This window comes from Somniosus microcephalus, chromosome 7 (genome assembly GCF_052327205.1).
Source record: "Somniosus microcephalus isolate GS21.2 chromosome 7, FLI_Smic_1.0, whole genome shotgun sequence".
NCBI classification, from domain to species: domain Eukaryota; kingdom Metazoa; phylum Chordata; class Chondrichthyes; order Squaliformes; family Somniosidae; genus Somniosus; species Somniosus microcephalus.
The window spans coordinates 220,706,977-220,995,334 of record NC_140993.1 but is presented as its reverse complement, the minus strand read 5'-3'; positions in this window follow the sequence as shown (position 1 = coordinate 220,995,334).

Below are 288,358 nucleotides of genomic sequence, written 5' to 3'. Positions count from 1 at the left end.
GAATGGGACTAGCAGATACGTTAAGGGACAAGTTTGTGTGTGGGCTTCAAAGTGAAGGAACCCAGAAATGGCTTCTATCAGAAAAGGATCTTACGCTGGACAAGGCTTTCAGCATGGCAGTATCACACGAAGCAGCTGCAAGGGGCGCTGCAGAGATACAACGGAGACCGCAAGAATATGGCACCAATGAAATGTCATATGGAGCAGGGAAGTGTTATCGCTGCGGCAGAACAACACACGACCAGAAGGAGTGTTGGTTCAAGGACCAAGTGTGCAGACAGTGTGGAAAAGCAGGACACATAGCAAGAGTCTGCAGGTCTGGGAAGAAAACCAACAGTAAGAAATCTCCACAGGAGAAGTACAAAAAGCTACACCAGGTGATGGACAGTAGTTCAGACGAACAGAAAAGTGACACAGACTCCGGAAGCAAGGAGCTGGGTTGTCTGAAACTACATAAGGTAACCAAAATGGAGGATCACCAGACTATCTGGGTTACACTCAAGATAGACGGAGTCCAAGTGAAAATGGAATTGGACACAGGATCAGCCCTAACAGTCATAAACCAATGGGACTACAAGCGGCTATTTTCACATATACCCTTGAAAGCTACAGAGATTGTCTTGAAGACGTACACGGGGCAAAAAGTCTACCCCAGAGGAAAAATAAGGGTGAAAGTGATATACAAAGGCCAGGAAATACCTAAAATGGACCTATATGTATTGCCAGATGGAGGACCACCACTATTAGGACGTGAATGGATCCGGAAGATACAATTAGATTGGCATTCCATACAGGCACTGAAGGTTGAGGCCAAAAAGGATGACGGCGTCACACCTGGTCGACTGTCAGAAATGTTAACTGACGCACAAGGAGTGTTCCAGGAGGGACTCGGAACACTAAAAGGCATAACAGCAACGAATAAAATAGAGGAAAATGCAAGCCCAAAGTTTTTTAAGGCCTTATGCGATCCAACCAGCCGTCGAAGCAGAGCTGGAAGGGTTGGAACATTCAGGAGTACTGTCCAAAGTAGACTGGAGCGAGTGGGCTACACCCATCGTTCCTGTAATGAAGAGGTCGTTGAGTAATACGCCTGGGGAACCAAAGAAGGTCTGCATCAGTGGGGATTTTAAGGTGACAGTGAACCCAGTCCTTCACACGGTACAATATCCGCTTCCACGGATTGAGGATATTTTCACCTCGCTATCTGGAGGTAAACGCTTCACCAAAATTGATCTGGCCCAGGCATACTTGCAAATGGAGGTAGAAGAAGCCTCGAAACAATACCTCACGATCAACACTCATAAAGGTCTCTACCAATACAACCGGCTGGTGTTCGGGGTAGCATCGGCTCCGGCTATTTGGCAAAGGGCAATGGATCAAGTCCTGCAAAGGATTCCAGGGACCCAGTGTTATTTGGACGACATCCTGGTCACAGGCAAGAATGACAGTGATCACCTCGCCAACCTGGAGAAGGTGCTCACTAGATTAAAGGAATATGGGCTACGAGCTAATCGCCACAAGTGCGAGTTTTTCCAGAAGCAGATCTCGTATTGTGGCCACGTTATTGATGACGAGGGGTTACATAAGTCCCCTGAAAAGATTGAGGCAGTAGTCAAGGCTCCAGCACCGGAAAATGTGTCACAACTGAGGTCGTTCCTCGGGCTGGTAAACTACTACCATAAGTTCTTAACAAATTTGTCTACAGTATTACACCCACTGAACACCCTACTGCAAATGGGGGTACCATGGAAGTGGAATGATGAATGTAAATGAGCTTTCCAGAAGTGCAAAGAATTGATCACATCAAAAGAGGTGTTGGCCCATTTCAACCCAGCACTACCAATTCGGTTGGCATGTGATGCATCACCCTATGGTATTGGAGCAGTGCTGTCGCACAAATTCCCAGACGGGTTGGAAAGGCCAGTAGCCTTTGCGTCTCGGTCACTAACCTCAGCCGAGCGCAACTACGCCCAGGTCGACAGGGAGGCCCTCAGCTTAGTATGGGGAGTAAAAAAATTCGACCACTATCTGCATGGGCAGAAGTTCACCTTGCTGACTGACCACCAACCACTTGTCTCCATCTTTAATCCAAAGAAGGGCGTTCCGGTGATGACTGCACAACGGCTACAAAGATGGAACCTTTTACTAGGGGCGAAGCAATATGAAATAGAGTATAAAGGCACGAAACAGCATGGAAACACTGATGGGCTATCACGCCTGCCACTGCCTTCTGTGGAGGAAGCACCAGCAGTGGACCCTATCGAAATATTTTATTTGTTGATAATTGAACGATTGCCAGTAACTAACACGGATATAGAGAAGGAGACCCGCAATGATCCGACACTGTCTCGGGTATATGATTTGACAGTGAGGGGATGGCCAACACATGGCGACTCACTGTTGCCAGCATTCTCATCCAGAAGAGAACAGCTGTCAGTATGCCAGGGGACAGTGATGTGTGGATCCGGAGTGGTAATTCCTGCCAATTTAAGGGAGAGAGTGCTCAATGAGCTTCACGAAGGTCATCTGGGAGGGGTGAAAATGAAAAGCCTTGCTAGGGCTTATGTGTGGTGGCCGGGGATCGATCAACAAATTGAGGACCTAACCAAGAGCTGCTCAGGATGCCAGAAGTTCCAAAATGCACTACCACATGCCCCTCTACACCCATGGGAGTGGCCCTCCTCTCCATGGCAACGGGTGCATATTGATTTTGCTGGTCCATTCATGGACTCAATGTTCTTAATAGCAGTGGATGTGCACTCGAAATGGCCTGAGGTGATAACAATGTCCTCAATCACTACAGAGAAAACGATTGCAGTCCTACGGACCATGTTTGCCAGGAACGTCTTGCCAGAGCAGATTTGCTCTGATAATGGACCACAGTTTGTGTCCGAAGTGTTTCGGAAATTTATGAGAAGGAATTGCGTAAGGAATTACACATCCGCCCCGTATCATCCAGCCACAAGTGGATTGGCTGAGAGGTTCGTACAAACCTTTAAAAAGGTGATAAAGGCCGTGTGCGATGAAGAAGTTCCACTACAGCATAAGGTGGAAAATTTCCTGTTAGCCTACAGAAATGCGACACATGCAGTTACCAACCAGACCCCAGCCATGATGTTCTTTAACCGAAGGTTGAGATATCGTCTGGATTTGCTCAGACCAAATGTGCGAAGAAATGTTGAGGATAAGCAATTCCAGCACATCAATGAGAAGCCAACAAGGAGCTTCAATATAGGACAACCAGCCTTGGCCCGTGACTACCGAACAGAGAAATGGCAACCCAGAACGATATGCACACGGCAGGGGCCATTAATGTACACAGTGGATGTCGGGGAGAACATTGTGAGACGCCACGTCGACCAGATCCTAGCGTCACAGGAACGAGTCAACCCCATGTCTCTCGTACCTGGGGATGAACCCGACATACCGGTAGCATCTACCTCAGAAACAGTAGCAGCGGAAACTGATGAACTAACCAACGAAAGGGGGCCAGAATCGCCTCCGCACCAAGAACAAGACCCTCAGGAAAGGCGCTATCCAGAGAGGATCAGGAACCCGCCCCAAAGACTGAATCTATAAATGGACTATTTCAGTTTAATGTGCATGTTAAAGTGTTAACTGTTATTTGAATGTTATGGGTACTGCTAATCTAAAAGGGGAGGAATTGTAGTGTATGTACCTTTAAGAGAGAACTACTTTACAGCTCCTGTATACTGTAGTACCGGCAGTGACCACACCTGTATATAAGCCTTGAGCATGCCTCTGTACTGTTAGTCTTTAGACTACCCTCCTCCAGTAAACACCTGTTGATTGTTAAGTTACAGCCTCCGTCTAGTTATTGGAAAACATCATACTTTAAGAATCACGGATTCAACAAAAACAAATCCAGCTTCTCCAACCTGTCCTTGTAGCTAAGATCCACCATCCCCGGAACCATTCTGGTAAATCTCCTCTGCACCCTCTCAAGTGCCTTCATATCCTTCCTAAAGTGTGGTGACCAGAACTGAACGCACTACTCCAGCTGTGGCCTAACCAGCGCTTTATAAAGGTTCAGCATAACTTTTCTACTTTTGTACGCAATATCTTTATTTATGAAACCCAAGATCCCATATGCTTTGCTAACCACTCTCTCAATATATCCTGCCACCTTCAGGGACCTATGCACATCCCAGGTCCCTCTGTCCCTGCACACTCTTTAAAACTGTGTCATTAAGTGTATATTGCCTCTCCCTATTTCTTCTGCCAAAATGCATCACCTCACACTTCTCTGTATTAAATTCCATCTGCCACTTGTCTGCCTATTCTGCTAGCCTTTCTATGTCCTGTTGCAGGCGATTGGTATCATCCTCACTGTTTGCCATGCCCCCAAGTTTGGTGTCATCGGCAAATTTAGAAATTCTACTCTGTATTCCAATATCCAGGTCATTTATATATATCAAAAAAAGCAATGGCCCCAGTACTGACCCTTGGGGAACACCACTGTCTACCATCCTCCAGTCTAAAAAACAGCCATTTACCACAACTCACTTTTTTCTGTCCTTAAGCCAATTCATTATTCAAGCTGCCACTGACCCACTTATTCCATGAGCCTCAATTTTGTTAACCAGCCTTCTATGTGGTACTTTGTTAAACGCCTTCCTAAAATCCATGTAGACAACATTCATTGCATTCCCTTCATCAGTCCTCCCTGTTACTTCATCAATAAAATCAATTGGATTAGTCAAACACGATCTGCCTTTTACAAATCCGTGTTGGCTCTCCTTAATTAGTTTAAACCTCTCCAAGTGGCCGTTCATTTTTTCCTTCATTATTGTTTCTAAAACTTTACTCACCACTGATGTTAAACTGACCAGCTTGTAGTTACTAGGATTGTCCTTACACCCTTTCTTGAACAATGGTGTCGCATTTGCCACTTTCCAATCCTCAGGCAGCTCCCCCACATCTAGGGAAGATTGGAAAATTATGGCAAGCCCTTCTGCTATCTCATCCCCCAATTCCCTTAGCAACCTGGGATGCAAGCCATCTGGACCAGGCGACTTATCCACTCTAAGCATACCCAGTCATTCTAGTACATCCTGTCTATCAATTTTCACCCCTTCCATTGCTTCTACCTTTTCCACTTCAACCGATATTTTGTCAGCATCCACCTCCTTAGTAAACACCGATACAAAGTATTCATTGAGTATTCTAGCCGTGCCCTGCACCTCTAAGCATATATCACCTTCTTTGTCCCTAATAGACCCCACCCCACCTCTTACTACCCGCTTACTGTTTACATGCTGGTAGAAGATTTTTGGGTTCCCTTTTATGTTAACCGCCATTCTACTCTCATATTCTCTCTTTGCCAATCTTATTCTCATTTTCTGTTCCCCTCTCAACTTATTGTATTTGATCTGGTTCTCCCTTGATGAATTCACCTGACATTCATCATACACCTTTTTTTGTTTCATCATCTTCTCTATCTCCCTCGTCATCCAAGGAGCCTTTGCTTTGATTCCTTTACCCTTTCCTCTTGTTGGAATATACCTAGCCTGTACTTGGAACATCTCCTCCTTAAAGATCACCCTTTGTTCCATTACAGTTTTTCCTGTCAGTCTTTGGTTCCATTTTACCCTGGCTAGATCCTTTCTCAGCACATTGAAGTTAGCCCTATTCCAGTTCAGAAGTTCCACTCTAGATTGTTCCTTGCTCCTCTGTATTGCTAATCTAAATCTTATGATACGATGATCACTCATACCTAAGTGTTCTCCCATGGACACTTGGTTGACCTGGCCTGCCTCATTCCAAAGCACCAGAGGAGGGCCACTTGACTAATTCCCAGTATAAAGCATTTTACTTATCAAGATAGAGGTGATCTGATTGAGGTTTATAAGATGATAAAGGGAATAGATTGTGTTCCAGTTGACAGTTTGTTCCAATTAAATAGATTAGGGAGGACCAGGGGTCACAAGTTTAAGTTGTGTAAGGCCAGATCTAGGTTAGATGTCAGGAGATAGTGCTTTTCCCATCTCGTGCGGTGGACATTGATTTGCTCAATTATTTCCAGCGAGAGTTGGACCTGTTTCTGGCTGGGGCGGAGATCACCTCTTACAGAAGGTAGGTATTGCAGGGAATTCAGACCCAGGTGATCTCCTTGACTAGTTTTGATCGCCTAGATGGGTCAGAGAGGAATTTCCCAGATTTTGTTTCCCAAATTGCCTTGGTTTTTTACCCGGTTTTTCGCCTCTCCCAGGAGATTGGGTGGGGTGGAGAGTGTGGAAGTGCCATCAGCATCAGTACACATATGGAAGCTGGTCCCATGTCTCCAGATGATGTTGCCAAGGAATAGCATGTAGATGAGGAAGAAGAGGAACATAGGAACAGGGGTAGGCCATTCAGCTCATCAAGCCTGGTCCGTCATTCAATTAGGCCATGGGAGATCTGTATTTTAACTCCTTCTACCCGCTTTGGTTCCGTAACCCTTAATACCCTTGACTAAAAAAAATCTTTCAATCTCAGTTTTGAAATTTTCAGTTGACCGAGCCTCAACAGCTTTTCGGGGAAGAGAGTTCCAGATTTCCACTACCCTTTGTGTGAAGAAATGCTTCCTCACATCACCCCCTGAATGGCCTGGCTCTAATTTTAAGGTTATGCCCCATTGTTCTGGACTCTCCCACCGGAGGAAATAGTTTCTCTCTCTCTACCCAAGCAAATCCTTTGATCATCTTAAACACCTCGATTAGATCACCCCTTAATTTTTTATATTCAAGGGAATACAAGTCTAGTCTATGCAACCTCTCCTCATAATTTAACCCTTGTAGCCCCGGTATCATTCTGGTGAATCTACGCTACACCCCCTCCAAGGCCTGTATATCCTTCCTGGGTGGAGTGCCCAGAATTGATTGCAGATGGAGTCTAACCAGAGCTCTGTACAGATGTAGTGTCACTTCAGAAAATGCTGGAAATACTCAGCAGATTAGGCAGCATCTGTAGAGACAGAAACTGAGTTAACGTTTCAGGTTGATGACCTTTCCTCAGAGTTCTGCCTGACCTGCTGAGTATTTCCAGCATTTTCTATTTCAGATTTCCAGCATCCGCAGTATTTTGTTTTTGCAGCATAACTTCCACCCCTTGGTATTCCAGCCTCTTGAGATAAAGGCCAACATTCCATTAGCCTTTTAAATTATTTTTTGTACCTGTCCTCTAGCTTTTAGTGATTTCTGTCCTTGGACCCTTAAATCTCTCTGCTCCTTCACAGTTCCTAACTTCTCATAATTTAGAAAATACTCTGATCTATCTTTCTTAGGTCTGAAGTGGATGACCTCACACTTCCCCACACTGAACTCCATCTGCCACAGTTTTGCCAACTCACTTAAATTATCAATGAGCCTTTGCAACTTAATGGTCCCGTCTACACTACCTACTGTGCTAAATAACTTGATGTTATGAGCAAACTTTGATATTATGAGCAAACTTTGATATACTACTCTCTATTCATTCATCCAAGTCATTTATAAATATAGTGAAAAGCTGAGGCCCAGCACAAACCCCTGGGGGACACCACCGAAGTACCTACCCATTATTCCTACTCTCTGTGTCCTACCTCCTAGCCAATTCCCTACCCAAGCCAATAGGTTGAGTCCAATTTCATACACTCTCATAAATAACAGCCATAGAGAATTCCTTATCTACCATGTCAGTTACCTCCTCATAAAATTCAACTAAGTTTGTTAGGCATGACTTAACCTTTACAAATCCATGCTGGCTCTTTCTGATTAGCTCATACTTGTCCAAGCGCTCAGTCACTCTGCCCCCTCATAACAAATTCTAGTAACTTCCCCACAACTGACATTAAAATAATAGGCCTTTAATTTCATAAATAATGGAGGGACATTGGCAGTTTTTCCAATTATTTGTCTATCTTTAATCTCATTAGTTTCTCAATCACCATTTTTTTTTACTTGTATTGAATCTAGTTAGTTCCTCTCCTTGACTTATTTTTAGTTTTCCTCACCAGTATCTCTGGTACTTTATCCTCATTTTCTGTGAAGACCGATACAAAGTTGCTATTTAGTAAGTCTGCCTTTACCTGATTTCTAATTGCAATATCACCAGTGTCTGTCATTAAGGGGCCCACGTTACTCTCAAACACCTTCTTTCTCTTAATATATTTGTAAAACTCTTTAGTGTTATCTTTGATATCCCTCAAGTGTTTTCTCGTATTCCCTTTTTTTAGCTCTTACCATTTTCTTTGCTGTTCTTTATATTTCTTCCCAGTCCTCGCGATCTCTACAACAATAAAAACAACATGTATTTATATAGCATCTTTAAAGTAGTAAAACATCCCAAGGCGCGTCACAGGAGCGATGACCAAACAAAATTTGACACAGAGCCACATAAGGAAATATTAGGGCAGGTGACCAAAAGCTTGGTCAAAGAGGTAGGTTTTATGGAGCATCTTAAAGGAGGAAAGAGAGGTAGGGAGGCGGAGAAGTTTAGGCAGGGAATACCAGAGCTTAGGGCCTTGGAAGCTGAAGGCACAGCCACCAACGGTAGAGCAATTAAAATTGGGGATGCTCATGAGGCCAGAATTAGAGGAGCACAAATATCTCAGAGGGTTTTAGGGCTGGAGGAGATAACCGAGATAGGGAGGGACGAGGCCATGGAGGGATTTGAACAAAAGGATGAGAGTTTTAAAATAGGCTTTGCTTAACCGGGAGTCAATGTATGTCAGCAAGCACAGGGGTGATGGGTGAACGGGACTTTATGTGAGATAGGACACAGGCAGCAGAGTTTTGGATGACCTCAAGTTAATGGAGGATAGAAGGTGGGAGGCCAACCAGGAGTGCATTGGAATAGTCAAGCCTAGAGGTAACAAAGGCATAGATGAGGGTTTCAGCAGCAGATGAGCTGAGGCAGGGGCGAAATCCAGTGATATTACGGAGGTGGAAATAGGCGATCTTAGTGATAGCGCAGATATGTGGTCAGAAGCTCATCGTGAGGTCAAATATGGTATCAAGGTTGTGAACAGTCTGAAATAAAAACAGAAAATGCTGGAGATACTCAGCAGGTCAGGCAGCATCTGTGAAGAGGGAAACAGAGTTAACGTTTCAGGTCGATGACCTTTCGTCAGAACTGTGAACAGTCTGGTTCAGCCTCAGACAGTTGCCAGGGAAAGGGATGGATTCAATGGCTAGGGAATGGATTTTGTGGTAGGGCCCAAAAACAAAGGCTTTGGTCTTCCCAATATTTAGTGGGAGGAAATTTCTACTCATGGCGGACAAGCAATCTAACAAGTTAGAGACAGCAGAGGGGTCGAGAGAAGTGGTGGTGAGGTAGAGCTGGGTGTCGTCAGTGTACATGTGGAAACTGACGCCATGTTTTTCGATAATGTCACCGAGAGGCAGCATGTAGATGACAAATAGAAGGTGGCCAAGGATAGATCCTTGGGGGAGTGGGAAGAGAAGCTATTGCAGGTGATTCTCTGGCTATGACTGGACAGGTAAGAATGGAACCAGAGGAGTGCAGTCCAAACCAGCTGGACAACGGTGAAGAGGCGTTGGAGGAGGATGGAATGGTCAACCGTGCCAAAGGCTGCAGACAGTTCTAAAGGAAGAGGAGGGATAGTTTACCTTTGTCACAATCACATAGGATGTAAATTGTGACTTCGATAAGAGATTTTCCGGTGCTGTGGCAGGGCAGAAGCCTGATTGGAGGGATTCAAACATGGGAGGAGGAGGCACCATGAATATCCCCATCCTCAATGATGGTGGAGCCCAGCACATGCGTGCAAAAGACAAGGCTGAAGCATGTGCAACCATCTTCAGCCAGAAGTGCCGAATGGATAATCCATATCTGCCTCCTCCTGAGGTGCCCACGATCACAGAAGCCAGTCTTCAGACAATTTGATTCACTCCACATGATGTCAAGAAATGGCTGCGCGCAATGGATACAGCAAAGGCTATGGGCACCGACAACATCCCGATGTCGTGCTGATGACTTGTGCTCCAGAACTAGCTGCGCCTCTAGCCAAGCTGTTCCAGTACAGCTACAACACTGGCATCTGTCCGGCAATGTGAAAAACTGCCCAGGTATGTCCTGTCCACAAAAAGCAGGATAAATCCAATCCAGCCAATTACTGCCCCATCAGTCTACACTCAACCATCAGCAAAGTGATGGAAGGTGTCATCGACAGTGCTATCAAACGGCACTTACTCAGCAATAACCTGCTCACTGATGCCCGATTTGGGTTCTGGCAAGTCCACTCGGCTTCCGACCTCATTACAGCCTTGGTCCAAACATGGACAAAGGTGCTGAATTACAGAGGTGAGGTGAGAGTGATTGCCCTTGACATCAAGGCAGCATTTGACCGAGTGTGGCATCAAGGAGCCCTTGTAAAATTGAAGTCAATAGGCATCGGGAGGAAAACTCTCCACTGGCTGGAGTCATACCTAGCACAAAGGAAGATGGTTGTGGCGGTTGGAGGTCAATCATCACAGCCCCAGGACATCGCTGCAGGAGTTCCTCAAGGCAGTGTCCTAGGCCCAACCATCTTCAGCTGCTTAATCAATGACCTTCCCTCCAACATAAGGTCAGAAATGGGAATTTTCTTTGATGACTGCACATGTGCAGTGCCATTCACAACTCCTCAGATAATGAAACAATCCATGCCTGCATGCAACAAGACCTGGACGATGTTCAGACTTGGGCTGATAAGTGGCAAGTAACATTCATGTCACACAAGTGCCAGGCAATGACTATCTCCAACAAGCGAGAGTCTAACAACCACCCCTTGACATTCAACGTCATTACCATCGCTGAATCCCCCACCATCAACATCCTGGGGATCACCATTGACCAGAAACTTAACTGGACTAGCCACATAAATACTGTGGCAACAAGAGCAGGTCAAGGCTGGGTAATCTGCGGTGTGTGTCTCACCACCTGCCTCCCCAAAGCCTTTCCACCATCTACAAGGCACAAGTAAGGAGTGTGATGGAATGCTCTCCACTTGCCTGGATGAGTGCAGCTCCAACAACACTCAAGAAGATCGACATCATCCAGGACAAAGCAGCCCGCTTGATTGGCACTCCATCTACCACCTTAAACATTCACTCCCTCCAACACCAGCGTACTGTGGCTGCAGTGTGTACCATCTACAAGATGCACTGCAGCAACTCGCCAAGGCATCTTCGGCAGCATCTTCCAAACCCACAACCTCTTCCACCTAGAAGGATAAGGGCAGCAGACGCATGGGAACAGCACCACCTCCAAGTTCCCCTCCAAGTCACACACCATCTTGCCCTGGAAGTATATCGCCGATCCTTCATCGTCGCTGGGTCAAAATCTTGTAACTCCCTACCTAACAGCACTGTGGGAGTACTTTCACCACACGGACTGAAGCAGTTCAAGAAGGCAGCTCACCACCACCTTCTCAAGGGCAATTAGGGGTGGGCAATAAATGCTGGCCTTGCCAGCGACGCCCACATCCCATGAAATAATTTTTTTAAAGTTCTGGGGACACGGATTTGAGAGTGGACAGCACATTCAAAGACTTTGGAGAGGAAAGGGAGGTTGGAGATGGGTCGGTAGTTTGCAAGATCAGAGGGATTAGGAATTGTTTTTTTGAGGAGAGAAGTGATAACAGCAGATTTAAAAGAGAAGGGCACAGTCCCTAAGGAGAGAGAACGGTTAACAATATCAGCTAACATGGGGGCCAGAACCTTTGCCTTCGTATCAGTCTTTTCTTTTAGTTTTACACTATCGCTCACTTCCCTTGTTAACCAAGGTTGTGTAATTACACAAGTAGAGCTCTTACCTTCTAGGGGTATGTACAGGTCTTGTATTCTACCAGAAACATTTTTGAACACCTCGCACTGTATTTGTTCCATAGTTTTATCCATTACCAGTATCAGCCATGACTCAGTGGGTAGCACTCTCTAGGTGGGAGGGGCTAGGAGTGAGCAGTTGTTACTGGTTGCTTGATTGCAGCAGGGAGTTGGAGTGAGTTTGTTAAAAGTTGGTGGGTTTTTGTGTTTTTGTTTTCAGGCCTTTTAGGCCCATAAACAACACCCAGATGGCTGCTGAGGGGTCCAGAGTGCTGGCCCCCCAAGAGGACAGTGTTCCCAAGATTAATTTAATTAGGGGAGAAACTGTGGTTGGAAGGGAAAGAAAAAGGCCCAAAGATTTGGGCCGGGACCCCAGGAGGTTTGGAAAAGAAAACACGGTGGTGGTTCAGTGCGAGGATAAGGAGATACGAGCTTGGGATATTATCCAAGCGGTACATGAGGACTGTGGCGAGGGAAGCTGCTTTGCCTGCCGACCAAAGCCGAATGTTGGTTTGAGGTGACGGTCAGTGGCCCAGAGGAGGTGGAAAGGCTTTTACTCAGTTTCAAAGTTGGCGATAAGTTCTTGGAGGTATCTCTGCTATATTCGGAAGAGGTGGTGGTCTCATTCTTAAACTTGCCAGTTTATATTGAGGACGATGTGCTAATCAAAAAGTTGGAGTCGTGGGACATTAAAATTTGCTCGGCAATAAAGAGAAGATACTATCCAGGAACACGGGTAGCAGATGGAACCCGTTGCGTAAAAGTGTGGTTCCCAGAGGGGGTGAAGTCATTATCGTACAGCATGAAATTCGAGACAATGGAAAGAGTGCAGTACTTCCGAGTACTGCATGATAACCAAGTGAAGGTTTGTGATTATTGTCGTGGACACGACCATCTTGTAAGAAACTGTCCAGACTTGTACTGTTATAATTGCAGTGAGTCTGGGCACATTGCTTGGAACTGCAAGGCGGAGAGCTGTGGGGTGCATCACAAAGTCCCCACCTGTTGTGAGTGTGAGGTAGAAGGAAGCTCTATGAGTGATGAGGAGATGGGAGAAGGAGCAGGAGATGTGAGTGGAACGGCCGGAGGAGCGGAGCAGTCAGAGGGCACAGCTGGTAAATTGAAGGAGAACAGAGCACAGGAAGAGGCAGAAAATTGCGGAGCAGAGAACAGGAAGGAGATGGTGGAAAACACACCAAGTACAGTGGAAAAGAACAAAGACAGCAGAAGGCAGCAAGGTTCAAGTGCAGACTCGAGCCTTAATATGGTTCAGCTCTCCCTAAAGAATCTGGTGTCCGTGGGGGGAGAGGAGGTGGGAGCGGGGTGCGTGGTAAATGTAAATACTCCAAAGAAAGACGGGGAGTCGGACATCTCGGTGAGCAGGAGGGGGCAAGATGAGGAGAGGGTACAAGAGGCAGGAGCCTTAAAGGGGCAGCAGGACGTGAGCGGCGAGACAAAGACACCAGAAGGGAACCATATAGGTGTGCCATTGTCCCAGAGAGAGAAGGATCAGGAAGCAAGGGTCAGAGGTGGAGATGAGGTTGAAGGGAGCGGCACTGTTGGAGAAACCGCGATAGCAAGAAGACTCTCTATGGGAGATGATGGGCTGGATGTTAACTCAGGTGCGGGATGGTGTTGTGTTATCCGCATTTCGTGTTATCCACCCGAACATAAATGGATGTGGGAGATTGATGCAATTTTAACTTAATTGTCCAATTGATTTCCAACATGTGGGAACACTTGGCAAATGGGTTTTTCCAGACTGAAAGTCGCCTCCGATGATGTCATCATTGCTGCTGCATTAAGGTTTACAGCAAGCCTTGCTTCGTCTGCAGACTGCCAAGCTTTTTGCCTGTGGAGTGTGAGAGACCTGCAGGAAAGATGACTAGCGGGAGACCCAAATCAGCTCCTCGTTTTGATGAGGTTGTCCCTCCTTGCTGGCTCGCTCTCTTTTGTTGTGAGCTCTCTTTTCCTGCAATGAGGGATGTTGTGTATGTACCTTTAAGAGAGAACTGATTTTATACTGTAGTACCGGCAGTGACCACACCTGTATATAAAGCCATAGCAGGCTTCTGTACTTTCAGTTTCAGCATACCCTCTGTTCAGTAAACACCTGTTATTATTGTTCTCCTGCAGTAAGTGTGTTATTGATACGCGGACACGACACTGGCGACGAGCAGGTTCGAACTCACCTGCAGTACTGCATCACCTCACGGGGATCATTTCCTGAAAAGAAGCTTCTTGGAGGTCGAAGTCAAAGCAACGGGCGTCGACCGCGGGCAACTGCCCAGTGGCCCATCGGAGTTCAGAGAATCGCAGGGGAGGCTGTGGAGAGCTGGGCTTGGCTCCCCAGTCAAGGTGTTCCAGCAAATCGTGCTGGTAGCAGGTAGTGCGCTGACCCTTCCGGACAGCGGCGGGCTCGAGCTCGATCAAGCAGCTCTGCAAAAGGGGCCATGCAGCGTCATCGGGAGGAAGAGAGAGAGAGAGGGTGGAGTGCATAGGGTGGAGCAGTTGGTTCTCAAGAACCGGGCAGCATAGAGAAAATAAAACGAGGGGAAGGAAAGAGAGATGTGCCGAAGCCGCGGGGCACCGCCATCACCCTTTAGAATGCTAGGAGCAGCGTTGGCAGCAAGGGGAAGAAGGGAAAGTGCGGGAGGCGCCATTTTATTCCATTGGGGAAGAAGGAAAAGCGTGGGAGGCGCCATTTTAATCCATTGGGGAAGAAGGAAAAGCGCGGGAGGTGCCATTTTAAATCACCCAAGATGCCGAAGAGTGGCAGTATCACTGCTTTCGACAACGAAATAGAAGACCGGACCACGTATGTGGAAAGAATTGAAGTGTACTGCAAGGCAAATGAGGTGGCCGATGGAAAGAAGGCGTCAGTATTATTAAATTTGATGGGCGCGAGAACGTACGGCCTATTGCGGAATTTAATTACCCCAGCTAAACCAATGCAGAAAAGTTTTGAAGAGATTGTTAATATCTTACAGGAACATCTAAAACCTACACTGCTGCTGATAGCAGAAAGATTCAAGTTCCATAAAAGAAACCAGCACAAAGATGAGAGCAATGCTGACTATCTTACGGAACTATGCAAGTTATCGAAGCACTGCCAGTTCAGAGCAGGACTGGCAGATACCTTAAGGGATAAGTTTGTCTGCGGGCTCCAGAGTGAAGGAACCCAGAAACGACAACTTTCGGAAAAGGACCTGACGCTAGAACAGGCTTTCAGCATGGCAGTATCCTACGAAGCAGCAGCACGGGGAGCTGCGGAAATACAACAGAAACCACAAGAATATAGCGCTAACGAAATGGCATATGGAGCAGAAAAGTGCTATCGCTGCGGCAGAACAACCCATGATCAGAAGGACTGCTGGTTTAAGGACAAAGTATGCAGGCAATGTGGGAAAGTGGGACATATAGCAAGAGTCTGCAGGTCGGGAAAGAAAACCAACACTAAAAGAACTACTAAGGACAAGTACAAGAAAGTAAAAAAAAATGACAGACAGTCGTTCAGAAGATCAGGAGAGTGATAATGACTCCGGGAGCAGGAGACTAAGTTGTCTAAAGTTACACAACGTGATCGCAAAGGAGGATCACCGAACCATTTGGGTCACCCTCATGATAGCAGGGTCCCAAGTAAAGATGGAATTGGACACAGGATCAGCCCTAACTGTCATGAATCGACGAGACTATGAGCGGCTATTCTCACACACACCCTTGAAGGACACGTCCATTGCATTGAAGACATACACGGGGCAAAAAGTCTACCCCAGAGGAAAAATAAGGGTGCCAGTTAAATACAACGGCAAGGAAACACAGAAACTGTATCTATATATACTACAAGATGGAGGACCACCATTATTGGGACGTGAATGGATCTGAAAAATACAACTGGATTGGCATTCCATTCAGGCGCTAACTGTGGCTGACAAAAAGGATGACGACGTCACACCTGGACGACTGTCAAAAATTCTAACTGACGCAAAAGAGGTGTTCCAACAAGGACTTGGGACTCTAAAAGGAGTAACGGCAATGATAAAAATCGAAGATAACGCAAACACAAAATTTTTTAAGGCCACACCAGTACCGTACGCGATCCGCCCAGCCATTGAAGCAGAGCTGGAGAGTCTGGAGCATTCGGGTGTGCTGTCCAAGGTGGACTGGAGTGAGTGGGCCACACCCATCGTTCCTGTAATGAAGAAATCATTGAGCAGCACGCCTGGGGAGCCGAAGAAGGTTCGCATCTGTGGGGACTTTAAGGTAATTGTGAACCCAGTCCTGCACACAGTACAATATCCACTTCCACGGATAGAAGATATTTTCACCTCACTATCTGGAGGGAAATGCTTTACGAAGATTGATCTGGCCCAAGTGTATCTACAAATGGAGGTGGAAGAAGCATCTAGGAAATACCTCACAATAAACACTCACAAAGGTCTTTACCAGTACAACCGACTGGTATTCGGGGTAGCATCAGCCCCGGCTATTTGGCAGAGGGCGATGGAACAAGTCCTGCAAGGGATGCCGGGGACCCAGTGTTATTTGGACGACATCCTGGTTACGGGCGAAAATGACAGTGAACACCTTGCCAACCTGGAGCAGGTGCTCACTAGATTACAGGAATATGGGCTACGAGCCAACTGCCCCAAATGCGAGTTTTTCAGGAGACAAATCTCGTATTGTGGCCACATGATTGATGAGGAGGGGTTACATAAGTCCCCAGACAAGATTGAGGCAGTAGTCAAGGCTCCAGCAGCGGAAAATGTGTTGCAACTGAGGTCGTTCCTCGGGTTGGTGAACTACTATCATAAGTTCTTGCTGAATTTATCTACAATTCTGCACCCACTGAATGCCCTGCTGCAAACTGGAGTAACATGGAAATGGAGTGATGAGTGTAAGCGTGCCTTTCAGAAATGTAAATGCCTAATCACTTCAAAAGAAGTATAGGCCCACTACAATCCAACACTACCGATTCGGTTGGCATGTGATGCGGCTCCCTACGGCATTGGAGCGGTGCTGTCACACAAATTCCTTGACGGTTCAGAGAGGCCGATAGCCTTTGCGTCGCACTCGTTAACCTCAGCCGAGCGTAACTACGCCCAAATTGACAGGGAGGCCCTCAGCCTGGTGTGGGGGGTGAAGAAGTTCAATCACTATCTGCACGGGCAGAAATTCACCCTACTGACTGATCATCAGCCTCTGGTCTCCATTTTTAACCCAAAGAAGGGCGTTCCGGTGATGACGGTGCAACGGCTGCAAAGATGGTCACTTTTTCTATGGGTACATCAATACGACATAGAGTACAAGGGTACGAAACAGCATGGAAACGCTGATGGGCTGTCGCGCCTACCATTGCCTACGGTGGAGGAAGCACCTGCAGTGGACCCTGTTGAAATATTCCATTCGACCACAGTCGAATGTCTACCTGTTACAAACTCAAGTATAGAGAAGGAAACCCGAAATGACCCGACACTCTCTCGGGTCTATGATTTGACGGTGAAGGGATGGCCAGCACATGGCGACTCACTGTTGCCAGCATTCTCGCCAAGGAGAGAACAGCTGTCAGTGTGCCGGGGGACCTTGATGTGTGGATCCCGAGTGGTAATTCCACCCAAGTTGAGAGATAGAGTGCTCAATGAGCTTCATGAGGGTCATCTGGGAGGGGTAAAAATGAAGAGCCTAGCCAGGGCATTTGTGTGGTGGCCGGGAATCGATAAAGGAATTGAGGATATGACCAAGAGATGCACAGGATGCCAGAAGGTCCAAAACGCTCCACCACAGGCCCCGCTACACCCATGGGAGTGGCCCTCATCTCCCTGGCAATGGGTACACATTGATTTTGCTGGTCCATTTATGGACTCAATATTTTTAATCGCCGTGGATGCACATTCAAAATGGCCAGAGGTCATCAAAATGTCCTCCACCACCACGGAGAAAACTATTGCAGTCTTATGGACCATCTTCGCCAGGAATGGCTTGCCAGAGCAGATTTGCTCCGACAATGGACCACAAAATTTGTGTCCGAGGATTTCCGGAGGTTTCTGAGGAATAATGGGGTAAAACATTACACATCTGCCCCATATCATCCAGCCACAAATGGATTGGCTGAGAGGTTTGTTCAGACCTTTAAAAAAGCAATAAAGGCGATGTATAACGACGACATACCACTACAAGACAAGGTGGATAATTTCTTGTTTGCTTACCGGAATGCGACGCATGCAGTCACCAACCAAGCTCCGGCCATAATGTTCTTCAACCGAAGGCTAAGATGTCGCCTGGATTTGCTCAAACCAAACATAAGACGAGATGTTGAGGATAAGCAATTCCAGCACATCAATGAGAAGCCAACCAGGAGCTTCAAGGTAGGGCAACCAGTCTTGGCCCGCGACTACCGAACAGAAAAATGGCAGCCAGGAACGATATGCACACAGCAGGGACCACTAATGTACACAGTGGACGTTGGAGAGAGCATCGTGAGACGCCATGCTGACCAGAATCTAAAGTCACAGGAACAAGCCAAACCTATACCACGAGCATGCGCACCTGGTGATGAACCCGAAGTACAGATTGCGTCTACCTCAGAATTAGTGGTATTGGAAGCTGACGAACCAACCAATGACAATGAGCCAGAATCGACTCCGCCGCAAGAACAGGATACTCGAGAAAGGTGCTATCCAGTCAGGATGAGGAAGCCTCCTCAAAGACTGAATTTATAAATGATTACTTCAGTTGATGTATATAATACAGAGATAATTGTAATTGTAATTAGTTATTATTTAATTGTTAAATGAATGTAATGTACTGTTTATCTAAAAGGGGAGGAATTGTTGTGTATGTACCTTTAAGAGAGAACTGATTTTATACTGTAGTACCGGCAGTGACCACACCTGTATATAAAGGCGTAGCAGGCTTCTGTACTTTCAGTTTCAACATACCCTCTGTTCAGTAAACACCTGTTATTATTGTTCTTCTGCAGTCCATGTATTATTGATACGCGGACACTACAAGGGAGACAAGTGGATGTTGAGTGAGAATAAAGGAGTGAGTGTAGAGATTGCATAGCATACATACTTAGAAGGAGACAAAGATGGAGTGAGGTGGCAAGACCAAGGGCCCTCCCTATGTGTTGTCAGTTGTTTTCATAGCATCAGAGTGATAGGGAGTGTGAGGGCTGCATAGTCGAATAGTTATGTGAATGTGAGCATAGAGAGAGAGGGAATGGGTAAGGGTGCATGGATGTCAGTGTCAAGTGGGATGTGGAAGAAGGATTTGCTGAAGCTGAGTGCTGGTGAGGAAAGGCAATGGGGATCAGATTGAGGGTGATGGGAAAATCATAATAACTTTTCCAGTGCGGAGAATGTCATGAAATATCTTGCGGCACTGTATCCAGATTCTGCGGGTGACTCCCAAGGAGTTGACCTCCTCAGCCACCTGCATCCACATTGCCTTGGTTGCTTGGGAGGCCTCTTCCTCCCTGTAGAAGGGAAGAGCACCTCCATGTTGGCTGTCGCCCCATCTACTAATGCCTGCAGGGCCACCTTGTCAAAACGAGGAGCTAATCTGGGTCTCCCTCTCATCATCTTTCCTGCAGGTCTCTCACACTCCACAGGCAAAAAGCTTGGCAGTCTGCCAAAGAAGCAAGGCTTGCTGTAGACCTTAAATGCAGCAGCAATGATGACGTCGTCGGAGGCGACTTTCAGTCAGAAAAAACCCATTTGCCAAGGTTTCCCACATGCTGGAAATCAATTGGACAATTAAGTTAAAATTGCATCAATATCCCACATCCATTTAGGTTCGGGTGGATAACATGAAATGCGGATAACACGACACCATCCCACACCTGAGTTAAAATCCAGCCCGCTGTGTCTGCAAGAAACTTTTTGGGATGAGGATATCTTAGAAAGAGTTCAGAAGGTTTGGAAGGGAGAGGTGTTTGCAAGTTGTGCAAACAATAACCGTAGAGGGGTGGCTGTTTTGGTGAGTCCGTCCATAAAAGAGAACGTTGCCTTGGTGGACAAGGACACTGAGGGGAGCTTTTTACGGCTAAGGGTAAAAATGGAGGAATTTAATTGCGATCTCTTTATTATCTATGCACCGAACGACCATTGCAAGCATCGCAAGTTTTTTCAGGGGTTATTCACTGAAGTGGCAGAGGTGGAAAATCCTTGTATAGTGGGGGATTTTAATGTATTTTTATGTTGGATGGACATTTCAGCCCAAATAACCTTTAAGGATGATAACTGCAGAGGGATGATTGTAAAAATGATGGCAAATTTAAATTTGAGAGACTTATGGAGGGAGCAGAACCCCATAAAAAGGGAGTTCTCCAGAACAGGTTGGGCGGGTGATGTTTTAAAACAGAGCCGAATAGATTTTGTGTTAATGCAGGAAGGGTTAAGTTCTGAGGTGATGGAGATTTATTGTAAAAAAAGTATTTTTAGTGACCACTCGGCTTTGGTTCTTAGAATTAGGAACAACAGATTTAAGATCGGTTCAGGGCTGTGGATTTTAAACAATCAATACCTGAAAGAAATTGCTTATAAAGAAGGGATTTTAAATATAATAAAGAATTCTCAGAAGGAACCTTTATTCTTGAAAGAAAGAAGAGTTTGGTGGGACAATTTCAAATATGAGGTAAAAGTTTTTTCGGTACGTTATGGGAAAAAGAGAGTGGCAGCTAACCAGCGTCGAGAAGAGAATATAAATAAAAGGTTTACGGATGTCTGTAAAGCAGTTGATGGAGGGGATAAGGGAGCGGAGACTAAGTTCCGGGTGCTAAAGGAAGAGTGGGAATTATTGCAAGCTGAAAAATGCAAGGGGCCATTCTCTGTGCAAAGGCTAGAGATGCATTGGAGGGTGAAAGATACACTAGGTATTTTCTATAGCAAGAGAAGCTGCGACAGAGATTATCATTAATTGGAGAGTTGAAGGTTGGGGAGAAGATCATTCATGAAAGTGGGGAGATTTTAGAGACGGCTAGCAGCTTTTATCAAGAATTATATACAAAAGAAGGCATTTCCAATTTGGCGATGGAGAAGGTTAGTGCTTTTATTGAAGAGGGTTTAAAGGAGGTTGAGAGAAGCATGTGTGACAAAGTAGGATTAGCGGAAATAAAAGTAGCAATAAGTGGAATGAAGGGGGTTGAAAAGCCCAGGGTCCGATGGACTAAGTGCAGAATTTTACAAAGAATTTTTCGAGATTTTAAGTGCATTGCTCTTAGAAGTTTTTAAGGAAATTAAAATTGAGGGAAGAGAGGTGCCATAAGCTTAGCTTATAAAAATAAAGGGGATAGAAGGGATCTGAAGAATTGGAGGCCCATCACATTATTAAATGTGGATTATAAGATCTTGGTGAGGGTTATTGCAAATCGTATGAAGGAGGTGTTGCAGCAAATAGTTTTGCCCTCTCAGTCCTATGGAGACATAGGCCGGGACATCGCAGACTCTGTGGTCTCAATCCGAGATGCGATAGAGCTCATGGAAGGGAGTGGGAGGGAGGCTTATGTATTAAAGATAGATCAAGAGAAAGCCTTTGATAGGGTCTCTCATGAGTTTTTATTGAAAGTTTTGGAAGCATTTGGTTTCAAGGAAAATTTCATTGAGTAAATAAGAATCTTTTATTCAAACATTTAGCTGTGTTAAATGTAATGGTTTTTTATCCAAGTATTTTCCGATACAGAGATCAGTGAAACAGGGTTGTCCCCTGTCCCCATTGTTGTACACATTGGTAGCAGAACCATTAGGTTACATGATGCGAAAGAAACAAGGTGTAGTTGGGATTGTGGTTCCCAGTTCTGGGCTGGTGTCGGTGATACACCAATATGCAGATGATACAACCTTAACATTGAGAAATGAGGAGTCAGTGAGGAAAGCTATGGATGTAGTGGAAGAATATTGTAGATCTTCAGGAGCCAGAGTGAATTATAATAAGTCCCAATGCCTGGTTGCAGGAAGGGGTAGGGGGAATGGTTGGGGGAAATTCCCTTTAAGGTGGTGGAGGTTTTTGTAACATTTGCATATTGATTTATCATTGGCCCGCAGGCATCTGTAAGGAATACCTATGATATTCACATGTGGCCACATGCTGAGTTGTCATTGGCCTGCAGGCATCTGTAAGGACTGCTATTGTTTAGAGGACCCAGGGGCCCTGTCTCCATCTTGTCAACATGGTGCTGTACTGCTGTGAGTCAGATCAGACCTGATGCTTCATTAAAATCGTTTAAACTGTAATACTCCGTTGTCCTGAAATTTATTAGTTTTGTACAAAGTGTGCAAGACATGGTGTCAGAACAGGGATTTGAAATGGACATCGTTGGAGCTCCCTTACCTCGAATGAATTGGGAATCCTTGAACTTACCTAGAGAATGGTGCAAGTTCAAGCAACACGTGGAATTAATGTTCTCGGGTCCGTTGAAAAGAAAAGGAGAGGAAGAAAAATGCAGCTACCTACTCCTGTGGATCGAAGAAAAAGGGAGAGACATTTTTAACACATGGTCTCTCACCGCAGATGAAGCAAAGGTACTGAAAAGTTATTTTGACTGTTTTGAAGCATATGTGATGCCCAAGACAAATACGATATTCGCTAGGTACAAGTTTCAGGAGAAAGTACAAGGAGCTAGTGAGTCGTTTGAACAGTTTGTGACTGAGTTAAAACTGCTGGTAAAAGTCTGTGAATATGCAGATAAAGATGAGATGGCCAGAGACCGCATCATGTTTGGAATACATTCAGCTAAAGTGAGGGAGAAACTTTTGAATGTTGGGTCCGGGCTAACGCTGGGCAAAGCTATAGACATAGCTAGATCGCACGAGATAGCCCAAGCACAGTTGAAAATCATAACCGGCGCCACGAGCAGTTTGAGTGAACAGACAGTGCACGCAGTTAATACACACACACCAAAGAACACTGCCCAGAGAGCGTGTTTCAGAACAGAAAGAACAGCGAGAGTTCTAAAAATGGGCGACACAGACATAAAACGCTTCAAAAACTGTGGACATTGTGGAAACAACTGGCATGGAGAAAAGGAATACTGCCCTGTCAAAGGAAGGCAATGTACTAAATGTGGTAAACGGAACCACTTTGCTAAAGTTGGCAAGACTGTTTTCAGAAAAATGGTACACACAGTGAGTGACAGCCAAATGCCAGATAGAGAGCCAAATGGAGAGCAACTGTTTATTGATTCTGTGTCACAGAAAAAACAGATTTCAGAGACTGAGCAAGCTTTTGCCGATATTGAGATAGGAAAACAGGGCAAAGAGCTTAAGTTTAAACTAGACACTGGATCTCAGGTTAATGTAATTCCTCTGAGTGAGTATCACAGCCTGAAGGATGAGGGTGAGCTACAGACCACCTCATGCAGACTGACCGGCTATGGAGGTGAGCAGCTCATTGTAAAAGGCACATGCGTGATGAAATGCAAGTACAAAAAAAGCAACATGATGCTGGGTTTTTACGTTGTTGACACTCAAGCACCTCCAGTGCTAGGTCTAAAGGCATGTTTAGACATGGACCTCGTCAAGCTAGTGCTATCATTGACAGCACCAGTTGAGGAGCAGACAGTCATGGAGGAGTTTGCTGATGTTTTCAAAGGAATCGGACTATTCCCAGGTGAATGCACTATTCACCTTGACCCAGCAGCAATCCCTGTGGTTTGCCCACCGAGAAGGATACCCCTTGCTCTACGTAGTCACCTGAAGGAGGAGCTGCAGAGCATGGAGAATACAGAAATCATCATCCGGGAAACAGAACCGACAGAGTGGGTCAATGCGTTAGTATTGGTTGAGAAACCACGTACAGGCAAGCTCAGAGTCTGTCTCGACCCCAGAGATTTGAACAAGGCTATCAAACGCTCTCACTACCCTCTACCTACGCTAGGTGACATCACACCCAAGCTAGTAGGAGCACGTTACTTCAGTGTAATGGACGCACGATCAGGATACTGGACTATCAAGCTCACGGAAGAGTCATCTAAGCTAACAACGTTCAACACACCATTTGGATGCTACCGATTTCTGCATTTACCGCTTGGTCTTATCTCAGCTCAGGATAAATTCCAGCGGAAGATTGACGAATCCTATGAAGGCCTCGACAGAGTAGTCGCAATCGTAGACAACATCCTCATCTATGGCAGGAATAGAGAGGAACATGACAGGAACCTCTGTGCGATGCTACAAAGATCACGGGAGAAAGGTATCTGACTCAACCCTGAGAAAAGCATAATCGGATCCACCGAGATCAGTTATTTTGGGCATCGCCTCTCAACTGATGGCATTAAGCCAGATCCAGAGAAAATCGCCGCCACCAAGAAGATGGAGCTGCCGAAGAACCACGCAGAGCTAGAGACAGTACTAGGCATGGTTAACTACTTAGCCAAATTTGCCCCAAGCCTCTCCGAAATCAATGCACCCATGCGTCAGTTGCTCAAACAATCCAATGAGTTCCTGTGGGACAAACAACATGATACAGCATTTCAGAAAATGAAAGGCCTAATCACCAGTGAACCAGGACCAGTTCTTGCCTACTTCGACCCCAACAAAGAGCTCAGACTACAAGTGGACGCATCAAAGTACGGACTAGGTGCAGTATTACTGCAAGAAGGAAAGCCCATCGGCTATGCTTCCAGATCTATCTCAGACAGTGAAATCAACTATGCGCAAATCGAGAAAGAGCTATATGCAATTCTGTTTGGATGCAAGCGTTTCCACCAGTAGGTCTATGGCCGACAAGTCATTGTGGAATCCGACCACAAGCCCCTCGAGTCAATCATGAGGAAACCACTAGCCGCAGCCTCACCAAGGCTACAGAGAATGATCCTTCAGCTACAGAAGTATGACTTCACAATCATTCACCGTCCAGGCAAAGACATTCCTGTCACAGACATGCTCTCCAGAAAGTCTCTTAGCTACCAGGACAGCAGCCTCAGTGAAGGCATGGATGTGCAGGTGCACATGGTGTACAACAGCTTACCTGTGAGTGACTCAAAACTGAAGGAGATCTGAGCAGGAACAGAGAAAGATGCACAACTCACACTGCTGAGCAAAGTCATACATGAAGGATGGCCTGAGGAAAGGAGGGAATGCCCTCAGAGCATATCTGAATTCTGGAACCACAGAGACGAACTGTCACAAATCAATGGAATCGTCTTCAAAGGGGAGAAAATCATAATTCCTACCAGCCTCAGAGAAGAGATGTTGACAAAAATTCATGCTGGACATATGGGCATGGAAAAATGCAAACAAAGAGCACGTGACATTATGTTTTGGCCTGGAATGTGCAAACACATTGAGGACATTGTCGGAAAATGTTCCATTTGTCTAGAACGCCGCCCATCAAATGTCAAAGAACCCATGATACCTCACCGTATCCCAGACAGGCCCTGGCAGGTCATCAGCTGCAAGCAAGTGCATGCAAAACATGCACAGAGACAGCAACACCAAAAGAGATACAATGACAGGTCAGCTAGACTATTGCCGCCACTGCACAATGGAGAATACATCAGAATCCAGGAGCATGACGACTGGTAGCCAGCTATCCTCATCCAGCCAGCTGACACTGAGCGATCGTATCACATCCGCACCCCAGAAGGACAGGTGTACCGCCGCAATCGCAGGTGGCTCCTGAACACCAAGGAACAACACCGTCATTCTGACGAGAGGATCAGTTCAACAGAATGTGATGAACAGAGCAATACACAAAACACACCATACTTACCTGAACCGGAAATATTGACCGATTCAGGAGCATGCTCAGTTGCATACCACACAAGGTCGGGATGAGAGGTCAAGCGTAGAGTTACCCTTGACTTGTGAACTGTCAAAGGGTGTAGGCGGATCGCTGCCCTAAAAAAAACTGTACATCGTTATTGAAACGTTGAGATGTTTTCAGTGCTAGTTAAATGTTGATTTTACTCATATGTTGATGCTACTGAGAACATTATGTAGAAGAAAGGTGATGCGCTATCAATTACTCATAAAAGACGGAGAGTTAGGAGAGTAACTAAAGGCTTTTATTAGCAAAGAACAGAGCATGCCTCTCGTGGTTGACTGGGTTCCAAGAAGGCAGGGGGCTGCAGGGCAATCACCTTTGTACCTGGGCCTGTGGGTGGAGCCAGGGGCGGAGCCAGCAGAGACATGATGAGGCATGCATAGGTACAACAGTGTGCAACAACAACAACAACAGTGAACAACAATAACAGTGGTTTACCACATTCACCCCTTGTTTAAAATTGAGTCCGGCGGGGTGAAGTGTACTAATGTTTCGTGTAAGTAAGTCTATCAGGTGGCCTTGTATGCCGTCCTGATCGTCGTGGTGGCGGCGGTGATGGTGCAGCATCCAACGTTGAATCTGGCGTCTCATTGAGTGGTTGGGTGGTCAATGACGGGTCCTGGGGCTGCGGCATGCCGTCTAGCGGGGTTGGGTTGTGGGTAGTGGTGGATGGCAATGGTAGTGTTTCAGGGGCACCCAAAGGTGCGAGATCTCGTGTGGGGGCTGTGTCCTCCCGCCCGTCCGGGTACGCTACGTAAGTGTACTGGGGGTAGGCGTGGGTAGTGGTGGGTGGCGAGGGAGGTGTTTCGGGAGCACCCGAAGGTGCGAGGTCTCATATGGAGACTGTGTCCTCCCGCCCGTCCGGGTACACCACGTAAGTATACTGAGGGTTGGCATGGCGGAGGCTCACCCTCTCGACCAGGGGGTCCGTCTTATGGGACCTCACGTGCTTCCGCAGTAGGACGGGTCCTGGAGAAGTCAGCCATGTCGGTAATGAGATCCCCGATGTGGACTTCCTGGGGAAGGAGAACATTCTCTCGTGAGGGGTAGCATTGGTGGCTGTACAGAGCAGTGACCGAATGGAATGGAGCGCCGCAGGGAGGACTTCCTGCCAGCGAGAGGTCAGAAGGCCCTTAGATTTCAAGTTTAAAAGGACTGCCTTCCAGACCGTCGCATTCTCCCTTTCCACCTGGCCATTCCCCCGGGGGTTGTAGCTGGTGGTCCTGCTTGTAGCGATACCTCTCGAGAGCAGGTACTGCCGGAGTTCGTCGCTCATAAAGGATGAGCCCCTGTCGCTATGAATATAGCTAGGGAAACCGAACAAGGCGAAGAGGTCATTCAGACATTTAATGACCGTGGTACTGGTCATGTCTGAGCAAGGGATGGCAAACGGGAAACGGGAGTACTCATCAATTATGTTGAGGAAGTACACATTGCGGTCGGAGGAGGGGAGGGGCCCTTTAAAATCGATGCTCAGCCGTTCAAAGGGGCGCGTGGCTTTGATCAGACTTGCTCTGTCTGGCCTATAAAAATGCGGTTTGCACTCGGCACAGATTTGGCAGTTCCTGGTCATGGTCCTGACCTCCTCGATGGAGTAGGGCAGGTTACGGGATTTGATGAAGTGAAAAAACCTGGTGACCCCCGGGTGGCAGAGGTCATTGTGGAGGGTCTTCAGTCTATCGACCTGCGCGTTGGCGCATGTACCACGTGATAGGGCATCTGGGGGCTCATTGAGTTTCCCGGGCCGGTACAAGATATCGTAATTATAGGTGGAGAGTTCGATTCTCCACCTCAAGATCTTGTCGTTCTTGATTTTGCCCCTCTGCTTATTATTAAACATAAAAGCTACTGAACGCTGGTCAGTGAGCAGGGTAAATCGTTTTCCGGCCAGGTAATGCCTCCAATGTCGCACAGCTTCCACAATGGCCTGGGCCTCCTTTTCGACAGAGGAGTGTCGAATCTCGGGGCCCTGGAGGGTCCTTGAGAAAAAGGCCACGGGTCTCCCCGCCTGGTTAAGGGTTGCAGCTAGGGCAAAGTCGGATGCGTCGCTCTCCACTTGGAAAGGGATGGACTCATCCACTGCGTGCATTGTGGCCTTCGCAATATCTCCTTTTATGAGAGTGAAGGCTGCACAGGCCTCTGCTGTCAGGGGGAAGGAGGTGGACTTGATGAGGGGTCTGGCTTTGTCCGCATAGTTGGGCACCCACTGAGCATAGTACGAGAAAAACCCTAGGCATCTCTTCAGTGCTTTTTGGCAGTGGGGGAGGGGGAGCTCCATAAGGGGGCGCATCCTGTCGGGGTCAGGGCCAATGACTCTGTTCTCCACTACACAGCCAAGAATGGCAAGGCGCTTGGTATGAAACATACATTTGTCCTTGTTGTATGTTACGTTCAGCCACTGGGCCGTATGGAGGAATTTCTCTAGATTAACATCATGGTCCTGCTGGTCGCGGCCGCAGATGGTGACGTTGTCTAGATAGGGGAAAGTGGCCTGGAGCGCGTTCTGGTCAACCATCCGGTCCATCTCCCGTTGGAAGACTGAAACCCCGTTGGTGACGCCGAAGGGAACTCTGAGGAAGTGGTAGAGACGACCGTCAGCTTCAAAAGCTGTGTACTGGCGGTCCTCAGCCCTGATGGGGAGCTGGTGGTATGCCGACTTCAGATCAATCGTCGAGAACACCCGGTATTGTGCTATCTGATTGACCATGTCAGATATGCGGGGGAGTGGGTATGCATCTAGTTGGGTGTAGCGATTGATCGTCTGGCTGTAGTCAATAACTAGGTGCTGTTTTTCGCCAGTCTTCACTACCACCACTTGTGCTCGCCATGGGCTGGTGCTACTTTCAATAATCCCTTCCTTCAGGAGTCTTGCTACCTCGGATTTAATGAAGCTCCTATCCCCGGCACTGTAACGCCTGCTTTTGGTAGCGATGGGCTTACAGTCGCGGGTGAGGTTAGCGAACAAGGAGGGGGGGGGACTTTAAGGGTGGAGAGGCTGCAAATGGTGCGCGGCGGGCGATTTAAAAGCTGCTGGCTGCAGACTGTGAGTGGGGGGAGGGGTCCATCGTACGCTAATGTGACACTCTTAAGGTGGCACTGAAACTCCAACCCCAGTAGAACGGCAGCGCAAAGATGGGGCAGGACCAGGAGTTTAAAACTTTTGTATTCTGTGCCCCGTACTGAAAGGGTCACTACACAGTAGCCACCGACTTCCGCTGACTGGGCTTTGGAAGCCAAAGAGATCCGATGTCGCGTCGGCAGGACCGGGAGAGAGTAACTGCGCACCGTGTCGGGGTGGATAAAGCTCTCCGTGCTCCCGCTGTCAAAAAGGCAGGTAGTGGCGCGGCCGTTTACCGTAATGTCCATCATGGACCTGGACAGTTGATGAGGGAGAGATTGGTCCAGCGTCACGGAGGCCAGCGTATGGTCGAGCGAGTCGATGTGGTCGTCAGATGAGGCGGTGGTTGAGTCCGGGTCCCCCGTGGTTGAAGTTGGAGACGTCCGAGATGGCGAACAAAATGGCGGCGCCCATGGTCCCGATCCCCATGCGGCTGGGGGAGCCCAAGATGGCGGACAAGATGGCTGCCCCCACGGTTCGCACGCGGCGCTGCTGGCGTTAGCGGTTTTACCTTTGCAGGCGCTGACATAGTGTCCTTTCTTCCCACAGCCGGAGCAGGTAGCGTTTCTCACCGGGCAGCGTGCTCTGGGGTGTTTTGCCTGGCCACAAAAATAACATTTCTGTGCCTTGGACATCGCAGCAGCAGTTGAAGGTGGCGGTCCCATGACCCAAGGTTGTGGCGTCCACGTTGCGGAGCGGTTAGGGGAGAAGGCGTCCATATTCCTGTGGGCCACGTCGAGCGAGAGCGCGAGGGACACTGCCTTTCTCAGGTCCATTTCTCCCTTTTCCAACAGTCTCTGCCGGGAGTAGTCGGACCTTAGACCCGCAACGAAAGCATCTCGGATCAGTCCCTCCGTGTGTGCTGCGGCTGATACTTCTTTGCAATCGCAGTCTCGGCCGAGTATCCGTAGTGCCCGTAGGAAGGCCTCCACCGATTCCCCGGGCTGCTGTCTGCGGGATCTTAAGAGGTGCCTGGCATAGACCGTATTTACCGGGCGTGCGTATTGCCCTTTTAGCAGATCGATAGCCGCCACGTAGGTCGTCGCGTCCTGGATTATTGTATAAACTTGGTGGCTCACCTTTGAGGCCAGGATTTCCAACTTGTTTTCGTCCAGGGTCACAGTTGAGGCTTGCAGGTAGGCCTCGAAGCAACGCAGCCAATGCGCGAATTTGGTAGCCGAACCCGCTTCTTGGGGGTCTAGGTCCAGGCATGTTGGTCTGAGGGCTCGCAGCAGCTCCTGCTGCTCAGCATTTGGTGCAGCAGCCTGCTGCTCAGCGTTTGTTGTCGACATTTTGTTTTTGCTAATAAAATTGATGCGCTATCAATTACTCATAAAAGACGGAGAGTTAGGAGAGTAACTAAAGGCTTTTATTAGCAAAGAACAGAGCATGCCTCTCGTGGTTGACTGGGTTCCAAGAAGGCAGGGGGCTGCAGGGCAATCGCCCTTGTACCTGGGCCTGTGGGTGGAGCCAGGGGCGGAGCCAGCAGAGACATGCTGAGGCATGCATAGGTACAACAGTGTGCAACAACAACAACAACAGTGAACAACAATAACAGTGGTTTACCACAAAAGGTTCAAAAGTAATGCACAACATTTTTCTTTTAAAAGAAATGGGATGTAACATTTGCATACTGATTTATCATTGGTCCGCAGGCATCTGTAAGGAATACCTATTATATTAACATGTGATCACATGCTGAGTTGTCATTGGCCTGCAGGCATCTGTAAGGACTGCTATTGTTTAGAGGACCCAGAGGCCCTGTCTCCATCTTGTCCACACGGTGCTGTACTGCTGTGAGTCAAATCAGACCTGATGCTTCATTAAAATAGTTTAAATTGTAATACTCCGTTGTCCTGCAATTTATTAGTTTTGTACAAAGTGTGCAAAACAAGACAGTTTTGGAAGTTCTGGGGGTGCATATGGGGTGCAAGAAAGACAGGGATGAAGTGGATCGATTAAATTGGGAACCGAAGGTTATGGAAATTAAAAAGATTTTGGGAAGATGGTAAAGACGATGGTTGAAAGTGCAAGGAAGAACGACAGTGGTGTCCGCTCTCCTGCTATCTAAGCTATGGTACTTATTGACAGTGAAGGATATTCCTGAGTGGGCGGAAAAGTCCATCCGAGAGGCTTGTGTGAGGTTTTTATGGGAAGAGAAACTAGCATTGGTGGCTTACAATACCATCATTGGACGGAGAAATCAGGGAGGACTCAATTTCCCAGATATTGATTTGAAGAAAAAATCCTTCAGAATCAAATGGGTGAAGAGCTTTCTTCAGAAGTCAAATACAAGTTTTTGGAAGAGTTGTTTTGAGCATTTTTTAAAATGAAGTGGGATAGGAGGGCAGGGGATATTGTGTATGGAATACAATAATATGTTTATGAAATCGATTAAACTTCTCCCTAGGTTTTATAAGGCGTTGTAGAGACTTGGGCCCAATTTTTAAAAACTCTGCAGTTTATGCCCAAGGGGGCTGAGAAATTTTTAGAACAGCCCTTATTTTTGGAAAGGTGCATCAACATCGAATGATAGGTTTTATTTAATCAAGCTTTTATAAAAGCTGGTATAACATGTGTGAAAGATGTATTATGCGAGGTAATTCCAGGCTGGTTGCCGGAAGCGATAGTGAGGGACATGGTGTGGGAGGAGGATCAGGAGGTAGAGGAAAAGCAATAGGGATCATGTATGAGAAGATTGTGAGGGCAATGCCACAGGATTGGATGGAAGAAATAAATGCGGAAATCTCCAATGGAAGTAAATTGCGTCCCGCTTTTCCAAGCTTTCTGCTGGAGAAAGGGGGAGAGTTGGTCCAATTTGACAACTGTAATACTTGAGATTTCTATGAGGTATTTAGAGAATGGAGATTCAAGACACCTGCTGGTCAGGAGTTTTGGCAGAGTATATACCCACAGCTGGACTTCAACAGGATTTGGAAGGGAGTGTGGGCAAATTTTAAATGTCCAGTGTGGATTATACTGGATTTCAAATTGGCTCATAACCGGATTTTTACCATGATGGTCTTGTGCAAGATTGGACGAGTGGAGGGGGCAACTTGCCCAGTGTGTGGGACACGGGATGAGACTCTGTCCCATTTACTGGTGTAATGTCCGCAGTTGAATGATTTTAAGTATTATGTTCAACAGTTGTGTGGAGTTTTTTGCTGGGTGGGGGCCGAAGAGCAAGAATGGGAATCCCGTGGGACTCAATTTTGAGATGGGGATTGCAGGAGAGTCTGCCCGAGTCCAGCGGAGCGGCAATTAATTTAATGTTCAGTTTGGCTAGATTTGTGATTGTGCAAAGAAGGAATGCTCTGTTTTTTAAGGGGAGGAGAATCAAAATAAAAGAGTATTTTAAATATAAGCTAAAAGATCATTATAAGGCTCTGTGGATGTTTTATTCAGAAAGGAATTTAAAGATAGCATTTTACAATCAATTTCTAAAGTACAATCGATTAATATATGTTACAGGAGACAAATTAAACTTCAGGTTTTGATGTTAAAATGTGGTGGCGGAATGGCTGTGCAGAGCGGCGGAATTGATTTGTATGATACAATGAAATGATCACGATGTTGTAAATGTTCTTAATGTTCAATAAAGTATATAAAAAAAAACTGGGAAGCCCACGCGCCTTTGAGTCAGAAGGTTATGGGTTCAAGTCCTACTCCGGGAACTTGAGCACATAAAACTAGGCTGACATGCTAGTGCAGTACTGAGGGAGTGCTGCACTGTCAGAGGTGCCGTCTTTCGCATGAGATGTTAAATCGAGGTCCCGATTGCTCTCTCAGGTGGACGTAAAAGATCCTGTGGCGCTATTTCGAAGAAGAGCAGGGGAGTTATCCCTGGTGTCGTGGCCAATATTTATCTCTCAATTAACATAACTAAAACAGTTCTGGTCATTATCACATTGCTGTTTGTGGGAGCTTGCTGTGTGCAATTTGGCTGTTGTGTTTCCCACATTACAACAGTGACTACACTTCAAAAGTACTTAATTGGCTGTCAAGCACTTTGAGACATCCGGTGGTCGTGAAAGGCACTATTTAAAGGCAAGTCTTTCTTTTTAGCTCTGCCCAGTCTATTGTAGTCAATTCCTGCCTCATCCCTCGAAAATCGGCTTTACCTAAATTTATGACCTATAGTTTGTAACTGACCCTTCTCCCCCTCAAACCTAATACAGAATTCTATCATTTTATGGTCACTGTTCGCTCGGTGTTCCCTTACCGTTAGATTATTGCCTAATTCAGGCACATTAATGATTAATGAATCTAAGATGGCCTGTTCTCTTGTTGGTTCAAGTACATATTCTTCCAGAAAACTGTCTCGAATACACTCAAGAAATTTGCTGCCTTTGGGAAACGAGCTGTTCTGCTTCCCTCAGTCTTTGTGAAAATTGAAGTCTCCCATTATGACTACTCTGTTTTTGCAACAAGCTTCCCTGATCTCCGTGTTTATGTATCTGCTACTTTATCGCTGCTACCTGGAGCTTTATAAACAACTCCCGCCAATGTTTTGAAACCTTTTCTGTTCCTCAATTCTACCCACAGCATTTCTACTCCCTGCTCACCCTAACTGAAATCCTCTCTTTCTAAGGCTGTAATAGTGTCCCTTTTCAATATTGCTACTCCTCCTCCTTTTCCAATTTCCCTGTCCTTTCTAAAGACCTTATAAACTGGAATATTTATCTCCCAGTCATGTCCTGTTTGTAACCAGATCTCAGTGATGGCCACTGAGTTTGCGCTTCTTTTATTTCTTATGCTATGTGCATTATTGTATAGAACTTTTCATTGGGCAGTAGACTCTGTTCTGCCATTATGCCCTGATGTTGTTTTGAACACACCTTTTAACTTATCACACTCCTTGTTATTTATCACTTTTGTTGTATTTTTATCAGTTATTTTGTTGTTATTTCTTTTTTTTTCTGAACCTGAAGTATTTATATTACCTTTAACATTACTGATGATCTGGACTTTGCTGTCACCTACTTTTTTAATCTTTAAATTACTTTTCTTTCTTCCTGAGCCCTCCCCCCATTTATTGGATTAAGGAAGGTGCCAAAGGCAGGTCTTTGGAGGGCTCTAGAGATAACTATGCAGGGGTGGGGAGAGAAGTCCTTTGCTGGAGATGCTCTGGCAATGATTGGATAGAGAACAGTGGAACCAAGCGAGGGCAATCCCACTCAGCTGCATAACAGGAGAAAAGCATTTGAGGAGGTTAGTGCGGTTCACTGTGTCAAAAGGCTGCAGAGAGGTTGAAGAGGATGAGGGGGGGAAATGCATAAAGGTAATAGTCACAGAGGAATTTGTAACTTTATTTAGAACTATTTCAGTGCTGTGGCAGGGGGAAAACCTGATTGGAGTGATTCACATGGAATTGCAGTAAAGATAGTGGCCCTGAATTTGCGGTCGGAGGCTTTCCGCGGGGAAATGCCTCCGATCCACAAATAAAACCCGCGCCTACCTGGTGGTCCGGGAGGTATGGAGACTCGCGGTCCTGGGCCTCTTCGGGTACCCGTGGGCAGAGGCCCACGTATCTCAGGGCACAGGCAGTTTGCGAGTGCACCTGGGATCACGTGAGCTGGCCCAACGAATAACATAAGGGAATCCCCATTTATACTTATGAGGATTCCGTATGTACGGAAACCCCATAAGTATGAATGGGAATACGCCAAAAAATACATCGACACTTCAAATAATTTTTTTAAAAATCAGCACATATTGAAAATTAATTAAAATGGTATTTAATTAAATATTTAAAACAAAAATTTAATTTTTTGAAAAATAAATGTACGTTTTAAAGGGGTTAAAAATAAACTTACCTTATTTCACAGGTTTTTAAATGTATAAATTATTGATAAAATGTTATTTTTCTGTTTTTGAAAACTCTTAGGCCTAGAAATTGCGGTATAGCCGCGTTTGGGGCGCTAGTCCTGGCGATGCGCAAAGTTTAGCGCCAGGCGCAATTTAGCGCCACCTAGCGCAATATTGGGTTGCAGCGCCCCTAAAGGTGATTGCGGCGCTAAATCAGGCGCTGCACGCTACTCTTAAGGCGCTAACCTGGCGGCGCAACCCAATTTTGCGGCGGCGGGGTGCAGCGAGGGTGCTGTCAATAATCACTTTCCCTGAGACACAGTGGCGCCAGCCAGCTCTTAAAGGTGCAGGTCAATTGGCATCACCAGACACACTCACTGCCTTGTAGGCCTTCAAAGCGGTGGGAGCCTACCTGTGGCGCACCAGCCTAGCAAGACATGGAAAGGGTGAGGCAGAGGGCGGAATGACTCACAGATGGGGCATTGGATGCTTTGGTTGGCGCAGTGGAATCAAGGCCAAGGAAGAGGGTCGGAATGTGATTTATGTTTTGGACAGTCTCCCGGGTGTGAGAGTCAGTTATGTGTCAGTGTATTAGTTTTGCTTTCTGTTGCCAATGCTTTCTCATGTTTGAAGGAGCCACATTTTGTGTAATGAAACACTTTCTTCATTTACAATGGCCATGCCTGTTATTTACATGCATCTTGCCCTTCATAGGCTTGGGGGTATCAGACCGGTTCCATTCCTGTTCTTGGAATGGCAGCAAGCATTCCGTGAGAGGGGCCTAGAAGCTACTTCTGATCAGCCTCTGACGCGCAGCCTGAGAAGAGCCGCTCGCGTAGAAGTTCAGGCCAGCAGCCATCTTCTCAGCTGATGAAAGAGATGTCCTGCACCTTATCTGAGGCTGCAAATCTAGCTGAAGCAGCTGGCACAGCTCAGTCACCACCTCCTTTCTAAATCGCAGCCTTCTGACACACTGCTCCTCCGGCATGTTCATGTAGGAAAACTGCTGTCGGATAACCCTGCCAGCGTAAGGTCTGCTGTGGCGACGTCTGTTGGCCCTCCTCCGTCTGGCCATGCCCGCCCAGCTCTCCCAGCGTCTCAGTGCCCTTTCCAGATGATTCAGCAGCAGGACGTTCCCCTCCAATGCAGCCCCCATAATAAGTGCCCACAGGAAGGTTCCCCGTTGTCAAGGCTCACCAACAGCAAGGTGATGGTCAGAAGGCTGAAGATCGTCTGCCTGCGCTGGCTCAGTGGTCAAATGGCTCTCAGTGTGCAGCTCAGCAACTCTTTGTAGCTCTCGAGGAAGTTATGGTCCAAAAATGGCTGCCATTTTTATACCACACCAGTCCCCTTTAAATGACACTCCTCCAGCCCAAGAGCGACTTGGTAAGACCCAGGTAAGCTGTCACTATTAGCGCCAGGCGCTACGGAGGGGGGCACCACTGAATTTCCAGTCCGGGACGCCCAAAAGGCGTTGCACACTCAAATGACATCATAATCAGCCTGCGCCCATGAGCGGGCGCTAAGATTTAGCACCTGCGCTAAATGCATGCTCAATATGGGGCGAGGCGCTAGGCGTCTTGCGCCCACCCGGAAATTGGCTATCGCCCCACTTCTCGGCCTCTTTAGGCGTTAATCGGTGGCGCTAACAACTGAATTTCTCCCCCTTACACTGGTAAAAACAGGCCTTATGCTTGCTTTTACCAGGCATATAGATTTCATGGGCATTCGCTGGGCAGAAGATGGGCAAATAGCCCAACTCTCCGCCCACAGAGACCCTTTTCCCGGGGATGCGGATCATCTTGACAGATCGCAAGTTCTGGGTTTTAGTGAATGCACAGCGCATGTCTAAACCCGGAACTTGTGCGGCCCTTATGGGCACATACACACCTCGTACGCACCCGTAGGGGCCGCAGATTATGGCTCGTGCATGGAGTTCGAAGGCAGCAAAATGCTCAAGGACTTCGGAGAGGAAAGGGAGATTAGAGATGGGGCAGTAGTTTTCAAGGACAGGAGGGTTGTAGGATTCGCAAAATTTCCAAATTTCCCCAAAGGTTACTATGAATAAAAGGGACCCTGCGTGGACATTTTAAAAAGGGTACCCAAAGATGGCGTCCGCACCTCGTGGCCAAAAGCCTGTAAGATTTTAAAAGCTTGGACTCTGTGGCACAAGCAGCTTGTGGGGAAATCAAAACCAAAGCTGCAGTTTCTGTGAAGAAGGATTATGTATTTTGGAAAGCAGACAGAACTTTGAATATGCATTAAGTCAAATCGGAGACAGATCAAAACCAGTTAGGCCTATGTTAAGTCTGTGTGTTATAGTGAGAATTACTACACAGACCACAAGAGTAAATTCAACAGGTCTTTACTGGTTGGAGGTCGGACTATACTGAATACAATATTATTACACTGTGCTTATATACCGGTGTGGTCACCACCGGTATTACGTATACAGCAGCCAAAGAAAGTAGTACCTTTCTTAAGGTGGACCAGGCTTAAGTTCTCTTAAGGTGGAACAGGTTACATACACCACAATCCTCCCTTTTTAGCTTAACAGTCATATCCCCAAATAAACATAACATATATACATATATAACTTCAGGTATAACAGTTCAAAGGTTCAGTCTCTCAGGAAGCTTTCTGATTCGGCTTGGATAGCGCCTTTCAGTGGTCTCTGATTCTTGTTGTTGAGGTGCCTCCTCTAGTTGGTTGCCAATGTATTGGGTGTCATCATCATCAAATACATTCTCAGCCGAGGTAGATGCTTCAGGTTCATGAACATCTTCCACAGCTGTCTCTGTCACAACCATGGGTTTGACCCTTGCTCTCGACTCTACCAGTTGATCCGCATGACGCCTTATCACATTATGACCAATATCTACGGTGTACATCAGAGGTCCTTGTCTGGCCCGGATTGTTCCGGACTGCCATTTGTCGTTTCCATAGCCCCTTGCCATCACTGGTTGTCCTACGTCGAAAGTTCGAGTGGTCTTGCTGTTAATATGCCGAAACTGTTTTCCACTTCCCTCCGCACATTTGGTTTTAACAAGTCCAACTTGGACCGCAACCTCCTGTTATAAAACATCATAGCAGGACTTTGGTTAGTCACGGCATGATCGGCGTTTCTATATGACATCAGGAACTTATCGACCTTGTGTTGCAGCGGAATCTGATCATCATTCATGGCCTTAATAGCCTTTTTGAATGTCTGGACAAATCTTTCAGCCAACCCGTTTGTCGCCGGATGATATGGGGCAGAGGTATAATGTTTAACTCCATTCTTCTTTAAGAATTGTTGGAATTCTTCCGATACAAACTGTGGTCCATTGTCCGAACAGATCTGTTCTGGCAATCCGTTCCTTGCGAATATTGTTCTTAACACCGCAATTGTCTTTTCTGAAGTAGTGGTATTCATCTTGATGACTTCTGGCCATTTGGAATGTGCGTCCACCGCGATTAGGAACATGGAGTCCATGAATGGACTAGCAAAGTCAATGTGTACGCGTTGCCATGGGGCTGAAGGCCATTCCCATGGGTGTAGCGGTGCTATCGGAGGTGCATTTTGCACTTTTTGACACCCAGCGCAGCTTTTCATTAACTCCTCAATCTGTTGGTCAATACCCGGCCACCATACGTAAGCCCTAGCAAGACTTTTCATTTTAACTCCCCCCCCAGATGACCTTCATGTAGTTCTTTTAAAACTCTTTCCCTTAACTTGGGAGGAATAATCACTCTTGTCCCGTACATCAAAGTACCATGGCAGACGGACAGCTGGTCTCGCCTTGCCGAGAATGCCGGTAACAGAGGATCACCCCGTGTTGGCCATCCTTTCACTGTCACCTCGTAGACTCTGGACAGTGTCGGGTCGTTCCTGGTTTCTCTTTCAATACTTGCGTTGGTGACAGATAAACACTCGATAATGGTCGAATGAAATAACTCAACAGGGTCAACTTCCGTCGTGTCTTCATCTTCAGGTGGTGGCAGGCGCGACAGGCCATCAGCATTGCCATGCTGTTTCGTACCTTTGAATTCTATCTGATATTGATGTGCCCCTAAGAAAAAAGACCATCTCTGGAGACGCTGTGCTGTCATCACCGAAACACCCTTCTTAGGGTTAAAAATGGACACCAACGGTTGATGGTCCGTCAGAAGTGTGAATTTTTGGCCCTGTAGGTAATGATTAAACTTCTTCACTCCCCAGACAAGGCTAAGGGCCTCCCTATCGATCTGCGCATAGTTGCGCTCAACGGAGGTCAATGATCTGGATGCAAACGCGACTGGCCTTTCCGTGCCATTTGGCAATTTACGTGAGAGTACTGCCCCAATACCATATGGAGAAGCATCACAAGCCAACCGAATAGGCAGTGTCGGGTTGAAGTGAGCCAACACTTCCTCTGAGGTGATCAATTCTTTGCTTTTGCGAAATGCCTTCTTACAGTTTTCGCCCCAGTCCCATGGTACCCCTTTCTGTAAAAGAGCGTTCAACGGATGCAGCACCGTGGATAGATTTGGCAGAAATTTATGGTAGTAGTTAATTAATCCTAGAAACGACCTCAACTGAGAGACATTCTCCGGAGCGGGAGCCTTTACAACTGCCGCTATCTTGTCAGGAGACTTATGAAGCCCCTCCCGGTCAATGACATGACCACAGTACGAGATCCACTTGTGGAAGAACTCACATTTCTGCCGATTTACCCTAAGTCCATACTCTTTCAGTCTGTTGAGCACCAGTTCCAAGTTAGCGAGATGCTGTTCATCACCATCACCTGTGATCAGAATGTCATCCAGGTAACATTGTGTGCCTGGAATTCCCTGTAATACCTGCTCCATGGCCCTCTGCCAAATTGCTGGAGCCGATGCCACACCAAAAACCAGCCTATTGTACCGGTACAACCCTCGATGCGTGTTGATCGTGAGGTATTGGCGTGACTCTTCTTCAACCTCCATCTGCATGTACGCCTGCGCCAGGTCTATCTTGGTGAAGTGTTTCCCGCCAGACAGTGAAGCGAAAATATCCTCAATCCGTGGAAGCGGATACTGCACCGTGTGAAGCACCGGATTAACGGTGATCTTGAAATCTCCACAGATGCGAACCTTCCCTGGATCTCCTGGCTTATTGTTCGCAGGACGTTTCATAACGGGAACAATGGGCGTAGCCCACTCACTCCAATCTACTTTAGACAGTATCCCTGAACGTTCTAGTTCTTCCAGCTCCGCTTCAACCGCAGGTTGTATTGCATAGGGTACCGGTCTGGCTTTAAAAAATTTTGGTTGTGCATGTTCATCAATCTTGATGTTTGCCGTAATTCCTCTCAGTGTTCCCAGTCCCAGCTGGAACACCTCTTTAGCCTCATCCAATATTCTGGACAATCGTTTAGGCTTGACAGTTGTTTCCCCGGAATCTACCGTTCGTGCTTTCAAGGAGTGCCAGTCCATATTCATTTTCCTAATCCACTCCCATCCTAGTAGTGGTGGACCTCCTTCAGGTAGCACATATAAGCCCATTACTTGGCTCCCTTCGCCCTTGTGGACCACTTCTACCTCTATTTTTCCGATGGGGTACACTCTTTGCCCCGTGTACGTTTTCAATATAATCTCCGTATCCTGTAAGGGAATATGTTGGAATAACCTTCTGTAATCTTTCTTATTCATGACCGTCAATGCCGATCCAGTGTCCAATTCCATTTTACTTGGACTCCTGCTATCTTAAGAGTGACCCAAATTGTCTGGAGGTCTGTATCCTTACCAACGTTGTGTATTCTTAAGCTATCCAGTTCATTACTGCTAGCATCTGAATCTGACTTCTGTTCAGTCAAACTGTTCTTTGTCACCTTGTGTACCTTTGCATATTTTCCTTGCGGTGACTTTTTATTGCTGGTCTTCTTTCCTGACCGGCATACTTTAGCTATGTGGCCAAACCTGCCACACGTTCTACATTCTTGGTTTTTAAACCAACACTGCTTCTGATCGTGCGTTGTCTTTCCACAACGATAACATTTGACAGAACTCAAACCCAATTTGTTTGTACCGAGTTCCGGTGGCCGTAGCTGCATTACCGCCGTGCCTCTCGCTGCGGCCTCGTGTGCTGCTGCCATAGTGACTGCCTTCTCGAGAGACAGCTCATTCTCCTTGAGCAGTCGCCTTTGTGTATCCCGTTTAAATAAACCACACACAAATCTATCTCGAAGTGCCTCTGTCAGTTCCGTTCCAAACTGACAATATTTTGCTAGCTTACGTAATTCCATCAAATATTCAGCATTGCTTTGATTTTGCCGCTGTCTTCTATCATAAAATTTAAATCGTTCCGCTAGCATCAGCGGCGTGGGGCTAAGATGATTTTTTAGGACAGTAACAATCTGTTCGAACGTCTTATCCGCCGGTTCATCTGGTGATAACAGGTGTTTCAATTGCCCGTATATCTTCGCACCCATTAAGTTTAGTAATGTTAGTGCTTTATCTGTCTCAGGAATTTTATTTGCCTTACAATAGTTTTGTATGCGTTCTACATACATAGCCCAGTCTTCTATATCACTGTCGAAGGCATTAATGTTCCCATGTTTAGGCATCGTAGCAATTTATCGTATTTTTAATGTTATCTAAGATGGCGGCTTCCCGCTCTTGCCGTCGTCCTCCGCCCACAAAATGGCGGTTTTCCCGCGCTTGGCGGTCTTCACCCGTCCCCCGACGCTGTCTCTGCTTCACCGCGGCTCTCACGCCTTCAGGTTCCCCAGACGCTGCGCCTTTAGCCCGAATGCGGCCCTTATCTCCGGTCGCGATCGATGTCCCGCGCTGCGCCTCTCGCTCGAAAGCGGCCCGGCCCTTATCTCTGGTCGCGATTGACCTCACCGCCCTTATTCCTCCGTCTTCCCAGCCCCGTCTGTACAGCCAACGCGGTTGACTTTCTGTCGCGTCGCTGCCCGGCTTACCCACCACGAGGTAGTAGAAGAAGCTGACAGTCGCTGATGGAGGCTTCGAGGTCAGGATGTCTTCTGCACTCCGGTTGCTCGATGCCTGCCGCTCGACGTGTCTTCCCGTAGGTGATGAGGGTGGAAACCTCTCTTCGACGTCCTGTCTGTGGACGAAGTCGCCGTGGAAATTACTGCAGCAGGGTAAGAATCGGACTCGTCGCCACTGTTAAGTCTGTGTGTTATAGTGAGAATTACTACACAGACCACAAGAGTAAATTCAACAGGTCTTTACTGGTTGGAGGTCGGACTATACTGAATACAATATTATTACACTGTGCTTATATACCGGTGTGGTCACCACCGGTATTACGTATACAGCAGCCAAAGAAAGTAGTACCTTTCTTAAGGTGGACCAGGCTTAAGCTCTCTTAAGGTGGAACAGGTTACATACACCACAGCCTATACTTGAGGCCATCAAGCAGTTTGCATAAATAATCAGAAACAGCTTAAGGAAGCCATCGAGGCTGGACAGGCTGATTAAGATGCACTAATAACAATACAGCTCGGACATCAGGCCAGTAAGTGCGATCACCGGCCATCTAAAAACAGTTAGTTTAGATTGCTACAATTATTTAAACTAGCTCGCCAAGATTGGAACAATGAACTAACCTGATTTGGCGCGCAGATAAGGGCCATCCGAAAGACTATAACTGAAGGCCCCGGGTAGCAATCTCTCTCTCTTGCGCTTGCTCTTGACTCTGCTCTCTGCTCTCGTGGCTCCGGCCTTGTGGGCTGCCACTCGTACTCGTGCCCTGGCCTCATGGCAGGTCTCTCCTTGCTCCCCGCGGTGAGTTTTCAGCCGTCTAAGACAACATACCAACAGACGGGGAGGGGAATGAGACCCGAGTCCCTAGTCATCCGGGACGCCCAGGCCGCAGAAAGGGGCGAGACGAAGTTGAGCAGGTAGCCCAGGGCTTGTATAGCAGTCCGACGAGACAAGACGAATAGAGACGAAAAAGACGATAATAGCTCGATAAGGGCAGAGCAGGGCAACGGAAAACGTATCGATAAGACACCAAGCGCCTAGTTATAAGCTGGCGCTTGGAAAGACAAGTACCTCGTGGAACACTGCGATAACGCAGGTGGCCACGCCACGATGAATAGACTGGCGTTCTTAAGCTTGGGTAGGAAAACTGTCAGCTGCCCAGCAGACACAACGGTGCCGCCGACAACCACCCGAGGGAGAAGAAGAGGAGAACCCATCGCAACGAGATGATGATGGCAGCAGAGGGGAGAAGGTGTGTCGCAGTAGCAGACCCAGCACCGCGCCCCTGAAGACCACGTGGCGACGGGGTACCTAGAAGGACCAGAAACCAGACTTCAAAACTCGCACTCGCTAATAGTTGGCTTTTATCTCTGGATTGGTGAGCATGAATTCTGGCCCCTCATAGCTTAATCTAGTTAGGTATAAGGGGTGGGATAAGGATAAGGGGATTGTTAAGATAGTTTGTTTTCCCTCGATGTGCCGTGTGTTCCCCATTCCCTGTATAAGTATATAAGTATTTTGTATTGGCCTGTAATTTTATACAAGTAACTTCTCGTAAGACTGTGTTAATTGCTATTTCAATAAAATATTGATTTTGCTTATATCCAAACCATCTGTCTACTCGAGTCTTTTCTGTATCGCCGCCTGTACCTAAGTCCGGTGTCTAGAACCCAGGGGCGTGGGAGAGATTCAAAATGCTCACAAACAGTCAGGGGCATAACTGACTGGGCGCACGCGCCAACCACACCACCCCCTACAGAAATGGTGACCGCGGCAGGACACCGGCAACAGGTTTGCGATACAGTAGACAATGGTTCGGATGAGCAAACAATGATGGAGGAAAGGATTTCTGATTATGTGCTTAGCAAGGTGAATATCACTGAGAAGTGGATCACCACGCTGTTAAGGTCTGGGCGTCCTGTAGATGCAGCAGCTAAGTGGACAGAGGGAAAGGAACACAAGAAGTCCTTGGAGAAGGCACTTTGGCTGATGTGTTTCAAAAAGCAGGTCCAGCTTTTGGACAGGCTCGTTGCAGCACAGGCAGCTGAGTTAAGGGAGTCAACCCTGGAGATCAGGGATAAGGCTCTGGCAGGGGAGAAGTTGTTAGTAGCTTTGCAGGCCTTGAATCAGGAGAGAGTGCATTTAGTGGGAGAACACAAGGTTCAGTTGGAATACCAACGGTGCCAAGTCACTGAGGCCAAGGGAAATGAGTTAATGTTGCGGGAGAAGAAGGCCCGCTTGGCAAAGCAGATTAGAGAAGAGGAAGAGAAAGTACAGGAGGTAAAGGCCGCTTACAAGCTAGTGAGCGAGCAGGGGTTTGAGGAGGCAGACCACGGCCCCTGTAAAGAGTGGATAGAAAATCAGACCCGGGCCCTCCGGAGGGCAAAAGGCATGGTATGCCTCATAAGCCCAATGGCAGGTCAGGCGGATTTTATGGGGAACGAGGGGAGGACAGTTCCAACGTCACCGGTAGTGCCCAGGGACGACCCAGTTGAGGGAGAGGAGATCTCCCGACCACCACCCGTAGCGCCAAGTTTCAGCGAGGTTTGGCAGCAAGGGGGAGTGGAGCCAGAGGTGGAGGCAGAGGTGGAGCAACCCCCGCCAGAGAGGTCGGAGCCGGGACCAATGTGCCCAGCACGGCATCAGAGTTTCGGCCCACCCACCAATGGCGACAATGAGGGACCCCTCCAAAACCAGTTCGTATTACAATTTAGCACCCAACAGCTTAGGGCTATGGTCAACCATATCCCAAGGCACTCCGAAAAGGGAGACCCCTCGATCCACTTCAGGGAAGTAGAGCAGGCAGCCAGCGTCAACGACTGCGATGACGCTGAGAAGGCCAAGATGCTGCTATTCTCCCTGGAGAGTAGTCTCCTCCAATCCCTCTCTGACGAGTGTAAAAGGGGGCAAAGCGGGTACGGGGAGCTTAGAGATGTGGTTCTGGAGGCCATGGGGATGAATGAGGGAAGTCCTTTCTCCCGTGTGGAGAAGACGATCCAGCTCCCAGGGGAAACCCCGCAGGCTTTTGCGGACCGGCTGTGGCCGGTGTACCGGAGGGCCTGTCCAGGAACGCTGGACCGAGTGTTCCTGAACGGGGATCTCCTGGCCCATTGGCTCCGGTGCCTGGTGGCGAACAGCTTGCCACAGCTCCGGGCCAAGGCAGAAGCCTGGTTCGACCCCAAAAATCCCCAGACCACCGAACTCACGGTGATTAGGCAGCTCACTGTGGCCTATAAAAACGGTAGGGGAGCCGATGCACAGCCACCCAAGGGAAAGGTGCGTGAAGTAAAACCCGGACCGGGTAGTAAATAGTGGCACCAGGAAGGGAATAACCCCCCCAACACAAAGACCAATTGTTACGGGTGCGGGAAGGATGGTCACTGGCGGAAGGAGTGCAAAAACCCTTGGAAAGATAACAAGGGAAAGAATTCCACAGCCCCAGCCCAAAGGGCGGGGACAGGAATCCCACCCACAGAGGTTGAGTCATTTTTGGACACCGTGAGGTCCTTATTGACTGGCCAGGGGAGATTAGCAGCCGCTACCGGCGCTCTGACCCCATCAGCCCCACCTAACCCACAGCCCTAACTAGAACCAGCGCAGCCTGTCGACCTGTGTCCCCTTGAAAATGACGAGGAAAACAGGCCCTGTGTTAAGATGCGGGTGGAGACGGTGCAGGGGAGATGTTCGGTGGACACTGGAGCTTCCAGCACGGTGGTCCGTTCGGAAGACCCGACCGATCCACCCAGGTCTAACATGATCCCATTTAGCCCAATGGGACTCACAGGGAATGAGCAGGCTGGGGAAATGGCCAAACTTTTGGCCACAGTTTTAGGATCCCTCCCTACCACGTGGTAGGATAACCAAAGGACCAACGAGGTGACCAAGCAGGGGGCCAGGGAAGGAGAGTTCTGGGATCCCTGTAGAGCAGGCCCAGTGGCCGCAGTCCGGGACAAGGTAGGCACACAGGGGGTAGCTTTGGCCCCGGACCTAAAGCAGGTCCAAGCCCAGGATCCCGTCTGTAAGGCCGTCCCGGTAAGGGAAAAGAAAGGGGAGCCCCTAGAAGGTCCGTTCGGGGCAGCGGACGAACCTTTAGGACTGGTTTTAAAACAGACTGCTGGTTACATTAACCAGTGCAAGCTGTTTAGACCTGAAAGGGGAAAACAGCCAGTTGGGGTAAGGTCTGAGGATAAAGATCCTCAGCCTGCAGCAGGAGCGAGTTCACAGGCTGCACAGGCAGGTGCTGTGGCTTGCTTGAACGGAGGGGCCATCCGGCCCATCAATTGGGACACTCCCCTACTCTTCTGGGATCCAGATGAGAGGGAGGGACCTGAGGTCCAAAACCCCGCCCCGGACCCAGCCATGGGACCTGGGGGTGGAGACTCTCAGCTCGCAGCAGCAGGCTGCGAAGAGTTACCTGCCCCTAGCCCAGTTTCGGGAGAGGTCAAGCCTGAGGGAGGAACGGTTTGGGTTAAAGGCCCACCAGCCAAGAAAGCCCCACCCGCCAAGGCCCCCAGAAGGTCCCCACGGACGTCCCAGCCGAGAAAGCCGTGGTCACCAGCCCTCCAGTTACCAAGGGCCGCCCCTCGAGTCAGGGAGAGGTCCAAGGACAGAGGTCCTCAGCCAGCAGCTACGGGCTGCGAGGGACAACAGTGAAGGACGGTGCGGTCATGCTGGGGGTAGCGGTGAGCCACGGTCCAACCAGGGATTAGCCTGGCTGCCTGGAGACAGGCGGCGGATGTATATAGTTTTAGTTTAAGTTTTGGTTATTGTTAAGTTAGGTATTTAGAAGTTTAATTATTTAGCTTAAGTTTGGGTGTTTTAGTTTAAGTTAAATAAGGTGATGGGTAGTTTAAGATAAGTAATCTGCTAAGAGTTTGTATTTGGGGTTGAGGTCGCGGGATCCGACCATGCTTCACCAAGCCAGAGAATCTCTTGGGGACCTGGCTGCATGTTTTTGCATCTTTTTGCAGAAAGACTTTCAGGATGGAGGGGATCGTGATCCTATTCATCCTGATTGGGACGAGCCTGGGAGGGCGGGGCAATGTACAGGATTCCCACTTCTACAGGTGCTCGGGAAACAGGGCGCCTATTGCGACCGTTGGAAGCGGTGAATGTGATGCGGAGGAGACCGCCGTCTACGTCCACGAGGGAAGGTGGCCAGGATGGCTGGGGTCCAATTCGTCTCAGTACTCCAGCCAAACCGGATTCACGTACGGGGAGGCCTCCCTCCTGTGCCCCAGGGTATGGGTCAGTACCACGAGGGTCAGCATCACCGTTGGAAAGCGAATATGTTTAACGTGTAAAGGACACATTCCACTGGATAGGTGGTGGTGGCTCAGAATGCTAAGCAGAGCCATGAGGAACCCTGAAGTCGAGTCGGAACGGTTGGGGAACAACACCCACCGGATGATTACAGGGACTCATGCAGGATTAAGTGTGTGTTGGGACAAGTGGTGGGAACCGGACCAAGGGATTTATATCTGTATGTGGGGGTCAGAGATGGTCTGCGCCGCAGGCATATCCATCGTTTTCCACCGGCAGTGGCAAGACACCGGGGAGGGGATGAAGTGGGATACCAGCCTGAAGGTGTGTGCGGTCCCATACACCCCGATCCCAGTCAATGCCACTGAGCTTGTGGCCCGCCCATGGCGCAGGCGGCGAGGTTACCCAGGGAAGGTTGCCCCAGCACCACCAAGGGACCAGGGAATGTGTTGGTATTGTACCTACCGATCAGATGCTGTAACATGGGGTACACTACGCGATAGCCTCCGTGATTTTAAATCTCACCGATGTACATTTATCGGAGTGGTGTCCCAAAGAAACAGAGCAGCTATACCAGGCCCTATTAAAGGACATGTTCAAGAAGTTTTACAAGTTCGATTTCGCCCATGTGGACAAAACCGAACTGTACACCGCACACCGAGAATTTTTGCGTAATGCAGGGAGGCAAAGAAGGGGGGTATGGAATGATGTTTTTACTGCGTTTAATACTGGGTCCTCTGTCATCAACAGTTTGAATGACATAGAGATGCAGACCCAGATAAACAGTTTAAAAACACAGTTAAAGAAAATATTACTGGATGAGAACAAGGTAGTGGGCTCGGAGCTGCATGAGGACCAGGCCATGACGGTCCATTTAAAGGAGATCATAGCGGAGTTGGAGAAGCACGCAAAGACGGTAAATGCCCTCATAAGGGAGGACAGAAATGCTTCTGACCAGGCTGCACCGAATGAAGTGTGCGTGCTATACGGGGCGTGGTTACTGGGCGAGGGCCGCAGTAATCTGGAGGATTTGAAACAGGATTTAGTCCCCTCCTGGATTAGCAACAAGCACCTCGCAGCCCTCCACCCATTTGAGAATGCATTAAGCCCGTGCCAACTCCGGCTAGCCTCCGAAGCCTACCCAGTCCCCGTGGATTGTGGGCAGTCCAACCACACAAACATGGGAGTAGTAGTTAGGATGCCGGTCCTGGGTAGGACAGCCCGACCCGCACCGGTATACAGGGTAGAGAACGTTGGTGTCATTCAAGGGGATGCACACATTCATTTCACAGCGGTCCCGCCTTACGTCATAAATTGGGAGCACGCTATGACAGGTACTGACCTCTCAGGGTGCCGGAGCTGGGGAGCACACATAATCCTATGTCCCCAGCAGTTGAATGCCTATTCAAAACCACAGTGCGGGTTCAGAGCTGCTGGCGTGAAGCCTATAAATTGTACCATGGAGGCAATGGCACAAGGCCATGTTCCCCCGCAGGTAGCATATATAGGAGGTGGGACATATTGTGTCACCACCAGCGCGTCCCACTACCAGGATGGACAGCATAGCTGGTGTCCGGTTAGTGCCAGCAGTTTCTGTTTTACACCTGAGGCAGAATTTCAAGTGGCCCAGGAGTGAATTGTCCCCATTCCTGAACCATCCACTGTTCACCTCACTGTGAAGGAGAATTTTACGAATTTGCAAAAGTACGTAGCGCACTTTGGTTACAAAATTCCCCCTCTCCCTGAACACCTTACCAAAATACTCAAAGCCGATATAGTTTCACAGAAACATTTTTACATTCTAGAGCAGAAAACAGTAGAGATAGGGACTAAGATATTGAATATTGTGATTCTACCCTGGTGGGACATTTTCAATAAAATAGAGGTCCCTACGTAGATCAGACTGGCTTCCCACTTTCTCATGGTTTGCCAGTTAGGGATAGCATTGTATCTAGTTTGCATTCAATGTAAGGGAAAAGGTCAGTTGTTATGTAAAGGTGGAGGGAGATACGCCCGTTTAAGTCTTTTTCCTTGAATTTTGATTAAAGATTGTTTTTTTTTGTGTTTGTTGTTTTAATAAAGGTTTGTTTCTGTTGTTTTTTTTGCGACGCATTTAATAAAGATGTATGTGTACTAAGTGGTGCAGGGGTGTTGGACCCCCTCCATGCTTGGATGTGTGTAAAGTCTGTAATTTATCCTATGTATGCTGATGTACACTACATTTTCGCAGAATGGGAAGTGCATGTGTCGTGGGTGTATTAGATAGGTAATTACAGGGGAAGGTTGACTATGGAGGGTCAGACAATTTTGCTCACCTTGTAAGAATGATACTTTAAGCAAGTTTTAGTATCACAGGGGGGAGTGTAGGATTCGCATAATTTCCACATTTCCCCAAAGGTTACTATTAATAAAAGGGACCCTGCATGGACATTTTAAAAAGGGTGCACAAAGTTGGCATCCGCACCTCGTGGCCAAAAGCCTGCAAGATTTTAAAAGCTTGGACTCTGTGGCACAAGCAGCTTGTGAGGAAATCGAAACCAAAGCTGCAGTTTCTGTGAAGGAGGACTTTTGTATTTTGGAAAGCAGACAGAACTTTGAATATGCATTAAGTCAAATCGGAGGCAGATCAAAACCAGTTAGGCCTATACTTGAGGCCATCAAGCAGTTTTCATAAATAATCGGAAACAGCTTAAGGAAGCCATCGAGGCTGGACAGGCTGATTAAGATGCGTTAATAACAATACAGCTCAGACATCAGGCCAGTAGGTGCGATCACCGGCCATCTAAAATCAGTTAGTTTAAAATGCTACAATTATTTAAACTAGCCCGCCAAGATTGGAACAATGAACTAACCTGATTTGGCAGGCAGATAAGGGCCACCCGAAAGACTATAACTGAAGGCCCCGGGTAGCAATCTCTCTCTCTCTTGCTCTTGACTTTGTTTTCTGCTCTTGCGGCTCCGGCCTCGTGGGCTACCGCTCGTACTCATGCCTTGGCCTTGTGGCAGGTCTCTCCTCGCTCCCCGAGGTGAGTTCTCAGCAGTGAAAGACACCTTACCAACAGACGGGGAGGGGAACGAGACTCGAGTCCCAATCATCCGGGACGGTCAGGTCGCTGAAAGGGGCGAGACGAAGTTGAGCAGGTAGCCCAGGACTTGTATAGCAGTCTGATGAGGCGAGACGAGGAGAGACGAAGAAGACGATAATAGCTCGATAATGGCAGAGCAGGGCAGCGAAAAACGTATCAATAAGACACCAAGCGCCTAGTTATAAGCTGGCGCTTGGGAAGACAAGTACCTCGTGGAACACTGCGATAATGCAGGTGGCCATGCCATGATGAATAGACTGGCGTTCTTAAGCTTGGGTAGGAAAATCTAGGCAGTTAATACTTTCAGCTGCCCAGCGGGCACAACGGTGCCGCCGACGACCGCCCGAGGGAGAAGAAGAGGAGAACCCATCGCGACGAGATGACGATGGCAGCAGAGGGGAGAAAGTGTGTCGCAGTAGCAGACCCAGCACCGCGCCTCTGAAGACCACGTGGCGACGGGGTACCTAGAAGGACCAGAAATCAGACTTCAAAACTCGCACTCGTTAACAGTTGGCTTTTATCTCTGGATTGGTGAGCATGAATTCTGGCCCCTCATAGCTTAATCTAGTTAGGTACAGGGGGTGGGATAAGGATAAGGGGATTGTTAAGATAGTTTGTTTTCCCTCGATGTGCCGTGTGTTCCCCATTCCCTGTATAAGTATACTAGCTGGGGGGAGCCCGGCTTTGCCAGGGCTGTTTTGGGCCGGGCGGTTTAAATCGAGTGCCAGGCTTTGGGGCCCTGTCTGTGTCCCTTTGTGAATGTGCTGCCGGGCAACATTTCTACCTTTTAATACCTTGAAAGATGAAAGCGAAAGTACTTATAAAACGTTTTTGGTAAATCTTATGTTATTTTTAAAAGAGATACTAACTTTTTCAGAGCTGGATAAGGAGAGTAGTTTGAGCTGCAAGCAGTGAAACAATGGCTGGCAGATCCCTGAGATGAAAACGATTAGTCCCACCCACACACACACTTAATACCTTGAAAGATGAAAGTGAAAGTACTTATAAAACATTTTTGGTAAATCTTATGTTATTTTTAAAAGAGATACTAACTTTCAAAGTAGTTTGAGCTGGAAGCTGAAGTCATGGCACTGAAACAATGGCTGCCAGATGCCCGAGATGAAAACGATTAGTCCCGCCCACACACACACACACCGATTGGCCAACCATCAGGGGACCGTACTGTAGGATTGGTCAATCGTGACGGCACAGGATTGGTCGAACCTTGACGTCAGTCAATCAATGCTAGCAGATAATGAGTTTAATTTTGAAGGTTTTTTGCATAAGGCGCGAACAATTTTCGTCCGAGCGAAAAGTAAATATGCTTACCAGCGTCCCAGAAGCGTAAGCTTTCTTCGGAGGTAACGTGCGCGTAGGTACGCCGTATAACTTTCGAGCGCATAGCCGGACAGACGCACACCCGAGGACAGACAGACAGAAGGACAGACAGATCGACTCCTTTATATATATAGATAAGTATTTTGTATTGGCCTGTAATTTTATACCAGCAACTTCTCGTAAGACTGTGTTAATTTCTATTTCAATAAAATATTGGTTTTGCTTATATCCAAACCACCTGTCTACTCAAGTCTTTTCTGTATTGCCGCCTGTACCTAAGTCCGGTGTCTAGAACCCAGGGGCGTGGGAGCGATTCGAACTGCTCACAAACAGTCAGGGGCATAACTGACTGGGCGCACGTGCCAACCACACCACCCCCTACAGGGTTGAGGGTGGGTGTTTTGAGGTGGGTGGTGATGGTCATTTTGAAAGGAAGGTGGACAGTTCCTAAGAAAATTGAGCCATTTATTATGCCAGCTAGCATAGGGACCAGGAAGGGAAGTAGGATGGTTATACTTCGAACTGCAGCCAACAAAGTGTGTTTGCTGTTGGCTGTGATTTTTAAATGTAAAAGCATCTTTAAACATTTCCTTATGCAATGGGGTTTAGATTTGCCTCTCATCGAATCTGATTCTGTGCTTTTTAAATATGAAATATTGGCAATTCAGTTACACTCGATGCTGTACTGTAGCTGCCACCTCAGGAATCCTGTACTATCACAAGTGTGATGCTGCTTCTTTATAGGATTGTATTCAACCATTGCAAGATATGCACCACCACCTCCAAGTTCCCCTCCAAGTCACACACCATCCTGACTTGGAAATATATCGCCGTTCCTTCATCATCGCTGGGTCAAAATCCTGGAACTCCCTCCCTAACAGCACTGTGGGAGCACCGTCACCACACGGACTGCAGCGGTTCAAGAAGGCGGCTCACCACCACCTTTTCAAGGGCCATTAGGGATGGGCAATAAATGCTGGCCTTGCCAGCGACACCCAGATCCAATGAAATAATTTTTTAAAAACCATGTGACCAGATACCACCCTACTGTTCTCAGTAAAAAGGAAATATTAAACAAGAAAAAACACATGCCAAAAATCAAATGCTCAAATCAGTTGAAACATGCAAAAACAATAGTTTAAAACTTTTAAAGATGTATTTTTTTAAAATAGCAGGCTCATTCAAACACCTTACCCATAATTAGTAGAAATATAACCGCCATATTCCTCTTCCATGACAGACATTACTAGAGCTGTCTCCATTTCACTTACACGTTCTTCAGAAAGTAATTCATTCTTTAAAATGCTTAAAGATAATTTGACTTAAAAAAATTTGAGTTATTTTGCCCAAAGGGTGAATACAGGTGCTATATGAGTGCTGTGCTAATAAGAAACGCCTGTTTGAAAGTCCGGATTTAGCACGCAAATTTTGAGCTAATTGATGATTATCATGATTTGAACGTGCCTGCAGGTGCTGAAACCAACAACTGCAGGTTTGGCACTCAAGCGCCGATTAGAAGCAATTTTCCTGGAGCTGTGTATGTAGCCTGCATTCACCCACTTCCACTGAAGGTGTGGAGTGCGCTGGCTGGGAGAGAAGCCAAAATGGAAGGATGTCTCAGGGCTCAGGTTCTCCAACACGGCACTGGAGCTCCTGGTGGAGGAGGTACAGAGGAGGAGGGATGTCCCCGACCGCAGGAGGGAAGGAGGACACAGAGGCAGCTGATGCTCCACATGTGTGACGAGATCGCCCAGGAGGTCACAGCAGGAGCCCTGGTCCCAGAACATGGCTCCAGTGCCGCAAGAAATATAACGACTTGGCACGAGTGGTCAAGGTAAAATCCCATCTCACAAACACACATCTCAATAACTGCACCACCACCAGCATCACAACCGCAACACACTTCATCCACCATCTAACTCTACACCGACATTCACACAAACCACACTATTGCATCCTTTACAGACGCTGCTCAAAACTCAAACACCTCTCTTAGCTCTTCAACCAAGTGAGGCATCACACACACACGCAATCACACCTGTCAATACACTCATTCACAATCACTGCCCTTTCTCTTCCAGGAAAAAGCAGCACATAAGCGACGGCAGCAAAAACTGAGCAGGGGAAGTTAACCTCGTCTGCATAAGAACATAAGAAATAGGAGCAGGAGTAGGCCATTCGGCCCTTCGAGCCTGCTCCGCCATTCAATAAGATCATGGCTGAGCATCTACCTCATCTCCACTTTCCTGCACTATCCCCATATCCCTTGATTACCTTAATATCCAAAAATCTATCAATCTCTGTCTTGAATATACTCAACGACTCAGCCTCCACAGCCCTCTCGGGTAGAGAATGCCAAAGTTTCACCACCAGGGAAGAAATTTCTCCTCATCTCGGTCCTAAATGGCCAACCTCTTATTTTGAGACTGTGACCCCTGGTTCTAGGCTCCCCAACCAGGGGAAACATCTTCTCAGCATCTACCCTGTCAAGCCCTGTAAGAATATTGTATGTTTCAATCAGACCACCTCTCATTCTTCTAAACTCCAGAGAATATAGGCCTAGCCTACTCAATCTCTCCTCATAGAACAATCCCCCCATCCCAGGAATCAGTCTGGTGAACCTTTGTTGCACTCCCTCTATCACAAGTGTATCCTTCCTTAGGTAAGGAGACCTAAACTGTACACAATGCTCCTGGTGTGGTCTCATCGGGGCCCTATATAATTGCAGTAAGACGTCTTGGGGGAAAAATTTGGTTGGTTTGCATCTCCCGTTAGAGCCCTAACAGGGCGTTAATGGGGCGCAAAGCAACTAGCGCCCGGGCGTGGTGATGTTTGTGCCGCTCGCGAAATTGGCTAGAGTTTTTGCGGCGGCGCAAAAGTTTACTGCCTCGATCTCCTGCGCCCGCAGATCGTGACCTCAGTTGAGCATGCAATGCCCTGGTGGCGCCCAGGACCGGATATTGAGTGGCGCCTCCCTCCTTTCCGCCTGGCGCAAGCAACGACAGGGAGGCTGTAACGTTTCCCAGTCGCTGAGGGACTGGGGGCCGCGCTATTTAAAGGCACCCTCTTCTTGGCTTTTTCTGTGGTAGACATTTTTGCACCACTCATTCTGACAGAGAGAGAGAGATTCTGAGAGAGAGATAGAGAGAATTCTGCATAGAGTCAATGCTGTGTGAAGTAGTTTTGGCTACTGAGCATCACTTGGCAGATACTTTTGGATTTGACCTTCATTACTTCGATTGGGGGCTGCACTGATTCAGGGCATCGTCCTGCACCTGCAGAATCAGAGGCAACAGAGATGCAGAGAGAGTGTGGCAATCATGGCCAGATGGAGGAGGGCCAACAGGCCTCTGCACAGGAGACCTTAGCCTCCCAGGTTATTCCGGGAACAATTCTCCTACATTAATTTGTCTGAGGAGCAGTATTTGCTCAGGCTGCGCTTCAGCAAGGAGGTGGTCACTGAGCTCTGCCACCTGCTGCAGCCAGATCTGCAGCCTGAACTGAGGATGAGGACGTCTCTGTCGGTGGCAGTGAAGGGCACGCCAATATCTTCCAGTTTGCAGTCCATTGCTGTATCCGGGAAGTGACGAATTCCCTCTATAAAAGGAGATGCCAGTACATCTCTTTCCTGATGACCCGGGCCAAACAGCATGAACGCACATTGGGCTTTGCGAGGATAGTGGGCTTGCCCATGGTGCAGGGCACCATTGACTGCACGCATGTGGCATTGCGGGCACCGCATGAGAATGCAGAGGTTTTCTGAAACCACAAGGGGTTCCACTCCTTAAACGTGCAGTTGTTCTGTGACCACAGACAGCTGATACTCGCTGTCAATGCCCGCTATCCTGGCAGCAGCCACAATGTTTTCATCCTGTGCCAGAACCTTTCCAGGCACCGCTTCAGCCAAGTGGTTGGCTCCTCGGGGGCAAGGGTTATCCACTCTGCACCTGGCTGAAGACACCGTCCGTAACCCAACACCCCTGCTGAGCTGCGGTACAATGAGAGCCATCTCGCCACTAGGAACATCATTGAGCAGATGATCGGTATGCTCAAGCAACGGTTCTGATGTCTGGACCACTCAGGAGGAGCTCTGCAGTACTCGCCTAAGCGAGTCTCCCTCTTCATAGTTGTGTGCAGCATTCTTCATAACCTGGCAATCCTCAGGACACAGCCAATGCCACCAGGCCTTGGAGCACCACCAGAGGAGGAGGAAGAAGAGGAGGTAGAGGAGGAGGAAGAGGAGGAGGATGATCAGCAGCAGCACCAAGGCAGGAGGGAGGCCCACAATGTTGAAACTGCAAGGGCCGTCCATCAACAACTGATAACAAGCCGCTTCTAGGAATCTACTGAGGAAATGGCTTCTGGCATGGAGAACATGAGTGAAAGCAACCCACAACCCCAAAGCTGGCCAAGGCAGCAATGAATCCAAAACACTAAACAAAATTTTGAACACAACCCTCGGCCTTCAATAAAAAAATTCCCAACATTTCGTCACACCTCCTACTTTTTGCCCTTTGAGGGTGATCTCCTTCCCTTGTGCACTTCCCCCCTTCCCACCCTACTGCTCCTCCGTAATGGGGCCCCAGTGGCTGCAGCTAGGCTGGTGGAAGGCTGCTGATTGTCAGAACCTGAGACTGTAGATGCCCTTGAAGGATGGCCTTGACCAGCTCTGGGCCTGGAGGGCCTGGCTGCAGACTGCACCAACTCTGCTTGGGAAGCAGCAGTCTGGGCTACAGGCGGTGGCAAGTGCAATGGGGAAGGGACAGTGGTGGCAGCAGGAATGTTCTTATCTTGAGAGAGGACAGCAACTCCCTGTGCGACCGACACATTGGCACACCCACGGGGCAGCACCTCAGCATCTGGAACAATCTGCTGGAGCACAGATTGCTGGCCTGCTGCAGCGTGGTGAGAGCCCTAGGGTAATGTGCCTGAACCAGCAACAATGGCAGCAGTCAGCGCTTGCATGGCCTCAATCTGAGTCTGCTTGAGACCAGTCTGAGATTGGATCATGGCAGCCAGTGACTGAATTGCAGCACTAAACATTTGCAAAGCATCTGTCTGTGCTACAGCGTAGTGCTCCACACTCCTTGCCAGTGCATCAATGCATTTGGGCACCCTTCCCACCGCACCCATGAGCTGAGTATGCATGTTCACTGCCTGGGTGTTCATTTCAGCAATGAGCTGCTCCTCCTCTGCGACAGGGCTTGTCGGGAGCGGTGAGTGTAAAGTCTGTGGGTTATATGGTGAATTAATACACAGACTACAAGAGTAACTTTAACAGGACTTTACTATTCGAAAGTCAGGGCGAATCTGCCCAATAAATCCTTACACAGCACTTATATACGGGTGTGGTCACTCCCGGTATTACAGTATACAGCAGCCAAGATAAAGTAGTGCAACACCTAAAATAGTTCTCTTAAAGGTGGACGGTTACATACAATAGTTCTCTTAAAGGTAGAATGGTTACATACACTACAATCCTCCCTTTTTAGCTTACAACATACTTATTCCCCATTAAACATAACATATATCCAACTTCATGTAAAAACAGTTCATAGATGTAGTCTCTGCGGAAACAGTTCACAGATTCAGTCTCTGCAGGAAAACAGTTCACAGATTCAGTCTCGGTGTAGTCGGTTCACGTTGCTGGAGTGACTCATCCAATAGTCCTTCACTGGACTTAACAGCTTGAACTTCCATCACTTCTGAACCAGCATTGTTGACTTCTAAAAGCTTGAGTACCTTGGGAAGTTTTTCTACTTCCAAACTGATTTGGCTCCGTACGGAGAGACCACGTGCGTGACCTGGTAGAGGTGATAATGGTTCAGATGGTCATCATCTTCTGCTTCGTCTTTTCCTTTTCTGCTTCTTGGAGACTCTCTGGGCTCCACTGTCAGCTGCCAGCTGCATGTACCGTTCCTCCTTATCGTCCTCCTTTTTCCGTAGTAGCGCCACCATCTCCCGATGTTCCTTAGACTTTAGGTGATTCTTCATGGTTTCTGCACTTTGGGAGTTTTCATCACAAGCTGGGCAGAGCAGGTCATCGTAATATTCGGTGTCGTCCAACAGGTCATGGTAATATTCGGTGTCGTCCTGAGCTAGGCCAGCGAGAGGGTCTTCTATTTCCTTCATACCCAGCTGGAAGTTAGCCAGCTTTTGTTCCAAATCCAGACATCTTTCCTGAAGAGACTTCTTCATGCGTTCAGTTTCATCCAGCTTTTTCTGGGCTTCCTGCAAGTCTTTTACTAATGACCTCATTCGTGATTTCAATACTTCAACTTCATTGGGAGATTGATTGATTGTATTATTCAATCCCTCTACTGGAGCAGCTGTTTCAGCATTCCGTTGTTCAACATTGATGTGAATCAGCGTACTTTTGGCATCCAAGGTTTGCTCTGCTGCCATCTTCTCAGTCTGTGTTGCAACCTCAGCTATTCCAATAACTTTTGGGAGCTCCAAACCCCTCTCCTTTGAAGATTTAGACTCATGTCCAAATTGTTCCCATTTCAGAGTCTTGTCCCTCAGCATATAAAGGAGTTGGCTGACCGTTGACTCTTCTGACCTCATCCGTTTCCCAGTAGCTGCAGGGCTGTTTATAACCTTGCCCTGGGGCTCCTTTGCTGTTTCTACTTCGCCATCATCCACAGCCTCCACCATTCGAATTTCCACAAATGAATCGTCCGGTGATGCTGCACCCAACTTCAGTAAGAGCTCGGAATTCATGGCGACCAACTCAGCCTTTTCTGCCTGCAATCTGCTAACAAGCGCCTTCAGTTGCTGAACATCTTGCTCCACCAGATTAGAGCACGCACCTTCAGAAACCGAATCAGCTTTGATTCGTTTGGCCTCCTTGCGCAGACGGTTTGTGTGCTCCTGCTCCCTTTTCTCCCTCAGCTGTTTCTGTTGTCTTTCCAGATTCTCCCACTCTGTGTCAAAGAACGTTTTCATTGCTTTTATCTCTTGCTCGAGACGGCAACTCAATTGTTCTAATTGCTGTTGTAATTTGAAATGGAGTTGAGTTCGAGCCCGGTGTTCCTCAGACTTGTGCATGTCTGTAAACTGGACAGACTCAGAATTCTCTGCCAAACTATGTTGTTGTTGTTCAGTGGAATTCTGTTCTGAAACTTTGTTCTCCTTTGAAGCATTAGTATTTATGCACTCCTTCGTTTTTCCAGCCTTAGTCAGCAAGTCCATTTTAGACTTGTCTTTCGCACCTGGGCTGGTCTTGTCGTCATCCGTTTCAGAGTCTGAGCTGATTGTCTTCACCGAGTTCTCACTCGTTATTGCTTTTAGGTAGTGCCATTCCATGTTTATTTCCCTGATCCACTCCCGTCCCAGAAGTGGTGGACCTCCCTCAGGTAGTACATATAAGTCCATTCCTTGGTGTTCTTTGCCCCTGTCTCTCACCTTGACTTGTATCTTTCCCATGGGGTATACTTTATGCCCCGTGTATGTCTGCAATACGATCTTGGTCTCTCTCAAGGGTATATGTGAGAATAGCCGGTTGTAATCCCTTCGATTTATGACTGATAGGGCTGATCCTGTGTCCAATTCCATTTTCACTTGGACTCCGGCTACTTTTAGTGTGACCCAGATAGTTTGTAGGTCAGCTTCCTTACTCGCATTGTAAATTCTCAGACTACCCAGTTCCTGGCCGTTCGGGTCTGAATCCGAATTCTGTTCATCTGAACTCTTCTCAGCCACCTTGTGTACCTTGCTGTACTTTTCCTGCGGTGACTTTTTTCTGTTGTTGGTCTTCTTTCCTGACCGGCATACTTTAGCTATGTGACCAAGCTTGCCACATTTTCTACATTCCTGGTTTTTAAACCAGCATTGGTTCTGGTCGTGTGTTGTCTTCCCACAACAATAACATTTTGTTGTACCCGAAGTCATTTGATCCACGCTGAGTACCGCTGCCTTCAGCTGCATTTCCGCAGTGCCTCTCGCGGCTGCTTCGTGTGATGCTGCAATAAGGACAGCCTTGTCAAGTGTAAGATCGTTCTCTTCGAGCAGTCGCTTTTGTGTTCCTTCCTTCGACAACCCGCACACGAACTTGTCTCTCAATGCCTCTGTCAGATTTTCCCCAAACTGGCAGTATTTCGCTAGTCTACGCAGTTCGACCAAGTATTCCGCGTTGCTTTCCTCTTTCCGTTGCGTTCTCGCATAAAATTTGAATCGTTCCGCCAACATCAGCGGTGTGGGGTTCAAATGATCCTTCAGGACAGCAACAATATCAGCGAAAGTCTGATCCGCCGGTTTAGCTGGTGATAGAAGATGCTTCAATAGCCCATATGTCTTCGCCCCCATTGCGTTTAATAAGGTGAGAGCTTTATCATCATCTGCTATTTTATTGGCCTCACAATATATCTCGATGCGTTCTACATACGTGGCCCAATCTTCCACCTCGGGATTGAAGTTGTTGATGTTACCATGCTTAGGCATCTTCACTATCTTTTTGAGAAACCACAACGAATTTGTTCGTTACTTTTTTTTTCCAAAAATGGCGGTTTCCCGCGCTTGTCCTCTTCCCCGCCCACTTTCAAAATGGCGGTTTCCCGCTTCTGTCTTCTCCCCCGCCTACTGGCGGCTTCCCGCGTTTCTTCCCCTGGCGGGAGGGGTAAGCTTTCCTTCGGGCGACGACCGCTGGCTTTCGGAGTTCGCAGCCTGCGCGCCGGCTTCAGTGCGTTCCTTGTTCCCTTTTCTCGGCCGGCAACCGGCGCTGGGGACAACCCGTTGGCGGCGAACAGTTCCAGCCGCTGGGCGGAATCTCGCTCGGTCTCCCTCGCTCGGTCCCGTTCCCCCTTCACTCGGGCTCTGTCTCTCCCTCAGCGGCTTCCAATCGCACCTCCCAGCCCTCTCGCAGTCCGGTCCTTTCCTCCCCCGGCTGCGGCTGAGTTCTCCGCGGTTTTATTTATTTTTATATCTTCCCACGCCTTACGATCCCGGTCGCAGCGCCTCGTGGCCTCGGTAGCTGCCCGGCCTTTTTCGCCGGTTGCGGTCTAGCTGTCTCACGACGCTGTTGCGTTTCCCAGCCCGCTTGTAGCCCGGTCTCTCACAGTGGCTGCGTTCCTGCTTGTAGCCCGGTCTCTCACACCGGCTGCGTTCCCGCTTGTACTGCGGCTTCCGTGCCCTACGCTGCCCCAGTCTCAGCGCCTCTGGGCCCGACTTCTGTCCGGCTCCTTTCCCCCGACTGTGGTCGAGTTCACCGCCCTTATCCTCCGTTTCTTTTTATTTTCCCCCTACTCACAGTCAACGTGGCCGACTTGCTTCTCTTGGCTGATCGGCTCACTCACCGCCGTGGCAGAAGGGACAATAACAGCCTGTTGCTGATGGAAGGCTTCGTGCCTGAATCCTTCCTTCTTCCTTGCTCTGCAGACTCGAGTCTTCTCTCAGCAGAACGACGAGGGTGGGTGCCTCTTCTCGACGCTCGTTAACTGCTTCGGGTGTGTCGCTGCCGCAGGATAAGATCGAACCCGTCGCCACTGTAAAGTCTGTGGGTTATATGGTGAATTAATACACAGACTACAAGAGTAACTTTAACAGGACTTTACTATTCGAAGGTCAGGGCGAATCTGCCCAATAAATCCTTACACAGCACTTATATATGGGTGTGGTCACTCCCGGTATTACAGTATACAGCAGCCAAGATAAAGTAGTGCAACACCTAAAATAGTTCTCTTAAAGGTGGACGGTTACATACAATAGTTCTCTTAAAGGTAGAACGGTTACATACACTACAGTGAGAGCAGAGGTTCAGTGAGTATTTAAACTCACTTTCGTGGGCTTTTTTTACACAGGCCATTGTCGGGAGCGGTGAGAGCGGAGACTCAGTGAGTATTTAAACTCACTTTCTCGGGCTTTTTTTCACAGGCCATTGACGGGAGTGGTGTGAGTGGAGACTCAGTGAGTATTTAAACTCACTTTTGCAGTCTTTTTTACAGAGGCCATTGTCGGGAGCGGTGAGAGCGGAGACTCAGTGAGTATTTAAACTCACTTTCGCCAGCTATTTTTCACAGGCTTACCAATCTCGCAGTCTGGTGGCCGCATTCCAGAGCCACATCATGGTTCAACACATGAGGCAGGCAGGAGGAAACAGCTGATTGGATGAGTAGTTATACTATTCTATAGTTTGACAGTTAAGGTTAATAGTTTATAAAGTTTAGAAGGTCTTAATTTTGTGGTTATAGTTTCTAAGGTCTCTGTTGTGTAGCGGGGAGTGCTAGGAAACAAGGGCCCTTGAGTATATCATTCAATTGTAGTATAATTGGTGGTATTGATTTAATTTAAATTAATTAAAGGGTAAGTCATGGTAGGACAGCTCAGCCCTGGAGAATGCTCCTCCTGCACGATGTGGGAAATCAGGGACACTTCCTGTGTCCCTGATGACAATGTGTGCGGGAAGTGTATCCAGCTGCAGCTACTGACAGAATGCATTGCAGCGCTGGAACTGAGAATGCATACATACTGGAGCATTTGCGATGCTGAGGACGTCATGGATATCATGTTAATCAGTTGGTCACACCGCAGGTAAAGGCTGCACAGGCAGGAAGGGAATGGGTGACCGCCAGGCAGAGTAGTAGGCACAGGCAGGTAGTGCAGGGGTCCCCTGTGGCCATCCCCCTCTCAAACAGATATACCACTTTGGATATTGTTGGGGGAGATGGCTTATCAGGGGAAGGCAGCAGCAACCAACTTCCTGGCACAGGACAGGAGGAAAAAGAATAGGAGAGCTATAGTGATAGGGTATTCTATTGTAAGGGGAATAGATAGCCATTTCTGCGGCTGCAAACGAGACTCCAGGGTGGTATGTTGCCTCCCTGGTGCAAGGGTCAAGGATGCCTCGGAGTGGCTGCCGGGCATTCTGGAGGGGGAGGGTGAACAGCCAGTTCTCGTGGTGCATATAGGTACCAACAATATAGATAAAAAATGGGATGAGGTCCTAAAAGCTGAATATAGGGAGTTAGGAGGTAAATTAAAAAATAGGACCTCATAGGTAGTAATCTCAGGATTGCTACTAGTGCCACATGCTAGTCAGAGTAGAAATAGAAGGATATTTCAGATGAATACGTGGCTAGAAGAATTGTGCAAGGTGGAGGGATTAAAATTCCTGGGACATTGGAACCGGTTCTGGGGGAGGTGGGACCAGTACAAACTGGATGGTTTGCACCTGGACAGGACTGGGACTGATGTCCTGGGGGAGTGTTTGCTAGTGCTGTTGGGGAGGGTTTAAACTAAAATGGCAGGGCGTTGGGAACCTGTGCAGGGAGACAGAGGAAAGGGAAGCAAGGATAGAAGCAAAATACAGGAAGGAGAAAAGCAAAAGTGGAAGTCAGAGAAATCAAGGGTGTAAATCAAACATGGCCACAGTAAACAATAATTCTAAAAGGTCTAAGAGTGTTAAAAAAACAAGTCTGAAGGCTTTGTGTCTTAATGCGAGGAGTATTCGTAATAAGGTGGATGAATTAGCTGCACAAATAGATGTAAACGGATATGATATAATTGGGATTATGGAGACATGGCTCCAGGGTGACCAAGGCTGGGAATTCAAAATCCAGTTGTATTCAATATTCAGGAAGGACAGGCAAAAAGGAAAAGGTGGTAGGGTAGAATTGCTGGTTAAAGAGGAGATGAAAACAATAGTAAGGAAGGATATTAGCTCTAATGACGTGGAATCTGTATGGGCAGAGCTGAGAAATACCAAGGGGCAGAAAACATTATTGGGAGTTGTATACAGACCCCCAAACAGTAATGCTGAGGTTGGGGATGACATTAAACGAGAAATTAGAGATGCATGCAATAAGAGCACAGCAGTTATCATGGGTGATTTTAATCTACATATAGATTGGTCTAACCAAATTAGTAACAATACTGTGGAAGAGGAATTCCTAGAGTGAATACGGGATGGTTTCCTGGACCAATATGTCGAGGAGCCAACTAGAGATCAGGCCATCTTAGGCTGGGTATTATGTAATGAGAAAGGATTAATTAGCAATCTTGTTGTGTGAGGCCCCTTGGGGAGGAGCAATCATAATATGATAGAATTCTTCATTAAGATGGAGAGTGAGGGAGTTGATTCAGAGACTTGGGTACTGAATTTAAATAAAGGAAACTACGATGGTATGAGGCGCGAGTTGGCTTGGATGGATTGGGGAATGTTACTTAAAGGGTTGACGGTGAATAGGCAATGGCAAACATTTAAAGATTGCATGGATGAACTACAGAATTTGTTCATCCCAGTTTGACATAAAAATAAAACAAAAAAGGTGACTCAACATTGGCTAACAAGGGAAATTAGGGATAGCATAAGATCCAAAGAGAGGACATATAAATTGGCCAGAAAAAGCAGCAAACCTGAGGATTCGGATCAGGTTAGGATTCAGCAAAGGAGGACAAAGGGATTAATTAAGAGGGGGAAAATAGAGTATGAGAGTAAGCTTTCAGGGAACATAAAAACTGACTGTATGTGAAGAGAAAAAGATTGGTAAAGTCAAGCGTAGGTCCCTTGCAGTCAGAATCATGGGAATTTATAATGGGGAACAAAGACATGGCGTGCCAATTAAATACATACTTTGGTTCTGTCTTCACAAAGGAGGACACAAATAAACTCCCAGAGATGTCGTGGAACATAGGGTCAAATGAGTGGGAGGAACTGAATGAAATCAGTATTTGTAGGGAAATGGTGTTATGGAAATTGACGGGATTGAAGGCCGATAAATCCCCAGGGCCTGATAATCGACATCCTAGGGTACTTAAGGAAGTGGCCCTAGAAATAGTAGATGCATTGCTGGTCATCTTCCAAAATTCTATAGACTCTGGAACAGTTCCCATGGATTGGAGGGTAGCTAATGTAACCCCACTATTTAAAAAAGGTGGTAGAGAAAAAACAGTGAATTATAGACCGGTAAGCCTAACATCGATAGTGGGGAAAATGTTAGAGACCATTATAAAGATGTAATAGCAGAGCACTTGGAAAACAGTGACAGGGTCGGACAATGTCAACATGGATTTACAATAGGTAAATCATGCTTGACTAATCTACTGGAATTTTTTGAGGATGTAACTGGTAGAATAGATAAGGGAGAACCAGTGGATGTGGCGTATTTGGACTTTCAGAAGGCTTTCGATAAGGTCCCGCTTAAGAGACTAGTGTGCAAAGTTAAAGCACATGGGATTGGGGATAAGTTACTGACTTGGATAGAGAACTGGTTGGCAGACAGGAAGCAAAGATTTGGAATAAACGGGTCCTTTTCCGAGTGGAAGGCAGTGACTAGTGGGGTACCGCAGGGATCGGTGCTAGGAACCCAGTAATTCACAATATATATTACTGATCTAGACGAGGGAACTAGATGTAATACCTCCAAGTTTGCAGATGACACAAAGCTGGGTGGGCATGTGTGCTCTGAGGAGGATGCAGAGAAACTCCAGTACGATTTGGACAGGTTGGGCGATTGGGCAGATGCACAGCAGATGCAGTATAATGTGGATAAATGCGAGGTTATCTAATTTGGTGGCAAAACAGGAAGGCAGATTACTATCTGAACGGCAATAGATTGTGAAAAGGGGAAGTGCAACGAGACCTGGGTGTCCTTGTTCACCAGTCGCTGAAGTTAAGCATGCAGGTGCAGCAGGCGGTTAAGAAGGCAAATGTTATGCTGGCCTTCATAGCGAGAGGATTTAAGTACAGGAGCAAGGATGTCTTAAGGCTAAGGGGATCAAGGTATATGGGGAGAAAGCAGGAACAGGGTACTGAATTTGGATGATCAGCCATGATCGCATTGAATGGTGGAGCAGGCTCGAGGGGCCGAATGGCCTACTCCTGCTCCTATCTTCTATGTTTCTATGTTTCTATGTCCAGTGCAACAGGACTCGCTGGCCTACCCTCCCTCCAGGAAAAAGGCCCCCGAGCATCCCTAGCCACATCGCATTGCTGCAGCCCGCTGGGTTCCGGAGCTTCACCCTCATCAGACCCTTCCCCCCTGCTCCCCTCCAGGGAAGACGTGGCCCCAGTGTGGGCATGGGCTTTCTCGGGAGAGGGTGGCGCTGATGCTCCAGCTTCCTCTTCCTCCTCACCTGTGGCTTCGCTCCCACTGGCAGCTTGAGGGCCCATCTCCTCAGCTGGTGAATCACCAACTGAAAGCAGGGAGGTACACGAGTAGCTTTATTGTGAGGACACAGGGGCAGTAAGGGAGGAAGGAGGGGAGCGATTTAGTAAGTTGTATTGAAAGTGTCAAAGGCTGGTGTTGTGAGGGACAAGAGGAATGAGAGAGGAGAGAAGGCTTATGACCTTACCATTGCTATCCCGAACGGGGTCAACCTCTCCAGGGGCAACGGGACCAATCACCTGGCTTGCCACAATCCTGTGGACGCGCGCCTCAAGATCGCTGAGGGGTTGCAGCTGAGGCCGCCCTCCACCCATCCGTTGCTGCTGTCTCCTGTTATGAGATTGCTTGGCCTGCAAGAAAAAGGATTGCGTCTGAGTAAATATACAGCAATGGTCTTGCCTGATGTGCCTCCCATAGGTGAATAGCCCTTACTGTATGCAAGGTGTGGAATGTGCGTGTGTGTTTCATGAGAGGGCCATAGGTGTTGGATGAGTGTTGGGCTTTGGGGTTTTAAGACCCTCTGGCCATAGAGTGAGGTTGAAATGGAGGGCTGGAGAGGGATTGAAAAAAAGCCACACACCCTGACAACCCGAGTGAGGTCGTTAAACTTTTTGCGACATTGAGTATGGGTCCTGGGCACCATGCTCCTGGAGGAGACGTACTGAGCCACCTCCCTCCGCACTCTTCTGTAGTTGCACGGCAAAGGCCTCCTGCCACTCTCAGGGTAGAGTATAGATCTTCTGTGCTCCACTGCGCCAACCATAGCCTCCAAGGCCCGCTCGCTGAAGCGCTGAGCTCATTCTCTCACCCTCTCCATGGTCCTTGGCTGGAAAATGTAGTCACAGGTCTCTCCAGGCCGAGTTTCAAAGGTTCCAATGAGCAGGGTGTGGCTGGATAGCAAGATCAACCCTTCACTTTAAAACGGCCGGCACCAGTGTGTCTGTGTTCCATTGCTAACTGACATCACCTGCGCTGCACCCGCGCTTTGAGTTAGCGCCTCGCTCCTTGGCCTTTGCGCCTTAAGACAGGTGTGCAGCGCCTGATTTAGTGCTCCAATCACCTCCAGGGGCGATAAAAGCCAAGTTTGCAGTCGGCGGCGATAATTAACGCCAGGCGCTAAACTTTGCACCCGGTCGATAATTGCGCCCCAAACAGGACGATATCATATTTCTCCCCCCTTTATGCTTATACTCAAATCCTCTTGTAATAAAGGCCAACATATCATTTGCTTTCCTCATTTCTTGCTGTACCTGCATGTTAACTTTCAGTGATTCATGTACAAGGACACCCAGGTCCCTCTGAACACCAACATTTCCCAATCTCTCACCATTTAAAAAATACTCTGCTTTTCTATTTTTCCTACCAAAGTGGATAACTTCACATTTCTCCACATTGGGGCAGTAATTCCTCCCCAAACGCGTGAGTACGGAAGGGGTACTCACGCATCTGGCCGGAGGAAATGCCGGTTTTCAGCATGCACAGCGCATGCGCTGAAAACCGGCATTTCCTCTCCTCTCACCCAAGCGTTGAAGAGGCTAGCGCGTACGCTGTAGGGGGCAGCGCGTGCGTCTTGGATTTCCTCTGTTTTGGGGGATTTGCGCATGTGTAAAGGCCTCCGGTCTTTACGCTTGTAAAAAGCACACGTAAGTATTTATTTTTACAGGTAAGTGGTGTTTTAGTGCAATTTAGAAATTTTATTTCCACAGGTTTATTATTTTAAAGAATCTACAATAAGGTAAGTTTAGTTTTAGACCCTTTTTATTAAAAATTTATTTTTTTCAAAAAAAAATTATTGTTTAAATTTTTTTTTAAAAACTTAATTTAATGATTGGGATGTTTTTTAAAATGTTATTTAAAGTTTAAGTAGTGTTTTGGGGTGCAGTACTTCTCATGAGTTTGACAGTTCTTACTCTCAAACTTATGAATGAAGTTTCCCCTCCCCTGATTGGCTGAACAGTGCTCACCTGATCCCAGCCGGCACATCGCACTAACTACGCCGCTGGGTCAGGTTAGCACGGCGCGCCGACATCAGAACCGGGCCACTGACAGGAAATCCACTGTGGGCCAGGTTTCAGATGTCGGCGCGCAGGGTGAGTGCACATCGGGGGCTTGCACGCGCGGCAAGCCCCCGACACCAAGTTCTGGGCCAATATGTTCTTGCCCATTCACTTAGCTTGTCTATATACCCTTGAAGCCTCTTTGCATCCTCCTCACAACTTACATTCCTACCCAGCTTTGTATCATCAGCAAACTTGGATATGTTACATTTGGTCCCCTCATCCAAATCATTGATATAGATTGTGAATAGCTGAGGCCCAAGCACTGATCCTTGCGGTACCCCACTTGTTATAGTCTGCCACCCCAAAAATGACCTGTTTATTCCTACTCTCTGTTTTCTGTCCGTTAACTGATCCTCAATCCATGCATATATTACTCCCAATCCCATGAGCCCTAATTTTATTTAATAACCTCTTGTCTCTCACCTTATCGAATGCCTTCTGAAAATCCAAATACACCACATCCACTGTTTCCCCTTTATCTATTCCAGTAGTTACAAACTCAAACAACTCTAACAGATTTGTCAAACACGACTGCCCTTTCATAAATCCATGCTGACTCTGCCCAATCCTATTATTATTTTCCAAGTGCCCTTTTACCACGTGCTTAATAATAGATTCTAGCATTTTTTTCTGCTACTGTTGTCAGTCTAACTGGTCTGTAGTTCACCATTTTATCTCTCCCTCCTTTCTTAAATAATGGGGTTACATTTGCCACCTTCCAATCCGTGGGAAACATTCTAGAATCTATGGAATTATGGAAAATGACAACTACTGCATCCACTATCTCTAAAGCCACCTTTTTCAAAACCCTAGGTTGTAGGCCATCAGGTCCAAGGGATTTATCGGCTTTCAGTCCCATTAATTTCTTTAGTACTATTTTTACTAATATTAATTCCTTTCAGTTCCTCATTCTCGCTAGACCCTTGGTTCTCCACTATTTCCGGGAAGTTTTTGCATCTTCTTCCATGAAGACAGACACAAAGGGGGTGATTTTCTCAAAGGGAGCTTTTGGAGGCGGGACTCCCACTTGTCGGGTTTCAGTTCCGCCTCCATCAACTTCTGGCCAACCCACGCTATTTTCCCTTGATTGAACTTGTTAAGCCCGCCCAGCGGGCTTAGCAGGCCAATTAAGAGAAAGCCACAGAGAACGACAATGTATGACGTTTCATCTGTCAAAAAATATTTGACAGATTAATTGTCATTGTTTGACAGCTCTGTGAAGCTGTCAAACAGTGACATTCTCTGTAGTTTGATGAGGTCTTGAATTCAAGATCTCATCAAACTTCTTTCTTTTACAGAAATAAGATGGTTGTTGCATCTGAGAATGCAACGGCCATCTGTCATCTTCAACATGGAGGTCCGCGACTCTCAGCATACACACCGACTGAAGCCTGTAGGAAGAAACAAAACATAAGTGCCCTTTTACTAACACTTTGCAATTACCTCAGATACTCACCTCTCCACTCTTGCACCCATCACCTACCTTCACGGTACACTTTTGCACCCTTCCGACCACGCAGACCCAGTACTCGCCTCGCTGACCTGGCAGGTTTCAGAGCCTTGTGGAAGCCTGCACTTGTGAGGGCAATAGGGGATAATCCTATTTCTGCCTGTTAACAGGCAGTTAATAGGTTTTAATCCCTTCCTGCCTCCAAGGAGATGGGACCCGGAACAGGATGGCTACCCACCTCCTGGCAAGATGGCATGGAGGTGGCTTGGGGCGGGCTGGGCACCCGCCCCCAAATTCTGCCATTTTCCCAGCAGTCCCATCTCCCCAGGGCTGGCAAAATCGCCCCCAAAGTATTTGTTTAATTTCTCTGCCATTTCTTTATTCCCCATTATAATTTCTCCTGTCTCAGCCTGTAAGGAACCCACATTTACTTTTGCTAATCTTTTCCTTTTTACATACCTATAGAAGCTTTTACAGTCTGTTTTTATGTCTCTCACTAGATTACTCTCATATTCTATTTTCCCTTTCTTTATCAATTTCTTGTTCCTCCTTTGCTGAATTCTAAAATCCTCCCAATCCTCAGGCTTACTATTCTTTTTGGCAACATTATAAGCCTGTTCCTTTGATCTAATATTATCTTTAACTTCTCTTGTTAGCCATGGTTGGACCACATTTCCTGTGGGCTTCTTGTGCCTTCAAAGAATGTATATTTGTTGTAAATTATGTATTAATTCTTAAAATGCTTGCCATTGCTTCTCTACCGTCATACCTTTTAATGTAGTTCCCAATCTACCTTAGCCAACTCGCCCCTCCCACCTACATAGTTTGCTTTGTTTAGATTTAAGAGCCTAGTTTCGGATTCAACAGAATCACTTTCAAACTCAATATAAAATTCTACCATATGGTCACTCTTCCCTAAAGACCCCTTTACTACAAGGTTATTAATTAACCCTTTCTTGTTGCACAATACTAGATCTAAAATAGTTTGTTCCCTAGTTGGTTCCTCAAGATACTGATCTAGAAACCAATCTAGCATACATTACATGAATTTGTCCTCCACACTATTACTGCAAATTTGGTTTGTCCAGTCTATATGTAGATTAAAGACTTCCATGATTACTTTATTACCCTTGTCACATGCACCTCTAATTTCCTGATTTATACTCTGCCCTACATTACAACTACTGTTTGGGGGCCTATAAACAACTCCCACCAATGATTTCTGCCCCTTGCTGTTTCTTAGCTCCACCCAAACTGATTCTACTTCTTGATTTTTTGAGATAATATCCTTTCGCTCTACTGTCTTTATCCCATCCTTTATTATCAGGGCTACCCCTCCCCCTTTTTCAATTTGCCTATCTCTTCTAAAAGTTAAGTATCCTGGATTTAGTTCCCAACCTTGGCCCCTTTCAACCATATCTCCGTAATGGCTATTAGATCAAACCGATTAATTTCTATCTGTGCTATTAATTAACCTATTTTGTTGCGAATGCTTCACGCATTCAGATATAGTGCCTTTAGCTTTGACTTATTTCTATTTTCCCTGATGTCACCTTAGTCACTGATGCCTTATTACCTTTGTTACTCTCTCTCTCCCTTCTTGACCAACGCTGCTAATTTTTATTCAAAAATCTGCTCTGCTCTCGAGCCTTGACATTTATCTCACTGCTTCTAAATTTACTCTTTTCTGAATCCTCTCATCCCCCGTTCCCCCACTTCATTTGTTTAAAGCCCTGTCTACTGCCCTAGTTATTCGGTTCAACAGGACACTGATCCCAGCCCGGTTTAAGTGGAGCCCATCCTAACAGAACAGCTGCCTCTTTCACCAGTACTGGTGCAAGTGCCCCATGAACTGAAACTCCTTCCTCCCACACCACTCTTTGAGTCACGCATTTAAACCTCTAATAGTTTGTCCTGTAAGGGGGGGCATCTATTAACTGGTTTATGGTAACATACCTGGCCAGCAGCCTTTTTGCCTGCTGCACTGCAAACCAATTTTAACAGCGGTTCCGAATCGCTACCCCACCTTTCAGTTCTGACTGGAGGACTTACAATTAATGATATTAAAGCGGACAATTAGATTGGATGTGAGAAAGTCAAAATTTATTAAACTAAAGAAACCATAATCAAATATAAACTATACCACACGAACACAGTAAATGCAGTAAAAGTGTATAACGGGGGGGGGGGGGATACAGACGGCAAAAACGAGGGATACAATGGCAACAATGTTATTTAAACAATCTTAGCAATTCCCTTAAATCACCACCCCAAACTCCTTGCTAGGTTGTCTTGTGAGGAGTCAGAACACCCTGCTCACCTGTGGTCCAGCGAAGTAAAAAAAGAGAGAGATAGCTTCTCAGTAGTTATCTTTATACCTGTGTGCTGCTGCCGTTCTGTCTGGAAAAATTCCCGCCTAAAGTTCCAGTACACAAACAAAAGGACTGTGATTGGTTGCTGAATTGCTTGTTTAAACATAGCCAGCCATAATTGGCCTCGGGTCAAGTGGGCAACTCCTGACCTCCCTGGTTTGATTGACAGGTCTTTCACACAGACACATTACAAGCTGCCTAGCTGACTGTGATTAGTTGCTGAACATAGCCAGCCATAACAACCTGTCTCTGTGGCCTCGGGTCAAGTGGGCAACTCCTGACCTCCCTGGTTTGATTGACAGGTCTTTCACACAAACACATTACAAGCTGTAAACCTCTGTGTTTGACCGGGCTCAAAAGCACAAATTTTAATCAAGATGTTCTTTCTCAATGTGTGTGAATACTTCCACGAATTTCCTCGATTCCGTTGTAGTCCAGCTCAGCCCAGCTCAGCAGTCTTTCGTGGTTCTGAGCATGCTTTAAAACATTGATCTGACCCAGAGGCAATTCAACACACATAAATCTTCATCCATGATGTGGGCCAATGTTTCTCTTGTTTTCAGGGAAATTAGGGGAATTTTGCAAAATCCCTACATTTCTCCTTTTGATACTTCAAACTTGATTGTAGTATCGACTCGAAGGAGTGAGCAAAATTCTCTGACCCCCTCACAAACAACCATCCCCTGTATTTACCTAATAGCTATCTGCCACTGATCCCCGTCCCATCTATTTCCCTCAAAATTCGAGAAAAACAAAACCGTGGTACGGTAGGCATCTTACAGATACATCAATTTACAATAAGATGTCTCATACCCCTGCATCATTTGTTACATTATCAATCAAAATTTACAATCGTTGGTTACATTACAGCTTATTACAAAATGTTGCTATAATCAAAATGATCCCAAGAACGGAGAGGATCCTACGCCTCTGCTCAACTTGGGGCTGTACACAAACAACTCCATTAAACATTTTAAACAAAATGCAGAAATAGAACCATGACCATCCCATGCCAATGACAGGTCGCGAAACTCGAGTGGGTAATGCTCCTCCCACCCGGGCAGTAAATATTCCTTCCACCCCCCCACCCCCTTAATGGTCTTAAACTTTAAAAACAGACAGAATGGATTTTTCCTTTGTCCCTTTGTGGAGGCGGGGTACCCCTCATGTTTAAAATATATATATTAGCACAGATCGAGACCGGGGAGCATGGGATCTCGACTCCCAGTCTTTCCCCCTCCCGTCTACCCTCGACTGGCTGTAGAAAATGATGGGTACCTGTGTGGCGGCTCTCCTTGGCCCCACACTCAACCTTCGATCCCAGATCCGGCCACCCACTCATCCTTCCCAGCCACACTTACACTCTAACTTTGCCTGTGGGCCCCCGGGTGAGTTCCTCCGTTCCCCGAACGCACCCACGCGACTCTTGGGTCTCCCCCTCCCCTATCCAATCTTTCCCGGGCCATCACCACCCACTCCCGGGGAACGTGGCCTTATCTGACCAGGCGCCCGCGCTTCCCCACCATGACTCCTCAACAGCGAGGTCTCCCGCAAGTGAACTTCAGTCAGGATAGTGCTGGGTTGGGGCCTATGCCCCACCCAGCTGGGGCCATCTCCTCCCCATAGGAGGAGTAGGCAAGTTGCTCTGGACCCTGTCCGGTTTTTCCCGAAGATCGCTGCGGGGTCTCCTGGATTCGTCCAGTGGTGAGGTGATCCCCAACACTCTGTCTCCATATCTTCATTCGATGCCCAGCTCGGGCTGGGCGAACAGGGCTGCTCCTTGGTTTTCGTCCATTCTCCTGCAAAACATAAAAGGACATGCAGCCAGGTCTCTCCCTGACTGTTGCTTTAGGTGGAGGCGTGGTCGGGTCCCTCGACTTCGGACCAAAACACAAAAATTTGGCACACTTGTAGACTTAAACTTACACTTAAACTCAAAACATTTGAAAACATTCTAAACTTAAAATACATCTTAAAAGCACGCTATGATCAAAATGCAATCAATACAAAGCTATAATACAAATGCCGCCTGTCTCCGGGTGGCCAGGCTAATCTCTGGCCCCGTCGCAGATTGCTGCTGGCTGCAGCGAAGCTGGGCTGCCTCCTGCTGCTGGTCCCTCGCAGCTTCTGGCTGTTGAGTGGGGACCCCTGTTCTTTGGCTTCTCCCTGGCTCGGGAGGCCATCTTACTCCACTGTAAAGTGGGTGACCAACTTGTCTCGGGCTTGCGGACCCGCTGAGACCTTCTGAGGGGCGTCTTTGTGGGGAAACGTTGGCTGGCGGACCCTGAGCCAGGGTCGCAGCCCTAGCTGGCTGGGAGCCTTCTCCCCCATGTCCAAAACCTGTTACCAGCTCCCCTGCAAGAGGAATTGCTATCCCTGACCCCCCCCCAGGGTCCCACTTCATGGGGGGAAGCATTCTAGAGGCTGGCTGGGAAGCTGGTCCCTTTAAACAGGCGAGTGCGCCTGCGCGAATCTCCTCCCCGGAGTCCCGCGGCAGAGGCTGTGAAGCCTCTGTCTTCAAGCAGGCGGCCGCGCCTGCGCAAACCTGGTGTTCAGAAGACTGGGGGATTCATGTCTCCAGACCAGCGGCTGCGCATGCGCGGGCAGTCTCCAAGCGATCTGTGAATGGATGGGCAGCAGCCTGCTGATTTCTAATCCCAGGCCGCTGTTTCTCGATTTCTGAGCCACCTAACCTTTTTGAATTTAAACTTTGGACAAAACTAGGGTCCCACTGGGGTAGGAAAGTGTCCCAATTTGTGGGCTGGACAACTTCTCCCTTAAACCATGCCACAGTGCCTGTTTTTACAGGCGGTGAACTTGAACTTGCATGGACAGCAAACTCATGTTCCCTTTCCTGGGTGGCTTTAAATGGGGAATTTTGGACCTGCCTTTGGTCTGGGGCCAAAACTATCCCCTGTGTGCCTCCCTTGTCCCGGATTTCTGCTACTGGACCTGCTCTACAGGGGTCCCAGAACTCTCCTTCCCTGTTCCCTGGCTTAAACAGCTTACTCTCCCCAAGGATGGCTCCTCCCCCCACACAAGCCACCGCACTTGCCTGTGAACTTGTACCTACTGTGGGCTGAGGATTCCTATTCTCAGGCTCACTCCCAGCTGCCTGGTTGGGGTTGACTTTAAACCCCTTTCTTTCCAGTCTTTGTGGGGAGGCAGAGGTGGGCGAGGGGGTTGCAGCACCACTGATGGCTGCTACCTTTCCCTGGTTGGTCAGGAGAAACCGCATTGCCTCCAGTAGCGACTCGACTGAGGCAGGGGAAATTCCTGTCTCTACCCTTTGGGCTGGGGCTGTGGGATTCCTGGCTGTATCATTTCTCCCAGGCTTTTTACAATCCCTGCACCAGTGGCCCTCCTCCCCACACTTGTAACAAGTGACCTTGTTCTGGGAGGGATGGCTCCCCTCCTGGAGCCTCTCTTTCTGATATGGAGCCCCAGGTTTATCTACTTCCCTATCCAGCACCGTTCTGGGTGCTGCCTGTGGGATGGTTCTACTTCGGCTGCCAGTAAAATCCGGCTGACCTGCCTTCGTGCTGATCAGGCAAATCATTCCCCTTGCTCCCTTTAAAGCCACGTTAAGGCTTTCTATCTCTGCCCTACAGGGGCCATGATCTGCTTCCTCAAACCTTAGGCCGCAGGCCAGCTTATAAGCTGCCTTTGCCTCCCTAACCTTCTCCTCCTGCTCTGTTACTTCTGAGGTGAGGCGGGCATTCTCTTCCCGCAGTCTCATCTCGCTCCTCTTTGCTTCTATAATTTGGTACTTTAGGAATTCTATCTCGTTCCTTGCATGGCTTTTTCCCTCGCTAGCTTCTTGGGTGAGGTGTGCGATTTCCTCCTGTAGCCTCATCTCACTGTCCCTCGCCTCTGTGACTTCCTGCACAAGGCGCTCTATAAATGCCTGGCATTTCGTGACCTCTAGTGTGAGGCGTGCATTCTATTCCTGCACTCTCATCCCACTAGCTCTGGCCTCATTCACCTCTCTCATGAGGCGTTCTACCCCCGCCTGGCATTTCTCAAACTGGGACTCCTGACTCTTGGCCTCTTTAACATCCTCCTGCTCTCTCCTCTCACCCTTCCTAACCCAGCCACCTATACCCCGATAGGTCAGCCTACACGCTGCCACTACCTTCCACAGGACTGCCCACAGACTGAAAGCAAGAAAGAGAAGAGCTGATGCTTGCTGCAGATCCAAATCACTCATCACATCAAGAACTGCCTCCAGTCCCATCTGGGTCACAATTTTGTAAGGGGGGGGCATCTATTAACTGGTTTATGGTAACATACCTGGCCAGCAGCCTTTTTGCCTGCTGCACTGTAAACCAATTTTAACAGCGGTTCCGAATCGCTACCCCACCTTTCAGTTCTGACTGGAGGACTTACAATTAATGATATTAAAGTGGACAATTGGTTTGGATGTGAGAAAGTCAAAATTTATTAAACTAAAGAAACCATAATCAAATATAAACTATACCACATGAACACAGTAAATGCAGTGAAAGTGTATAACAGTGGGGGGGGGGGGTAAAGACGGCAAAAACGAGGGATACAATGGCTACAATGTAATTTAAACAATCTTAGCAATTCCCTTAAATCACCACCCCAAACTCCTTGCTAGGTTGTCTTGTGAGGAGTCAGAACACCCTGCTCACCTGTGGTCCAGCGAAGTAAAAAAAGAGAGAGATAGCTTCTCAGTAGCTATCTTTATACCTGTGTGCTGCTGCCGTTCTGTCTGGAAAAATTCCCGCCTAAAGTTCCAGTACACAAACAAAAGGACTGTGATTGGTTGCTGAATTGCTTGTTTAAACATAACCAGCCATATTCGGCCTCGGGTCAAGTGGGCAACTCCTGACCTCCCTGGTTTGATTGACAGGTCTTTCACACAGACACATTACAAGCTGCCTAGCTGACTGTGATTGTTTGCTGAACATAGTCAGCCATAACAACCTGTCTCTGTGGCCTCGGGTCAAGTGGGCAACTCCTGACCTCCCTGGTTTGATTGACAGGTCTTTCACACAAACACATTACAAGCTGTAAACCTCTGTGTTTGACCGGGCTCAAAAGCACAAATTTTAATCAAGATGTTCTTTCTCAATGTGTGTGAACACTTCCACGAATTTCCTCAATTCCGTTGTAGTCCAGCTCAGCCCAGCTCAGCAGTCTTTCGTGGTTCTGAGCATGCTTTAAAACATTGATCTGACCCAGAGGCAATTCAAAACACATAAATCTTCATCCACGATGTGGACCAATGTTTCTCTTGCTTTCAGGGAAATTAGGGGAATTTTGCGAAATCCCTACAGTCCCTTTGCCAATTTGCGCATGGCTCAGGTAACAATCCAGAGATTATGACCTTTGAGGTACTGCTTTTTAATTTGGATCCTAGCTCCTCAAACTCCCTCAGCAGAACCTCATTCCTAGTTCTACCTATGTCATTGGTTCCTACATGGACCACGACAACTGGATCCTCCCCCTCCCACTCCAAGTTCTCCTCCATCCACGAGGAGATGCCTTTAACCCTGGCACCGGGCAGGCAGCACAACCTTTGGAACTCTCGGTCATGGCTGCAGATAACAGTATATATCCCTGTGACTATACTGTCCCCTACCACAACTACATTCTCTTTCACTCCCCCCACTTGAATGGCCTCCTGCACCATGGTGCCATGGTTAGCTTGCTCATCCATCCTGTAGGCTTTTCCCCCATCTACACAGGCAGCAAGAGCCTCATACCTGTTGGATAATGGCAAAGGCTGAGGCTCCTCCAGCACTGCACCTGGGGTCCCCTTACCTGCCTGAGTTGCAGTCACACCCTCCTGTCCCTGACCACTAACCAGACCTGTACCACTACCTAACTATAGTATTCTGGGATGTTATGATTAAGGTTATCCACCAGGTGGTGCTGTAGCTAGTGAGGCTACTGGTTAAGGTCAGCGAAGATGGAATGAGAGGATGCAGGCCTGTATATTTGTTATGCAGTTGTTTACTAAAGTACATGGACTAATTCTAATATCTCACCTCTTCGAGTTCCTTGTTTCACTACATGGATTTATCACATTTGGCGACGAGGTAAAAGGACACTGAATAAAGAAGAGAAGTCTGCCGGGACTTTTAAAAAACAAACTCACAAGCTAAAGTTAGCTACCAATTGGATGAGAGCATGGCTGCCATGGTAGGAACGGTCTCCGCTTTTGATATTCAAGCACAAACCTGGGAGGAATACTGTGAAATGTTGGGTTATTTCTTTGAAGCAAATGAAATAAATGATGCCGGAAAAAGGAAAGCCATTCTGCTTAGTTCAGTGGGAAGCCAAACCTACAGTTTGATGAAGAATTTGCTCAGTCCTGAAAAGCCTGGAAACAAATCAACTGTTGAATTAGTGGCCTTGCTAAAAGAACATTTCAACCCCAAGCCTAGTGAGATTGTACAGTGGTTCAAGTTTAATTCAAGGAACAGAAAAGAGGAAGAGAGTGTAATGGACTATGTGGCGGTGTTGCGTAAATTAGCACAAGACTGCAATTATGGGAATAACCTGAAGGAAATGCTGAGAGATAGGCTAGTTTGTGGCATAATGGATGACCAAATGCAATGTAGATTATTATCCGAGACTGGGCTCACTTATGAAAAAGCATTGGAACTTGCTCAAGCCATAGAGAGATCGAACCGAGATGTAAAAGAAATACAGGGTTCAGACAGGGCTAATGCTAAGCAAGTTGCAGGTCAGGTTATTGTGCACACGTTAAATATGTGTCAGAAACCACAACGTGAGCATGTGAAGGCATGTTACAGATGCAAGTGCGATCACCTGGCGAGTGAATGCTGGTTTCTGGAGGAAAAGTGCCACAAGTGTGGGAAACAGGGACACATTAAATGAGCATGCAGGGCAAAATCACCTGCGGAGGAATCCAAACCAAAAGGGGGAGGAAAGCAAAACCAAGGAAGAGAAGTGAAAAAACATGGAGCACACCACATCAGCGGGGAAGCTGAGGAAGAAGAGGACATGTTCATAATGTATAGCATGTTAGAGAACATTCCAAAAGTGGCTCCTATCACTTTGCAACTGACAGTAAATGACTCTAAGGTGAACTTTGAAGTTGAAACAGGGTGCGGTGCAACCATAATGAACAGGACATGGTTCTCAAAATTGTGGAACTGTGCAAAAGTTCCAGAGTTAAAGCCTCGCTCTCTGCACCTTAAAACATATACAGGTGAATGAGTAGCGACATTAGGTGCAGCTAATGTAACTGTGTAACACAGGGACACAGTGGAACATCTACCTGTAGTTATAGTATTGGGTACCAGACCAAACCTGTTAGGTCGGGGCTGGATAAAAGAATTTAAATTAGACTGGGGAGCAGTAAATCAAATAGATGAGGGCAAACAGTTGACTTTGCAAGAAGTGTTGAGTGAACATGAGAATGTGTTCAAGGAGGAACTTGGCACATTTAATGGCCCCCCAGCTAAGATTTATGTAGACAAGGAGGCACCGCCAAGGTTTTTTAAACAACGACCTGTGCCTTATGCCATGAAACCAAAGGTAGAGGGTGAGCTTGACCATCTATTGAGAGAGAACATACTGGAGCCAGTGAAATGTTCAGAATGGGCAGCTCCCATAGTACCTGTTTTAAAACTGGACAATTCGGTAAGACTCTGTGGAGATTAAAATTGACAGTCAATCGGGTGTCCAAACTAGAGCAGTATCCTATTCCCAAAACAGAGGATCTCTTTGCAAACCTGGCTGGAGGAAAGAAATTCACAAAGTTGGATATGAGTCATGCATACTTGCAGATTACACTGGATGACGAATCAAAGAAGTATGTTACCATAAATACACACAAGGGCTTGTTTACATATAACCACTTATCGTTTGGTGTCTCATCTAGTCCAGCTATCTTCCAGAGGACAATCAAAGGTGTACTGCAAGTGATTCCATATGTTTCCATCTTTCTGGATGATATTCTGGTGATGGGAAGAACCGACCAGGAGCATCTGAGCACTCTGAGAGAGGTACTACAGAGATTGGAGAGGGCAGGGTTACGGCTCAAGAGGAGTAAGTGCACTTTCCTGGGGAATGAGGCAGTGTTCCTGGGACACAGAGTGGATGCCACCTGGCTCCATCCAATCAAGGAGAAGGTACAAGCACTGCAGGGTGCCCCTGCTCCTACCAATGTGGCTGAGTTAAAAGCTTACCTGGGACTGCTGAACTATTATAACAGGTTTTTACCAAACATGTCAACAGTGTTAGCACTTCTTCACAAACTACTGTGCAAGGAGAAACAGTGGCAGTGGGGAGAGGAGCAGGGGGTTTCATTTGAACAGTCCATGAAACTGATGCTGTCGTCGGATTTGCTGGTTCACTACAATGAAGAGGAAGGCATCATTCTCTCTTGTGATGCTTCACCTTACGGGGTGGGGGCAGTTCTTTCACACCGCATGAAAGATGGAACTGAAAGACCAATAGGGTTTATGTCCTGAACTCTAACACCAGCAGAAAAAAACTATTCCCAGTTAGACAAAGAGGGGTTAGCAGTAATGTTTGGGTTACAGAGGTTCCACAAGTACATATATGGCAGGAAGTTCACCATATGCACCGATCATAAACCTCTTCTCTCTCTTTTCAATGAAATGAAAGCAGTTCCACAGATGGTGTCACCCCAGATCCAGAGGTGGGCAGTGACGTTGAGGGCATATGAGTATGTCATCATCTACAAGGCGGGCAAGTACCATAGGAAGGCAGATGACTTGAGCCATCTTCCACTGCCAGGCACACCTATCCTTGCAGCTCCAGAGGACAGAGTTTGATGTTGGAGGACACTGACACAGCACTTGTGACTGCAGAGCAAGTAAGAACATGGACAGGTAAAGATCCAGTACTGTCTAGAGTTTGAGACTATGTGGTGAGGGGGTGGCCACAGCATCTGGAAGGGGCTGACTTCACACCCTACAGTGTCAGGAAAACAGAGCTGTGTGTGCAGGATGGTTGCGTGTTGTGGGGAGCACGAGTGATTATTCCACAGCCAGCACGACAGTCTATCCTAGAGCAACTACATCAGTGTCATCCTGGGGTCTCGCGTATGAAAGCCTTGGCTAGGAGTTACTTGTGGTGGCCAAAGTTAGATGAGGAGATAGAAAATCTAGTTAAGACATGCAGCACTTGTCAGATACACAGGAAGGCACCAACAGCGGCTCCTCTCCACCCCTGGGAGTGGCCGGCTAAACCATGGAGAAGGTTGCACTTAGATTTTGTGGGTCCATTCATGAGGAAGATGCTCCTCATAATCATTGATGCACATTCCAAATGGATGGATGTTTATCCTGTTAATTCTGCTTCCTCCACTACTACTATAGACTGCCTGCATCAGAGCTTCAGTAATCAAGGGCTACTGGAGATCGTGGTAAGTGACAATGCCACTTGTTTTGTGAGTACAGAGACAAAAGAGTTCATGAGAAACAATGGCATAGTGCAGATGACCTTGGCTCCATATCATCCGTCCTCAAATGGACTTGCGGAGAAAGCCATACAAACATTTAAAGAGAATATAAAAAAAAGTGCAGAAGGGAGTTTAGCAGCCAAAGTGTCATGGGTTCTGTTCAGCTACAGAATAACACCTCAATCCACCACATCATAGACTATGCTCCACTCTTGACCTTGTCCACCCAGACCTAAAAAGGAAAATGGAAAACAGACAAAACAAACAAAAAGTGAACCATGACAAAAGAACAAAGAGCCAAAGTTTTGGAGAAGGCGATGCGGTCCTTACCAAGAATTTCAGTTATGGACCAAAGTGGATTCCTGGCTTCATAGACTCAATGACAGGTCCAGTATCATACCAGGTCATGTTGGGAGATGGTAGGATAGGGTAGTACGCAGACATGTAGATCAGATACTTACCAGACAAGGGGAAATTGAAATTGAGGTGCCAGATGCAATGGCTGAGGACAGGTTTGCCCCCAGTTATCCAAGTGCATCTGTGGTGCCATCACCATGGACAGAAACAATTCCACAGGAAACCATTCGTCAAGAGGAAACCATCATTGCAGAGTCAGATACTCTGAGCACTGCTCAGGAGCAGCTGGTGGCTTCACCACAAACAAGCAGGGACTTAACTATTAGACATTCACAAAGGCCTCGCAAGCCACCAGAGAGATTTGTACTTACCTGTTAGGTTCATCAAGTATTGAACATAGTGAATGGAGACTTCTTATGTGACCCTTAGGAATGGTTGTTTGTTAAGGAATTCATACTGAAATCTTAAGGGGAGGAATATAGTAATCTGGGATGTTATGATTAAGGTTATCCACCAGGTGGTGCTGTAGCTAGTGCGGCTACTAGTTAAGGTCAGCGAAGGTGGAATGAGAGGATGCAGGCCTGTATGTTTGTTACGCAGTTGTTTAATAAAGTACACGGACTAATTCTAATATCTCGCCTCTTCGAGTTCCTTGTTTCACTACATGGATTTATCACACTAACCTAAGGGGTGTGACTGCCTCCTGGATCAAAGTGTTCAGGTAACTCTGCCCATCCCTGATGCCCCACAATGTCTGCACCTCAGACTCCAGCTTAAAAACTCTGAGCTGAAGTTCCTCAAGTTGCAGGCATTTACTGCAAATGTGATTGTCCGGGATCACAATGCTCTCCACAGACTCCCACCTGCTGCAGTTGCGGCACACCACCTGCACTGCCATCCCTATATGACCTAGTTTTATTTAATTAAATGTAATTAAATCTGTAATTAGGTAACTTAGTTAACAGTGCACTTTCTTAACTACTTACTTGATCTAGATTAAGTTATGTGTACTGTAATACAAAGCACTACAAGTAGTGTAGGCAAAATGCAACAACTCCTTCTCCCTCATCTCCGAATTCCCCAATAAAACACTCTGTTTAAGTACACTGCATTTTAATCCCACTCATGCCTTTATTGCAAGGGGTATGGAGTATAAAAGTAGGGAAGTTTTGATGCAACTTTACAGGGCACTGGTGAGACCGCACCTGGAGTATTGCATACAGTTTTGGTCTCCATATTTAAGGAAGGATATACTTGCACTGGAGGCAGTGCAGAGAAGGTTCACTAGGTTGATTCTTGGGATGAAGGGGTTGACGTATGACAAAAGGTTGAGCAGGTTGTGTCTATACTCATTGGAGTTTAGAAGAATGAGAGGTGATCTTATTGAAACATAAGATTCTGAGGGGGATTGACAGGGTGGATGCTGAGAGGATGTTTCCCCTAGTGGGGGTATCTAGAACTAGGGGGCATAGTTTCAGAATAAGGGGGTCACCCATTTAAGACGAAGATGAGGAGGAATTTCTTCTCTCAGAGGGTCGCGAATCTTTGGAATTCTCTGCCCCAGAGAGCTGTGGAGGCGGAGTCATTTAATATATTTAAGGCGGAGATTGACAAACATTTGAACTACACGGGAGTCAAGGGGTATGGGGAGAGAGCAGGAAAGTGGTGTTGAGGCCAAGATTTGCTCAGCCATGATCTTATTGAATGGCGGAGCAGGCTCGAGGGGCCGATTGGCCTACTCCTGTTCCTGTTTCTTATGTTCTTATGAAAGACCGCATGACATCACTCCCCTTGAGGAGGCAGTGCTGGTGGTGATCGGGCGGGAGTGGGAAACGTTGTGGCCACAGGCAGAGCAGGAGGCATGTCGTCTTGAGGTTTGTGGCCACTCCAGCTTCCTTAAAGATGCACAACTATTCCTGATCCCTAATCCCCCAAAGCTATCCTCACTCCCAAGCTCCATATGGTCTCATCACACACATTCTCCTATAGTGGCCACACATGCTGCACCTTAGCCCTTCTAGCTTTATTATTGCAGGCTCCCAGGAGCAAGATCCACCTCACCCCCCCCCCCCCCAACCCCCAGAGCAAGTGCTAGATAAGCAACAACCACCTCATCCCCCAAAGGAAGAAGAGGAGGAGGAGGAGGAGAGTGAGAAAGAATGCACTGTGTCAATGGCTACCACTGTCGCAGGCACCAGTTCAGAGACTGGCACCCTGCGTAACTTAGAGACTAGGTTAGAAGAGAGATCCTCACATTGGGACAGACCGGGCACCAGTGGGCAGCAGCCATACCATGTGGAAGGGACACCACAGCTGCCACCTTGCTGGGGGGCAAGGTTGCTTACTTGTTCTACTGTAGAGGAGTCAGATAAGGACCTCGCAGGGCCAAGCTTCAGAAGAATGCTGATGGATTTGAAAAACCAAATGCTTAGTGCAATGGAGAGCCTGCATGAAAGCTTACGGGTTGTGGCTATAGGTTTGGAGGAGGCCACCTGCACCTTGGTCCGTGGCTTGATGCAGAGCCTGGAGCCCAGCATGGAGAGGCTGGCCAATTCCAACCAGCGACCTGTGAAGCCTGACATCATGCAGTGTCTGATGACTGAGGTCGCAGCTTTCAATGTAGTCACAGCAGCTTCCATGGAACGGCAAAGTGCTGCAATGGAAGCTCAGGCAGCAGCCATGGCGGCTCTGGACTCCTCGGTTGAAAGGGGTTTGCAGAATGTCTCCGATGGTCAGAAATCTGTCCTCCACCTGATCACTGGGTGGGCTGAACAGTGGCCCCAAGGTAGTGGCGTGGGAGTCATGGAGCAAGAACCTACTGGCCTCTCTCCAGATGCCATCATTTCTGCTCCCTCCCCCATCACTCCACATTGTCGTTGCCTGTCAGCCAGGCGGCCCTGTATGCTGAAGCCCATGGTGAGATGGTACAGTTTGAGCAGGGCCATCACGGCCCACAGCCTCTCTAGGCCTTTGCAGGAGGACAACTGAACTGCCCTCTTCAGATTCTCAGCAGCCATCCACCTCTCCTGCTGCTGCCATTGGGGATGCACTTCGTAGAAGCACTAGGTTAAGCAAGAGCACTTATAGATAGCCACTAAGGGTAAGCACCAACGTTCCCACTAAGCCCTCCCAGGTGCAGGCCATCTACCTGGAAACCTCTGGCCATCTATCCTCCTTTTCCTCCTCTTCCTCTTCCTCTTGCTCCTCTTCCTCCTCTTCTTCTTCTTCCTCCTCTTCTTCTGGCTCCTCAGCTTGACCCTCTGGCACAATTGCTGGTGGTAACGGCTGGTCTCTCATTATTATCAGATTGTGGAGCATGCAGCAAGTCAGTATGAATCTGGAGACCTTCTCGGCCGAGTACTGCAGGGCACATCCTGAATGATCAAGGCATCTAAACCTCTGCTTGAGGACCCCAATGGTCTGCTCAATGATGTTCCTGGTGGCTGAGTGGCTCTCATTGCATGAGTGCTCAGCTGGTGTCTGGGGGTTTCTCAGGGGAGTGATGAGCTATGGCATCAGAGGGTATCCCATGTCACCTAATAGCCAGCCATGCATATTGTGTTGTGACTCAAAGTTCTGTGGGATGGATGACTGTCTCATTATAAACACACCGTGGTGGCTCCCTAGATAGCAGGCATTCACCTGCATGATGCACTGCCAGTGATCACAGAGAAGCTTCACATTCAGGGAATGGAATCCCTTCCTGTTCCTGAACACCTCCGAGTTTAAATGAGGGGCACGCATGGCCACGATGTGCAGTCAATGGCTCCGTGGACCAGGGGAAACCCACAATCCTGTCGAAACCTAGAGCTCTCTGCCTCTGGTCTTCTCTGGAAATAGGGAATGATATATAGTCATTCCTCAGAGTGTATAGAAACACAGAGACTTCCCTTATGCAGAGATGCTCAGAGGATTGTGGGATGTGACTGATATCACCTGTGGCAGCTTGGAAGGTTCCAGTAGTTACTGTGACCTTGACTACCGCAGGCAATGCTTTCCTGGCTTTGCTGTGATGTCTGAGTCTTCCTTCCATAAGGCCAGAGATCTCTGTAATGACCTCCTTGGTAAAGTACAGCCTCCTCATGCACTGGTCTTGGGTCATATGAATGTAGGGGTAGTGCTCCCTGCAGGACCTGGGTGGATAGGGCCTCCTGCTGAGACCCCTCCTCGCCCTCCTGTCCCTCTCTCCTGCAGCAACTGGTGCTTCTTTGCCTGGCCTCATCTCCACCTCCCAATCCTCATGCAGACCAAGGGGGACTCCTAGCAAGATCCCCATGACCAAGCACTGCCTTTTACCTGGTGACTCCTATAAGGTCTCCACTAATGTCTGTATCGATTTGTATGTGGGTTCAATGACGACACATTCATGAAAGAGATGTCTTTTTATCTAAAGTTTGTTCAACTCAGTTAACAGCATTTACAGGAGACACCATCTTACAGATCCATCTAAAATGAAACTGAAACTAAACTCAACTGCTTGTCTCTCACATGACCTCTGCTGGTCAGGCATAAGTAATCAATACATGCAAACATGCTGGTAAGGCATCATAATCAAACAGGCAAATAACATCACTATTTGCTGATATCATTACATCTCCCTTTCTTAAAACAAAAGTATTTTACTTTTAACTAACAACATGTTTTCTTTGTATTACTCTGCATTTTAACTGTAACACTTAATGAACTTACATTATCATTATCATGATCAAGGTTTTTTAACCTTGCTTTGTGTGTTCACATGAAATATGTAAATACACTAGAACTTGAAGAACGAATAAGATAACATTACTTCCTTCTATAACAATAGTCCTTAAATTTGCTCAATGAGTCTCTCAGGAGGCTTCACGCATCTTGAGGATTTTCTGATTGATTGTCCTTGAATCTGAGTTGTTGCCTCAGATGATGGTTTCTCAGCTGTGTGATCAGGTTGTTCAACAGTATCAGTCTTTTGGCTTGCTGTGGCTGGTCCCATGAGAAGATCTCGACGATTTCTTCTCAGAACAGCACCCTCATCTGTCTGAATGGTGTATGATCTTGGTTGAACTTCACTCAGGACAGTTCCCTTCTGAGTCCATATGTTTGTTTTGTCTTTGAACCTTACTTGGTCACCAGTGTGGAGTTCAGGTAGGTTTTGTGTTCCTCTGTCATAGTGGTACTTTTGCTTTTCCTTCTGTTGTTCTTTGAACTTCCTCACTTTCTCTCCCTCTTTTGTTTTCAGGAGGTTCTCTGGGATGGGTAGGTTTGACCTTAGCATACGTCCCATAAGGAGTTGGGCTGGTGACTTACCACACTCGAGCGGCATTGTGCGGTATACAAGCATGCTCTGGTAGAAGTCAGTTCCACTGTCTTTTGCCTTGTACATCAGTCTTTTCACTGTCTGGACCGATTTTTCCACTAGTCCATTGGACTGTGGATAGTGAGGACTTGACGTTGTGTGGACAAAGTCCCACTCTTTGGCAAAGTGTCGGAAACTTGCATTGTAAAACTGAGGTCTGTTGTCTGTGAAGACCTCGCTTGCCACACCATGTCTGGAGAATATGGCTTTCATACATCTTATCACAGCATCTGCAGTGGTGGTGTACAGTCTACAAACCTCTGGATACAGGGAGTAATAGTCTGTGACTACAAGATAGTCCTTCCCTTGACATACGAATAGGTCAGCGCCTACCTTCTGGTAAGGTCTGTCTGGTGCTGGGTGTGGCTTTAGTGGTTCTACCGGATTGCTTGCTCGATATTTCAGGCATATTGTGCAGTTTGACACCTCATTTGTCACATCTTGGTTGATTCGTGGCCAGTACATCACCTCTCGTGCTCTTTTCTTACACTTTTCGATTCCCAGATGTCCTCCATGGATCCTTTTTAGCATCTCTTTTCTCAGACTCTTTGGGATAACTATTTTACTTCCTTTGTAGATGATGACTTCGACCACTGATAGTTCCGCCCTGCAGTTCCAGTACTCTGCCATGTCAGGTGAGCAGTCTTGCTTCATGTTGGGCCATCCATCCAAGATGCTTTTCCTCAGTCGTCTCATTGTTTCATCTTTGTTTGTCTCAGTCTTTATGAGCTCCATTTTTGCATCTGCTATGGGCAGTGCACTTGTGATCATGTCCACGTAGGCGTTCACTTTTTCATCCATTGTGGTGTTTGCGGGCTCACTTGGGTCAACAGCTCTGGACAACGTGTCTGCTGTATACATCAGCTTAGCCGGTGTGTACGCAACACTCAGTGTATAGCGTTGCAGCCTGATCATCATTCTTTGTATTCTAAGCGGACAGCTATTTAGTGGCTTTTGGAACAATGCAATCAAGGGCTTATGGTCAGTCGTTACACTGATTGCTTGTCCTGCCACAAACTGGTGAAATCTTTCACAGGCGTATGTGATGCTGAGCAGCTCCTTTTCTATTTGAGCATATAGCGTCTCCGCATCTGTCATTGAGCACGATGCATATGCAATAGGTTGCCAGTAGTCATATTTTTGCAGAAGAACGGCACTGAGCCCACTCTGTGATGCATCTGATGATATCTTGATGGGTCTCGCTGGGTCATAAAACCTCAGAACTGGTTCCTCTGTGAGCAGTTTCTTTAGATCGCTCCATGACTTCTCATGCTCATGATTCCATTCCCATTCTATGTTCTTTTCAGTTAGTCTTCTCAGTGGCGCCATCTTTTCTGAGAGGTTGGATATGAATTTACCCATGTAATTGATCATTCCATTAAACCTCTGCATGTCTTTTTTGCATTGTGGCTTTGGCATATTCTCAATGGCGGACACCTTTCTGGGATCTGGTCTGATGCCCTCACTGCTAAGGATATCTCCCACGAATGTCAGTTCTGTCACCCCAAGCTGGCATTTCTCTCTATTCAGCTTCAGGTTTGTTTTCCTTGTTGCTTCCAGCACTTTTTTCAGTCTCTCGTCATGCTCAGTTCTCGTGGTTCCCCATACTGTGATGTCTTCCATTGATGTATCAACTCCCTCCAGGTGCTCATAGATCATATGGATAGTTTTGTGATACACTTCAGGAGCTGTGGCAATGCAAAATGGTAACCTTAGGAATCTGTATCTGCCAAATGGACTGTTGAACGTGCACAGTCTTGAACTTGCCTCATCCAATTTCATCTGCCAAAATCCTGATGATGCATCTAACTTGCTGAAATACTTTGCATTTGCAAACTGTGCCATGATTTCCTCACGTGTAGGAAGCTTGAAGTGCTCTCTCTTTATTGCTCTGTTTAGATCTCTTGGATCCAGGCAAATTCTGAGCTTTCCATTCTTTTTGTCCACTACGACAAGGGAACTCACCCACTCAGTTGGCTCATCTATCTTCTGAATCATGTTCAGGCTTTCCATCCTGTCCAACTCTGCCTTCAGTTGCTTTTGAAGAGCAAACAGAACTTTTCTGCATGGATGTATGACCGTTGGCATACTTTTATCTACTCTGATCGTGTGTTCTCCTGGCAGGCAGCCTAGACCCTTAAATAGGTCATTGTGCTCTTTCATGAGTTCATCATAGACTGTCTCTCCTTCGCTTTCCACAACAAGGACTCGCTTTACCAGGTTCAGTCTCTCACAGGCTTTTAAACCTAGTATGGCTTGCACATCCTTTGGCACCACGATTGATGCTAGCGTGTGCTCTCTGTCCTTGTATGTCACTTTGACAATGCATCTTCCTTTCACTGGTATATCAGTACCTGAGTATCCTGTCACTTTCACTTTTATTTCATGTATCTTTGGTCTGGGTCTAATTTTCTTAAAATCAGTCTCTGATATCACATTAACTTGTGCTCCAGTATCCAATTTAAATGGAATGTGTATGTCATTCACTTTTAGTGTCAACATCCAGTCTCTTTCTTCTTTTTTGTTTTCAGACACAACATCTACATTGAACTGCTCTATCTCGCTTTCATCTACTGTATGGACCTTGCTTTGTTGCGCTTGGTTCTTGCAGCAACGGGCATAATGGTTGTTTTTGTTGCAACTATTGCATGTTTTACCATATGCTGGACACTTTCTTGGTGTATGCTGTGTATCGCATCGACTACATGACTTTCGATTGCCCCTTTCATTTTTGTTCGCTGGCCACGCCTCTTTTTTCACATTGGCGCTCTTTTTGTTAAACGGTTTGTGTCCGTTCATTCTCACTGCATCCACGTTGCAGCTACTGTCACTGAACAGCTCCTTTGCCTGCAACTTCACATTCTCTGTAGCCCGACACAGTGCTATGGCTTTTCCCAGGTCTTGATCTTGCTCTCTTAGCAGTCTTTCCCTTAGACCATTATCCGGAATACCACACACCAGTCTGTCTTTTATCAGCGAGTCTGTCAGTCCCCCAAATTCACATGTTTTGCTTCTGTTTCTCAGTTCAGTTACATACTGATCAATAGTCTCGCCTGTTTTCTGTACACATGTGAAAAATCTGTGCCTCTCAAACGTCACGTTACATTTAGGTATGCAGTAGGCCTCAAACTGTTCCATTATTTTATCTAGTTTCATTTTGTCTCCATCAGCAGCGAATGTGAAGTTATTATACACCTCCAGCGCTTCATCACCCACGACATGTAAGAACAGTGACGATTTATTTTTATTACTTTTCTCGTCAGCTCCGATTGCCGCTAAATACAACCCCACACATTGTTTGAATCTCCTCCAATTTTCAGCCACATTACCTGTCAACTGAAGCTTCGCCGGTGGGCGTAATCCTTCCATTTTTTCACTTCGTTAGCTATTCTCCAAGGTAAGTAACGATTTTCTCTTTTGGCTTGCTAATATGTGGAGAGCTGATTTAACTTCAGATTTTTCCTCTTCATCTCTTTCAATCACTTCTGACACCATGTATCGATTTGTATGTGGGTTCAATGACGACACATTCATGAAAGAGATGTCTTTTTATCTAAAGTTTGTTCAACTCAGTTAACAGCATTTACAGGAGACACCATCTTACAGATCCATCTAAAACGAAACTGAAACTAAACTCAACTGCTTGTCTCTCACATGACCTCTGCTGGTCAGGCACAAGTAATCAATACATGCAAACATGCTGGTAAGGCATCATAATCAAACAGGCATATAACATCACTATTTGCTGATATCATTACAATGTTCAGTAGCACAGCACTCACTCTTTTTAGGTGAAGTCATGAGAGAATTTCCAGGAAAAATGTTGATAGAATGTTGGTGAAGTCTTGACAAAGTTTCCCAGAAAGTCTCCCGATGTGTCTCAAACGTCCTCTTCAAACATAGTCAGCCAATTTCAATCAGCAAGTGAACTTTGGAAGCTGAACATGGCTTCAAGTAGTACTTGAAATCCTCCACAATGACTTGTTTGCTCCTGTTCAGCTGGTTGCTGTTAGGAGAGGCTGTTAAATTAAGCATTATCTACCAAAATGCGGTGCAGCCTCTTTAATGAGCACTAGCAGGCAATTTAATTGTCAATCAGCCCCTTAATGATCCTCTGGCCGCATATTCCGAGAGCTGGCTTCAACTCCTTTACCAAGATGGCATCTTGCGCTAAATGCGGGCTAATCCAATTTTGCAGCTTAAGACCCCATCTTGGCCACCTCAGAGGCTCTTTAGTGCCTAAAGTATCCAGGGAAAATCACCTCCGTTAGATCAATGCGAGAATATTTTAAATTAATTTTAATATTTATTTATGTAAGTGGCTCAAACCTATAAAATAATAAAATGTTTTATTTATTGTAATGGGCCAGAAATTTGCGGCCAGAAGCGTGAGTACGGTCGGGGTACTCACGCATTTGGCCGTTGGAAATGCCGGCGTTCAGCAGGAACAGCGCATGCGGGGAACGCCGGCATTTCCAGACCCGAGGTCTATTCACAGCGCGTGCGACTGCACAGGCAGCGCTTGCGCAGTGAACTTTGTGGATTTCAATGATGGATTCAGTGAGGGTAAGTCCTTAGAAGTTACACTTGAAAAAAGCAAGTGTAAAGTTGTTCATTGGCTGCGGAGGAAGATATATTTTATCGTGGAGCTTCTGAAATGCAATATTTTTGTTTGGGAAAGGGAGGGAAGTTATTTTAAGAAATTTTAAGTAAGTTTTAAAGTTAAAATTTTTTTTTTTTAAAGGGTTTTCAGAACGGTAGGTAGAAGGAGCAATTGTGGCTGTGTGAATGGAATGTGAGAATGAGTTATGTATGTATGTCCACATATATTCCTTTACGTATATGTATGTATGTTTTATATTCCTTTACTAATGTGTATGAATGTATGTTTTTAATTATGATTTTCCAATAAGTTACTTTCTCTGAAAGTCATAATTAAATAATACATTCATACACATAAGTAAAGGAATATATACATAACATGCAAAGGAATATATACAGACATACATACTTTCAGAAGCTCCACGATACTAAATATCTTCCTCCGCAGCCTCTGGAAGAATTGTACCCATGCTTTTTTCATGTGTAAGTTGTAATGACTTGACCTCACTGAAAGCATTAATGAAAGCGGCGAATTATACTGCGCACGCGCTGCCTGTGCAGTCGCACGCGTTCTGCCTCTGAACCCCTTCGTTCAGAGGACAGGAAATGCCGGTTTTCCCCACATGCACTGTGCATGCTGAAAACTGGCATTTCATCCGGCCAGATGCGTAAGTACCCCGACCGTACTCGCGCATTTGGAAGGGAATTACTGGGCCAACATTTTACATGTCAATAAAATGAAAAATTTAACAATTGCACGACTTGCCCCCTCGCATCTGCGACTGAGGGTCCAAGGAGGTGCATTGCGCAAGAGGTCATCATCGTACGTATCCTCACACTGTTCCCTTTGGGGAACTGTTTGAAGTGGTGGAAGGATTTATGGCCGTGATTAACGCTCATTCCGTGACCGTAACCATCTTTGAACCAGCCATTAGTGTGGTTAGTCCTATGACGGGAGGGTTTTACGGGCTCCCACAACCCATCTGAGGGGGAGGGGCCACCAACACCCACGGACGCAAGTATCCCGCTGGATGTCCACCCAGAATTTAAAGTTGGAGCTCCGACTCCACTTGCCGGGACTGTCTGGAGTGGGGTTCCAAACCCTACTCCTTCTGGCCCAGCGGCGGGGATGCTTACTGCTACGCAAAAGGCCCACTCCGCACAAAAGGTGACACCCATACGTTTCCTGCGCCTTTTCCCTCCCCGTGACTGGAGCCCTATGCCGCCATTTCACGTTGCTAATCGGATTGGGCCTTTGTCATAGCGGTAGGATCCCCGCCGCTGGGCCAGAGCAGGGTAGGGTTTCGAACCCCGCTCCAGACAGTCCCGGCAAGTGGAGTCGGAGCTCCGGCTCTAAATTCTGGGTTGACATCCAGTGGGATATTTGTGGCCGTGGGTGTGGGTGGCCCCCCCTCCTTGTATAGCTTGTGGGAGCCCGTAAAACCCTCCCGCCATAGGACTAACCGCCCTAATGGCTGGTTCAAAGATGGTTACGGTCACGGAATGAGCGTTAATCATGGCCATTAGTCCTTCCGCCACTTCATACAGTTCCCCAAAGGGAACAGTGTGAAGACACGTATGACGACGACATTGCTAAATAAATCAATGGAATTTAAAAAATTCTTTTAGGGCTTTTAAAAGTCTTTAAATTGCTTTAATTCTCTTTAAAACTACTTCAGATTACTCAAAATAATGTAAACATTTTAAAAAGTTTATAAAAGTTACCAAAATCTTCAAAAAACTTCCAAAAACCTATTTAAACTGCTGCTTTGCATGTAAAAATGCTTAGCAGCTTGACAGAAACATTGGGGGCGTGTCCAGTGAAACTGAGACCTCAAGGGGCGTGTCTCACTTGCACTGCACGCTCCTGGCTTCGCGCTGGCTGCACTCCTGGGCGACGTGACTTCATACGCTGCCCGGGATTCTTCTTTTTCAAACACCAAGTCCAGGCATCCCTGGAGCTGATCGGCAGTAGCGCGGGGTAAGTGCACGCGCGGCAAGCCCCGTTCACCAATTTCTGGCCCATTATCACATTGGCAAAACTCATGGGCTCAACCAGAAATAAAGCATTTATTAAATGATCAATGAGGAAACTGAGACTTGTAACAACAGCTGAGAGGGAGAGTTATCAGAGGCTGTTGAACATCTATCCAAGACTTGGCTTGTAGAGAAACAAGCAGCTGCGGCTGAAGCTCCGCACCTCTAACTGATGGAAATACCATTCAATAGTAGATGGCAGGTATCTACACTGTGGTCAGGAGGATGGTGGCAATCCATTCATACATCTGACAGTGAGTTGTACTACTTACTATGTCATCCAGGAGGAGCTTGTACGAATCGCAAAATTTCCACATTTCCCCAAAGTTATTAATAAAAGGGACCCTGCTTGGACATTTTAAAAAGGGTACCCAAAAGATGGCGTCCGCACCTCGTGACCAAAAGCCTGCAAGATTTTAAAAGCTTGGACTGTGGCAGCACAAACAGCTTGTGGGGAAATCGAAACCTAAAATGCAGTTTCTGTGAAAAAGGACTTTGTATTTTGGAAAGCAGACACAGGACTTTGAATATGCATTAAGCCAGATCATAGACAGACCAAAACCAGTTAGGCCTATGCTTGAGGCCATCAAGTTGTTTGCATAAATAATCGGAAACAGCTTAAAGAAGTCATCGAGGCTGGACAGGCCGATTAAAATGCATTAATAACAATACAGCTCAGACATCAGGACATTCGGTGCGATAAACGGCCATCTAAAAACAGTTAGTTTAGATTGTTACAATTATTTAAACTAGCCCGCCAAGATTGGAACAATGAACTAAGCTGATTTGGCGCGCAGATAAGGGTTTTCGTGAGGAGTATAACTGAAGGCCCCGGGTAGCAATCACACTCTCTTGCTCTTGGCTCTTGCTCTGCTCTCGTGGCTCCGGCCTCCTGGGCTGCCACTCGTACCCTGCCCTGGCCTTGTGGTGGGTTCTCTCCCTGCAGCAGATTATCAGTAACCAGTTACACCATACCAATAGCAGGGGAGGGGAATGAGGCCCAAGTCCATAGCCATCCAGGACGCCCAGGCCGCAAAAAGGGGCGAGATGAAGTCGAGCAGGTAGCCCAGGACTTGTATAGTAGTCCGGTGAGACGAGGCGAGTAGAGACGAAAAAGATGATAACAACTCAATAAGGGCAGAGCAAGGCAGTGAAAAACGTATCAATAAACACCAAGCACCAAGTTATAAGCTGCCGCTTGGGAAGACAGGCATCTCGTTGAACACTGCGAAAATGCAGGTGGCCACGCCATGACAAATAGACTGGAATTCTTAAGCGTGGGTAGGAAAATCTCGGCAGTTAAAGCTGTCAACTGTCCTGTAGGCACAACGATGCCGCCGGCGACCGCCCGAGGGAGAAGAAGAGGAGAACCCATCGCGACGAGACGACGATGGCAGCGGAGGGGAGAAGGTGTGTCACAGTAGCAGATCCAGCACCCCGCCCCTGAAGACCACGTGGCGACGGGGTACCTAGAAGGACCAGGAACCAGACTTCAAAACTCGCACTCGTTAACAGTTGGTTTTATTTTGGATTGGTGATCATGAATTCTGGCCCCTCATAGCTTAATCTAGTTAGGTATAGGGGTGGGATAAGGATAAGGGGATTGCTAAAGCAATTGGTTATCCCTCGATGTGCCATGTGTTCCCCATTCCCTGTATAAGTATAACAATTGTAGTGTTATATGCCTGTAATTGTGTTTTATATTAGTAATTTTCTCGTAAGACTGTGTTCTCGTTTCTGTTTTAATAAAATCTTGGTTTGCTTACACTGAACCACCTGTCTACTCAAGTCTTTCTGTATCGCCGCCTGTACCTAAGTCCAGTGTCTAGAGCCCAGGGGCGTAGGAGCGATTCAAACCACTCACAAACAGTCAGGGGCATAGCTGACTGGGCGCAAGTGCCACACCTGCCACCCCTTACAGAATGGCGGCCGCGGCAGGACACCGGCAACAGGGTTGCGATACAGTAGACAATGAGTCGGATGAGCAAACCATGATGGAGGAAAGGATTTCCGATTATGTATTTAGCAAGGTGAATATCACAAAGAAGTGGATCACCACGCTGTTAAAGGCTGAGCGTCCGGTAGATGCAGCAGCTAAGTGGACAGAGAGAAAGGAACACAAGAAGTCCTTAGAGAAGGCAGTTTGACTGATGTGTTTTAAAAAGCAGGCCCAGCTTTTGGACAGGCTCGTTGCAGCAGAGGCAGCCAAGTTAAGGGAGTCAGCCCTGGAGATCCCGGATAAGGCTCTGGCAGGGGAGAAGTTATTAGTAGCTTTGCAGGCCTTGAATCAGGAGAGAGTGCATTTAATGGGAGAACACAAGGCCCAGTTGGAATACCTATGGTGCCAAGTCACCGAGGCCTAGGGAAATGAGTTAAGGTTGTGGGAGAAGAAGGCCCGCTTGGCAAGGCAGATTAGGGAACAGGAAGAGAAAGCACAGGAGGTAAAGGCCGCTTACAAGCTAGCGAGCGAGCAGGGGTTTAAGGAGGCAGACCACGGCCCCTGTAAAGAGAGGATAGAAAATCTGAGCCGGGCCCTCCAGAAGGCAAAAGGCATGGTATGCTTCATAAGCCCAAAGGCAGGCCAGGCAGATTTTATGGGGAATGAGGGGAGGACAGTTCCAACGTCACCGGTAGTGCCCAGGGACGACCTGGTTGAGAGAGAGGAGATCTCATGACCACCACCAGTAGCGCCAAGTTTCAGTGAGGTTTAGCAGCAAGGGGGGGTGGAGCCAGAGGTGGAGGCAGAGGTGGAGCAACCCCCACCAGAGAGGTCGGAGCCGGGACCAATGTGCCCAGCACGGCATCGGAGGTTCGGCCCACCCATTAATGGCGACAATGAGGGACCCCTCCAAAACCAGTTCGTATTACCCTTTAACACCCAACAGCTTAGGGCTATGGTCAACCATATCCCGAAGCTCTCCGAAAAGGGAGACCCCTCAATCCACTTCAGGGAAGTAGAGCAGGCAGCTGAAAAGGCCAAGATGCTGCTATTCTCCCTGGAGAGTAGTCTCCTTCAATCCCTCTCTGATGAGTGTAAAAGGGGGCAGAGCAGGTACGAGGAGCTTAGAGCTGCATTTCTGGAGGCCATGGGGATGAATGAGGGAAGTCATTTCTCCTGTGTGGAGAAGACGATCCAGCTCCATGGGGAAACCGTTGGCCGGTGTATCGGATTGTAAGGGTTGGGGGCTTCTTTAAACTGGTTTAAAGTAATTTTCCTGGTCTTGCAGCCTTTGCCTGCACTCAGATCAATTCCAATAAAACCAATTTTAAAACAGCGGTTTCGAATCGCTACCCCTCCTTCAGTTCTGAGTGGAGGAACTTATAATTAATGATATTAAAACGGAACAAGTGGTTTGGATGAGAGAAAAATCAAGTTTTATTACCTAAATAAACTACAATCAAAAGAATAAACTATACCACACGAAGACAGTAATTACAGTAAAACTATAGAATGGGGTTGCAGATGGCGAAAATGAGGGATTCAATGGCTACAATGTTATTTAAACAATCTTAGCAATTACCCTCAAATCACCACCCCAAACTCTTGCTAGGTTGCCTTGTTGAGGAGTCAGAACACCCTGCTCACCTGTGGTCCAGCGAAGTAAGAGAGAGAGATAGCTTCTCAGCAGCTATCTTTATACCTGGTCAGGTCCTGCCGTTATGCCCTGCAAGGGCTGTGTGCAAAATTCCCCGCCCAAAGGGTCCAATACACAAGAGAAAGCTGTGATTGGTTAACTCAAAGTGGTTAGACTGGGTTAATGTGTCTTCCGGAGCTCCCTGGGCTGAAACAAAAGAGAATGCAACAGCCCTATTGTCCAGTGCTGGGTGATTAAAAACCCATTCAATTCTTAAACGTTTCCCATTCAAGGTACAAAAGTCTCTTCTGCAGTTTAGATGTAGCCACTCGATATACAAACAAATGCTAATAGCATTCAATTGCTTTGTAAACAAAGCATTGTCCTTTGTCTTCGGCCATGTGGTGACAGCCGTTTTTATCCCTGGAAATTTAAAAGCACAACGCCCAGGGACTCTTTAATCAAAAAAATTGATCTTCAGAACTCTAAATTATTGCGAATTCTTACAGTTGTAAGGGTTGGGGGCTTCTTTAAACTGGTTTAAAGTAATTTTCCTGGTCTTGCAGCCTTTGCCTGCAATCAGACCAATTCCAATAAAACCAATTTTAAAACAGCGGTTTCGAATCGCTACCCCTCCTTCAGTTCTGAGTGGAGGAACTTATAATTAATGATATTAAAACGGAACAAGTGGTTTGGATGAGAGAAAAATCAAGTTTAATTACCTAAATAAACTACAATCCAAAGAATAAACTATACCACACGAACACAGTAATTACAGTAAAACTATATAACAGGGGGTTGCAGACGGTGAAAACGAGGGATACAATGGCTACAATGTTATTTAAACAATCTTAGCAATACCCTTAAATCACCACCCCAAACTCCTGCTAGGTTGCCTTGCCGAGGAGTCAGAACACCCTGCTCACCTGTGGTCCAGCGAAGTAAAGAGAGAGCTAGCTTCTCAGCAGCTATCTTTATACCTGGTCAGGTCCTGCCATTCTGCCCTGCAAGGGCTGCGTGCAAAATTCCCCACCCAAAGGGTCCAATACACAAGAGAAAGCTGTGATTGGCTAACTCAGAGTGGTTGGACTGGATTAATGTGTCTTCCGGAGCTCCCTGGGCTGAAACAAAAGAGAATGCAACAGCCCTATTGTCCAGTGCTGGGTGATTTAAAAACCCATTGAATTCTTAAACGTTTCCCATTCAAGGTACAAAAGTCTCTTCTGCGGTTTAGATGTATCCACTCGATATACAAACAAATGCTAATAGCATTCAATTGCTTTGTAAACAAAGCATTGTCCTTTGTCTTCGGCCATGTGGTGACAGCCATTTTTATCCCTGGAAATTTAAAAGCACAACGCCCAGGGATTCTTTAATCAAAAAAAAATTGATCTTCAGAACTGTAAATTATTGCGAATTCTTACATACCGGAGGGCCTGTCCGGGGACGCTGGACTGAGTGTTCCTGAACGGGGATCTCCTGGCCCATTGACTCCGGTGCCTGGTGGCGAACAGCTTGCCACAGGTCCGGGCCAAGGCAGAAGTCTGGTTCGACCCCAAAAATCCCCAGACCACCGAACTTACGGTGATTAGGCAGCTCACTCTGGCCTATAAAAACAGTAGGGGAGCCGATGCACACCCACCCAAGGGAAAGGTGCATGAGGTAAAACTCGGACCGGGTAGGAAAGAGTGGCACCAGGAAGGGAGTAACCCCCCCAACACAAAGACCAATTGTTACGGGTGTGGGAAGGATGGTCACTGGCGGAAGGAGTGCAAAAACCCTTGGAAGGATAACAAGGGAAAGCATTCCACAGCACCAGCCCAAAAGGCGGGGGCAGGGATCCCTTCCGCAGAGGTCGAGTCACTTTTGGGCACCATGAGGTCCTTATTGACTGGCCACGGGAGAGTAGCAGCCGCTACCGGCGCTCTGACCCCATCAGCCCCATCCAACCCACAGCCGTGACTAGAGCCAGCGCAGCCTGTTTACCTGTGTTCTCTCCGGTATGATGAGTGGAAAAGACCCCTTTTGGAGATGGAGGTAGAAAAGGTGACGGGGACCTATCTGTTAGACACGGGGGCATCATGCACTGTGGTCTACTCAGCTAACCCCACCACCTCGCCTCTCTCTCCCGGGGTCCCATACAGTCTGTCGGGGTTCAGGGGTAAAGAACAGGCTGGCTCTTTTTCCATCCCGCTCGCCATTCGGTTAGGACCGCTCCGCTCCAAATGGACCTGTGTCCTGATGAAATGGGAAGTGGAGGGTGGAAGAGGGATTCTGGGGGCTGACTTCATTGTAGGCCACGCGATCCTAGTGGATTTGAGAAATCATTGCCTTTGGGGGGCAGGTAAAGTGAAAAACGGAGAGGTAGTAGTAATCCCGGGAAAGGAAGGGAAGGGGACCCTCTGCACCATGAAGCCCAAAGAGTATTATAACCTCGAGCTTATGGTCAGCAATATCCCACCAGACTTCCAGGCATTTGTGCAGGCCCACCTGGCCACATTTGCCACACACAAACACGACTGTGGGAGGGTCACCGGATTTGAGGTCAGCGTAGACGGGGACCCCATGGCCCGACCACAGAAACAGTAAAACTTCCCCAGGGAAGCAGAGCCAGACATGGATGCAGCCATGTCCTCATTAGTGCAGCAGGGAGTTCTAAGACTGATAGCTACCCACATTAACTCTCCATTCATAAGGTCAGAAGTGGGGATGTTCGCTGATGATTGCACACTGTTCAGCACCATTCGAGACTCGTCAGATACTGACGCAGTCCGTGTCTATATGCAGCAAGACCTGGACAACATTCAGACTTCGGCTGACAAGTGGCAAGTAACATTCTCACCACAGAAGTGCCAGGCAATGACCATCTCCAACAAGTGAGACTCTAACCATCTCCCCTTGACATTCAATGGCATTACCATTGCTGAATCCCCCACTATCAACATCCTGGGGGTTACCATTATCAGAAACTGAACTGGACCAGCCATATAAATACTATGGCTACAAGAGCAGGCCAGAGGCTGGGAATTCTGTGACGAGTGTCTCACCTCCTGACTCCCCAAAGCCTTTCCACCATCTACAAGGCACAAGTCAGGAGTGTGATGGAATGCTCTCCACTTGCCTGGATGAGTGCAGCTCCAACAACACTCAAGAAGCTCGACACCATTCAGGATAAAGCAGCCCGCTTGATTGGCACTCCATCCACCACCTTCAACATTCACTCCCTCCACCATCGGCGCACTGTGGCTGCAGTGTGTACCATCTACAAGATGCACTGCAGCAACTCGCCAAAGCTCCTTCAACAGCACCTTCCAAACCCGCGACCTCTACCACTTAGAAGGACAAGGGCAGCAGACGCATGGGAACATCACCACCTACAAGTTCCCCTCCAAGCCACACACCATCCTGACTTGGACCTGTATCGCCGTTCCTTCACTGTCGCTGGGCCAAAATCCTGGAACTCACTTCCTAACAGCATTGTAGGTGTACCTATACCATATGGACTGCAGCGGTTTAAGAAGGCGGCTCACCACCATCTTCTCAAGGGCAACTAGGAATGGGCACTAAATGCAGGCCTAGCCAGCCAGCAACACCCACATCCCATCAATGAATAAAAAAAAAGATTAAGCTATGAGTGGTCAGAATCTATGCTCATCAATCAAAAACGGGGTTTGCTCAATTCAAAACAACGGTGGAGTTTGGGGTTCGCTCTTGGTGCTCTCTGGAGCCTGCCGTCGTCATGTGGTCTCCGGGTACTGCAAGGGCGTTGTCCAGGTACGAGTACCCTAAAGGCAAAGTCTCTGTTTGGGTACTTTACCTTGCAGTGATGATTCTTCGTCAACAGCTGCCAGTTTGAGTTAGTGTGCAGATATTTTAAGGTCGGCCGAGGCTGAAGGCCCAATGATTCGAAGCCTCCCCTCGTTTGGTCTCCTCCAGCCGGTCTGCCCCTCGGTGGTTTTCCCTTCTCCCCTCATTGCGTCCCGCCTCGCCTGGCCTGAATCTGTCCGTGTCCGCCCGACCCGGTGCCGGGGCAGTTCCAGATGGAGTGGGAAAAGGGCACGGGCAAAGGCCAGGAGGTAAGCGCGGGATGGGCAGGTTAGGTTGTGCAGGTTAGGTTGATTGGCTATGATAAATTGACCCTTAGTGTTAGGGGGATTAAATACGTGGGGTTACGGGGATAGGGTGGGATATGTGTTGGTGTAGGGGTTACGGGGATCGGGTGGGATATGTGTCGGTGCAGGCTCGATGGGCTGAAATGGCCTCTATCTGCACTGTGGGGTTTCTGTGATTCTGTGATTCTGTGATGGGGAAAGAGCGGCAGCCACGAGGGCGAGGGGCCCGAGGAGCAGCACCAGCACACCAACCAATGAACTCTACGGACCTCCTCCTCTGAACGAACTAGCTGCCCAAACTCAATGCTACCCGGGCCTTCAATTATACCTTCGTCGAAAACCCTTATCTTTGCACCAAATCAGGTTAGTTCTTTGTCTTAAACTTGGCGGGCTAGTTTAAAATAATTGGTAGCAATTCATACTAACGGTTTTTAGATGGCCGGTAATCGCATCTACCGGCCCGATAATTGACTTGTATCGTCCTGAAAGTTCCTTAATGGGCTTGTCCAGCCTCGATGGCTGTGCTAATCTTTTTCTGATAATGTATGCAGGCTGTTTGATGGCCTTAACTATAGGCCTAAACTGCAATTAGATCTGTCTCCAATTCAGTCTAATGCATAACTCAGAGTCCTGTCTCGTTCCAAAACACAGTTTCTCTTCACAGAAAACCTGCAGCCTTAGTTTCGATTTCTCCCAAGCTGTCTGCACTGCAGAATCCATTTTGGAGTCTCACAGGCTTTCTGCCATGAGGCTAGTTCCTTTTCTCTCCAGTTTTGAAGAAGGGTCAAACCCGAAACGTCAACTCAAATTTCTCTCCACGGATGTTGCCTGACTTGCTGAGTTTTTCCAGCATTTTCTGTTGTTATTAGGCACGGACATCTTGGGTACCCTTTTCAATTTTAAAATGTCCATGCAGGGTACCTTTTGTTGATAATAACCTTCAGGGAGATGCAGAAATTTTGCAAATCTTACATTCCTCCCTGTGATACTAAAACTTGCTTAAAGTATCATGCTTTAAAGTGAGCAAAATTTTTCTGGCCCTCCATAGTCAACCTTCCCCTGTAATTATCTATCTAATATACCCACGACACATGCACTTCCCATTCCGTGAAAATATAGTGTACATCAGCATACAGAGAGTAAAATTACAGACTTTACACACACATCCAAGCATGGAGGGGGTCTAACACCCCTGCACCACTTGGTACACATATCTTTATTAAACCGCGTCGCAGCCCAAACAACAAAAGAAAACCTTTAATTAAAAAACAACACAAAGAAACAACAATTCTTTAATCGAAATACAGGGAAAAAAACTTAAACCGGTGTATCTTCCTCCACCTTTACATAATGTTCTTTCCAAAAGCTCTGTTTTCGGAATTCTGACCACCGACCATTTCCCTTACACTGAATGCAAACTAAATAGAGCCCTATTCCTAACTGGCAAACCACAAGAATGTGGGAAGCCAGTCTGATCCATGAAGGGACCTCTATATTATTGAAAAGGTTCCACCAGGGTGGAGTTACAATATCCAATATCTTAGTCCCTATCTCTACTGTTTTCTGCTCGAGAGTGTAAAAATGTTTCTGTGAAACTATAACGGCTTTTAGAATTTTGGTCGAATCTTCAGGGAGAGGGGGAATTTCATAGCCAAAGTGCGCTACGTACTTCTGCAAGTTCGTAAAATTCTCCTTCACAGTGAGGTTAACAGTGAAGGGTTCGGGAATGGGGACAATTCGCTCCTGGGCCACTTGAACTTCTGCCCTGGGTTTAAAACAGAAACTGCTGTCACTTATGCTGTCTGTGCTGGTAGTGGGACACGCCAGTGGTGACACAATATGTCCTACCCCCTATATATGCTACCTGCGGGGGAACATGGCCTTGTGCCATTACCTCCATGGTACAATTTATAGGCTTCGCATCAGCAGCTCGGAACCCACACTGCGGTTTTGAAAAGGCATTCAAGTGCTGGGGACACAGGATTATGTGCGCTCCCGGCTCCGGCACCCTGAGAGGTCAGTACCTGTCATAGCGTGCTCCCACTTAATGACGTAAGGCGGGACCGCTGTGAACCGAATGTGTGCACCCCCTTGAATGACTCCAATGTTCTCAACCCTGTATACCGGTGCGGGTCGGGCTGTCCTACCCATGACCGGTATCCTAACTACTACTCCCATGATTGTTTGGTTGGACCGCCCACGATCCACGGGGACTGGATAGGCTTCGGAGGCTAGCCGGAGTTGGCACGGGCTCAGTGCATTCTCAAAAGGGTGGAGGGCTGCGAGGTGCTTGTTGCTGATCCAGGAGGGGACCAAACCCTGTTTTAAATTGTCCAGGTTACTGCGGCCCTCGCCTAGTAACCACGCCCCGTATAACACGCACACCTCATTCTGCGCAGCCTGGTCAGAAGCATTTCTGTCCTCCCTTATGGCAGCATTTACCATCTTTGCGTGCTTTTCCAACTCGGCTATAATCTCTTTTAAATGGACCGTCATGGCCTGGTCCTCATGCAACTCCGAGCCCACTACCTTGTTCTCATGCAGTAATATCCTTTTTAATTGTGTTTTTAAACCGTTTATCTGGGTCTGCAGCTCTGTGTCATCCAAGCTGTTGATGACAGAGGACCCAGTATTACACGCTGTAAAAACATCATTCCATACACCCCTTATTTGTCTCCCTGGGTTACCCAAAAATTCTCGATGTGTGGTGCAGAGTTAAGTCTTGTCCACGTGGGCAAAATCGAACTCGTAAAACTTCTTGAACATGTCCTTATAACCTCGGGCTCATGGTCAGCAACGCCCCACCAGAATTCCAGGCATTTGTGCAGGCCCACCTGGCCACATTTGCCATGCACAAACACGACTGCGGGCGGGTCACAGGTTTTGAGGTCCACAGAAACAGTATAACTTCCCCAGGGAAGCAGAGCCGGATATGGAAGAAGCCATGTCCTCGTTCGTACAGCAGGGAGTTCTGAGGCCGATGGCCACCCATGTAAACTCTCCATTGTGGCCGGTTAGGAAACCGGACAATTCCTGGAGGGCCACGATGGACTATTGGGTGCTCAGTAGTAACTTCCCAGCCTGTGCACCTACAGTGGCAGCAGTTGCCGACCTGATAGGGAGTATTACAGCATCCGCGACCACTTTCACGGTGCTGGCTTTTTCCAATGGCCTTTGGTCCATCCCTTTAAGGAGGGAGGATCAGTACAAGTTTGCCTTTATGCTTAAAGGGCAACAGTATACGTGGAACTGCTTGCCACAGGGCTTCCACAACAGCCCCAGCATTTTCCTTTAGTGCATGGCCAACAGTTTAAGGGAATTTAGCCAGCCCAGACAGTTGGTCTAATATGTGGATGGCCTGCTCCTGTTCACCGATTCGAAAGAGGAGCATGGCCCGCTATTGGCCAAACTGCTGGAGCTGCTAGGACTGAAGGGTTTCAAGGTAAACCCAAAGAAAAGCGCAGATCGGCCAGCAGGAGGTAAAATTCCTGGGCCTGACCGTACACGCTGGAGAAAGGGCCATAGATAAGGCTAGGAGGGAGGCGGTACAAGAGCTACTGGTACCCAACACAGTAACGGGTGTGAGGTCGTTTCTTGGGCTAACCGGGTACTGCAGAGATTTTATTGAGGACTATGCAGCCACCGCAGCCCCTCTGCTCCGACTCCTACACAAGGGAGTGGAGTGGCTTTGGGATGAGGGATGCCAGGCAGCATTTGTCAGGCTCAAGAAAGACTTGCAGACCGCACCAGCTCTAGGGGCCATAGATGGGGGGAAAGAGTTTTTCCTGGAGGTAGCAGCCAGCTGGGACAGCCTGAGTGCTGTGCTGCTCCAAGAGCGGCACGGCTGGCTGAGGCCGGTGGTCTACTCCTCCAGGATACTCACGGATGTGGGGAGGAGCTATTCCAATTGTGAGCAGCACCTCTTGGCCACACATTGGGCTGTCAAAAGATCACTGATCTTCACAGGCACCTCTCCCATCACCCTCCTCACCCATCACACACCCACACAGATGCTTCTGGATGGGAGGATCAAGGATGGAACGGTGAACAGTGCCCGCATTGCCCGCTGGACCTTTCTCCTCTCACAGATGGATCTGAAGGTGAAGGGTCTCTGTGAGCCAAAGCTCACTGCCAACCTGGTATATCCTGGAACAGCCCACCGGTGTTCCATTGAAGGGGTTTTGGAAGTAACCATAGGTTTACGGGCCGGGATATATCCCACAGGCCGCGAGATCTATGTAGACAGTTCCAGCACGGTATCTGCTGGCGAGCGTCTCTTGGGGTGTGGGGTTTACGACCCAGCGGCAAACATTGCCCTGGCGATTAAGCTCCCCAGCACCATGAGCGCCCAGCAGGCTGAACTGTCCGCGGTGGTGTACGTCGTCACACACCCTGAGATCTTCCCCACCCCCTACACGATTTGCTCAGACAGCATGTTTACATGCAATTCGTATACGGAGTACCTGGCCATTTGGTCCTGCTGCGGATACACCACCGCCGACGGGAGACCCCTCACAGTAAAACCACTGCTGGAAAAGATCCTAGCCACAGTGGGGGAGGAAGGGGAGATTTTCATTCACAAGGTGAAGGCCCATTCCTCCACAGTACCCCGCAGTCAAGGCAACCAGCAGGCTGACTTGCTCACCAAGGAGGGTGCCCGCACAGGCACTTTCTGGGACCCATTTGGGTCCAGACCCATGGCGGCGGTCAGAGGTAGGGACGGGACCCAAGGGAGTGTAGGGGTAGCGTTAGCCCCGGACCTTAAGATGGTCCAAGCCCAAGACCCTGTCCTCAAAGCAGTCCTCAGCGCTGTAGCTGAGGGAAAGGGAGTAGAGGGTCCATACGGCACAGCGACCCTCTCCGTTAAAGAGGGCATGCTGTTCCGGGGGTAACAGTGGGTTGTGCCGCAGCAGCACTGGAGGGAATTCCTTCAACTGGCCCATGAGGGTCCAGGAGTGGGACACCCCGGGCCTGAGACCACCTAGCAATGGGTGGAACAGGCGGGATGGTGGCCGGGGCTCAGGGACGATGTCCGCGAGTTCTGTGCAGGCTGTGTTGTGTGCGTTGCAAATAACCCTGTCCCCCACAAAAGGAAGGTACCTATGGGACACGTCAGGAGGGTAGAGGGACCATGGCAGTCGTTACAAGTTGACTACATCGGGCCCCTGCCCACTGCCCAGGGAGGCTTTAAGTACTGCCTAGTCCTGGTGGATGTGTTTACCAAATGGGTAGAGGCCTTCCCCTGCAGGACAGCCACAGCTCTGGGTACTGCCAGGATCCTGGTCCGGGAAGTGTTCTCGTATGTGGAGTCCGACTAAGGGAGTCACTTCACTGGACAGGTGATGCAGAACACCCTTATGCTGTTAGGCATTGAGGGGAAATGGCACGTGGCTTACAACCCAAAGTCATCCGGGATTGTGGAACGTATGAATCGGACCCTGAAGGAAAGGTTGAGGAAGGAGACAGTGAACTCGCCCCGTAAATGGGCCGAGGTCCTCCCGTTGGTTTTGATGGGGATCCGGGCCAGCCAGTCTAAAAGCACGGGGTACTCCCCGTACGAGCTAATGACCGGCAGGGTTATGCGGACCCCCACCCATGTACTAGCCCCGGTGCTCATGGAGGGTCAGCTCAGAGAGGTAAACGGGACAGGTTCGCCCAAAACCTTTTTGAGCACCTGAAACAGGTCCACGAGCGTGCGGCTGGGAACATGGGAAAATAGCATCGGAGTAACCGATTGCTGCTCAAACCCAGAAAGCACCACGAGTGGAAGGTAGGAGATCAGGTCATGGTGAGAAACTATGCCCGAGTAGGGAGTTTGGAACCATTGTACATGGGACCCTACAGCATTGTAGATAAAGCCAGCCCCATGGTATACGCCGTGAAGATGCCCCGGCGTACAAAATGGTTTCACATCAAACAGTGTAAGCTGTTCAGACCCGAAAGGGGAAAGCAGCCAGTTGGGGTAAGGTCGGATGATAAAGATCCTCAGCCTGCAGCAGGAGCGAGTTCACAGACTTCACAAGCAGGCGCTGTGGCTTGCTTAAAGGGAGGGGCCATCCCGCACATCGATTGGGACACTCCCCCACTCTTCTGCGATCCAGACGAGGGGGAGGGACCTGAGGTCAAAAACCCCGCCCCAGACCCAGCCATGGGACCTGGGGGCGGAGACTCTCAGCTTGCAGCAACAGACTGTGAAGAGTTACCGGCCCCCAGCCCAGGTTCGGGAGAGGTCAAGCCTGAGGGAACGGCGGTTTGGGTAAAAGGCCCATCGGCCAAGAAAGCCCCACTTGCCAAGGCACCCAGAAGGTCCCCACGGATGCCCCAGCTGAGAAAGCCATGGTCACCAGCTCTCCAGTTACCAAGGGCCGCCCCTCGAGCAAGGGGAGATCCAAGGACAGAGGTCCTCAGCCAGCAGCCACGGGCTGCGAGGGACCCCCAGTGCAGGACGATGCGGTCACGCCGGGGGTAGCGGTGAGCCGCAGTCCAACCAGGGATTAGCCTGGCTGCCCAGAGACGGGCGGCGGATGTACATAGTTTAGGTAATGTAAGTTTATTTTGTTAAGTTTAAGTATTTAGCTTAAGTTTGGGTGTTGTAGCTTAAGTCAAATAAGGTGATGGGTAGTTTTAAGTTAAGTAGTAATCTGCCAAGAGTGTATGTACTTGGGTCGAGGTCGTGACACCCGACCATGCTTCACCAAGCCAGAGAATCTCTTGGGGACCTGGCTGCATGTTTTTGTATCTTTTTGCAGAAAGACTTTCAGGATGAAGGGGATCGTAATCTTACTCGCCCTGATGGGACTGAGCCGGGGAAAGTGGGGCGATGAGGAAGAATCCCACATCTATGGGTGCTCGGGAGATAGAGCACCTATAGCGGCCGACGGGAGCGGTGAACGGGAGATGGAGGAGACCACCGTCTACGTCCACGAGGGAAGTTGGCCAGGATGGCTGGGGTCCAATTCGTCTCAGTACTCCAGCCAAACTGGATTCACGCATGGGGAGGCCTCCCTCCTGTGCCCCAGGGTACGGGTCGTTACCGCGAGGGTCAGCGTCACCGTTGGAAAGCGTATATGTTTAACGTGCATGGGACACATTCCTCTGGATAGGTGGTGGCGGCTCAGGAAGCTGAGCAAGGATATGAGGAACCCCGCAGTCGAGTGGGAACGGTTGGGGAACAATACTTACCGGACGATTACACGGACTCACGGAGGATTAAGTGTGTGTTGGGAACCGGACCAAGGGATTTATATCTGTATGTGGGGATCAGAGAGAGTCTGCCCCGCAGGCATATCCATCATTTTCCACCGGCAGTGGCAAGACGCCGGGGAGGGGATGAAGTGGGATACCAGCCTGAAGGCATGCGCAGTCCCATTCCCCCCGATCCCAGTCAACGTCACTGAGCTGGTAACCCGCCCCCATAAGCCCCCGCTCACAGCGCCGGCAGCGAGGATACACAGGGAAGGGTGCCCCGCCACCACCAAGGGACCAGGGAATGGGCTGGTACTAGTGCCTACCGATCAGGTGCTGTACCTGGGGGTGCACTACGTGGTAGCCGCTGTGATTTTAAATAACACCAAGGTACTTTTGCCGGAGTGGTGTCCCAAAGAAGCAGAGCAGCTATACCAGGCCCTATTAACGGACATGTTCAGGAAGTTTAATGAGTTCGATTTCGCCCATGTGGTCAAGACCGAACTGTACACCACACACCGAGAGTATTTGGGTAATGCAGGGAGACAAAGAAGCGGAGTATGGTATGATGTGTTTACTGCGTTTAATACTGGGTCATCTGTCATCAACAGTTTGGATGACATAGAGCTGCAGACCCAGATAAACGGTTTAAAAACTCAGTTGAGGAAGATATTAATAGATGAGAACAAGGTAGTGGGTTCGGAGTTGCATGAGGACAAGGCCATGACGGTCCATTTAAAAGAAATTATAGCCAAGTTGGAGAAGCACACAAAGATGGTAAATGCCCTCATAAGGGAGGACAGAAATGCCTCTGACCAGGCTGCGCAGAATGAGGTGTGCATGCTATACGGGGCATGGTTACTGGGCGAGGGCCGCAGTAATCTGAAGGATTTAAAACAGGGTTTAGTCCCCTCCTGGATCAGCAACAAACATCTCGCAGCCCTCCACCCATCTGAGAATGCATCAAGGCCGTGCCAACTCCGGCTAGCTTCCGAAGCCTACCCAGTCTCCGTGGATTGTGGGCGGTCCAACCACACGATCATGGGGGTAGTAATTAGGATGCTGGTCATGGGTAGGACAGCCCGACCCGCACCAGTATACAGGGTGGATAACATTGGAGTCATTCAAGGGGGTGGACACATTTGTTTCACAGCGGTCCCGCCTTACGTCATAAAGTGAGAGCACGCTATAACAGGTACTGACCTCTCAGGGTGCCGCAGCCGGGGATCACACGTAATCCTGTGTCCCCAGCACTTGAATGCCTATTCAAAATTGCAGTGTGGGATCAGAGCTGCTGGCACGAAGCCTATAAATTGTACCATGGAGGCAATGGCACAAGGCCATGTTTCCCCGCAGGTAGCATATATAGGAGGAGGGACATATTGTGTCACCACCGGCGCGTCCCACTACCAGCATGGACAGCATAGCTGGTGTCCGGTCAGTGACAGCAGTTTCTGTTTTAAACCGAGGCAGAAGTGCAAGTGGCCCAGGAGCAAATTGTCCCCATTCCCGAACCCTCCACTGTTCACCTCACTGTGAAGGAGAATTTCACGGATTTGCAAAAGTACATAGCGCACTTCGATTATGAAATTCCCCCTCTCCCAGAACACCTTATTAAAATATACTCAAAGCTGTTATAGTTTCACAGAAACAGTTTTACACTTTAGAGCAGAAAACAGTAGAGATAGGGACTAAGTTATTGGATATTGTGATTCCACCCTGGTGGGACATTTTCAATAACATAGAGGTCCCTTCGTGGATCAGACTGGCTTCCCACATTCTCGTGGTTTGCCAGTTAGGGATAGTGTTGTATCTAGTTTGTATCCAGTGCAAGGGAAAAGGTCAGCTGTTAGAGTTCCGAAACCAGAAGATCTGGAAGGAACATTATGTGAAGGTGGAGGGAGATATGCCTGTTTGAGTTTTTTTCCTTGCATTTTTGATTAAAGATTGTTGTTTTTTTGTGTTTGTTGTTTTTAATTTAAAAAATTCATTTTTTGCGACGCGTTTACTAAAGATGTATGTGTACCAAGTGGTGCAGGGGTGTTGGTCCCCTTCCATGCTTGGATGTGTGTAAAAATCTGTAATTTATCCTATGTATGCGTATGTCACTACATTTTCGCGGAATGGGAAGTGCATGTGTCGTGGGTATATTAGATAGGTAATTATAGGGGAAGGTTGACTATGGAGGGTCAGAAAATTTAGCTCACCTTGTAAGAATGATACTTCAAGCAAGTTTTAGTATCACAGGGGGGAGTGTAGGATTCGCAAAATTTCTACATTTCCCCAAAGTTATTAATAAAAGGTACCCTGCATGGACATTTTAAAAAGGGTACCCAAAAGATGGCGTCCGCACCTCGTGACCAAAAGCCTGCAAGATTTTAAAAGCTTGGACTGTGGCAGCACAAGCAGCTTGTGGGGAAATCAAAACCAAAAATGCAGTTTCTGTGAAAAAGGACTTTTTATTTTGGAAAGCAGACACAGGGCTTTGAATATGCATTAAGCCAGATCATAGACAGACCAAAACCAGTTAGGCCTATGCTTGAGGCCATCAAGTTGTTTGCATAAATAATCGGAAACAGCTTAAAGAAGCCATCGAGGCTGGACAGGCCGATTAAAATGCATTAATAACAATACAGCTCAGACATCAGGCCATTAGGTGCGATAAACGGCCATCTAAAAACAGTTAGTTTAGATTGATACAATTATTTAAACTAGCCCTCCAAGATTGGAACAATGAACTAACCTGATTTGGCGCGCAGATAAGGGTTTTCGTGAGGAGTATAACTGAAGGCCTCGGGTAGCAATCATGCTCTCTTGCTCTTGGCTCTTGCTCAGCTCTCGTGGCTCCGGCCTCTTGGGCTGCCGGCCAAACTCATGCCCTGGCCTCGTGGTGGGTTCTCTCCCCGTAGCAGATTTTCAGTAACCAGTTACACCATAGCAGGGGAGGGGAACGAGACCCAAGTCCATAGGCATCCAGCATGCCCAGGCCGCAGAAAGGGGCGAGACGAAGTCGAGCAGGGAGCCCAGGACTTGTATAGTAGTCCGGCGAGACCAGATGAGTAGAGATGAAGAAGACGATAACAACTTGATAAGGGCAGAGCAGGGCAGTGAAAAACGTATCGATAAACACCAAGCGCCTAGTTATAAGCTGGTGCTTGGGAAGACAGGCATCCCGTTGAACACTGCGAAAACGCAGGTGGCCACACCACGATGAATAGACTGGTGTTCTTAAGCGTGGGTAGGAAAATCTAGGCAGTTAAAACAGTCAACTGCCCTGTAGGCACAACGGTGCCGCCGCCGGCCGCCCGATGCAGAAGAAGAGGAGAACCCATCGCGACGAGACGACGAAGGCAGCGGAGGGGAGAAGGTGTGTCGCAGTAGCAGATCCAGCACCGCGCCCCTGAAGACCACGTGGCGATGGGGTACCTAGAAGGACCAAAAAGCAGACCTCAAAACTCGCACTCATTAACAGTTGGTTTTATTTTGGATTGGTGAGCATGAATTCTGGCCCCTCATAGCTTAATCTAGTTAGGTATAGGGGTGGAATAAGGATAAGGGGATTGCTAAAGTAATTGGTTTTCCCTCAATGTGCTGTGTGTTCCCCATTCCCTGCATAAGTATAATTGTAGTGTTATATGCCTGTAATTGTGTTTTATACTAGTAATTTTCTCGTAAGACTGTGTTCTCATTTCTGTTTTAATAAAATCTTGGTTTGCTTACACCGAACCACCTGTCTACTCAAGTCTTTCTGTATCACCGCCTGTACCTCAGTCCGGTGTCTAGAGCCCAGGGGCGTGGGAGCGATTCGAACAGCTCACAAACACTCAGGGGCATAACTGACTGGGCGCACGCACCACACCCGCCACCCCTTACAAGCTCCTGGTACCTACTGTTTACCTAGCACCTGCCAGTTGCCTGATGACCAACTAATGACTATCCCCCTTTGGGGACTGATAAGCAGAGTCTCATTGAGATCGAGGTGGCTCAGTGCCTAGTGGTGGAAGCTTGGACCAAATCAGCCCACCGTGACAGACTCAATAATTTGATATGAGCCAGGTCTGCAGTACTCCAGGACATTGTTGATGACTGACCAGCCAGCCTGGCTCACTAATGCAATCTGAAGGTAGTACATAAAAATGCAGTGCCAACCTGGGGAAGCTACAACACAGGACTACATGCATGCTAAAAAGCGGAAGCAGCATGCTATAGAGAGCTAAGCGATCCCACAACCAACAGATCAGATCAAAGCTCTGCAGTCCTGCCATATCCAGTCGTGAATGGTGGTGGACAATTAAACAAGTAACGGGAGAATGAAGCTCCATGAATATCCCCATCCTCAATGATGGCGGAGCCCAGCACGCAAGTGGAAAAGACAAGGCGTTTGCAACTATCTTCAGCCAGAAGTGCCGAGTGGATGATATATATCGGCCTCCTCCTGAGGTTCCCACCATCACAGAAGCCAGTCTTCAGCCAATTCGATTCACTCCACGTGATGTCAAGAAACGGCTGAGCGCACTGGATACAGCAAAGGCTCTGGGCACCGACAACATCCCAGCTGTCGTGCTGAAGTCTTGTGCCCCAGAACTAGCCATGCCTCTAGCCAAGCTAATCCAGTACAGCTACAACACTGGCATCTATCCAACAATGTGGAAAACTGCCCAGGTATGTCCTGTCCACAAAAAGCAGGACAATCCAATCCGGCCAATTACTGCCCCATCAGTCTACTCTCAATCATCAGCAAAGGGATGGAAGGTGTCATCGACAGTGCCATCAAGCGACACTTACTCACCAAAAACTTGCTCACTGATGCTCAGTTTGGGTTCTGCCAGGACCACTCGGCTCCAGACCTCATTATAGCTTTGGTCCAAACATGGATAAAAGAGTTGAATTCTAGCGGTGAGGTGAGAGTGACTGCCTTTGACATCAAGGCAGCATTTGACTGAGTGTGTCATCAAGGAGCCCTAGTAAAACTGAATTCAATGGGAATCAGGAGGAAAACTCTCCCCTGGCTGGAGTTATACCTAGCACTCAAGAAGATTGACACCATCCAAGACAAAGCAACCCGCTTGATTGGCACCCCATCCACCACCTTAAACATTCACTCCCTCCACCACTGGCGCACTGTGGCAGCAGTGTGTACCATCTACAAGATGCACTGCAGCAACTTGCCAAAGCTTCTTCGACAGCACCTCCTAAACCAGCGACCTCTACCACATAGAAGGACAAGGGCAGCAGGCGCATGGGAACACCATCACCGCCAAGTTCCCCTCCAAGTTTCACACCATCCTGACTTGGAAATATATCACCGTTCCATCATTGTCGCTGGGTCAAAATCCTGGAACTCCCTCCCTATTAGCACTGTGGGGTAACTTCACCACACGGACTGCAATGGTTCAAGAAGGCAGCTCACCACCGCCTTCCCAGGGGCAATTAGGGATGGACAATAAATGCTGACCATGCCAGCGATGCCCACATCCCAGGAACAAATTTTAAAAAGTAGACCTCGTTATAAATCTCATCATTCATCAAGAAACTACTCATGAAATAATGCTGGATGGCCAGCTGGTGGCGCCGTCCAAGGAGTAGAAATACTCGGGCGTGGGCCCAGCTTGACAGGGACATTGTGTAAGACAAGGAACTAGTGAAGTACAACTAGACTTCCATGTTCTGAAACAAGTTGATTAAAGCCTTGCTTTATACTCAAACCAAGTGCATAGTGAGTTTTAATATGTCAGACCTATCACTGCAGACTGGGATTCTTGTTACTCAGCTCCTCATAAACCTGCAAGCCTGTGCCCCATCAGATAGAGTGGTCCTAGTTGGACAAGCAGTGGGATGCAGCTCAGGTTAACTGGTTAAACTTGAGGGATCCACTTGAGGGTCTCTACTCCTTACCTCTCTCAGTAAATGGCATGTATCCCTACGGGAAAAAAGTATGCACTCCTCACTAGGCAAATAGAATCCCAACAGATTGGGTGTAGATTTTTCAGTAACCTGATCTGAAGACCTTTTAAACATGGTCAACTGGCCAAAAATAAAACATTGCAACTCTTACTTTATCCATTGCGATTCACTCATCGTACAAATATCAGGGACCTTATGATATGCTCTGTTATTTAATGCTTAGAGTGTAAGAACATAAGAACATAAGAAATAGGAGCAGGAGTAGGCCAATCGGCCCCTCGAGCTTACTCCGCCATTCAATAAGATCATGGCTGATCTGATCCTAACCTCAAATCTACTTTCACTCTCCATCCCACCCGAACTCATGTGATCTCCCGGGAGAGGCGAAAAACCAGATAAAAAACCCAATGTGCCAATTTGGGAGAAAAAATCTGGGAAATTCCTCTCCGACCCATCTAGGCGATCGAAACTCGTCCAGGAGATCACTCTGTCCCTGTATTTCCTACAGTACTTACCTTCTGTAAGAGGTGATCTCCACCCCAGCCAGGAACAGGCCCAATTTACTCTTGAAGGACTCCTAGCTGGCAGCCTGTTCCCAAGGTCTCCACTAATCCCTGTGAATAGAACCATCTCCTGAAAACTAACACAGAATTAGAACACAAGAAGTAGGAGCAGGACCAGGCTACACGACCCCTGGGCCCGCTCTGCCACCCACAGGGCCATGACCGATCCGAACCTAGCCTCATGTCCGATTTCCTGCCCGTTCCCCGTAACCCCTAATTCCCCTTACTTCTAGGAAACTGTCTATTTCTGTTTTAAATTTATTTAATGATGTAGCTTCCACATCTCTCTGGGGCAGCAAATTCCACAGACCTACCACCCTCCGAGTGAAGAAGTTTCTCCTCATCTCAGTTTTGAAAGAGCAGCCCCTTATTCTAAGATTATGCCCCCTAGTTCTAGTTTCACCCATCATTGGGAACATCCTCACCGCATCCACCCGATCAAGCCCCTTCACAATCTTATATGTTTCAATAAGATCGCCTCTCATTCTTCTGAACTCCAATGAGTAGAGTCCCAATCTACTCAACCTCTCCTCATATGTCAACTCCCTTATCCCCGGGATTAACCGAGTGAACCTTCTTTGTACTACCTCGAGAGCAAGTATGTCTCTTCTTAAGTATGGACACCAAAACTGTATGCAGTATTCCAGGTGTGGTCTCACCAACACCTTGTACAACTGCAGCAATACCTCCCTGTTTTTATATTCCATCCCCCTAGCAATAAAAGCCAACATTCCATTGGCCTTCTTGATCAACTGTTGCACCTGCATACAAACATTTTGTGTTTCGTGCACCAGGACCCCCCAGATCCCTTTGACTGCAGTACGTTCCAGTTTCTTGCCATTAAGATAATAACTTGCTCTATGATTTTTCCTGCCAAAGTGCATAACCTCACACTTTCCAGTATTATATTCCATCTGCCAAATCTCTGCCCACTTACTTAGCCTATCTATGTCCCTTTGCAGGTTTTTTATGTCCACCTCACTCACTACTTTCCCTCCCATCTTTGTATCATCTGCAAACTTTGATATGTTACACTCAGTCCCTTCCTCCAAATCGTTAATATAGATTGTAAAGAGTTGGGGTCCCAGCACTGACCCCTGCGGAACACCACTAGTTACTGATTGCCAGTCTGAGAATGAACCATTTATCCCAACTCTCTGCTTTCTATTAGATAGCCAATCCTCCAACCATGCCAGAATATTACCCCCAATCCCGTGATTTTTTATCTTGAGCAATAATCTTTTGTGCGGCACCTTGTCAAATGCCTTTTGGAAGTCTAAATACACTACGTCCACTGGTTCCCCTTTATCCACTCTGTATGTTACGTCCTCCAAAAACTCCAGCAAATTTGTCAAACATGACTTCCCCTTCATAAAACCATGTTGACTTTGTCCTATTAAATTATGTTTATCCAAATGTCCCGTTACTGTCTCCTTAATAATCGACTCTAAAATTTTACCAACCAGAGATGTTAGGCTAACTGGTCTATAGTTTCCAGCCTTCTGTCTATTACCCTTTTTAAATAAGGGTGTTACATTAGCAGTTTTCCAATCTGCCGGGACCTTTGTTGAGTCCAGGAAGTTTTGGAAAATTATTACCAATGCATCCACAATCCCTACCGCCACTTCCCTCAAGACCCTAGGATGTAAGCCATCAGGTCCAGGGGATTTATCCACCTTAAGTCCCATTATTTTACCGAGTACCACTTCCTTAGTGATTTTAATCATATTTAGCTCCTCCCCCCTAGAGCCCCCTGTTTGCCCAGTGTTGGGATATTCTTAGTGTCCTCTACTGTAAAGACTGATACAAAATATTTGTTCAGCGTTTTTGCCAACTCCATGTTTCCCACCATTAATTTCCTGGTCTCATCCTCTAAGAGACCAACATTTACTTTAGCCACCCTTTTTCTTTTTATTTAACTATAGAAACTCTTGCTAACTGTTTTTATATTTTTAGCTAATTTACTTTCATAATCTATTTTCCCTTTCTTAATCAATCTTTTAGTTATTTTTTGCTGTCTTTTAAAGACTTCCCAATCTACTATCCTCCCACTAGATTTGGCTACCTTATATGCCCTTGTTTTTAGTCGGATACTATCCTTTATTACTTTACTTAGCCACGGATGGCTGTCTTTTCTTTTACACCCTTTTTTCCTCAGTGGAATATATTTTTTTTGGAAGTTGTAAAGTAACTCCTTGAATGTACACCACTGATCATGTTCCATCTTACCCTTTAATCTATTTTCCCAGTCCACTCTAATCAATTCCACTCTCATACCTTCATAGTCTCCTTTATTCAAGCTCAGTACGTTTGTTTGAGATCCAACCTTTTCACCCTCTAATTGAACATGGAATTCAACCATGTTATGGTCACTCGTTCCAAGGGGATCCTTTACTAGGACATTTTTTATTAATCCGGCTTCATTACACAGGACCAGATCTAAGATTGCCTGCCACCTGGTCGGTTCAGTTACATACTGCTCAAGAAACCCATCACTAATACACTCAATGAACTCTTCCTCAAGGCTGCCCTGCCCAATTTGATTTGTCCAGTTAATATGAAAGTTAAAATCCCCCATAATTATAGCTGTTCCCTTATTACAAGCCCCAACTATTTCCTGATTATTACTCCGTCCAACAGAGTTGCAACTGTTAGGAGGCCTATAGACTATGCCCACTAGTGTTTTTTTCCCCTTATTATTTCTTATCTCCACCCAAACTGTTTCATTATCCTGATCCTTTGACCCAATATCATTTCTCTGTATTACGGTGATTCCTTCCTTTATTAACATAGCCACCCCACCTCCCCTACCTTCCTGCCTGTCCGTCCTGATTGTTAAATACCCTCGTATGTTTAATTCCCAGTCATGGTCACCTTGCAGCCATGTTTCTGTAATGGCCACAAGATCATACCCATATGTAATTATTTGTGCCGTCAACTCGTCCATTCTGTTACGAATGCTACGTGCATTCAGATAAAGAACTTTCAAATATGTTTTGTGACACTTAGTTCCTGCTTTTTCCCCTTTTACTACTTTACCTTTTACTCCATACATTCTGTCCCTTCCTGACACTCTCTGGTTTTCAATTCCCCCACTGCTACCCAGGTCTATGACTTTCTCCGTTGTCATTTTTATTATTTGCTCTCTAGAAACCTCTCCCCCACTAATTAGTTTAAAGCCCTCTCTACAGCCCTAGTTATATGATTCGCCAGGATTTTAGTCCCAGCGCTGGCCAGGTGAAGTCCATCCCAACAGAACAGCTCTCTCCTGTCCCAGTACTGGTGCCAGTGTCCCAGGAAGCAAAACCCATTTCTCCCACACAAGTCTTTGAGCCACGCATTTAACTCTCTAATTTTATTTATCCTAGCCAAATTCACTCGTGGCTCAGGTAATAATCCAGAGATTATTACTCTTGAGGTTCTGTTTTTTAATTTGACCCCTAGCTGCTCATACTCCTTTAACAGAACCCCCTTCCTTGTTCTATCTACGTCGTTGGTACCAACATGGACCACGATAACTGAATCCTCCCCTTCCCACTCCAAGTTTCTCTCCAGCCCAGAAGAGATGTCCTGGACCCTGGCACTGGGCAGGCAACACAGCCTTCGGGACTCGCGCTCTTGACTGCAGAGAACCCTATCTATCCCCCTAATGATACTATCCCCTACCACTACAATATTTCTTTTTACTCCCCCCTCTTGAATGGTCCCCTGTTCCATGGTGCTGTGGCCAGGTTGCTCATCCTCCCTGCAGTCCCCGCTCCCACCCCCACAGGGAGTAAGAACCTCAAACCTGTTTGACGAGAGCAAGGGCTGCGGCTCCTCCAACACTACCTCCTGGATCCCCGCACCTGCCTCACTCATAGTCACACCGTCCTGTCCCTGACCACGGACTACATCTGGATTAATTAATTTCATAGGTGTGACTACCTTCTGAAACATAGAGTCCAGGTACTTCTCCCCCTCCCTGATGTGTCACAGTGTCTGAAGCTTGGTCTCAAGCACATCAACATGGTTCCGGAGATCCTCTAGCAGCAAACACTTGTCGCAAATGTATTCACCGTGAGCATCAATGGTGTCCACTGTCTCCCACATTTCGGAGCAGTAACACATCACCTGCTCACCCATTTCTATATAATTAATTAAATTTCTTATTATTAGTTATAAAAACCCTCTGCCCCCGATATAAATGATGACTATCACACCACTATTTAATAGTACTTACCAACTTATAAAGGTATAAAAGAGAAGGAAGAGGACCTACCAACCAGCTGATCACCTGCCTCCCTTTTTAATGCTGTCTGTGGGGCCTGTTAGGTTGAGTCGTCTCACTGCTCCGCTTCCGCAGTGCTGTCTAAGCCTGAGAGTGGGAAGCCAAACAGAGCAAAAACACCCCCTCACCTCCCACTTGCCTGAACTCTCTCACTTAACAAACTCTTGCTTACACTCAACGCCACCGCACTCGCGCTGCCGCACTCAGCCCGCCCCTTTTTATACCCAGATTCTACTTCCGGTTTAAACTCCCCAACAGTTTAATTTACTTTAATAAATTAAACTTACTTCAGAAAACTAAATTTTCCCTTCACTTAAATTCACTAAATAAACTTAAATAACTTTTCTCTCACTTACCAAACTCTTGCTTACACTCAACGCCACCGCACTCAACGTGTAATTAATGCCCTGAATTTATGAATAGAATTTTCATAATGTACAACTCCTGAGCTGCATATGATGTCTAACTGCACAGATTTTATGTCTAGCACTGCCTGTATGTAATATTTTAAATAAAAATTGTCAGCAACTTAAAGTTTGGGCAAGGCCAAGCACATTCACTTAGTAATTAGACCGAATGCTTGCATTTATATCATGCATCGTGATGTTTTCTGCCCGATCAATGAAGCATTCCTGCCTCTTCCCTGTGCATGATCTAATTGAATTTTGACATTTTGCAATGCAGCCTGCTAAAAGGGACACTGCACCATGCGTGGATGAGCCCTCTATAAAAGATTCAGGTGACGACAGCTGGTTTACTGATTTGCATTATGTCTCCTTTGGAAAAGAGAAAAGATGTTAAGTTGTGACTCTGGTGCGACTGACCAACTCTTCAGCTCTAAAGCATACATCACTAGAACTGCTTTATTGCTACTATTACAAAGCCTGCACTCCATCTCTCAATATCAGTGGTACAGGCCAATAAGCTTTCCCTTTTAATATCACTGTTATTACCCTGATATATTACGCAATCAATCTCTTTGCCAAATTTAGTGCTGGTTTAAACAAATGAAAAAGATCTTTTAAATCTTGTGGTTGACCTTTGCTATTAATAGGCCTAAACTAATTATATAACTTTATAATGTGGTTACATACTTTTTTCTTCCTCCTTCCCCATTTAGTTCTATTTCTAAATACAATCACTTTTGAGATTCTAATCCAATTCTTCCCTCTCCTTTCCTTTACTCATGCTGAGATACCATGCCATTCGATCCTGCAGTACCTTACCCAAGTGGGCAATCTTCCTGTGTCAGCCTTGACAGTAAGTGTCAATTGGCTATAAGTGGAGCATCGAAGCCAAACCTGATCCTCTCCCAAGCCAATATCCACACACATATCCATGTGCCAGCAGAGCTCACTGGATGGCAATATCACAAAGCCACTGTGGCTTTTAATGCCTGCTTCGTATTCCCATGCAGGAATGTATTGGTCAGCACGCTAATAATTTTCACTACGATGTCACCTCTGCATACGTCGAATTTAAGCCTATGCGCCGAGAATTGCACCTTCCCGAGTTTTTCCGACTGTGTGAGGTGTTGTTGCATGTGATGGCTGCTGTGATTTTTGTTCACAGCGTTCAACCCGTGCATGGATGGGTTTCTATATTTCAAGTGTGTGCTTTACAACTGAGCCATTCTCACACAGTCCCTACCAGCCAGTGTTAGAACATAACTAGAGGCCTAGGAGGAGGTTTCATGCCTCAGCTGAAGATAGCGGGGTGAAATTTGGGATAAAATGGGCGATAGCGAATCAGCAGCCCGATTTACAGCCTGCCGGATTTTCTTGTTCATAGAGCGTAAACTGGGTTGTTGTGTTATCACCTATTTTGCGCTACTGCAGAAGACCAATTTCACCCCCAACGTGTGGTATAAAGACCTCAAAGAAGGGCAGGAGAGAAAAATTAAAAGTATCTTAAAAATGTTTGAATTTAAATGAAACTTCAATTGTCTGTGTCAAAATAAGTTGCGAACAGTAACACAAGCCAAGGTTGCTGTATAAATTGTTAAAACATACAAATCCCAGCTGATGTCATGCCATAATTATGAAGTGCTTTATGACACTTAAAACATAAGCAAGCTGAGCTTCTTGAGTGGGAATTCCAGATATTTCACTGGGAACAGAGCAAATAAAACATGGAGAAATTGATGGTACTACTCTCTATGAGATATGGAATAGTTCAGCGGGAGGCTCCTTAAAAGGCTAGCTGGCGAAGAGAAAGTGTCACAGAGGAAATTCATCAATGAGCATTCCAAACCATATGTAACATAATTCAGGCATTTTACTAATAACAGGGTTGCTCAACGTGGGTGTCATTCAAGCGGAAAAGGCTTTCCCAGCTTGTTTCACTTCCAGTTACCTTATCTCCGAGTATTATTGTATAAGGACATTCTTGCATGTAATTTTTTTAAAAAGAGGGAGAATTGTGTGAAGCTTTGCTCTCAATACAGAGCCTCGCTCGACAGGAATGTGAATCAGAGAATTAGATGACCGTTGTGCCCTCTCCTCCAATCTGCACCAGGAGTTGTGAACCTTGCAAAATTTACCTCATCTAGAGGAATAAACAATATTTTGGTTAAGTTCACCACAATGTGAAAACTAATAAATATTTAATACAACAATGTTGTAGTGTTCACAACAGGAGCCGACAAAAAAATTATGCGAAGAGAAGAATTAGAGGCTTCAGGTTTGTTACAAGGAGAAAGACCAGCATCAGTGGAGATTGAATGGAGAGAGGATCTTAATGGAGATTTCACAGGAAAGGAAAGAAGAGGCCCAGTGTTGATGGGCACTATGGGAGAAAGGAGAAGAGAAAGTTCCAATAGTCATTGCAACTATGGTATGAGTGATGAGAATGAAAGGTTGGTGTAAATAGGGGAAAGCTTTGGGTGTGTTGATGGTGCCTGTTGGAAGATAGCACCATGAAACTGGTGCTTTTTGGCTCCATTCTGCACCCATAAACAGACGCAATGGGTTCCACACACACACCCACACACAAACCCACACACATATACACAAACCCACACACCAAACACATGTACACAAACCCACACACATATACATGCACACACCCACACCCACACCCACCCGCACCCACATACACACAAACACACATACACGTGCGCACCTATGCACACACACACGTATATACACACACACATACACACACCCACACACACCCACACACTTAAACACACCCACAAATATACACACACCCACCCACACACATACACACAAAACCACACACACATACACACCCACATACACCCACCCACACATGCACACACCCCCACATACACGGACACACCCGCACACACCCACCTAAACGCATATACGTACCCATACTCACACACACGCACACACCTCCACACATATACACACACACAAATATATACACAAAGCCACACAAATATACCCACACACACACACCTACATACATACACTCATACCCACACACACTTATACACACTTCACAGAAATTCCTTTAGAGCACCTTCCCTCAAAAGGTAAAATGTCACTACAGCATAACAATTAGTAATGAAAAGAGAGAATATCACTTTTATTTCCAAATGGTGATTAACATCAGGGTATTTACCTGTTACGTTTCTCTGAGTGAAGGTCCACTTACTCAGACTTTTGCTTCTCCCCTGGCTACAGTTCGGTTGAATTGCAAACCATGGTTTTGGATTGCTCATCATTCTTCTGTGTAGAAGCATTGATGAGCCAGCTGCTTAAGACGTAACCTACCTGCCAAGAATGTTGGCAGCTGCTAGGAGGTTCTGCCTCTGCTGATCTATCATCTGCCTTAATAACTTTATGCTAGTGCTGCTGCGGGCACCACAGTTCCCTTTGCTTCTGGATGTTCTGCTGAAGGTACTTAAACGTTGCATCCCAGAACAGATGGAGTTTGTGCACTACTGAACTGTGCTTGTCTAATGGATGACCCCAGTCCCTGTGGAAGGGGGATGATAGATAGAATGTTATGAAAATATAAACAGAAGCTTAAGTGAGTCACGCACACAAATTGGAAGGCACAAAGCAATAATTTTATTATTTACAGAGCAAGCCTAAAATAAATATGCTCCTTTATTTCATCTATCTTGTCTTTCTACAACATCTTAATTCAGTTGTCACCCTCACTTCTGAGTCAGAAGGTTGTCGGTTCAAGTCTCACTCCAGAGACTTGAGCACAAAACTCTAGTGCTGCACTGTCGGAGGTGCTGTCTTTCGGATGAGACGTTAAACCGATGCTGCGCTGTCAGGTGGACGTAGAAGATCCTATGGCACTATTTCGAAGAAGAGCATGGGGAATTATCCCCGGTATCCTGGCCAATATTTATCCCTCAACCAACATCACTAAACACAAAGTATTTGGTCATTATCACATTGCTGTTTGTGGGAGTTTGCTGTGTGCAAATGACTGCCGCATTTCCTAAATTACAACAGTGACTCCACTTCAAAAGTACTTCATTGGCTGTAAAGTACTTTGGGACGTCCTGAGGTCATGAAAGGTGCTATATAAATGCAAGTCTTTCTTTCCTTTTCTTTTTCAGTATTGGCCTGGCAATTATTACATGGAGTCAACAGGTAAAACAGTCTGCTCTCTATATTTAATGTACAGGACCAACTTTCTCTCCTATTTAATAAAATATATTTAGGGGACTTTGTTAGCATTAGGCACTAGACCTTCACCTGTGGGATCTGGGATCAGTGCACCGGGAGGAAACTTTACTTTAACTGCGAGATTTGTTTGGACAGTTCAAAATGGATGCAGTAGAAAACTACTTTTTATTCAGCAGTAATTGGCAAGTGAGACCATTGGGTGGCTTGCGAAGAAAATGGCTCAAGGAGTATATCCAGTGAATAGCTGACCATACAATTACTTTTTTTGGATTCATTCACATTTATTGCCCTTCCATGATTGCCCTCAAAAAGGCAGTGTTGAGTCACCTTCTTTGAATAAGTGGCACTTCTGAGGGCAGTTAAGAGCCAACCACATTGCTGTGGGTCTGGAGTCACATGTAGGCCAGGCCAAGTAAGGATGGCAGATTTCTTTCCCTAAAGGACATTAGTGAACCAGATGGATTTTTACAACAATCTGGTAGTTTCACTATTGCTGATACTAGCTTTTTTTTCAAACTCCAGATTTATCTAATTAACTGAATTTAAATTCCCCAGCTGCCATGGTGGGAACTGAAATCATGTCTCCAGATCATTAAGTCCAGACCTCTGGATTACTAGTCCAGTAACATAACCACTATACTAACATACTGCTTTGTGCATTTGAATGTTGGAATGAGGATTGGTTTCAACCCCCTTATAATTGAATTGGTTGAAGAGTTGGCTAACATTCACCATAGATGTTCACTTGTAAATGATAGTCACTTGGACCTTACTTGCTGTAAGAGGGCCAATTTTTTCCAGGCCCTGCACTTGGGTAAAAGTCAGGCGGAGCTGAGTTGGTAGAACTCTTGCCAATGTGCCGGTAGGTTGGAGTTCATGTGGTATGTCAGGAATTGAGCAGACAATCTAGGCTGTCACTTTGTGCACTACTGAGGGACATAGAGCATAAGAAATAGGAGCAGGAGTGGGCTCTTTTTATTCCATTTTGGCCCCCTCGAGCCTGCTCCACCATTCAATAAGATCATGGATGAACTTTAACATCAACTCCACTTTCCCATCCTATCCCCAAATCCTTTGATTCCCTTAGTGCCCAAAAATCTATCGATTTCAGTCTTGAATATACTCAACGAGTGAACATCCACAGCCCCCTGGTGAAGAGAATTGTATTGTTGGAGGTGCCGTCTTTCAGCAACAACAACGCATTTATATACAAGAGCAAAATACTGCGGATGCTGGAAATCTGAAATATAAATAGAAAATGCTGGAAATAATCAGCAGGCCAGGCAGCATCTGTCAACTATCAACATCCTGGGGGGGTCACCATTAACCAGAAACTTAACTGGACCAGCCACATAAATACTGTGGCAACAAGAGCAGGTCAGATGCTGGGTATTATTTGGAGAGTGTCTCACTTCCTGACTCCCCAAAGCCTTTCCACCATCTACAAGGCACAAGTCAGGAGTGTGATGGAACACTCTCCACTTGCCTGGATGAGTGCAGCTCCAACAACACACTAGAAGCTCGACACCATCCAGGACAAAGCTGGCGCGTGATTGCCACCCCATCCACCACCTTAAACATTCACTCCCTCCACCACTGGCGTACCGTGGCTGCAGTGTGTACCATCTACAAGATGCACTGCAGCAACTCGCTAAGGCTTCTTCGGCAGCACCTCCCAAACCCGCAACCTCTTCCAGCTAGAAGGACAAGGGCAGCAGGCACATGGGAACACTACCTCCAAGTTCCAATCCAAGTCACACACCATACTGACTTAGAAGTATATCGCTGATCCTTCATCGTCGCTGGGTCAAAATCCTGGAACTCCCTACCTAACAGCACTGTGTGAGTACCATCACCACACGGACTGCAGCGGTTCAAGTAGGAGGCAGATGCATGGCAGATGCAGTATAATGTGGATAAATGTGAGGTTATCCACTTTGGTGGCAAAAACAGGAAGGCAGGTTATTATCTGAACAGCAATAGATTGGGAGAAGGGGAAGTGCAACGAGACCTGGGTGTCCTTGTGCACCAGTCGCTGAAGGTAAGCATGCAGGTGCAGCAGGCAGTTAAGAAGGCAATGGTATGTTGGCCTTCATAGCGAGAGGGTTCGAGTACAGGAACAAGGATGTCTTGCTGCAGTTGTACAGGGCCTTGCTGAGTCCACATCTTGGCCTAGAAATTCACTAGCCTTAGCGCCGCTTTTGAGGCGCTAGAGGGACTAGCGCCAGAGTTATGGCCAGTTGAAAAATTCCCTGGGGCCCTAAAGCGGCATTGCACCGGTAGCGCTGCGCCGGCACCGATGACGTCATCGGTGTGCGCAGCGTCCCGGTTGCCATGCCGACGGGCCCCAGCGCCGAAATTCAGTTGCGGCCGCCTCGCCCGTGGCAGCCGCAACTAAGACTCTGGCAACAGAGTCCAACATGTGTTTGCGCCGGCGCATTAAAGGCCCCGCGGCGGCCGGCCGCTTTCCCGTCGGCCGCCTGCCCGCAGCTCCCTCCCCGGACTTCTCCCCCCCCCCCCAGAACAGATGCAAGCCCGGCACTTGTCCGAGGTGCCGGGCTCATTTTTAAACAGATTTGCGCGGGCCGCAGCCGGGTGCAGGCAGCTCCTCCTTAACGGAAGGAGGAGGCCTGCACTTCCCCAGCCTGCCGCACCGCATCGGGTGCCGCAGCGCCGGAATTGCGGCGCTAAATGGCAGTTAGCGCCCTTTTCCAGGCGCTAAGACCCTTCAGTAGCGCCGGCAGCCGTTTGGGCGCGGCGCTACTGAATTTTTGGCGTGCGCAGGGGGACTTAGCACTGGCACTAACTTCCGGCGCTAAAGCCCTGGCTAAGCCAAAACCCAATTTCTAGGCCCTTGAGTATTGTGTGCAGTTTTGGTCACCTTATCTGAGGAAGGGTGTTCTTGACATGGAGGGAGTGCAGTGAAGATTCACCAGACTGATACCTGGGATGGCAGGAATGACGTATGAGGAGAGATTGGGTCGATTGGGCTTATACTCGCTGGAGTTTAGAAGAATGAGAGGGGATCGCATTGAAACTTATAAAATTCTAACAGGACTAGACAGACTTGATGGAGGAAGGGTGTTCCTGATAGCCGGGTAGTCCAGGACCAGGGGTCACAGTCTAAGGATAAGGGGTAAGCCATTTAGGATAAAGATGAGGAGGAATTTCTTCACCCAAAGAGTGGTAAACCTGTGGAATTCTCTATCACAGAAGGCAGTTGAGGCCAATTCATTAAATATATTCAAGAAGGAGTTGGATATATTTCTTAAGGCTAAAGGGATCAAGGGATATGGGGTGAAGGCAGGGACAGGGTACTGAATTTGGATGATCAGCCATGATCTCATTGAATGGCGGTGCAGACTCGAGGGGCCAAATGGCCTTCTCCTGCTCCTATCTTCTATGTTTCTATGAGGCTTACCACCACCTTCTCAAGGGCAATTAGGGATGGGCAATAAGTGCTGTCCTTGCCAGCGACGCCAACGTCCCATAAGCGAATAAAAAAAAGGAAACAGAGTTAACGTTTCAGTAATAGTGAAACTACCAGATTGTCGTAATATTGTTGCATTTATATAGTGCCTTTAACATAGTAAAATGTTTTTAGATAAGATAGTAAACTGACGGCCCATTCCAGTGGTTTGATGAACACTATTCTAAACTGAGTAAGGGAGCTCTCCCTTGTCCTGGCCAGCAGTCCTCCCTGAACCAACATAAACCAAAAACTGATTAATTGGCGATTCATCTCATTGACTGTGTGTGGGACCTTGCAATTGGCTGCTAGAGTTGACTTATTTACAAATAATGACAGGTCTATCTGTCAAAAATATCAAGGGGAATTCCCTTCTCCTATTGGCTGGCCTGGCCCACGTGATCCCAGGGATGCTTGCGAACTGCATGCGCCCCTGGGATATGTGGGCCCTGCGCATTTCGACTGTGGAGAGGCCCAGGAGCAGAAGTGTCCAGACCTCGGGAGCCCTCAGGTAAGTTTGTAGATTTTTTTCCGATAGGAGGCATCCGCACGCAGAAAGCCTCCTATCGGAAATTGTGGGCCAATGTAAAGGACTGTTTATGTGCTTCGCTGGGATTTCCACCGATCCCAGAAGTTGCAGTGTGATATTGAGGACCGCCCCACCGCCCCACCGCCACCCCCTGCAGAAATTCTAATCTCTTTGATATCATTGTTGGCAGCCAATGTCAACTCATGTCATGTGGCCTACAGCCTCACAAATTAGTAATTTTATGACAAAAACTATCATGGATTATGTGCAGTGCTACCAAACCTTCCTGGTTTGTCAAGGATGGAAAAATGCATTATCCAAGGTATATGATAATGGCCTTCAAATTCTATGTGGGTTCCACCAGTCACCTCCTGTAGTTCTGGTGGGTGGCCAGCAGAACCCCTAAGGAAACAATGCAAGTGGTAATTTTCAGTCTTTTACGCCACTTCCCTGAGGGCTTCCGCTGGTGTTGTGGCAGAAGAGTGGCAGATTCCCCTATGGAACTTCAGTGCCATAGAAATTGGAAAGCAATTTCCCAGTGAAAAATCTTCTCCTCCACTTGGCTGTTTATGTCCTTTAGACATTAGCCCTGAAATTTCATGGGGGGTTCTCCTGGTCTCTCATCATTACACCAATGGTTGCTGGTGGAATACCCAAAGAAATGGTGCAAACAGCCATTTACACTGTTTCCCTGGGCGGAGTGGGGTTCCTATGAGCTCCAGATGGAGTAATGGCAAAATATCAGTAGAACCTTCATGGAATTTCAGGGCTAATGTCTAAAGGACAAAAACACCCATGTGGTGGAGAAGATTTTTCACTGGGAAATACAGATTCAGTTGAACTCTTTTCTATGTCGTACTAAGCCATTGACTACGCACAAAGTTATCCATTCACAATGTCATTGGCACAAATTTTATTTCAACTACATCAGTGGCATCAATGCCTGGAAATTGTGCTGTGTATTATCAACCATGAACATACATATGATTTTCTTTTGTCCACAAAGGCTGTTTATTTTAAATGAGTCAAATTTGATTTGATCCACATTAAGCTGCAGCCCATCTATATCTGTGCACAGTAGCCATTTAGGTCATTCCTCATGTGTAAGCCTAGACAGTAAGGGCATGATCTTGCCAGCCCTGGGGAAGCAGGTTTGGAGGCGGGACTGCCAGGAAAATGGCAGAATCTGGGGGCGGGTATCCATCCCGCCCCAACCCGTCTCCATGCCATCTTCTCAGGAGGCAGGTAGTCGACCCGCACTGGGTCCCGTCTCCTGGAGGCGGGAAGGGGATTACAACCACTTAACTTCCTGTTAACAGGTAGTTAACAGGCAGTTAAGAAGATTATCTCCATTTTTCCACAAGAGGTGCGGGCTTCCCAACATCGGGAAACCCCGCCAAGGTCACCAAGGCGAGCAGTGAGTCTGCGGGGGTCGGAGGGGTGCAAAAGTGCGCTGTGGAGGTAAGTGATGGGTGCAAGTGTGGAGAGGTAAGTATGTGAGGTGAGTGGAAAGTGATAGAAAATGTTTACTTACGTTTGTTTCTTCCTGCTGGCTTCAACAGTTGGGGCTGCGGAGACTCTCGCATCTCACCGGCAGAGATGACAAATGGCTGCTGCATTCTCCATTGCAACAGCCATCTTATTTCTGCTCACAAAAGAGGTTTGATGAGTCTTGAGTACAAGAACTCATCAAACAACAGAGAATGTCAGTATTTGACAATTCATCAGTCAAAAAGTTTTGGCAGATGAAATGTCATACGCTGACGTTCTCTGTAATCAGCTTCCCCTTAATTGGCCCGCTGGGCGGGCTTAACAAGGTCAATCAAGGGAAAATAGCGTGGGTTGGCCAGAAGTCGATGGAAGCGGTAGTAAAACCCGACAAGCAGCAGTACCACCTCCAACGCGCCCCCATTGACAAAATCGCCCCCTAAGTCAGGAGACGATACAGCCATCCAGTGGATGGGGAGTCACAACCAACCCAACATCCACACAAGTATACTTCTGATGGGGAAGATGACAGTACCACAGAATTACATAGATAGAATTACATAGAATATACAGCACAGAAACTGGTCATTCGGCCCAACCAGTCCACAACAACAACTTGCATTTATATAGTGCCTTTAACGTAGTCCATGCTAGTATTTATGCTCCACTCAAGCCACCTCCCATCCTCCCTCATCTAACTCTACCAGCATAACCCTCTATTCCCTTCTCCCTCATATGTTTATCTAGCTTCACCTTAAATGCATCTATACTATTTGCTTCAACCACTCCCTGTTGTAGTGAGCTCCACATTCTCACCGCTCTCTGGGTAAAGAAGTTTCTTCTGAATTCCCTGTTTGATTTCTTGGTGACTATCTTATATTGATGGCCTCTTGTTTTGCTCTTCCCCACAAGTGGAAACATTCTCTCTCTATCTACTCTATCAAAACCTTTCATAATTTTAAAGACCTCTATTAGGTCATGCCTCAGCCTTCTTTTTTCAAGAGTAAAGAGAACAAGAGGGCGATTTTCACCAAATACTTTAAGTGCTAAAAAGGTAAAGAGGTAGCCAAATGGGGCTTAGAGCTGAAACGCCGGTTTAGTCTGCATTCAGCTCAAGATGCCATCTTGGTAAAGGAGTTGAAGCCAGTGTTAGGAACTGCCGCCCAGAGACTGGTTAAACAGTTAATTGCCATTTAAAATGCCTGCTAGCGCTCATTAAAGAGGCTACATGACATTTTGATGGCCAGCGCTTCAACTAACGCGCTCTCCTAACAGTGACCAGCTGTTTGGGAGTGAACACGGCTTTGATGTCAATTTCAAGTGCTACTTAAAGAGCTACTCACCACTTCGGGAGACTTTCTGGGACACTTTGTCAAGAAATTGATAAAGAAAGAAATTATTGTTGGTAAAAAAAACAGTACTAGCAAAATTAATTGGATGAAAAGTCGATAAATCCCAACGACTGAATGATCTACATCCTAGGGTTTTGAAAGAGGTGGCCATTGGGATAGTGGAAGCATTGGTTGTCATCTTCCAAATTTTATAGATTCTGGAACGGTTCCTGCAGATTGGAGGATAGCAAATGTAACCCCGCTATTTAAGAAAGGAGGGAGAGAGAAAACAGGGAACTACAGACCTGTTAGCCTCACATCAGTAGTTGGGTAAATGCTGGAATCTATTATAAAGGGTGCAATAACTGGGCACTTAGAAACTAATAGTAAGATTGGGCAGAGATTTATGAAAGGGAAATCCTGTTTAACAAACCAATTGGAGTTCTTTGAGGATGTAACTAGTGGAGTAGACAAAGGGGAACCGGTAGATGTGGTGTATCTGGATTTTCAGAAGGCCTTCGATAAGGTCCCACACAAGAGGTTGGTGAACAAAATTAGGGCACATGGAATTGGGGGTAATATACTAGCATGGGTTGAGAATTGGGTAACAGACAGAAAACAAAGAGTAGGGATAAATGGGTCTTTTCAGGATGGCGGGCTGTGACCGCAAGGATCGGTGCTTGGGCCCCAGCTATTCACAATCTATATCAATGATTTGGATGAGGGGACTAAATGTAACATTTCCAAATTTGCTGATGATACAAAACTAGGTGGCAGTGTCAGTTGTGAATAGGATGTGAAGAGATTTCAAGGGGATCGCGACAGGCTCAGTGAGTGGGAGAAAACATGGCAGATGGAATATAATGTGGATAAATGTGAAGTTATCCACTTTGGTAGAAAAAACTGAAAAGCAGAGTATTTCCTACATGGTGAAAGATTGAAGAATGCAAATGCTCAAAGGGACCTGGGTGTCCTTGTACATGAGTCACTGAAAATGAATGTGCAGGTGCAGCAAGCCATTAGGAAGGCAAATGGTATGCTGGCCTTCATTACAAGAGGATTTGAGTACAGGAGTAAAGAAGTCTTACTCCAATTATATAGGGCCTTGGTGAGCCCACACCTGGAGTACTGTGTACAATTTTGGTCCCCTACCTAAGGAAGGATATACTTGCCATAGAGGGAGTGCAACGAAGGTTCACGAGATTGATTCCTGGGATGGGAGGATTGTCGTATGAGAAGAGATTGAGTAAACTAGCCCTGTATTCTCTTGAATTCAGAAGATTGAGAGGGGATCTCTTTGAAGCATACAAAATTATTACAGGGTTTGATAGGGTGGATGCTGGGAGAATGTTTCCCATGACTGGGGAGTCTGAAACCAGGGGCCACAGCCTCAGGATAATGGGTAGGCCATTCAGGACTGAGATGAGAATAAAATTCTTCACACAGAGGGTGGTGAATCTTTGGAATTCTCTACCCCAAAGGGCTGTGAAGGCTAAATCATTGGGTATATTCAAAACAGAAGTCAATAAATTTCTGACTAGTAAGGGCATCAAGGGATATGGTGATAGGGCCGGTGAATCGAGTTGAGGCAGAAGATCAGCCATGATCTCATTGAATGGCGGAGCAGGCTCGAAAGGCCGAAAATTGAATGGCGGAGCAGGCTCGAAGGGCCGAATGGCCTACTCCTGCTCCTATTTCTTATGTTCTTATGTTCACCAACACTTGAGCAACATTTATTCTGGAAATTCTCTAAGGATTTTACCTGAAAAAAGTAAGTGCTGTGCTACTCGACCTTATTGGACACCTTATAGGAGTCACCAGGAGAAAGGCAGTGCTTGGTCATGGGCATCTTGTTAGGGGACCCCCTTTGTCTGGATGAAGAATGGGAGGAGGATATAAGACCAGGCAGAGCAGCACCAGCTGCTGCAGGAAAAAGGGACAGGAGGGCGAGGTGGCATTTTTCCCCCCCTGCGGGTACAGGACATCGCTCCTCCACCAGGACCCCCAATGCTGCATCCAAGAACTTGTGTGCCCTCTCCCTCAGTCCCTCAGCCATCATGCAACATGCCACTGTGTGCCAGCCAAAGCACTCCACACCTTCAGTGGAAGTGGGTGCGAGAAGCCCATACATATGGCGAAAATTGTGCTAATCAGTACTTGAGTGCTAAACCTGCAGGTTTCTGGTTTAGCACCTCCAGGCAAGTTCAAATTATGGTAATCAGCAATTAGAACTAAAATTGAGGGCTAAATCCAGACATTCAAACATTCTAATATTATTAGAACTGCACCCATTTAGCGCCTGTTTTCACTCTTTGGTAAATTTAATCCCCCAGCCAGTACATCCTTTCCTGATAGGTATATCCTCGCATGTCTGGTGTCATCCTTATAAATCTATTTTACCCTCTCCAGTGCCTCTATATGCTTTTTATAATATGGTGACCAGATTTGTACACAGTACTCCAAGTGTGGTCTAACCAAGGTTCGATACAGGTTTAGCATAACTTCTCTACTTTTCAATTCCATCCCTTTAGAAATAAACCCTAGTTCTTGGTTTGCTTTTTTAAGGACTTATTAACCTGCATCATTAAATTTAGTGGTTTGTGTAGCTCTGCTCCAGGCTCCCTTTGCTCATCTACCCCATTTAAATTCTTATTTTCCAAGTAATAAGTGACCTCCTTATTTTTCTTACCAAAGTGTAATACCTCACATTTATCTGTGTTGAAATTAATTTGCCAATTATATGCCCATTCTGCAAGTGTATTAAAGTCTTCTTGTAATTTGTTGCAGTCCTCCTCAGTGTTGACTATCTCTCCCAATTTGGTGTCATCCACACATTTAGAAATTGTTGCTGGAAAATTGGACCCATTTGCACCAACCATTAAGGCCGGTTTGGAAAAAAAATGGCAGCCGCCTTGCTTCCGGCGGGTCCTGTGGCGGCGGCCATTTTGGGCAGGCCGGCAGCATTGCCGTTACCTGCACTGGCTGCAGAAATGGAAGTAAAGCAGATTGTGAAGTCAATGGCCATAATTTTCTGGGGTCGGTGCGGGCGCCATCAGAGGGGGGTCGGGTGGGAAATTTGAAATAAGTTGCAGCAGCTCGGGAATTTGTTGTCATCCTGCCCCCACGCGCCTTTCACTCAGGCGCGTTTGCCGGTGTGGCAGCGACCTGACCGGCAGAGGCGGGCAACCTAATTTAAATCATTACAAGCTTGTAGTCAGACACTTAAGCGCCTTTTTCAGCCTACCTTTCAGCCTGAGGTGAGAGTTGAGAGTCCATTGCTCCAGCTGATTAGATAACAGCATGAAATGTACTATAACAGCTCTCACCTCACAGTTGATCACTTTCCTCAGGCAGAAGCTGTTGCTGACTGCATTCCCAGCACACATTTAGCTTTCTGCAGGCTGCAAGTGTTTCCAGCAAAGTCACCATCCAGTCTCACCTCATTGGTACAACCTAACACACCATTGACAGATTGCTTCTGTCATCTATTCCATCATCATAGGTGCCATTTATACTGTCTCACCGTGGTCCTCAGAATCGGGCCACAATAAGCCCCAACACCAGTAGCACCAGGCACACCAGCAGCACCAACAATACCACCAACCTGCTCCTGAACCTCCTGATGCTGCACAGGACAGAGGGCATCAGTGCAGGGCTGTACCATGTCAGAGGCGATACCTCCAACACAGGATATACAGGCAGAGGATGATCTTCCTCAACATGACTGAGCAGCAGTGCCAAAGGAGGCTCAGGCTATCACGCTAGATTGTCGCAGACATTTGCAGATTGCTGGAGCAAGACTGGCAGCCCAGAGGAACGGGTGGACACACTTTACCAGTGGCTGTCAAAGTCACCAGCGCCCTCAACTTCTTAACCTCAGGCTCCTTCCAGGGATCTGCAGCAGACATTTGCGTTATCTCGTAGTCGGCCGGCCACAGATGCATCACACAGGTCACCGATGCCCTCTTTGACAAGTCAGCCAATGATATCATCGTTGCCACTGATGAAGCCAATGTTACTGAGTGGGCGCTCGGCTTTGCCGCTCTGGCTGGCTTCACCTGGTTGCAGGACATCATCAACTCCACACATCTGGCCATCAGGGCACCCCATCATAACCCAGGGATCTTTGTCAACCGCAAGGGCTTCCACTCCCTTAATGTGCAGCTGGTCTGCAACCATAGGAAGATCATCACGTATGTGTGCGTCAAATTCCCTGGCAGCTGCCATGACTCTTTCATCCTTTGCCAGTAACCCTCCCTCAGCTCATCACTCCTCCAAACAGACTTTCCGGCTGGCTGCTTGGAGACAAGGGCTATCCACTGAAGACATGGCTCACGACACCCTTGAGGAGGCCAAGCACTGGGGGCCAGGAGAGATATAATGAAAGCCACATCTCCACCAGATGTGTCATAGAGCAGAGAATAGGCATGCTGAAAATGCGCTTCAGATGCCTTGACAGATCTGGAGGAGCCGTTCAGTATGCACCAGCCAGGGTCTCCGGAATTATCGTGGTCTGTTGCGCCCTGCACAACATAGTGCAGCAGCGAGGATTAGCACTGCATGAGGAGCAAGGCACTGAGCACACAACCTCTTCAGAGGAGGAGGAGCAGGAGGAGGAGGATGAGCATCAGCTGGAAGATGAGGGGGAGCAGTAGCTGGAGGAACCTGCGGGCCACATCCCACCAGCACCCGAGCACATTGCTGCCCAGGAGGTCAGGGATGGCCTCACCATGGCCAGATTTACTTAACTTTACGCAGTACACCCATATGGCTGCCACCCGCTGTGCCATGTTGGCACCACCCTACAGCAACACCATAAAGAATCCCTACAGTGACCAAGCCATTCCTTTCACACTGACCACCATTGCTGGAGATGCTGTTATGTCTCACCATTCACTCCAACTCACTTAGCCACTTCCAGAGGTGTACACAAATGTTTCCAAGACCGGAAAGTGGTGAAAATCATTTTTTTTATGGTCGACATTACATTAACGGGAACATGACATTATCATTGAATAAAACATCCAAGTAGGTACCCTTGTGAACCTACTTGTGAGTTATCTTTCTCTTATGCATGCTTCTACGAGGTGCTACCCCTGTGGCTTCAGCAGAGGCAGAGGCAGCCTGCTCACTTTCCTGCTGCCACTGTGCAGACACCCTTGGCCGACATCCTCTGGGTCTTGGAGCCTGTGATGGCCCCACCAAAGTCTGCTCCTCCTGCAACTGTGAAGGGGCAGGCTTGGCCATCGCTGTCCGAGAAGGCAGCTGGGGCTCTGACTGAGAGGATGGTAATGGGAGAGAAGTGTGAGCGCTTTGAGAAGAGCTCCCATTTCCATGTCCCCTATCATCATCATCCGTCTCATGGGCCACCCGCACTTCCCTGCTAGCAAGGAGCTGGAGAGCACCTTGCTGCTCATCAGTGGGGCCATGAGGACCCACGTCTACGGTGACATCCCTCCAAGAGAGGAGTTCTATGAGCCTCTGCCATCTATGCTCCATAGATAGCCATCTATTTTCCATAGATAGTCATCTATTCTCCAAAGTGACCATGTGATCCTGTGAGTGGTGCAGTAGCTGCTCCGTGCAGATGGCCATCCTACCCATGGAAGAGCCTACAGTCGCCATTGCCTGCGACACAGTGGTGCAGTCACAAAACCTGTCAGAGCCCCCTACACTCTTCGTGCACCTCCAGGATTGCCCTCTTTCTGGATGGCCCCCAAGGCTCAGTGTCTGCATGCAGCTGAGCAGAGCTGGGAGCTTCCCTGTCTCCACCATCTGCTCTTGCTCACTTGTGACTTGTGACAACACTACTCTATCTCGCATGGCACCCACCGAGGTGTGCGTATCTGCGCTGGTGCTTGGTGGATTTATGTCTCGTGACGCTGCACCCTCAGAGACTGGAGGCCCCTTTGAGGAATTGTCTTCCTCTTCCTCCTGGACAGCGGGGTGGGGGTGGGGAGTGCTCTTGATGGATCTGTGGGAGAGTAAAGAGATGAGTTAGATATGACATATGAAGAATGGGTACACATACAGGAGGGAGGGCTTTAGCTTCCTGGATCACTGGGTCTGCTTTTGGGAAAGGTGGGACTTGTACAAGTCGGACAGTTTACACCTGAACCAGAGGGGAACCAATATCCTTGCGGGGAGGTTTGCTAGCACTGCTGGGGGGGGTTTAAACTAACTTGGCAGGGGGATGGGATACAGAGTGGAGCTATAGTAGGGGGTGATTTACAGCCAAATACGGAGGAAAAAACAAGTCAGCTGGGAAGGCAGAGCAAATATGTGAAGGCAAAAGGGAATATGGCAGGGCTGGAAGGCATTTATTTTAATGCAAGGAGTCTTGTAAATAAGGTGGATGAACTGAAGTTGTTGTTGAACACATGGGAGTACGATATTGTTGCTATCACGGAGACATGGTTGAGGGAGGGTCAGGACTGGCAGCTCAATATTCCGGGGTATAGAATCTTCAGGCGAGACAGAGGGGGGTGTAAAAGGGGAGGGGGTGTTGCAATATTAATTAAGGAGTCAATTACTGCTGTAAGGAGGGACGATATATTAGCGGGTTCCTCTAATGAGGCCATATGGGTAGAACTTAAAAACAAAAAGGGGGCAAGCACTTTGCTGGGAGTGTACTATAGGCCCCCAAACAGTCAGGGGGAGATAGAGGAACAGATATGTAGGCAAATCTCAGAGAAGTGCGAAAATAATAGGGTAATAATAGTGGGGGATTTCAACTTCCCCAATATAAATTGGGATAGTCAGAGTGTGAAAGGCTTAAAGGGTGCAGAATTCTTAAAGTGCATCCAGGAGAGCTTTTTGAGCCAACATGTAGAAAGTCCTACTGGAGAGGGGGCGGTACTGGACCTAATTCTAGGGAATGTAGCCAGGCAAGTGGTGGAAGTGTCAGTAGGAGAGCATTTTGGCGACAGTGACCATAATTCGGTGAGATTTAAGATGGTCATGGAAAAAGACAAAGACGGCCCGGAAATAAGGGTTCTAAATTGGGGGAAGGCCGATTTTAATATGATAAGGCAGGATCTGGCCAAAGTGGACTGGGAGCAGCTACTTATAGGAAAATCCACATCAAAACAGTGGGAGACTTTCAGAAGGGAAAAAGAGAGAGTACAACGCCAACATGTTCCTGTAAAGGTCAAGGGCGGGACCAACAAGCAAAGGGAACCTTGGATGACAAGGGATATACAAAAATGCATTAGGAAAAAAAGGGGGGCTTTTGGCAGTTACAAAAGACTAAGGATGGAGGAAGCCCTAGAGGAGTATAAAAAGTGCAGGGGCATACTTAAAAAAGAAATTAGGAGGGCAAGGAGGGGCCATGAAATAACACTGGCGAGCAAAATAAAGGAAAATCCTAAGATGTTTTATAAGTATATTAAGGGCAAGAGGATAACCATGGAAAGGGTAGGGCCCATTAGGGACCAAAGTGGCAATCTGTGTGTAGAGCCAGATGATGTAGGCGGGGTCTTAAATGAATTTTTTGCATCTGTGTTCACTATGGAGAAAGACGATGTAGACATAGAAATCGGGCAAGGGGACTGTGACATACTTGAACATATTAGCATCGAGAGGGAGGAGGTACTAGTGGTTTTAGCAGGCCAAAAAGTGGATAAATCCCCAGGCCCGGACGAGATGTATCCCAGGCTGTTGTGTGAGGCAAAGGAGGAGATTGCAGGGGCTCTGACACAAATTTTCAGAACCTCTCTGGCCACAGGGGATGTACCAGAGGACTGGAGAACAGCTAACGTAGTACCATTATTCAAGAAGGGTAGCAGGGATAAACCAGGGAATTACAGGCCAGTGAGCCTAACATCTGTGGTAGGGAAATTATTGGAAAAAATTCTGAGGGACAAAATTAGTCTCCACTTGGAGAGGCAAGGATTAATCGGGGATAGTCAGCATGGCTTTGTCAAGGGTAAATCATGTCTGACCAATCTGATTGAATTTTTCGAGGGGGTGACTAGGTGTGTGGATGAGGGAAATGCTGTGGATGTGGTTTACATGGACTTCAGTAAAGCTTTTGACAAGGTCCCGCATAGGAGACTGGTCAAGAAGGTAAGAGCCCATGGGATCCAGGGTGCCTTGGAGCGTTGGATCCTAAACTGGCTGAGTGGCAGGAGGCAGAGGGTGATGGTCGAAGGTTGTTTCTGTGACTGGAAGCCTGTGTCCAGTGGGGTACCTCAGGGATCGGTGCTGGGTCCCTTGCTGTTTGTGATATACATAAATGATTTGGATGAGAATGTAAAAGGTATGATCAGTAAGTTCGCAGATGACACGAAAATTGGTGGGGTGGTAAGTTGCGAGGAGGAAAGCCTCAGGCTACAGGACGATATAAACGGGTTGGTCAGATGGGCGGAAAAGTGGCAAATGGAATTTAACCCTGAAAAGTGCGAGGTGATGCATTTTGGATGGACAAATAAGGCAAGGGAATACACAATGAGTGGTAGGACCCTAGGAAGTACAGAGGGTCAGAGGGACCTTGGTGTACATGTACATAGATCCCTGAAGGCAGCGGAACAGGTAGATAAGGTGGTTAAAAAGGCATATGGGATACTTGCCTTCATTAGCCGAGGCATAGAATATAAGAGCAGGGAGGTTATGATGGAGCTGTACAAAACGCTGGTGAGGCCACAGCTGGAGTACTGTGTGCAGTTCTGGTCGCCTCACTATAGGAAGGATGTGATTGCTTTGGAGAGGGTGCAGAGAAGATTCACCAGGATGTTACCTGGGATGGAGCGCCTCAGCTATGAAGAAAGGCTAAACAGGCTGGGGTTGTTTTCCTTGGAGCAAAGAAGGCTGAGGGGGGACCTGATTGAGGTGTACAAAATGATGAGGGGCATAGATAGGGTAGATAAAGAGGAACTTTTCCCCTTAGTAGGGGGCTCAATAACAAGGGGGCATAGATTCAGGGTAAGGGGCAGGAGATTTAGAGGGGACTTGAGGAGGAACTTTTTCACCAAGAGGGTGGTTGGAATCTGGAACTCACTGCCTGAAAGGGTGGTAGAGGCAGGAACCCTCACAACATTCAAGAAGCATTTGGATGAGCACTTGAAATGCCATTGCATACAAGGCTATGGACCAAACGCTGGAAAATGGGATTAGACTGGACAGGGATTGATGGACGGCGCAGACACGATGGGCCGAAGGGCCTCTTTCTGTGCTGTAAAACTCTATGGGCTAGATTTTCAGTATAGACAGTTTTGGGGCGCTAACCTTAGCGCCCGCCCGAAGTTAGCGCCCGCCCCAAAGTAGCGCCCCGTTGCCGGAAATTCAGTGGCTTCGCCCTAAGAGATTGGTGGAGCGCTAAAAGAGGCGTTCCACTCCTATCTTTAGGCGCTAAGCCGGCGGTCCAGAGGGATAGCGCCCAGGCGGGGCGCAGCGCGGGTGCGGTCATTTTTGGACTGACAGCAGACCCCGTGGCGCTGACCAGCTCTTAAAGGGGGAAGGGACGAATTGGTCTGCTGCCATGCCCTGCACACTGCAGCCTTGCAAAGAGGCCTCAACACTGCTGCTCAGCCCCAGGGAGTCATGGCAACGCCAGAGAAGGCCCGTCAGCGTGCCCTGCGCTTCTCAGAGGGTGATCTGGACATAATGGTCACAGCTCTGGAGGTGAGGCGCAAGATCTTGTTCCCAGAGAGTGGGAGGAATCCAACCCACCACGACTACACCAAAGCCTGGAAGCAGATCGCCCAGAGGGTGACGTTCACCGGCGATGCCCCCAGGACCCACAAACAATGTCATAAAAAATACAACAACCTGACCAGGATTGTGAAGGTGAGTAGCCTTTCCAGTCTCCTCCTCATTCTTGCATGTACACCTGACATGATGGGCAAAGGGAGCTGAAAGTCCTATTGGCCAGCTCTCAGCCAGCAGCATTGGGACAGTCATGAGCATCACATGGCCATTCGGCACTCTACACTTTGTCCAAGCTATTCCACCATGGGAGGCAGTGCACACTACATCAGGGCTTCACTCTGTCCAAGCTATTCAACCATGGGAGGTAGTGCACACTACATCAGGGCTTCACTCTGTCCACGCTATTCCACCATGGGAGGCAGTGCACACTACATCAGGGCTTCACTCTGTCCAAGCTATTCCACCATGGGAGGCAGTGCACACTACATCAGGGCTTCACTCTGTCCACGCTATTCCACCATGGGAGGCAGTGCACACTACATCAGGGCTTCACTCTGTCCAAGCTATTCCACCATGGGAGGCAGTGCACACTACATCAGGGCTTCACTCTGTCCAAGCTATTCCACCATGGGAGGCAGTGCACACTACATCAGGGCTTCACTCTGTCCACGCTATTCCACCATGGGAGGCAGTGCACACTACATCAGGGCTTCACTCTGTCCATGCTATTCCACCATGGGAGGCAGTGCACACTACATCAGGGCTTCACTCTGTCCACGCTATTCCACCATGGGAGGCAGTGCACACTACATCAGGGCTTCACTCTGTCCACGCTATTCCACCATGGGAGGCAGTGCACACTACATCAGGGCTTCACTCTGTCCACGCTATTCCACCATGGGAGGCAGTGCACACTACATCAGGGCTTCACTCTGTCCAAGCTATTCCACCATGGGAGGCAGTGCACACTACATCAGGGCTTCACTCTGTCCAAGCTATTCCACCATGGGAGGCAGTGCACACTACATCAGGGCTTCACTCTGTCCACGCTATTCCACCATGGGAGGCATTGCACACTACATCAGGGCTTCACTCTGTCCACGCTATTCCACCATGGGAGGCAGTGCACACTACATCAGGGCTTCACTCTGTCCACGCTATTCCACCATGGGAGGCAGTGCACACTACATCAGAGTTTCACTGCGCACTTACAGCCCGTCCTTTCTCTTGCAGGCTAAAGTAGCGTTTAATCACCAGGCGCGTGCCAGGGGTGGCCGCGCCAAGCTGCAGAAGCTCACTCGGCTGGAGGAGCGCGTGTGTGTGCTCATGGGAGCCCGTGTGATTGTCCCCACAGCGTGCGGAGTATCCGACCCTCCACTGCCCGGCAATGGTAAGGACCTCGCCTTTTGGCCCTCTCGCGTCGCACTGGCCCATCCGAGCTACCTCCTTTGCCACTGTCCCACCAATGCGCTGAATGCCACCAGTCCTAACTCCCTCGCTGACGCCGTCTCCTCACTCTGAAGCTACTCTTGTGCATTCCTGCTTTCAGCTGGTGACGACCAGGACCCTGAAGCTGCCAGTGACAGCACCTCCGACCAGGAGGAGGAGGAGGAGCAAGCCGGACCTTCGGGGGAACAGTCACGTCCCGCAGGAGAGGAGGAAATGCTTGACACCTCCTCACTGGACGAGTGCCTGGAGGAACTGTCGCAGGGCAATGCAGCTTCTGGGACCAGTGGCGTCCAGCCACCCAGGAGCCATGCACGTGGCCCGCGGCCTTCCCCCCAAAGCGGGGAAGGATCAGAGGGGAGTGCTGCTGTTCGGCACACTCGCCGCCACCAACGCGGCAAGGGTCCCCTAGTTCGGCCCCCTCCTCCCCAGCGGGAGAGTCACGACTCCAGTCCCGACACCTTCACCTCGGAGGAGGTGCGGAAGCTGGATAAGATGGCCGAGGATTCAGACCGGCGCCACACGGAGCTCATGAGCGTGGTGGGGCGCATGCCTGAGGCCATCGAGTCGCTGGCGACCAGTGTGCGCGAGTTCGGGGCAGCAACTGCCGCGAGTGGCCGCATGCTGACTGATGCCGTCAAGACCCTGACGGCTGTGATGCGCGCGCACACCAGGACCACAGGGGCACTCACTGCTGCCACACGCGCTGTCTCAGGCAGGCATCGCCAGTGCAGCCGCCGCGCTGGACCATCCCAGCAAGCCGCCCCTCGGCTGATTGTTGCGGATCCTGCAGTGCGGGCCCGGCCGAGTGCCACCGCACCACAGCACCAGCCAGCGCATCCCACATGCCAGCTGGCCCATATTGCGCCATCCGTCGCCGCCATTCCCCCACTGGGGCATCAAGGGCAAGCGGCTGCAGCTGATGGTGGCCAGGCTCAGGTGCGCCACTCAGCAGACGGCCCCTCGAGCCCCAAACGCCGTGTAGGCCGCCCCCCAGCGGCATCTGGCGGAAGGGCATCTGAGCCTCAGGCACCTTCCCCCAGCCTCGCAGCAGCCACTGGGCAGAGCTTGCGAAGGAGCAGCAGGCCGGGCAGGGGAGGCAAAAGGCTGGGCAAGGTCTCGCCCTCGCGGGCCACTCAGTAGAGGGTGTGCGCAGCTTTCCTTTTATATGGCGGTGGCCATCTTTATTTTGCCCATGGTTGTGTTGTTGGAGGGCTTATTTTTTGCGTTAGGCCGACGTTGAGGCCCGGTTTGAAGAAAGGTGGAGTGACTCCTCCCCAGTTTGTGGGAGTGAGTCGTTTGTTGGGCTTTTTGTGGGGCCCGTTTATTGTTTTTGGGGATTCATGTGGGAAGGGCTTTTCATTTTTGTGTAATAAAAAATTATCTTTATTCATGCAGTCTCCATGGTTGTTCTTCTTAGTGTTTGTTGGCTTCGCCGGCTGAGGGGTTGCGGAGCGGCTGCATTCATCTTCCCTCATGGCCCCTGGCCATTCCCTGACAGGGGGCTTAGAAGTACCGTGTAATAAGGTGGCGTCGTGCGGCCCTTGGCCCTGGTCGCTCCCTCCTGGGAACGTACTCCTGCTCCTCCTCCTCCTCCTCCTCATGCTCCTCCTGCTCCTCCTCCTGAGGTGCTGGTCCAACGTCAGGTGGCAGTGCCTGAGTCCTGCGGATAGCCAGGTTGTGTAGCATGCAGCAAACCACCACAAATTGGGAGACCCGGTCCGGCGAATACTGGAGAGCTCCTCCGGAACGATCAAGGCAGCGGAACCGCTGCTTGAGGACCCCAATAGTTAGCTCGATGATGTTGCGGGTGGTTTGATGGCTCTCGTTGTAGGCCTCTTCAGCAGCGGTCCTGGGCGCGCGGAGCGGGGTCATGAGCCAGGTGCACAAAGGATAGCCTTTGTCCCCGAGTAGCCATCCTCTTGGGGGAGGCTGTGCCTGGAACATGTCATGCACAGTACTCTGCCGCAGGATAAAGGCATCGTGGCTGCTGCCTGGGAAGCTGGCATTGACTGCCAAGATGCGCTGCTTGTGGTCACAGACCAGCTGCACATTCAGAGAATGGTAGCCCTTCCTGTTGCGATACTGCTCGCCATTCTCCAGAGGGGCCCGCAAAGCCACATGCGTACAGTCAATGGCGCCCTGCACCAAGGGGAATTCCCCGAGTCTGGAAAATCCCAATGCGCGCTGATGCTGGCTCTCCAGGGCCATGGGGAAGGAGATGAATTGGCTTCTCCTTCTGAACAGTGCTTCGGTCACCTGGCGGATGCAGCGATGCGCGCCGTACTGGGAGATGTTTGCTATGTCCCCAGCAGCGTATTGGAAGGAGCCGGTGGCATAGAAGTTCAATGCCACCGTCACCTTCACTTCCACCGACAGAGACGTCCTGCACCTGAGCTTTGGCCGCAGATCTCGGCGAAGCAGGTGGCAGATCTCTGCAATCACCCCCTTTCGGAATCGGAGCCTTTTAACACATCGCGCGGCACTCATGTTTAGGTAGGAGCGCTGCTGGCGGTATAGCCTGACTGGGTAAGGCCTACGTGGCCGACGCCTGTAGCCCCCTCTGCCTCTAGCCAGGGCTGCCCCTCTCACAATGCGTCTGCGAGCCCTACGGACATGGAGCTGCAGCTCCGCGTTGGCACCCCATGCAACCCCCATCAAATCCTGGCAAACACTCTAATTTCCAAAAGGCCACTTGCAGCGCTCTGGCCTGAGTCCAAAAATACCTGGCTCTTGCTGCTTGAAACCAGTTAGCTATCCTCCTTGTTGTGTCTCCAGAAATGCGTTGCACAAGAGTGTTTTCTGAAAAAAGGCTGGCCTTTATACTGGAGAGTACGTCCCCTTTAATTTGCGCCCCCCGGGGCCCGCGCTGGTTGTGTTGCGTTCCTTTTTCCAAACGCTCCGGCCGCCAGCCGCACAATGGGGCGGTCCGACTGAAGTTTGGAATCGGGGCGCACAAAGGGCATTGCACGAGGATGTGACGTCATTTTCTGCGCACGCATCCGGGCGGGCGCTAAACTTTGCGCCGGCGCTAACGGGCAACTTAATTTGGGGCGGGGCGCAAACTGCGCTGCGCCCGGGCGCTACACGCCTAGCGCCCGAAAAACACTTCTCTTAAGGCTCTAACTGCTGGCGCAAGCGACTGAAAATCTAGCCCTATGACTCTATGGGCTAGATTTTCAGTAGCTTGCGCCAGCAGTTAGCGCCTTAAGAGAAGTGATTTCCGGGCGCTATGCGTGTAGCGCCCGGGCGCAGCGCAGTTTGCGCCCCGCCCCAAATTAAGTTGCCCGTTAGCGCCGGCGCAAAGTTTAGCGCCCGCCCGGATGCGCGCGCAGAAAATGACGTCACATCCTCGTGCAACGCCCTTTGGCCGCCCCGATTGCAAACTTCAGTCGGACCGCCCCATTGAGCGGCGGGCGGCCGGAGCGTTTGGAAAAAGGAACGCAACACAACCAGCGCGGGCCCCGGGGGGCGCTAATTAAAGGGAACGTCCTCTCCAGTATAAAGGCCATCCTTTTTTCAGAAAACAGTCTTGTGCAACGCATTTCTGGAGACACAACAAGGAGGATAGCTAACTGGTTTCAAGCAGCAAGAGCCAGGTATTTTTGGACTCAGGCAACAGCGCTGCAAGTGGCCATTTGGACATTAGAGTGTTTGCCAGGATTTGATGGGGGTTGCATGGGGTGCCAACGCGGAGCTGCAGCTCCATGTCCGTAGGGCTCGCAGACACATTGTGAGAGGGGCAGCCCTGGCTAGAGGCAGAGGGGGCTACAGGCGTCGGCCACGTAGGCCTTACCCAGTCAGGCTATACCGCCAGCAGCGCTCCTACCTAAACATGAGTGCCGCGCGATGTGTTAAAAGGCTCCGATTCCGAAAGGGGGTGATTGCAGAGATCTGCCACCTGCTTCGCCGAGATCTGCGGCCAAAGCTCAGGTGCAGGACGTCTCTGTCGGTGGAAGTGAAGGTGACGGTGGCATTGAACTTCTATGCCACCGGCTCCTTCCAATACGCTGCTGGGGACATAGCAAACATCTCCCAGTACGGCGCGCATCGCTGCATCCGCCAGGTGACCGAAGCACTGTTCAGAAGGAGAAGCCAATTCATCTCCTTCCCCATGGCCCTGGAGAGCCAGCATCAGCGCGCATTGGGATTTTCCAGACTCGGGGAATTCCCCTTGGTGCAGGGCGCCATTGACTGTACGCATGTGGCTTTGCGGGCCCCTCTGGAGCATGGCGAGCAGTATCGCAACAGGAAGGGCTACCATTCTCTGAATGTGCAGCTGGTCTGTGACCACAAGCAGCGCATCATGGCAGTCAATGCCAGCTTCCCAGGCAGCAGCCACGATGCCTTTATCCTGCGGCAGAGTACTGTGCATGACATGTTCCAGGCACAGCCTCCCCCAAGAGGATGGCTACTCGGGGACAAAGGCTATCCTTTGTGCACCTGGCTCATGACCCCGCTCCGCGCGCCCAGGACCGCTGCTGAAGAGGCCTACAACGAGAGCCATCAAACCACCCGCAACATCATCGAGCTAACTATTGGGGTCCTCAAGCAGCGGTTCCGCTGCCTTGATCGCTCCGGAGGAGCTCTCCAGTATTCGCCGGACCGGGTCTCCCAATTTGTGGTGGTTTGCTGCATGCTACACAACCTGGCTATCCGCAGGACTCAGGCACTGCCACCTGACGTTGGACCAGCACCTCAGGAGGAGGAGCAGGAGGAGCATGAGGAGGAGGAGGAGGAGGAGGAGGAGGAGCAGGAGTACGTTCCCAGGAGGGAGCGACCAGGGCCAAGGGCCGCACGACGCCACCTTATTACACGGTACTTCTAAGCCCCCTGTCAGGGAATGGCCAGGGGCCATGAGGGAAGATGAATGCAGCCGCTCCGCAAGCCCTCAGCCGGCGAAGCCAACAAACACTAAGAAGAACAACCATGGAGACTGCATGAATAAAGATAATTTTTTATTACACAAAAATGAAAAGCCCTTCCCACATGAATCCCCAAAAACAATAAACGGGCCCCACAAAAAGCCCAACAAACGACTCACTCCCACAAACTGGGGAGGAGCCACTCCACCTTTATTGAAACCGGGCCTCAACGTCGGCCTAACGCAAAAAAAAAGCCCTCCAAAAGCACAACCATGGGCAAAATAAAGATGGCCACCGCCATATTAAAGGAAAGCTGGCCACACCCTCTACTGAGTGGCCCGCGAGGGCGAGACCTTGGCCAGCATTTTGCCTCCCCTGCCCTGCCTGCTGCTCCTTCGCAAGCTCTGCCCAGTGGCTGCTGCGAGGCTGGGGGAAGGCGCCTGAGGCTCAGATGCCCTTCCGCCAGATGCCGCTGGGGGGCGGCCTACACGGCGTTTGGGCCTCGAGGGGCCGTCTCCTGAGTGGCGCACCTGAGCCTGGCCACCATCAGCTGCAGCCGCTTGCCCTTGACGCCCCAGAGGGGGAATGGCGGCGACGGATGGCGCAATGTGGGCCAGCTGGCGTCTGGGATGCGCTGGCTGGTGCTGTGGCGCGGTGGCACTCGGCCGGGCCCGCACTGCAGGATCCGCAGCAATCAGCCGACGGCCGGCTTGCTGGGATGGTCCAGCGCGGCGCCTGCCCTGGCGATGCCTGCCTGAGACAGCGCGTGTGGCAGCAGTGAGTGGCCCTGTGGTCCTGGTGTGCGCGCGCATCACATCCGCCAGGGTCTTGACGGCATCAGTTAGCATGCGGCCAGTCGCGGCAGTTGCTGCCCCGAACTCGCGCACACTGGTCGCCAGCGACTCGATGGCCTCAGGCATGCGCCCCACCACGCTCATGAGCTCCGTGTGGCGCCGGTCCGAGTCGTCGGCCATCTGATTGAGCTTCCGCACCTCCTCCGAAGTGAAGGTGTCCGGACTGGAGTCGCGACTCTCCCGCTGGGGAGGAGGGGGCCGAACTAGGGGACCCTTGCCGCGTTGGTGACGGCGAGTGTGCTGAGCAGCAGCACTCCCCTCTGATCCTTCCCCCCTTTGGGGGGAAGGCCGCGGGCCACGCGCACGGCTGCTGGGTGGCTGGACGCCACTGGTCCCAGAAGCTGCATTGCCCTGCGACAGTTCCTCCAGGCACTCGTCCAGTGAGGAGGTGTCAAGCATTTCCTCCTCTCCTGCGGGACGTGACTGTTCCCCCGAAGGTCCGGCTTGCTCCTCCTCCTCCTCCTGGTTGGAGGTGCTGTCACTGGCAGCCTCAGGGTCCTGGTCGTCACCAGCTGAAAGCAGGAATGCACAAGAGTAGCTTCAGAGTGAGGAGACGGCGTCAGCGAGGGAGTTAGGACTGGTGGGATTCAGCGCATTGGTGGGACAGTGGCAAAGGAGGTAGCTCGGATGGGCCAGTGCGACGCGAGAGGGCCAAAAGGCGAGGTCCTTACCATTGCCGGGCAGTGGAGGGTCGGATACACCGCACGCTGTGGGGACAATCACACGGGCTCCCATGAGCACACACACGCGCTCCTCCAGCCGAGTGAGCTTCTGCAGCTTGGCGCGGCCACCCCTGGCACGGGCCTGGCGATTAAACGCTACTTTAGCCTGCAAGAGAAAGGATGGGCTGTAAGTGCGCAGTGAAGCCCTGATGTAGTGTGCACTGCCTCCCATGGTGGAATAGCTTGGACAGAGTGAAGCCCTGATGTAGTGTGCACTGCCTCCCATGGTGGAATAGCTTGGACAGAGTGAAGCCCTGATGTAGTGTGCACTGCCTCCCATGGTGGAATAGCTTGGACAGAGTGAAGCCCTGATGTAGTGTGCACTGCCTCCCATGGTGGAATAGCTTGGCCAAAGTGTAGAGTGCCGAATGGCCATTTGATGCTCATGACTGTCCCAATGCTGCTGGCTGAGGGCTGGCCAAAAGGACTTTCAGGTCCCTTTGCCCATCATGTCAGGTGTACATGCAAGAATGAGGAGGAGACTGGAAAGGCTACTCACCCTCACAATCCTGGTCAGATCGTTGTATTTCTTACGGCATTGTTTGTGGGTCCTGGGGGCCTCGCCGGTGAACGTCACCCTCTGGGCGATCTGCTTCCAGGCTTTGGTGTAGTCGTGGTGGGTTGGATTCCTCCCACTCTCTGGGAACAAGATCTTGCGCCTCACCTCCAGAGCTGTGACCATTATGTCCAGATCACCCTCTGAGAAGCGCAGGGCACGCTGACGGGCCTTCTCTGGCGTTGCCATGACTCCCTGGGGCTGAGCAGCAGTGTTGAGGCCTCTTTGCAAGGCTGCAGTGTGCAGGGCGTGGCAGCAGACCAATTCGTCCCTTCCCCCTTTAAGAGCTGGTCGGCACCACGGGGTCTGCTGTCAGTGCAAAAATGACCGCACCCGTGCTGCGCCCCGCCTGGGCGCTATCCCTCTGGACCGCCGGCTTAGCGCCTAAAGAGAGTAGTGGAACGCCTCTTTTAGCGCTCCACCAACCTCTTAGGGCGAAGCCACTGAATTCCCGGCAACGGGGCGCTACTTTGGGGCGGGCGCTAACTTCGGGCGGGCGCTAAAGCTAGCGCCCCAAAACTGCCTATACTGAAAATCTAGCCCCAGGACTCTATGACATACCATTATGCACATGATGACCATTCAATGGCTGCTGACATCAGTCCCCAGATGAGCGATTGATGTATGCCATGCAGCTGTATGATATGTAATTCTATCACCAGGTTGCTGAGATGTCCCCCTCTCTCCGCATCCCATCTCCAACTGCTCGGCGATTCCCGATACTTCTGATGCAGCCTCCTCTGCTGTTGTGAGGGTGGCAAATAATACTCTCCCTCTCCCTCTTATTGTGCGCACTCTCTTCCTGAAAGGAAGGAAACAAGAGAAGGTTGAGTGAGCGTGGTGGAATGAGTGTAAGGAATGGATGGGTTACATCTTTAGAGGGAGACTATGATGGAGTGGGGTGGCAATGCCAAATGGCCTCCTTGTGTGTTGTTAGTTGGTATGATTGCATTAGGATGAGGGTGAGTGTGAGGGGTAGCTAGTAAGATGGGGATGTGATGATGTAGATAGTGATAGAGGGATGGGCGGACATGAGTAAGAATGTACAGGAGTAAGGTTGGGAAGGCAGTGTGATGGGGATTTGATGAGAGGCACAGCTGGATGAAGTTGAGTGTGGCTTTGTACTCACCTTTCCTGATCTACTGAGACCATTTAAACATTTCCGGCACTGCACCCAAGTCCTCCTGATGTAGAATTCTCAAAATTTACAGATCCCCCATTATGAAAGAAAAACCATATTAAAGTGATTTTGGACCGTTGCAAAAAAAAAACTCAGGAGGATAAAAAGCATGTTGGGCACAGCAGGGAGATTCAAGGTCAGAAATCAGACTTGGTATTTTAAAAGGACACGTTCAGGCATGTTTGGGAAAAAGGCTGCAACAAAGAATTTGGGATCTACCTATGCAGTAGCCAGTTTGAATATTTGAGCTAATCAAACTGTCTGGGGGAAACTGTAAGCGTCACTCAGCCCCTATCAAGACATTTACATGCTGACAATAGACCCACGGAAGAACAGCCTCACAGAACCCATCCAAGTCATGAATAAACCAAATTGTTAAGCCAACCAACAAAGAATCTCAAGGCTCCACAGGAAACTCAAAGACTAAGGACAAAACTGACAATTAAACAAGAGTTTAAACAATCGATGGGTCCATCCCAAAACCACTTCACACGTTCTTAAACAACTTAAGATCGATGGGGCCATCCCAAAACCAATGAAAGAATTTGAACAGATCAATGTTAACGAGCCCGCCCAAAATCTAACAAGATTAGCAGGCCTCGTTTAGTATAATTGGAGACCTGTTATTCCAAGAAAGCAGCTAATTCATCGAGGGGAGTTCATCAAGGAAATCATCAAGAAGCAGTTCAAGCAGTTCTCTCTCTCTACAGAGTTCAGCAGTCAGTTCAGAAAGACAGCTCTCTCTTTCTACACAGTTCGCTCTCGAGTTCTCTGTCTCTGGAAGCAACAGTTCACAGTCTCTCTTTCTGGAAGCACCAGTTCTCTACAGAAGTTCTCAACAGTGTCAGCGATCCAGAACATCATCAGACACGCAGTTGAAATCTTCTACCGCGTCCGGGGTACGGCAGGCACCAACCAACGTATCCAGCGAACCCCAAAACCACGAACCAGCTCAACTGTCAAGGATTTGTTTGGTGAGCATTATCCCTGGTCCTTTGCAGCCCAACTTAGCTAGGAGAGTGGGATTGGGAGGTGTAAGGGGTTTTAGATCGCAGAGGTTTCTCTCTCTAGAGGCCTCTCTCTCTTGCACAGTAAAACCGTGAGTGGTTCGACCCACTCGCCCCTTAGATTCTATACTCTGGACTTTGGGGCAGGAACTACAATGTAGAGAAAACTCTTGTAGACCAAGTTTGATGAAACGAAATGGAATTTTATTGCATAATGTAAAACAAATCAAATGCAAGCAAATAAGAGGGTACATGGGAGGGAAAAACACAAACAAATCATAATGACACAAGACTAACTAAGGCAAATACAGGCATATTATACTCTACAAAGATCACCATGAAATGGGGAAACACACGGAACATCGAGGGGCAACAACTCATGTTAATTATACCCTTAAATGTCCACCCCCTTAAACCTATCTAGATCTGATTATGAAGGGCCAGAAACATGCTCACCAATCCAACTAGCAAGTGTAAGGTTTTGAAACAGGTCTGCGTTTGATCCTTTCAGGCGTCCTGTATCCACGTGGTTGGTGGAGCCCCAGCGAGCTGCACCACACCTCTCTACTGAGGTGGGGGTCGGGGACGGCTGGACACCAGCTGGTCTGGATGTCGGCGGGGTCGGGGATCGTCTGCTCGACCCCAGTCAGTGGAGCCTTGGGCTGGCCCCCATCGTTTCTTCTGTCATTTTTTATTGTCTCTTCTCCCGAGCCGGAGTGGGTCGATGGCCTCCCGTTTCGTCAACGGCCCGGGGTTGGCCGATGATCTCCCGATGTTTTACCCCGGGGCGGGACACCGGCTCGAACCGTCTTCTTCTCCTTCTTCTAGCGATGATGCCACCGATACGATGGTAGCACCACGATGGCCGCTTTTCTTCCTACCCCTGGGTCCCCAGATATACTTCTCATCAGAAGCCCTTATCTCGCGCCAAATCAGGTTCGTCTTTTGTTTTAATTTTGGCGGGCTGGGAGTAAAACGGGGTAGTTATTATATTTTAAACTGTTCTTGGATGGCCGGTAATGGGCCATCTCTGGTCTGGAATGACCTTCATTGTTTTTAATGTCCTGGTGATGTCCTTAACGGGTCCTTGATGCTCTTCACATGAATATGAAACTGTTCCCTCTTGTCTGGGTAAACATTTAGATGGCCTTTATCTACAGGCCGATCTTGACTGGATCTGCATCCAAACTATATGTATAAGTGGGTGTCTGGTTTCGTTCTCTCAGAAACAGTTCCAGAACTTACTGTGGGCTGAACCCACAAAGCTGTCTGAGGACTGCAGGAACCATTTTAAAGTGTCCCAATAAGTTGGTCACAGGGTCTGGTGGCCATTTTGAATGCCGCCTTTTCCTAGGCTTCTTTTAAAACAGTTTTAAAATCATGGCCTCTTCTGCCACTCGACCCTTTATAATATGAAGTTCAATTTTGCGAATCCTACAGAGGGGTGAAGTATTTGTCTACTGTAATTTTCCCTCGTATGTACCGAAGTGTTCCCCATTTTTAGAGTGTTAAGATTATTGGCCTAGAAATTCAGTATAGCCACTTTTGGGGCGGTAAATTCGGGCGGGCGCTAAAGTTAGCGCCCACCGGAAAGTGGAGGCCACTTCGCCGATATTCAGTAGCTTTGGCCAAGGAGTTTGGGCGAGCGCTGAAACTGGCGTTGCACCCCTATCTTTAGGCGCTAAGCCGGCGGTGCAGAGCGATAACGCCGAGGCCGGGCGCAGCGCAGGTGCGGTCATGTTTTGATTGACAGCAGACACTCTGACGCCGGCCAGCTCTTAAAGGGGGAAGGGTCGACTTGGTCTGCTGCCGCGCCCTGGATTCTGCAGCCTTCCAGCTAGGCCTGAACACTGCTGCTGGACCCAAATAGCGCCTGAAGCCATGCAGAAGGCCCGTGAACGAGCGCAGCGCTTCTCAGAGCATGCTTTGAGGGTGCTGCTTAGGGGTTTGGAGAAGAGAAGAGAGATCTTGTGCCCGGACAGTGGCAAGAAGGCTCCCAAGAGGCTGTACAGGAGAGCCTGGAGGGAAATCGCCCAGAGGGTCACAGCCAACAGCGATGTCCCCAGGACTGGTGACCAATGCCGCAAGAAGTTCAACGACCTCACTCGGTTGGTCAGGGTGAGTACCCTTTCCAGTGTCCTCCTCATCCTTGCATGTGCACCTCACATTATGGGCAAAGGGACCTCAAAGGCCTGATGGCCAGCCCTCCTCCAGCAGCTATGGCACTGGCATGATCATCAGTAGCACTTTCTGCACTTGACACACTGGCCAAGCTATTCAATCATGGGAGGCAGTGCACACAACAACAGGGCACCACACTACTTAGAGGCCGTCCTTTCTCTTGCAGGCCAAGCTGGCGCAGAATCTGAAGAGCCGGACTGTCACCGGGGGAGGCCGTGTCCAGTTCCAGGAGCTCAGTGACCTGGAGGAGCGCGTGGCTCGACTCATGCGTGCCCGGGTGTTTGGCCCCGTTGCTATTGGAGATGCCGACCCTGTGCTGGGCCCCAATGGTAAGGACATGACCGTTTGGACCTCTCTCGTTCCCCTTGCGCTTCAGATCTACATCCTTTGCCACTGTCCCACCAATGCGCATAATGCCACCACTCATGCCTCCCTCGCTGACGCCCTGTCCTCACTCTAAAGCTACTCTTGCGCCTTCCTGCTTTCAGCTGGTGAGGAGGAGGTCCCTGAAGCCGTGAGTGTCAGTCCCTCGGAAGAGCAGGATGACGAGGACCAAGAGGAAGGCGGCACATCGGGGGAACCCTCATCCGCGCCAGGGGATGGCAATGGAGGGGACACGTCTTGCCTGGAGGAGAGCCAGGGGGAAGTGTTGCAGGGGGGTGTAGCTCCTGTGCCCAGTGGCGTGCAGCCACGCGGGAAGGGTCGGGCAGCACGGCTGCCTTCTCCCCAGAGGGGGGAAGTGTTGCAGGGGAGGGCAGTTGCTGGGCCCAGTGGCGTCAAGCCACGCGGGAAGGGTCGGCCAGCTCGGCGGCCTTCTCCCCAGAGGGAGAGTCCGGCCTCCAGTCCGGAGACGGTCCTCGCCCAGGAGGTGCGCCTCCTTGATCAAATGTCCGCGGATTCGGAGCAGCGCCACACCGAGTTCATGGGGGTTGTGGGACAGTTGCCTCAGGCCATTGAGTCCCTGGCTCATAGTGTGGCCGATTTCGGGGACTCACAGGCCAGGGTGTCGAACAACTCGCGGCAGCACAGGACGCGAGTCGAGAGTTCATGAGTGGTGCCGTGCAGACACTGGCTGGTCTGATGCGGGCACAGAGCAGGGCAGTACGGGCACTCACTTCTGCCACATTCGCTGTGTCACGGACGCATCGCCAGGGCACCCGCCGCGCTGCTGCAGCACAGCGGTCTGGCCTTCACCAGATTGCTGCGCTTGCTGCAGTGCCAGCCCGGCCGAGTGCCAGTGTCTCTGGCGACCAGCGAGCGCCTGGCATCAGCCAGCTTGCCCCCATTGCTGCAGCCGCCACTGCCACTCCCCCAGCAAAGCTGCGACGAGCTGCTGGAGAGACTGATGCTGCCCAGCCACAGCTGCAGCAGTCAGCAGCCGGCCCCTCCAGGGCCGGACCTCGTCTAGGCCGACCCCCAAGGGCATCTGCCGTCACGCTTTGTGCCCCTCAGGAGCCTTCCCCCAGCCTTGCAACACCCTCAGGGCCCAGGTTGAGGCGGAGCAGCAGGTCGGGCAGGGGCCGGAGAAGCCTGCACAAGGACTCGCCCTCTCGGCACACCAAGTAGAGTGTGTTGCCAAATGTTTTTTTAGATGGGGGTGTTTGTGTTCTGTATGGGGGGGGTTTATTTTGGTAAGGCCGAAGATGATGGCAAATGTTTTTTTAGATGGGGGTGTTTGTGTTCTGCATGGGGGGGTTTGTCTTGGTAAGGCCGAGGATGAAGGCCAATTGGATGGACAAGTTTTGTTATTCCTCCCCAGGTTGTGGGAGTGAGATATGTTTTTGACTTTTTTGGGGGTGTTGTCTGTTTTTGTGTTTCATGTGGGAAGGGCCCTGAGTTTGTTAAATAAAGCTTTTTATTTATTCAGCTTGTCCATGTGTCATGTTTCAAGTGGTTGTTGCGTTAACCGGCTGAGGGCTTGCGGAGCGGCTGCATTCAGGTGCGTTCATTGCCACAAGCCATTCCCTGAGAGGGGGCCTAGAAGTGTCGTTCAATAAGCCGCCGGCGGACGGCCCTTGGACCTTGTGGCTCCCTCCTGGGCTGGTACTCCTCCTCCTCCTCCTCCTCCTCCTCCTCATGGTCCTCCTGCTCGTCCTCCTGAGGTGGTGGTCCAACGTGAGGTGGCAGTGCCTGAGTCCTGCGGATAGCCAGGTTGTGCAGCATGCAGCAAACGACGACAAACTGGGAGACTCTATCCGGCGAATACTGTAGTGATCCGCCGGAACGACCCAGGCAGCGGAACCGTTGCTTGAGGACGCCAATCGTTTGCTCTATGATGTTCCTTGTGGCTTGATGGCTTTCGTTGTATGCCTCCTCAGCAGGGGTCCTGGGCGTGCGGAGCGGGGTCCTGAGCCATGTACACAAAGGGTAGCCCTTGTCCCCGATAAGCCATCCCCTTGGGGGAGGCTGTGCCTGGAACATGTCAGCCACAGTAGTCTGGCGCAGGATAAATGCATCGTGGCTGCTTCCTGGAAAGCGGGCATTGACAGCTAGGATGCGCTGCCTGTGGTCACACACCAGCTGTACATTGAGGGAATGGTAGCCCATCCGGTTGCGGTAATCCTCGGCATTGTCGATAGGTGCCCGCATAGCCACATGCGTGCAGTCAATGGCGCCCTGCACCATGGGGAAGTCGGCGATCCTGGCAAATCCGACTGCACGCTGCTCCAGCCTCTCTAGGGTCATGGGGAAGGAGATGAATTGGTGTCTCCTTGCGAAAAGGGCATCGGTGACCTGCCGGATGCAGTGATGCATGGCGAACTGGGAGATGTTCGCTATGTCCCCAGCAGCGGCTTGGAAGGAGCCGCTTGCATAAAAGTTCAGAGCCACCGTGACCTTCACTTCCACCGACAGAGGCGTCCTGCACATCAGCTGTGGACGCAGATCTCTGTGAAGCAGCTGGCAGATCTCTGCAACCACCTCCCTTCTGAAGCGCAGCCTCTTCACACAATGCGCGGCAGTCATGGTGAGATAGGACACCTGCTGCCGGTATTCCCTGAGTGGGTAAGGCCTACGTTGCCGACGCCTGATGGCCCCTCTGCGTCTAGGCATGGCTGCCCCTCTCACACAGCATCTGCGAGCCCTTCGCACATAATGCTGGAACTGAGGGTTGGAACCCCATGCAGCCCCCATAATATACTTGCAAACAGTGCAATCACAATGAGTCAAATTTCCAAGCTCTGGCCAGAAGCCAGAAATACCTCTCCTATGTTGTCCCAAATCAGTAAGGTCTGTTCCTTGGTCTCTGTCCAGAAATCCAAAGCACTAAAGTCATTGCAGCAAAATGGCTGGCCTTTATAGTCCAGTCTGAGTGCCCTTTAATTAGTGCTCCCCGAGGCCCGCAGGGCCTCTGCTGCGTTCCACTTCACAGTTCTTAACAGCGCCACGCCCACATTGGGCGGCGCCACTGAAGTTCCGGTTTGGGGCGCACAAACAGCGTTGCACGACGAAATGACGTCATAAGCTGCGCGCGCAGCTGAGCGGGCGCAAACACTTTGCGCCGGCGCTAAATGTCAACTGAAGTTGGGCATAGGTGCAGATCGGCCTGCGCCCAGGCGCTAAGTGCCTAGCGCTCAAAATCTACTCTTATGGCGCTAACGGCTGGCGAACGCAACTGAATTTCTAGGCCCCTGTGTTGTGTATTTTCTTTCTCAAATAAAGTTCAAAGTTCTTTCACCAAAATTCAGTTGTCTGCTGCAATTTCATTACAGCCCCCAAATACGTCCAAGGTCTAGAACCAAGGGAGTGGGAGCGATTCAAACTGCTCATAAGTCAGTGGCGAAGCTGACCCAAACACCACCCCTTACACTGAACACATCCCTTGTGTTGACCTTCTCTGCAATTTGGAGCCAGGCTCTTTTTGTCTCCTGGGGAGATCTCTTCCGCCCATTGGAAGGGAAGAGGACCTCCCTGCGTGCTCTGACTCCCTCCAGAAGCATATGGAGGGAGTCATCGGAGAGCCTGAGTGCAGCTCTCTGCCTCTGTTCAATCATGTCTCCAACTGTTTGGAGCAATCAAAGCATCCAAAACAGTGCCTGCACACTCCTAGATGACCCTTCAAATGCAATGTGGCCATGGCTCCTTTAAACATCCCAGTTGAAAACACATCATGGACGATGCCATCAGACCCACATCATTTAATTGGGCTGGGTAATGCGCAGGGCGGGCTTAATAGGCCCCATTATCACAAAGTCGATTTCTGCAGTGGGAGGGAAGCAACAACAGGGTCACGACCCGCCACGGTGACCGCCCGCACCCGACCCACCCAGGTACAGAAAATTCCACCCAATGAGTGTGCAACACTGATTTGACACATGATCTGCCATTTTGGACATGGCCGCTCCTTTTAACTCCCTCTCCAAATCACAAACAGCTGAACAGCATTCAGCAACAGGAAGGACCCCCCCACAGCATTACTTAAAGGAATCAGCAACAACTTGCAGCTGACTTGCTTTTTGATTTCTACTGGTTCTGTTAAGTTTGTTCAACTGCTTGGAGCTTTCTACAGTTATTTAAGATTGCTAAGGTGATAGAGAGTGTTGCTGGAAGTGAAGAACGCCTTGATTCTCATTTAAAGGCTTCTGCATCACACAACTTGCTCCCAGTCATGGGGGCTCTACTTGCAGTCCCCTCTTGCGCTCGTATGACAGGGAGATGGAGCAGAGGCAGCGAAGAAAAGGACAAGACATTAGCAGACGGAGGATGAGGAGAGGCAGAAGGGCTGTCAGCAGGTGGCCTTACCCACCTAGGGTCTTCTGAGAGCACTTCTCCTACCTGCACTTAAGCCAGGAGCAGTGTATTAGGAGGCTCTGCTTCACCAAAGAGGTGGTCACAGAACTCTGACACCTCTTGCAACCAGACCTCACACCTCACATTGCTAGCTTCACCTCATCCTCTTGGAGGAGACGGTGCTGGCCATTCTTGGCAGGGGCATGGCTGAGCCCTTGGTCAGCGACAGGGCTGAAAGAATACAAGATGCTGATAGCCACATACTTTATCCTCCTTCTCACATCCCACTTCCTCCTCATCCCACAATATCTTCTGATTTACAAGCTGCATTTGAAGTAAACATGCTGCTCTTGCTTTACCCACCTCCCCCTCACCTCAGCCCTACACTTGTGCCTTTCTCATTTTGGACACCCAAGAAATCCAGCCTGCCCAGCCAGTGGTTGACCAAGAAGAGGAAGAGGAGAGTGAAGAAGTAGAAACATCTTCACTCGATTTCACACTCCCAGCCACCAGCTCCCTGAGGTCACTCTGAAAGGCGATCTGCTGCGTCCCCCACTGAAAGTCAACAGCCTTCCACCAGCCACGCTGCAGCCACTGGGGTAGCACTGCATAAGAGCACTAGATAGGGCTGTAGAGAGGGCTTTAAACTAACTAGTGGGGGGGGGGGGAGGTTCCTAGAGAGCAAATAATAAAAATGACAACAGAGAAGATCATAGACTTAGGTAGCAGTGGGGAAATTAAAAACCAGAGCATGTCAGGAAGGGGCAGAAGGTATGGAGTAAAAGGTAAAGTAATAAAAAGGGCAAAAGCAGGAACTAAGTGTCACAAAACATATTTGAAAGTTCTCTATCTGAATGCACGTAGCATTCGCAACAAAATAGACAAGTTAATGGCACAAATAACTACATATGGGTATGATCTTGTGGCCATTACAGAAACATGGCTGCAGGGTGACAATGCCTGGGAATTAAACATACCAGGTTATTTAATGATCAGGAAGGACAGGCAGGAAGGAAGGGGAGGTGGGGTGGCTATGTTAATAAAGGAAGGAATCACTGTAATACAGAGAAATGATATTGGGTCAAAAGATCAGGATAATGAAACAGTTTGGGTGGAGATAAGGAATAATAAGGGGAAAAAAACACTAGTGGGCGTAGTCTATAGGCCTCCGAACAGTTGCAACCCTGTTGGACGGAGTATCAATCAGGAAATAGTTCAGGCTTGTAATAAGGGAACATCTATAATGATGGGGGATTTTAACTATCATATTAATTGGACAAATCAAATTGGGCAGGGCTGCCTTGAGGATGAGTTCATTGAGTGTATTAGGGATGGGTTTCTTGAGCAGTATGTAACTGAGTCCATTATTAAGGAGACAGTAACAGGACATTTGGATAATCATAATTTAATTGGACAAAGTCAGCATGGTTTTATGAAGGGGAAGTCATGTTTGACAAATTTGCTGGAGTTCTTTGAGGAAGTAACATATAGGGTGGATAAAGGGGAACCAGTGGACGTAGTGTATTTAGACTTCCAAAAGGCATTTGACAAGGTGCCAAACAAAAGATTATTGCTTAAGATAAAAAATCACGGGATTGGGGGTAATATTCTGGCATGGATAGAGGATTGGCTATCTAACAGAAGGCAGAGAGTTGGGATAAATGGTTCATTCTCAGACTGGCAATCAGTAACTAGTGGTTTTCCGCAGGGATCAGTGCTGGGTCCCCAACTCTTTACAATCTATATTAACAATTTGGAGGAGGGGACCGAGTGTAACATATCAAAGTTTGCAGATGATACTAAGATGGGAGGGAAAGTAGTGAGTGAGGAGGACATAAAAAACCTGCAAGGGGACATAGACAGGCTAATTAAGTGGGCAGAGATTTGGCAGATGGAATACAATACTGGAAAGTGTGAGGTTATGCACTTTGGCAGGAAAAATCGTAGAGCAAGTTATTATCTTAATGGCAAGAAACTTGAAAGTACTGAAGTACAAAGGGATCTGAGAGTCCTGGTGCACGAAACTCAAAAGGTTAGTATGCAGGTGCAGCAAGTGATTAAGGAGGCCAATGGAATGTTGGCTTTCATTGCTAGGGGGATAGAATATAATAATAGGGAGGTATTGCTTCAGTTGTACAAAGTATTAGTGTGACCGCACCTGGAATACTGCATACAGTTTTGGTGTCCATACTTAAGAAAAGACATACTTGCTCTCGAGTCAGTACAAAGAAGGTTCACTCGGTTAATCCCGGGGATGAAGGGATGGACATATGAGGAGAGGTTGAGTAGATTGGGACTCTACTCATTGGAGTTCAGAAGAATGAGAGGAGATCTTATTGAAACATATAAGATTGTGAAGGGGTTGGATTGGGTGGATGCGGGGAGGATGTTCCCGATGATGGGTGAAACTAAAACTAGGGGGCATAGTCTTAGAATAAGGGGCTGCTCTTTCAAAACTGAGATGAGGAGGAACTACTTCACTCAGAGGGTGGTAGTTCCATGGAATATGCTGCCCCAAAAAGCTGTAGAAGCTACATCATTACATAAACTTAAAACAGAAATAGTCAGTTTCCTAGAAGTAAAGGGAATTAAGGGTTACGGGGAGCGGGCAGGAATTTGGACATGAGTCTATGTTCGGATCGGACATGGCCCTGTGGGTAGTGGAGCGGGCCCAGGGGCCGTGTAGCCTGATCCTGCTCCTATTTTGTGTGTCTAATTCTGTTAGATTCAGGAGATGGTTCTGTGATAGTAGATTGGCGGTTAGGTTCAGATCAGCCATGATCTTATTGAATGGCGGAGCAGGCTTGAGGGGCCGATTGGCCTACTCCTGCTCCTATTTCTTATGTTCTTATGATAGGCAAAGGTAAATGCAAGACACTCAGTAAGGGAATGCACAAGGATGATTAGTTGATATTTTGGTGTAATATTGGGTGTATACATGGATAAAGTTAGTTTGGAAAGTTTGCTTTGTGTTGGCTTTTATTTCAGCATTGTGGCCAAGAGGACGCTGTGATAGTCAGTAACAGAGGGAAGGTAAGGTGTGGGACAAATGTTGAAAGGGGAATTGGGGTTGTCTTCTCTGGTACTGCAGGCGGATGATTTGATCCCGGATATCCCAGCCAGAAAGGGACTGTCTGGGTTGCTTTCCTCCTTCCGGTTCCTCTTCTTCTGCTTCCTCCTCTTCTGCTTCTTCCTCTTCTTCCTCCTTCCTCGAGCAGCTTGTCCCCTTTGCTGCTTCTGCTCCATCTCCATGTGATGTTGCAACCCATGGGGGACTGCAACTAGAGCCCCCAGGACTGGGAGCAAGTGGTCTTCTCAGAGGCCTTCGTTTAAGAGCCAAAGCCTTACAAGCATCCAGCAGCACTCCCTGCACACTTTAACAACTTTTTAAATGTATTGCACCAAGCCACTACTCCAAAAAAATGTAAAGAAACCAGTCCAAAACCAAAAATCTAAACTTACCTGAAAGTTGCGAGCCCCTTTAAGAAGTGTTGGCAGTGGCTCTGTAGTACTGTAGCACGCATGTTCTGCCCTGCGTGCTTTCGAGAAGGTGTTAATGAGAGCAGCGGCATCCAAAGTACCAGATCGTGCGTCAATTCAGCGTTGCACGCCGATTGGCATCACGATCTGGCTCATCTAAATATCTGAAGCGAGCACAGGCAGCGGCAGCATTGCCAACCTGCCCAAAATGGCAGCCGCCGCGTTCCGTACCGGATGCAGCGGAAGCAAGGCGGCCGCCATTTTTTCTTCCAAACCGGCCTTCACAGCCAGCACAAACAGCTCCAATTTCCCGACCATTTCATCTGAAATGGTGGAAATAATTTTCACCTTCACTGCTTGAGCCGGAAACTGGAATCCATGGAATTGAAAACCAGGCAGGCCGATCCACTCTGCCAGGTTACCAGCCAAGCGGTGACAGTGAAAATTACAGTCTCAAAAGTGGAAAACAGTTTGTCCAAAGCAGGTGTTAAATTAAGCTAAATAAAAACATTATGCACTATCCTATCTTTAAATAGAAAAATTGATTTTTATATTTAATTGCATGTTAAAATTCAAAGTATGATCAGGAACTAATGGATTTGAACTTTAGCAAATTGTATGAAATAAATCAAACTGTAGTGATATTATATCATACAACTCATAATTTACTGATATGAACTCAGGGTATGTTGATATTTTATGCTTATGGGGAGGGAGTGAAGATGGACCTCATCACTCCTGTTTTCTGAGCGGAAAACAGGTACAAAAAGGTCCAATTTAGTGGGTCAACCTCCGATTAGCGTCAGAAACAGCTTCACGCCATGTTGGTTTGAGCGCTTTAGAAGCACCCCTGGCAGCCACCTAAAATAGGCATTAGGGCCCTTGAATTTGTTAATAAGATAACCTGGATGCAGTAACAGACCGTGTTACGATGGGAAGGGAGATAGGCAGAAGCATGTGTATCATATGGCTGAAGATCAGTACCCTCAGGAAGTGATGATTGTCAACTGGGAAAAGATCAAATGGAAAGTTGAGACGATGGGACCATTTCCAGAAAAAGCTTAATCGAAGAGCAACAACAAGCAGACAGCTGCACAAGCTGCCATACGGGAGAATGCAGTGACGGGACCTAATGGTATCAATGGTGTAGGGTGCTCAAAATTCCCACATTCTCCAAAGTTATGGATAAAGGGACCCTGTATTGGACAAGTTATGAAAAAGACAGGGTACACAAAATGGCTTCTGCAACCTCGTGACGAAAAGGACAGGATTTTAAAAGCAAGGCTCTGCAAGCAGGCAGACATGTTTTTTTTAAGCCTGTGATGAAACTTAAAATGCAGGAATCTGTGAAAAGACTCTGGAGCCAGACAGCCAAAGTTAACACAGAATATGCATTCATTCACCTTGAAACTGATCAAGCTAGAATGGGCCTATAATCAAGGCCAACAGGTTTCTGCATATTTAATCGGTAACAGCTCACAGAAGCCATCAAGTCAGGGAAACCCAATTAAGTCTCATACATAACCAAGAACCAGGACATCGAAACCATTATAACACAGAGACAGCCATTTCAGGAGTCGTTAAAGTAAATGGCTGTAATCAGTTTAAACGAGCCCGCCAAAAGTTAGACAAAGGACTGACCTGATTTGGCGCGCAGATAAGAAATGAAGAATCGGGTATAATTGTAGGCCCATCGGTAGTGATCTCGCTCTCTCGCTCTGGCCTCTTATCGTTTGGCTTTTGGCCTGCTGCCGCTCATTCTCGTGCCCTGGCCTCGTGGCGGGCTCTCTTCTCGCTCCCCGCGCCGCTCAACACCAAGGACGCCCATTACTACACCGAGGGCCCAAACGCGGGAGGAGAATGAGACCCGAGTTCGAAACCACACAGGACACACAGGCCACAAATGGGCAGACAAGACGAGACGAGACGAAGAATCACGATAAACCGATAAGAGCAGAGACGGGCAGCGAAAGACGCATTGGGAACCAAACGCCTGATTATAAGCTGGCATTTGGTGAATAAGTTGGCGTTACATGCATGGACAGTAAAACCCCAATTTGAGAACAAGCTGGTATTCAAAGAATGGGTAGCAAAATCTAGACAAGACGGCCTAGTTATAAGCTGGCGTTTGTCACATGGACAGTAATAGCCCAGTTGAAGAATAAGCTGGTGTTCGAAGCATGGGTAGCAAAATCATTAGACGTTAAAGACCGCCTACCGACCCCTGACCACAGCAATACCGTCGGCGACCACCCAAAGGAGAAGAAGGCCCATCGCGACGAAGTACTCGACGAAGATGTTAACGGAGAAGAAGGGAGGGTACCTTTGCACAAACAACTTCAGCGCCGTGCCCTGTGACCACGTGGTGACAGGATACCCCAAAGGACAGGAAGAGCGGACCTCAAACCCCACCATCTAAAGCGACAGGTTTTGAATTGGTGAGCATGAATTCCTGGCCCCTCATAGCTTAACCTAGTTAGGTATAGGGAGTGGTATAAGGATAAGGGGATTTTTAATGTATTTGTTTCCCTCGATGTGCCGTGTGTTCCCCATTCCCATATTAGTGTATTAACTGTTTTATGCCTGTAACTATACCAATAATTCTCAGTAGTATTGTGTTTTATTCAGCCTTTTAATAAAATTTGTTTTTTCTTGTACCAAACCACTTGTCTACTCGATTTTCTCTATCGCCGCCTGTACCTAAGTCCGGTGTCTAGAACCCAGGGGGTGTGGAGCAATTCGAACTGCTCAAAGGAGTCAGAGGTGAAGCTGACACATACAACCCAAAACCCCCTACAATGGTTATGACTAAATATCTATGATACTGTAAGTTTGCTGAGGACAGTAAAGAAACTGTACTTGGTTGACTGTGTTTTTACATAATTAAACTAGATGCAACAAATGTAATGCTAGCTTATGTCTAAATCCTTGCCTGTGGTATAAGGAGACCACAAAGTGAGGAACAGCAGGAAATAGTGGGATACATAGAATCTCTTTAAAACCTTAATACTAATGAGGATTTGTACACATACTCTTGGTGATTACTGAATAGTAACAGTTAGATTAAGCATTTGGTTTGTTGCAGGGGTTTCACTGCTAAGAGGCTTTGAATTTACTACAAATATATAATTGTACTATCTATGTTGTGCAGTGGCACAGTGCATTGGAGCGGCAGCATGGTGTGCCACAGAGTGACAAACAGTCCCTGCACACTGTTACTTTGCAGAAAGGCTGAGGTGACGTAGATGGAATGGGACTCATGGGAAGTATAAACACCAGCACAGACTAGTTGGGCCGAATGGCCTGTTTCTGTGCTTTATACTCTATGGGGGAGAAATTTGGTTGGTTGCGCCACCCATTAGCGCCTAAAGAGGCCGAGAAGTGGGGCAGTAACCAACTAGCACCCGGGCGCAGCGAACCCTGCACCTGTTCCCATATTGAGCGGACATTTTGCGCCGGCGCTAAACCTTAGCACCCGCTCACGGGCGCAGGCAGATCATGATGTCATTTCAGTGTGCAACGCATTTTGGGCGCCCCGGACCGGAAATTCAGTGGTGTGCCCCTTCGTTCCGCCTGGCGCTAATAAGGACAGCTTACCTGGAATGTTCCCCAGTCGCTCTCGGGCTGGGGGGGCGTTCTTTAAAGGGGACTGCTGTGGTATAAAAGCGGCAGCCATTTTTGGACCACAACTTCTTCGAGAGTTAGAGAGAGTTGCTGAGCTGCACACTGAGAGCCATTTCACCACTGATCCAGCGCTGGCAGAAGAACTTCAGCCTTCTGACCATCACCTTGCTGTTGGTGAGCATTTCAAACGGGGAGACTTTCTGTGCGCACTTATTATGGGGGCTGCATTGGAGGGGACCGTCCTGCTGCTGAATCATCTGGAAAGGGCACAGAGACGCAGGGAGAGAGGGGCAGGCTTGGCCAGGCGGAGGAGGGCCAACAGACGTCGCCACACCAGACCTTACGCTGCCAGGGTTTTCCGACAGCAGTTTTCCAACATGAACATGTTGGAGGAGCAGTGTATCAGAAGGCTACGCTTTAGAATGGAGGTGGTGCCTGAGCTGTGCCACCTGCTTCAGCCAGATCTGCAGCCTCAGTTAAGGTGCAGGACATCTCTTTCGGTGGCTGTGAAGATGACTGTTGCCCTGAACTTCTACGCAAGCGGCTCCTTTCAGGCCGCAACTGGGGACATAGCCAACATCTCACAGTTTGCGGTGCATTGCTGCAACCGTCAAGTGACTGATGCCCTGTTTAAAAGGAGGCGGCAGTACATCTCCTTCCCAATGACCCCGGACAAGCAGCGGGAGTGCGCAGAGGGCTTCACAGCAATTGCGGACTTCCCCATGGTGCAGGGTGCCATTGACTGCACGCACGTGGCTTTGCGGGTGCCTGTATTGAATCCGGAGGAGTTCCGCAACCGCAAGGGGTTCCATTCCTTGAATGTCCAGCTGGTCTGTGACCACCGACAGCTGATCCTCGCAGTGAATGCGCAGTTCCCAGGCAGCAGCCACGACGCCTTCATCCTGCGCCAGACTTCTGTTGCAGACCTTTTCGAGGCCCCGGCTCACCCAGGAGGCTGGCTTGTCGGGGACAAGGGCTATCCTCTGTGCCTGTGGCTGATGACCCCTTTCCATTCGCCCAGCACCCCTGCTGAAGAACGCTACAATGCGAGCCATCAGGCGACAAGGAACATTGTGGAGCACACAATCGGCGTCCTGAAGCAGCGGTTCCGCTGCCTGGACCATTCCGGAGGAGCCCTGCAGTACTCGCATGAGCGAGTCTCCCACTTCGTGGTTGTATGTTGCATGCTCCATAACCTCGCTACCCTATGTGCCCAGCCAATGCCACCAGACATTGAAGCACCAGCAGAGGAGGAGGAGGTGGAGGAGGAGGAGGAGGAGGAGGAGGAGGACGAGCAGGACCATGATGGGAGGGAGGCACAAACTGGAAGGGCCGTCCATCAGAGGCTGATCAGAAGTCGCTTCTAGGCCCCTCTCACGGAATGCATGCTGCCATTCCAAGAAGAGGAATGGAACCGTTCTGATACTCCAAAGCCTGTGAAGGGCAAAATGCATGTAAATAGCAGACATGGCCATTGTAAATAAAGAAAGTTTTTTATTGTACAAAATGTGCTTCATTCCAACAAGAGAAAGCAACGGCAACAGAAAGCAAAACTAACACACTGACACATAAGTGCCTCGCACACCCGGGAGACTGTCCAGAACATAACTAACATTCAGACCAGCATCCTTGGCCTTCATTTCTACAAATAAGACGTTACAGCAGCACCTTCTACTCTTTCCCCCTTGATGGTGATCTGCTTCTCTTGCGAGATTGGCCCCTTCCCTCCCTGCAGCTCCTCCGTAATGGGATCCCAGTGGCTGCAGCAAGGCTGGGGGAGGCCTGCTGACTGTCCGAAAGCGCAGATGCCCCTGAGGGACGGCCTGGATGACCTCTGGCCCTGTAGGGCCCAGCTGCTGACTGCTCCATCTGTGCATGGGCGGAAGTAGTCTGTCCTGCAGGTGGTGGCAGCTGCAGTGGAGACGTGCCAGTGGTGGCATCAGGAATGCTGACATCCTGAGAGCAGACAGCAGCTCCCTGGTCAGCCGACACACTGGCACTCTGACGGGTCAGCACCGCAGCATGCACAGCAATCGGATGGTCCACAGATTGCTGGCCTGCCGTGGTGCTGAAAGGGCCCCGGGTAATCCTGCCTGATCCAGCGAGGGTGGCAGCAGTCAGTGGTCGCGTGGCCTCAATCTGCGTCTGCATGAGACCAGCGAGTGACTGCGTGGCAACACTCAGCAGTTGCGTGGCAGGTGCCAGTGCTTCGGTGAAGCCCTGGACAGTCCTTTCCAGTGCTTCGGTGAAGCCCTGGACAGTCCTTTCCAGTGCTGTCCCGAAGGCCTGGACAGTCCTTTCCTGTGCTGCGCCGAAGTCTTGGAGACTCCTTGCCTGTGCTGCGCCGAAGTCTTGGACACTCCTTGCCGGTGTCTCGATGGATTCAGGCATCCTTGCCACTGCAGCCATGAGCTGAGTGTGCCTCAGCCCAGCCTGGGCGCTCATTTCTGCGAGGGCACGCACCTCTTCTGCGCTCTGTGCAGCAGCACTCGCGGCCTGACTCGCCCTCCGGGGAGATGGCCCCCGAGCTTCCCTACCCCCCTTGCATTGCTGCAGTTCGCTGGTTCCTGGAACTGGTTCCTCCTCAGAGCATTCCCCCCTGCTCACCTCCAGGGAAGTAGTCTCCCCAGCCTGCAGAGGGGCTGGCTCGCCTGAGGGTGGTAGGGATGGTCCAGCTTCCTGCTGCTCGTCGCCTCCGGAGTCAGTGGCAGTGGCAGCTTGAGGGCCCGGCTCCCGAGCTGGTGATTCAGCATCTGAAAGCAGGGAGGTTGAAGAGTGGCTTTAGCGATATGACAGGGTGGCAGCAAGGGATGCATGAGTGCTGCAATGCACTGACCTGGGTCCAAAGTGAAAAAGCATGCTGGTGGGACGAACAAGTGGAAGGAGAGAGCTCAAGAAGGTGGTGACCTTACCATCGCTGTGCACAATGGGGTCGGCAGCTCCAGAGGTGACAGAACCACTCATCCGGCCTCCAACAATCTGGTTGACTCGCTCCTCGAGGTCTGTGAGGGTCTGCAGGTGAGGCCGGCCTCCACCGGTATGAAGCTGCTCCCTACGGTTCCTTGCCAGCTTGGCCTGCAGGAGAAAGGACGGGAAGTGATGAGACATGCTGCTCTGAACTGACATTACATGCCCCCCATGGTAGAATAGCCCTTATATTATGCACTGAGCTGAATGTGCGTGTGTGTTTCCAGAAAGGGCCATGGGTGCTGGCTGGCAGATGGCCATTGGGGCTTTGTGCACCCTCTGGCCATAAAGTCAGGTGCAAATGGAGGGATGAAGATGAATGTGAAAAAGGCACTCACCCTAACGACCCGAGTGAGGTCGTTGAACTTCTTCCTGCATTGCACAGGAGTCCTGGGCACCACGCTGCTGGAGGTGACTTTTTGGGCAACATCCCTCCAAGCTCTGCGGTATTCGCTCTGATGAGGCCTCCTGCCATTCTCGGGGTACAACACAGCGTTCCACTGCGCCAACCAGATCATCCAATGCCCCATCGCTAAAGCGCTCCACTCTCTGCCTGACCCTCTCCATGTCTTGGAAGTTTTGAATGCCACAGGTAGGTCACCGCCGATTTTGAGGCCTACAAGGCGCAGAGTGTGGCTGCTGATGTTAATTGACCCGCCCCTTTAAGAGCTGGCCGGCGCCAGCGTGTCTCGGGGAAATCGATTATTGACAGCACCTGCGCTGCGCCCGGCCACTGAGAAATTGAGTAGCGCCGCCGGATTAGTGCCTTAAGAGTACCGTGCAGCACCTGATTTAGCGCCGCAATCACCCTCGGGGCACTGCAACCCAATATCGCTCGAGGTGGCGATAAGTTGCGCCTGGCGCTAAACTTTGCATACCGCCAATACTAGCGCCCCAAGTGGGGCTATACCGAATTTATCCCCCTATGTAATTCTATGTAAAAGTGTAGATGAGAAGCCAGACACATCTCCACCGGTGGGGAGAGAAAATGATGGGGGCCGATTTTCACTGATCCCTCCAGGCGGTAACATATCTAAAATGTTATGATTGCAGTTAACATTTTCCTGGGGAAGGGAGGGTGCAATCTTTGCCAGAAGTGTAGTGGGTCAGAACTGATGGTGCGGGCACTAATCCAGCTGTAATCTCTGAGGTCAGAGTGATTGACAGAATGCAGGTGAGCTCTAGGCATTGTGAACACCTCTGATTAGAAGCTTGTCCATTTGGGGAGGGAGATAGTATGGTGTTGCGGGCTTTAAAGCCTTGCAACTGCGTAAAGGGGCAGCCTTCCTCAGAAGAGTTTTCATACTGACCTCAAAGGCCTACTGCATGGATGTTTGGTGCATAGAACCCCCAAGTTTGCTGATGCAGATATATAAGTGCTCCTGCAGGAGTTATGGGACAGAAGGACTTCCTTGGAACAGAGACAGAAAGGCTTGAAGAGGGCAGCTGCAGGCAGGTGGAGGGAGGTGGCTAGGACTATAAGTGCCAGTTCCATGATGCCACGCACAGCTACTTACACTAACCTCGCATAAGTGCTTGAGTTGCTTACCATCATACTTTTGACTACCCGCTTACCAGTGGGTAGTCAAAACTGCCCAACGCATTACCGGCACCCGGCTACCGACCATAGAGCACATATACCAGAAACGCTGTTTACGGAGGTCACGGTCCATCATCAAAGACCCTACCCACCCCAGCCACAGTCTGTTCGCCCTCCTGCCATCTGGGAGACGCTACAGATGCATTCGCACCCGTACGACCAGATTTAGGAACAGCTTCTTTCCCAGGGCTGTCATCCTACTGAACTCCACAAATAAACTCTAAAGCCTGCACATCTGCCAATGCACTTTATTATGGTTATGTTTATGTTAATGTATTACAAGCCAAATGTATGTTGAATGTTTAAATGTCTTAATCTAAATGTACACTCTCGGGAGCCGCAAGCCTACATTTCGCTGTACTGCACTTGTGCACCAACAATGACAATAAAAGTTGATTTGAAATTTGAAATTTGAATTTGAAATTTGAAATTTGATTTGATTACCCTGTAATCATTTCAGAAACATCTTGTTGCAGCATTGCAGGAAAGTGTAGGGTTGTTCGGGATGGATGAATTAAGACGGGCCAAATGGTCTTCCTTGTCTGTATGTATCTTGTGATCTTGTGAGTCTAGTAGTTAGGCATATGCAGGTACCTGTGTTTTATCTCATCCCATGATAATTAAAGGTAATTCTTACTTTTTATGTTCTCTTTAAAGGAGGCACCCATAGCCCCCAGGAGTGACTAGCAGCAAGTGAAGGACCCCAAAACCTCATAGCACTTGCCCACTATGAGAAGAAATGTAAACACATCCTGTGGGGAAAGGCCAGGGTGTTGGAGGACATGTGCCAGCCAAGGGTTCAGCAGAACATTCTGTTCCCCTCCTATTGTACCTTTCATTAATTAGTCAGTAAACCATATCATGAAACCTTCATGACACTCCTTCAACTGCAAGTGATATGTGAACTCTGCTCATCAGGAAACTATCCAAGCATCTCTTCCTCTTTTCCTCCACTAGACGTGCTGCAGGCCTCGCAGCATCTCGAGATGCTGGCACTTTGCAGCACACACACTAGTTCACTCTCTCAAGCACCAGCGCAGAGACATTCTGCCTGTGGTTTAAAGAGTGAAGAATTGGAGAATGCACTGGGTGGCGCACAGAGCCCGAGTGAGCAGGAACAGCTGGTGGTGGCATATGAGGAGGAAGTGCTGGTGAGGGGGCATCATCTCTCAACTGAAGAGCCAGGGGATCTGCAGCTCATAAGGCCTGCAATTAAAAAAAAACACGCATGCAGAGTCACAGGCATTCAGGGCTACACTGTACCATGTGTTCTAGATAGCAGATCAAGTGGAGGAGTCTACCATACTATGTTCAGAACACCAGAGGACCATTTAACAGCACTGCAGTCCACCATGGAGCATATAACAGCTCAAGTAACATCTGCAGTGGAGACTTCCATGATTGAGTCTTAAAGGCAGCCTTTGCTTCCTGTGTGGATGTTCAGACTGCTACCATAGAAATCGCTGATGCCAGATTAGAGATGGTTGTCTCTTCTGGTTTGGGCAGGCTTGGTGACTAATTGCAGACAAGCATCACACTGTGCTTCATTGATCTCACTGGGACCACTAGATCTGCTTTCCTGCAGAGCACTGGAGCTGCAAAGCCAGTGTCCAGTACCAGTGGCAGAAATACGCACAAATGATGGTGCGGTCTCCCAGAAGAGCAGTACATATGTGCCCACCCACCAGCCCCCTTTGCTACAACCACGCGTGGCTGAAAGGATGCAGAACCAAGCTGCTCATGCAATAGTACAAAGGGTGCAGCCTGGACCACCTCAGAATTTAGCTGCTGTGAAACAAGGATCAATTCAGTCGCAAGAGATTTCTCCTGACACAGAGTAGCCAATGACTCCACACATTCATGCTACTCAGGCAGTGCCCAGGAGAAACATTAGATTAGGATTAAGGGCTCATATTTCACACACTATCACCAAGGGGAAGCACAGTGGGAAGAAGCACTAAGCACATACACACACTATAGGCTTTAGATAAAATTATGTTAGTTCTAAAGTTATTGTGTATATAGACACTGTTTTTAGCACAGTTTGGGAGTGGATTTAATGCGGTGGTATCAATAGGAGTTGTGTGAATTGATGCACACAGAGAAGGGGCTGTAGATTATGTCATGTATGTGATGGGAAGAAGAAAGATAAAGACAGGACTGCTGATGCAGTGGTCAGATGTGGTAGCCAAGAGAGTCTTTTATTTCAGATTGACATTAATGCCTCTTGCAGCCAGCAGTAGTTTGACCCCTGAAAGTTGTTGCTCCTCTTGCTGATGCCTTTGCTCTTGATGAGGACCTTCATCTCCCAGAGTCTTCATGAGGATTCTTCTTTGTAAAGTGGAGTTAAGCAGCATACAGCACACTGTCACAATCCTTGAGATCCTCACAAGCCTATGCTGCAGGATGCTCCCAGATTGTTCCAGGTACTTGAAGTACACCTTCAACTTGTCCAGGATTTGTTCAGTAATGTGTGATGAAATATTCCATTCATCACTGCCTGTGACTGTGGTTGGCTTCAGGTTTCAGTTCCCTTACCTCAGTTCCATCTCCTCACCATTGTATTGTATATTGTAATGTATTGTGTGTAGGGCTCCGCCCATACCTGGCCCCTATGTAAGCAAGCTCAGTCTGGCCTCATATCCAGTACTGCAGACCCCCAGATGGAAGATACCTCTCTCCACTGCGTGTTACCTTCTAAGTTAATAAAAGCCTTGTTTTGTTTCGCTAACATCGAGTCTCGGAATTATTGAGGCACATCATAATGATTCTGGTGATGAATGGACCTCATTATAGTGCTGCTTAGCTGGGAGGTCTGGTCAGCACGGAAGTGTCATCAGTTGAGGCTGTACAGTATAGCCTGTAACTCTCAGGAGCCCAGCACAGATTTGCCTTTCTGGGTGACTGAGCTGCTTAAAATAAAAGCACTGTGGCAGCTGACAGGGAAGCGGGCATTCACCTGCATAATACCTCGATGTTGGTTGCAAACATGCTGTACATTGTAAGATTTGCTAAATTTCTACATTTCCCCGAAGGTTGTTATTAATAAACGGTACGCTGCGTGGACATTTTAAATCAAAAAGGGTACCCAAGATGGCGTCCGTGCCTTGTGGCAGAAAGCCTGTGAGATTTTAAAATGGACTCTGCAACGCAGACAGCTTGTGGATCGAAACCAAAGCTGCAGTTTCTGTGAAGAGAGACTTTGTATTTTGAAACCAGACAGGACTTTGAATTATGTATTAGACCGAATTGGAGACAAATCTAAATTCAGTTAGGCCAACAGTTAAGGCCATCAAGCAGTTTACATATATAATCGGAAACAGATTAAGAGAGCCATCGAGGCTGGACAGGCCCATCAAGGAACATTCTTCACAAAACAAGTCAATTATTGGTCCGGTAGATGCGATTACCGGCCATCTAAAAACAGTTAGTATGGATTGCTACCATGATTTAAAATAGCCCGCCAAGATTAAGACAAAGAACTAACCTGATTTGGCGCGCAGATAAGGGTTTTCGAAAAGAGTATAATTGAAGGCCCCGGGTAGCAATCGCTCTCTTATCTCTCTGCTCTGCTCGGCTCTTCGGCCCCTCGCCCTCATGGCTGTCGCTCTTTCCCCATCCCGCGCTTACCCCCTGGCCTTTGCCCGTGCCTTTTGCCACTCCATCTAGAAATCGCCCCGGCATTGCATCGGGCAGACACGGACAATTCAGGCCAGGCGAGGCTGGATGCGATGAGGGGTGGAGGGAAGACCAACTGAGGAAGAACAACTGAGGAAGACCAACTGAGGAGACGAACTGAGGAGATGAACTGAGGGTAGGCTTCGAATCATCGGGCCTTCAGCCTCAGCCAACCTGCGACTATCCAGATTAGGGAACAGGAAGAGAGAGTGCAGGAGGTAAAAGCCGCTTACAAGCTAACGAGTGAACAGGGGTTTGAGGAGGCAGACCACGACCCCTGTAGAGAGAGGATAGAAAATCTGAGCCGGGCCCTCCGGAAGGCAAAAGGCATGGTATGCCTCATAAGCCCAAAGGCAGGCCAGGCAGATTTTATGGGGAACGAGGGGAGGACAGTTCGAGGTGGTGGTGCCCAGGGATGACCCGGTTGAGAGAGAGGAGACCTCACGGCCACCACCCGTAGCGGCAAGTTTCAGTGAGGTTTGGCAGCAAGAGGGGGTGGAACCAGTGGTGGAACCCGAAGTGGAGCCAGAGGTGGAGGCGGAGGTAGAGCAAACCCCGCCTGAGAGGCCGGAGCCAGGACCGATGTGCCCAGCGCGGCATCAGAGGTTTGGCCCACCCGCCAACGGCAGCAATGAGGGACCTATCCAAAACCAGTTTTTGTTACCCTTTAACACCCAACAGCTCAGGGTTATGGTCAACCATATCCAGAAGCTATCTGCAAAGGGAGACTCCTCGATCCACTTCAGGTAAATAGAACAGACCACCAGCGTCAACGACTGCGATGACGCTGAGAAGGCCAAGATGCAGCTATTCTCCCTGGAGAGTAATCTCCTCCAATCACTCTCTGATGAGTGTAAAAGGGGGCAGAGCGGGTATGAGGAGCTTAGAGATGCGGTTCTGGAGGCCATGGGGATGGATGAGGGAAGTACCTTCTCCCACATGGAGAAGACGATCCAGCTTTCTGGGGAAACCCCGCAGGTTATTGCGGACCGGCTGTGGCCGGGGTACCGGAAGGCTTGCCTGGGGACGCCGGGCCGGGCGTTCCTGAACGGGGATTCCCTGGCCCATTGGCTCCGTTGTCTGGTGGCGAACAGCTTGCCACAGGTCCGGGCCAAGGCAGAAGCCTGGTTCGATCCCAAAGATCCCCAGACCACAGAACTCACGGTAATTAGGCAGCTCACTCTGGCTTACAAAAACGGTAGGGGAGCCGATGCACACCCAGCCAAAGGGAAGGTGCATGAGATAAAACTCGGACCGGGTAGGAAAGAGTGGCACCAGGAAGGGAGTAAACCCCCCAACACAAAGACCAATTGTTACGGGTGTGGGAAGGATGGTCACTGGCGGAAGGAGTGCAAAAACCCTTGGAAGGATAACAAGGGAATGCATCCCACAGCCCCAGCCCAAAAGGCGGGGCAGGGACCCCTTCCGCAGAGGTCGAGTCACTTTTGGACGCCAAGAGGTCCTTACTGACTGGCCAGGGGAGAGTAGCAGCCGCCACCGGTGCTCTCACACCGTCAGCCCCATCCAACCCACAGCCGTGACTAGAGCCAGCGCAGCCTGTTTATCTGTGTTCACTCCGATATGATGAGTGGAAAAGACCCCTTTTGGAGATGGAGGTGGAAAAGGTGACGAGGACTGTTGTGTATGTACCTTTAAGAGAATAACTGGTCTCAGACTGCAGTACCGGCAGTGACCACCCCTGTATAAAAGGCGCTAGAGAGCCTCTGTTTGTTAGTTTCGCTATTGACTTCCACCAGTAAAGGCTTGTTTGTTTTCACTCCTGCTGGTCCGTGTCTCAATCATTCACGGACTTAACACTGGCGACGAGTAAGAAACGAACTTACCTGCAATTTGGCAGCACCTCAGACGACGTTGTTGAAGGTCGGAGCCAGAAGAAAGAAAAAAAAAATAGAGTCCAAAGAAACTCGGGAAACAGGCGTCGACCGTCAATCATCGGTTTGGAAACTTGCAGGAGAGACTGTCCAGAGCCAGGCTGGGTTCCTCGGTCTGTGGTTTCCCAGCTAATCAGGCTGGTGGCAGGTAGTGCTCTGATCCTTCCTGGGCTGCGGCGGGTTGAAGTTCGATCGGGTGGATTTTCAACGGGGCCGGGCAGCGAGTCGGGAAGCAAAGAGAGAGAGAGAGGGTGGAGCACACAGGGCGTGGCCGGTGCTTCGAAGCCGGGCAGCGTTCGGACCTAAGAAAAGGGAGGGAAGTGTCCCAGAGGGTCCGCTCCACGACGGGAAAATAATAAAAGAAAAAGAATCAATATTTAACGTGCAAGAAACCGTGGAAAGCAGCGCTAACAACAGCGGGGAAGAAGGCAAAGCGTGGGAGGCGCCATTTTGTTAAATCGGGGAAGAAGGCAAAGCGCAGGAGGTGCCATTTTAGATTTGCAAGATGCCGAAGACTGGCTGTATCACTGCTTTTGATAATACATTAGAGGACTGGACCACGTATGTGGAAAGAGTCGAGGTGTATTTCGAGGCAAACGAAATAGCGGAGGGGAAAAAGGCATCGATATTGCTAAACTTAATGGGTGCTAGAACGTACGGCCTATTGCGGGACCTGATTACTCCAGCCAAACCGAAGGCGAAGAGTTTTAACGAAATTGTTGCTGTCCTACAGGAACACTTAAACCTGCACCGCTGTTGATAGCAGAAAGATTTAAATTCCACAGGAGAACTCAGCACAAAGATGAGAGCAATGCTGAGTATCTTACGGAACTAGGCAAGCTATCAAAGCACTGCCAGTTTGGAGCAGGACTGGCAGATACCCTACGGGACAAATTTGTCTGTGGACTCCTGAGTGAAGGAACACAGAAGAAGTTACTCTCAGAAAAAAAGCTGACGCTAGATAAGGCTTTCAGCGTGGCAGTATCGTATGAAGCAGCAGCCAGGGGAGCTGCAGAAATTCAACAAAAACCACAGGAATACGGCACCCACGAAATGACACGGGGATTTGCAAAATGTTATCGCTGCGGCAGAACTAACCATGACCAGCAGGACTGCTGGTCCAAAGACAAAATATGCAGACAAGGCGGGAAGATTGGACACATTGCACGAGTTTGCAGGTCTGGGAAGAAGACCAGCGACAACAAAAAGGCTACTAAGGAACCGTACAAGAAAGGACAAAAGATGACGGACAGTAGTTCCGAAGACCAGATGAGCGATAGTGAATCCGAAAACAGGAGACTAAGCTGTCTCAAACTTCACAATGTAATCGCAAAAGAGGATCACCGAACCATTTGGGTCACCCTCACGATAGCAGGGTCCCAAGTTAAAATGGAATTGGATACAGGATCAGCGCTAACGGTCATGAATCGACGAGACTACGAGTGGCTATTTTCACACATACCCTTGAGAGGGACATCCATTGTCTTGACGACGTATACGGGGCAAAAAGTATACCCCAGAGGAAAAATAAGGGTGCCTGTCGAATACAATGGCAAGAAAATTCGGAAATTGTATCTCTACATACTGCCAAATGGTGGACCACTATTATTGGGACGGGAATGGATCAGGAAGATCAACTTAGATTGGCATTCCATTCATGCAATGACGGTGGATGGTAAAAAAGATGAAGACGTCACTCCTGGACGATTGTCAACAATCTTAGCTAACGCCAAAGAGGTATTTCAACAAGAACTGGGTACGCTTAAAGGCGTAACCGCCTCGATAAAAATAGAAGAGAATGCAGTTCCCAAGTTTTTCAAAGCAAGACCGGTACCATATGCAATTCGCCCAGCCGTCGAGGCAGAGCTGGAGAATCTGGAGAAGGCGGGCATGTTGTCTAAGGTCGACTGGAGCGAGTGGGTGACACCCATCGTTCCTGTCATCAAGAAAACGTTAAGCAATAAGTCCGGAGAGCCAAGGAAGATTCGCACCTGTGGGGATTTCAAGGTGACGGTGAACCCTGTCCTTCACACAGTACAATATCCTCTTTCAAGGATAGAAGACATCTTCGCCTCACTGTCTGGAGGGAAGCGTTTAACAAAAATTGACCTAGCACAAGCATATTTGCAGATGGAGGTTGAAAAGTCCTCTAGGAAGTATCTCACGATAAACACTCACAAAGGTCTTTACCAGTATCATCGATTGGTATTCGGAGTAGCATCGGCTCCGGCGATATGGCAAAGAGCGATGGAACAAGTCCTGCAAGGGATTCCGGGGACTCAGTGTTACTTGGACGACATCCTTGTAACAGGTGAAGATGACAGTGAACACCTTAACAACCTAGAACAGGTGCTCACTAGACTATGGGAACATGAGCTGCGAGCCAACCGCCCCAAGTGCGAATTTTTTAAGAAACAGATATCGTATTGTGGCCACGTGATTGATGAAGAGGGGTTACATAAGTCCCCTGACAAAATTGAAGCGGTTGTTAAGGCCCCAGCACCTGAAAATGTGTTGCAACTGAGGTCATTCCTCGGGATGGTGAATTACTATCATAAGTTTTTGCCGAATTTGTCGACAATTCTGCACCCACTGAACGCCCTGCTACGAACGGGGGTAGCATGGAAATGGAACGATGATTGTAAGCGTGCTTTTCAGAAGAGTAAGGACTTAATCACTTCAAGGGAAGTATTGGCTCACTACAACCCAGCACTGCCAATCAGGCTGGCGTGTGATGCGTCTCCCTACGGCATTGGGGCGGTACTGTCACAGAAATTCCTTGATGGTTTGGAGAGGCCGATAGCTTTTGCGTCACGCTCGTTAACTTCTGCCGAGCGTAACTACGCCCAGATTGACAGAGAGGCCCTCAGCCTAGTGTGGGGGGTGAAGAAGTTCAATCACTATCTGCACGGTCAAAAATTTACTCTACTAACCGATCATCAACCTCTTGCCTCCATTTTCAACCCTCAGAAGGGCGTACCGATAATGACGGCACAACGGCTGCAGAGATGGTCCCTTTTCCTAGGGGCACACCAATATGACATCGAGTACAAAGGAACTAAACAGCATGGAAATGCTGATGGATTGTCACGCCTACCGTTGCCGACGGTGGAAGAAGAAGACCTTGCAGTGGATCCAATGGAGTTATTCCACTCGACCATAGTCGAATGTCTCCCTGTGACGAATGCAAACATAGAAAGGGAAACACGGAATGACCCGACACTATCACGGGTCTATGATTTAACGGCGAAGGGATGGCCAGCACATGGCGAACCACTGCTGCCAGCATTCTCGCCGAGAAGATAACAGCTGTCAGTGTGCAGAGGAAACTTGATGTGTGGATCCAGAGTAGTAATTCCACCTAAGTTGACGGATAGAGTGCTCAATGAGCTTCATGAGGGTCATCTGGGTGGGGTAAAAATGAAGAACTTAGCCAGAGCGTTTGTGTGGTGGCCGGGAATCGATAGAGGAATCGAAGAGATGACCAAGAGCTGTGCAGGATGCCAGAAGGTCCAAAGCGCCCCACCAAAAGCTCCTCTGCATCCATGGGAGTGGCCCTCATCTCCATGGCAAAGGGTGCACATTGATTTTGCTGGTCCCTTCATGGACTTGATGTTTTTAATTGCGGTGGATGCACATTCAAAGTGGCCAGAGGTAATAAAAATGTCCTCAACCACCACGGAAAAAACTATCACAATTTTGCGAACCATATTCGCCAGGAATGGACTGCCTGAACAGATTTGCTCTGACAATGGACCACAGTTTGTGTCTGAAGAGTTCCGGAGGTTCTTAAAGAACAATGGCGTTAAGCATTACACATCTGCCCCATATCATCCAGCCACTAATGGATTGGCCGAGAGGTTTGTCCAAACATTCAAGAAGGCTATCAAGGCAATGTGTAATGAAGATATACCCCTACAACACAAGGTGGACAACTTCTTGTTTGCCTACCGGAATGCGACACATGCGGTTACCAACCAAACTCCAGCCATGATGTTCTTCAATCGAAGACTACGATGCCACTTGGATTTGGTTAATCCAAACGTCCGAAGAGATGTGGAGAACAGATAGTTTCAGAATATGAATGGAAGGCCGACCAGGAGTTTTAAGATAGGTCAACCAGTTTTGGCCCGGGACTACCGCACTGAGAAATGGCAGCCAGGAACGATTCGTACATGACAAGGACCTCTCATGTATACCGTGGACGTTGGGGAGAGCATTGTAAGATGCCATGCTGACCAGATTCTAGAGTCACTGGAAAACGTCAACTCCACACCACGATCTGATACACCTGGTAATGAACTTGACGTTCCAATTGCAGCTACCGCAGAACCGGTAATATTGGAAGCAGATGAACCAAACAAAGACATTGATCCCGACGCAACATTGCCAGAAGAACCTGATACCCCAAAGAGGCGTTATCCAGACAGAATCAGGAAGCCTCCTCAAAGACTGAACTTATAATTGCTTAAACTTAACCAATGTATCTAGCAACAGTAATTGTGATTGTAATTCATTATCATTTAGTTGTTAAATGAATGTTATGTACTATTTATCTAAAAGGGGAGGAATTGTTGTGTATGTACCTTTAAGAGAATAACTGGTCTCAGACTGCAGTACCGGCAGTGACCACCCCTGTATAAAAGGTGCTAGAGAGCCTCTGTTTGTTAGTTTCGCTATTGACTTCCACCAGCAAAGACTTGTTTGTTTTCACTCCTGCTGGTCCATGTCTCAATCATTCACGGACTTAACAAGGACCTATCTGTTAGACACAGGGGCATCATGCACCGTGGTCTACTCAGCTAACCCCATCGCCTCACCTCTCTCCAGCGGGGTCCCATAAAGCCTATCGGGGTTCATGGGTAGAGAACGGGCCGGCTCGTTTTCCATCCCGCTTGCCATTCGGATAGGACCGCTCCACTCCAAGTGGACGTGTGTCCTGATGAAATGGGACGTGGAGGGTGGAAGAGGGGTCCTGGGGGCCGACTTTATCATGGGTCATGGAATCCTAGTGGAGTTGAGGAATCACTGCCTTTAGGGGGCAGGTTGAGTAAAGAACGGAGAAGTAGTAGTAATCCCGGGAAAGGAAGGGAAGGGGACCCTCTGCACCATGAAGCCCAAAGAGGATTATAACCTCGGGCTCATGGTCAGCAACACCCCACTGGAGTTCCAGGCATTTGTGCAGGCCCACCTGGCCACATTTGCCACTCACAAGCACGACTGCGGGAGGGTCAAAGGGTTTGAGGTCAGCGTAGATGGGGATCCCATGGCCCGACCACAGAAACAGTATAACTTCCCCAGGGAAGCAGAACCGGACATGGAAGCAGCCATGTCCTCGTTAGTGCAGCAGTGAGTTCTGAGACCGATAGCTACACATGTGAATTCTCCATTATGGCCGGTCAGAAAGCCGGGCAATTCCTGGAGGGCCACGGTGGACTAACGGGTGCTCAATAGCAACATCCCAGCCTGCGCACCCACAGTAGCAGCAGTTGCCGACCTCATCGGGAATATTCCAGCATCCGCGACCACTTTCACGGTGCTGGATATTTCCAATGGGATTTGGTCCATCCCTGTAAGGAGGGAGGATCAGTACAAGTTTGCCTTTACGTTTAAAGGGCAGCAGTACATGTGGAACTGTTTGCCACAGTGCTTCCACAACAGCCCTAGCAGTTTCCATCAGTGCATGGCCGACAGTTTGAAGGATTTTAGCCAGCCCAAACAATTGGTTCAATATGTGGGTGACCTGCTCCTGTTCACTGATGCAAAAGAGGAGCATGGCCCGCTATTGGCCGAACTGCTGGAGCTGTTAGGGCAGAAGGGTTTCAAGGTAAATCCCAAGAAAGCGCAGATCGGCCAGCAGGAGGTGAAATTCCTTGGTCTGATCGTGCGCGCTGGAGAAAGGGCCATAGATAAGGCTAGGAGGGAAGCGGTTCAAGAATTACCGGTCCCTAACACAGTAACGGGTGTGAGGTCGTTCCTAGTGCTAACCGGGTACTGTAGAGGCTTCATTGAGGACTATGCAGCCACCGCAGCCCCTCTGCTCCGGCTCCTACACAAGGGAGTGGAGTGGCTTTGGGATGAGGGTTGCCAGGCAGCATTTGTCAGGCTCAAGAAGGACTTGCAGACCGCGCCAGCTTTAGGGGCCATAGATGGGGGGAAAGAGGTTTTCCTGGAGGTAGCAGCCAGCGGGGACAGCCTGAGTGCTGTGCTGCTCCAAGAGCGGCACGGCCGGCTGCGGCCGGTGGCCTACTCCTCCAGGATACTCACAGATGTGGAAAGGAGCTATTCCAATTGTGAGCGGCATCTTTTGGCCACATATTGGGCTGTGAAAAGATCATTGATCTTCACAGGCACCTCTCCCATCACCCTCCTCACCCACCACACACCCACCCAGATGCTTCTGGGTGGGATGATCATGGATGGGACAGTGAGCAGTGCCCGCATTGCCCGCTGGACCTTGCTCCTCTCACAGATGGATCTGAAGGTGAAGGGTTTCTGTGAGCCAAAGCTCGCAGCCAACATGGTATATCCTGGAACAGCCCATCAGTGTTCCATTGAAGGGGTTTGGGAAGTAAACATAGGTTTACGAGCCGGGCTACTTCCCACAGGCCGCGAGATCTATGTAGACGGTTCCAGCACGATATCTGCTGGCGAGCGTCTCACGGGGTGTGGAGTTTATGACCCAGCGGCAAACATTGCCCTGGCGATTATGCTCCCCAGCACCATGAGCACCCAGCAGGCTGAACTGTCCGCAGTGCTGTACGTCGTTACACACCCCAAAATCTACCCCACCCCGTACACGATTTGCTCGGACAGCATGTTTACGTGCAATTCGTGTACGGAGTACCTGGCCATCTGATCCCGCAGTGGAAATACCTCCGCTGACGGGAGACCCCTCACAGTAAAGCCCCTGCTGGAATAGATCCTGGCAGCAGTGGGGGAGGAAGGGGAGGTTTTCATCCACAATGTGAAGGCCCATTCCTCCACAGAACCCCGCGGCCAAGGCAACCGGCAGGCTGAAATGCTCGCCAAGGAGGGTGCCCGCACAGACACTTTCTGGGACCCATTTGGGTCCAGACCCATGGCAGCGGTCAGAGGTAGGGACAGGACCCAAGGGAGTGCAGGGGTAGCTTTAGCCCTCGTCCTTAAGACGGTCCAAGCCCAAGACCCCGTCCTCAAGGCAGTCCTCAGCGCCTTAGCTGAGGGGAAGGGAGTAGAAGGTCCGTACGGCACAGTGACCCTCTCCGTTAAAGAAGGCATGCTGTTCTGGGGGATCCATGGGTTGTGCTGCAGCAGCACCGGAGGGAATTCCTTCAAGTGGCCCATGAGGGCCCAGGAGCGGGACACCCTAGGCCTGAGACCACCTGGCAATGGGTGGAACAGGCGGGATGGTGGCCGGGACTCAGGGACGATGTCCGCGAGTTCTGTGCAGGCTGTCTTGTGTGCGCTGCGAACAACCCTGACCCCCATAAAAGGAAGGTCCCTATTGTTAAGTCTGTGAGTTGTTCAAGTAATTAATACTCAGACTTAATCAGTAACAATAAAACAGGTCTTTACTGGTTGGAGGTAGGGACTATTCGTAGGTCTTTACTTCATGCCCACAGGCGGGAACTGAGGGGAGATCAGTGCCCACAGTACTATTTATACCCCTATGGCCAGGAGTGGTACTGCGTATCACTACGCCCTACAAGTAGTGCAGTCCTGTCCATAGGTTCAAAGTAGCACACATATTACATACACAACATTCCTCCCTTCCTAGCTTTACAGTCATCTCCCCATTTAACATAACGTAATAACATATATACATATATAACTTCAGGTTTACATAACAGAATAACATAGATACATAGATAACTTCATGTCAAAACAGATCACAGATTCAGTCTCTGCGGAAAACAGTTCACAGATTCAATCTCTGTGGTGTAGTCGGTTCACGTTGCTGGAGTGACTCATTCAATAGTCCTTCCATGGATTTAACAGTTTGAACTTCCGAACTGAATTGGCTCCGTTCGGAGGGACCATGTGTGTGATCTGGTAGAGGTAATAATGGTTCAGATGGGTCATCTTCTGTTTCGACTTTTCCTTTTCTGCTTCTTGGAGGCTCTCTGGGCTCCACTGTCAGCTGCCAGCTGCATGCGCAGTTCCTCCTTCTCTTCCTCCTTTTTCCGTAGTAGAGCCACCTTCTCCCGATGTTCCGTAGACTTTCGGTGCTCCTCCATGATTTCTGTATGGTGGGAGTCGAAGTTACAAGTTGGGCAGGACAGGACATAGTAATATTCGGTGTCGTCCTGATCTAGGCCAGCGAGAGGGTCTTCTATTTCCTCCATACCCAGCTGGGCGTTAGCCAGCTTTTGTTCCAAGTCCAGACATCTTTCCTGAAGAGACTTCTTCATGCGTACCTCTTCATCCAGCTTTTTCTGGGCTTTCAGCAAGTCGTTTACTAATGACCTCATTTGAGATTTTATTAGTTCAACTTCTTTTGGAGATTGATTGATCGGACTATTCAATCCCTCTACCGGAGCAGCTGTTTCAGCGGTCTGTTGTTCTACGTTGACGTGAGTCAGCGTACTTTTGGCATCCAAGGGCTGCTCTGTTGCAGTCGTTTCAGTCTGTGTCGTCACATCAGCCATCTCAATGACTTTTGAGAGCTCCGAACCCTTTTCCTTTGAAGATCGCAGCTCGTGTTCAAGTTTTTCCCATTTCAGAGTCTTGTCCCTCAGCATATGAAGGAGTTGGCTGACCGTTAACTCTTCTGACACCAGGTTATGGCACGCACCTTCAGAACCTGAATCAGCTTTGATTCGTTCGGCCTCCTCGCGCAGATGGTTGGTGTGCTCCTGCTCCATTTTCTCCATCAGTTGCTTCTGTTGCCTTTCCAGATTCTCCCACTCTGTCTCAAAGAACTTTTTTATTTCATTCATCTCTTGCTCAAAACGGCGAATCATTTGTTCTAATTGCTGTTGTAGTTTGAAATGGAGTTGAGTTCGAGCCCAGTGTCCCTCAAAAATGTGCATATCAGTAGACTTGACAGACTCAGAATTCTCTGTTAAACTATGTTGTTGTTGCTCAGTGGAATTCTGTGCTGAAACTTTGTCTTTTGCACATGGGTTGGTCTTACCATCATCAGTTCTAGAGTCTGGGCTGATTATCTGCACCGAGTTCTCACTCTTTATGGCTTTTAGCGAATGCCAGTCCATATTTATGTTTCTAAACCACTCCCGGCCTAGTAGTGGTGGACCTCCCTCCGGTAGCACATATAAGTCCATTATTTGACTTCCTTTGCCCTTGTTGGCCACTGCAACCTTTATTGTCCCGATGGGGCACAATCTCTGCCCCGTGTAGGTTGTCAATATAATCTCCGTATCCTGTAGGGGAATATGTTGGAATAACCTTCTGTAATCTTTCTTATTCATGACCGACAATGCCGATCCAGTGTCCAATTCCATTTTTACTTGGACTCCTTCTATCTGAAGAGTAACCCAAATTGTCTGGAGGTCTGCACCCTTACCAACGTTGAGTACCCTTAAGCTAGCCAGTTCAATACTGCTTGCGTCTGAATCGGACTCCTGTTCGGCCACCTTGTGTACCTTTGCGTATTTCCCTTGCGGTGACTTCTTGTTGCTGGTCTTCTTCGCTGACCTGCATACTCTAGCTATATGTCCAAGCCTACCACAAGTTCTACATTCTTGGTTTTTAAACCAACACTGGTTCTGATCATGCGTTGTCTTTCCACAACGATAACATTTGCCAGAACTCACACCCAATTTGTGTGCACTGAGCTCCGGTGACCGTAGCTGCATTACTGCCGTGCCTCTCGCTGCGGCTTCGTGTGCTGCTGCCATAGTGACCGCCTTCTCAAGCGTCAGCTCATTCTCCTCGAGCAGTCGCTTTTGTGTAACCTGTTTAAATAAACCACACACAAATTTGTCTCGTAGTGCATCTGTCAGTCCCATTCCAAACTGGCAATATTTCGCTAATTTATGCAATTCCAGCAGATATTCAGCATTGCTTTCATGCTGTAGCTGCCTTCTGTCATAAAATTTAAATCGTTCCGCTAGCATCAGCGGCGTGGGGTTTAGATGATCTTTCAGGACAGTAACAATCTCATCGAACGTCTTATCCGCCGGTTCATCTGGTGATAACAGGTGTTTCAATTGCCCGTATGTCTTCGCACCCATTAAATTTAATAATGTTAGTGCTTTATCTTGGTCACGAATTTTATTGGCCTTACAATAATTTTTAACTCGTTCAACATATATGGCCCAATCTTCGATGTCACTATCAAAGTTGCTAATATTCCCGTGTTTAGGCATTGTAGTACTTTATCAGATTTGCAATTTCTCAGATTTTTTTTTTTTACTGCTATCCAAGATGGCGGCTTCCCGCTCTTGCCGTCGTCCTCCGCCCACAAAATGGCGGTTTTCCCACGCTTGGCGGTCTTCACCCGTCCCCCGACGCCGTCTCCCTTCAGCCCCCGAGTGCGGCCCTTATCTTCGCCGCGATCGCCCGAGTGCGGCCCTTATCAGGAGATGCGATCGCTCTGTTGAAACGCCTCCCGCTCGAAGCGGCTCTCGCGCCCTATTTCTCCGGCTCCCCCAGCCCCGTTCGTGCGGCCAACGCGGTCGACTGCCTGTCGCGTCGCTGCCCGGCTCAGACAACGGCTTACCCACCACCAAGCTGGAGAAGAAGCTGACGGTCGCCGATGGAGGCTCTGAGGTCAGGATGTCTTCCAGTGGGGTGGAGAGGGTGGAAACCTCTCTGCAACGTCCTGGCTGTGGACGAAGCTGCCGTGGAGTGACTGCCGCAGGGTCCGAATCAGACTCGTCGCCAGTGTTAAGTCTGTGAGTTGTTCAAGTAATTAATACTCAGACTTAATCAGTAACAATAAAACAGGTCTTTACTGGTTGGAGGTAGGGACTATTCGTAGGTCTTTACTTCATGCCCACAGGCAGGAACTGAGGGGAGATCAGTACCCACAGTACTATTTATACCCCTATGGCCAGGAGTGGTACTGCGTATCACTACGCCCTACAAGTAGTGCAGTCCTGTCCATAGGTTCAAAGTAGCAAACATATTACATACACAACACCTATGGTACACGTCAGGAGGGTAGAGGGACCATGGCAGTCGATACAAGTCAAGTACATCGGTCCCCTGCCCACCGCCCAGGGAGGCTATAAGTACTGCCTAGTCCTGGTGGACGTGTTTACCAAGTGGGTAGAGGCCTTTCCCTGCAGAACTGCCACAGCTCTGGGTGCTGCCAGGATCCTGGTCCGGGAATTGTTCTCGAGGTGGGGACTACCACAGTTTGTGGAGTCCGACCAAGGGAGCCACTTCACCAGACAGGTGATGCAGAACACCCTGATGCTGCTAGGCACTGAGGGGAAATGGCATGTGGCCCACAACCCCCAGTCATCCGGGATTGTAGAACGCATGAATCGGACCCTGAAAGAAAGGTTAAGAAAGGAAACGGTGGACTCACCCCGAAAATGGGCCGAAGTCCTACCGTTGGTTTTGATGGGGATCTGGGCCAGCCAGTCTAAAAGCACGGGGTATTCCCCGTACGAGCTAATGACTGGCAGGGTTATACGGACCCCCACCCATGTACTAGCCCCAGTGCTCATGGAGGGTCAGCTCAGGGAGGTAAACCGGGACAGGTTCGCCCGAAACCTCTTTGAGCACCTGAAGCAGGTCCATGAGCAGACGGCTGGGAACATGGGAAGGCAGCATTGGAGTAACCGATTGCTGCTCGAAGCGGGAAAGCACCATGAGTGGGAAATAGGAGATCAGGTTATGGTAAGGAATTATGCCCGAGTAGGTAGTTTGGAGCCATTATACATGGGGCCCTACAGTATTGTAGATAAAGCCAGCGCCATGGTTTACGCCGTGAAGATGCCCCGGTGTACAAAATGGTTCCATATCAAGCAGTGTAAGCTGTTTACACCTGAAAGGGGAAAGCAGCCAGTTGGGGAAAGGTCTGAGGATAAAAATCCTCAGCCTGCAGCAGGAGCGAGTCCACAGACCGCACAGGCAGGCGCTGTGGCTTGCTTAAAGGGAGCGGCCATCCCGCCCATCGATTGGGACACTCCTGCACTCTTCTGGGATCCAGATGAGGGGGAGGGACCTGAGGGCGAAAACCCCACCCCTAACCCAGGTGTAGAGAGGGAGGGACCTGAGGTCGAAAACCCCGCCCCGGACCCAGCCATGGGACCTGGGGGCGGAGACTCTCAGCTCGCAGCAGCAAGCTGCGAAAAGTTACCTGCCCCTAGCCCAGGTTCGGAAAGGGTCAAGCCTGGGGGAGCAGCGGTTCGGGTAAAAGTCCCATCGGCTAAGAAAGCCCCACCCGTCAAAGCCCCTAGAAGGTCCCCACGGATGCCCCAGCTGAGAAAGCCATGGCCACCAGCCCTCCAGTTACCAAGGGCCGTCCCTCGAGTCAGGGAGAGGCCCAAGGACACAGGTCCTCAGCCAGCAGCCACGGGCTGCGAGGGACCAACAGTCAAGGACGGTGCGGTCACGCTGGGGGTGGCGGCGAGCCACAGTTCAACCAGGGATTAGCCTGGCCGCCCGGAGACGGGCGGCGCAGGTATATAGTTTAATTTAAGTTAAGTTTTAAGTAAAGTGTAATTATTTAGCTTAAGTTTGGGTGTTTTTGAATTAAGTTAAATAAGGTGATGGGTAGTTTTAAGTTAAGTAGTCTATTAAGAGTGTATCTTTGGGTCGAGATCGCGGGTACCGACCGTGCTTCACCAAGCCAGAGAATCTCTTGGGGACCTGGCTGCATGTTCTTTTACATCTTTTTGCAGAAAGACTTTCGGGATGGAAGGGATCGTGATCCTATTCACCCTGATTGGGATGAGTGCAGGGGAGACGGGGCGACGTCCAACACTCCCACATCTATGGGTGTTCGGGAGACAGAGCACCCCTGGCGATCGATGGGAGCGGTGAACGGGATGCGGAGGAAACCGCCGTTTACTTCCACGAGGGAAGGTGGCCAGGATGTTTGGGATCCAATTCGTCTCAGTACTCCAGCCAAACTGGATTCACGTACGGGGAGGCCTCCCTCCTGTGCCCCAGGGTACGAGTCGTTACCACGAGGGTCAGCATCACCATTAGAAAGCGAATATGTTTGGCGTGTAAAGGACACATTCCACTGGATAGGTGGTGGTGGCTCAGGAAGTTGAGCAAGGACATGAGGAACCCCAAAGTCGAGTGGGAACGGTTGGGAAACAACACCCATCGGACGATTACCGGGACTCATGGAGGACTAAGAGTGTGTTGGGACAAGTGGTGGGAACCGGATCAAGGGATTTATATCTGTATTTGGGGGTCAGAGAAGGTCTGCCCCGCAGGCAGATCCATTATTTACCAGTGGCAGTGGCAAGACGCCGGGAATGTGATGAGTTGGGATGCCAGCCTGAAGGCGTGCGCAGTCCCATTCTCCCCGATACCAGTCAACGCCAATGAGCTGGTAACCCGCCCCCGTAAGCCCCCGCCCACGGCGCAGGCAGCGAGGTTATCCAGGGAAGGTTGCCCCACCGCCACCAAGGGACCAGGGAATGGGTTGGTACTAGTCCCCACCAATCAGATGCTGTACCAGCGGGCACACTACGCCGTAGCCTCCATGATTTTAAATCTCACCGAGGTACATTTACCAGGGTGGTGCCCCAAAGAAACAGAGCAGTTATACCAGGCCCTATCAAAGGACATGTTCAAAAAGTTTTACGAGTTTGATTTTGCCCACGTGGACAAGACCGAACTGTACACCACACACCGAGAATTTTTGGGTAATGCAGGGACACAAAGAAGGGGAGTATGGAATTATGTTTTTACTGCATTTAATACTGGGTCCTCTGTCATCAACAGCTTGGATGATGTAGAGCTGCAGACCCAGATAAACAGTTTAAAAGCACAGTTAAAGAGGATTCCCCCTCTCCCTGAACACCTTACTAAAATACTCAAAGCCATTATAGTTTCGCAGAAACATTTTTACACTCTTGAACAGAAAACAGTAGAGATAGGGACTAAGATATTAGATATTGTGACTCCACCCTGGTGGAACATTTTCAATAACATAGAGGACCCTTCATGGATCAGACTGGCTTCCCACATTCTCGTGGTTTGTCAGTTAGTGATAGTGTTGTATTTAGTTTGTATTCAGTGTAAGGGAAAAGGTCGGTGGTCAGAATTTCAAAACCAGAGGATTTGGAAGGACAATCTGTAAAGGTGGAGGGAGATACGTCGGTTTAAGTCTTTTTCCCTGTATTTTGATTAAAGGATCATTTCTTTGTGTTTGTTATTTTTAATAAAGGTTTTCCTTTTTTTTTGCCACGCGGTTTAATAAAGATATGTGTACCAAGTGGTGCAGGGGTGTTGGACCCCTCCATGCTTGGATGTGTGTGTAAAGTCTGTAATTTTACTCTCTGTATACTGATGTACACTACATTTTCGCAGAATGGGAAGTGCATGTGTCGTGGGTATATTAGATAGGTAATTACAGGTGAAGGTTGACTATGGAGGGTCAGAAAAATTTTGCTCAGCTTAAAAGTAAGATACTTCAAGCAAGTTTTAGTATCACAGGGCGGAGTGTAAGATTTGCAAAATTTCTACATTTCCCCAAAGGTTGTTATTAATAAACGGGACGCTGCGTGGACATTTTAAATCAAAAAGGGTACCCAAGATGGCGTCCATGCCTCATGGCAGAAAGCCTGTGAGATTTTAAAATGGACTCTGCAATGCAGACAGCTTGTGGATTGAACCCAATGCTGCAGTTTCTGTGAAGAGCGACTTTGTATTTTGAAACCAGGCACAACTTTGAATTATGTATTAGACCGAATTGGAGACAAATCTAAATTCAGTTAGGCCTATAGTTAAGGCCATCAAGCAGTTTACATATATAATCGGAAACAGATTAAGAGAGCCATTGAGGCTAGACAGGCCCATCAAGGAACATTCTTCACAAAACAAGTCAATTATCGGACCGGTAGGTGTGATTACCGGCCATCTAAAAACAGTTAGTATGGATTGCTGCCATTATTCAAAATAGCCCGCCAAGATTAAGACAAAGAACTAACCTGATTTGACGCGCAGATAAGGGTTTTCGAAAAGAGTATAATTGAAGGCCCCGGGTAGCAATCGCTCTCTTCTCTCTCTGCTCTGCTCGGCTCTCCTGCCCCTCGCCCTCATGGCTGTCGCTCTTTCCCCATCCCACGCTTATCCCCTGGCCTTTGCCCGTGCCTTTTGCCACTCCATCTAGCAATCGCCCCGGCATTGCATCGGGCGGACACGGACAATTCAGGCCAGGTGAGGCGGGACATGATGAGAGAAGAAGGGAAGACCAACTGAGGAAGACCAACTGAGGAGACGAACTGAGGAGACGAACTGAGGGTAGGCTTTGAATCATCGGGCCTTCAGCCTCAGCCAACCTGCAACTATCTTCATGCAAACTCAAGCTGTCGGCTGAAGAGGAAGAATCATCCCCACAAGGTAAAGTACCCAAACAGAGACTTTAACTTTGGGGTACTCGAACCTGGACAATGCCCTTGCAGCGCCCGGAGACCACGTGATGACGGCAGGCTCCAGAGAACACCAAGAGCGAACCCCGAACCCCACCGCTGTTTTGAGTCCAACAAACCCTTTTGATTGGTGAGCATGAATTCTGGCCCCTCATAGCTTAATCTAGTTAGGTATAGGGGGTGGGATAAGGATAAGGGGATTGTTAAGATAGTTGTTTTCCCTCGAGGTGCCGTGTGTTCCCCATTCCCTGTATAAGTATTTGCCTGTAATTTTATATACTGGTAATTTCTCTTAAGACTGCATTAACTTTTCCTGTTTAATAAAATCCTGAGTTTTGCTTACATCCAAACCACCTGTCTACACGAGTCTTTTCTGTATCGCTACCTATACCTAAGTCCGGTGTCGAGAATCTCAGGGGCTTGGGAGCGATTCGAACCGCTCACGGGCAGTCAGAGGCATAACTGACTGGACTTCACGCGCCACCCCCTACAACATTGAATAAGTGGTAACCTTTCCTGTTGACATTTTTCTGTCCACTGATGAAGGTTGTAGGTGTGGCCATACCGGTGTCATCTATGACTCCTTGAACCTTGGAGAATCCTGCCACTCAGTAAAATTGCAACGCTCTTTCATATTGGCACGGGCTGTTCATAGGGAAGCTAAAGAAATTGTTAGCTTTAGAGAAAAATGCAGCCATTAATTGTTTCTTGAATGCTGTTTGGCCGAGAATGACCAGATGTCATAAAAGGTAAGGGTGGGGTGACCTTAACAACCAATGGCAGAATGGTCCACAGAGTAGAAGTGGGCTGCAAGTCCACTTACAGCATATGGCATCACTCTGTTACAGCTTCCTTTGTTAAGTGGCGCCTCATGGCCACTGCTTCCTGCTCAGATGTAGATAGGAACATCTCTACCTGTATACTCTGGTGTTGGGGTATTGGTTGGTTGATTGCAATCCCGCCAGACTCATCTCCCTCTGTTCCTCCTCCTCTTATTCCAAGAAACAGAACTATAAGGAAATTCCCAATGGGAGACCATTGTGCCCAGTCTAAAAAGCAGGGTAGGGTAATTGCAGCCTTTTAGCTAATGGCACAAAGACAGATTGCAACGTAGGTAGCCTACACCACTTCTCAGGAGTTCCGTCACTTTCCTACCAAAGTTATGGCAGGAGACCAGGAAAACCCCAGCAGAAATTGAAGGCTTTGATTTATACTGGTGTGATTAATACTCAATGTAATTCACACAGAAATTACAGAAAATGGGGCATTTCACATCACCACATTATTGCCATCTCATTTGCATGCATCCACCAAAAATTGGCTGAACATGACAGCAGAAAATCAAATGGCGTGAGAGTGGGTCGGGGGGCATGAGGGTGGGTCGGGGGGGTGGGTGGGGGCAAGGTTGGGGTTTAACAGATTCCTCACCCCATTTTCTGCCCCAGCCTGTTCACTTACTAGCCCAAAATTGGGTGCAACACAGCAGGAAGTCTTAGCTCATATTTTTAGATAAAAGTTTTGGTTACTGCAGTACTGGTTGATGGAAGTTACAACTACATAGGATTACATAGGATATACGGCACAGAAACAGGCCATTCAGCCCAATCAGTCCATGCCGGCGTTTATGCTCCACTCGAGCCTCCTCCCATTTTTCCTCATCTAAATCTATTAGCATAACCCTCTATTCCCTTTTCCCTCATATGCTTGCCCAGCCTCCCCTTAAATGCATCTATACTATTCGCTTCAACCACTCCCTGTGGTAGCAAGTTTCACATTCTCCTCACCACTCTTTGGGTAAAGAAGTTTCTTCTGAATTCCCTATTGGATTTCTTGGTGATTATCTTATATTGATGGCCTCTTGTTATGCTCTTCCTCACAAGTGGAAACATTCTCTCTCTATCCACTCTATCAAAATTTTTCATAATTTTAAAGACCTCTATTAGGTTACCCCTCAGCCTTCTTTTTTCAAGAGAAAAGAGGCACACCCTGTTCATCCTATCCTGATATGTGTGCCCTCGCATTTCTTGTATCATCCTTGTAAATCTTCTCTGCAGCCTCTCCAGTGCCTAGCACAAGGCTATAAATCAAGCAGATGTAGATCAGCTGAATATTATGACTAAAAAGAGGTGGAGTTTGTTCTGCCAGGCACTGGCGTGATGGAGGAGTGCCTCACAGTTTTACTGCTTGCAGTAAGAAGGTGATAAGAATGACATAACAGCCCACTGAAATGACTGCTTCATTATCCATGTTTTAATTGAATGTTCAATATATACATGAAATCAAACAAATCAAAGCCATGCCCAGAGCAGTGCACTACAACAAGACTAACAGGCCTAGAAATTCACTTTGGGCCAGCCAGCTGGCGTGCGCCCAAAAGTTAGCGCTGAGCGCGGAGCCAGTTGCGCCCGTCAGATATTCAGTTTTTGCGCCCCAAGTCAGAACTGGGCACTATTCCAGGGTGTGCCCGCCCCCGCTTGGGGCGCTGAAACTGAATTTCAGCGCTCTAGGCGCCGCTGCGCCACCCGCTGCGGAGCGGCAGGCTGCGGTACTGCAGGCCTCCTCCTTCTCTTAAGGGGGAGGTGCCTGCAACGGGGAGATCGCCGCTGGATAGTGCCGGCAAATGAGCCCGGCACCACGGAGAAGTGCCGGGTTCGCGGAAAGCAGCCGGCAATGCCGCGAGGGGGGGGGGGCGGTGAAGGAGGCCGGGGAAGGAGGTGCGGGCAGGCGGCCGCCGAAAAAGCGGCCGGCCGCACCTCCACCTTAAAGCGCCCCACTAAGGCTACAGGACGGCCCCGTTTTCTGATCGCTGTTTGCGGCCGCTGCGGAAGAGGCGGCCGCAACTAAACATGGCGGTCGGGCCGGTAGCGGGGCGGTAGCGGGGCACTGCGCACACCGATGACGTCATCGGTGGCGGCGCAGCGCTACTGGCTAATGCCGCCATTACCGTAGCGCTGAATATCGGCGAAAGCTCAGCAAGTGGCGCAAAAGCCCTCTTTGGGCGAAAACTGGGCGCAAAGCCTACTGAATTTCTAGCCCACAATCTTTACATCGATGTAGCAGAGATTTGTTGCAGAATCTGTTTCTTAATAATATGCAGAGCAGAGGAAAATTAAAAGACCCCTCTGATAGTATACAAATAACAGAAAGCCACAAATTCCAGGGTAGAGAGGGCATGGATTGGTGACCTGCATTTGGAATTTGGTTCTGCCAGGATTCCACCCTGTTTTGTTTTTCAGTACAGCCATTTCTGGTAGGGAGGGCAATTCCCAGACTATCTCTTTTGTACCATCAAAAAGCCTCAGCAGAATTCGCACCAGAGGAGTCAATTATGTGCTTGAAGGTAGAAAGACTCCTTTTGTTGCCGAAGACTAAAAAAAGGTAAGTTTTATTTTCAGCTTGGAAGGACCTGGGGGCACCTCAGGTGGAGCGGCTGTGACCCACTCTGCCTTACACTGCCAGATCTGGGTAGTGTTGGTGATACACCCCTTACAGGCACCGGCGACCTGCCCCAGCCATGCAAACGATCTCATCTCCTGGGATTTGGGACATAGTCTCGGGTCTGCCATTTTGTCAGGCAGATATTCCATTCCACTGCACTTGTGCCAGTATAGAAGGCCCCAAAAATTTCCGGCTGCTATGCGTGCAAACCTGAAACCACTGAAAGGAGTTTTAAAAGATCAACTGCTCTTTGACTGCAGAGACCAGTAGTGCGATTTCTATTGGCGATCGTTCTATTACAATGGTTAAGAATAACCTAAAGGATTGCAATATTTCCAGTGTTAGATTGTCCAGTAGATTATTTATCCAAACAGTATTGGATATAAACAGAGCAGTTGTATAAGGTGTCTAGTTTAGGGTAGTATTTTATATATGCTCGATTCCATGCTATCAATGGGGAGGAACACGTGCAGAGAATGCTTCACAGGAGGTTATGGAGGCACATCTGGCAATTTTTTCATCCATTAAAATTCCTGACTTGCACTATCTGTACGCTCCCGATCACTCGCCTCTGAGAGCTCCCAATCACTGAATCAGACATATCATTACCAGGGAATAGGCGCTCAAGAAGGGTCCCTATAAAGTAATACTGAACTTTATAAAAAAAATTATCAATATCTCCCCCAATGACTCATTTGTTAAGTGCACTCCTCGGTCCTGTTCTGAGCCATACAGGCCAGAAATGTTCCAGGTTCAATCTCTGTGCTGAGCTTGCTGATGGAAAACAGAGAGACATTAGTGTAACTACAATTGGCTGAAGTACCCCTTGGGCTAGAGAGAGGAAAATGTCTGCACTCCCGCTCCTGATCTCTATCCAGTGTATCCTGTTACGTTTAGACGTTGGTAAGTACAGATTCAGGCGCAGTTACGATGCCCCTGGTTGAATAGCCTACCAACACTCACTGTTCACACATAAGGAACAGATACTCGGGCACAGTATCAGAGAGTGGCTAGTGCCCATGGTGTCACACTCAAGCACAAGTCAATGCCTTCATGAAAGAGGAAAATATTGTAGGGGAGAAGGAATGAATTGATTTGGAAATCTGCTCCTATATTTATTCTGATAGGATAGTTTTGAGCTGCTTGCAGTAGGATATTTACACTAACTAGTTCTGGTGTACATGTGAACAATTACCATCCTCCTCCAGTCTACTGGCCTTAATGGCTTCATATTGTACTGAGTCAGGAGCAGGAAATGGATTTTCTCTGCAGCCTGCCAAATAGGGCTATGTAATTACATCACTGTGTTAAGTGATATAAGATTTGTAGAATGGTGGAGTTGCTGACTGTGAAAAGTAGACCTGAGCATTCTTGAGAATTCTATTTCCTTTATCAACTTCATCAAGCACCTTGGGATCTGCTTGCCCATTGTACCAAGCAATTACACAAATGATATTTTAAAAGAGAACTTTTATAACTCTTAAAGGATAATATATGACAGTTAATATCATGAAAACCTTAGGGGGAAAATTCAGTTGGTTAGCGCCTCCCATTAGCGCCTCCAGGGGGTGCTAACAGGGCGCTTGGAACATAGCGCCTGAGCGTGGCGATTTTAGCGCTGCTCACGAAATTGACCAATCATTTTGCGGCAGCGCTAAACACTAACACCACAATCTCCTGCGCCTGCAGATCGTGACATCATTCAAGCGTGCAATGCCCCGGTAGCACCCCAGACAGGATATTGAGTTGTGCCCCCTGCCTTAGCACCTACTGCTAGGCCCTTAGCACCACTTTTGAGGTTCCTAAGCACCGGGCTCTTTCCATGGGCCTATCCATTAGTGCTTCCAACACAACTGCTTTTGAGGTCTCCCCAGGCCGAGATTCAAGGCTAAAATGAGCAGGGAGTAGCTGGCCAACAAGATGGCCCCTCCCCTTTAAGAACTGGATGGCGCCAGTCTGTCTGGCTTCCATGGTAATTGGCATTGCCTGAGCTTCGGTAGTGTTCTGAGGTAGCGCCTCGCTCCCTGATGTTTGCGCCTTAAGAGAGGTGTGTAGCAACTGATTTAACACTTAAATCACCTCCAGGGGCGATAGAGGCAAATTTTGCAGTCAGAGGTGATAATTAGCGCCGGGGGCTAAACTTTGCGCCCGCCAATATTAGCACCCCAAAATGAGTGATACCGAATTTTTCCCCCATAGTGCTTTGAGCAGGTGGCTGAAAACCTTATCATTGCCCACTAAACCAAGCCAGGAATTTAATGACTGCGGGCCGAGTTTCCCAGGCCGCGGGAAACCCGGCAGCTGAAGGCAGACGGGAAGGTCCAGATCCATGAGTTAAGTGTCTTTCCAGCAAGTGCCCAACCATTTTCCATGAAAATGAGGTGAAACTTAGTCATGATATCATACGCTTCATATATAAAATTACACAGAATTTTACACCACAGCAACAGGCCATTCGGCCCAACAGGTCTATGCCGATGTTTAGGCTCCACACAAGCCTCCTTCTACCTTACTACATCTCATGTTATCAACAAATCCTTCTATTCTTTTCTCCCTCATGTACTTATCTAGCTTCCCTTTAAATGCAACTATGCTATTCGTCGCAACCACTCTATATGGTAGCGAGTTTCACATTCTCATCACTTACTGAATAAAGAAGTATCTCCTGAATTCCTTATTAGATTTATTAATGACTATCTTATATTTATGGCCCCTAGTTTTGGACTCCGCTACAAATGGGAACATCTTCTCTATGTCTACCCTATCATGCCCCTTCATAATTTTAAAGACCTCGATTAGGTCACCCCTCAGCCTTCTCTTTTCTAGAGAACCATGTTCAATCTTTCCTGATAGTTGTATGCTCTTAGTTCTGGTATTATCCTTGTAAATCTATTTTGCACTTCTCCAGTGTTTCTATATCTTTTTTGTAATGGCCCAGTAATTCCTGTCACAACGCGTGAGTACGGACGGGGTACTCACGCGTGTGCCCGGAGGAATAGCCGGTTTTCAGCATGCACAGCGCATGCGCTGAAAACCGGCATTTCCTGTCCTCTGACCCAAGGGGTTAAGAGGCAGAATGCGTGCGACTGCACAGGCAGTGCGCAGTGAAATTCCTTTTTTTTTTTCAGAGTTGCCTGAGTGTAAAGGCCTCCGGTTTTAACGCGTGGAAAAACCAGACGTCAGTACTTAGTTTTACAGGTAAGTGGGCTTTTAGTACAATTTAGAATGTTTTTTTCCACAGGTTTATTATTTTTAAAGAATTTACAGTAAGGTAAGTTTAGTTTTAGACCCTATTTTTTTAAAATTTATTTTTTTCAAAAATTTGATTAATTGTTTAAAACATTTTTTTAAACTTATTTATAGTTAATATAATCAGTGGGATGTTTTTTAAAATTTTATTTAAAGTTTAAGTACTGTTTTGGCAGCCCATACTTTTCATGAGTTTGACAGTTCTTACTCTCAAACTCATGAATGAGTTTCCCCTCCCCTGATTGGCTGCACAGTGCTCACCTGATCCCAGCCGGCACATCGCACATACGCCGCTGGATCAGGTAAGCACATCGCGCCGACATCTGAACCGGGCCAGTGACAGGAAATGCAAGCAGGCCCGGGCTTCAGATGTTGGCGCACCGGGTGAGTGCACATCGGGGGCTTGCACGCACGGCAAGCTCCCGATCCTAATTTCAGGGCCAATATCGCAGCTAGAACTGTGCACTGTATTCTAAATGTAGTCTAACCAAGATTCTGTATAAATTTTACATAACTTCTCTGTTTTTGTATTCCTCTATAATTGAACCCCACTGCTTTGTTTGCACTTTTTATGGCCTTGTTAACCTGCGTTGCTACATTCAATGATTTGTGAATCTGTACCCCTAGATCCCTTTGCGCCTCTACCCTATTGAGACTGTTATTTTCCAAGGAGTATGTGGCCTCTAAAATGCAACACCTCACACTTACCTATATTGAAATTAATTTGCCAATTACATGCCCATTCTGCAAGTTTTTAACTTTGTCTTGTATTTTGTCGCAAATTTCCTCAGTATTAACTATACCCCAACCCCCCCGCCCCCGCCCCCCACCCCCCCGCAATTTGGTGTCATCCACAAATTTTGAAATTGAACTTCCGATTCCTGCTTCCAAATAATTTATGTAAATGGTGAACAGCAGTGGTCCCAACACTGATTCCTGTGGAACACTACTTCTCACCTTCCACCAGTCTGAGTAAATACCTTTAACCCCTACTCTCTGTTTTCTGTTTTGTAGCTAGTTTGCTATCCATTCTGCTACTTGTTCCCTGATTCCACTTGCTCATGAGTCTACCATGTGGTGCCTTATCAAAGGCCCTTTGAAAGTCCATCTATATTACATTTATTAAAATATCCTTGTCTACTCTTCCTGTTACTTCTTCAAAGAATTCAATGATGTTCATTAAACATGACCTTCCCTATTGAAATCTATGCTGACTATTCTTTATTATATTTTTCATTTATAGATGTTTTTCTATTACACCTTTGAGTAAAGCTTCCAATATATTTCCAACCACTAACGCTAAGCTAACTGATCTATAGTTTCCTGGATTTGTTCTATCTCCTTTTTGCATAAATGAATAACATTAGCTATCCACCAGTCCTCTGGTACTATTCCCTTTTCTATTGAATGTTATATATATATATAATAATATACACACACACACAAGTGCCTCTGCTATCTCTCCCTTAGCTTCTGCGAGTATCCGATTGCAGTGGGTCAGTGCAAATCATATCGGTAGGATGCAAACTCCACCTACTTCCGGCCGGGCTTGTGCCTGATTGGAATATCCAGGCAAATTTGAATTAGAATGGTTCATTCTATCTCTTACAGTGTAGATTACTGATGGTGTTTTATTTGTAACATCTAGACACGATAGCAGGCTACCAAAAAGGATGCTTTGACCTTTACAGGCAGTGTTACTGGCACAGGCTGACCTCTGCTGCTCTAAAATGGCACTTTACAGCACAGATTTTGAGCAGTGTTCCAAAAAGATCTTCTAGATCGAACTTGCTGCCAACTGTGCCTTTTGTTTTTCGAGGATATACTTAGGAGGCATCTTGGGTTCAATATCTATGTGTATCAGTTTAAATATAAATCATAGCTTAAAGCATTAGAAAAGGTTAATTAAAAAAGATCTAACAAAAAACAACGGTGCTTACCACAGATGAAGGTGATGCAGCAGTTAGTGACACCATGACATTATAGAGCTAAACAATGCAGCCAATTACATAAAACCTGTTCAAGCCTTCTTTAGGATTTTTCATCTGGTAATATTTGGGAATTACTGTTTAAGGCATTAATGAAAAGGAAGACATTCCAGTGTGCCCAGCTTTTAAAATCAGATTTATTACACGACAGACCTGAACTGCATCTTATGAATCGTCATTTTATTATTAACCGAAAGGACATAATAGCTTCACAAATTGTCATGTTTCAATTAATATCTACCGAAATATAACTGGCTTTGCAAGTCTCCTTCAAAAATTGACAAACCCATCTTCACTATAATCAGTCTCCTTCACAATGCCCTTGCCACTGCTCAAACAATTAATCTTCTCTGTAATAAATGCTTGGTCCACCATGCAGCAAAGCAACGGGAGCTCTGCCAAATAATAACCTTTTGTGTAGTGGGAAAAGTGTGTTTAAAACATCTGTCATTAGTGTCTTTTTAATTAGCTAAAATGCATTTTCATTTGCTCGGGTCCAGCTTTCCCAGCTGAGTAAAACGTTATTTGAAGTAAACCAAATTTCATTTTTTTTTGTTTTGCTTTCACTGAGGCTGGTTGCTCTTGTTTGCCTGCCTGCCTGCACTCATGTCCATCTGCCTGTCTCTGTGTATGTCCTCTGAGAGACAAGAAAAACATTGTAGATGTTGGACAGATGAAATAAAAACTAAAAACTAAAAATTCCCAGAAACAGACAGACAAAGGTAGGTTAATCGTGTAGGTTCTGATGAAAAATCATATCTCAAATGTTAACTTATCATTTTCTCTCTCAGATAAAAAAGAAAGAAGTGCATTTATATAGTGCCTTTCACAACCACTGGACATCCCAAAGCGCTTTACAGCCAATGAAATACCTTTTTGAAGTGTAGTCACTGTTGTAATGTAGGAAACGCGGCAGCCAATTTGCACACAGCAAGATCCCACAAACAGCAATATGATAATGACCAGATAATCTGTTTTTAGTGATGTTGATTGAGGGACAAATATTGGCCAGGACACATAGAAAACATAGAAACATAGACGATAGGAGCAGGAGTAGGCCATTCGGCCCTTCGAGCCTGCTCCGCCATTCAATGAGATCATGGCTGATCATCCAAATTCAGTACCCTGTCCCTGCCTTCTCCCCATATCGCTTGATCCCTTTACCCTTAAGAAATGTATCCAACTCCTTCTTGAATATATTTAATGAACTGGCCTCCACCGCCCTCTGTGGCAGAGAATTCCACAGGTTCACCACTCTCTGGGTGAAGAAATTTCTCCTCACTTCAGTCCTAAATGGCTTACCCCTTATCCTTAGACTATGACCCCTGGTTCTGGACTCCCCGGCCATCAGAAACGTCCTTCCTGCATCTAGTCTGTCCAGGCCTGACAGAATTTTATAGGTTTCGATGAGATCCCCTCTCAATCTTCTAAACTCCAGTGAGTATAAGCCTAATTGACACAATCTCTCCACATACGTCATTCTTGCCATCCCAGGTATCAGCCTGGTGAATCTTCGCTGCACTCCTTCCATGGCAAGAACATCCTTCCTCAGATAAGGCGACCAAAACTGCACACGATACTCAAGGTGCGGTCTCACCAAGGCCCTGTACAACTGCAGCAAGACATCCTTGTTCCTATACTCGAACCCTCTTGCTGCGAAGGCCAACATACCATTTGCCTTCTTTACTGCCTGCTGCACCTGCATGCTTACCTTCAGCGACTGCGGTGGCATAGTGGTTAGCACTGTTGCCTCACAGCACCAGGGACCCGGGTTCAAATCCGGCCTCGGGTGACTGTCTGTGTGGAGTTTGCACATTTTCCCCGTGTTTGCGTGGGTTTCCTCCGGGTGCTCCGGTTTCCTCCCACAGTCCAAAGATGTGCGGGTTAGGTTGATTGGCTATGTTAAATTGACCCTTAGTGTTAGGGGGATTAAATACATGGGGATAGGGTGGGATATGTGTTGGTGTAGGGGTTATGGGGATCGGGTGGGATATGTGTCGGTGCAGGCTCGATGGGCCAAAATGGCCTGTATCTGCACTGTGGGGTTTCTGTGATTCTGTGTGACTGGTGCACAAGAACACCCAGGTCTCTTTGCACTTCCCCTTCTCCCAATCTATTGACATTCAAATAATAATCTGCCTTCCTGTTTTTGCCACCAAAGTGGATAACCTCACATTTATCCACATTATAGTGCATTTGCCATGTTTCTGCCCAATCACCCAACCTGTCCAAATCGTACTGGAGTTTCACGACATCCTCCTCACAGCATATCCTCCCACCCAGCTTTGTGTCGTCTGCAAACTTGGAAATATTACATCCAATTCCATTGTCCAGATCATTAATATATATTGTGAACAGCTGGGGTCCTTGGACCAATCCCTGCGGTACACCACTAGTCGCTGCCTGCCACTTGGAAAATGACCCGTTTATTCCAACTCTTTGCTTTCTGTCCACCAACCAGTTCTCTATCCAAGTCAATACCTTGCCCCCAATCCCATGTGCCTTAATTTTGCATGCTAATCTCTTATGCGGGACCTTATCGAAAGCCTTCTGAAAGTCCAAATACACCACATCCACTGGTTCTCCCTTATCTATTCTACCAGTTACATCCTCAAAAAATTCCAGTAGATTAGTCAAGCATGATTTACCTTTTGTAAATCCATGTTGACTTTGTCCGATCCTGTCACTGTTTTCCAAGTGCTCTGCTATTACATCTTTTATAATGGACTCTAGCACTTTCCCCACTACCGATGTCAGGCTTACCGGCCTATAATTCCCCGCTTTTTCTCTACCACCTTTTTTGAATAGTGGGGTAACATTAGCTACCCTCCAATCCATGGGTACTATTCCAGGGTCTATCGAGTTCTGGAAGATGACCAGCAATGCATCTACTATTTCTAGGGCCACTTCCTTAAGTACCCTAGGATGTAGATTATCAGGCCCTGGGGATTTATCGGCCTTCAGTCCCATCAATTTTCCTAACACCATTTCCCTACAAATACTGATTTCTTTCAGTTCCACCCTTTCATCAGACACCAGGAGAATTCCTCTACCCCTCTTCGAAATAGTTTTATGTCCACCTTAGAGAGTAGACGGGGCCTTGGTTTAACATCTCATCCAAAAGACAGCACCCCTGACAGTGCAGCACTCCCTCAGCACTGCACTGTATTGTCAGCCTAGATTTTTGTGCCCAAGGCTCTAGAGTGGGACTTGAACCCACAACCTTCTGACGCAGAGGTGAGAATGCTACCCACTGAGCCACAACTGACACACAGGTACTAATTTACCTGCTGTGCAATTTACAGCATTTCCAAATAGTGAACTCTGAACTTCAATTTGTTTTCCTTAGAAATAACTATTGCCAGAAGTAGTGAAACAATTGCTTAACGTGTTTGCATGGCATCCCTCTGACTGTTACTTTAATGAAGATATTAATTCATTTAAAATAAATGTGTTCATTTTTCTGCTAAAACAGCAGACAGAAGAATGTCATTAAGGATTTGTACATTAATGTCGGCCATAGTAATTTCCAACCTCTAGTTTTTGTTTCAGTGATTAACTGCAGCAGCTTCTACTCACTGTGAAACTGACTGAGGCATTTTCAGCAGAAAATGCTGGAAAAACTCAGCAAGTCAGGCAACATCCGTGGAGAGAAATTTGAGTTGACGTTTCGGGTTTGACCCTTCTTCAAAACTGGAGAGAAAAGGAACTAGATCGAAGGCAGGGCTGCGATCGGACAAAAGAATAAAAGAACCAAAAGAAGTAAAAGAGATTAGAAGCTAGACGAGATGGTAATAGGCTGTGACTAGGTGTAAAGTGTACTGGCAGGGCAAAAGATAGCTGCCAGGTGTGAGAGAGAAACAAAAGGAAAGGGGGGGGGGGGAAAGGAAAGGAGTGGAAAAATATGAGTGAAAATGAAATGGGGGCCGAGGTTATGATCTGAAATTGTTGAACTCGATATTGAGACCGGAAGGCTGCAGAGTGCCTAATCGGAAGATGAGGTGCTGTTCCTCGAGTTTACGTTGAGCTTCCGTGGAACAGTACAAGAGGCCAAGGACGGTGAGGTCCGAGTGGGAATGGAGCGGTGAATTGAAATGACAGGCGACCGGAAGCTCGGGGTCACCCTTACGGACTGAACGGAGGTGTTCCGCAAAGCGGTCACCCAATCTGCGTTTGGTCTCCCCAATGTAGAGGAGACCGCATCGTGAGCAGCGAATACAGTATACTAGATTGCGAGAAGTACAAGTAAATCGCTGTTTCACCTGGAAGGGGTGTTTGGGGCCCTGGACAGTGGGGAGGGGGGAGGTATAGGGGCAGGTGTTACATCTCCTCCGCTTGCACGGGAAGGTGCCAGGCGAAGGGGAAGGGCTGTTTGGGGTGATAGAGGAGTGGACTAGGGTGTCTCGGAGAGAGCGGTCCCTGCGGAATGCTGAAAGGGGAGGGGAGGGGAAGATACGTTTGGTGGTGGGATCACTTTGGAGGTAGCGGAAATGCCGGAGGATGATCCGTTGAATGTGGAGGCTGGTGGGGTGAAAGGTGAGGACAAGGGGAACCCTATCGTGGTTCCGGGAGGGAGGGGCAGGGGTGAGGGCAGAGGTGCGGGAGATAGAACTGACACGGTCGAGGGCAGTGTCAACCACGGTAGAGGGGAATCCTCGGTTGCGGAAAAAGGAAGACATGTCTGAAGCACTGGTGTGGAAGGTGGCATCGTCGGAGCAGATACGGCGGAGGCGGAGAAACTGGGAGAATGGAATAGAGTCCTTACAGGAAGCGGGGTGGGAGGAAGTGTAGTCCAGATAGCTGTGGGAGTCTTTTGCCCTGCCAGTACACTTTACACCTAATCACAGCCTATTACCATCTCGTCTAGCTTCTAATCTCTTTTACTTCTTTTGGTTCTTTTATTCTTTTGTCCGATCGCAGCCCTGCCTTCGATCTAGTTCCTTTTCTCTCCAGTTTTGAAGAAGGGTCAAACCCGAAACGTCAACTCAAATTTCTCTCCACGGATGTTGCCTGACTTGCTGAGTTTTTCCAGCATTTTCTGTTGTTATTTCGGATTTCCAACATCTGCAGTATTTTGCTATCGTGAGGCATTTTCAGGCCTCGCTACTTCAGATTAGGAGAAACAGGATCATGAATGGAGTGTAAAGTGCCCTCAATTGGCCATGTAATATCACTGGCCAACATCTGATGGCTAAAAACATGTTGGGGTGAATTTCCATGAGGTTCTCCTGATCATCTGCTGTAACTTTAGTGAAAGAGCCATGGAAACCCTGGCAATGTGGTGCTTTTTTGGGGGGATTTCTGCAGCTCGTCCACCGAAGTTATGCTGGACAATGGGGAGATGCCCCATTAGGATCTCCCTTCAGGTGTGAGTAACATTTCAAGTCCTCAATCCACCATGATGGAATAAATGGCAGCAATGTAGAAATAAGCAGTTTCAAACTTAAAAATGACCGGAGAATATCTTTCACAATCAGTGTTACTATCCAAAATAAATGTGCACAATGTCTTCCACCAGCCAAATAATCAGATGGGAATTTCCTCTGGGATCTAGCTAAGCATCTGAAAATGTCTTTGCAGTCCAGTATAACAACAGTGCTACCTGTCTAAAGTGGATCTTCTGGCATTTCCAGCCTCAGGTTTAACATTATGACGTAATTACTGAAATGGCACTGTAATAGAAGTTTGAAAGCTGTAGCTTAAGTCAAAGGTCAATTGTGTCATTATCCAATACCACACCGCTTCAGGGAAACAAAGGATCTGAGGTGGAGATGAGCTTTCCACTGCTTATCAGCATTCATAGTCAAGAAAAACTGGTATGAAGACTTCTGGAGGCTAATGTTAGAAGGATAGGTAGGTATGGAAACTAGTTTTCCTTGGCTGTAAAATTTTCCAGAGGCTGGAGGCTCCTCTGAGGAGTCCTCTTGCTACTCCTCCTAGACAGTCGTGGGGAGCTGTTGATGGACCTGTGAGAGAGTAAAGACATCAATTAGATATATGATATGTCGATTGCATACAGATACCATTATGCACATGATGAGCATTCAATTTCTCTTGACATCAGCCAAGAGTGACTGATGAATGCCATGTAGCTGTATGGAAAATGATTCTGTCACCAGGTGGTTCTGATGAGTCCCTCTCTCCATCCCCCAATTCTGGCTGGTCCACCACTCCACTAATATCCATGGCTGCCTCCTCTGCACTCATCAGAATTGCCATGGATTGTGGGCCTCCTCCCATTCTCTCCCTCTCCCTCTTATTGTTGGGCTCTCTTTTCCAGCAAGGAGGGAAAGAAGAGAAGGTTGCGTGAGAGTGATGGAATGATGGAGTGTGGTGGCAATACCAAGTCGCTAACACATATTCCAATCTGGAAACGCTATAATATCCTCCTTATATAACCTGCCTTGTTACCCGGCATTAGATCTGGCACTGCATCCTTCCTTGGTGGGCGTGCATCATAATGATTTAAGAAAACAGACCCAGATGCATTTGAAGAATCTCTCCCGATTCTTACTATAGTCTTTCATCTTAAGATAGTTGAAATTCGCTGCTCCATTTCTACAACTCTATTACTACTGCAGATCTGTGGTTTATTAAGCACTCATTATAAGAACACAAGAACATAAGAAATAGGAGCAGGAGTAGGCCATTCAGCCCATCCGCCATTCAATAAGATCATAGCCAATCATCGACCTCAACTCCTCTTTCCCGCCCGATCTCCATATCCCTTGATTCCCCTAGAGTCCAAAAATCTATCTATCTCAGCCTTGAATACACTCAAAGGGGTTGATTTTCGTGGAGCCGTCAGGCGGGGTTTCAGGCGTGGCGGGGGGGAAACTCCCAAATTTGGGGGTCCTGACACCATCCCGCCCAAAACCCTGCTCCACGCAACTTTCAGAGGCGGCAGGCACATGCCCCGCAATGGGACCCGCCGAAACTAGGCGGGAAGGGATTAGTGCCAATTAACTGCCTGTTAACGGGTAGTTAACAGGCAGTTTTTAGCCTAATCCCTATTTTGAGGGGTTTCGTGTGAGATTCCCGATGGCTCCAAACCACGCCAGGTTAGAGCAGGAGGGCAGTCGGGTTGAAGGAGTTGGAGGGGTCGCGATGTCGGTGTTCAGGTGAGTGATGGGTGCATGAGTGCAAAGGTAAGTGTGTTTGGTGTGTCTAAAGTGTGTAAAGAACTTTTACTTACCTGTACTTACCTTAACAGCCTTTCTTCCTGTAGCCGTTGGGAGTCCATCACTCAGCCGGAACTGAAAGCTGAACGGCTGCGATCTGTGAAAAGTGACAGCCTTCAGCTTTGAGTGCTGCTGAGAGTTCTAACTGAGTCTGTGCAGAATGACTCATGTTAGAACTCAGACTGTCAGTGTTTCACAGCTTCAAACAGCTGTGAAACACTGATATTTCATCTGTCAAAAACTCTTGACAGATGAAATTTCAGTCTGTGACATCACCTGGTCAATCAAGGGAAAATCGCGCGGATTGGCCGGCCGTCGAAGTAGGTGGGTCTAAAACCCGAAAGTTGTAGTCCCGCCTACTTCTCGACAGCTTCAGGAAAATCGACCCCAAAGACTCAGCATTCACAGCCCTCTGAGGCAGAGAATTCCAAAGATTCACAACCTTCTGAGTGAAGAAATTCCTCCTCATCTCAGTATTAAATGGCTTACCCCTTATCCTGAGACTATGCCCCCTAGTTCTAGACACTCCAGCCAGGGGTACCAACCTCTCAGCATCTACCCTGTCAATCCCCTTCAGAATCTTGTATGTTTCAATGAGATCACCTCTCATTCTTCTAAACTCCAGAGAGTTTAGGCCCATTCTACACAATCTCTCATCATAGGACTACCCTCTCATCCCAGGAATCAATCTAGCGAACCTTCGTTGCACCGCCTCCAAGGCAAGTATATCCTTTCTTTGATAAGGAGACCAAAACTGTGCACAGTACGCCAGGTGTGGTCTCACCAAGGCCCTGTACAATTGTAGTAAGAATTCCTTACTCTTATACGCCAATCCCCTTGCAATAAAGGCCAACATGTCATTTGCCTTCCTTATTGCTTGCTGTACCTGCATGCTAGCTTTCTGTGTTTCTTGCACGAGGACACCCAAATCTCTCTGAACACCAACATTTGAAAGTTTCTCAACATTTAAAAAATATCCTGTTTTTCTATTCTTCCTATCAAAGTGAATAACCTCACATTTCCCTACATTATACTCCATCTGCCACCTTACTCCCCACTCAGTCTATCTATATCGCTTTGCAGACTCTTTGGCCTAGAAATTGGGTTGGGGCGCCAAAGTGGCGCAAAAGTCGGCTGAGCGCAGGATTTAGCGCAGCGATCGGAGTGATACCGATCGCCAGAAATTCAGTTTCAGTGCCCCTCGAGGGAGACGGGGCGAGGCTCGAGGCGCTCCGCGTCCCTCTTAGGGTGCTGATACTGATTATCGCAGCGCAACGTGCCGCAGCGCCACATGCTGCAGCACGGCACACTGCAGTACTGCAGGCCTTCCTCCCACTGTTAAGGGGGAGGTGCCTGCAACAGCGCGATCCCCGATCGCGAGTGCCGGCCAATGAGCCCGGCACCAAGGAGAAGTGCCGGGCTCTCGGGAAACAGCCGGCAATGCCGCGTGGGGGGGGTTAGGAGGCCGGGGACGGAGGTGCTGGCAGGCGGCCGCTGAAAAAGCGGCCGCCCCGCACCTCCACCTTAACTTGCGCCGCTGCTGGCACAGTAAGGCCCCGTGAACCGAGCGCGGGTAGCGAGCGGCGCAACTGCGGCGTTCGCTACCAAATATCGCGAACGGGGCACGAATGGGGCGCTGCGCACACCGATGACGTCATTGGTGGCGGTGCAGCGCAAATGCCTAACGCCACCATTAGCGCCCCTACTGAATATCGCCGGAGACGCAGCCAGTGGCGCTACAGCCACTGACTGCCTCTTTAGGCGCCAACAGGTGGCGCTACTCACCCAATTTCTCCCCCTTTGTGTTCTCCTCACAGATTACTGTCCCACCTAGCTTTGTATCAGCAGCAAACTTGTATACTTTACACTCGATCCCTTCATCTAGGTCATTAATATAGATTGTAAATAGCTGAGGCCCCAACACTGATCCTTGTGGCACCCTACTAGTTACAGCCTGCCAACCTGAAAAAGATCCATTTATCCTCCTATCTGTTTTCTGTCCGTTAACCAATCCTCGATCCATGCTATTTTATCACCCACATGAGCCCTAATCGTGTGTAATAACCTTTTATGCGGCACCTTATCAAATGCCTTTTGGAAATCCAAATATACTACCTCCATTGGTTCCCCTTTATCTACCCTGCTAGTTACATCCTCAAAAAACACTATTAAATTTGTCAAACACAATTTACCTTTCATAAAACCATATTGACTCTGCCTTATCATGTTATGATTTTCTAAGTGCCCTGATACCACTTCCTTAACAATGGATTCCAGGATTTTCCCAATGACTGATGTCAGGCTAACTGGCCTATAATTCTTTGTTTTTTCTTTCCTCCTTTCTTGAATAGCGGTGTTACATTTGTGACCTTCCAATCCGCTGGGACCATTCTCGAATCTAGGGAATTTTGGAAGATCAAAACCAATGCATCCACTATCTCTTCAGCCACCTCTTTTAGAACCTTAGGATGTAGGCCATCAGGTCCAGGGGATTTGTCAGCTTTTAGTCCCATTAGTTTCACTAGTACTTTTTCTCTACTTATATTAATTACGTTAAGTTCCTCACTCTCATTAGACCCTTGGTTTCGCCCCATTTTTGGTATGCTTTTTGTGTCTTCTATTGTGAAGACAGATACAAAATATTTGTTTAACGTTTCTGCCATTTCCTTGTTCCCCATAATAATTTCTCCTGCCTCAGCCTCTAAGGGATCAATGTTTAATTTTGCTACTCTTTTCCTTTTTACACACTTGTAGAAACTCTTACAATCTGCTTTTATATTTTTTGCTAGTTTTCTCTCATTCTACTTTTTCCCTTTTTATCAAATTTTTGGTCAACCTTTGCTGGTTTCTGAAACTCTCCCAATCCTTAGGCTTACTATTATTCTTTGCAACATTATAAGCTTCTTCTTTAAATCTAATGCTATCCTTAACTTCTTTTGTTAGCCATGGTTGGATCAGTTTTCCCATGGAGTTTGTGTTTCTCAATGGAATGTATTTTTGCTGAGAATTATGAAATATTTCTTTAAATTCTAGCCACTGCTTATCTACTGCCATACCTTTTAAACTATTTCTCCAATCTACCTTAGCCAACTCACCCCTCATACCTATGTAATTGGCTTTATTTAAGTTTAAGACTCTAGTTTCAGGCTTAGGCAAATCACTCTCAAAATTAATGTGAATTTCTATCATATTATGATCACTCTGCCCCAGAAGATCCTTTACTATAAGATTGCTAATTAACCCTGTCTCATTACACAATACAAGATCTAAAATAACCTGCTCCCTGGTTGGTTCCATGACTTATTGTTCTAGGAAACTGCCCCGAATGCATTCCATGAACTCATCCTCCAGACTACCTTTGCCAATTTGATTTGTCCAGCCTATATGAAGATTAAAGTCCCCAAGATTATTGCATTACCTCTATTGCAAGCTCCTACTATTTCTTGCTTGACAGTCTGTCCAACAGTATAGCTACTGTTAGGGTCCTATATACTACTCCTACCAATGTTTTCTGCCCCTTGATATTCTTTATCTCCACCCATACTGATTCTACTTCCTGATCTTCCGAGCTGAGATCCTTTCTCGCTACTATTCTTATGTCATTCTTCATTATCAAGGCTACTCCCCCTCCTTTTCCATTCTGCCTGCCTTTTCGAAATGTCAAGTACCCTGGAACATTTAGTTCCCAACCTTGGCCACCTTGCAACCATGTCTTTGTAATGGCTATTGGATCAAACCCATTTATTTCTATTTGTGCCATTAGTTCATCTATCTTGTTATGAATGCTTCGCGCATTCAGATAAAGAGCCTTTAATTTAAATTTTTTAACATTATTCCCTGCTTTGACCTTATTCTCTGATGCACTGCTACCATTAAACTCTCTGTTCCTTCCTGATACACTCTGCTTATTTTTACCCAAATCGCTACACTGCTCTGTTCCCTTGGTCTTTCTCTTTAGATTTCTAAATTTCCCCTCACCTGACCCCTCCCCCCCCCGCCTTTTTTAGTTTGAAGTCCTATCTACAGCTCTAATTATTCAATTTGCCAGGAAGCTGGTCCTGGCCCGGTTTAAGTGCAGCCTGTCTCGACGGAACAGCTCCCTCTTTACCATTGAGACTTGATTTCAAACATATCTCAGACTGATTGAAAGAAAGAACTTTCATGTCCTCAGGACATCCCAAAGAACTTCACAACCAATGAAGTATTTTTGAAGTATATGGATAAAGGTCTCCTCCCTGTAAGGCACCAAGATAAAATTAATTTGACACTGTTATCCCACTTCTTAGGGGGAATTAGCTCAAGCCACAAAATTACTCATAATCTGGCACAAATTGGCAATCTCAGGCAGAATGGCCATAAAGTTGCCTGGTGTGGGAAGCATTAAGATACATTTATGCTAAGAGTAAAGGGGTTTTGTGCATCAATGGATGGTATTGTAACCACTTACCTGGCTTGAAAGAGCTCAGTTCTGAAATTGGATGACCATAATGGATAAAGTGTTCAATTTTCCACCAGTAACACCAAACACTTTGATAAATATAGGCAATTACAGGAAAAAAAATCAAGATTTGCACGTATTGGTGTTTAGAGGGAAGTTGCAATCTCTCACTTAAGAACATAAGAACATAAGAAATAGCAGCAGAAGTAGGTCATTCGGCCCCTCGAGCCTGCTCCGCCATTCAATAAGATCATGGCTGATCTTATTTTGGTCTCAACTCTACTTTCTTGCCCGCTCCCCATAACCCTATACTTCTTTATCGTTCAAAAATCTGTCTACCTGCACCTTAAATATATTCAATGACTCCGTCTCCACAGCTCTCTAGGATAGAGAATTCCAAAGATTCACGACCCTCTGAGAGAAGAAATTCCTCCTCACCTCCGTTTTAAATGGGCGACCCCTTATTCTGAAACTATGCCCCCTAGCTCCAACAACACTCAAGAAGCTCGACACCATCCAGGACAAAGCAGCCCGCTTGATTGGCACCCCATCCACCACCTTAAAATTTCACTCCCTCCACCACCGGTGTACCATGGCTGCAGTGTGCACCATCTACAAGATGCACTGCAGCAACTTGCCAAGGCTTCTTTGGCAGCGCCTCCCAAACCCACGACCTCTTCCACCTAGAAGGACAAGGGCAGCAGATGTATGGGAACACCACCACCTCCAAGTTCCCCTCCAAGTCACACACCATCCTGACTTAGATGTATATCGCCAATCCTTCATCGTTGCTGGGTCAAAATCCTGGAACTCCCCACCTAACAGCACTGTGGGAGTACCTTCACCACACGGACTGCAGCTGTTCAAGAAGGTGGCTTACCACCACTATCTCAAGGGCAATTAGGGATGCGCAATAAATGCTGGAATTGCCAGTGATGCCCACATCCCATAATAACTGTAATGTATATACCTTTAAGGGGGGAACTACTTTTTACAGCTCATGTATACTGTAGTACCGGCAGTGACCACACCTGTATATAGCACTGAGTAGTAATCTGTACAGGCAGTTCCAGTGTGAGCCATGTTTAGTAAACACCTGTTGTACCATTTCTCCTGCAGTCTGTGTCTTATTATACATGGACACAACATTGGCGATGAGGCAAGTTCGAACCTACCTGCAACTCTGCATCACCTCCCGGGGATTCGTTCCTGGAGATCAGTGGAATGGAGGTCATGGCCAGAGACTCGGGCGTCGACCACGGGCAACCGCCCAGTCATCCAGCAGAGACTCGAGAAAATGCGGGGGAGGCTGTCGAGAGCCAGGCTTGGCTTTCCAGTCGAGGTGGTCCAGCGAAATGGGCTGGCAACAGGTAGTGCGCAGACCCTTCCCAGACAGCGGCGGGCTAGAGCCCGACCGAGTGGCACAGCAAAGGGCCGAGCAGCGTCGACGGGGGAGAGAGAGAGAGGGCAGAGCGCACAGGGCGCAGCCGGTGTTCAGGGGCCGAGCAGCGTCGAAGAGAGGGAGAGAGAGATGCGCAGAAACCCGCGAGGCACCGCCATTGCCACGAGGACCGCCGAGAGCGGCGTTGGCAGCAGCGCAGGAGAAGCGCGCGAAACCTACAGGGTGCCGCCATTGCCACGAGAACCGCTGGGAGCGGCGTTGGCAGCAGCGGGGGAGGAAGGAAAGTGCGGGAGATGCCATTTTAAGCCATTGGGAGACGCCATTATAAACCACACCCAAAATGCAGAAGAGTGGCAGTATCACCACATTTGACAATGAAGTCGAAGATTGGACTACATATGTCGAACGAATAGAGGTATACTACAAGGCAAATGAGGTGTCAGATGACAAGAAAGCGCCGGTATTGTTAAATTTAATGGGTGCAAAGACGTATGGCTTATTATGAAATCTAGTAACCCCAGCGAAGCCAGTGGAAAAGAGTTTTGGAGACATAGTGATGATACTACAGGAACATTTAAGCCCCACACCGCTGCTGATAGCAGAAAGATTCAAGTTTCACAAATGGAACCAGCATAAGGATGAAAGCAATGCTGAATATTTAACAGAACTATGCAAACTATCGAAACACTGCCAGTTTGGAACAGGACTGGCAGATACCTTAAGGGACAGGTTTGTGTGTGGGCTTCAAAGTGAAGGAACCCAGAAACGGCTTTTATCTGAAAAGGACCTTACGCTGGACAAGGCTTTCAGCATTGCAGTATCATATGAAGCAGCAGCACGGGGCGCTGCAGAGATACAACAGAGGCCGCAAGAATATGGCACAAACGAAATGTCATACAGAACAGAGAAGTGCTATCGCTGTGGCAGAACAACACACGACCACAATGATTGCTGGTTCAAAGACAAAGTGTGCAGACACTGTGGAAAAGTAGGACACATAGCACGAGTCTGCAGGTCGGGAAAGAAAACCAGCAATAAGAAATCTCCAAAAGAAAAGTACAAGAAGGTACATAAGGTGACGGAGAATAGTTCAGACGAACAAAAGAGTGATAACGACTCCGAAAGCAGGGAACTGAGTTGTCTGAAACTACATAATGTGATCACAACGGAGGATCACCGAACCATTTGGGTCACTCTCAAGATAGCAGGAGTCCAGGTAAAGATGGAATTGGACACAGGATCAGCCCTAACAGTCATAAACCAACGGGAATACGAGCGGCTATTCTCACACATACCCTTGAGAGACACAAAAATTATTTTGAAGACGTACACGGGGCAAAAAGTCTACCCCAAAGGAAAAATAAGGGTGACCGTTATATATAACGGTAAGGAAACACCAAAACTAGACCTGTATGTAATGCAAGATGGAGGACCACCATTACTGGGACGTGAATGGATCCGGAAAATACAACTGGATTGGCATTCCATACAGGCACTGATTGTGGCTGACAAAAAGGATGACGACATCACACCTGGGCGACTGTCAAAGATCCTAACTGACGCGAAAAAAGTCTTCCAGCAAGGACTCGGAACACTAAAAGGCATGACAGCGACGATTAAAATTGAAGAAAACGCAAGCCCAAAATTTTTTAAGGCCAGACCGGTACCTTATGCGATCCGCCCAGCCATCAAAGCAGAGCTGGAGAGTCTGGAACGTTGAGGTGTACTGTCCAAGGTAGACTGGAGCGAGTGGGCTACACCCATCGTCCCTGTGATGAAAAAGTCATTGAGCAGCACGCCTGGGGAATCAAGGCAGGTTCGCATCTGTGGGGATTTTAAGGTAACAGTGAACCCGGTCCTTCACACCGTACAATATCCACTTCCGCGGATTGAAGATATTTTCACCTCGCTATCTGGAGGGAAACGCTTCACTAAGATTGATCTGGCCCAGGCGTATCTGCAAATGGAGGTAGAAGAAGCATCAAAAAAATACCTCACAATGAACACCCATAAAGATCTCTACCAATACAACCGGCTGGTATTCGGGGTAGCATCAGCTCTGGCTATTTGGCAGAGGGCAATGGAACAAGTCCTGCAAGGGATCCCAGGGACCCAGTGTTATTTGGACGACATCCTGGTCACAGGCGAAAATGACAGCGATCACCTTGCCAACCTGGAGCAGGTGCTCACTGGATTGCAGGAATATGGGCTCCGAGCTAACCGCCCCAAATGCGAGTTTTTTAGAAAACAGATCTCGTATTGTGGCCACGTTATCGATAAAGAGGGGTTACATAAGTCCCCAGAGAAGATTGAGGCAGTAGTCAAGGCTCCAGCACCGGAAAATGTTTCACCACTGAGGTCGTTCCTCGGGCTGGTAAACTACTATCATAAGTTCTTGCCAAATTTGTCTACAATACTACACCCATTGAACACCCTACTGCAAACTGGGGTGCCATGGAAGTGGAGTGATGAATGTAGACGAGCTTTCCAGAAGAGCAAAACACTAATCACATCAAAAGAGGTATTGGCCCATTACAACCCAGCATTACCAATTCGGTTGGCATGTGATGCGTCACCCTACGGCATTGCAGCGGTGCTGTCGCACAAATTCTCGGACGGCTCAGAGAGGCCAATAGCCTTTGCGTCACGATCCCTAACCTCAGCCGAGCGTAACTACGCCCAGATTGACAGGGAGGCCCTCAGCCTGGTGTGGGGAGTGAAAAAGTTCAATCACTATCTGCACGGGCAGAAATTCACCTTGCTGACTGATCACCAGCCTCTTGTCTCCATTTTTAATCAGAAGAAGGGCGTTCCGGTGATGACTGCGCAACGACGACAAAGATGGTCACTTTTTCTAGGGGCGCACCACCATGAGATTGAATATAAGGGCACAAAACAGCATGGAAATGCTGATGGGCTATCACGCCTGCCACTGCCTACTGCGGAGGAAGCACCAGCAGTGGATCCTGTCGAAATATTCCATTCGACTATAGTTGAATACCTACCGGTAACTAATGCTTGTATCGAAAAGGAAACCCGAAATGACCCGACACTGTCTCGGGTCTATGATTTGACGGTGAAGGGATGGCCAGCACATGGCGACTCACTGTTGCCAGCATTCTCGACAAGGAGAGAACAACTGTCAGTGTGCCGGGGGACATTGATGTGTGGATCCCGAGTGGTAATTCCACCCAAGTTAAGGGATAGAGTGCTCAATGAGCTTCATGAGGGTCATCTGGGAGGGGTAAAAATGAAAAGCCTAGCCAGGGCTTATGTGTGGTGGCCGGGAACCGATAAACAAATCGAGGACCTGACCAAGAGCTGCTCAGGATGCCAGAAAGTCCAAAATGCACCACCACAGGCCCCTCTACACCCATGGGAGTGGCCCTCATCTCCATGGCAACGGGTGCATATTGATTTTGCTGGTCCATTCATGGACTCAATGTTTTTAATAGCCGTGGATGCGCACTCGAAATGGCCTGAGGTCATCAAAATGTCCTCCACCACCACGGAGAAAACTATTGCAGTCCTATGGACCATTTTTGCCAGGAATGGCTTGCCAGAACAGATTTACTCCGACAACGGGCCACAGTTTGTGTCCGAAGAGTTCCGGAGGTTTATGAAGAAGAATGGGGTAAGGCATTACACATCCGCCCCGTATCATCCAGCCACAAATGGATTGGCTGAGAGGTTCGTACAAACCTTTAAGAAGGCAATAAAGGCTATGTACAATGCCAACATTCCGCTGCAGCACAAGGTGGACAATTTCCTGTTCGCCTACCGGAATGCGACACATGCAATCACCAACCAGGCCCCAGCCATGATGTTCTTTAACCGAAGTTTAAGATCTCGCCTGGATTTGCTCAGACCAAACGTACAAAGAGATGTTGAGAGTAAGCAATTCCAGCACATCCATGAGAAACCAACAAGGAGCTTCAATGTAGGGCAACCAGTCTTGGTCCGCGACTACCGAACAGAAAAATGGCAGCCAGGAACGATGTGCACACGGCAGGGCCCACTAATGTACACAGTGGACGTTGGGGAGAGCATCGTGAGACGCCATGCTGACCAGATCCTAGAGTCACAGGAACAAGTCAACCCCATGCCTCGCCCATACGTACCTGGTGATGAACCCAATGTACAGGTCGCATCTACCCCAGAAACAGTAGCATCGGAAGCTGATGAACCAACCGATGACAGGGGGCCAGAATCGCCTCCGCACCAAGAGCAAGACACTCGGGAAAGGCGTTATCCAGAAAGGATCAGGAAGCCTCCCCAAAGACTGAATATATAAATAGACTATTTTCAGCTAATGTTGCATGTTAAAAGTGTTAATTGTAATTAGTTTGATATTTAATTGTTAAATGAGTGTTATGGTACTGTTAATCTAAAAGGGGAGGAATTGTAATGTATATACCTTTAAGGGGGGAACTACTTTTTACAGCTCATGTATACTGCAGTACCGGCAGTGACCACACCTGTATATAGCACTGAGTAGTAATCTGTACAGGCAGTTCCAGTGTGAGCCACGTTTAGTAAACACCTGTTGTACCGTTTCTCCTGCAGTCTGTGTCTTATTATACACGGACACAACAAAAACGAATAAAAAAAGGTTCTGGATTCCCCCGCGAGGGGAGACATCCTCTCTGCATCTACCCTGTCAAGCCCCATCAGTATCTTATATGTTTCAATAAGATAACCTCTCATTCTTCTAAATTCCAATGAGTATAGGCCCAACCTGCTCAACCTTTCCTCATAAGTCAACCCCCTCATCTCTGGAAATAATCTAGTGAATCGTCTCTGAACTGCCTCCGATGCAAGCATATCCTTCCTTAAATAAGGAGACCAAAACTGTATGCAGTACTCAAGGTGTAGTCTCACCAATACCCTGTACAGTTGTAGTGGGAATTCCCTGCTTTTATACTCCAACCCTTTGAAACAAAGGCCAACATTCCATTTGCCTTTTTGATTACTTTCTGTACCTGCGTGCTAACTTTTTGTGTTTCATGCACAAGGACCCCCAAGGACCCTCTGAAATGTAATATTTTGTGATCTCTCTCCATTTAAATAATAATTTGCTTTTTTATTTTTCCTACCAAAGTGTGTAACCTCACACTTTCCACATTATACTCCATCTGCCAAATGTTTGCCCACTCACTTAGCCTGTCTATATCCCTTTGCAGGTTCTTTGGGCTGGATTTTGTCAGTTTGGGCGGGCTGGGACGTGTCAGGTGGAAATCGTGTCAGGATCCCGACTCCTAAGTGAAGAGTTGAAAAAGTGCGATTTTCCCCTAATTGGCCAATTGATTTCCTGCATGTGGGAGCCACTGGTCCAATTAGGCTTTTCATGCAGAAAGTCATCTCCGATGACATCATCAATGCTGTTGGATTTAAGGCCTGCAACCAGCCTTGATTCTTCTGGAGACTGCAAAGGCTCTACAATTTACATGAAGGAGTTGAATTGTGGAAAATGTCATTGATCAAGCAAAAGTGTGCTCCTCGGTTTGATGAGCCCTCCCTCCAAGCTCTGGTGTACGGAGCCAGCTTTAATAAGGAAGTGCTGTTCCCTTCCTCAGGGAGAAAAAAGCCACCACAGCAGACATGAGCTGTGTGGCTACAAGTGGCCCAGGTTGTCAACTCCATTTCAATGAGCCGCAGAACCTGGCTACAATGCAGGAAGAGGTTTCATGAGCTTCTCCGCACCGGAAAAGTGAGTAAGACTTTCCCATTACGCTCAATCTGATCCCCATTGCCTCTCCTCACCAGCACTCTGCTTTGCCAACCTCTTCCTCCACATCCCACTTGACGCTTACATCCCTGCACCCTTACCCATTCCCTCTCTCTCTATGTTCACATTCAGTTAACTATTCGACCATGCAGCCCTCACACTTCCTATCACTGTGATGCCATGACAACAACTACTTACAACACACAGGGAGGGTCCTTTGTATCCTTCTAAGCATCTATGCTATGCATTCACTACACTCACTCCTTCCATGGTCCATGGAGGAGCTTAGTCGCCAGGGTATTGAAAACATGATCATTGTTCAGAATAGAATGACATCTCTTGAGGAGCGATGGTCAGCTATTGGGCAAACAAAGCAGACCTTCATGCAAGTCCTCTGGAATAGGACTTCCAGTGCAGAAACGGGTCCTCATGGCCCTCCTGCAGTGCAGCAAGGTGCTATCAAGCCACTTGCTACCTCTGAAGTGGGGCTGACCCATGAGAGGGATGTTGGTGGCAGACAACAAGGAAGTGGCGGCTCCTCTCCAAGCGCTCACATGACCATGCCACAGCAAAGCCCTCAGTCAGAGCCCCACCAGAGTCCTCACCCAAATGAGATGGGCGTCTCAGCCCCTGCACAGCCGTAGGAGCAGCAGACTGTTGGCGAGCCCACACAAGTTCGCCACCCCAGAGGATGCTCACCAAAGGCGTCGAGACAGGAGCAGCAAGAAAGCGAGCAAGGGGTCGCCACATCTGCTGAAACCACGTACGAGCACGCGTAAGAGGAAGATAAAGTGTAGTCACAAGGGTAGTCACTTGGGGGCTGTGTTTTGTTGTTTTTGGACCAGCCACCATTGTGATTGTATTATAAAGTGTTTTGATGGCAAACTGTTGAAGTTGTGGCCTGTGTCATTTCGCAAATGGGACTTTCACATTGAGGGCTTAGGGCGCCTTGCAATTAACAGAATGGTGATCAGCGTGATAGGATTCCGTAGGTTCTTCTCCATTGTCGATGCTATGGTAAGAAGGAGCGAGACTAATGTGTTTGATTGTGCAGTCTAAGAAAATCTGGCCAGGATGAGTGCGTCCCTTGCATCCCGGGCAGCAATATGGTGGTGCTCAGGCGCCTTCTGGCCTGTGCATCTTCAGGTGGGTGACTAGCAGCTTGGCGCTCCTGCTGATGTTCCTGCTGTTGGTGCTCCTGTTGCTCATGGTTCTGCTGCTGCTGCGGCTGGTCTTCATCCGAATCTGATGTCCAGGAGGAAAGCAATTAAATGGTCGCCATGCTTCTGGAATATGCCTCAGTTGAGGAAGCGCTTAGTCAAGGTGGGGAGAGGGGTTTCCAAGGAGGTCACACTGGAGATGGGTGTCAGGTTCCAAACTTCCACAACACTGAGTATGCCTGCTAAAAGTTCCCCCAGACCTGAAACAACAAAGTTCTGCCACCTGCAAATGATCATCGGTGAAAGTTCCTTTGTAATGGAGGAGCTGCAGCTGTTCGTAAGCAATCTACTAGTGAGGGCGCCAGGATTTCCTGGCATGTTCCAGAGGAGGCGTGTAGGATGGGGGAAATGTGTTAAAATCGGAGAGCCCTCTCAAAATGGGATTATAGAGGCAATTGTTAAGAGTCTTAAGGGCCTATCCCGCCTTTTGGAGGCAGGCTGGAAAGCGGGTCAGAAAACACTTGGGAAAATTGCTCGGAGGCGGGATGAAGGTGGGAATAGGCCTGCCCACCAGTTTTGGCGATTTTAACAACTCGCACGCCTCCAAACCCGCCCCTTCGGGGCTGGGAAAATCGAGCTCTTTGAGTCCACTGCACAACTTGCTTTTCCACCCATTTTTGTATCATCCGCAAAATTGGCTACATTACACTTGGTCCCTTCATCCAAGTCATTAATGTAGATTGTAAATAGTTGAGGCCCCAGCAACAATCCCTGTGGCACCCCATTAGTTTGCCAACCGGAAAATGACCCATTTATCCCGACTCTCTGCTTTCTTTTAGTTCGCCAATTTTCTATCCATGCTCACATGTTACCCCCAAAAATGCAGTAAACTTTTATGTGGAACCTTATCAAATGCCTTCTGGAAATCCAAATACACCACATCCACTGGCTCACCCTGGTCGACCCTGCTCGTTACCTCCTCAAAAAACTCCAGCAAATTTGTTAAACATGATTCCCCTTTCATAAAACCATGCTGACTCTGCTTGACTGCATTATGATTTTCCAAATACCCTGCTACTTCTTCCTTAATGAAGGACTCCAGCATTTTCCCAATGACAGACGTGAGGCTAACTGGCCTATAGTTTCCTGCTTTCTGTCTCCCTCCTTTCTTAAATTGGGGTGTTACATTGGTGGTTTTCCAATCCGCTGTGACGTCTCCAGAGTCCAGGGAATTTTGATATATTGCAACCAATGCAATATTAAGACCTTGGGATGCAGGCCATCTGGTCCAGGGGACTTGTCATCTTTTAGTTCCATTATTTTACCAAGTACTATTTCCTTAGCGATAGTGATTGTCTTTAGTTCCCCCCTCCCTGTGGCCCCTTGATTATCCATTATTGGGATGTTGTTAGTGTCTTCTACCGTGAAGACAGATACAAAATATTTGTTCAGAGTCTCTGCCATTTCCCCGCTCCCCATTATTAATTCCCCAGCCTCATCCTCTAAGGGACCAATGCTTACTTTAGCTACCCGCTTGCTTTTTATATACCTGTAGAAGCTCTTACTACTTCATTGTTTTAATGTTTGTTGCCAGTTTACTCTCATAATTCATCTTCTCTCTCTTTATTATTTTTTAGTCATCCTTTGCTGGTTTTTAAAAATTTCCCAATCCTCTGGTCTCCCACCAATCTTGGCAACATTGTATGCCTTTGTTTTCAATTTGATACCATCCTTTACTTCCTTAGTTAGCCACAGATGGTTCTCCCTTCTCTTAAAATCTTTCTTTCTCACTGGAATATATTTTTGTTGAGAGTTATAAAATATCTCCTTAAATGTCCGCCACTGCATTTCAACTGTCTTACCCTTAAATTAATTTTTCCAGTCCACTTTAGCCAGTTCTGCCCTCATGCCATTGTAATTGCCTTTGTTTAAGATCAGGACACTGGTTTGAGATACAACTTTCTCACCCTCCAACTGAATTTGAAATTCAACCATGCTATGATCACTCTTTCCAAGAAGATCCTTTACTATGAGATCATTTATTAATTCTCTCTCATTACACAGTACCAGATCCAAGTTAGCCTGCTCCCTGGTTGGTTCCATTACATACCGTTCTAGGAAACCAGCCCGGATGCAGTCTATGAACTCCTCCTCAAGGCTACTATGGCAAATTTGATTTGTCCAATCAATATGGAGATTAAAATCACCCATGATTATTACCATACCTTTTTTACAGGCCTCCATTATTTGTTGATTTATACTCTGTCCAACACAATGGCTACTGTTTGGAGGCCTATAGACTACACCCACCAGAGACTTTTTCCCTTTATTATTTTTTATCTCCACCCAAACCGATTCTACATCATGATCTTCTGATCTACTATCACTTCTCACCACTGCACTGATCCCATCTTTTACCAACAAAGCCACCCCACCTCCCTTTCCTTTCTGTCTATCCTTCCGAATTGTCAAATACACTGGAATATTCAGTTCCCAGCCCTGATCACCTTGCAACCACGTCTCTGTAATGGCGAGCAGATCATACTGATTTGTATCTATTTGTGCCGTCAACTCATCTATCTTGTTACGAATGCTGTGTGCGTTCAGATATAGAGCTTTTAACTTTGTCTTTTTACCATTTCTCCTTGTTTTGGCCCCATTTTCTGTGACACTCTTATTTTTAAACATTCTGTCCCTTCCTGTCACACTCTGGTTATTATTTCCCCCATCGCTAACCTGCTCTATTGCTTTCTCATTTCTCATTGATTTTTTTAAATTCCCACTCACCTGGATCCTCCCCCATACTATTTAGTTTAAAGCCCTCTCTACAGCCCTAGTTATTCGATTCGCCAGGACTCTAGCCCCAGTATGGTTCAAGTGAAGCCCGTCCAAAGGATACAGCTCCCTCTTATCCCAGTACTGGTGTCAGCTTGAGTTTTTGGGGAACTTTAGATGAGCCAGCAACATCAGAATTGCCAATATCTTCATCGTGTTGATCCCCTCCCAATGGTAATGCGGTGCAGAAGAATCCACCACCAAAAAGAGAGCACTGCAGCTAGCATCCAATATTCAAACCACAACCCACAAACACACAAGAAAGTTTACACCCCTTTGCACAGTGCTACATATCTGAATGTCCATTACTTGTTAATTTGTCACAAAATTTCAAGGTCACTAATTTTAAAGTTTACAGAAAAATGGCTGGAACCATGAAATTCAATATCTAACACACCAGTAAAAATCCCAGAAACCCATTTTTATAAATGGAATTTATTGTGTGCCCACAAACTGCGAACCCTGATCATATTTGTTTGCCGAATCCGAATCTCTACAATAATGCATCAGACCAATTTGCCAATCCAATATGATCTCTGTAAAATTTCCATTCTTACACAAGTTCCAGCATTCTTAAAGAAACGTTCAAATCCATTTTGTGACAAAAATCATAATCTTCATCAAAAGCTAATCCTTCCTTCTTAGGCAAACCCTCGGAACCGAGGATAACTTGCTTCCACACTAAAAATGAGTTCTCAGGTGACTGTGAGTCCAATGCGAGACCTACAGTCTCTGTCACAGGTGGGGCAGACGGCGGTTGAAGGGGCGGGTGGGTGGGGTGCTTGGGTTGAAGTGCGCTCCTTCCACTGTTTGCGTTTGGCTCCTGCTTGCTCCCGGCGAAGAGACGCCAGATGTTCGGTGTCTTCCTGGATGCTTCTCTTCCACTTTGTGTGGTCTTGGGCCAAGGATTCCCAGGTGTCGGTGGGGATGTTGCACTTTTTCAAGGAGGCTTTGATGCTGTCCTTGAAGCATTTCCTCTGGCCACCTGGGGCTCTCTTGCTGTGTCGGAGCTCCAAGTAGAGCGCTTGTTTTGAGAGTCTCGTATAGGGCATGCGGACGATATGGCCCATCCATCAGAGCTGATCGAGCGTGGTCAAAACTTCAAAGCTGGGGATGTTGGCCTGAGTGAGAACACTGACGTTGGTGCGCCTATCCTGCCAATGGATTTGCAGGATCTTGCGGAGGCAGCATTGGTGGTACCTCTCCAGTGCTTTGAGGTGCCTGCTGCACATGGTCCATGTCTCTGAAGCATACAGGAGGGTAGGTATCACTACTGCTCTGTAGGCCGTAAGCTTGGTGCTGTGTTTGAGGTCCTGGTCTTCAAACACTCTCTTCCTCAGGCGACTGAAGGCTGCACTGGCACACTGAAGGCGATGTTGGACTTCATCATTGACATCTCGCCTTGTTGACAGTAGGCTCCTGAGGTATGGAAAGTGGTCCACATTGTCCAAGGCCTCGTCATGGATTTTGATAATCGGGGGGCTGTACTGTGTGGTGGGGGCAGGGTGGTAGAGGACCTTTGCCTTACGGGTGTTCACTGTAAGGCCCATGTTCTCGTACGCTTCGGTGAAGGTGTTGACAATGGTTTGGAGTTCGGCCTCAGAGTGTGAGCAGACGCAAGCGTCGTCTGCATACTGTAATTTGATGACAGAGGATGGGACAACCTTGGATCTGGACTAGAGGCGACGGCGGTTGAACAGTTTCCCATTTGTTCTGTAGTTTAGCTCCACCCCAGCGGTGAGCTTACGGAGGGTGAGATGGAGCATTGCAGCCAGGAAGATCGAGAAGAGTGTTGGTACGATGACACAGCCTTGCTTGACCCCGGTCCATACGTGAATTGGGTCTGTGGTGGACTCGTTGGTCAGGATCACGGCTTGCATGTCGTCATGAAGCAGGCAGAGGATGGTGACAAACTTTTGAGGGCAGCCAAATTTGAGGAGGACACTCCATAATCCCTCACAGTTGATGGTGTCAAAAGCCTTTGTGAGGTCAAAGAAGGCCATGTACAGCGGTTGGTGCTGTTCCCTGCATTTCTCCTGTAGTTGACGTGCGGTGATGATCATGTCCATTGTGCCCCTTAGTGAGCGGAATCCGCATTGCAAGGAGGAGCTCTTCAGACACTGGGAGAAGGCGATTAAGGAGGATTCTTTCGATGACTTTCCCTGTGGCAGACTGCAGTGAGACTCCTCTGTAATTACCTAAATCGGACTTGTCACCTTTCTTGAAGATGGTCATGATTACGGCGTCTCTGAGATCCCCGGCATGCTCTCCTCCTTCCAAATAAAAGAAATGAGTTCATGGCTTCTCCGCCATGTTTTAGCGCCTCGGCGGGGATTCCATCTGCTCCTGAGTCCTTGTTGTTCTTCAGTTGTTGGATGGCCTTTTCAACCTCATGCCAGGCTGGGGTTGTGCTGAGGTGGTGGCGGGCAGCATGCTGCGGGATGGAGCTGAGGACACTTGCGTCAAAGACAGAGTCTCGGTTAAGGAGATCTTCGAATTGCTCCTTCCAGCGGGCACTGACTGCCTCTCTGTCCTTGACGAGTACCTCTCCGTTCTTGGCCCACAGTGGGGTATGACCTTGGGTGCTTGGGCCGTAGGTGGTCTTGACTGCGCTAAAGAATCCATGCACATCGTGGTTGTTGGCTAGCTGCTGGATCTCTTTCACTTTCTCCACTCACTACCTGTTCTTTAGGTCGCAAGTTTTTTGTTGGACCTCGGCCTTCAGGCATCTGTAGAGCTGCTTTCTTGCTCTCGAGTTCTGTTGCTGTTTCCAGATCAGGAATGCCTTGTGTTTGTGACTTATTAACTCCGGGATCTCCTGGTCGTTCACATCGAACCAATCTTGGTGTTTCCTGATCGAGTGACCGAGCGTCTCTTCACAGGTGCTAATTATGGAGGCCTTGAGTGCAGACCAGGTGCTGTGGACACTCTGGGCTGGAATTTTTCAGTGTGGGCGGGCTGGGGCGTGTCAGGTGGCAATCGTGTCAGGACCCCAACTCCTAAGTGAAGAATTGAAAGTGCGATTTTCCCCTAATTGGGTAATTGATTTCCCGCATGTGAGAACCACTAGCCCAATTAGACTTTTCATACAGAAAGTCGCCTCCAATGATGTCATCAATGCCGTTGGATTTAAGGCCTGCAAGCAGCCTTGATTCTTCTGGAGACTGCAAAGGCTCTGCAATTTATATGAAGGAGTTGAATTGTGGAAAATGTCAACGATCAAGCAAAAGTGTGCTCCTCGGTTTGATGAGCCCTCCCTCCAAGCTCTGGTGTACGGAGCCAGATGTAATAAGGAGGTGCTGTTCCCTTCCTCAGGGAGAAAAAAGCCACCACAGCAGATAAAAGCTGTGTAGCTACAAGTGGCCCAGGCTGTCAACTCCATTTCAATGAGCCACAGAACCTGGCTGCAATGCAGGAAGAGTTTTCATGACCTTCTCCGCACCGGAAAAGTGAGTATGATTTCCCATCAACCTCAATCTGATCGCTATCGCCTCTCCTCACCAGCACTCTGCTTTGCCAACCTCTTCCTCCACATCCCACTTGACACTTAAATCCCTGCACCCTTACCCATTCCCTCTCTCTCTATGGTCACGTTCAATTAACTATTCGACAATGCAGCCCTCGCACTTCCTATCACTGTGATGCCATGGCAACAACAACTTACAACACACAGGGAGGGTCCTTTGTATCCTTCTACGCATCTATGCTATGCATTCACTACAGTCACTCCTTCCATGGTCCATGGAGGAGCTTAGTCGCCAGGGTATTGAAAACATGGTCATTGTTCAGAATAGAATGACATCCCTTGAGAAGCGATGGTCAGCTATTAGGCAAACAAACCAGACCTTCATGCAAGTCCTCTGGAGTAGGACTTCCAGTGCAGGAACGGGTCCTCATGGCCCCCCTGCAGTGCAGCAAGGTACATACATAGATACATAGATACATAGAAGATAGGAGCAGGAGTAGGCCATTCGGCCCTTCGAGCCTGCTCCGCCATTCAATGAGATCATGGCTGATCATCCAAATTCAGTACCCGGTCCCTGCCTTCTCCCCATATCCCTTGGTCCCTTTAGCCTTAAGAAATATATCCAACTCTTTCTTGAATATACTTAATGAACTGGCCTCCACCGCCCTCTGTGGCAGTGAATTCCACAGGTTCACCACTCTCTGGGTGAAGAAATTCCTCCTCATTTCAGTCCTAAATGGCTTACCCCTTATCCTTAGACTATGACCCCTGGTTCTGGACTCCCCGGCCATCAGAAACATCCTTCCTGCATCTAGTCTGTCCAGGCCTGACAGAATTTTATACGTTTCGATGAGATCCCCTCTCAATCTTCTAAACTCCAGTGAGTATAAGCCCAATCGACACAATCTCTCCTCATACGTCATTCCTGCCATCCCAGGTATCAGCCTGGTGAATCATCGCTGCACTCCTTCCATGGCAAGAACGTCCTTCCTCAGGTAAGGCGACCAAAACTGCACACAATACTCAAGGTGTGGTCTCACCAAGGCCCTGTACAACTACAGCAAGACATCCTTGTTCTTGTACCCGAACCCTCTTGCTACAAAGGCCAACATACCATTTGCCATCTTAACCGCCTGCTGGACCTGCATGCTTACCTTCAGCGACTGGTGTACAAGAACACCCAGGTCTCTTTGCACTTCCCCTTCTCCCAATCTATTACCATTCAAATAATAATCTGCCTTCCTGTTTTTGCCACCAAAGTGGATAACCTCACATTTATCCACATTATAGTGCATTTGCCATGTTTCTGCCCAATCACCCAACCTGTCCAAATCATGCTGGAGTTTCACGACATCCTCCTCACAGCATATCCTCCCCCGCCAGCTTTGTGTCGTCTGCAAATTTGGAGATATTACATCCAATTCCCTCGTCCAGATCATTAATATATATTGTGAACAGCTGGGGTCCTAGGACCGATCCTTGCGGTACCCCACTAGTCACTGCCTACCACTCAGAAAATGACCCGTTTATTCCAACTCTTTGGTTTCTGTCTGCTAACCAGTTCTCTATCCAAGTCAATACCTTGCCCCCAATCCCATGTGCCTTAATTTTGCACGCTAATCTCTTATGCGGGACCTTATCGAAAGCCTTCTGAAAGTCCAAATACACCACATCCACTGGTTCTCCCTTATCTATTTTACCAGTTACATCCTCAAAAGTTTCCAGTAGATTAGTCAAGCATGATTTGCCTTTTGTAAATCCATGTTGACTTTGTCCAATCCAGTCACTGCTTTCCAAGTGCTCTGCTATTACATCTTTTGTAATGGACTCTAGCATTTTCCCCACTACCGATGTCAAGCTTACCGGTCTATAATTCCCCGCCTTTTCTCTACCAACTTTTTTGAATAGTGGGGTAACATTAGCTACCTGCCAATCCATGGGTACCGTTCCAGAGTCTATCGAGTTCTGGAAGATGACCAGCAATGCATCTACTATTTCTAGGGTCACTTCCTTAAGTACCCTGGGATGTAGATTATCAGGCCCTGGGGATTTATCGGCCTTCAGTCCCATCAATTTTCCTAACACCATTTCCCTACAAATACTGATTTCTTTCAGTTCCACCCTTTCTTCAGACCCTATGTTCCCTGGCATCTCTGGGATGTTATTTGTGTCCTCCTTTGTGAAGACAGAACCAAAATATGTATTTAGTTGGTCTGCCATTTCTTTGTTCCCCATTATAAATTCCCCCGATTCTGACTGCAAGGGACCTACGCTTGACTTCACCAATCTTTTTCTCTTCACATATCTATAAAAGCTTTTACAGTCAGTTTTTATGTTCTCTGCAAGCTTACTCTCATATTCTATTTTCCCTTTCTTAATTAATCCCTTTGTCCTCCTTTGTTGAATCCTAAACTGCTCCCAATCCTCAGGATTATTGCTTTTTCTGGCCAATTTATATGTCCTCTCCTTGGACCTTATGCTATCCCTAATTTCCCTTGTTAGCCACGGTTGGGTCACCTTTTTTGTTTTATTTTTATGCCAAACTGGGATGAACAAATTCTGTAGTTCATCCATTCGGTCTTTGAATGTTTGCCATTGCCTATCCACCGTCAACCCTTTGAGTGCCATTCCCCAATCAATCCTACCCAACTCGCTCCTCAGACCATCATAGTTTCCTTTATTTAAAATGAAGACCCTAGTCTCTGAGTCAACTACTTCTTTCTCCATCTTAATGAAGAATTCGATCATATCATGATCGCTCCGACCCAAGGGGCCTCTTACAACAAGATTGCTAATTAATCCTTTCTCGTTACAAAAGGTGCTGCCAAGCCAATTGCTACTTCTGAAGTGGGGCTGACCCATGAGAGGGATGTTGGTGGCAGACAACAAGGAAGTGGGGGCTCCCCTCCAAGCACTCACACGATCATGCCACAGCAAAGTCCTTGGTCAGAGCCCCACCAGAATCCTCACCCAAATGAGATGAGTGTCTCAGCCCCTGTACAGCCGTAGGAGCAGCAGACTGTTGGCGAGCCCACACATGTTCACCACCCCAGAGGATGCTCACCAAAGGTGTCGAGACAGGAGCAGCAAGAGAGAGAGCAAGGGGCTTCCACATCTGCTGAAGCCACAGGGGAAGCACCACATAGGAGCACGCGTAAGAGGCAGATAAAGCACAAGTAGTCACAGGGGTAGTCACTTGGGTGCTGTGTTGTTTTGTTTTTGGGCCAGCCATCATTGTGATTGTACTATAAAGTATTTTGATGGCAAACTGTTGAAGTTGTGGACTGTGTCATTTCGCAAATGGGACTTTCACATTGAGGGCGTAGGGCACCTTGCGATTATCAGAATGGCGGTCAGAGTGATAGGATTCCGTATGTTCTTCTCCATTGTCGATGCTCTGTTAAGAAGGAGCGTGAGTAAAGTGTTTGATTGTGCAGTCTAAGTAAATCTGGCCAGGATGAGTGCGTCCCTTGCACCCCAGGCAGTAATGTTGTTGCGTGCTGGCACCTTCTGGCCTGTGCATCTTCAGGTGGGTGATTAGCAGCTTGGCGCTCCTGTTGATGCTCCTGCTGTTGCTGCTGCTGTTGCTCATGGTTCTGCTGCTGCCGCGGCTGGTCTGCATCCGAATCTAATGTCCAGGAGGAAAGGAATTAAATGTTCGCCATGCTTCTGGAATATGCCTCAGCTGAAGAAGCGATTAGTCAAGGTGAGGAGAGGGGTTTCCCAGGAGGTCACACTGGAGATCTGGTGTCAGGCTCCAAACTTCCACAACACTGAGTATGCCTGCTAAATGTTCCCCCAGACCTGAAACAACAAAATTCTGCCACCTGCAGATGATCATCGGTGAAAACTCCTTTGTAATGTTGGAGCTGCAGCTGTTTGTAAGCAATCCACTAGTGAGGTCGCCAGGATTACCTGGCGTGTTCCAGAGGAGGCATGTAGGATGGGGGAAATGTGTTAAAATCAGAAAGGCTCTCAAAATGGGATTATAGATGCAATTAAGTGGTTGTTAAGGGCCTTAAGGGCCTATCACGCCTCTTGGAGGCGGGATGGAAAGCGGGTCAGAAAACATACATTTGGGAAAATTGCTTGGAGGCGGGATGGAGGCGGGATTGGGCCCGCTCACCAGTTTTGATGATTTTAACAACTCGCACGCCTCCAATCCCGCCTCCTCGGTCCTGGAAAAATTGAGCCCTCTGTGTCTCTGAATCACTGGGAGTTGTCAGGTTGGTTGTGAGTCACAGGCTGAGTAGGGCTTTCTTAGCTTTCTTGAGTGCTCCAGCGTTGATTTTCCTGTGGCATTGCTTCTGTTGCCACCGCTGTTTTGGGGCTACGTTGATGGAGATGACAGAGCTGATTAGGCGGTGGTCTGTCCAGCAGTCGTCAGCTCCTGTCATGGCCCGGATGATGCGGACGTCCTTGCGGTCCCTCGCTCTGGCGATGACGTAGTCCAGCAGATGCCAATGCTTGGAGCGAGGGTCTTGCCATGAAACCTGGTACTTGTCTCTCTGACGGAACAAGGTGTTCATTATGACAAGGCCATGTTCTAAGCATTTTGTCAGGAGGAGGGTACCGTTGGAGTTGGCTTTCCCTACCCCCTCTCTGCTGATCACACCTCCCCAGAGGTCTGTGTCCTTTCCAACTCTGGTGTTGAAGTCGCTAAGGAACCCTGATCATATTTGTTTGCCGAACTCAAATCTCTACAATAATGCATCAGACCAATTTGCCAATTCAATATGATCTCTGTAAAATTTTCATTCTTACCCAAGTTCCAGCATTCTTAAAGAGACGTTAAAACCCATTTTGTGACAAAAATCATAACCCTCATCAAAAGCTAATATGCATAAGCACGCAGACAAAATAGGCTGTATTGCAAAAAACAGAGCATTGCGTGTTCAGAATTAAATTAAGTTACAATACTCAAACTACATCTGTGCACTTTGTAATAGAATTTAGCTCATATATAAGTGCTAGAGTTAATACACAAGACTCAGAGAAATGGGACTCTCTTTCGCTGGCTCAGCAGTTGCTTATTTTCTCTTTGCTGTACAAATACTGGTAATTATGTTCCACATACAGTTTTTTTAAATTTGTTCCTGGGATTCGGGCATTGCTGGCAAGGCCAGCATTTATTGCCCATCCCTAATTGCTCTTGAGAAATTGGTGGTGAGCCACCTTCTTGAACCGCTGCAGTCCATGTGGTGAAGGTACTCCCACGGTGTTGTTGGGTAGGGAGTTCCAGGATTTTGACCCAGCGACAATGAAGGATCAGCGATATACTTCTAAGTCAGGATGGTATGTGACTTGGAGGGGAACTTGGAGATGGTGGTGTTCCCATGAGCCTGCATTGAAAACACTCCAATGGTTGGAGTCATACCTAGCACAAAGGAAGATGGTTGCGGTGATTGAAGGTCAATCATCACAGCGCCAGGACATCGCTGCAGGAGTTCCTCAGGGCAGTGTCCTAGGCCCAACCATCTTCAACTGCTTCATCAATGGCTTTCCCTCCAACATAAGGTCAGAAATGGGGATGTTCGCTGATGACTGCACAGTGTTCAGTGCCATTCCCAACTCCTCAGATAATGAAGCAGTCCATGTTCATGCCCGCATGCAACAAGACCTGGTCGATGTTCAGGCTTGGGCTGAAAAGTAGCAGGTAACATTCATGCGACAGAAGTGCCAGGCAATGACTATCTCCAACAAGCGACAGTCTAGCTACTGCCTCTTGACATTCAATGACATTACCATTGCCGAATCCCCCACCATCAACATCCTGGGGGTCACCATTGACCAGAAACTTAACTGGACCAGCCATATAAATACTGTGGCAACAAGAGCAGGTCAGCGGCTAGGTATTCTGCAGCGAGTGTCTCACCTCTTGACTCCCCAAAGCCTTTCTACCAGCTACAAGGCACAAGTAAGGAGTGTGATGGAATACTCTCCACTTGCCTGGATGAGTGCAGCTCCAGCAACACTCAAGAAGCTCGACACCATCCAGGACAAAGCAGCTTGCTTGATTGGCACCCTATCCACCACCTTAAACATTCACACCCTCCACTACTGGCATACTGTGGCTGCAGTGTGTATCATCTCATAGAGTCATAGATAGAGTCATAGATTTATACAGCACAGAAAGAGGCCCTTCAGCCCATTGTGTCCATGCCGGCCATCAAGCCCGATCTATTCTAATCCCTTTTTTCCAGCACTTGGTCCATAGCCTTGTATGCTATGGCATTTCAAGTGCTCATCTAAATGCTTCTTGAATGCTGTGAGGGTTCTTGCCTCTACCACCCTTTCAGGCAGTGAGTTCCAGATTTCATCCATGCTCTGGGTGAAAAAGTTTTTCCTCAAATCCCCTCTAAACCTCCTGCCCCTTACCTTGAAACTATGCCCCCTGGTTATTGACCCCTCTACTAAGGGGAAAAGTTCCTTTCTATCTACCCTATCTATGCCCCTCATAATTTTGTACACCTCAATCAGGTCCCCCCTCAGCCTTCTCTGCTCCAAGGAAAACAACCTCAGCCTGTCCAGTCTCTCTTCATAGCTGAAGCGCTCCAGCCCAGGTAACATCCTGGTGAACCTCCTCTGCATCCTCTCAAATGCAATCACATCCTTCCTAAAGTGTGGCGACCAGAACTGCACACAGTATTCCAGCTGTGGCCTAACTAGCGTTTTGTACAGCTCCATCATAACCTCCCTGCTCTTATATTCTATGCCTCGGCTAATGAAGGCAAGTATCCCATATGCCTTTTTAACCACCTTATCTACCTGTCCTGCTGCCTTCAGGGATCTATGTACATGCACACCAAGCCGCTGCTGGGGACATAGCAAACATCTCCCAGTTCGCCGTGCATCGCTGCATCCGGCAGGTCACCGATGCCCTTTTCGCAAGGAGACACCAATTCATCTCCTTCCCCATGACCCTAGAGAGGCAGGAGCAGCATGCAGTCAGTTTTGCCAGGATTGCCGACTTCCCCATGGTGCAGGGCGCCATTGACTGCACGCATGTGGCTATGCGGGCACCTATCGACAATGCCGAGGATTACCGCAACCGGAAGGGCTACCATTCCCTCAATGTACAGCTGGTGTGTGACCACAGGCAGCGCATCCTAGTTGTCAATGCCCGCTTTCCAGGAAGCAGCCACGATGCATTTATCCTGCGCCAGACTACTGTGGCTGACATGTTCGAGGCACAGCCTCCACCAAGGGGATGGCTTATTGGGGACAAGGGCTACCCTTTGTGTACATGGCTCAGGACCCCGCTCCGCGCGCCCAGGACCCCTGCTGCGGAGGCATACAACGAAAGCCATCAAGCCACAAGGAACATCATAGAGCAAACGATTGGCGTCCTCAAGCAACGGTTCCGCTGCCTGGATCGTTCCGGCGGATCTCTACAGTATTCGCCGGATAGAGTCTCCCAGTTCGTCGTCGTTTGCTGCATGCTGCACAACCTGGCTATCCGCAGGACTCAGGCACTGCCACCTCACGTTGGACCACCACCTCAGGAGGACGAGCAGGAGGACCATGAGGAGGAGGAGGAGGAGGAGGAGTACCAGCCCAGGAGGGAGCCACAAGGTCCAAGGGCCGTCCGCCGGCGGCTTATTGAACGACACTTCTAGGCCCCCTGTCAGGGAATGGCTTGTGGCAATGAACGCACCTGAATGCAGCCGCTCCGCAAGCCCTCAGCCGGTTAACGCAACAACCGCTTGAAACATGACACCTGGACAAGCTGAATAAATAAAAAGCTTTATTTAACAAACTCAGGGCCCTTCCCACATGAAACAGAAAAACAGACAAGACCCGCAAAAAACAGTCAAAAACATATCTCACTCCCAGAACCTGGGGAGGAATAACAAAACTTGTCCATCCAATTGGTCTTCATCCTCGGCCTAACCAAGACAAATCCCCCCATACAGAACACAAACACCCCCATATAAAAAGACAGTTGCCTTCAGCTTCGGCCTTACCAAAATAAGCCCCCGCCATACAGAACACAAACACCCCCATATAAAAAAACAGTTGGCAACACACTCTACTTGGTGTGCCGAGAGGGCGAGTCCTTGTGCAGGCTTCTCCGGCATTTGCCCGACCTGTTGCTCCACCTCAACCTGGGCCCTGTGGGTGTTGCAAGGCTGGGGGAAGGCTCCTGAGGGGCACAATGCGTGACGGCAGATGCCCTTGGGGGTCGGCCTAGACGAGGTCCGGCCCTGGAGGGGCCGGCTGCTGACTGCTGCAGCTGTGGCTGGGCAGCATCAGTCTCTGCAGCAACTCGTCGCAGCTTGGCTGGGGGAGTGGCTGTGGCGGCTGCAGCAATGGGGGCAAGCTGGCTGATGCCAGGCGCTCGCTGGTCGCCAGAGACACTGGCACTCGGCCGGGCTGGCACTGCAGCAAGCGCAGCAATCTGGTGAAGGCCAGACCGCTATGCTGCAGGAGGGCGGCGGGTGCCCTGGCGATGCCTCCGTGACACAGCGAGTGTGGCAGAAGTGAGTGCCTGAACTGCCCTGGTCTGTGCCCGCATCAGACCAGCCAGTGTCTGCACGGCACCACTCAGGAACTCTCGACTCGCGTCCTATGCTGCCGTGAGTTGGTCGACACCCCTGGCCTGTGAGTCCCCGAAATCGGCCACACTATGAGCCAGGGACTCAATGGCCTGAGGCAACTGTCCCACAACCCCCATGAACTCGGTGTGGCGCCGCTCCGAGTCCGCGGACATTTCATCAAGGAGGCGCACCTCCTGGGCGAGGACCGTCTCCGGACTGGAGGCCGGACTCTCCCTCTGGGGAGAAGGCCGCCGAGCTGCCCGACCCTTCCCGCGTGCCTGGACGCCACTGGGCCCAGCAACTGCCCTCCCCTGCAACACTTCCCCCCTCTGGGGAGAAGGCCGCCGTGCTGCCCGACCCTTCCCGCGTGCCTGGACGCCACTGGGCCCAGCAACTGCCCTCCCCTGCAACACTTCCCCCCTCTGGGGAGAAGGCCGCCATGCTGCCCGACCCTTCCCGCGTGCCTGGACGCCACTGGGCCCAGGAGCTACACCCCCCTGCAACACTTCCCCCTGGCTCTCCTCCAGGCAAGACGTCTCCCCTCCATTGCCATCCCCTGGCGCGGATGAGGGTTCCCCCGATGTGCCGCCTTCCTCTTGGTCCTCGTCGTCCTCCTCTTCCGAGGGACTGGCACTCTCAGCTTCAGGGACCTCCTCCTCACCAGCTGAAAGCAGGAAGGCACAAGAGTAGCTTTAGAGTGAGGACAGGGCGTCAGCGAGGGAGGCATGAGCGGTGGCATTATGCGCATTGGTGGGACAGTGGCAAAGGATGTAGATCTGAAGCGCAAGGGGAACGAGAGAGGTGCAAACGGTCATGTCCTTACCATTGGGGCCCAGCACAGGGTCGGCATCTCCAATAGCTACGGGGCCAACCACCCGGGCACGCATGAGTCGAGCCACGCGCTCCTCCAGGTCACTGAGCTCCTGGAACTGGACACGGCCTCCCCCGGTGACAGTCCGGCTCTTCAGATTCTGCGCCAGCTTGGCCTGCAAGAGAAAGGACGGCCTCTAAGTACAGTGTGGTGCCCTGTTGTTGTGTGCACTGCCTCCCATGGTCAAATAGCTTGGCCAGTGTGTAAAGTGCAGAAAGTGCTATTGATGATCATGCCAGTGCCATAGCTGCGGGAGGAGGGCTGGCCATTAGGCCTTTGAGGTCCCTTTGCCCATAATGTGAGGTGCACATGCAAGGATGAGGAGGACACTGGAAAGGGTACTCACCCTGACCAACCGAGTGAGGTCGTTGTACTTCTTGCGGCATTGGTCACCAGTCCTGGGGACATCGCTGTTGGCTGAGACCCTCTGGGCGATTTCCCTCCAGGCTCTCCTGTACTGCCTCCTGGGAGCCTTCTTGCCACTGTCTGGCCACAAGATCTCTCTTTTCTTTTCCAAACCCCTAAGCAGCACCCTCAAAGCATGCTCTGAGAAGCGCTGCGCTCGTTCACGGGCCTTCTGCATGGCTTCAGGCGCTATTTGGGTCCACCAGCAGTGTTCAGGCCTAGCTGCAGGGCTCCACTATCCAGGGCGTGGCAGCAGACAAAGTCGACCCTTCCCCCTTTAAGAGCTGGCCGGCGTCAGGGTGTCTGCTGTCAATCAAAACATGACTGCACCTGCGCTGCGCCTGGCCTCGGCGTTATCAGTCTGCACCGCCGGCTTAGCGCCTAAAGATAGGAGTGCAACGCCAGTTTCAGCGCTCGCCCAAACTCCTTGGCCAAAGCTACTGAATATCGGCGAAGTGGCCTCCACTTTCCGGCGGGCGCTAAATTTAGCGCCCGCCCGACTTTACCGCCCCAAAAGTGGCTATACTGAATTTCTAGGCCATGATCTCCCCCTGACAAAGCCATGCTGACTATCCTTGATTAATCCTTGCCTCTCCAAGTGGAGACTAATTCTGTCCCTCAGAATTTTTTCCAATAATTTCCCTACCACTGATGTTAGGCTCACTGGCCTGTAATTCCCTGGTTTATCCCTACTAAGCTTCTTGAATAATGGTACTACATTAGCTGTCCTCCAGTCCTCTGGCACCTCCCCTGCAATCTCCTCCCTTGCCTCACACAGCAGCCTGGGATACATCTCGCCTGGGCCTGGGGATTAATCCACTTTTAAGCCTGCTAAAACCGCTAGTACCTCTTCACTCTCAATGATGGCCCAGTAATTCTGGTACCAACGCGTGAGTACGGACGGGGTACTCACGCGTAGGCCCATTGGAAGTGCCTGATTTCAGCATGCACAGCGCATGCGTGGGAAACCGGCATTTCCACCAAGGGGTTCAGAGGTCCAACAGGTGCATGCAGGACTCTGCGCGCACACGTTGAACTTCCTTCTTTTTGACAGGTTTGCCTGTGTGTAAGGGCCTCAACTTTTTAGAAATGTGAAAAGGAGACGTAAGGACTTGATTCTTTAAGGTAAGTGATCTATTATTTAAAATTATAACATTTTTTCCACAGCTTTATTGTTTTTAAGGACATTACAGTAAGGTAAGTGTATTTTTAGACCCGATTTCTTAAAACATTATTTTTGTCAAAAATTTGATTAATTGTTTAAAATAATTTTTTTAAGTTATTTATAGTTCATTTAATTAGTGGGATGTTTTTTAAAATTTTATTTAAAGTTTAAGTAGTGTTTTGGGCACCCGTAGTTTTCATGAGTTTGACAGTTCTTACTATCAAACTCATGAATGAAGTTTTCCCTCCCCTGATTGGCTGCCCAGTGCTCACCTGATCCCAGCCGACACATCGAACTAACTACGCCGCTGGATCAGGCAAGCACAGCGCGCCGACAGCTGAACTGGGCCAGTGACAGGAATTCCAAGCAGGCCCAGGCTTCAGCTGTCGGCGCGCCGGGTAAGTGCACATCGGGGGCTTGCAGGCGCGGCAAACCCCCGAACCTAATTTCTGGGCCAATAATTTGTTCAAGTATATCACAATCCCCCTGCCTGATTCCTATGCCTACATTGTCCTTCTCCATAGTGAACACTGATGTAAAATATTCATTTAAAACTCACCCACATCTTCCGGCTCTACACACAGATTGCCACTTTGGTCCCTAATGGGCCTTACTCTTTCCCTGGTTATCCTCTTGCCCTTAATATACTTATAAAACACCTTGGGACTTTATTTTGCCCGCCAGTGTTATTTCATGCCCCCTCTTCGCTCTCCTAATTTCTTTTTTAAGTACCCCCCTGCAGTTTCTATACTCCTCTAGGGCTTCCACTGTTTTTAGTTCTTTGTTTCTGCCAAAAGCCTCCCTTTTTTTTCTAATCCATTTTTGTATATCCATTGACATCCAGGGTTCCCTGGGCTTGTTGGTCCCACCCTTGACCTTTACGGGAACATATTGGCATTGTACTCTCTCTATTTCCTTTCTGAAAGACTCCCACTGCTCTGATGTGGATTTTCCTACAAGTAGCTGATCACAATCCACTTTGGCCAGATACTGCCTTATCATATTAAAATCGGCCTTCCCCCAATTTAGAACCTTTATTTCCGGTCCATCTTTGTCCTTCTCTTGTAGGACTTTCTACATGCTGGCTCAAAAAGCTCTCCTGGATGCACTTTAAGAATTCCGCACACTCTAAACCTTTCACACTCTGACTATCCCAGTTAATATTGGGGAAATTGAAATCCCTGACTATTATTACCCTATTATGTCTACACTTCTCTGAGATTTGCCTACATATCTGATCCTCTATCTCCCCCTGACTGTTTGGGGGCCTACAGTACACTCCCAGCAAAGTGCTTGCCCACTTTTTGTTTTTAAGTTCTACCCATATGGCCTCATTAGAGGAACCTGCTAAGATATCATCCCTCCTTACAGCAGTAATTGACTCCTTGGTTAATATTGCGACACCCCTCCTCTTTTACACCCCCTCTGTCTCACCTGAAGATTCTATAGCCCGGAATATTGAGCTGCCAGTCCTGCCCCTCACTCAACCATGTCTCTGTGTTAGCAAAAAATATCATTCTCCCATGTGTTCATCAACACCTTCAATTCATCTGCCTTACTCGCAAGACTCCTTGCATTCAAATAAATGCCATCCAGCCTTGCCATACTCCCTTGTGCCGGTACATATTTGCTCTGCCTTCCAGGCTAACTTGATTTTTCCTCTATATTTGGCTGTGCTCCAATACGTATCCCAACCCCTGCCAACTTAGTTTAAACCCCACCCCCCAACAGCACTGGCAAACCTCCCTGCAAGATGCACGGCAGAAACTTGCTAAGGCTTCTTCGGCAGCACCTCCCAAACCCGTGACCTCTTCCACCTAAAAGGACAAGGGCAGCAGGCGCATGGGAACACCACCACCTCCAAGTTCCCCTCCAAGTCACACACCATCCTGACTTAGAAGTATATCGCCGATCCTTCATCGTCGCTGGGTCAAAATCCTGGAACTCCCTCCCTAACAGCACTGTGGGAGCACCTTCACCACACGGACTGCAGTGGAGCAAGAAGGCAGCTCACCACCACCTTCTCAAGGGCAATTAGGGATGGGCAATAAATGCTGGCCTTGCCAGTGAAGCCCACATCCCATAAACAAAAAAAAAGTATGGGGCAGAAATTAGGATCGGGGGCTTGCCGCGCGTGCAAGCCCCCGATGTGCACTTACCCGATGCGCCGGCCGTTGAGCTTCAGGGACGCCTGGAATTCTTGTTTTAAAATGTTGACTCCCGGGCAGCGTCTGACGTCACACCGCCCAGGAGTGCAGCCAGCGCGAAGCCTGGAGCGCGCAGTGCAAGTGAGACACGCCCCTTGAGGTCTCAGTTTAATAGGACACGCCCCCAATGTTTCTCACAAGCTGCAAAGCATTTTTACATGTAGAGCAGCATTTTAAATAGGTTTTTGGTATTTTTAAGAAGCTTTTGGTAACTTTTATACACTTTTAAAAACGTTTACATTATTTTGAAGAATCTGAAGTAGTTTTAAACAGAATTAAAGCAAATTAAAGACTTTTAAATGCCCTGAAAGCATTTTTTTCATTCCATTTATTTAATTAGCAACGTCGTCGTCGTACGTGTCTTCACACTGTTCCCTTTGGGGAACTGTATGAAGTGGTGGAAGGATTTATGACCGTGATTAACGCTCCTTCCGTGACCGTAACCATCTTTGTACCAGCCATTAGGGTGGTTAGTCCTATGGCGGGAGGGTTTTACAGGCTCCCACAAACTATACGGGGGGGGGGGGCCACCCACACCCACGGACGCAATTATCCCGCTGGATGTCCACCCAGAATTTATAGTTGGAGCTCTGACTCCACTTGCTGGGACTGTCTGGAGCGGGGTTCGAAACCCTACCCCGTCTGGCCCAGCGGCGGGGATCCTACCGCTACGCCAAAGGCCCACTCCGATTAGCAACGTGAAATGGCTGGAATGAGCACAATTCACGGCATTAAAAGAACTCACAATTGAACTGATGATGACCTCAGCAATCTCCTCAACGAGGTGGAGGCGCAGCGCCTGCTCATCATTGGTAATGAGAAGTCCAAGGCGCCGCAAAAAGGACAGATGATAGCTTGGTCTTTCAAGTGGCAGCATAGGGCTCCAGTCACGGGGAGGGAAAAGGCGCAGGAAACGTATGGGTGTCACCTTTTGCACGGAGTGGGCCTTTTGCGTAGCGGTAAGCATCCCCGCCGCTGGGCCAGAAGGAGTAGGGTTTCGAACCCCGCTCCAGACAGTCCCGGCAAGTGGAGTCGGAGCTCCAACTATAAATTCTGGGTGGACATCCAGCGGGATACTTGCGTCCACGAGTGTGGGTGTGGGTGGCCCCACCCCCTCAGATGGGTTGTGGGAGCCCGTAAAACCCTCGCGCCATAGGACTAACCACCCTAATGACTGGTATGAAGATGGTTATGGTCACGGAAGGAGCGTTAACGGGGCCAGAAATCCTTCCACCACTTCATACAGCTCCCGAAAGGGAATAGTGTGAGGATACGTACGACGATGACCTCTTGCGCAATGCACCTCCTTGGACCCTCAGTCGCAGATGCGAGGGGGCAAATCGTGCAATTGTTAAATTTTTCATTTTATTGACATGTAAAATGTTGTGTTTGCTGTTTTCATTGAAATGTTTATTTGTGACTGAAAGGATATGTAACCTTTTCCTTTAAACAGTGCAGCCTGTAATCAGTTTGAAAAAAATTAGCAACTTTTATTGGAGCCAAAGTATTTTTACAACTATTTGAAAATTAGAACATAGCTAGTTTCCACCTTGAATGTCTTTATTGCACTAAGAAAACAGAAAAAGTCACTTTAAAATGTTAACACATTTTTTTCTGAACTATTCATGTTTACAAATGTTTGAAAAGCAGGAAATAGCTAGTTAACATTTTAAAGTTATAAACTATCTACATCAAAACTGACCCTGAAAACTGTTTTATGATGCAATAAAAGTTCACTGCTTCACTTTAAATTGTGTCTGCTCCTTTCTTTGCCTTGCGGGGGGCGGGGGAGGTACAAGGCGCCACTAGCTCGTGAAGGTGTTGGCTACTAGCAGTTCCCGGGCATTTTTCTCGCTCACAAGCCTCCTGCTTACACAGACGTCCTTGCAAGGAAGAAATGGAAAGAGTTATTAAAGTAATTTTAATGAAGTGACTGGCTAGAAAATCACCCTGGCCTACGGCAGGAGAAAAGCGTTATCGTCTTGGTAATACATCATACCCGCCTGATCAATTTCACAGCCCGAGATGATTTTCCAATAAGTTACTTTCTCTCAAAGTCATAATTAAATACATACATTCATACACATAAGTAAAGGAATATATACATACATACATATACGTAAAGGAATATACACGGACATACATACATAATTACTTACTGATGAAAAGTTTCTTTCTTAAAAATGTTGGAAATGTTACATTATTCATTTTAGAACAGTCATTTTCACATTTAATAAACACAGCAAATTCATTTCACACAGCCACAACTGCTCCTTCTACCTACAGTTCTGAAAACCCGTTTAAAAAAAAAATTAAACTTTAAAACTTACCTCATCATTTCTTAAAATAACTTTCCTCCCTTTCCCAAACAAAAATATTGCCTTTCAGAAGCTCCACGATAAAATATTTCATGTCGATTGTCAAGAAGAACGAAATCCATCCTGGCAAAACTGTGAGCGTCTGTACTCCAGATACCTCTCAGTTTACAGCAGTGTTATTCTCAACAGTCGACAATATGCAGCTTATGTGAAGAACCCCATGCACCACACAGCTGGATTCAGCATGTGTTTTTTCCTGACATTTTGCCGTGGACTCTCCACAACCTTTTCTTTGGGATAAAATGTCAGCACGTCTTTTATTTCAAACCCCACTGTGCAGTGTTATGTATTCTTTACATGGTGATTTTGATTACGTTAAATGCAGCATCATTTAATGTAGTATGCAGAACATACCAGAAGCAATGTGTGAGAGTGCAAATAGCGTTTCTGGGTCAGGCACAGGAATACGTGGAGGGTTCGCTGCAGCCATTTTACCTTATCACAAGCCCTCTGCTCAGGCAATTGGTAATGGGATTTAAGTACTTAATTGTCTGTGAAGCACTTTTGAGAAATCCTGAAGTTGTGAAAAGCTTTATATAAATGCAAGTTCTTTATTTCTTTAAGCACTACAGCGGATTACACAGGATATACGGCACAGAAACAGGCCATTCGGCCCAACCAGTCCATGCCGGCGTTTATGCTCCACTTGAACCTCCTCCCATCTTTCCTCATCTAAATCTAGCAGCGTAACTAATCCACTAAGCACTTTAAGCACACACCTTGGTGAGAGTTGAGTGAATCTGCTAAACAGAGTGATAAAGGGGATTTGGTGAGAGTGGGAATTCACTGTTAAGTAGTGGGTGAGTAGTATCGAAAGTGTGTGTTATCAAACTGAACTTTAACCTAGTTTTCTTACTTTAAAAAACTGCAAGTCAGTGGCAGTTAATACTTAACAGTCAATCAGCTGTAATTGGTTCATAACCATGACTCCCATTTTTCAGACAGCAAGTGGTGGTAATGATTTTACTCGTGCCATTTACAGCTCCTCTAGACCCTGTAGCGGTTCGTGTAGATCGCCACTAAATAAGAGAGTTTGACTTCGATTAACTATAAATAAGTTGTTTATTTACAGGAACAAGTTAATTACAGCAGGTAAGATAGCAGGTAAGATGGCTGACTGTAGGAGCACCGTGGTGTAGGTCTTGTCCCAGCGGGGACTCCACGAGGACTGAGTTCGCAGTCCTGTGGGGAGCGTGATGACGTCATTGCGTTTGTGTTGTGACATCATCACGTTGTTCGCATTTCCCGCGCTTAGGGCATCACGTGATGCGCGTCGTTGCATCGCTGGCCGTTGAGGCCGAGGTCGCGAGGCCGGGCTGTGCCGGTGCTTGCCGCGGGAGCGGAAGATCGCGTCACTCCCGTCGGCTGGCCGATGCGGCCAAAGACGCTAGGCCGGGCTGTGCCAGCGGCCGTCCTGGAAGGCCGAGTCGGGCCGGCAGCCGGTGCACGCACATCACGTCGTACGTGACGTGACGTCAGCGCGCTAGGGCGCGTCTTAAAGGGGCAATGGCCCCAACAGGTAAGTTAAAAGGGCAACGGCCCCAAAAGGTAAGTTAAACATACAGTAAGGTAAGTTAAAGGGAATTATGTGTCTTTTTGTAAGGTACAACCGGTGGTACCGCCACAACCCATCTTTTGTTTATTTACTTGTTCCATTACCATCCCCTTTTACCTTGCACCATCATCCCTTTTGTCATTTAATCTCTCCTGCCTTCCACTCTATCACAGAGCTTATCTTTTGTTCTTTCCTTCCCTCACCCCCTTTCCCTGCCCCTACACTTGCTTAAAATCTGTTTCATCTCTAACATTTTCCAGTTCTGATGAAAGGTCATCGACCTGAAATGTTAACTCGATTTCTCTCTCCACAGATGCTGCCTGACCTGCTGAGTGTTTCCAACATTTCCTGTTTTTATTATAGCTGTAAGTGGATCCCTGACTAGCTGTTAATTATAGTGGCCGGAGGTTGACTGACCATTCAGAAACACCGACTGGTGTGTTTCTGAAGGGTATCTGCAAAAGCAGAGAGCTTTATGCGCAGAACTTGATAAGAGTTGGGTAAATCTACCTAACAGAGCTATGATGGGAATTTGGTGAGAGTGGGAATTCAGTGCAGAGAGGGAAGGAAGTGCTAATTAATTAAAACCAAGGTGCAACAGTAAATAAGTAAAAAATATAAATAATCAGAATAATTAATTAGGTCTAAGGGGATAAAACTAACTAAGTAATGGCTATCAACATTAAAGGGATCCAAATTGCATTAAGTAAAAATCTGCTATACATTAATATACCAGGACAAAGCAGCCCGCTTGATTGGCACTCCATCTACCACCTTAAACATTCACTCCCTCCACCAGCGGCATACCGAAGCTATAAGATGCACTGCAGCAACTCGCCAAGGCTTCTTCGGCAGCACCTCCCAAACCCGCAACGTCTTCCACCTAGAAGGACAAGGGCAGCAGGCGCATGGGAACACCGCCACTTCCAAGTTCCCCTCCAAGTCACACACCATCCTGACTTAGAAGTATATCGCCAATCCTTCATCGTTGCTGGGTCAAAACCCTGGAACTCCCTCCCGAGCAGCACTGTGGGAGTGCCTTCACCACACGGACTGCAGCGGTTCAAGAAGGCGGCTCACCACCACCTTCTCAAGGGCAATTAGGAATGGGCAATAAATGCTGGCCTTGCCAGCGATGCCCAGATCCCATAAACAAATTAAAAATATAGGAGTAAGGGGATACTAAATGAAAACATATCTAATATAACGTAAGTAAATAGACATTTAAACAAAGTGATGAGACAGCTGAGACCCATTGCCTACAATTCTTCTGCCATGCGGAATTACTCTAGGATGCTTCATGTGTCCTGGATAACCATGTGTGCAGGAAGTGCCTCCAGCTACTCGAACTCGAGCTCAGGGTTTCTGAGCTTGTGGAGTGGCTGGAGTCACTGCAGTGCATATGGGAGGCTGAGATTTTCCTGGAATGCACGTTCCAGGAGATGGTCAACCTTCAGCTATAGAGAGTTCAGGTGGATTGTAAGTGGGTGGCCGTCCGGCAGGGTGGGAAGAGGCAGGCAGTGCAAGAATCCTTCAGGAGTGTGGCACTCTCAAACAGAGCACATCCAGAGCATCATGGGGACCTGCGAGAGGAGAGGCGGGAGAGGCTGATTTAAACCGAGCTCCGAGAGAGGGAGAGGCTGACCTGCGAGAGGAGAGGCGGGCGAGGCTGATTTAAACTGAGCTCTGAGAGCGGGAGAGGCTGATTTAAACGAGCTCCGAGAGCGGGAGAGGCTGATTTAAATGAGCTCAGAGATCGGGAGAGGCAGACCTGCAAGAGGAGAGGTGGGAGAGGCTGACTTAAACCGAGCTCCAAGAGTGGGAGAGGTGGACCTGCGAGAGGAGAGGCGGGAGAGGCTGATTTAAACCAAGCTCCGAGAGCGGGAGAGGCGGACCTGCGAAAGGAGAGGCAGGAGAGGCCGATTTAAACCGAGCTCCGAGATCGGGAGAGGTGGACCTGTGAGAGGATAGAGAGAAGTAAAAAGTAATCAAAGTGTTATGTCACCAGAAAGCAGGTAAGTGATTGGTTGGTGAGTATTTCTCTCTTTCTCGCTTTTTTTCAAACTTAAATTTTGTGGTTTATAGTTTCTAAGGTCTCTGTTGTGTAGTGGGGACTGCTGGTAAACAAGGGCCCTTGAGTATATCATTTAAATATAGTGTAATGGGTGGGATTGATTTAATTTAATTTAATTTGAATTAATGAAATGGTAAGTCATGGCAGTACAGCTCGGTGCTGTGGTAAGCTCCTCCTGCACTATGTGGGAAATCAGGGACACTTCCTGTGTCCCTGATGACCATGTGTGCGGGAAGTGTATCCAGCTGCAGCTGCTGGCAGACCGCATTGCAGCGCTGGAGCTGCGAATGGATATATACTGGAGCATTTGCGATGCTGAGGACGTCATGGATAGCATGTTTAATGAGTTGGTCACACAGCAGGTAAAGGCTGCACAGGCAGGAAGGGAATGGATGACCGCCAGGCAGAGTAGTAGGCACAGGCAGGTAGTGCAGGGGTCCCCTGTGGCCATCCCCCTCTCAAACAGATATACCACTTTGGAGATTGTTGGGGAGAATGACTTATTGGGGGAAGGCAGCAGCAGCCAAAATCCTGGCACCATGGTTGGTTCTGCTGCACAGGACGGGAGGAAAAAGAGGGGTAGAGCTATATTAATAGGGGATTCTATTGTAAGGGGAATAGATAGGCGTTTCTGCGGCCGCAAATGAGACTCCAGGATGGTATGTTGCCTCCCTGGTGCAAGGGTCAAGGATGTCTCAGAGCAGCTGCAGAGCATTTTGGAAGGGGAGGGTAAACAGCCAGTTGTCGTGGTGCATATAGGTACCAACGATATAGGTAAAAAATGGGTAGAGGTCCTAAAAGCTGAATATGTGGGAGTTAGGAGGTAAATTAATAAATAGGACCTCAAAGGTAGTAATCTCAGGATTGCTACAAGTGCCATGTGCTAGTCAGAGTAGAAATAGAAAGATATTTCAGATGAATGCGTGGCTAGAGGAATGTTGCAAGGGGGAGGGATTCAAATTCCTGGGACATTGGAACCGGTTCTGGGGGAGGTGGGACCAGTACAAATTAGACGGTTTGCCCTGGGCAGGACCGGGACCGATGTCCTAGGGGGAGTGTTTGCTAGTGCTCTGGGGGAGGGTTTAAACTAAAATGGCAGGGGGTTGGGAACCTGAGCAGGGAGACAAAGGAAAGGGAAACAAGGATAGAAGCAAAAGACAGGAAGGAGAAAAGCAAAGGTGGCAGTCAGAGAAATCAAGGGTTTAAATCAATCATGGCCACAGTAACTAATAATTCTAAAAGTTCTAAGAGTGTTAAAAAAACAAGCCTGAAGGCTTTGTGATTAATTCAAGGAACATTTGTAATAAGGTGGATGAATTAGCTGCGCAAATAGAGGTAAACGGATATGATATAATTGGGATTACGGAAACATGGCTCCAGGGTGACCAAGGCTGGGAACTCAACATCCAGGGGTATTCAATATTCAGGAAAGACAGGCAAAAAGGAAAAGGTGGTGGGCTATGCATTGCTGGTTAAAGAGGGGGTTAACACAATTGTAAGGAAGGATATTAGCTCTGATGATGTGGAATGTGTATGGGTAGAACTGAGAAATACCAAGGGGCAGAAAACATTAGTGGAAGTTGTATACAGACCCCCAAACAGTAATGCAGAGTTTGGGGATGGCATTAAATGGGAAATTAGAAACGCATGCAATAAGGGCACAGCAGTTATCATGGGTGACTTTAATCTACATATAGATTGGGCTAACCAAATTAGTAACAATACTGTGGAGGAGGAATTCCTGGAGTGTATACGGGATGGTTACCTGGACCAATATGTCGAGGAACCAACTAGAGACCAGGCCATCTTAGACTGGGTATTATGTAATGAGAAAGGATTAATTAGCAATCTTGTTGTGCGAGGCCCCTTGGGGCGGAGCGATCATAATATGATAGAATTCTTCATTAAGATGGAGGGTGAAGTCGTTGACTCAGAGACTAGGGTCCTGAATTTACATAAAGGAAACTACAATGGTATGAGGTGCGAGTTGGGTAGGATTGATTGGGGAATGTTATTCAAAGGGTTGACGGTGGATAGGCAATGGCAAACATTCAAAGATCGCATGGATGAACTATAGAATTTGTTCATCCCTGTTTGGCATAAAAATAAAACAAAAAAGGTGATTCAACCATGGCTAACAAGGGAAATTAGGGATGGCATAAGATCCAAGGAGAGGACATATAATTTGGCCAGAAAAAGCAGTAAACCTGAGGATTGGGAGCAGTTTAGGATTCAGCAAAGGAGGACAAAGGGATTAATTAAGAGGGGGAAAATAAAGTATGAGAGTAAGCTTGCAGGGAACATAAAAACTGACTGTAAAAGCTGTTATAGATATGTGAAGAGAAAAAGATTGGTGAAGTCAAGCATAGGTCCCTTGCAGTCAGAATCTGGGGAATTTATAATGGGGAACAAAGAAATGGCAGACCAATTAAATACATACTTTGGTTCTGTCTTCACAAAGGAGGACACAAATAAACTCCCAGAGATGTTGGGGAACATAGGGTCTAATGAGAGGGAGGAACTGAATGAAATCAGTACTGTAGGGAAATGGTGTTATGGAAATTGAAGGGATTGAAGGCTGATAAATCCCCAGGGTGTAGGAACGGAAGTTCCTATCTGAATAATGAAGTTCGACGCAGTGAAACAAAATAACAAAGTTTAATAAACAAACAACTTAACTGGTAAAACTACAGGAGCAGATGTAAACAGGTCTGTGCAGCCTCACAGCCTCTCTAAGACTGCTACTAAGTACTGGAAGCTAACATCATGACGTCATCATGTTCTCCGCGCCAACTGGGGGTCACATGATCGGCGTCATGACATCATCATGCGAAATGCAAGAAACTACATACAGTTTAAAGGTGCAGTCCACAGCTGCACTACATGGTAGTTAAAGGGATGATTACTAATTGCCCAGTGTCTCTTGGTGGCTCCGCCACAGGCGCCCCCCCCAGAATTCTCTTTAACAGACAGCGTCAAACGAACAGGAGGTTTAATGATTCTGCCCGAATGACTACGAACTTCAGGCAGTGGAACGTTGGGAGACGAGCCGGTGCTTGGCTGTGTCTGAAGTGGTGCATCTGGGGTGGAGGAAACAGTAGCAGAAGGTGTAGGCAAGGATGAGGCAGAAGCAGGCAGTTCAATGGTGGGCTGTTGCATAACTGGTCTAGCAGCCAACGGTAGTCATCCACGGCGAGGTGGCTGGGTAGCAACAACTGGTTCACTCCGATCTAGATGGGCTGGTTTAAGTCAGTCGATAGAGATGGTATCGGACTTACCTCCCACTTCGACCGTGAAAAATTTCTCTCCCGTTGAGATGACACGAAACGGTCCAGCATAAGGTGGTCTGAGTGTATCTCTTTGAGCGTCCTGCCGAATAAAAACATAATCAGAACTCATAAGTTCTGCCGGAACATGAGGCCCCTGTAGGCTGTGATGCGAGGTTGGAATAGGCAGGAAATTCTTTGCCACCTCGTGATGCTGAAGGAGCTGCTGAGCAGGCGATCATGGTTCTGTATGTGGAGGGAGGAAGTCCCCTGGTACTCGAAGTGCTTGACCGTAGACTAACTCAGCCGATGAAGCCTGAAGGTCATCCTTGCGGGCAGTACGGAGGCCTAGCATCACCCAGGGGAGTCTGTCCACCCAGTTGGGAGCACGCAAGCTGGCACGGAGGGACGCCTTTAGAGACCGATGAAACCTCTCGCATAGACCGTTCGCTTGCGGATGGTAAGCGGTGGTACGGTGCAGCTTGGTACCCAAGCCCTGTGCAACTGCATTCCACAACTCTGACGTGAATTGTGGACCTTGGTCAGAGGAGATGTCAGATGGCACCCCAAACCGGGCCACCCACGACAAAATAAACGCCCTGGATACGTCCGCTGCAGTGGTAGCGACCAAGGGAATCGCCTCTGGCCACCTGGTAGTGCAGTCCACTATTGTCAGGAGATGCATGAAACCCCGTGAAGCGGGGAGGGGACCCACTAAGTCCACATGTACGTGATCGAACCGGCGTTCCGGCACCGGGAAGATGGCCACTGGAGCCGTAACATGACGATGGACCTTAGATTTTTGACAGTCCACGCAATTGTTTGTCCAGTCCCGAACGTCCAAATGCATTCCCTTCCAAACAAATTTGCGGGACATAAGCCGTTGTGAAGCTCGCATCCCCGGGTGTGATAAGCCATGTATAGCCTGAAAAATCTTCTTACGCCATTCGACCGGCACAATGGGCCGGGGCACTCCCATGGATGTGTCACACAAGAGCGTGGTTCCTGCTGATTGGAACATAACATCGGCTACCTGCAAGCTAGAAGGCATGGTCCGATACGTCTGAACTTCGGGATCTGCCAGTTGTTCTTCCGCCAACCCAACAAAATCAATTCCCAGGTGAATTGCCTGGACTGGGGCACGTGAAAGGCAATCAGCCACGAGATTACCTTTGCCGGACACATGTCGTAAATTCGGTTATAAATGTAAGGTGGTGCTGTTGCCGGGCTGACCACGGCTCCGCCGTTTTGGCCATTGCGAAAGTGAGCGGCTTATGGTCCATGAATACAGTGAACGGGCGCCCTTCTTGGAGAAAATGGAAATGCCGGATGGCCAAAAGCAGGGCCAGCAACTCCCTGTCAAAAGCGCTATATTTTCGCTCGTTCTTGCGCAGTTGGCGGCTAAAAAAGGCCAATGGCTGCCAAGTCCCGTCAACCCATTGTTCCTGAACCGCCCCGATGGCGTAATCGGAGGCATCGGTAGTAAGGGCGATGGTCACACCCGGGAGTGGGTGTGCAAGCATAGTTGCGTCTGCCAACGCCACCTTGGTGTCCAGGAACGCCTATTCCATCTGCGGTGTCCAAGTGATAATATCTTTACCCGACTTCCCTTTGAGTGCTTCGTACAGCGGCTGCTGGGCTGCCTTGGGGACAAAACGATGATAAAAATTTACCATCCCCAGGAACTCCTGATGAGATTTAAATATCTGAGGCCGCCGGAATGCCGTAACTGCCTCTACCTTGGTGGCCAGTGGGACGGCGCCTTCTGAGGTGATCCTATGCCCCAGAAAGTCAATGCTGGTTAACCCAAACTGGCATTTGGCTAGGTTTATGATGAGGCCATGTTGGCTGAGACGGGCAAAGAGTGTATGTAAATGAGCCATGTGCTCCTTCTTATCCTTACTAGCGATGAGAATGTCATCCAAGTAAATGAAAATGAAGGGAAGGTCCCGTAACACAGAGTCCATGAGTCGCTGAAAGGCCTGAGCCGCATTTTTCAATCCAAACGGCATGCGGAGGAACTCAAAAAGGCCAAACGGTGTGATGACCACCGTTTTGGGGATGTCTTGAGGGTGCACAGGAACTTGGTGATATCCACGGACGAGACCTACTTTGAAAAATATTGAGTTGCCAGCCAAATGAGCCGAAAAATCTTGTATATGCGGTATTGGATACCTATCCGGCATAGTGGCTTTGTTAAGGCATCTGTAATCCCCGCAAGGCCTCCATCCGCCACTTGGTTTAGATACAATGTGTAGTGGGGAGGACCAAGGACTATCGGAGCATCGGACAATCCCAAGGTGCTCCATGGTCTGAATCTTTGCCTTTGCGGCTGCAAGCTTTCCGGGTTCCAATCTTCGTGCCCGAGCGTAAACAGGCGATCCCGTTGTGGTGATGTGATGCGCCACACCGTGCCTCATGACTGCTGCCAAAAATGTAGGCCTGGTGAGCTCCGGGAACTCGCCAAGTAGGCGCCTAAACCCTTCCTGCGATGGAACCGCACAGGCAACCGACCAGGAGACAGCGGTGCTGTGGTGGCAAGGCACGGCATGGAAAGTAGACGCATTAATGAGTCGACAATGTTGGACATCGACCAGAAAGCCATAGGCACAGAAAGAATCAGCCCCCAGGATGGCCTGTGATACTTTAGCCGTTATAAACTCCCACACAAAACGTTGACCTCCGAGAGTTAAATTAACTGTCCGTTTACTGAACGTGCGAATGGCCGCACCATTGGCTGCCTCGAGGGAAGGACCGTGACTGCCGGATTGTAGATCTAGCTTTGAAACTGGCAAAATACTGCACTGAGAACCAGTGTCATACAAGAATTGTCGCCCTGTCCTGGAATCCGTAATGTAGAGGAGTTTTCCCGCTGAACCGACTGCCATAGTGTTTGTCAGACCCTGTCATCCTCATCGAAGTTTGCGGGCCTGCTGGAGATTTTTTTTCAGCGAAACTGCAGAGAGGACGGCAGCGTCGAGCCTTGGCGCCAAAACGGGCGTGGTACACACACCAGCCTGCTGGAGGAGGGCTGGACTTTGCTCGCATAGGGGAAAGGCGCCTCGCGGCTGCACAACTCTGCTGTGTGACCGTAAAAATCTTGTTGCCTCTGCAGCAAGCTCGGCACAGTCCATAATCGTAGAACTGGCCAAGGCTGCCTGAACTGGTTCAGGTAGCTGGCAGAGGAAGAGTGCTCGAAACAAAAAGCATTGAGGCTCCGAACCCAAAAGCGTGAGCATTTGGCTCATCAATTCCGATGGTTTTGAGTCCCCGAGGCCGGGCATAGCAATAAGCCTGCGTGCACGCGCCGACGTATTTAAACCAAACACCTGTAGTAAACGAGTTTTTAGAGCTTCATACTTGCCCTCTGCCGATAGATTGCCCAGGAGGCTGACGACCCGCGAGGCCGTGGCGCTGTCGAGAGCGGAGACCATGTAATAATAACGGTCGAATCCGCTGTAATGTCCCGGAGTGCAAACTGGGCTTCTGCCTGGAAAAACCATGCTGCTGGCTGCTGTTCCCAGAACTGCGGCAATTTAAGGGCAACGGCGTTCGTGTTCATTATAAGTATCTTGACGAAAGTTGTCCGACGAGATCGGTGTCACCAATGTAGGAACGGAAGTTCCTATCCGAATAATGAAGTTCGACGCAGTGAAACAAAATAACAAAGTTTAATAAACAAACAACTTAACTGGTAAAACTGCAGGAGCAGATGTAAACAGGTCTATGCAGCCTCACAGCCTCTCTAAGACTGCTACTAAGTACTGGAAGCTGACGTCATGATGTCATCACGTTCTCTGCACCAACTGGGGGTCACGTGATCGGCGTCATGACGTCATCACGCGAAAATGCAAGAAACTACATACAGTTTAAAGGTGCAGGCCACAGCTGCACTACATGGTAGTTAAAGGGATGATTACTAATTGCCCAGTGTCTCTTGGTGGCTCCGTCACAAGGGCCTGATAATCTACATCCTTGGGTGCTTAAGGAAGCAGCCCTAGAAATAGTAGATGCATTGCTGGTCATCTTCCAAAATTCTATAGACTCTGGAACAGTTCCCATGGATTGGAGGGTAGCTAATGTTACCCCATTGTTCAAAAAAGGTGGTAGAGAGAAAACGGGGAATTATAGACTGGAAAGCCTGACATTGGTAGTGGGGAAAATGATAGAGTCCATTATAAAAGATGTAATAGCAGAGCACTTGTAAAACAGTGACAAAATCGGACAAAGTCAACATGGATTTACAAAAGGTAAATCGTGCTTGACTAATCTACAGGAATTTTTTGAGGATGTAACTGGTTGAATAGATAAGGGAGAACCAGTGGATATGGTGTATTTGGACTTTCAGAAGGCTTTCGTTAAGGTCCCGCATAAGAAATTAGCATGTAAAGTTAAGGCACATGGGATTGGGTGCATGGTATTGACTTGGATAGAGAACTGGTTTGCAGACAGGAAGCAAAGAGTTGGAATAAACGGGTCTTATTCCGAGTGGCAGGCAGTGACTAGTGGGGTACCGCAGGGATCGGTCCTAGCTATTCACAATATATATTAATGATTTAGACGAGGGAACTAGATGTAATATCTCCAAGTTTGCAGACAACACAAAGCTGGGTGGGCATGTGTGCTGTGAGGAGGATGCCGAGAAACTCCAGTATGATTTGGACAGGTTGGATGATTGGGCAGATGCATGGCAGATGCAGTATAATGTGGATAAATGTGAGGTTATCCACTTTGGTGGCAAAAACAGGAAGGCAGATTATTATCTGAACGGCAATAGATTGGGAGAAAGGGAAGTGCTATGAGACCTGGGTGTCCTTGTGCACCAGTCACAGAAGGTAAGCATGCAGGTGCAGCAGGCGGTTAAGAAGGCAAATGGTATTTTGGCCTTTGTAGCGAGAGGGTTTGAGTACAGGAACAAGGATGTCTTGCTGCAGTTGTACAGGGCCTTGGTGAGACCACACCTTGAGTATTGTGTGCAGTTTTGGTCACCTTATCTGAGGAAGGATGTCCTTGCCATGGAGGGAGTGCAGCAAAGATTCACCAGGCTGATACCTGGGATAGCAGGAATGACGTATGAGGAGAGATTGGGTCGATTGGGCTTATACTCGCTGGAGTTTAGAAGAATGAGAGGGGACCTCATTGAAACTTATAAAATTCTAACAGGACTAGACAGACTAGATGCAGGAAGGATGTTCCCGATGGCGGGGGAGTCCAGAACCAGGGGTCACAGTCTAAAGATAAGGGGTAAGCCATTTAAGACAGAGATGAGGAGGAATTTATTCACCCAGAGAGTGGTGAACCTGTGGAATTCTCTACCACAGAAGGCAGTTGAAGCCAAGTCATTAAATATATTCAAGAAGGAGTTAGATATATTTCTTAAGGCTAAAGGGATCAAGGGATATGGGGAGAAGGCAGGGACAGGGTACTGAGTTTGGATGATCAGCCATGATCTCATTGAATGGTGAAGCAGACTCAAGGGGCCGAATGGCCTACTCCTGCTCCTATCTTCTATGTTTCTATTACTGTACAGGGGGGTTCCACAAAGTGTAGAAATGCTGTGGTCATAGATGACTCGGTAGTCAGGGGGATAGACAGGTTTTTCTGCAACCACCGACGTGAGTCTTGCATAATGTGTTGCCTCCCTGATGCCAGGGTAAAGGACATCACTGAACGGGTGCTGAAATTTTGCAGGTAGGAGAGAAGCAACCAGATGTCATGGTCTATGTTGGAACCAATGACATAGGTAGGGAAAGGGTTGCTGTCCTACAGACAGAGTTTCAGGAGCTAAGAAGGAAGTTAAAGAGCAGGACCTCAAAGGTCGCAACCTCTGAATTACTCCCAGTGCTATGTGCAAGTGAGTATAGGAGCAGTAAGATAAGACAAGTTAACACAATGCTGGAGAAATGGTTCAGAAGGGAGGGCTTCAGGTTCCAGCAGCGTTGGGACCAGTTTGGGGCAGAAGTGACCTGTACAAGATGGACTGGGACCAATACCCTCGTAGAGAGGTTAACTAGCACTGTGGGGAATCGTGTATAACTAACTTGATACAGTTCTTTGATGAAGAGAGAAAGTTGATGAGGGTAATGCAGTTGATGTTTTATATATGGGCTTTCAAAAGGTGTTTGATAAAATACCACATAATAGACTTGTTAGCAAAATTTAAGCCCATGGGATTAAAGAGGCAGTTGCTGCATGGATACAAAATTGGCTATGGGACAGAAAGCAGAGAGCAGTATGTGGGTGTTCCCCAGGGGTCAGTATTAGGACCATTGATCTTTTTGATATATATTAATGACCTGGACTTGTATATGCAGGATGTGACTTCAAAGTTTGCAGAAGACATGAAGTTCAGTAAATGTAGTAAGCAATGAGGAGGATAGTAACAGACTTCAGGAAGACATAAATAGACTAGTGAAATGGGCAGACACATGACAGATGAAATTTAGTGCAGAGAAGCATGAAGTGTTTAATTTTGGAAGGAAGAATGAGAAAAGGCAATATAAACTAAATGGGGTTTAAGGGGTTGCAGGAACAGAGGGACCTGGAGGTGTACATACACAAGTCTTTGAAGGTTATTTACAATTATGGATCTTTGGGGAGTGGGTTATGCTTCTGCATGTCTCACTTTGCGCTATTGTAAATTTAATTATACAAGTTTTAACAATTAATGCATTTTTGCCATTCCCCCTTGATTTCAGACAACTTTCGAAGTTTGCTCTGCATATCCCCAGTGCAGGAAGTATAGCTTTGCTGCCTAAAGTTTCCATCTTTACATTTTTGGTATGTGCCCAAATTTCTGATGCACTCCTGGTGTGTGAAGCTCAGCACTTAGCCAGCTGAAGATAAGCATTTGCCCATATGTATAATTGTGGTGTATTGTTACACTAAAACGAGGCAGTTTCACTGAGATTGGTCTATTTAGTGCCTTCTGTAAACTATTTACTAGTACTTTGGAAAAAAAATCTCAACTGCTCTTCAATGGTCTTGTAGGCAAATGAAAGCCCTTTCCCCCCAGTATAGTTCACAAGATCACAAGATAAATACAGATGAGGAAGGCCATTTGACCTATCTTAGCTCATCCATTCAAAAAAGGCCTCACTGTTTCCCCTTACATCATCTAGCTACAGTTCAAATGTTTTTTCCACTGCTAACCTAGCTGGATGACCATTCCAAATGTTGATCAGTCTTTCTATGTAAAGGTTCCTCTTGACGTCTGCATTAAATTGTCTGATTGACTGATGCAGTTTTAGCCATCTTGTTCCAGAGTATTGGGAGGGGGGGGAAATTTGTCTATGCCAAGAGAATTGCCGGTGTCACAGGTTACGGACCATTGAAAATGGCCGCAGGGTTACTGGCCAAAATTTGGTGCTGGGGGATGGCGATGTATAGCGCAGCACTGTAAGGGGTTTTCTCTCTGAGATCGCAGAGGTTTCTCTCGCCAGAGGCCTCTCTCTCTCTTTTGCACAGTAAAACCTTGAGTGGTTCGAACCACTCGCCCCTTAGGTTCTAGACACTGGACTTAGGTGCAGGAACTACAATGCAGAGAAGACTCTTATAGACCAGGTTTAATGAATCAAAATGGAATTTTATTGCATATGGAAAAACAAATCAAATGCAAGCAAATGAGAGGGTACATGGGAGGGAAAAACAAATCATAACAATACAGTACTAGCTAAAATAGATACAGGCATATTATACCTTACAACAGCCATTATGAAATGGGGAAACACACGGAACATCGAGGGGCAACAACTCATGTTAATTATACCCAAAATGACCACCCCCTTTACCCTATCTAGATCCGATTATGAAGGGCCAGAAACCTGCTCACCAATCCAGTTGGAAAAGTATAGAGTTTTGAAACAGGTCTGCGTTTTGATCCCCTCAGGTGTCCTGTTTCCTCGTGGTCAGTGGAGCCACAGCGGGCTGCGCCACACCTCTCTCTCTCTCTCCTCTCTCTCTCTCTCTCTCTCTCTCTCTCTCTCTCTCTCTCTCTCGAGGTGAATGTCACGGACAGGCTGGACACTGATGGGCCTGGATGTCGGCGGAGATCATCTGCTTGACCACGGTTGGAAGCCCCTAGCCGGCTTTCATATAGGTTTCGTCGGTAGTTTTTCTACCCTCCCGTTTCATCAACGGCCCGGGGTTGGTCGATGATCTCCCGATGTTTTACCCCGGGGCGGGACGCCGACTCGAACCATCTTCTCCGAACTCCAGCTGCTATCGAAGGTAATGGCTATTACCGAAGGTCCTACGAAGATGATGAAGAAAAGGAACCTCTCTCTTCCCAATATCTAAGATGAAGCTTTTTTTTCGCTACCCCGGGTGTCTCCAATTATACTTCTCAATTGAAGCCTTATCTCCCGCCTAGATCAAGGTTAGTCTTTGTTTAACTTTTGGCGGGCTTATGGCACAGCAGGGTAATTATTATATTTGAGCTGCTTTTGGGATGGCCGGTGATGGCCATCTCTGGTCTGGAATGACCTGGTAATGTTTTAATGTCTTCTTGATGTCTTTAACGGGTCCTTGATGCGTTCTTTATGAATATGGAACTGTTCCCCTTTGTCTGGGTAAACATTTAGATGGCCTTTATCTACAGGCCGATCTGACTGGATCTGCATCCAATCTTTATGTATGTGTATGTGTCTGGTTTCGTTCTCTCAGAAACGGCTTCCAGAACTTACTATGGGTTGAATCCACAAAGGCTGTCTGGGGACTGCAGGAACCATTTTAAAGTGTCCCAATAAGCTAGTCACGGGGTCTGGTGGCCATTTTGTGTGTCCCTTTTCTGGGCTTCTTTTAAAACAGTCTTTAAAAAATCAAGGCCTCTTCTGCCAGAGGACCCTTATAGTACAATATTAATTTTGCGAATTCTACAGCGCTAACTTACCATGTAATACCCTCCTGGTGGCGTAAATGGAGGACACTGACCCGAAGTTTCCATCCACAGTCAGCGTTGCAGCTTCTTACAGCCTCTGAGAGCGAAGCTGTGGGGTTCGCAAGGCATTGTGGGCTATTAAAGGGGCTATGAATTAAAGGGGCAATGCATTCAGAACTAATAAAAAGTACCATGCAGTGAAAAAAATGCAGCTTTCAGCCCTTACTGCCTTTCAATAAAAAATTTACCATTAAAAAGAAGTTCCAAATGGGATTCTCCAGCATTTAAAGCTGAATTCCCTTCCAAAACTAAAAAAATGGGAAAAGTGCATCAGCACTAACACAAATGGCTCAGCAAGCCAGGGAAGGCATTCCCAGGGTCTCGCACGCAGCACTCCAGCTTTGTGCAGGGGGTCAACACTGCAAAAGAGGTGCTCTACCCACAATGGCCAGGAGGCTGTCCAGAAAGAAAGATGTGGAACTACATCACCGAGGCTGTCACTGCCAGCAGTGTCATCCACCCCCACCACCTGGCTCCATTGCCCAAAGAAACTTCATTGCCTCAGACCACTGCCGCTTTTTCACCATTTTCTGCCGGTAACGGGTGGCGTTAAGTCCTAGAATTTTTAGCCCTTGATATAATGCTCCATGTTTACTTTCTCTATATCATTTATTATCTAGTATAGTAGACTAACATACCCCTCAATTGCCTTCTTTCAAGGCTAAAAATAATCAATTTCTTCAGTCTTTCCTCATAACTCAATTATTTACCACAATGTCTATTTCCTTTATCTTACAGCTGTGCCTTCTATATAAAGCTGCACCTGTCTTTTCCTACCCTACCCTTCCTGAATGTCCTCTATCCCTCTATGTTGCATTCATCTCCCCCTACTGTGGTAAGCCACATTTCTGTTCATCCTATTATATTCTTTGCTGAGCTCTCTACTGCTACAACAGTCTTTAGATTATATTTTTGTCGAGTGCTTCTAACATTTGCATGTATGCATCTTAATAAAGATATTTGCATATATGCACCTTAATAAAGATTTGCTTCTCCCTTTGGCCTTTAGTGCCTGAATGCTGATCCAATATTCCTCCCTGTGTTATTAAGTAGCTATACTTCTGTTGAAAGCCCCTGACGTGGTTCACCATTTTTCACCTTAATTAAAGAATTGCTGTTTGAGTATTTACCAATTCATTATGTGCTGCCTTTACCAATTTCTTACTCTTGCTTTATCTGAAGAATGGAGGAATGAACTAAAATATTTTGAAAATCCCTGCACCACCAGTGGGTTCTTGCATGTAGCCAGCACGTAGCAGAAAATAACTGCTTGCAGGACCTCATAAAATGTGCTCTTATGTATAATTAGCTGGCACTTGAACAAAAGGCAACAAAAGTTGGCGGCAATCAATCTCTACAGACTGACAAAGACAAAGGAATGGATTTGCTGAATGGGGATTCTCCACCTATCACCTTCATGCATCTGCATTCATACTTATTAACTGAAATGGATGAATAAATGGCTCTGCAGTGGAACCTTGCTAAAGGACATTAAGAACAAGAGTGCAAAGAACTTTCAAGGCTGGGCAGGAACTCTGTAGCTACGGCCAGAATTTTGCTGGCACTCAGGAGGCGGGTTTGGTGGCAGGACATCTGGCAAAATCGCAAAGATTGACAGCGGGTTGGAAACCCGCTGTCAACCCACCTCCAATCAATCTTCCCAAGAGTCGGGTCCCCGATTTGCGCATGGACCCGACACCTAGCAGCGGGAAGAGGATTATAGGCACTTAACTGCATGTTAACAGGTTGTTAACAGGCAGTTAAGAGGTTTTTTCCAATTTTGACTTTTCTACTGCAGGCTTCCCGATGTCCGGACACCACACCAGGTAAGTGTGGCATGTTGTGCATCTGCTGCAATGTTTTTGCATTGATGACAACTGCAGAAGCAGGGTGAAGGATCCAATGGTGTACTGGTGAGTTTCAGAGGTAAGAAAATGTTGGGAAATTCTTTTTTATTGCATTTAGACTTTTCAGTAGGTAACAAGTTTTGAATTGTATGTGTAGTCCCACCTCATTGGGAGAACCTTTCTCACCTGTGACAGATCGCTTCTATAACCTCACCTGCAGCAGGGTAACTGTTTTTTGCGGTGGCCAATTTCCTATGGCCCCTGCCGCAATCGCCAATTATTGTAAGTGGTTTCGCCCCGCCCGTAGCAAGCACACAAACCCCCTTACTACAGGTTCTGGGCGATAGGGATTACTGAAGACAGATTTGAACATGGACAGCGTTTTCGGGCTCACTCGTACAGTGTTTATTAAGGTTAACAAAAACCACTCCACTCGCATACAGTACAAGCGGTGTGAACACAACAGTACAGTTTAAAACAGTACAACCTTGACTTTCCATGGCCAAAAAACACCATCCCGTCAACTAAACTATCACAGGACCCTTCCAACGCTAAACACCCTCTGGTTTGGTAGGAACATAAAGGCAACCCCTCACAGAGCGAAGTGATCTTGTGGGTGTGTAGGCTTGGCAATGCTCACCTAGATTGCCCCTTTTATCTTGCTTGTAGCTTCCTCCCGTACGTCTCGGTTACCTGGTTCCGTACCGGCTTTGTGGCATGCGAGTCCCAGCCTTAGTCGACTCTTCTTAATGTTACATTGTGTGGAGGGCAGGAGAGAGAGAGAGAGAGCTTTCCAAACTGCTCTTTTCATACCCCTCCAATACACAAACTGTTGTCTGTGGTTTTAATGGACACATGGCCTGGGGGAATGGGTTTTCGATCTCTTGAATGGCTTGAAATGGTTTTTGATCTCTTTTCGATCTTCATGCCAATTAACTTAACGAGTTCATCTTGACTAGAACAATGAGTCATCAGCCTTGTTAATCAAGACTTGCGAGTGGGCCTCTCAGGCCATTGTTCCCAGGACAGTTCGTTTCCATACGAATGAGTCATCTCCAGCTTGAGTGGGTTTTACACTGCTCCCCCCCCCCCACAAACAGCCTGTCCAGTTTTTAATAGGGGTTAAAAATCCAAAAATCCATGAAGTCTCTGTCGACTGCTACAGCAGCCATCTGTTCTAGACTAAGGAGGGAGTCACTGGAGAGCCTGGGTGCAGGAGCGCACCTGTGAACAGTGATTGTCAGTGTTTGCAGCACCTCAATGTTGTCAAACACTGAAAAATCAACTGCCAAAAAAATTGTGCATGGGACCTTTAAGAAAACTGGCAGATGATGCATCATCAAATGATGCCATCTGACACCGGCTTCCTCTTAATTGGCCGGAAGCCTGCAGGGTGGGCTTAACAAGGCCAATTGATGTAAAATTATGTCTATGGGCCGGATGTAGTTGGGGGCGAGACTGGAACCTGGAAGGCAGCTAACCCGCTCCCAAGCCGCCTCGAAGCATAAAATTGCGGCATAAATGTCTTATAGTGATGATGTTTGTTATGTATTATGTGTTCTCCTCCCACCTGCGGTGGTGCTGTCACAGCAGATAAATGGTTGGGTTTGTTCTCTTGGTTGGGTTTTTGTTCTCTTTGTTCTGTTCTCTCCAGAACCTTCCTTTTGAATAAAGAAACCTCATGTTTGAATCTCTGGGTTCTGAGCACTAATTGTGTCTAGGTAGAAAGGTACAGACACAACAAAGTGGTGACGAGGATCGGATGAATCTGCGTTGTGGGAACTTTTTTGTTTTCGACTACAAAACACTCAGAACAGAGATTGCAGCATTTCATTAACATTATGGGTGCAGTGAGTAACAGAAATTAAAATTTGAAAGGTGAGATGGGTACTATATTCGGAAACATCGGTGATTTTGATGAAAATGTTGAGCAATGGAGCGCCTATATGGAACGGTTTGACTATTTTGTTTTGGTGAATGCGGTGGCAAATGATAAGGTCGTGCCTACCTTTTTGAATATACTGGGAGCAAAGACATTCAATTTACTGCGCAGCTTTGTACAACCAGTTAAGCCAGGAACTAAAACATATAAACAACTAGTGGAAATTCTTGGCGCACATTTTTCACCGAAAACTCTGGCTATTGCTGAGAGATTTAGATTTCACAAACGGAATCAAGAGGAGGGGGAAACAGTGACTATGTTTGTCGCTGCTTTAAAAAGGTTGTCAGAACACTGCGAGTTCAAGGAGGTGCTGAATGACACCATTAGAGACAGACTGTTATTATCTTCATAAATAAATAGATGTTTTTATTATGAACAGCTAGCTTGTGCTAGTCATTTATTCAGCCATGTGGACTTGTATACAGTTTCCATCTTGACTAGTGCCTCATGGGTAGCCCACTACTATACATACAGCTCTACCTAGTGTACCATTCTAGAATGACATGTTACTGATCATTACATCCCCTTCCTTTGAGGTTAAACAAAATCAATATCAATCAACTTTCAAGAAAAATGATAAAGATGATATCAGTAACACTTTTGTTGGTGCTCTATAGACATAAACATTTTTTTTAACATCTTCACAACAGTCAACACATCTTCAAAGCTTTACTTTATGAACTCTAAGCTTTTCATTCTTTTATTATAGTTTTCTTTGTACACAAAGATTAAGTCTATCAAGCTTTTTTACTTCACGTGTGGATCTTCTCAGCACAGGTAAGTCTGATGTGTTTGCATGAGAGCCTGTATGTGTGTTTGTGTTAGATTGTTCTGGTGTTGAGTGACAAGATTCAGTTGCGGCATTGTCATCGATTTGCTCTTGGATAGTTTCTTGTGTTTTCAGGAGGGAACGGCGGTTCCTCCTGAGAATCTGTCCTTCCTCAGTTCTAACAGTGTATGACCTTGGTCCTACTTCCTCAAGAACTGTAGCTTTCCTGTTCCATGCATTTGGATCCTCAATCCTGACAACATCATCCCTTGTCAATGGTTTCAGAGTTTTGGATGACTTGTCATAGTATGATTTCTGTTTCAGCTTTAACAGTTGAAGTCTCTGTCTTAGTTCCTTACTCTGCTTTTATTTTGCACAGCAGGGTAGCGTTGTGCGCAACTTGCGACCCATTAGGAGTTCAGCAGGTTAAGAACCACAGTCTAAAGGGGAGGCCCGGTTGCTCAGCAGGGTGAGATAAGGATCAGACTTGCTTTCTGTTGCTTTCTTCAGTAGCTGTTTGAGAACTTGAACACATTTCTCTGCCTTACCATTCAACTGAGCACACAGAGGACTGGATGTGATGTGCTGAAAGTCATAATGTGCTGCAAACTGTTGCCACTCCTTACAGTTGAAGCACGGACCATTGTCGCTAAAGGCAATCCTGGGAATTCCATGTCTGGCGAAGATGGATTTAACATGCATTATGACACTGCTTGCTGATGTGCTTGAGAGCAGCGCCATCTCAGGATAGTTAGAATAGTAGTCAATCACTAATAGATAGTCTTTACCATTCAAATGAAAAAGGTCCATACCAACCTTTTGCCATGGTGCTGTTGGTAAGTCAGCTACTATCATTGGTTCCTTTGCTTGTTTGTTTTGGTGTTTCTGCCATGTCTCACATTTGCCTATCATGTTCTCAATGTTCTTATTTACGCCAGGCCAATAAACAGTGTCTCTTGCTCTCCTTTTGCATTTTTCAATTCCGAGGTGTCCCTCATGAATCCTTTTGAGCATGTCTCAACGTAAAGCCTATGGAATTACTATTCTGTTCTGTTTTAGTCATAGTCCACTTGCGACACTCAACTCTGACCTGATGTGATAGCACTTTGAACAGGAACCTTTTGGCCAACCATGATGAATGTTCTCTATTACTGTTTGTAACACTGTATCTTTTACTCTTTCTTCTGCTATTTGCTTTGATTTTGTGTCTGACACGGGCAGTGCAGCAGTGACCATACTCACATGAACATCCACGTCTTCCTCAGTAGAGCTCACATGACTCATTGTGGGTGCTCGGCATAGTGCATCTGCTAACACTATGTGTTTGCCTGGTGTGTAGATCAGTTCAAAGTCATATCTTTGCAGCTTCATCATGAGTCGTTGAATCCTTGGAGACATCTCATTCAGGTTTTTTTTATGATGGCAACTAATGGGCAGTGGTCTGTCTCAACTGTGAAGGTGGGAAGTCCATATATGTAGCCATGGAACTTTTCTAGTCCAACTACCAAGCCTAGACATTCCTTTTCAATCTGGGCGTATCGACACTCAGAATCAGTCATAGACCTGGAGGCATAGGCAACAGGCTTCCAATCTTCACCCTCTGCTTGTAGCAAGACTGCACCTAGGCCATCTTTTGATGCATCCATTGACACTTTGATTCTCTTTCTGTCAATGCGAACTCATTTGTTTTATGTAGCAGGTCTCGCAGACAGGCTGCCTTGGCTGACAAGTTAGGAATGAACTTTCCAATGAAGTTTATCATCCCCATGATGCATAGCACTCCTTTTTTGTCAGTGGGTCGGGGCATGTTGAGTATGGCATTTACTTTTTCCATATCTGGCTCTATTCCTTTATGAGATAGATTATCTCCTAGGAAAGTGACTTCCTGGATGCCAAACTGACACTTGGCTTTGTTGAGCTTCAGTCCATTCTGGCGTATGCTCTGTAGCACTTTAGTCAGTCTCTCATTGTGTTCTTTCAGTGTGGAGCCCCAGATGATGACGTCATCAACATAGACCGGAACTCCTTCCAGACATTCAATTATGTGTTCCATCGCTCTATGAAAGATTTCCGATGCAGATATTATCCTGAAAGGCATTCTGAGGAAACAATACCTGCCAAATGGTGTGTTGAAGGTACGGTATTTGGTGCTCTCTTCATCCAGTTTTAGTTACCAAAATCCTTGTGAGGCATCGAGCTTTGTGAAGTATCTGGCACCTGACATTTCACTGGTGATTTATTCTTGCTTGGGAATCTGGCAGTGTTCACGTTTTATGTTTGCATTTAAGTCCTTTGGATCCATGCATACTCTTAGATCATTGTTCTTTTTCTTTACACATACCATGGAGTTAACCCAGTCTGTTGGCTCTTCGACTTTCCTGATGACTCCTAGTGTGGTCATTCTGTCCAGTTCTTTCTTGAGCCGGTGATGCAGGGTTGCTGGAACTCTCTGTGGAGCATGTACCACTGGCTGAGCATTCTCCTTTAGCTGGATCTTGTAAGTGAATGGTAGAACTCAAAATCCTTTGAACACATCCTGGAAATTACTCACTACAGAATCCATTAAGTCATTGGTCTGCTTATGGCACAGTTTATACGGTAGACTCTCTTGACCAGTTCTAAGTCCTCACAAGCTTCTTCACCTAGTAGTGAATCAAGTCCTTCAGCCACAACAGAAAACATGAGATGATGCACTTTGTCTTTGACTGTCACTTTAAGTCTGCATACACCTAAGCTATCTATTTTCTGTTCATTATAGTTCTTCAGTAGTATTGACTTTTCCTGTATTTTGGGCTTTTCTTTCATATTTTTAATGCCACTCATACTGATTAAGTTTGCTTTTGTCCCAGTGTCTAGTTTCAATGTAACTAATGCTCCATTTACCTGCAGTGGCATCATCCATTTGTCCTCTTTTACTGCATTAACTTTATGTTCAGCATTGTCCATTCCTGAGGGCTGCACATTTTCTGTATCCTTTTTGATGATGTCACATGACACCATTCCTACAAAAAATGTCTCACTTAAATCAGTGTCCTCAATCACATTGACTTGTTGCCCTTTCTTCGTTTTTACTTTTGAAAAACATTGTTTGGCAAAGTGATTTTTTTCATTACATTTTGTGCACATTTTCCCAAACGCTGGGCATTGTCTTGACTGGTGCTGGTAACCACAGCGTTTACAATTAAAAGTTCCATCCTCCGATTGCTTTGCATTTCTGTTCTGCCCACATTTCTTCCCCTTGCAGGACACAGCACCGACAGCTGCACTGTCACTTACTACAGTCACACAATTATTAATTTCACTGAAAGTCTTTGCGTGCTGCTGAGCTAGCTCACTGGCATGGCATATTTTCACAGCATTCTCCAATGTCCGTTCGGTTTCTCTCAACAGACGTTCCCTGACCTTTTTATCATGAATACCAAACACAATCTGGTCACGAATCATGGATGATTTCAGTTCAGAGCAATTACATATCTGTGCTTTCAGTTTCAGATTGGTCACAAAGCTATCAAAAGTCTCATTTTGCTGCTGTATCCGTGAATGGAACACATTCCTCTCATAGGTCTCGTTCTTTTTGGGAGAACAACGTGTAACAAACTTCTTTAGCATGACGTCCATCTTTTCTCTATCCTCCTCTTGATCAAATACAAATGTATTAAATACCTCTATCGCCTGCGGGCCTGCAACCGTGAGGAGCAACGCTATTTTCCTTGCATCTGGCTTCGTAACGAACCCAATGGCGGCAATGTAGAGTTCAAATTGTTGTTTGAAATTCCGCCAATTGCAGTCGACATTCCCCGTGAGTTTCAAACCCTCTGGTGGCTTCAAATTCTCCATGTCACATTTCGCAATATTCAGCAGATATTACCACTTCTGGTACCATGTTATGTTCATAAATAAATAGACATTTTTATTATGAACAGCTAGCTTGTGCTAGTCATTTATTCAGCCATGTGGACTTGTATACAGTATCCATCTTGACTAGTGCCTCATGGGTAGCCCACTACTGAACATACAGCTCCACCTAGTGTACCATTCTAGAATGACATGTTACTGATCATTACACAGACTTGTGTGTGGTCTGCAAAGTGCAGCCACACAGAAGCGCCTTCTTACTGAGGACAACCTTACTCTTGAAAAGTCCATTGAAGTTAGTGTCTCCATGGAGATGGCGGTAAAGAAGGCTCACCAGTTCAGTTCAACAGGGAGAGTTCACAGGGTGTCGTATGAGCCTAAAGGTGCGAGGAATGGCACATGTTACCGTAGTGGGAAAACGGGCCATCATGCGAATGACTGCTGGTGTATGGAGCTGGAATGCTGAAATTGTGTCAAAAAGGGTCACATTGAACGTGCCTGTAGAGGTAAAAAAACAGAACAGACAGAGCTGGGAAGCATGAAAGCAAAATATCTGTATTTGGACAAGAGAAGAAAAAGAGTGTACATTCAGTGCAGTATGATGGAACAAGCAAAACAGAGGGGAGCGACATCTCTGAGGAGGAAGAGGTGCACATACTGACGGTTGCAGGTGATCCAAATGGCTACTGGGTGTCACCACTGGTGGAGGGACAATCAGTGCGGATGGAGGTGGACACAGGCGTGGCTGTGTCCCTTGTTTCAGAAACTGTCTACAAAAAAGTGCTAAAACATCTTACCCTTCATCCAACAAACATTGCGCTAAAGACGTATACCGGCAAACCTGTGGCCATGAGAGGCGCCATTGAGGTGACAGTTAAATTGAACGGACAGACTGCGAAATTGCCACTATATTTGGTAAAGGGAAATTACCCATCTCTACTGGGACGTGCGTGGCTAGAGAAAATCACGCTGGACTGGCCTGCAGTCTGCATGATGTCAAAATGGGAGTCAGGTCTGACTGCAGTTTTAAACAAACATGCAGAACTCTTCAATGGTGAACTTGGGGGCATGAAAAAGATCAGCGTGAGACTGAACATTAAACCTGACAGCAAGCCGAAGTTTCACAAAGTCCGACCTGTACCCTATGCAATTAGGTCAAAAGTTGAGGCTAACTTGGAGGCCTTAGTCGAGAATGGAGTCCTGGAGCCTGTGAGCGTGAGCAAATGGGCCACACCCATTGTTCCTGTTCTGAAAAAGGATGGATCTATTCGAATCCGCGGGGACTTTAAAGTGACTATTAACCCGGTGCTGTCTGCGGAGCAGTACCCTCTTCCCCTCATTGGTGATCTTTTTACGGGCCTGGCCGGAGGACAAAAGCTCAGCAAAATAGACTTATGCCAGGCTTATGTACAAATGCATGTCAATGACAAATCAAAGGAGTTACTGACAATTGTGGCACACAAGGGGCTATACAGGTACTGCCGCCTTCCGTTTGGAATTACGTCGGCCCCTGCTCTATTCCAAAGGGCAATGGATCAGATTTTGAGTGGACTGCCAGGAGTCCAGTGCTACCTGGACGACATCCTTGTCACTGGGACAAATGAGGAGGATCATCTTCTGAACTTGGATGCGACACTACAGCGACTGAAAGAGTACGGACTCAGAGTTCGTAAGGACAAATGAGAATTCTTTCAGTCTTCAGTTGAGCACCTGGGGCATGTGATTGATGCTACTGGCCTGCATAAGGTGCCGTCAAATGTCAAGGCGATCGTGGAGGCCCCAACACCCCAGAACGTGAGCCAGTTACGTTCATTCCTGGGGCTACTTAACTACTATGGGAAGTTTATTCCAGACTTAGCAACATTGCTGAAGCCGCTACATCAGTTGCTATGTCAAGGCAAAACATGGAAATGGACTGAACTGTGCAACGAAGCTTTCGTCCAAGCAAGGAAAGCATTGCTGAAGTCGGAGGCCCTGACACACTTCGACCCAAAGCTACCCATGCAGCTAGCATGTGATGCATCACCATATGGTGTGGGAGCAGTCAGGTCCCACATCATGACTTCTGGTGAAGAGAAACCTATCGCCTTCGCATCACGCACCTTGAACAAGGCCGAGAGTAAATATGCACAGATTGAGCGCGAGGCCTTGGGAATCATTTTTGGAATTCAAAAATTTCATCAGTACCTGTTTGGGAGAAGGTTCACACTCCTGACGGACCACCGTCCATTGACTTCAATCTTTGGGCCCCACACCGGAATTCCGTCTCTTGCTGGAAGCAGGATGCAAAGGTGGGCTTTACTGTTGTCAGGACACACATACGACATCAAATATCGCAAATCAGATTTGCACGGCAATGCAGGCGGTCTCTCGAGGCTGCCCTTGCCTGTTACTCCCCAGAGCCACATCAGATAGACATCATCTACTTTAGACAAGTGGAGGGAGCACCTGTCACTGCAGTTCAGGTGCGAAGGTACAACCGCAACGATCCAGTCCAGTCTGAGGTAATGGACGATGTCATTCGAGGGAGAACTATAGGAGATTCTCCTAATTTGAAACCTTACGTTTCAAAAAGGAATGAGCTCTCCGTCCAGGCAGGTTGTCTTCTCTGGGGATGCTGTGTCATCATTCCGCCACCTCTGAGGGAACCTGTACTGCAACAACTTCATACAGGCCACAGTGGGATGGTTCGGATGAAGGAAATGGCAAGAAGCTACTTCTGGTGGCCAGGTCTCGGTGGAAATATTGAGGAGAAAGACAAAACATGTTCCCCATGTCAAAGGGTCCGGAATGTTCCACAGCTGGCAACCCTACACCCCTGGGATTGGCCTGAAGAAGTGTGGCAGCGAGTACATGTGGACTTCGCCGGTCCTTTCGAAGAGAAGATGTTTATGGTGGTTGTGGACGCTCATAGCAAGTGGCCGGAGGTCGCTGTGATGAGGTCTACCACGGCAGAGAAAACAATTGAGAAACTTGGTGAGATGTTCAGCCGTTATGGCTCACCGGAACAACTCGTAAGTGACAACGGTCCACAATTTGTATCACAGGAGTTTGCAACCTTCCTGCAAGTGAATGGTGTCCAAAACATCAGGTCTGCACCCTATCAACCCTCTACTAACGGCCTGGCAGAAAGGTTCGTGCAAACTTTGAAGCACGCCTTGAAGACATCGCAAGGTCAGGGCTCAATCCACCAACGTCTGAACAGCTTCCTGTTGTCCTACAGGAACAAGCCGCATGCCACAACCAAAACTTCTCCCGCTTCGCTCATGATGAAGAGGCAGTTGCAGACAAGTTTTGACTTACTCAAACCTCCAAGGGCAGAGCAGGTTGTCCAACGTCAACAACAAGCTCAAGTTGAAAGGAGAGAGAAAAGAGCCAAGGAGAGATGGTTTCATCCTGGAGAGCACGTCCTAGCTCGAAACTACAATGCTGGACCGAAATGGGTTCCTGCTATGGTGATCGCGCAGACGGGCCCTGTGTCTTACATGGTTGAAACTGCTGAAGACGTCGTTTGGAGAAGACACACTGATCAACTGTTGCTAGGAGCAGAGACAGCCACAGAGGCTTCAACGGCTGGTTGGCCTGAATTGTTTCCGGATGATACCGCAAACCAGCATCCTTTGCCACAGTGCTCTTCTCCAACACAGGAAGTCAAAGAGACTGTTCCACCTGTGCAAACTCCTGACTTTTGACTGACACAGGCACCTTCTCTATCTAGGCCTGTGTCAATGCCTACTGCTGTGGAAGCCAGCGATGACCGCCGGTGTCCTGTCAGAGAGCGGCGGCATCCAAGACGCTTGGATCTGTAGGTTTAGTGACTTACCCACAAGACTGGGGCAGAATAAACCCCATGGTAAAGTCAGGGTTTGAGGCAGTCTACCTCTACCTTGGTTAGTTGAGTGCATTGAAAGTAACTTACCTGTTGAGGAATGATGTGGACATTTCATATAAGAGGGGAGGAATATGTTATGTATTATGTGTTCTCCTCCCACCTGCGGTGGCGCTGTCACAGCAGATAAATGGTTGGGTTTGTTCTCTTGGTTGGGTTTTTGTTCTCTTTGTTCTGTTCTCTCCAGAACCTTCCTTTTGAATAAAGAAACCTCGTGTTTGAATCTCTGGGTTCTGAGCACTAATTGTGTCTAGGTAGAAAGGTACAGACACAACAATGTTAACCTAAATAAGTTACCTTCCCATTTAAAACAGCCAAATTGGATTACCATCAGCAAAATGAAAGTTAGTAGTAACGGACTCGTCATCATTCAGGCAATACTTGTAGGCACTGTGGTTCATATTAGCTTAAATCGGTCACAATTTACATTGCAGTTTTGACACTTTGATATTGTTTCAATTACAAAATAACGTGGACCATAAGGGGATATTACCAATATCAGACTTAATGAATATACTGATTGCTTCTGTTTGACTAAAATATCAAAGGATCCTATTTAATGCATCATTGCCCATTTCCCTACTCAGTTCTAATTGTAAAATGCTAACCAAAAATACTTATTGTCAGATTTTAAAAGATACTTTACGCTTAATGTGGCCAGATCAGGTTGGCAGATTGCCTGCAGGATAACAGGCAACATCTTCTATTGAGACATCTTCTCCTAAGTAGTCCAACTGTTGAACTGTAGCCATTTCTGAGGATGATGGAAAGAAAGGTTTTGGCCATATGGGCTGGGGTTATTTGTGACTCACAAAATTGGCTTGATTCCCAGGTTTATTAGTCTGGTGAGATTTGTGTACCCAATCAACTGCTTCAGTCCATTACTCAGTGTCTGACCCCTCTGCTTTTTAACATTGGTAAGAGCTAATGTCTATCCCAGTTGCATTTCTTAGTGGTTGATTATGTATATTAAGATGGCAAAACATAACTAAAGTGACACAGTAAGCCAGATTGATTGCAAATTTGGCATTCTAATTGCTCTTTCCCTGGTTTTTAAAGGTACCATTTGTCAGGCTATAAGAGGAATTTGCCAAAATTAGCTTGGCAGATTGGGTTGAATCTGAGTGGTGGCCATGACACATCCTTAAACTTCACTGGGCTGTTTGCATAGCTGTTGAGCAAATGTGATGCACTTCTTCTTAGGGAGAAAAGAAAATCCTGTGCGTGAATGACCCAAAGCCAATTACAATCACTTTCCAGTTGCAGACAGTTCCAGAGCTGCATTACTAGAGGATCGGGAGTAGATTGCTTCCCTATTGTTTGGACTGGACAATTGGGAATGGTGTGAGGGGTTTAAAGAAGTGTGGAAATATTATTTTTCTATCAAATAAGAGTTAAACAGATAAACTCAGTAAAACCAAAGCCATTATTAATAACTAACTCATTTCACTTGATGTATTCTCCAACCCATGCCCATGGCAACCTTCAAAACCTGGCCATCTCTCACGGTAGCTTAGCTTCTAAGGTCTTGGTAAAAAGAGAGGCTATTTCTGACCGTGTCCTCGTCCCTTGTACCACTTGTAAACAGCTGCCTTATCTGAAACCCACGATCTGCCTGTCAAAAAACGCTCACAACCTCCCTCGCAAATTCACTCTTAAACTTCGAACTCCCACCTGGACAGGAACATAGGAACAGGAGGAGGCCATTCAACCCCTCCGTTCTGTTCCGCCATTCAATTCAATCATGGCAGATCTGCAGCTTAACACCATTTGCCCACCTTGGTTCCATTTACCTTAACACCCTTACCCAACAAATATCTATTAATCGCAGTTTTAAAATTTTCTATTGACCTAGCCTGAAAGCATTGTGGGGGAAAGAGTTCCAGATTTCCACTACCTTACATTGTGAAGAAGTGCTTCCTGACATCACCCCTGAACAGTCTAGCTCTAAGTTTAAGGTTATGCCTCCTTGAGCCGAAATACCCCACCAGAGGAAGCATCTGCAATTTCCTCACCTACTTCGTTTAATACCCTGGGGTGGGAACCATCATGCCCTCGAAATTTACCAATCTTCTGTCTCATTATTTCCTCCATTACCATTTTTTTTACTTGTATTGAATCTAGTTAGTTCCTCCCCTTGATTTATTTTTATTTTTCCTTGTATCTCTGGTATTTTATCCTCATCCTCTACTGTGAAGGCCAATAAAAGTAAATATTTAAATAGTCTGCCATTTCCTTATTTTCAATTGCAATATCACTGGCGTGTGTCTTTAAAGGGGCCCACATTACTCTTAGCCATCCTCTTTCTCTTAACATATTTGTAAAAACCTTTATATTTCTCGCAAGTTTTATTCTCAGATCACCTTTTTGCAGCTCTTACTACTTTCTTTTTCTCATGCTCTTATTATATTCAAGGCTAAGATAGATAGATTTTTGGACTCTAGGGGAATCAAGGGATCTGGGGATAGTGCAGGAAAGTGGAGTTGAGGTCGAAGATCAGCCATGATCTTATTGAACAGCGGAGCAGGCTCGAAGGGCCGTATGGCCTACTCCTGCTCCTGATTCTTATAAAACAGGAAAAGAGAGCATAGGACAGACTAAACTAAAGGAGGACCTAAATGGCCAGTGAATAAATAGAAAATAAGAATGTAAGAACAAATATCCCTTTGCTGTTCTTAATGGCCCAGAAATTCAGGTCTCCACGGGTGAGTACGCACGGGGTACTCACCCGTAGGCCCAATGAAAGTGCCGGTTTCCTGCATGCACTGCGCATGCGCGGCAAACCGGCACTTCCGTTCCTCTGAAAGCAGGGGTTCAGAGGTCGAACGCGTGCGCGGGGGAGGCAACGCGTGCACATCGACCTTCGTTTTTTTTTACAGGTTTTCCCGGGAAGGTAAGTCTGCAGAATTTAGAAATGTAAAAAGCAGGCGTAAGGCCTGCTTTTTACAAGGTAAGTGGTGAATTAATTAAAATTTAAACATTTTTTCCACAGGTTTATTATTTTTAAATACTTTAAAGCAAGGTAAGTTTATTTTTAGCCCCGTTAGAAAATAAAATTATTTTTTTCAAAAATTTAAATTATTGTTTAAAATAGTTATTTCAGTTAATTTATAGTTTATTTAAAAAATGTGATTTAAAAAAAAAATGTATTTGAAGATTTAGTGATGTTTTGTAAGAAGAAGGGGCCCGTAGTATTTCTAAGTTTGACAGCACTTCCTGTCAGACTTATGAATGGAACATTCCCTGCTCCAATTGGCTCCCCATGGCCCACGTGATCCCAGGGGACGCTTCGAACTAACTGCGCCCTTGGGATACGCAAGCACTGCGCGCCAGCAGCTGGAGCAAGCCCAGGATCGGAATCCCATGGGGGCCCACAGCTCAACGGCCGGCGCGCAAGTTAAGTGCAGGTCGGGGGCTTGCACCTGCGGGAAGCCCTCAACCTGAATTTCTGGGCCGATATCTCTCCCAGTTTGCGGGATCTCCACTGTTCTTTGCATTGCATAAGCCCTTTCTTTCAGTTTTATAGTATCTCTCACCTCTTTTGTTGATCAAGATTTTTTAATTACACAAGTAGAGTTCTTTAAGGGTATGTACAGACCTTGTATTTACCTAATATTTCTTTGAACACCTTCCATTGTTCATCTACAGATTCACACAGGTTTGCCCAGTTTACTTTGGTCAATTTCGGTCTCATCCCTTCAAAGTCAGCCTTACCTAAATTTCAAACCTTGGTTTGTGACTCTCCCTTCGCTCTCTCTAAAATGTAATATCGAACTCAATCATGTTATGGTCACTGTTCACTAGGTGCTCCCTTATTGTTCATTTGAGGGTAGGCTAGAAGGGTCTGCACATTGAGATGCACCCAGTACACATGCACAGGAGCAAGGACAGGGGGATAAGTAGCCAAGAAAACAGCTTGTCAGAGGGATAGCTCATATTCTAGCCCTGCAGCACAGGGCACAGATAAAGACATAAAGGGTCCACAATACATAAGAATATTGATGGCAATCCACAGGGACCTTCTAAGTGTTCTGTGCTGCCTGCCAGTGAGCATGTGGACAATGTCCGAGAATATGAAGGAGTCCAGCTCCAACTTGTGTTCTATCTTCACACACGCCATCGACATCACTTAGTCAAACATCATGTGAGTAGTCAGCTCTATGAACACTGCTGGGCAACCCACAGCACTGGAGCCTCTGGTGACAGCTCTGACAACTTCGAGGGAAGCTCAGACTGTTGCCACCTTTGCACAAAAATCTAGGCTGACACTCCAGTGCTGCACTGTCAGAGGTGCCGTCTTTTGGATGAGACGTTAAACCGAGGCCCCGTCTGCTCTCTCAAGTGGACGTAAAAGATCCCAAGGCACTATTTCAAAGAGCAAGGGAGTTATCCCCGGATGTCCTGGCCAATAATTATCCCTCAATCAAAATTACTTAAAAACAGATGCACTGGTCATTATCACATTGTTGTTTGTGGGAGCTTGCTGTGTGTTAATTGGCTGCCACGTTTCCTACATTACAACAGTGAGTACACTTCAAAAAGTACTCCATTGGCTGTAATGCACTTTGGGATGTCCTGAGGTCGTGAAAGGCGCTACATAAATGCAAGTCTTCCTTTTCTCTGGGGTCCAGCATCTCCTCTGGCATACAGCGCCTGAAGGAAAGTGTAGATAGGGGCTTTGAGAACCTCCCAGCACATCTGCACTCTGTTCTCACGCAGCTCAGTGGGAGTCCCGAGACTCAGGCCTCTGAGTGTGGCCTTGGACCATGGGAGAGGCACCTGCTGTCCTCTCTCAGAATGACAGCATGCTTGCTCCTCCTCTAGCCTCTCAACTAATGCTCCTGTTAGTGACAGACAGCCAGCTTGGCCAGACTTCCCTGGCCGAAACCAAGTCCCAGCAGTCTGCAGCCAGATCAGCGGCCAGAGATCCTCGAGGTCACCTACCACAGCCATCTCAAGTGCTCGCAGCATCAATTCAGCAGCCTTCCAACACCCAAGCTATAGCTGCTGGGAATCCACCTCACGGGAACTCTAGAATAGGTAAACAAGCACAGAAGACAGGCACTAGGGGTTTACACATGGGTGATTTGGAGATAGGCAATAGTCATGTAACCTTGTCAAACCAAGAATAGAGTCTGTTGGAAGTAAGTTGTTTAGTTTTGTTATAGCTGTTGGTCTTCATAATCTTAGTGATGTAACAGGAACACTCAATTTATACTGTTTGAGGGCATTGGTATGGTGGGCTTCAAGCCTGGGTCAAATGGAAGGAGGAAGTGTAGGTGGTCTGGCCAACAACAACAACAACAACGTGCATTTATATAGGCAGGAGAAGGATTGTTTAGGGAATCTCTCCTCAATAATTTACTGTACTGATGGGCCCTGCTCTTCCTCTGCATCCTCTGGCTCTTCATCCTTCAGCTCCTCAGGGCAGTGTCCCAGGCCCAAACATCTTCAGATGCTTCATCAATGACCTTCCCTCCAACATAAGGTTAGAAATGGGAATGTTCACTGATGACTGCACAGTGTTCATTGCCATTCACAACTTCTCAGATAATGAACCAGTCCATGCCTGCATGCAACAAGACCTGGACAACGTTCAGGCTTGGGCTGATAAGTGGCAGGTAACATTCGCACTACACAAGTGCCAGGCAATGAATATCTCCAACAAGCGAGAGTCTAATCACCGCCTCTTCACATTCAATGACATTACCATCGTCGAATCCCCCACCATTAACATCCTGGGAGTCACCATTGACCAGAAACTTAACTGGACCAGCCACATAAATACTGTGGCAACAAGAGCAGGTCAGAGGCTAGGTATCCTGCGGCGAGCGTTGCATCTCCTGACTGCCCAAAACTTTTCCACCATCTACAAGGCACAAGTAAGGAGTGTGATGGAATACTCTCCACTTGCCTGGATGAGTGCAGCTCCAACAACACTCAAGAAGCTCAACACAATCCAGGACAAAGCAGCCTGCTTGATTGGCACCCCATTGACCACCTTAAACATTCACTCCCTCCACCACCGGCATACCGTTACTGCAGTGTGCACTGCAGCAACTCGCCAAGACTTCTTTGGCAGCACCTCCCAAACCCGCGACCTCTACCACCTAGAAGGACAAGGGCAGCAGGCGCATGGGAACACCACCACCTCCAAGTTCCCCTCCAAGACACACACCATCCTGACTTGAAAGTATGTCGCCATTCCTTCATTGCCGCCAGGTCAAAATCCTGGAACTCCCTCCCTAACAGCACTGTGGGACTACCTTCACCACACAGGCTGCAGCGGTTCAAGAAGGAGGCTCACCACCACCTTCTCAAGGGCAATTAGGGATGGGCAATAAATGCTGGCCTTGCCAGCGACGCCCACATCCCAGGAACTAATTTTTTTTTAAACTTCTTCCTCCTCAGGAATCTCCACTTGTATAGCAAGTTTATGGAGCATGCAGAAAGTAATAACGAATCTTGAGATTCACTCTGGGCTCTACTGAAGTACTCCTCCCGAGCTGTCCAGACAGTGGGACCGTTGCTTCAGGATGCCAATGGTTTGCTCAATCAGAACCCTTGATGTAGCCTGGCTCCCATTATATCGGCACTTTGGTCATGCCTGGATTCCTAACAGGAGTGCTGAGCTATTTGATGAGAGAATAGCCCTTATCCTCCAGCAGCTCACCTGCCACCCGAAGGTGTGGGTGGTACAGAAAGGGTATTGAGGACTGGCGCAGTGTGAAAGTGTGCCAGGAAACCGGGAACAAACCTGTATGAGTTGCTGCCTGTGGTCACAAACAAGGTGAACATTGAACGAATGGGAGCCCCTCCTGTTGAGAAGCAGAGCTGGTCTCTGAGGCGGAAACTCTCAACTCTACACCAGCGCAGTCTATGATACCCTAAACCAATGGGAATCCAGTACTGTGGGCAAATCCCATTGCTCTTTCTCCCTGATTGTCAGCTTCCATGGGGAAGGTAGTGAACTGCTGACACCTCGCAAACAGTGCATCAATGACTTGCCAGATGGGCACAGCAACCTTGTTGCTGATGTCACCAGAAGCAGTTTGGAAGGAGCCAGAGGCATAAAAATCTAGAATCAAGGTGACCTTCACTGTCTCAGGCAGTGCAGCGCATACCCTGGTGTTGGGCTCCAATTCTCATTCCAACAGGTGGCCCAGGTAATTAAATGTCTCCTTGTTGATATAAAGTTGCCTTACACACTACTCCTCAGTGAGGTCCAGGAATGACAATCAGTTCTTGAAGAATTACAGTAATGCCTTTGCACCCTTGCCTCCTTCGCCTCCTTCTTGCAGCCTGTGCAGGTCTTTGCTGCCTTTGTTGCTGCTGTTCTGCCTCCTCCTCCTGATTTGGCACCTCAAGAGTAAGCCCAGCAGCATTCCCATATTCAGCAACTCAGAACAAGAAAGTTCTGTGAAACAATGCTTGCCCTCCACAAACTGACTCTGCAAAAATATTAAACAGGCAAACACTTTCCAAAACTGCCAAAAGCTTGGCACAAAAGCACCCTAGCGACTAACTAGAGACTTACCTTAATGGAGGTGAGGATCCCTTTAAACAATGCCTGTGAAAGCTGCTTACTGACTGTTCCCATCATGATTTGCTGGGTGGGTTAAGGAAGTGATGTTTCAGGCACGCACGGACACCAATTGAACAAAAGGGCCTTGATTCAGGCACAGGACACTTATATTGTCATATTTGAGTGATGCTGCGCCTGTTGCAGGCGGCTGCTGTGGACATCTATCAAGTGCCCGGACCACTTTTCCAGTGCTCTTCCAGCTGGGAACGTCGCGCTGAATTCAAATTTGTGGCGCTCATTTTGGACCCTGAAAACATGCGAGATGTATCGCAATTTTTCTGTCTTCATCTCTCACTCCTGCCATACCTCATTGTACAGGCCCAATCTTCACGCCAAGGGCTACAATCTCAAGTGCACCTGGTGCATATCTGGATTAGTCATTCATCACTACATTCTCCTGAGCCAAATCATCCAGCTACCCCAGGATCATGCAGTAGGACAATCCGTATTTCCTTTTCTCCTTGACTCTTTCCCCCTGCTCCCTCCACCCATTCCTCCTCAGTTTCTGCAGCATTAAGATTGAGATTGTCTTTGTAGAAGCCTTCTTGCTCCTGCTGCTATTGATTCGCCCCAGTCTCCACATACCCACCTTTGATTTCCCATCACTTTGTAGTTTGGCTGTTATCCTCACTTGCCCTCTCGAAGCACATCTCTCGCATAAAACCCACCTCCTGCTCTCTTGATTCTTTCCCGACTCAACTCCTGACCAGTCAAGTGCCCCCCCTGGCCTCCATTGTACTTGGTTCTCTTTGATCAGGCACTGTTCCTCACCCTTTCAAAACAAGCAACATCAGCCTTCTCAAAAAGCTTATTTTCAATCCATCCATCCTCTCCAATTACCACCTGCAACCTTCCTTTCCTCTCGAAGGTCCTAAAACAAGTTATTGTCTTCCACTTCTCCCAAAACTCCCTGTGTGAATCCTTTCAATACAGCCTCTATGCTGCTCACATCACCGAGGCCGCCCTGGCCATATCATGAATGATCTCTGTGCATTGTTCCCCTTTGTCTCCTCAACATCTTTACACCATTTGATATAGCCGACCAAACTGTCCTTCTCCATCACCTCCGGTCTTTGGGACTGCTTTAACATGGTTCCACTCTTACCTGTCTAAACACAGCCAGTGCATCTCCAGCAATGGCTTCTCTTTCTGCCTCTGCATCATCTGTAGGGTTCGACGAAGGATGTATCCTTGGCTCCTTTTGTAATGTATATACCTTTAAGGGGGGAACTACTTTTTACAGCTCATGTATACTGTAGTACCGGCAGTGACCACACCTGTATATAGCACTGAGTAGTAATCTGTACAGTTCAGTTTCAGAGTGAGCCACGTTGAGTAAACACCTGTTGTACCGTTCTCCTGCAGTCTGTGTCTTACTACTGACGGGCACAACATTGGGGACAAGGCAAATACGATCCTACCTGCAACTCTGCATCACCTCCCAGGGATTCGTTCCTGGAGACCACTGGATTGGAGGTCAAGGCCAGAGACATGGGCGTCGACCACGGGCAACCGCCCAGTCATCCAGCAGAGACTCGAGAATTGCGGGGGAGGCTGTTGAGAGCCAGGCTTGGCTTTCCAGTCGCGGTGGTCCAGAGAAACAGGCTGGCAACAGGTAGTGCGCAGACCCTTCCCAGACAGCGGCGGGCTAGAGCCCGACCAAGCGGCACAGCAAAGGGCCGAGCAGCGTCGACGGGAGAGAGAGAGAGAGGGCAGAGCGCACAGGGCGCAGCCGGTGTTCAGGGGCCGAGCAGCATCGAGGAGGGGGAGAGAGACGCGCAGAAACCCGCGAGGCGCCGCCATTGCCACGAGGACCGCCAAGAGCGGCGTTGGCAGCAGCGCAGGAGAAGCGCGTGAAACCTACAGGGCACCGCCATTGCCACGAGGACCGCCGAGAGCGGCGTTGGCAGCAGCGGGGGAGGAAGGAAAGCGCGGGGGATGCCATTTTAAGCCATTTTAAACCACACCCAAAATGCCGAAGAGTGGCAGTATCACCGCATTTGAAAATGAAGTTGAAGATTGGACTACATATGTCGAACGAATAGAGGTATACTGCAAGGCAAATGAGGTGTCAGATGACAAGAAAGCGCCGGTATTGTTAAATTTAATGGGTGCAAAGACGTATGGCTTATTATGAAATCTAGTAACCCCAGCGAAGCCAATGGAAAAGAGTTTTGGAGACATAGTGACGATACTACAGGAACATTTAAGCCCCACACCGCTGCTGATAGCAGAAAGATTCAAGTTTCACAAACGGAACCAGCATAAGGATGAAAGCAATGCTGAATATTTAACAGAACTATGCAAACTATCGAAACACTGCCAGTTTGGAATGGGACTGGCAGATACCTTAAGGGATAAGTTTGTGTGTGGGCTTCAAAGTGAAGGAACCCAGAAATGGCTTTTATCTGAAAAGGACCTTACGCTGGACAAGGCTTTCAGCATTGCAGTATCATATGAAGCAGCAGCACGGGGCGCTGCAGAGATACAACAGAGACCACAAGAATATGGCACAAACGAAATGTCATACAGAACAGAGAAGTGCTATCGCTGCGGCAGAACAACACACGACCACAATGATTGCTGGTTCAAAGACAAAGTGTGCAGACAGTGTGGAAAAGTAGGACACATAGCACGAGTCTGCAGGTCGGGAAAGAAAACCAGCAATAAGAAATCTCCAAAAGAAAAGTACAAGAAGGTACATAAGGTGACGGAGAATAGTTCAGACCAACAAAAGAGTGATACCGACTCCGAAAGCAGGGAGCTGAGTTGTCTGAAACTACATAATGTGATCAAAACGGAGGATCACCGAACCATTTTGGTCACTCTCAAGATAGCAGGAGTCCAGGTAAAAATGGAATTGGACACAGGGTCAGCCCTAACAGTCATAAACTGATGGGACTACGAGAGGCTATTCTCACACATAACCTTGAGAGACACAAAAATTATTTTGAAGACGTACACGGCGCAAAAAGTCTACCCCAAAGGAAAAATAAGGGTGACCGTTATATATAACGGTAAGGAAACACCAGAACTAGACCTGTATGTATTGCACGATTGGAGGACCACCATTACTGGGACGTGAACGGATCCAGAAAATACAGCTGGATTGGCATTCCATACAAGCACTGACTGTGGCTGCCAAAAAGGATGACGACGTCACACCTGGGCGACTGTCAAAGATCCTAACCGACGCGCAAGAAGTGTTCCAGCAAGGACTTGGAACACTAAAAGGCATGACAGCAACAATTAAAATCAAAGAAAACGCAAGCCCAAAATTTTTTAAGACCAGACCGGTACCATATGCGATCCGCCCAGCTGTTGAAGCAGAGCTGGAGAGTTTGGAACATTCAGGAGTACTGTCCAAGGTAGACTGGAGCGAATGGGCTACACCCATCGCCCCTGTGATGAAAAAGTCATTGAGCAGCACGCCTGGGGAACCAAGGGAGGTTCGCATCTGTGGGGACTTTATGGTAGCAGTGAACCCGGTCCTTCACACCGTGCAATATCCACTTCCGTGGATTGAAGATATTTTCACCTCGCTATCTGGAGGGAAACGCTTCACTAAGATTGATCTGGCCCAGGCGTATCTGCAAATGGAGGTAGAAGAAGCATCAAAAAAATACCTCACAATCAACACCCATAAAGGTCTCTACCAATACAACCGGCTGGTATTCGGGGTAGAATCAGCTCTGGCTATTTGGCAAAGGGCAATGGAACAAGTCCTGCAAGGGATCCCAGGGACCCAGTGTTATTTGGACGACATCCTGGTCACGGGCGAAAATTACAGTGATCACCTCGCCAACCTGGAGCAGGTGCTCACTAGATTGAAGGATTATGGGCTCCGAGCTAACCGCCCCAAATGCGAGTTTTTAAAAAAAACAGATCTCGTATTGTGGCCACGTTATTGATAAAGAGGGGCTACATAAGTCCCCAGAAAAAATTGAGGCTGTAGTCAAAGCTCCAGGGCCAGAAAACGTGTCACAACGGAGGTCGTTCCTCGGGCTGGTAAACTATTACCATAAGTTCTTGCCAAATTTGTCTACAATACTACACCCACTGAACACCCTACTGCAAAGTGGAGTGCCATGGAAGTGGAGTGACGAATGTAAATGAGCTTTCCAGAAGAGCAAAACACTAATCACATCGAAAGAGGTATTGGCCCATTTCAACCCAGCGCTACCAATTCGGTTGGCGTGTGATGCGTCACCCTACGGCATTGGAGCGGTGCTGTCGTACAAATTCTCGGACAGCTCAGAGAGGCCAATAGCCTTTGCGTCACGATCACTAACCTCAACTGAGCGTAATTACGCCCAGATTGACAGGGAGGTCTTCAGCCTAGTGTGGGGAGTGAAAAAGTTCAATCACTATCTGCACGGGCAGAAATTCACCTTGCTGACTGACCACCAGCCTCTTGTCTCCATTTTTAATCCAAAGAAGGGCGTTCCGGTGATGACTGTGCAACGACTACAAAGATGGTCACACTTTCTAGGGGCGCACCACTATGAGATTGAATATAAGGGCACGAAACAGCATGGAAATGCTGATGGGCTATCACGCCTGCCACTGCCTACTGCGGAGGAAGCACTAGCAGTGGATCCTGTCGAAGTATTTCATTCGACTATAGTTGAATACCTTCCGGCAACTAGCGCTCGTATAGAAAAGAGACCCGAAATGACCCAACACTGTCTCATATATATGATTTGACGGTGAAGGGATGGCCAGCACATGGCGACTCACTGTTGCCAGCATTCTCGACAAGAAGAGAACAGCTGTCAGTGTGCCGGGGGACCTTGATGTGTGGATCCCGAGTGGTAATTCCACCCAAGTTAAGGGAAAGAGTGCTCAATGAGCTTCATGAGGGTCATCTGGGAGGGGTAAAAATGAAATGCCTTGCCAGGGCTTATGTGTGGTGGCCGGGAATCGAAAAACAAATCGAGGACCTGACCAAGAGCTGCTCAGGATGCCAGAAAGTCCAAAATGCACCACCACATGCCCCGCTACACCCATGGGAGTGGCCCTCATCTCCATGGCAATGGGTGCATATTGATTTTGCTGGTCCATTCATGGACTCAATGTTTTTAATAGCCGTGGATGCGCACTCGAAATGACCTGAGGTCATCAAAATGACCTCCAACACCACGGAGAAAATTATTGCAGTCCTACGGACCATTTTTTGCCAGGAACGGCTTGCCAGAGCAGATTTGCTCCGATAACGGACCACAGTTTGTGCCTGAAGAGTTCCGGAGGTTTATGAAGAAGAATGGGGTAAGGCATTACACATCCGCCCCGTATCATCCAGCCACAAATGGATTGGCTGAGAGGTTCGTACAAACCTTTAAGAAGGCAATAAAGGCTATGTACAATGACAACATTCCGCTGCAGCATAAGGTGGACAATTTCCTGTTCGCCTACCGGAATGCGACACATGCAGTCACCAACCAGGCCCCGGCCATGATGTTCTTTAACCGAAGGTTAGGATCTCGCCTGGATTTGCTCAGACCAAACGTACGAAGAGATGTTGAGAGTAAGCAATTCCAGCACATCCATGAGAAGCCAACAAGGAGCTTCAATATAGGGCAATGAGTCTTGGCCCGCGACTGCCGAACAGAAAAATGGCAGCCAGGAATGATATGCACACGGCAGGGCCCACTAATGTACACAGTGGACGTTGGGGAGAACATCGTGAGATGCCATGCTGACCAGATCCTAGAGTCACAGGAACAAGTCAACCCCATGCCTCACCCATACGTACCTGGTGAGGAACCCGACGTACAGGTCGCATCTACCCCAGAAACAGTAGCATTGAAAGCTGATGACCCAACTGACGACAGGGTGCCAGAATCGCCTCCGCACCAAGAGTGAGACACTCGGGAAAGGCACTATCCAGAAAGGATCAGAAAGTCTCCCCAAAGACTGAATATATAAATGGACTATTTTCAGCTAACGTTGTATGTTAAAAGTGTTAATTGTAATTAGTTTGATATTTAATTGTTAAATGAGTGTTATGGTACTGTTAATCTAAAAGGGGAGGAATTGTAATGTATATACCTTTAAGGGGGGAACTACTTTTTAAAGCTCATGTATACTGTAGTACCGGCAGTGACCACACCTGTATATAGCACTGAGTAGTAATCTGTACAGTTCAGTTCCAGAGTGAGCCACGTTGAGTAAACACCTGTTGTACCGTTCTCCTGCAGTCTGTGTCTTACTACTGACGGACACAACACCTTTCTCTTCCTTATCAACTTGCTGCCCATCAGTGTGATCACCGACAAGCATGGGGTTAGCTTCTATATATATATATAATATATATATATTATATATATATAGATAAGGTAACCACTTCCAGCTCTGACTCTACCTCTTCCTTTGTCCCCACAGCTACCAAACTGCCTTCCTGACATCAAGTCATGGATGATTCACAATTTCCTCCAGAATGGGCTTCAGGAAGACCAAAGCCATTGTTTTTGGCAACCACCATGAACTCCACTCCTAACCACAAATGCCCTACCCCTCTCCTGCCACTTTTTCAGGCTAAACCATATAATGCAGAACTTTGCAATCCTGTTCAACACAAAGCCTAGCCTTCACCAAGAACACTTAATTCCACCTCTGCAATATTTCCACCCTCGGCCCTATCTCACCCCCACTATCACTAAAACCCTTATTTACATCTTTTGCTAACTCCAGCCTTGAGTTCTCCAATGTCTTCCTTGACAGCCTCCACTCTCCATAAATTTCACAACACAGCCATCCATATCCTATCCTTTACTAAGTTATTCTTGCCCATGCTTATCCAAATTGGTTTCCTCTCCCTCATTGTGCAGAGTCTAAAATCCTTGTCTTTATTTCCAAAAGACAGCAAAAAATAACAAAAAGATTGATTAAGAAAGGGAATATAGATTATGAAAGTAAATTAGCAAAAAATATAAAAACAGATAGTAAGAGTTTTTATAGTTATATAAAAAGAAAAAGGGTGGCTAAAGTAAATGTTGGTCCCTTATAGGTTGAGACCGGGAAATTAATGGTGGGAAATATGGAGATGGCAAAAACACTGAATGAATATTTTGTATCAGTCTTTACAGTAGAGGACACTAAGAATATCCCGACACTGGACAAACAGGGGGCTATAGGGGGGGAGGAGCTAAACACGATCAAAATCACTAAGGAAGTGGTACTCGGTAAAATAATGGGACTCAAGGCGGACAAATCACCTGGACCGGATGGCTTACATCCTGGGGTCTTGAGGGAAGTGGCGGTAGGGATTGTGGATGCATTGGTAATAATTTTCCAAAACTCCCTGGACTCGGCAAAGGTCCCAGCAGACTGGAAAACTGCTAATGTAACACCCTTATTTAAAAAGGGCAGTAGGCAGAAGGCTGGAAACTATAGACCGGTTAGCCTAACATCTGTGGTAGGTAAAATTTTGGAGTCCATTGTTAAGGAGACAGTAACAAGACATTTGGATAATCATAATTTAATCGGACAAAGTCAGCATGGTTTTATGAAGGGGAAGTCATGTTTGACAAATTTGCTGGAGTTCTTTGAGGAAGTAACATATAGGGTGGATAAAGGGGAACCAGTGGATGTAGTGTATTTAGGCTTCCAAAAGGCATTTGACAAGGTGCCACACAAAAGATTATTGCTTAAGATAAAAAATCACGGGATTGGGGGTAATATTCTGGCATGGATAGAGGATTGGCTATCTAACAGAAGGCAGAGAGTTGGGATAAATGGTTCATTCTCAGACTGGCAATCAGTAACCAGTGGTGTTCCGCAGGGGTCAGTGCTGGGTCCCCAACTCTTTACAATCTATATTAACGATTTGGAGGAGGGGACCGAGTGTAACATATCAAAGTTTGCAGATGATACTAAGATGGGGGGGAAAGTAGTGAGTGAGGAGGACATAAAAAACCTGCAAGGGGACATAGACAGGCTAAGTAAGTGGGCAGAGATTTGGCAGATGGAATACAATACTGGAAAGTGTGAGGTTATGCACTTTGGCAGGAAAAATCGTAGAGCAAGTTATTATCTTAATGGCAAGAAACTGGAAAGTACTGAAGTACAAAGGGATCTGGGGGTCCTGGTGCACGAAACTCAAAAGGTTAATATGCAGGTGCAGCAAGTGATTAAGAAGGCCAATGGAATGTTGGCTTTCATTGCTAGGGGGATAGAATATAAAAATAGGGAGGTATTGCTTCAGTTGTACAAGGTATTGGTGAGACCGCACCTGGAATACTGCATACAGTTTTGGTGTCCATACTTAAGAAAAGACATACTTGCTATCAGACCTCTTTGCAGGAGGAGTCCCCGACTAGATGAACCTGAAGAAATTAAGAAAAAACTTTACATTGCAAAGTTACATTATAAAGCACAATCACCTCCTAAGCAAACTGAAAATATAGGCAAAGAACTTTGCAGTGCACCTTTCCCATCGAATTTGGAAGCGAAAACACTGCATGCAGTTGAGCCTCAATTATCTGGACTCCTACTATTTGAAGGTTTACTGCTATTTTGGGCCCGTAGTATTTATAAGTTTTGACAGGTCTACCTGTCAATCTTATGAATGAGCTTTTCCCTCCTCCGATTGGCTGCCCATGGCTCACGTGATCCCAGGGGACGCATCGCACTAACTATGCCCCTGGGACACGCAAGCACAGCGTGCCGGCAGCTGGGCCAGGCCCCGGAGTGGAATTCCACGGGGCCCTACAGCTCAACTGCCGGCGTGCAAGGTAAGTGCAGGTCGGGAGCTTACACCCGCAGGAAGCTCCCGACCCGAATTTCTGGGCCAATGCATCTTCTCTGCGTAGTTCCTATGTGCAAGAATCCTAAACATTTCTTTCCACATTCATGCAACTCCTGATTAAGATTCATCATTCTCATCAACATCTGCCCCTGTTGGCAATGGCAAACTGTATACTTAATGTGTTTATGATAGATAAAAGTAGTTCTTGAAATCTGACAACCCTCATGAAAACATATTTGTTAAACCTTTCTTAACTTAGAAAGTAATCGAAACTAGCTACAGTATTTGTTGCTATTATGATGTCACATGTGAGTGAAACTGTAACAAATTTGAATTTGTCCTATGCTTGTACAAAAGCATTTTTTAAAAGGTTTCTCAAACAAATTTTGATCAAGGCAGTGCTCCTTCAAAACAAGGCCAAATCTCACATTGTTTATTTTTATTCATTCCTGGGATGTGAGCATTACTGGCGAGGCCGGCATTTACTGCACATCCCTAGTTGCCCTTGAGAAGGTGCTGGTGAGCCGCCTTCTTGAACCGCTGCAGTCCGTGTGGTGAAGGTGCTCCCACAGTGCTGTTAGGGAGAGAGTTCTAGGATTTTGACCCAGCGGATATAAAGGAATGGCGATATACTCCCAAGTCAAGATGGTATGTGACTTGGAGGGGAACTTGGAGGTGATGGTGTTCCCATGTGCCTGCTGCCCTTGTCCTTCTTACATAGAAACATAGAAACATAGAAGATAGGAGCAGGAGTAGGCCATTCGGCCCCTCGAGCCTGCTCCACCATTCGATGAGATCATGGCTGATCATCCAAACTCAGTACCCCGTGTGATAAAAATGCTAACTTCAGAGAAGTTATGTCATCACTTCCTGTGAACTATGAACTATGAACTATGAACTGTGTACATACCTCACTTCCTGTAAATGTCACTTCCTGTTGGACTGGTATAAATACTGGTCTGTTCAGTATTGTAAGAGGCTTCTACCAGAGGCATGGTAAAGACCTCTCTTGTATATAGTGTGTTTATAAGTTACTTAAAGCTTACTTTAAAGTTACTTGATGGTAAGTCTCCTTTTTCTTACATCAATTTAAGTAACTTAGTATTTACACTGACAAATACTAGACCTTCAGACAAACTCGGAAGTTAAGGATCCAGGGAACCACCCATCATGGAGAAAATCCTTAGACCTATTCGTCTGGACTTGGACCCGAATACACCAGCAGCTGGCAGGGTATGGAAGCATTGGTATCGTACTTTTGAGAATTTTCTGGATGAATGTAAAGTGGATGCTCCTGCTAAATTGAAGATACTTGTCAATTATGTGACCCCAAAAGTGTTCGAATATGTTGATGACTGGGATAATTACGAAGAGGTGATTCGGGCACTTAAGAAACTGTATGCGAAGACCCCAAATGAGGTCTATGCTAGACATCTACTGGCCACAGCCCGACAAGGGCCAGGGGAATCAATTGACGAATTCCTGCAAGAACTTCGCAGGCTCAGCGTAGATTGTAACTTTCAGGCAGCCTCAGCTGAGCTGTACCGCCAAGAAATGATTCGTGATGCTTTCATCTGCGGGATTGCCTCTCCATTTATACGCCAGCGTCTACTAGAAAGTAAAACACTTGAGCTACAAAAAGCTTTTGACCTAGCTTGTTCACTGGATTTGGCAAAGAGAAATGCAGACCTCTATCAGCTGCCCAGATCTCGATCTGCTGCTGTAGCTGCAACCAGACAATTCAAGCGGTCTCAGGTGAACCCTATCATGGGGGAATCTAATTCTGATAATTCTGATGAAGAAGAGGAGGACGACCCCACTTTAGCAGCCTCTTGGCAATCTAGGAAGGAATGCTTCTTTTGTGGAGATGCTTTTCACCCTAGGAAAACCTGCCCTGCTCGCAATGCAATCTGCAGTTATTGCGGAAAAAAAGGACACTTTGTTAAAGTTTGCCTATCAAGGGCCTCTACGAGGGCCAATCCAGCTAAGGCCTACCGAACTGCCCCAATTAGGGCCTATCAAGATGCTCCAGCTAGGACCTATCAAGCTTCCTCTCGAGCTCTCTCCCGAAGAAGCACACCGAGAGTTTTAGCCACTCTCTGTGCAACGACACCAATTACAGCTGCTTGCCCACAGAACCTGTCTCAGGCAGCCACAAAAATTTCAATTAAAGGGCATACCTTAGATGCCTTAATTGACTCAGGAAGTACTGATAGTTTCATTAAGGAACAGATTGTTGCGAAATTGAAACTACATGTCTTCCCATCGGACCAGGCAATTGCGATGGCCCAGTCATCACTTAATACCAGAATCTCCGGCTTTTGTGTTGTTGATATGACACTTCATGGTCGTATGTATCCCTCCACCCGACTTTCAGTGCTCAAAGACTTATGTAGTGATCTCCTCTTAGGGCTGGACTTCCAAAAACAGCATAAGAAACTCACCATTGAGTTTGGTGGATCCAAACCCGGACTTACTATTTCTAATATACCATCTAAATTACCATTTTGTGCATTATCAGCAGCTTCACTTGATGAACCCTCATTATTTGCCAGTATTCCGCCTCAATGCCAACCGATAATAACAAAATCGCGGCGCTTTAATCAGGGAGACCAATCTTTTATTGCGGCTGAAATCTCTCGACTTCTAGCAGAGGATATCATTGAACCATGTTCGTCGCCCTGGCGGGCTCAAGTCGTCATTGTCAAGAACCCTCTAAAACCTCACAAACAGCGACTATGCATCGATTATTCGCAAACCATCAATCAATATACCGACTTGGACGCCTACCCATTGCCACGCATTGATGATATGGTTAATAAACTGGCCGAATACAAAGTGTTCTCAACTTACGATTTAAAAAGTGCCTATCATCAGTTACCCTTGAAGGTCTCAGATAAGCAGTACACAGCCTTTGAGGCTAATGGACGGCTGTACCAATTTCGTCGCCTCCCATTTGGGGTTACTAATGGAGTGGCTGTCTTTCAACGGGCAATGGATGGCCTGGTTAAGCAGGAAAACCTAAGGGACACTTTTCCCTATCTTGATAACATTACCATTGCAGGTCACGATCAACAGGAACACGACTCCAACCTCCAAAAATTTCGGGATGCCCTCCATCGCCGTAATTTGACCCTGAATGAATCCAAATCTGTTGAGTCGCAACCGACCATCAACATCCTTGGCTACTGCGTAGGCAATGGTATCATTAAGCCAGACCCAGAAAGACTTCGCCCGCTCCAAGAGCTCCCGTCACCTAAGAATCCGGCTTCTTTACGTCGGGCTCTCGGTCTGTTTGCATACTACGCAAAATGGATTCCTCATTTTTCGGACAAAATCCAACCCTTGCTGCATGCTAGATCATTTCCACTGGGAACAGCGGCTGTTGCAGCCTTTAACCTTCTCAAAAAACAGTTGGAGAAAGCGGCTCTTCACTCCATCGATGAGAATCTCCCTTTCGTGGTTGAATGTGATGCCTCGGAGGTGGCGATCTCAGCTACTCTGAATCAGGAAGGTCGTCCTGTAGCATTTATGTCCAGGACCTTACAAGGTGCCGAGCTACATTATC